The sequence below is a fragment of the Epinephelus fuscoguttatus genome, linkage group LG18 (assembly GCF_011397635.1).
Source record: "Epinephelus fuscoguttatus linkage group LG18, E.fuscoguttatus.final_Chr_v1".
Classification (NCBI taxonomy): Eukaryota; Metazoa; Chordata; class Actinopteri; order Perciformes; family Serranidae; genus Epinephelus; species Epinephelus fuscoguttatus.
The window spans coordinates 23,776,633-24,064,990 of record NC_064769.1 but is presented as its reverse complement, the minus strand read 5'-3'; the positions used below and the strand labels follow the sequence as shown (position 1 = coordinate 24,064,990).

Below are 288,358 nucleotides of genomic sequence, written 5' to 3'. Positions count from 1 at the left end.
AAGTTCCTGGTACTGTTTGGGGGGGGGCAGAACTACTACAGGAACGTCCTCTTGCCCGGCCCTCTCAACCGCTGTGCCTCCACTGAGAGAGCAGAGTACGAGGAAGGTTCCTGTAAAGTTACGGGCTCTGGATGTGATGTAATCATTGCGCGACCATTTTGACCGGGGCGACGCAGGGATGCCGTTAGTTGTTAGCCGACAGCCGATAGCGGTGTCTGTAATAACTCACAAAGTGGCCCGTGAAAATTTTTTTTTCCTAGCGGATGTCTTAGTTACAACATGATTGAGGTAACTGGAGTAGTTTCATGTCGTATCCGACAACATGAGGCTTTAAACAGATGATGTCCTGATGTTAGCTTTGCTGCTGCTGTTAGCTGTTCCTGTCAGCTGATGCTCTCTAGACACTCTGATTTCCCAAAACTGAATAAATACCACACATAAACACAAAACTGCTTTGCTAGCTCAATCATGTTGTAACTAAGATATCCGCTGGGAAAAATATTTTTTTCACGGGCCATTTACTGAGTTTTTTTACATGGCAGTGGAAGCTATATGAACGAGCTAACTCTCATCTGCTGAGCTTTAAAAATGCTGGCTATTTTGTTGCTTTCTGTTGACGTCACATCCCTCCTTGAGTATATCCAATCAGCACCAAGTAATCCCCAAGCCCCAGCCAGGAGTCTTTCGGGGCCGTTCTGAGTACCTAATCCGAGGCAGGGACTTGTTTAGCCCCTGTAAAAGTTCCGGAACTCTGTCCTTCGGGGGTGGTTCCTGCGGTGGAGACACGCACCAATGGCCCCGGCCCCATAAAATTACCCTGAAGTTCCTGCGGTGGAAACGGGCCTTTATATTTACTTTAATTTCACAGATAAGAAATAATAAATTGTGAAGACAATAAAAATAAGCAAAAATAGCATTCTAAGTCTTGTGTGTGATTTATCCTGGCAGCTCAGTCCATAGGGACTTGGGTTGGGAACCGGAGGGTCGCCTGTTCAAGTCCCCGTCCGGACCAAAAAAAATATGGAGCGTGGACTGGTAGCTGGAGAGGTGCCAGTTCACCTCCCGGGCACTGCCGAGGTGCCCCTGAGCAAGGCACCGAACCCCCCAACCGCTCAGAGCGCCTGTCATGGGCAGCCCGCTCTGACATCTCTCCACTTAGTGCATGTATAGGTCCAGTTTGTGCATGTGTGTGTTCGGACCTGTGTGTAATTGACAACAGAGTGAAAAATTGAATTTCCCCTCGGGGATTAATAAAGTACAGTACAGGCCAAAAGTTTGGACACACCTTCTCATTCAATGTGTTTTCTTTATTTTCATGACTATTTACATTGTAGATTCTCACTGAAGGCATCAAAACTATGAATGAACACATGTGGAGTTATGTACTTAACAAAAAAAGCTGAAATAACTGAAAACATGTTTTATATTCTAGTTTCTTCAAAACAGCCACCCTTTGCTCTGATTACTGCTTTGCACACTCTTGGCATTCTCTCCATGAGCTTCAAGAGGTAGTCACCTGAAATGGTTTCCACTTCACAGGTGTGCCTTATCAGGGTTAATTAGTGGAATTTCTTGCTTTATCAATGGGGTTGGGACCATCAGTTGTGTTGTGCAGAAGTCAGGTTAATACACAGCCGACAGCCCTATTGGACAACTGTTAAAATTCATATTATGGCAAGAACCAATCAGCTAACTAAAGAAAAACGAGTGGCCATCATTACTTTAAGAAATGAAGGTCAGTCAGTCCGGAAAATTGCAAAAACTTTAAATTTGTCCCCAAGTGGAGTCGCAAAAACCATCAAGCGCTACAACGAAACTGGCACACATGAGGACCGACCCAGGAAAGGAAGACCAAGAGTCACCTCTGCTTCTGAGGATAAGTTCATCCGAGTCACCAGCCTCAGAAATCGCAAGTTAACAGCAGCTCAGATCAGAGACCAGATGAATGCCACACAGAGTTCTAGCAGCACACCCATCTCTAGAACAACTGTTAAGAGGAGACTACGCGAATCAGGCCTTCATGGTCAAATAGCTGCTAGGAAACCACTGCTAAGGAGAGGCAACAAGCAGAAGAGATTTGTTTGGGCCAAGAAACACAAGGAATGGACATTAGACCAGTGGAAATCTGTGCTTTGGTCTGATGAGTCCAAATTTGAGATCTTTGGTTCCAACCGCCGTGTCTTTGTGAGGCGCAGAAAAGGTGAGCGGATGGATTCCACATGCCTGGTTCCCACTGTGAAGCATGGAGGAGGAGGTGTGATGGTGTGGGGTGTTTTGCTGGTGACACTGTTGGGGATTTATTCAAAATTGAAGGCACACTGAACCAGCATGGCTACCACAGCATCCTGCAGCGACATGCCATCCCATCCGGTTTGCGTTTAGTTGGATCATTTATTTTTCAACAGGACAATGACCCCAAACACACCTCCAGGCTGTGTAAGGGCTATTTGACCAAGAAGGAGAGTGATGGAGTGCTGCGGCAGATGACCTGGCCTCCACAGTCACCGGACCTGAACCCAATCGAGATGGTTTGGGGTGAGCTGGACCGCAGAGTGAAGGCAAAGGGGCCAACAAGTGCTAAACACCTCTGGGAACTCCTTCAAGACTGTTGGAAAACCATTTCAGGTGACTACCTCTTGAAGCTCATCGAGAGAATGCCAAGAGTGTGCAAAGCAGTAATCAGAGCAAAGGGTGGCTATTTTGAAGAAACTAGAATATAAAACATGTTTTCAGTTATTTCACCTTTTTTTGTTAAGTACATAACTCCACATGTGTTCATTCATAGTTTTGATGCCTTCAGTGAGAATCTACAATGTAAATAGTCATGAAAATAAAGAAAACGCATTGAATGAGAAGGTGTGTCCAAACTTTTGGCCTGTACTGTATATAAAATTAAAAAAATTAAAAATTAAAATTCCTATGAGCAGAGGACATCTCCGCTTGTGGCTAAGCTAATTTATACAATGTAAAATGCCATAGGCTTGTGCTAATAATGTTAGCATGTTATATTTGTTTGGAAACGTGTTTAGTATAAGACCTGTGTCCAGATAAAGACAAGTGCTTTGTCTGTGAATACTGCGAGTTATAGTAAAGCTGATTTGTGGACTTATGTTTGAAATTGTCTCTATTAAGCCATGTTTAATGTGTGTTTAATGTGTGTTTTGAATCAACTAAACTCAACAGCACACTACTTTTGCAATTTTCACTTGTTATCTCAATTTCATTGCAAAAAACGGCTATAAACATTGCAACATGCATCACATTTTTTTTTTTTTAATAAGGGCTGCCATAAAATCAGGCATTTCAAACCCCGACAATCACAAAACAGCTTGTGAAATCCTCAAGACATAATAATACAACTGCAAGAACAGTCTGATAAGTTCAGTCTTGAAAATGAGGAAAAGACAATACTTACACTATTACAATATCCAAAATCTGAGATGATATCTCAACTCATATTACAGTGTCGATATAATATTGATATATTACATACTCTCTTTGGTTAGATAACTGTTATATAAATGTTACTCAACGAGCACAGGTTATCAGGGTTCAAGTTTTGTGGCACAACAACTTACGTTAAGATCCTGACAACCAAGGACATTTTGGGTAAATTACAATAACCAGAATTTTTTTTAAATTCAATTTATGCACCACTCCATCTGCTGTGACATAAGTTATATAACATGTCTTAGTACACTTAGTCCCACACAGTGCAACTACAGACAAAATGGCAAAAGTCAAAGGGTTAATGTGAACTTTAAGCTGGTGATTAATTGCTGCACTAGACCCAATTGTAAACAACAGATAATGGTCCATGGAACAAACAAAATGCATTTGACACGAGGCTTATGGTTATTTTAAAACCTGCTCCAAACAACACTGACTGTATATGTGATGTTACACAGCATCCAGCACAACTGATTCACACTTCTTTAAAAATAAAAGCAGTTTGTCAGATCTCCACACCGACATCATACTGTGGTTTAAACAGACGACAGCGCGGCACAGAACTGTCGCTCAGATGGGTCTGTGACACTGAATGTGACCCCAATCTGTTAAAGCCATATGTTCTTTATCAGGATTAGAAGGGGAAAGTCTCCATCATCAAAATCATGATTGAAACGTGAATGTGAGGGCACAGTATTTGTTGCTTGGGAATGAAGCGTCAAGGACACCCAGTCCTTGGCATTATCTGAACCAATAATCCTTTACGCCATCCTGCAATGACTAAGAATGCTATTTAGTCATAAAAAGTGTCAGAGGAACCAAAGAATCACAAAAACCCTTTAATCTGCATGTTGGAGCAAATTCTGGTGTAGTGAAAGTAGATCGCTATCATTTACATTGAAGGTGGCAAACCAGCTGCACAAGTGTTTACTTTTACATTTCAATAACTTTTCATTATTTTTTTTCTCATATTTTAAGGGTTAACATGCAAATATTCCCTCAGAAGTGGTATTTGTGAATGCAGGCTTAAATTAAAATTCTTAAGTGTGTTGAATAAGATCTTGCTCACCTGGTACTTGGAATTATTTTCACACTATAATTACAACAAATCCTAATAGATAAACAAAATTTCAGGGTAAACAAAGTACAACATAACCATACCCAACTATTAGGAAATCAGTAATTTAATAGCACTCTGCAATAAAAATAAACAAGAATGTCTAAATTTCAAATCCTGAAACAACGAGGACATAACCTGATTTCATTCGCTGGAGACTGCCTGTGTCTGAAGTGAATAAATAATGACTCATAGCTTCTGCTTCTTGAACCCCAGGGGCCCCAAAATAGCCACAGAACAAAACTAAAGGGTTTTCGCTCCAAGCCATGATCTATTCTGATCCAAACACAGAGACAGATAGGAGAGACACGATGAGACGAGGTAAGTTATGGGCCTTTTGGTGCAAAGCAAGCTTTGGATGAGTAAATCAAAACTACCACAGGAAATAAGATATCCGCTACTTTCTTTCTAGCGACTGGTTTCTACGGATTATGGTGGCTTTCTACAATCAATTAAAGTCATCACAACACAGATTACTCAATGTTGCATGAGTACAGTTACTAAAAAGTCTGGTTTTGTACTTAATTTACAATGGTCCAAATTATTCTTCAAATCGTCTCTCTTAAGCTTAAGAAATAGATAAATGGCATATATTTCTGGAGTGCAGACGTTTGGTAATACACAATATTGAAAGGCAAGTGAAAAGACACTATAAGATTGGTAAAAATTTGGTGAGTAAATGAGTGCATCAATAGGTAGGATTTTTGCAGACAGACAATGGATTTATGCTAATTCAGACCAGATTCAACCAAGTAAGGGTTTTCTTCAGTACTCATGTTTTAAGCCAAGGTCTGTGGTCGAATTGTCTTTTTTTTTTGCTTAGGGGGGTTCTTAAGTCGGTGAAACTAAAAGTACTTTAGTGGTACTTAGGAAGTATCAAATCAGTGCTGTTTCAGTTTCACATGGTATTAAACGTTGCATTGGTATCAAAGTCAACATGTTGGTATTGTGACAACATTACAGCAGACCCATGTCAAAAAGATTGCATAATTATGTTGCCTAGTGTAAGAGCAGTTGGAGTCTCTGAGCACCTTTAAATCTTTCCTTGATTTCATTATGTTTTTATCAAGGTCAAGGAGTGGGGTTTAGGCAAAGTCACAGGGCATGATTTTTTTAATTATGTGACCCAAGTTAGGGTTGATAGGAAAGGAGGGGAGGAATCTAGGCATCCCAGAAGAGAAGCAATTGTACCTGCACTGCAATTTGAGACAAAAGCATTTAGAAAACCCCTATGAACATCAATATTAACCACTTCCTAATCTCTGGACACCATGTACACATGCCGCACTTGCATCAACAATAGCATCTTTATTTCTTAATTGCAGCTAGTGGAAAAGAAAAACCAAAGTGTTCAATTAAAGATTGGTTAAAGATACACTATGCAGGATTCCCCTCAACAAAAAACTAAATTTAGACTCATACAGAAGTCATCACTCCTGACCCACTACAACTGTGTGGCTGGGTATATTTCTGCAGAGAATCTGCCTTCTGCCTCTTCTTTCTTACTTACTTCTTATTATCTATGCTCAGAACGTTTATGGGAGTGCACCTCTACAGCCCTCATTAGAGGATGGGGCTTTGTAAAAAGGTAGCTACCAGGTGAGAGACAGTGAGCAGCAGGCATCCAAGAGACACAGCCCTGAGAACGCAGCAAACATAGTAAGGCGAAATGCCAAATAAGGATGACCTTAAGGTTGGTTTTTACTTCACTTGGCTTTTACTTCACTGGTGAGCACGTTGTTAGTAGTAAACAACAATCCTACATACTATACCTCTAAGCTCTTGCAGCATCAAATTGACTGAACCCTGAACCCTTTTCGTTCTGCCCGTCTTTAAGCTGCACAGTAGCTGTTAAAGCTAGTTCTTCTCCTGCTGGCTAGAAAGACGATGCCAAAAAACACAGAGCTGCAGCCTTAACACGTGCGATGTGTACGGAGACACAACTTCTGTGTCCCTACGAACTTGTTACTTGTGGCAAGTGAAAGTGACACTTGGACCGCATTAGTCTCAAGCTTGCCACTGCTGCAACCCTGATGGTTGGTGGGCTGATTGGTATGAGGAGCGAAGGAAGAGGCACATCTAGAGGACTATCTTGGTTAGATCCACAGTATGTTCACACTGAATTTGCACATACAATTTTCTTAAAATAAACTCCAAAATGGTTTTGTTTTTAAAGAGAAAATCTGAGAATCAAAGCTTACAACAATTAAACATTAATCCATTGATACTTCACCAACAGAGTGCAAAGGAAGACTATAAGTTTGCATCATCATTACTTAAGATGCCTGTGACGTGTTTTAAGTCTGAAACTGTTGACGTAACACATTTAAGCAGCCACTCTTCATCCTCAGGATTAGCAAATTATGGAAGTTCACATAGAGGTTTCACAACAGCAGTACATCTGAGGTGTGGTAATCCAGACCTGAGACAACGTGATGCAATAGAGGCAACGTATATACTTTTTCTCAAGGTTGCTATGGTCACTGGTCATTGCTGATCTGCGGTCACTAGTTGATTTCTAGTTGCCTGTTCACACCCTCAGTTCTGCAACAGTAGCGCCACACACCTCACTGCTTCACCAAACAACACGGAATTGCCTAACAGCCAAATAAAGCCATGTTTCAGTTTCAGTTCTCACATGCTCACCCATTTGCGCACACTCCCCTTTGCTCTATTGCCCCTTCTCTGTCCGTCTTTGTGAAGTTAGTTAAATGAACATTTAGTTTAATGGAAGTTTCCATTTCTGCTCGGTGCAGCTGTGGACAAAAGATGTGACGGGCACAGATCCAGACCAGCTGACATGTCTTGCTGACCCATTCAGCTCATGTCACAGTGTCAGTCTGAATGAGGTATTTGGCATTTCCTGAGGTGATTGTTGATATCAACTGTCAATTGTAAAAAGGGACACAGGACAGAGAGCTGAGAGGGCTAATGTTGTTAAGGCTGGCTAACCTTTAGCATATCATTCATCAGGTTTGCTCATGGTCCAAATTTACACCCTCATTTCTGTATAAGAGTCATAGGGATGGTGTGTATTATTGCACACAGCTGTAGCGGCCTAGTTTACTTCCTACATCCACTGACACACTCTGATGTCAGCGAGATAGACCATGATACCTTTCATTTTCATCTCTCCCCCGGGGGCATCACTACAGCTCTGTCTGCTGTCTGAGTGAAGCATTTCGGAGCCACAGTATATACATGAAGTGCACAGATATTATGCATTACATTACATGCTTGGACATGCTGCTGCAGTCAAAGCGGATTTGTATTAGCCTGAGTGCACTGCTGAGAAATGCAGTAGCATGGTAGCTGGTTAGCATGGAGATTGAGCCACTGTGAGTCAGACAACTGGTCGAACTGGGGCTCAACTCACCCCTAACAGTGGAAACTGGGGCACAAGGCTGTGGTCCCCGCCCACCTTCAATTTATAGCTGCCAAAGTGTATTTTGCTTGTATCATTTCAAGACAACAAAACACTGTTATCACTGACAGACAAAATACAGAGGCTCTCCAACACCTATCTGACATCAAACAACAAATACGTCATTCACTTTCAATGGATGCCATCAACAAGTATCATCCCCCACCCAATGAATCAGCAGCATAATGGCAGCCCCAGAGCAACACGTTGAAGTAGACCAGAGTAGACAAGAGTCACCTGCAGATATGGTCTGCTGTTTGGAGTGACCACCCACCATATGCTCAAATGTCAGAGAACTGCAGAAGAGCTGCAAGTTATCTTACGACACATTCACACATAAAAGCAACATGACTGCTGTGGTAACGCTGTAGGCGGCACTGGTGTTTTCCCCCTCTTGTCATTACTAGCAGCCTCCTATAATGTCAATGCTGAATGTAATTAGTGCTTCCAAGAAATGGTGCAGTGCTAGAAATACATCGTTTGAGGTGTGAAACTGACATTTTCAACCTTTTCACAAAAAACAAGAAGTGACAGCGCAACATTTCTATATGGAAAGGGGTAATATGCAAACTTGTTGGTTATGGTCTGTAAACATGCTAACCAGTGAAAATGAAAGTAAACGCCAGATTCACTCGTTTGGCATTTCGCTTCGCTATATTTGAATTTTTTTGGTGCTGTATCTCTTGGATTCCTGCTGATGATAGTCTGGCACCTGGTCTGTACCTTTTCTCAAAGCAATGACCTCACCTGTGCACTGTTGGAGAACACGCCCAATAATCCCCCAGACACAGAAAATAAGAAAACACAGGCAAAGGGCAGAGTCTCCACAAACTTCTGATGGGTCATAGGTGGTGATTTAGAGGGATTACTTCTATACGAGTCTATACGTTGTTTTATAGGAAATTCTGCATGATATATCTTTAATAATGTTGCCCTATTATCTCTTATGATTGGTTAACTTAGTCCGTGCAAACGCTGACTGCTTGAGACTGTCAACAAGGCTTACACGCTGGACCTGGGAATCTTCCAGTGACACATTTGGACACTTTTTTTAGCACTATGGTAGAAATGTCGAGTCATAAGTTTGAATAGGGCTGTGCAGCTTTAAATAGCTACATATAACACCTCCTGATGTATTTCAGGATATGGTGTAAATTTGTGGAATGGGTTAGAGACAGAAATGAAAGTGTGTAGTACACACATAAGTTTGATGATTAACAAATATAAAACTGAAGTATGTACACCAAAGAGTACATGAAATGTGTTTGGGATATCTGGGCAGACAATAGGCCTGTATAATGTATATATACTTGGTTCTGTCAGTATCTTATTGTTCTGCATATTTTGGAGAGAGATGACAAAAACAATGAATGTTGTTTTGTTTAGTTATTTTTCTAGAATGCTAAAAAAACATTAACTTGATTTTTATGTATTGTCTCTCTCTACTATACTAGTGTTTTTAAGTTGGAAAATGACCAAAACTAAACTAAACTAAACTAAACTAAAAAGCTTGTTTTTTTAGACCTCCAGTGGTTTAACTTCTTGCCTTGCTGCAGTGGTGTACAGGCGGACTCCAAGACCCTGTAACATCACTGATGGGTGTGGTTACAGGTTCACTCGAGCACACTTCTGACCACAACAACGACAAGAGGCCGGAGGTGAAACAGGTGTGAAACTTTTATCCGGAGCTGGCAGCATGATGTTAAGAGATGCTGAGTTGCCTACTACAACTTGGCATGAAGATCTACTGCATTATGATTCAAAGTTACTCTGAAAGAAAACTCTGATGTTGTGGTTATGTGACCTACAATAAGCTAGACTTCTCACATAACCTGTATTCTGGATGTGTCAAGGATATTTGTGCTTGGTAATGTTTTGTAAGACTGTAAGTATTGCTGACTACAGTACTTATTCTCCCACAACAGCAGCAATCCACTGAACAATCATGAAGTAAATGCCATCTCCTACAAAGACAGAGAGGAAGGACAACAGACATAACATTTTTTAGATAAGATAAATCCCAGTTTACAATACCTCTAAAGCAAGAGCTGTTTTGTCATAAGCACAGGGCACTCGTTTCTGGATCGCCTTAGCCATGACAGGACCGTTCTGCATGGACGGTAGAGGGGTGATAACTGCTCCAGGTGTGCCAGGGGGCAGCGGCGATGGCGTCTGGGGCTGGGCGTAGGCGTGGACGAGGGCGTGGGAGGGCTCGGGGATCCCGTAGCTGTTGGAGTTGCGAGATCCGTGGGAAGGCTGGCCAGGATGAGGCGAAGGTCGTACCAATTTCTCCACATAGGGCACGGGGATCATCCCAACACGTCCCTCTTTACTCTTGGCGCTCCACCACTGCTCCTCGGGTTTCTCCAGGATGATGAGGATTTCCCCCTTCTTGAAGGGAAGGTCCTCTGCATCGCTGCCAGTGAAGTCGTATAGAGTCCGCACATACTCCAGGTTCTCCTCCAGGCCGCCCATGGGCTGGACGGCTGCGCTCACTGAGCTTGAGTACCTTGAGAGATGATGATAATGAGGCAAAGGAAGGAGACATATTGTTACTGCCATAGAAAGGAGGCCACTGACAAATGGATAATATGAAAACTCAAAAATGGGGCAGGGACAGGTTTCTCTCAAGGATCACAGACATCTTTTAATGGTGTTCAATAAAAGATGATGTTAGGTGGAAGGGCACATTTCACATTTGTAAAAATGCGGCAGCACACTGGCACATGAATGTCTTCTAATGTAGTATATAGACGTAGGTATACTATACATGATTGCGGTTAATTGCTGTTGTTGGTCAACATGTTCACAAGCGAAAGTGAAAGTAAAAGCCAATCCCAGTTCACCATTCATTTGGGCACTGTGCCTCTTGGATGTCTGCTGCTTACAGCATGGCACCTGATCACAACCTTTTCATAAAGCAGCAACCTCACCTGACTGCTTTGGGGGTATAAATTGTCAATGTCTCGAGCACTGCAAATATGGAGGGTTTTTTTTTTTTTTTAGGAAATTCCTGCATAATATATTGTTAATAATGTTGCTCCATTATCCCTTGTGATTGGCTGACTTAAGCACTTTTTTGATAGGAATTGTGCAAATTTGCAGGAAAGCCTAATCAGTCTTCTTTCAGCATTGGCAGTGTAAAAACAAAATCGGGAAGTGCGGCAAATTGTTGCCTACCTACTGTTGTTTATACAGAATGCGCCTTTTTCGGGGCAATGGGGGGCGTGAGCAAGTAACAAAACGAAGTCGTGGCTAGTCAGGTGGCGATACTCTCGTAAATCGGCCCGCTCTTCACTGTCCCCGTGACGGTTAATGGCCTCTTCGTTTGCGAGGGCAAGGAGGGTGCGCAATTCCTTGTCTCTCCAGTTGCTCATCTTTACAGTGTCTGTAAGGTTTGCGTTTCCATCTTGCTGCTAGCCGCTCGCTAATTCCTGCTATCAGCTGTTTCCTGTTTCTCTACCGCCAGTGGCTCGGACGTACGGCGTCATCAACAGCCCCTCCCGTTGTGGAAAGTCGCCGCGGTCTGTTTAAACTAAAAGGGTTCCGCCAATATGTCTACCCTACAAGGCGGAAAATTGGGCACCTCGGATCAACTTGCCATTCTGCCTCTGTGTGTCTAAATGCTCGCAGCTGACCAGCAAAACCGCCCAACATTTGCGGAAAATCTGGCAGTGTAAAAGGGGCTTTAGTCCACGCAAAAGCATACTGCTTGAGACTGTCAACAATGCTCGCACGCTGGACCTGGGAGTCTTACAGCTTCTCCCAATGGAGATCCCAGTCAGGATGTGATGATTTAAGGAGCAAAAAAACATCTGTGGCAGCTGTCATTACTAAAATGAAATGTTTCTACACTACAACCCTTAAAATTAAAGTATCAAAGGGAAAATCCTGCATAGTATACCTTTAAATGAAACATCCATATGAAAACCCAATGTATTGGACCGAGTTATGAAACCATGCCACATTTATAATGATATAAAAACACTGTCATCAGTGCTGAATCCAGTTACAGCTATGGTCATGTGTATACAAACACTACTAATTGAATACATAAACATGCAAACCACAAACTTCACCAGCATCTTGGCTGGTGATTGTTTATGTTTCCAACCTCATGTGTTGGACACCACACAGCTTTGCTAAAAACAGTTAACTGGATGTGTGGTGGTGCTGGTGATGGTGATGGTGGTGGAAATGTTCCCACCTGATTCAAATTTGGCAAAGTAGTGCATCACAGCATATCAGGAGGGCACTGAGGCCTGACTGAAAGTGGGTTGATAAAAATACACAACCTACTTAACCTAGATTGTGCAGTCTTACGTGGTGATGTGTGATGGTGGTGTGTGAAGGCATGACTGTCCTACCTGGGGGCTGGCTCTATCAGCGTGGTGGTATCCAGGTAGTGGATTTTGTAGAACTCCAGGAGAGCAGGGAGGTGGTCAAACTCTTGGTCGCCTATCTTGAACCTCTTGCTGGGCAAAGAGTTGATGATATAGTGCGACACTTTGGAGTTCTCCGACACTGACAGCACGTAATCGCCAGGGCAGGTCGACGAGTCTCGCACCAGAAACATGCCATGTCTCTGTCCTTGTAACCTATTCTGTGCCTCTTGTCGTGACACGGGTCCAAAATACCAGGCGGACCGGTCAGATGAATCAAACCGAGCAGTTGACATGTCTGTTTGTAACAATAAGTTAATATCAGTCTACAAAAAGATTACAAAACAAGCCTAGGCAATAAGTTAAAACGTGTATGCGTGGTTGGGATTGGCCAATCACAGCAAATTGGAGGATTTAGGAGATGCGGGGCAGGGCATACGTCGCCCCTGTGAGGTTTTTCGAGTGGTTTCTGCACAAACGCTGCAGGCTCCGGAGACCTCTGATTAAAAAGAAGAAGAATGAGCAAACAAAAACAACCTGACGTTTTCAGAGACAGGCTGCGACTGGCTTGATCCAACTTTGGAACATAATGTGGTTCCTGTGTTGAGCAGTCAATGGCTGAGTGATTGTTTGAGCGGCCAAGAGAGACACACACTAAAAAAAAAAAAAAAAAAACTTACGACAACGGAGGGCGAAGCAACAAATGATCAATGAAGCTTCCCTTTTTCGTTCCGCCTTCCGAGAACACACCAGGCTTCTCTTCAAATAATTTATCTCCTCCAGTCAGTGTCAGTTACGAGAGCGGAAAAGGTGGCCTCAGTTTTTCATCTGATAAATCCTCATGTCGGCTCAAAAAATGTCGCCAGTCGGAAACGAAATGGTTTCCTAGTATCTTCGTGGTGTCACGGTAAGGCACGCGTCATGGAAATGCGATTTTGAATCCCCTTTCTCGAGTCGGAGCAGACTTTTGAGGCAGCACGGCAAAAAAATGGCGGCCCGCAACACGTCTTCACACAAAAAATTATTTCACAGCAACGGCTCGTCTCCTGCGCGTGCATCTCAGGTGCCAGGACGCTCTTCCGGAGCTCACGCGTGCATTCCTCACCGCTCGCGAGGGATTCCCGGCGTAACGATTCTATTATTTTCTACTTTCCCTTATTTCTGCTCGTCCCCCCCCTCACCCGAGCCACCAGAAGTGCGAGTACGAGACCGAAAAATGGCGACGGGAGGGCAGGTCCCGCTTTCTATCTGCACGTCACTGACGCCTGGAGGGGGAGGTGGGAGGAGGAAAGGGGGTGGGCGGGTGACGAGGACACGGACGGCCCCCCCCACCCCCAGAGCAAAGTGTCAATCATGTTTCCATGACACAGAACATTTTGTATGACAAACGATAACGCGGTGATGTCATAATCACAGGGACGAATATAAAGAGGGTTCCAGTTCACACTAAACTGGGTCATCTGGATACACACGACCTCATGTAAGAAACATCAATGTCATTTTAGGCTGTGAGCTCAATTTTAAAACCCATTTTCATTAACTAATCAACACAATAGTCAAGTCAAGTTAATTTTAATTAAATAGCACATTTCAAAGTCAATGTGCTTAACATTTAAAATAGGTAAAAATGTAATAAAAAAACAAACAAACAAGGAAATGGCCTGAAAAAGTGCTAAATATATAGAGAGATAGAGAGCAAGTTTTTTTCTGTAATATAAATGTAAAAATATAATAACCATAAATACATTTTTCTAAGCATTTTTTCTATTTTTTTTTTTTTTTTGATCGTTTTCTAACAATTTCCCCACTCTCTTTCTTTTCTTTTTCAGGTTACCTTTCTTGTCACGCTTTACTATTTTCAAGCAGTTTCCATGACATTTCTTGCCAAGTTGCTCATTGCCTTTTCAGCAAGTTTTCGAAAGAAATGAAACCAATTTGCTCAGGCTTCAAAGGGTTAAAATACATCATACATGACAAACATAAAATATCATTATGCTTGAAAAAAGGGAGATAATAATAATAATACTAATTCTGAAAACAAGTTGTTTGAGAGTTTGTAAACGATGTTTTAATGTGCACCGATCAGCCAAAACATTAAAACCACTGACAGGTGAAGTGAATAACTTTGATTACCTTTGGTTCTGGCATTCATGTGGATACCACCTGACATGTTCCACCCACTCAAACACCCTTGCAGAGCAAGTACCCCCCCTCATGGCAACAGTACTCCCCAATGGCGGTGGCCCCCCAGCAGGATAATGCACCATGCCACACTGCAAACATCGCTCAGGAATGGTCCAAGGAATGTGACAAAGACCTCAAAGTGTCAACCTGACCTCCATCTGTGGCACGTGCCGTTAACCCACCTCACAACCCACTGGACTAAATGGATCTGCCGCAAACGCACTGGTGCCAGAAACCACAGGACATTCCCAGAGATCCTGTGTCCATGCCTCTACAGGTCAGAGCCAAGTCTGATCCAAGGAGGCCCCACCTTGGATTAGGGGTACATCTCAGGTCCCGGCACATCACAAGAATCCTTCAGCAGAATGGGACCTGGGAAATTTAGGAGCCATGTGGGCACCTTGAGCTTTTTGTCACGCTCCAACAGTTTTTGTTGTGTGGCATGCTGCTTTTTTCTGCTGGGGGGGCCACTGCCATTGGAGAGTACTGCTGCCATGAGGGGGGGTACTTGGTCTGCAACGGTGTTTGGGTGGATGGAACATGTCAGGTGGTATCCACATGAATACCAGAACCAAAGGTTTCCCAGCAGAACAATGCACTGGAACAAAATAATCAAAGTTATTCACGTCACCTGTCAGTGGTTTGAATGTTTTGGCTGATCGGTGTAGTTCTGCTGTTGATAAATGTGACCCCGTTACTCAATTTTATAACCAATGTTGTCTGTTTTTGGATTCCTCATTTCATTGGAGACGTGCAAAAAAAGAAAAAAGCCCTTTTTAGGCAGAAATAATGCAATAGGTCCACGATGCACTCCCTTCTTCATGCTGCCTTTACATTTTTACAGAGAACCAAACATCTGCATCATGCCGCTCCGGTGTGTGATTTTAGACAGCATGCTGGCATCATGGAATCTAAAGAGGCGTGATAGGTGTGACCTATCACACAACATGAATGTCGGCCTCTAGTGTGGCCCTTCTTCTCGAAGGGTAAGAAGCTCCTGGACGTCATTGTTTTCCCTATTTTAGGACATTTTCAGCTGCTCCTCTTCTTCTTTGAGTTAGCTGCTAACTGCTAACAGCTACTTTTTAAATCTTATGACACAATGTCAAACATCACACACGCGCAGCCCATTTTTAGTTTGCTTTTAAAAGAGAACACTGTCGTAGCAGACCGTAGTTCATATGGAAGAGAATCCTAGAGAGTAGGCCCAGAATGACTGAAAGCACCATGAACTGATTGAGAGTTGATTTTAGGTACAATGAGTCGACATATATTTGATGATCTAAGGTATCTCTGGTGTGTACTCAGTGAGCATTATGCAATATAGCAACGATGAGACCTCTACAGAGCCAGCAAGGCGCAGAGAAGCTTTTGTTTCCAGTTATAACACATTCCTAAAACTGCCATTGCAAAATTAAAAATCATTCAGAATGCTGCTGCCAGGGTTTTACCAAAAACTTAAAAGAGAGACCATATAACTCCTGTTTTACATTACATTCATTTAGAATTGATTTTCAAGTCCTTCTATTAGTTTTTAAGGAGTTTAATCATAGACTCCTTATCATTTTATGTCCCCCCACGAACCCTGAGATCCTTAACTGTTCCTGATGTCACTATATAAACCCTCTTGGGATGCTTCTTGTAGCTACCATACCATGAAACACCCTGCCTTTAAATATTACACCTGCTGGCTTAGTAATCAGTTTTTTTTAAAATATAGTCCATAACTAGCAGTTGTCTGTTTTAATATTTAATGATTTTCGCTAATTTCACATTGAATGAGTGTTGTATGATTGTATGGTTTTATCTTTGCTGTGTTAACATCTGCTGCTGAATTGTAAAACACTTTGTGCTGCATTCTGTGCATGAAATGTGTTATATAAAGTCCATTCATTCATTTAAACAACCAGTAAGAAGACAAAATACATTATAGGCCTATTTAGAACAGCAGCACGACCCTATATTGTTTATTTGCTGCTATGTTAGTATTGTTTTGAAACAATGTGCAAGTTTTAAATGTGCAAAAAAAACCCAACTTACTTATTGCGTAACTAACAATATCAAAATACAACTACCATCAGCAAAGTATGTGGGTAACTGTGAAATTATCTTGTGCATCCATATCCTGTCTGTACATCCCTGTCCGCATAGGCGTAGATGTCAGGGGGTGGATGCAGGGGACATGTCCCACTCAATAATTAGAGCACTGGTTCCCAACTGGTGGGTCGTGGGTCCATTCTGAATGGGCCGCAAGTGACTCACAAACGTGTCAAGTTTGTAGAAAACACACTTTATTTTTTAAGTGCAAAGAATTTCCAGCACAGAGTTTTTATTTTGAAATACCGTTTCCTGCTATAGAGTGAGTGACTAACAAGTATGGCACTGAATGTATTAAACTGTGTTGACCTTAAACTAATGACTAAGGAGAAATCTGCATCCCCTGACTGGACCGGTAGGGAACCGCTGTGTTAGAACATGTGCATATCTCCTTCTTAATAAAAGCATGACAGTCACTGAGGGTTTTTATTGTGACAAACGTAAGGACATTCTCACCATAAAGTGTCATAGCGATGACACAAAATGGTGCACAAAATTCACCACAAGGTGGAAAATTCAGTGTCTGACACTCAAAATTCCCTGGGGGAGGGTGTTCAAACCACCTGTTTCAGTGTTGAAAGGAAACTTGTGCCCTAGCCTGTCTGTGAATAAATGATGGCTGAAGAACTAAAAGTACCACAATTTAACAACACTATGAGCAAAGGTCCTGCATTTTAAAGCTTTCAGTAAAAACACAGTATTATCAGCAAAAAAATAAATAAAAATAGATAAAACTATGCAGAGGACTGTTAAAGGGAGATATCACCCTAAAATAAAAAATACATATTTTGACTCCTGTGGTGGTATTTATCAATCTAGATTGTTTTGGTATGAGTTGCAGAGTGCTAGACATACAGGCCCTAGAGATATCTGCCTTCTCTTGAATATAATGAGACTGTCTCTTGCCAGAAATACTGACCGGGTTACTACCAAACTACATTCACGAACCATATCACCACGCAGAAGGAAGTGTGCATCTACTCATGGGCACGAGGCAATGCTCAGGTGAGCTAGCACCACTGAGCTATCTAACCATACAGCTCCGCCGAAGGGGACGCGATCAATGTTTACATCTTGCGCTGTCACTAGCATGAGCCTCTCATGCACACTTCCTTCTGTGAGATGATATGATTGGCGGGTGTAGTTCTATGGAAAGAAAATAGTTGCTACATGAAACTGCTCAAAGCAATGTTTGTAGATTATCTCAACTCACTGGATTTTGATTTCTATTAAGAGACATTGCTGTTTAGTTTTTCAACTATATATATATAAGTCGAGTGCTGTTCAGTTCTATTATATTCAAGATAATGCAGACATCCCTATGGTCGATATCTCCAACACTCGCCAACTTACATCAACATAATCAAGACTGATAAATAGCAGGTAAGAGATAATCATATATATTCAATGAATAATCTTGATCTGCAACATAAGTAGTGACTGTAGTGGATTTGAAGTACAATATTTGCATTTATAATGTAGCGCAGTAGGTGTATAAAGTAACAAAATGGACACATGTATGAGTATGCCAAAACTCTTTTTATGTACAAATAAATTTACTTTTACTTTCCCATCATCATATAACTAGATATCTCATTATAAAGGCCATATGAGATGTCATACAACCAAGATCTCTAAGACTACCTGTCCTCAGGAGTGTTTGCTGGGCAGAATAAACAGTTTAATCTCACTATTATTACTGTATGATGATGAATGAGTGACTGCAGATTTAATTCTTCTAAATGATGACAAGTTTAACACCCAATCACATCTGACAACTCAGTCATCTCAGACAGGTTTTCTGAGGACACAGGCTGTACTGTTAAATATGCTCAAATCTGAATCTGCTGTATTTATAATGTATTTATTTGTAGCATGTTGTATTGTATGTCTGTAGCTCAGCATGGCTTCACAGTGCTCGAGGTGCTCGTGTGTTTAAGGTACAGTATATTTGCTCAGTCAACAGCTATTTCACGCCACCAGTAAAAAGTTTTTTACATTTCCCTTTTTTAATTTCCTGTTGTTCTCCAACTTCCCCTCCGTGCAATCTCATAATAAGTATTATCTGGCACAGAACTGTGACACATCGATTCGGAGCTCCCCAACCTACTCAGCCCACAACACAATATGCTGAAAGGGAGAGAATGAATTTGAATGCAGGGGGCAATGCCTCAAAAGGAGGCCTTAATAAAGAGCGATACACACCAACGGAAAGTGTTAGAACACACTGCCCGAGCGCGACAAGCCGACCAATGTGGCGGGGACGACTTCTGCTCATTGATGAAAGTAAAATATATAAAGATGTGGCTCTGTTCCTCTGGTTATTGAGGTTTCAGTGACCATGGCTCATGAGGCTGCAGCTGGCACGGAGCAGCTCTCATCACTGCAGCGCTGTCTGAATGTTAATAGATTCGCACCCACTGGGTCTTAATGGCTAATGCCTGCCAATTCCCACATTTCCACAAAGACGCAGTGATGCAACAAATTGGAAAGACAAAAACAAACAGGGCTTCTTACTCCTCCAAAATATATGCAAAAATGCAGATATATAGGGACACATATTATCTAAGTGTGTGCATTTTTGGAAACACTTTTAATTCAACCATAATATTGGTTTAAACCTTTCTTTTAGATATATATTCTGATTTTGTGATGCAAGGTCATGACAGCCATTCATTCAGAGGTGGTACATGTAAGGAACTGTATTTTTGTCACAATGCCAAATACACGTCCATGCAAAACATGAAATAAAATGTAGACAGCATTTCTGTGAGATTTTGAAATTGAGGCTGAGGTAAGTTATGACATACTTGCCTCTAACCTGCTGTCAAACATGTATAGGCTTCGACTGAATGGATGCTCACTGAAGTTTCTTGAGAAATAGCACCATCTAGTGGGTGCATGAAGACACGTCTGTCTTTTGTTAAAACATATCGGTAAAGTTTTATCCTCTTTTTCATTTTAGACTGTTGAGACTCTATCAGGGAGACGAACTCTTGCAAAAATTGACAGGCACAGCTGTCAAGCACAACTGTAGCCTTGAGTGCACCATGACAATTCCTGCCAAGGGACACACCGGCATCTTGCTCACTCCTCTGATGTTACAGAAATGTCTAGGAGCAAATCAGTGACCCTCAGGCACAGGATTGCTTTTCTAACCATTACCCCCTGGCTATTATTACTGTATTAAGAATGTGCCTTATGGGCAGGAATTGCAATGAAGAATTTATATGCATGCAAACCATTTTCTTGGTTTCAATACTAGATGTTAATGGTAAAGAACTAGTTGTACGTTATGCTTTATAAATGCAGCTACTCAAACATGACAATACTGGCAAAGACCAGTATGTTATCCTTTCCCTAGATGTAACTTGTACATTTCAGAAGGGAAATTAACAGGCAAAGTTACCTTTTTAACATTTTGTTTCCTACTAAAAGCTTTAAAAAGCACCTTAATTGAAGAACGCCAATAAAAATGTAGGCAAAACTACACAGTCAAGCTCAGGAGGCACCTTGTGGAGGCCTAATCATGTGTATTTGTCGAATATGTGAAGGTTAGAGCTCTGAACTGAGTTGCTGAGTGGTCATTTTCAGCCTGCTGGGTCAGCCATCCCCTTGTTGTTGAGATTGATGGTAAAGTCAGAGTTACTGTGTGAGATGTTGCTGACAGAGTGTAGATGTGATTCCAGACTACAGAGGGCATAGATGAATATAGGAGAGCTGGCATCGCCAGTCGCCGTTTGAGATATGATTTACGAGAAGTGAATTTAATAACTTCCAGCTCAGTCGTTAGTGGCCGTGACAATGTCGCAAGGGCTGGTATTGTTTTCACCTTGTGAGTCTGGGAGAGTGTGTCATCATGAAGCTGTTTGGAGTACTATGCCAGTTGTCTGTGGACACAATTTTGTCAGTGTGATAAAGACGGCACCATGACACTTTACAGGTATGTAGTTGAGATCAACATGAGGGATTTAGTTTGAAAATGGGTGTGGTCTGACAAGGGGGCTGGAAATAGGGTGGTAGGAAGTAGGGAAGAGACCATTAACCCCTGCCCTGTATCTACTTTAAGCCACAAATCACTGTATCACAGCTGGAGTGATCTCTAGTTGTATTTGCCTCTGGTAAATGAGCGTGAGTATTACGACATATGCCAAGATTTACACATCAGATCTCTGTATAAACATCCAATAATGAGTTTCTTCTTTACAGTTGGTTTTAGAGTATGCTAGCCAGGTTTGTGCCAGGAATGGTCTGCCCCGCCTGTCTGCATGCAGTTCTTAACCTGCCCTACTATGTTGCACAACTACAAGCTAGGTTTTGATGCGTGTTGTGAAATTTGGCAGGGTGATTTTGGATTGGTTGACGTTCACACAGCTGTGGGTATGTTTACACGACTGCCAAAACTGATCATATTCTGTGGAAAGAACAGGAGGAGGTATCACTCTGGGAGGAAAAACAGAATAGCACTATTTTGCGTTCAGAGGATTTAATAGTTTTGTGTTGTGCTCAGTTGTTCTGTAGGTGCACAGCTGGTGACACACTGACCAGTTACTCTGTACAGTGTCAATACAAACCAATACAAAAAGTGCCTGAGAAATACGGCTGGTAGTTTCTTCTATCATCAATTGCATGTGCATTTAGAGGCTTAACTTTGGTTGTTTGCACTGATAAGTTTTGAATACTTAGCTGCTTTATAAGTGACAGGTAATTTGTTATAGTTAAATGAAATATAACAATTGTGCCATCATTTTGGCAGAATTACAACAAATGTGCAGTGAAAACTAAACAAGAATCTTACTCAGTTTGGTGAAAATAACACTTAAAATGCCCTAAAATGTATTGTTTGGTAAAAAATAAATACATTTACCATCCCCAGTACAAAGTTCGATTTTAGGCATTCTTTCCTTTTGATTTTGTGCGCAAAATTAAAACCTTTAAGTCTGCAGACCTTTCATAATCTTTTAATTTTATCTGTACTCCATGAGCACAATTCTGAAGCCATCACCTCAAATCATCGGATATGCATACTTCATATGTATATCCATTACTGTGCGCTCAGTTCTTGACATGACAAGCCCCAATCCTGAGATGGATGTAGCTGCCGCTGTGGCGGTTTTGAATGTGTCACTGCACCGTCCTCTTGAAGCGGTCTCTCTGCACAGCGCGGGTCCTCCTCTGTCTCTCTGCAATGGTGGAGCTGAGGCTCTGTTTGAGGGCTGGAAGGACGATCCCAGACTGAGAGGGTCCGGACCTGGGAAAGGAAATATGTAGATTTAACTGAGAGCATCCCGACAAACCTCTATATTGGTTACAAAAGGCAGTACATGCAGTATTAAGAGGGTTTGAGCGACGTACGTTTTTTCTGGAAATGTCTGAAGACCAAGTTTTGGAAATTTCTTTTCCTCTGTAGATTTGCTAGGAAATACAAAAAAGAAATCCTTTATCATTACTGTGCTATTTTTTAAGAAATAGACTATATATTGGAGAGGATAAAAAAAATAATATTCTCTGTCACTTTACCGGGTCCCATCGACAAGGTAGGCCTTGGTCAGGATGTAGTTTTCTGGGGTGATTTTCTTGCTCAGAACAATATCTCTCAGCAATGCCTTCACTCGTATAATCTAAAAAATACAGAGTTGTCATGAAGTCATGAAATATTCCCACAGAACACTGTAAGGCAAATGTATTTTAGCTTGATGATGGGCACTTACTTCCTGAGACTGTAAGCTGTTAGCATTGTAGAGCTGCCGGATGATGACCTCACATTCCTGTAGTGTGGGAGCGCGTGGTGGATGGGAGGGATTGCTGTGAATCCGTAGAGGCTGTAATGAGGTGATGAGGCCCCCCTTCATCTCTGGGTCACGGTTCTGCCTGGCAGATCCCAGAATTTCGCTGGTTTGTCCAAAGCTGCTCAGTGACATGATATGAATTAAAAGCAACATACAAACTGTTAAAGGCAGGCTGGGTTGTAAACACCTGGTTGCTACACCTACAGCTACGGATAAAGACTCAAACTGATTCACTGGCTTTGTTAGTACGACAAGACCTGGGACAGGTTGCACAAAACACCTTAGGTTTTCTCCTTAAGTATGACACATAAGGCTTAATTTCTCCTTAGCTGAGGGACTTACACAGTGCACAGAATCCCTTAAAAGGTTTCCTTTGTTCAGGAAAAACTAATTCACTGTGTTTAAGAGATTTTACAGTGGTACAAGTTTCCATGGAGATTGTTTGCTTGGTCTCATGCTAGTGATGCCTATTTTCATCTTACAGAGTTGGCTTATAGTTAGATAGTGAAAAAATGGCAGGAGAAAAGAAGACAAGAAAACCATATAGGTCAGAGGAGGACAAGATTATACTTCTGGAGGAATACCATCATCCTGGACCATCCTGGACCTGGACCTTATTTTCTCTTATTTCTGTATCTAAGCAACTAAAGCAGGCAACAAATTTTGAAACTGGTCCAGTATTGAGAGACACCACTGAAGCAAAGCAAAAAGCAATGGTGGGAATGTTAGTGAGAGTTGGAGAGAGGACTACAGAGACGTTTGTTGTGTTGGAGTATAGAAAGCCTAGCATAATGTCATCAAAAAGATTCTCAGGGTCACAGCTGAATATTTATTTAGCTGTTTTCGACAATGTGGAAAAGTCTGCAAGATTTCAGAATGAGTTTTTCCCTTGAGCAAAATGTGGTTACACACTCTAACAAACAGACCACATCAAGTGAAAGGTAAAGAAAAAGGTTTCATTTCTCTGTAGGGTCTTTCCCATAATGCTGTCAGACACTTAAAATAACAACCTGAGCCAGTCAGTGGTAAAAACAAGCACTTTTAGTGGACGTACATTAAACTACGCACCTAAAAAATATTGTAATAACCAAATTGTTCCTTTAAGCCAAACCAGGAAATGCAGCTGTGAATTTGACAGACAAATGTAATGTGGATACATCAGCATCTCTCTGTGTGGCTGTTTCACAAGGTGGCTGCAGGCTAACTACACACACAGTAAAATCAGTTGGGCCTTTGCATAAGCACACACTAAAACCCCTTGATAAGATTTTTTAAAGGAAATAAAACTCTGAGCTGGAAACGCCTGATTAACCATTCAAATAATAATGTGCACATAACTGGACCGACAAAATATGAAACACATTATGGCCACTTTAGATCTGACATTTAAAAGTCAAATGTGTTCGCCACTGAGTCAACAGCACTTTGTGAACCTGCTGTCTCCTTCTTCACACACTGTAGCTGTGGTGTACCACTGCATGTGGTAATTAATGCGTTGTGTCTGTGCATTCACATCTTGTTAGTGTGATTAATGTTCCCATTGATGTCACTTTACATGTGCATGTCACATACTTTATGTGCTACAGTGCATTAATCAGTACTGCATGGTGTCTTTTACCTAAGCAGGAGCAACACATCCAGTACTTTCGCGAGATGAGATTTGTTAAATCCTAAGTTTCTGCTTTATGTCTTAATTAAGGCAGAATGACACAAATGTCTGAGCTTCTCTGACTGTCCTAGCTGCGTTGAATTAACAATGCAGCTAACTGTTTTGTCATCATATCCATGTTACTTATGATTTTGCCTCCCGAGTGCTGAACAAGAACCAGAAGGAAGCTCACCTTAGTGCTTGGTCCTGCGAGGGCCGCGTGTCCTGTAGTGGCTCCTCCAGGTAGAGTCCTGTATGGGCTTCACTTCCCTGAGTGGGTGGTCTAACGCCTCGTCGACTGTGTGTCATTCCTGGAAGAAAGAAGACCCAAGGCAAAGATAGTAAGAAATTGTTAAGTGCTGTCTGTGCCCCTCAAGTTATTTGGCATTCGAGTTTCACCTAATTGGCTCTAGCATGAGATAATAACAACGAGAGCAGGGGTAGGCGACCTGCGGCTCTGAAGCCATATGCAGTTCTTCAGCGGCCCTGCAGTGGCTATCTGTGGCTCAAAATGTGTACCATGTGTCTACAACCTGGCGCCTTTTTGTCCAAATTTTGCCAAACCTCAACAGCTGTGGCTAGTCTTGAGCCTCCCTCGCTAAGCTTGCATTGGATTCCAAATCCATAAAAGTAAAAGTCTCAGAGGAAAATACAGAATTTAATAGAGAGTAACAAATTACTTTGCTTTCACTGCCAATTTTGCAAAGTTAAAGTACCAAATAATCACTGCAGAGGAGCCAACTTGTGGTGAAACATATTTTTGAATGCTAATTTAGACTTAATATGCAGTGTTACCATAAAACTCAAATATATTTTGCGGCTCCAGGCAGTTTTATTTTCTTGTTTTGGTCACATGTGGCTTTATTGATAGTTAAAGTCACTGACCCCTGAAGAAGAACATAGCCTCTCTATTGTGGGGATGCCTTCTACCCTAACATTTATCAGCTGTCAGAGATTTTGCAATGATGTTTGTACATATGTATTAATATCACAACGTGAAATGACATGCCATGACTACTACTTAAACTTTACCAGCAGGTCACAACAAACCAACACTACATCACACCTTACCTTTTCTGCTTGACTTGGGAGGCTCCATTATCAGCTTATACTGCAACTCTGCAACATCCACAGTAAGAGAATTTTAGTGTAGTAGGGAGGCACATGAGAGGCACAATCTTGTAACACGGTCCCACATGGTTCCATGGGGGCCCTGGCTGCTGTGACAGACGAGTGGGGAGTCTCCTGGTGGGTGGTGAGATGCAGTTATATGGAACAGCATGTGAGCTGTTCAGTAAAGTGACACTGGATCTGTGTCCACCTCCCACTGAGAGCCCATCAAAACCCCGGCGTTGCTATGCGATCACGGTACCTAGATTGAATGTCTCTCTTTTCAACACACCTTTATCAGGAGGCAACCAGGTCTCTGTCATTTACTTAAATGTGTTAGACACAGGATGTGGAGACTACAACAGGTTAACAAGTTCATCTCTTGTAAATGCAAAAAAGTGATATGGATTCTTTTGGGCCACTTTGGCACTGCAATTTCTTTTGGGGGATAATATCCCCAATATCTATCTATATATTGATGAAACACAGTATTGATCACTGAGCATTCTTTGCTGGTTTTGCACCTTAACTTTAAAATCCCTCCTGCAAAGTGAGAGTCCAAATCAGAGCACACATTGTGGTTTATTTTGCATACAATGAGTTTATTTTAATATCTACTTTGCTTTCTTTTCTCCCCTTTATTTCCTTTTGCAAGGCACTTTGTAACTAGCTACAGTTATGAACGTTCCTACTTCTTACAGTTTACTTTTTGCTCTTCTAATATCAGCATAGTATAACATCATTTTGTGTGGCTAACCCCTGAAAGTAGCTCAAACTATTTTACTGGTTCCAGCAAATATGAAGGATTTTAATCATCCCAAATTAGCAACTCATAGTGGTTTCTTTACCTTTATTCTCCCGTCTGAGATACTCTATCTCTGCATGGAGCTTCTCCAGGGTCTCCCTGTGTTGTTCTTGGAGGAACTGGATGTTTCTGTGCAGTGAAGCGACGCGGGGGTCCATGTCGCTGTGACAGGACACCTCTGCTGTTGCTGTTGCTGTTGCTGCTGCTGCTGCTGCGGGTCTCCACACTCCTCCTCTCTCCGGTGGTGGCGCCGGGGCGACAGGCAGCGGCTGCCGTTGGTTGGTGGGTAAACGCCGGGGAGAGCAGGACTTCTCGAGGCGTCCAACTCGGGTCCATTGTGGCAAATGCCGCACCGGTGGCAGGTTGTTACTTGACATTACTGTGGTTCGTTGAGCTAACGAACCATTTTAGCTTCGTTTGCTAGCAAGGCGGCGACGAGCCAACTGTTGACTCCTGAACAAGCTAGCACTGTTAGCTTACTGTGTTTTCTCTTACCATTATACTCCAGTGTGGACAGGCCGACTTACATTGAGTTAATACGACACCAGGCTAACTAGTTTTCTGAAGCCTGTTGCTTGTAAACAGCTCAAGTACTCTAAATTAACTCTGCTCTCATTTGACATGCGCGACACTCACACACAACGTTGCTGTGGCAACCAGCTCATTATCAGGGAGATTTCGCCCCGAGTACAGCCTGTCAGGTTGCACAAAGCCCCGCCCCCTTGGTTAAACAAGGCCGTTTGATTGGTGGAGCTTGTTAGTTTGAATTACTTGTAGTGGTTAAAAATTATTTCGGTAGTTTCGCAACTTAAATATATATATTAAGATGAATGAGAAAATAATTAAATTTAATAAATCAATTTAAATCAATTAAATCAAATTAAAAGTAAAATAAAATAGATTAAATCAAATTAAATTAAACAAGGAGGAAACTAAGTACATTTACTCAAGTGCTGTACTTAAAGGGGAACACCAACCTAAATTACGAATTACAATGTGTTATTTCCATGACCGGGGAAAGTTCTGTCAATATTTGTGAATGTAAACTCTCAAAGCCAGAAACCAGAGGAGTAAGTCCCAAACTTGTGATGTCATGGGGTATCAAGTCTAGAGCTGCTTCAAAGACAGTCAGTGGGAGACTGATTTTGTGGATCCATAAACCTTTTTTTTATATACCCAAATGAGCTTTATTTTACTGTAGTGTTCACAGTTGTGAAACAGAAAATGGACCCAGAACATTCCTCTGAGGTGCTCTCAGTGTCATCTATGGCATCTTTTCTATGTCATTGTCTGTGGAGCAGTTCCAGATTTTATACCTTTAATATCACAAATTTGAGTTTAAGCGCTCTGGCTTTTGGATTTGGGAGAGTTGTTTGCATTAATTAATATTTTTGGACTGTCTTAGACCATAGGAATAACGTATGAATTTTGAAAATGGGTGTCGTTTCCCTTAAAGTACAATTTCAAGATAACTTATTTGAGTATTTACATTTTATGCTACTCTATACTCTATTACAGTTTGGAGGGGAATATTGTACTTTTTATTTAACTACATCTTTAGTACTTGTCACCTTGCAGACTTAAAGTAAAAATCGAATAAATTATGGTGTATTACTGGATTACAGATTAAGCCACCCATCAGTATATTAAATTGTTAGGATTGGCTCCACATGTACCTGCTGCAACATTTAAGTGACAAACATGTTTATGCATCAATAACTATAATCTAATACTGTAATAAACATTATTCTGAAGAGGAGAACTATAGGTGTAGATTTCAAGGGGACATAGAGGACTCCCCTCTCAGTATTTGGTCCCCCTCATTAAAAACATGAAAGTAGGTGACAATTTTTGTTCTGACAAAATGAAAAACATTTACACTGTAAACTGATGCAGAAAATGCAAAATTAGTGCATAAAAATAACCAGAATGTAGAATGCAAGTGGTCGATGCTTTACATTTTCTGACTGAGGACCCTTAAACCACCCGTTTCATATGTTCCCCCTCCAAATGTTAAAACAAAACCTACACCCTTAATGAGTACTTTCACTTTTGGCACTTAAGCACATTATGAGGCTAATACTTCTGTACTTTTACTTGTAACAGAGTATTTCCACAATGTAGTATTCCACTTTTACTTCAGTAAAATATCTGAATCCTTCTTGCACCACTGGTTGTTAAACATTGCATTTGATTCTTGGTACTTCAACAGGGAAGTGAAATTGATAAAAAGCAGTGGCGTCATGGAATTTGAGGAAACAAACAGTATGTGAAATGACGAGCTGTAATGTTGAGTACATGTGACTTGTAATGGGTTGTCTAAACTGTGCCAAGATGCTTTAAATAGACTTAATGTTAAGTCCCAGAGTTTAATTGGTCTTTGCAGCAGGTTTACTAGGTCAGTGCAGGACAGTGGCTGCATCTGCCTCACCAGCCTTCATTGTACTAACGAGGAAACAAAATTCAGTTCAGGTTCAGCCTCCATAACTGACGTGTCACGACAGCAGAGGAAACTGGCTTCATCTTAAAACAAGTTACCTTTCCTTTCACTTTATTCATGTTGCAACTCTCAAACAGTAAAGGTTACATCACACACAGGGACACTGAGATAGTGTGTCTGTCATAGATATGACAACATTAAAATGCTTTTTGCAACAGTAAAGAGACAATATGGAAGATCAGCAGAAGGCCTATTCTTTGGAAATGTATAGGTGGTATGGTACTGTTCTCTCTCCATGCCTGCAGCGTCATATATATACAATAACAACAATAACTTAATTTACAATATTTACAGGTAATACAGAATCTGTAAAGTGAAAACACACAAAATGAAAACATTCAGGTATGTTCGTAGCAAACATACAAAAATAAAAATCCAAATCAAAGACAGATCTATCATGGGAGTGCAAACATTACACTTCATCTTAAGTTTACATGATACTTTGATCAGTAGCCCTGGAGCTGGTCAGGGGGGGTCAGTGTTTTGCTCAAGGACACTTCAGCAGAGTGGATACATGCCTGTCATAGGGCAACATCTCCGCACTTCCTACACCAATCATTTCACTCTTTAATCATTTCAACTGCTTCACAAATTAACTCCTACCCCAGATCCTCATAATTAGGATGGCCAATGGCAATGATTGTAGGGAACAATAAAAAGTGACACATGCATCTGTGTTATATTAAGATGTCATCCCTGTCTGCTACCTGTATCTTTCAAGACATCGTTACAAAGTGACTGAACACGACAGAGACAGAGAGGCTGTGAATGAGTTGATATTAGGAATGTTCACTCAAACAAACAATATACGCACGCAGAGAAACTTTACGAATCTGACAAAAGGCCATAAAGCAAATACACGTATATTTAGAGAAATCTTCACTGTGAAAACCTTTCCTCTCTTCTGTCCTGCTAACAGTGCTACTATACTGGCTTCACAAAATGTCAGCCCTAGCCACACATTAACACCTTAATCTAAAATATGCACTTAGTCGCCATCTTAATTAACTTAAAAAAAGCAGAGGAAGATAAACCTCAGGCACAGAAAGTTGTACTTGGTTGCACCTTTCCTCATCCACGCAGTTAAGCAAAATCAAACCATTCACATCTTGTTACAGAGCGATGTCGCTAGTTCTGTATTGAACACACCCCATTGTCCATTAATACATCAAACAGCATTCATACATGCATGCATGCACACCAAAGTTGACCCTTCCCATTGGCCCACAATTCAAGGGGGGGTAAAGGTTTCCTGTCAGGGTGCGTGTCCGAGGCCAACATCAACAACACACAAATATTTCAGGTAAAATCAACAGGTCACTTTTCAAATCTCGGAAACTGAACACAACACAACCAATGCAAATCTTTTTTGTCAGCGTAAAGCAATTTTTCCATTTTCTTCTTAAAGAAATCTTCCTAAGGTTTCGTAGCTTATACCATCTCTTCGTCAGCATTCTCACATCTAACACACGCCACCTTTTGACAGCAACTATAACACAACTAAAACTGCAATAAAAGTATGGAATAGAAATCTCTAAAGAAGGTTATCTACAAAAACTGAATGGTTCGATACAGTACTTCAACAGTGCAAAAACATTCAGACGTTAACCCCGGGACGAACCTAAATTTTAGTAACATTTGGCTAATATTAACGCTGCTTCTCTCCTGACAGACCTACATTCAAATGTGATTATACTCCAAAAATGATTGATTGGTAACATGGAATCAGACAGAATATGGAATTGTGTGGGAAAAAAATCGCCAGCAACAGCAGCACCGAAGCTTCTGTGTACCTGAAGAATACATCCCAGGTTATTGCAGCATCTTTAACATGATTATATCAGGGATGCTAACGGAGCAGTCGCAGTCTCTGGTGGATTAAAAGCTATGTTTTGCATGTAGCGGAGGGGTAGCAAGTGTTTTCTGGACCCATTTTCTCCATCTTGTCTTAATACCTGCCACCATTTTAAAAAGAAAACCCCAATTACATCATTGTTAAAGTGACGGAAAATGGTCTTAAACATGAAGAATAGGTAAAGTATGAAACCCAGGGATCTTTTCTTCCAAACCAGCATAGTTGTCTACCATGAGTCTAAAATATAAGCTAACACAAAAACAACTACACTCTGTTTGGCAACAGTTTTGTGATAGTGCTTACATGCGGTTCCAGCCACCAACTGTATGTAGCATTACTATTTATACTTCCCCTCAGCAAGCAAGTAACAATTAGATAAATACCAGAACGAAATAACCCCAGGAAAGCAAACAAGCGGTAGAAGACAAACATACATTTGATGAGGATGATACTTGGCCGTTCCTGCTCTTCATCAGCACACGTCCTTACTGTATGTAGGAGTACAGCAAATACTGTACATTCCCTCCAGCGACTCATCTCAGTAAAAGATTTTGTCTATAAAGTTGCCTTTTGCGACTTGGTAGCGCGGATATTTGTCCATCTTATAACGCTATCTGTTATAGATAAGTATTGTATGTGGGTATGTGACTACTTGGCAATAATTGCTCTTGCAGGTGTTACACCTAGTGAGTGGAATCTTCCATTTCCAGCACCAGGAGCAAAGTCCTCTCACACAGATGTGAGCGCAGACATTCCTTCACTGCACAAGTGCTTCATGTCAGTGAAAACTGAAGCCTTGTGGTTTTCTTGTGAAAACTGAAGCATTGCTAAGTGAAAACCGTGAGATGTAGGTGGAGATTTGGTTTGTTGAGAATGTGCAGGGTGCAAATAACTGACATCATATCCACACGTCAAGACGCAGCGTGGGACTCTCAGACGCAGAGTCCTGACTGCAAAGCTGTGAGGCGGCGTTCGATGCACTCCTTACCTGCAGACACAAACAAAAAAGACAATGGGTCATAGGCCACATCCACATTAATATATTTCATTTCAAATAGGGTTTCAACTAACTATTATTTTCTTTGTCGACTGATCTGTCGATTATTTCTCGATTAGTCGACTAATCATTTTATAGAAAAATGTGTTAAAATGTTGAAAAATGTCAGTGTGTCTCCCAAACCCCAAAATGATGTCATCTAATGTCTTGTTTCGTACTCACGCCAAAGAGTTTTTAGTTCACCGTCATGGGAGAGTGTGTAAAGCTGCCAATATCTGAACGTAAGAAGCTGCAATAAGAGTATTTTTGGGTACTTTTATAGTACTTTTCCATGAAAAACCGATTAGTCAACTACTAAAATAGTCACCGATTATTTTAATAGTTGATTAGTCATCGATTAGTCGACTAATCGTTGCAGCCCTAATTTCACAACAACAATTTAAAAATGTTTAGGCACAGTTTCAGAAATAATCTCTGTCCACACCTGAAAGCACCGATCACATGACCATTTACGCACACTGGGCATGCCTGTGCCAATGTAAACAGGAAGCAGATTGTCTACTCTGCAACTGATTGCTTAGTTACAGAAAATACCATGGAGCACAGAGATTTTCAAACTCGGACCGTCAACAAGGTGGAACTATTACTGAAAGTAGAGCTGCAATAATTGACTGGTTAATCGACTAAAAATCGAGTATTTTCTTAACACAACTTTCCAGCTTATTAAATGCAAAGATTTTCTGGTTTCTTTACCCTTCTGTAATAGTAAACAGAATTATCTTTGAGATGTGGACAAAACAAGATATTTGATTGACAACTAATTGTTTAATTGAGATTATAATCTAAAGATTAATTGCAAATGAAAATATCATGAGTATAAGGCAGTCAAGGCAGTGAAAAACAGACTGGGAGTCACTACAAAGCAAAGACGAAGACACATAAGAGCAGTGCCAGCCAAGAAGCCATGGCAATGGGAAAGATGTATCCACACAAGAAGGAATAAATCACAGACGGAATCTAGACCTAGGTGTGATGTTTTGACTCAACAAGCTGTGACTCATAAGACCCAGTCGGAAGGTGACTGTGGGTGTCTGCGTCATCTTTTCAAAAAGTCTCTGTTTTGCGTTTGTCCAGACCAAAATGCCATCCTGATATTTTCAAAATGATTCAGGGTCACCAGCGTTTTCAAAGGTCTTTGTTTTAGTCGTTCCAAAATGCCAAGTAGTGTGAACACTAGGTGTACACATAGCGATAATTATGCATTTTAAAAAGAAGAATATATTGAGCCCCATTTCAGCCAAACACTTTCGGTATGGTGCCTTTGGAACCAAAAGTAACCCTTCAGACATTAAAGCATTCATTTTATCACTGTATGGATGGAACGTTTTACACTGAAAAATCTTAATAGCAAATAGTTTTAAAACTACAATCATAAAAGACTTTTAGCTGCAGGAACATTGCACGCTAAAATATGGTCAGTGCTGGTGCTGAGTGGAGACATCCCTTCTTTATGTGAGTGAGCTGACAGACATACTTACATTTGCTAACACTGAGGATGTCGTCCTGTTCAGTGAGCAGCAGAGACAGGCCCTCCATCAGCAGGAGAGCTTTATGGTAACGCAGGACTGACGCTTCCCCCTGGTGGAACATCTCATCCAGTGCAGCAGTCTGAACCTGAGATGACACCAGGATGCTCAAATTCATATATGTTTGATTTTAGTTTCGATGAATGCTGCTGGGACACTGAATGAGCCTCAGTTTCACTTCCAACACAAATATTTGTTTTTCCTGCTTTGTGTGTTACTCTTTCCTGAACAAATAAGCCATAAGCCCAATTACTTCAGTGCCTAAACACATTCCTGTATAAATATTTTGAGAGCAAGTGCTTGCAGACTGAGTATAAATGAGACATGAGAAGAGATAGGTGGGCTACTTTTGCCATACATGCACTTCACTTGGTAATAATGTCTAGAGATCATTATTTGCTTGATGCCCACACTTAGAGTATCCGAACGATTACGCGGTGGCCTGAAGCTGGTCACTAACCCTCAACTCCTCCTCTGCTTCCCAACTGTCTAATTCCCCCCCGGCTCACCATCTGCACAGTGTGGCTGAACAGCAGCCGCTCAGCCGTGATGGAGGTGATTTGGTCCATTAGACGGTGCTTCCTGGAAAAGAAGTGCTCCAGACGGGTGCTGAGTGAGCGGCAGGACGTCACGCTGGACTTGTACAGCTCATTCAGCCTCCTCACTACTGTATACGGACAGAAATCTATGTTAATATGCTGCCATAAGCTGCGGAGTCTTTTAATATACACATTAGACACCGTCCTCTATACAAAATAAAATGGCTCATACCTTGTTTGACTGTGGAGGATGGGTAAAGTTTGCCCTGTTTGACTCGCTCCATGGCCGTGTGTAAGGCAGTGGACAGGAGCTCTGCAGTCTTCAGGTAGAGAACCAGCTGCTCTGCATGACTGAGGAGACAAACACACACACAAAGTACTCAGTTATAATTTGACAAATGGACATGAAATACAAACAATGAAATGCTGAAGTTCAATAATGAAAGTTAGTGGAATATCTGCATGATAGATATCTTCTATCACTCCGAGTCCTGAGGACCAGAGTTGAAATTCTTCCAATTAAATTACACACTCTCCATTCTCAAACTCATCTGCAGTGTGTTTCCATAAATATTGAGGCTCCAATCAGACGGAGCATGTTTTAGCAGCACTGAAACAGCTTTTTGTTATTGTTTTCAGGGAGTGTGAAGCATTTTGTACGCTGCTTTTGCCTTGCTGAGCACCTTGTGTTTTTCTGCTTTATACTCCTCACATTTTTGCAACAGCACCCTGATCACCTTGAGTTGAAGAAACTTTAACTCAGAGTGTGTAAGTGCCTGATGTCTTAACGTTTCTTTCTCCATTATCCAGTCAGATGAACTAAGAGGCTAGCCTTCTGAAATGGCGATGACGAAGCCGTGTGTTTAAGCTAATGTAAGCTTAATTTTGATGTCACCCTACTATGCAAGCGGCAAGACATGTCTGACAAAATGTGGCCTCAACTACTTTCTAATCTTTTACCAACTGTAATTAGGCCCGACGACTGACAGTGAATTATCAAACTGTCCCTAACTTCTCATGAAAATAAGCCGTGAACCGACCATCATCCAGGTGAAGCCACCAACTGGTGGTGCTTCCTGTGATTTCTCCTCTCATGCACCAACACAGATTTCCGTTTCCCCTTGATCAACATGCTATTTGGAAACTGTGATGACCCCTCCGCTCCACTAGGTGTGCCTGTTTTCCTGGCTGTTCTTCCTGTTACAGCCACATGAGCCACACCTGGGCCTGCTCACCTCCTTCAAACATAATCGACGGCTTCCCTCACGCTGCAGCTGCTGTTCAACACGACAGTCTGACTTGATAGATATTTTCGCTGATTATAACACACATTTAATTTATTTTATTTTTCCCCAAACATGAGGCACATGCATGAGATCCATGCTGAATAAACTTTCTCAAAACTGGATATCCCTATCACTGCCATCAACAAAGACTCACGGCCGTAGTTGATGCGGCCTTACCTCCACTCTCGGCTCAGCGAGCTTATCTGATCAGCTACCAGGCTCTGCTGCTGAAGGAGGGAGGGATGAGAAATGTCTGCCTGCTCCCCTAACGCCGTGGCCCCGCGGGCTCCAGCAACCTCCATCAGACAGCGGGCGAAATCCAACGTGAACCGCAGGCGTTGCACCGTGTCTGTATGCTCCTGCTGCACTCCAACAGAGACGGGAAGAAAGAGAAACGGGGATGGTTCAGTGACAGAATTTTTAACAGACAACATCAGAATATTTATTTTGCGTTTAGTTTGCATTGGTGACAAGAACACAAGCATTAACAAGAAGCATTACATTATTCCACTCTCAGATTCCACCTTAGGCTATTTCACCACGATGACTTGAGCTAAAGACACTTTAACTACACTCTGCTCTCTTTTTCTCACACTCCACACTCTCTGGAGGGATTAATCATTGCAAGGTTCTGTGACAATGAACCCGTACAAAACAAAAGAAGTCATTGCCGCATGCATAAATAGAACACACTGGATCCGGAGCTGTATGTGAAACCTGCTTCTCACCTCCATCAGCGTCTCCTCAGGGAGCTCAGGTGCCTCAAAGGTTACAGGGCCGCCCATGTTGGCTCTGATAGGATCAGTGAAACTGTAGCGAGGACTAGAAGGAGCCTCAAAGCCATCCAGATAGGTGGCTGTCTGGGGGTAGCGGCTTGTGTAGGAGCCTGCGGGGCTGACTGACGTGAACGAGCCTGTAGGAGTCAGAAAAAGAGATAGGAAAAAGACATTTTATTTATTTTATATTAATTTAACACTTGTTGATGACCACTGTATTGAGTGAAGATGCACTCCACTTGATGATCACCATCTGCCAGCTGCTACATGTTTTTTCCTTCTCTTCATAAATATTTTAAGTGCCAATTACCAATTGGAAAATTGTGTGTTCTAAAAACCAGTCATTTGGGTTATTACTCCCTAAATCTAACTACATCTCTTCACAGTTGGGTGCAATCAAAGAGAAAAGAAAATCAACCTCTTACACTGACATTTAATTAAGTTTCCACGTCATGGAAAATGAGAGTAATAGCTTCCTGGTGCGCAGAGTAAAAAACTAACGCTGCTGCGAATGCGGACTTTGATTCCTTCTTGCTGTAGAAGGGATGAGACAAATGACTTAAAGATTTAGATGTTACGGTGAGCATGTCCTACCTGAGTATTTCCTCTGTCTGGAATTTTGAGGAGGGGTGCTGCCACTGGGAGGAGAGCCCACAGTGAAGACCACCTGTGCTGGGCTGATGGAGCCGGGTGCAAGGCCTCCCCCACCACTAGGGGGCACTAGAGGGCAGAAAAGAGCATTGACAAATGGTAGGGCTGTATGACAGTAGGGTATGTTTACATGCACACTAATATTCCACATTCTGAATTAAACATTTTTCCAAATGAAGCATTTCCTGATGTGGGGGTATGCTGATATTATTTGGGTTTTAGGAGCCTTCTTTGGACATGTATGCTGTGGTAGACATGCAAGCCTAAGGGTGCTTTCCGACCTAGAGTTGTCTTGCTTTGGTCTGAATCAGGGACTAATTTTGTTACAAAGTTGCATAATTGCCTAGAGTTGGTTTGTGTTCTCACGGCAGCATTTACAAGCGGACCAGATCAAATGCCTTGTGCAAGAAAGCTGCTCTTGATTGGTCAGAATTTCCATGTGGGAAAAATCCAGGAAGTAAACAAAACGTTGAAGAAGAGTACACTTGCAAGATAAATGTGACACTTTCTAATGTCACAATGGAGGGACAACTACACAGGTTGATTTCAGCGCTGCTCATCGTGGACTATATTGCTGTCATTGTTCATTTTAGTCAGACCATACAGTTTGAAAAAGAGGCGCGGCCCCAACTAGAAAACAATGTTTTGATGCATTGGATGTGCTGAATGTGCATATTAAGGCAGTACAGGAGGAGGTGCACATTAATAATCCTCCAGGACTGTAACATGCTCATGTTTAACCCAAACAATGTGTCATGTGACTGCAGTTGGTTCACATCCAGGTCGGAACACGTTCTCACCACAAATGAACCGCACCAGAGTTAGTTTGTAACCGGACTGAGACCACCTCTTCAAGAAGGTCTTGGTCCGGTTGTCTTGGTGTGCACCTGAGTGTGATTGCTGTGTTCACACCTGCCCAAACGAACCGCACTTAGGGGGCAAATGAACTTGAGTTTGACTGAACCAAACCAAACATTATGAAAGACTTAGATATCAGGAGGATTTGGATAGGTGCAAATATAAGCCGACCTTTTCATTGAGGTAGTTGAAGGAATGAAAGAGCGAGGCTGTGATTGTGCTATCAAACAAGTTCGAAAGAATCCTCACACAAGCAACAGCCATTACAATTTCCAATATTTTGATGTGATTAACAATGTGTTGAGGCACGTTAATCAGAGTATGCACTGCTGCATGTAAAGCAGAATATTAGTGGAATATTTATTTTCATTAGCCGTGTAAACAGCTTAGTAGGAGTATCAATTTTTTCGGAATGGGGCAAAACCCGGAATATTTTGTGCATATAAACATCGTCAATCACCATTTTCATTTTCCAGTAAACACCAAAAACTGCTAAACTATATTTCAATACAGGCTCTCCATGTAAATAGCAGAATTAAAACTTAATTGGAATAGCATTGTGTCACATCTTATTCTCCAGTAATATATCACTGACTGTAAATAAACAGAAATCCCAAATACAACTGTTTAATAATGTGAATCGACAATCGCGCCTACCTATTATGTCTATGGCTTTATCAGAGGTAAGATTCTCTGTGCTGCCCCGATCACCCGCTGGTACACCTGGTCCAAACGCAGCCATCAGCAGCATGTCAGACAGTCGACCGGCACTCTGAGACCTGCACCAAAGAGACAGGAGACAGCGACACAGAAGAGAGAACATGAAGAGATATGAAAATGGCAGACATCCTTGTTTAATACATATTTTTAGTTTTACTTAATAGCTCCCTATTTCCCTTCTTTCCTTTCTTCTTAACAGCCAATCTGCCCACTCCATTAGGTTCATAATCCCTGCCTCTTAACCTTGTTTCTCCACACATGAGAGGAATGAATAAAAGGGGCTGTTCGAATACTGCACATCTCCAGCTTCTATTTTAAAAAGCCTCATATGTAACAAAAGAAAACCTTTATGTGATTAAGTTGCAAGGAACTGCTCAGTTTAAGAGGGAACAAGATACATTTCCAACTCTGAAGTAGTTTGTTTTCAACTGCAGGGTCACTCCTGTCTATCTTGTATCTGTAGGCAAACAACTCCTCCAGCAGCCACAGCATCAGCATGGTACACATAACCACCAGAAAACAACAGCAAATACAATATTCTAACCTTCCAAAGCCCTTGGTATCATCATTCAGTCTGTGGACGCAGTGGGCCGACGGGGTGACCTGTGTTAGTGCTTGTTGTCCTGCATCTCTGAGCTCTCCTGGGGCAGTCCTGCTGCAAGGGGAGCCGATGACCAAACCCTGTTGTGTCAGGAAGGTCATGAGATTCGGAGAGCTGGGAGGCTTGGGGAATTCAAATGGAGGGATGGCCTGAGGTTGGAGAGACGAAAGGGAGAGGAGAGAGGTACCAGAGGTTCATTCAGACTGCTTGGTAGTCTTTTCTTGTTCTGTGTATCTCCAGAGAATTAAACAAACACACACACGGCAAAACACACACGCACCTGACTTACCCTGGATGGAGAGCCCAGGATGGTGGGGAGGGGGTTACGCTGCATGAGCTCACTGAGCCTGGGTGAAGAGTGTAGAGGTCGGCCAGTCATCAGGCCCGCCGAGGGAGCCCCCACAGGGTCTGAGTGCTGCTTCCTGATCTTCTGCCTGCCACCGCCACTGGCACACTCCAACAGACAGGGGGCGCTGTGGAGCCGTGAGCCCAGTCCTGCCGTCTGCGGGTGATGCTGAGGAATCAGGCGGGGTTCAATATGCTGGGGAGCTGTGTGATAGACGGTCAGAATATTTATGCTTTTAGACAGCAGGTGGCATTGCAAAATAAAAAGTCATACAGGTGGAGAAAATAAGAATTCCAACAAAAGACAGTAGGGATGGACGAGTTCTGCTAACTCCCCCGCTGCCCTGCTGGCATGCGTGTCCAGACAGCTAAGAGACGGTGCCAACATGAAGAACTGGTAGTGAGAGTGCTTGTGCACGTAGGAAGATGGTTCATTTGTCAACCAATAACTTTCAAATCTACTGACCTACCGGGCTGACTCTGAGAAACACTGGCGAGTGCTAACCACAACCGGATTTTGTCTACCATTGATTTTTTGGGCAACACCACCTACAACAAGCCGCACACCTCTCTAGAGCTGCATCTAATCCTTAGTGCTCTGTTTGACTGTTTTTTGATGAATCAATTTCACATTTAGTCTTAAAATATACAGAAATATATACTCTGGGTTCCCATGCGTTCTTAAACATCAAATTCAATGGCTTTTCAAGGACTTCCCAGGCCCAATTCCCTCGAATTCAAGGACATAATGCGGCATAGTATGAGACACAGATGAAGGTTAATTACTGTTAGAACACTGAGAATTTTTACGAGAACTAGCAGACTTCACAGAAGCTCCAGACAATTAAAAAGAGGGGGCTGGATGTGTGAACACTTCTCAGTTGTGCTGTGTTACAGTGATGGCAGACTCTGCGGTCTCTTGCCTTCTCCAACACAAAACAGCAAAACAATATATTGCGAAACTTGAACGACAGAGATGGAGAACTTCTATTCTTGCACAACATTACCCTCAAATTCACAAACCATTTCAAGGACCTGTGCAAACCCTGTATATCTGAGAAGGAAAAATCCCTCTGGTATAGAGACAGCTGTGATGTGCATGTGTGAAAGTGGTTTACAAAGTGAGGAGCAGCCTCTGAGCTACCTTGAGGGGAGAGCTGGAAAGGTCTGGCGCCTCCCAGGGAGAGCCTGCGATTGGTGGTGACTGCGCCTTGCCCGTAGGGTGGTGAAGGTCCGGTCCGACCAAAGCCAAGCGAGCTTCCACTGCTGCAACGACGCACTGGTGTCGACAGCCTAATAATATAGAGATCATGAGACACTGCAGTCAATTTAAAAAACAGTGGGACTGATGTGTGTTTGATTGATGATTGATGGCAGACCGTGGTGAGCCGTCCTGTTTGGTGGAGTGGAGGTTCTGCTCCATGCGCTGGTAGTTCTGGACCTGGGTGGGGACTGGGATAGGCAATGACTGACCATGGTTGCCATAGCTACCCCCATAGTTACTTCCCGAGAACTCGCTGGGCCTGCCAACAACAGTGAGAAGAACAGAGAGTGCCAAGGGAAACGGTTAGACAACCCATGAGACGGTTATAGTGAGTGTGTGGACACAGAAAAGTTTAACAGGTTCAACAGGAACGAGTACACCAAGTATTTCAGAGAAGAACGATTCTGTTCACCATAATACTGCCACACTTGTATGCTCTGTGATGTAAAAACAAGCATTACATTGTGTGTTTGGATGACATGAAATGATCTGAGGTTAATTAAAGAAATGAATACACCAGATATCAGTGAATTTAATCGACTCCACCAGCTACTCTGGGCACTGCTGCTGCTGCTTCTTCTACCGCTATCCAGTTCCCTACTTTACAGTGTCTTGCCGTCTGAGCTACACAGCACGACACGTATCACTACAACCAAAAATTCAGCTTTGTCTGTTACCTGACAGGACTTGGAGACCCGCTGCAGGAAGGTGAGTGTGGTGGTGTTTTGACTTGGCTACACAGGCCAGCAGAAGCCAGAAGAGAGCTGATTAAAGAGAAGGGAAAGAGGAGACACGTTGTCAGGACTATACCACAGTGCTATACTGAACACATCATATTTTTCCTCCTTTATCAGCTGTATTCTGTAACACTGTCACACAACTACATTAAATATGGTTGATACAGATAAAGGAAATCTATGAATAACCAATTTGTGTGTCGTACCCGCTGTTCATGAGGCTGTCCGGCAGCACTTTACTCTCACATGTCAGCTCTCCCGCTGCAAAACCAGGAAATACATTAAGCACAGAGACTGAAAAAAATGACAGAGAGAGGATATCTGGATAGAGCAGAGCTCCAGTCCATGAAAAATAAATAAAAGATGACTTGTGATACTTGAGCAGTAACCCTACAGAGCTGGAACCAAGGCTTCGGACTATGCACAGCTGCATTTGATACTTGGATAGAAGAGATGTTTCCTTACTGGTGAAGTGAGCAGGCACAATGACAAAGTCATCCGTGTCACAGGAGGAGGAGTTCTTGCTGCTGCCGCCCCCTCCAGACGAGTCCTTGAGGAGAAAACCAGCGGCCTCCTGGGTAGGGGAGGCCAAAGCTTTGGCACGCATATGCTGAACCTCAGCAAGAGACTGCTGCAGAGACAGAGAGTGGTACACAAGCTAAGAACAAAAGCACAAAGGATATAATAACAGAGCAAACTGTGTGGGAAGGCCAAATAGATGTTGACTGGACATAAAAACACAGCCTCATTACTCAGGTACAGACGGAGGAGCAGAGAGGAAATAATACAGGAATAATAAACACCAACCGGTGGCGAGGCGAGGTGAGAGGTGGACGAGCTGCTACAAGAGCTGGCTGATGCAGAGCTTGGGAAGCAGGTCATGGACACAGTAGGAGTTGCTGTAACAAAATGCAACCCGGTGGTTAGACAACTCAAGAATACACACAATGTGGTCTGTTGAGAAACACTGAGTGTAAACAGAAACTTTGTCTGTTAACAAGGCGAGCCCACAGGGCGAATACCGTGACCGCTACCATGTTTGCATCACTGTGGCTACATTCACATCACAGGGCTTCAATTTAAATTCTGATTTTTGTATTCCTGTTTAAAGTGACCCATTTCTAACAGCAGTGTGAACGTCACTTTTGCAAAACAGTCATTTGGGGAATGATTTGAATGATACACCAAATCCATAGCTACAGTGTTATTAGCAGCTACTGCTGGTGGTTCTGTGGAGACAGAGGTGTGGGTGCAGGACTGGTGAGGCTCTTTCAAATATCTCTCTCAATGCCTCACAACAAGGCTGTCATGGCAGATCTCAAAATGTAGATAAGCTGTCCCTGTCACAAAGCATCTGGCAGTCTACTGGCTGGCAACTGGGGCAGCCTACCGCAGCGGTGGGGCAGCCATACAGCCTCCTAGAGTTTCAACAGCTCTGACACAGTATGGAAAGTGATCTGTGACCACTCGGTGAAGTATGACGTGGAAAAACATGTATGTATGGGAAGACACACATGAATTCTGATATGACTGTTTTCATAGCAGTGGTATGGCCACTTTATTAGGTACACTTTCCTAGTACCAGGTTGGACCCCTTTTGCCTTCAGAACTGCCTTAATTCTTGGTGGCATAGATTCAACAAGGTGCTGGAAACATTCCTCAGAGATGCTGGTCCATATTGACATGACAGCATCACACAGTTGCTGCAGATTTGTCAGCTGCACATCCATGATATGAATCTCCTGTTCCACCACATCCCAAAGGTGCTCTATTGGATTGAGATCAGGTGACTGTGGAGGCCATTGGAGTACAGTGAACTCATTGTCATGTTCAAGAAACCAGTTTGAGATGATGTGAGCTTTGTGACATGGTGCGTTATCCTGCTGGAAGTAGCCATCAGAAGATGGGTACACTGTGGTCATAAAGGGATGGACACGGTCAGCAACAATACTCAGGTAGGCTGTGGTGTTTAAACCATGCTCAGTTGGTACTAAATGAGTTACTGTTGCCTTTCTATCATCTTGAACCAGTCTGGCCATTCTCCTCTGACCTCTGGCATCAACAAGGCATTTTCACACAGAGAACTGCTGCTCAATGGATATTTTCTCTTCATTGGACCATCCTCTGTAAACCCTAGAGATGGTTGTGTGTGAAAATCCCAGTAGATCAGCAGTTTCTGACAGACCAGCCTGTCTGGCACCAACAACCATGCCACGTTTAAAGTCACTTAAATCACCTTTCTTCTCTGTTATGATGCTCGGTTTGAACTTCAGCAGGTCGTCTTGACCATGTCTACATGCCTAAATGCACTGAGTTGCTGCTATGTGATTGGCTGATTAGCTATTCGAGTTCAGATGTATATATACAACATAATACAATACAGCACAGGCTTGCACTCATGTATTACGGACCTTTGTCCAACCAAGCTCTATTAATAAGTGTGTTGTTTATTTTTACTTACTCTTTTTCATGGATGAGCTAGCCTCCAGGAATGGATGACAAAAGAACTCATCTACAAACAACACGAGAAGAAATATAATTAATAGGAGGCAGTGACACATGACATTCATGGGAAGATTTTATGCATCTGCTGTCTGTGTAATGTGACTAGTATCTGTTTATGAAAAGCTATATCAGTAAGTTATCAGTATCAGGTCTGCATCTACACCATCTGGTCAGCTGTTCGATTCATTTTACTGTGCTTTTTCACTCACCAAAGTCCATGCGGTCCTTGTGGTTGCGCTGCAGCAGCCCCAGCAGCAGGTGCCTCAAATGGCTCGAAGTCTCTCTGGGAATGCTGCGAACAAATAACGCCACAGTCAGTGTGTGCTGCTGTGCAGAAAATAAAACATGATTAAAGGTCAAGAAATACAACAGAATAACGCTAATACAGATACAGAAACACTTTCACCTTCACTTGGTTTACTCTCCCTGTTTAAATTGGAACCAACACATGAAAATATATGACGTCTTTCACAGTTAGTGTGGTCTCATCAGGCAGCTGTGATAAACTGAAATGTAAAACCTTTACACACATCGTGTTGTAAAAGAAAAGGTTGTTTGGGTTTTACTGAAGGCTTGTCATCTCTGACAATGTTGTAAATCAACAGCTGTTAAAGCGTTAAAACAACCCAGCTGGCATGGCTCTAACTTGCAGCATCTCTGTGGAAGATCACTTTTGGTGACTGATCGAAATATAAGGTTTTAAAAGCACCGTAGCAACACAGAGACAATTTCAACAAAGTTTTTTTGTTTCTTGTGAGCAAAATCAGGTGCAAAACAAAATGATGAACTTCACAGTGATTTTCAATCTTTTACCGTAACATCAGTTTATCACATATACACTAAACATGCTGTCTTCTCACAGTCACTCCTTACTTGGGGCTGAGAGTCTTGTTTTTCTCATAGAACAGCCGGAGGTCCTGGGGACTGCTCGCCTAAAGAAAGTCAGAGAGAAAGATGTTTATGTGTGCATGTACACACACAGCCAAACAACCCTTTCATACTAAAATTGCATACATTTTTATGGCACAGTATGCTGCCATCACACATACTGTAGCATGTCATTATACGAACAATTCACCCCCGAAATGACTGTTTGCATTTCAATGTGGAACATGAACTTGAACTTTTTAACTGACTCTATGTCCTTGTTCCAAAACAAAAAGAAACTTAAATGTGGGTTACTGACAAAAAGATTTGGTGCTATATAAATCATGACTGTGCTGTGGCTGCTGTGTTTCTGCATAGTACTGATTTATTTGATGTTCTGTTTGTTTCTCCTCAGTAGTGTCGACTGTGTGGAACATATGTATAGTTATTGATATGCAAATGGCCATTTATGGGTGAAATATTCCTTTATCAGCGTCTGACTTGAGTTTCTTGTGTAATGACACAATACCACATGTTTTAACGAGTCTGTTGATGAAGCAAAGAGTGAAGCTTCTCTGGTAGTGCCAGAAATGCTGCTGGACCTGTTTAGATAGTTTGCGAGACGTTATGTGTTTCATCTGTCGCAGCATCATTCAAGCTAGCTGAGACAAATTGCTGGGTTTGTGGTTTCTAGCTCATCTTTCACATGATCTGGAGAGAGGGGACAGGCTGTTTGACAACTTGCAGCAAACAGACTGAAGGAGAGAAAACCTGTTAAAGGATCATTCAGCAATGGTTTTGTTTTCTTATTACTATTTTAAATTACTGCATGTTTTCCATCACTTTAATCACATTCATTTTTTTGCTTCAATTTCATTATCTTGTGCAAAATGACAAGCAAACGTATGCACATATTGTTCACATATCCCTAACCTGGCAAAACAGATAACATGTAAAGGCCATAAAATAATCCAGATATTTTTCTTTTTTTAACTTTAACATGATTGATGAACTATAAATAATGATTTGGTTGTTGGTCTGTGGAGCTTCAATACTGGCTCACCCCAGTTTGGCTCCCCGCTACCAGGCTCCTCACCTGTCTTAGCCTCTCTCCACTGGCTGCCTGTAAAGTTCAGATTTGACTTTAAGGTTCTCCTGGTTGTGTACAAAGCCCTTAATGGCCCGGCCCCATCCTACATCACAGAACTCCCAACCCCCTATTCTATCCCCATGTCCCTCAGGTCAGCTGCCCTGGGGCTCCTGGTGGTCCTACGCTCCAGACTTAAGCTCAGGGGTGATGGTGCCATTGCTGTGTCTGACTCCTCCATTGACTCTTTTAAGTCCAGGCTCAAAATGGCTTTTATTAATTAGCGTTTGAGTCCCCCTGATGTGGCTTTCTCTGACAAGTGCCTTAGTTGTGTGAGCTGTGTATCCGACAGTTATGTCGCCTCCTCGTATGTATGTGTTTTTAGCATTTTATTCCTTTTGTAAAGCACTTCGGTCAGCATGAGTTGTTTTAAATGTGTTTCATAAATAAATTTGAGTTGAGTTGAGGTGACTATGTGTCAAGCAGGTCATACTGCAAATAAACATGCATTTCAATAGAGTTTTACCTGAAAAGGAGCCTTCCCCGTCAGACACTGAAACACTATGGTCCCTATACTCCACAAGTCTGCCTTAGCATCGTAGTTCTGGGACATGATGACCTCAGGAGCCTGGAGAGGACAAAACAGTGAGACCATGATGACACATTTCGGTCAAGAGACGGTGTTCAGCTAGCACTGTAAAATCAAAAGAACAAGCTCTGCTGATTCTCATGAACAATGACCACAGAAACAAATGAGCCATCATCAAGTTTGGGTTGACTGGTGATCAAAATATGGCATTTTCTCAGACATGTTTTATACTTCATCAATCCCGCACATGACACATCACATACAAAGACACAGATACAAATATGGATAGAAAAAATAGGTCAAAAGAATAAAAACATAAGAAGAAAAACACACAGCAGTGAAGGGTCAAGTCCCAGGATTGCTACAGAGAATCACTACAGTAGATATGCTTATGATGGTTATACAAATTTGTGGTTGATAGTGCAGATATTGCAATGTATGCTGATTAAATTCAAGTGTAAGAGCAGTGCAGAAGTGATTCATTCTTTGCTATGAATAAATAAATAAATATATACCAGTGGTGCTTCAAAGTAAAAAGTAAAGACTGTATTGAATAAGGAATGCTAGAAAATATAAAATACAAAAAGCACAGAGGGTTAAATATGAAATTCTAACAGAGGGTGAATATCTAAATAAATCAATGTAAATGCAAATTTATAGCATCCTTATTTTATTTCACTAAAAATTACTAAACGTTCTCTCCTCATAACGGCCTGCTAACCTTTGGTCTGAGTGAAAACACATACATCATCACATCTGAATTTGCTTGGGCAAAACATTTGAGTACGCTGACAATTATTTTCCATCATATCTCTGAAAACCTCCAAAGAGTGCTTACCATGTACATGGGGGACCCACAGAGTGTTGCCGCCATCATGTTGTTCTGAAGGTACCTGGCAAAGCCAAAGTCCGCTGTGGAGAGGAAATGTGCAGATGGTGAGACTCACAAACTGATGAAACGAGGAAAAAAATACAACAGAACTTCCCAGAGGAAGACTGCAGATGGTTGAAGAGGAATCCATAGTGCTCTCTAAAATGCATTTTGCCTGCTGCAGGTTCCCGACTGAACGGTTTATCGCTTCTTAAAACCAATAAAACTATACAATATAGAGAGTGCAGACCTCCACCAAGGTCAAATGCTCTATCTCACAATGTTAACAAAAGGAAAAAACTATTTCTATATCCGCCCCCTGATTTGAGCCCGCTAAAAATGTAATGGCTTCCTCCTTGGCCCGTTGATTTTTGGTTATCCTGCTGACAGACAAACAACCAAAAACATAACCGCTATTATCACCTCCTTAGCGGAGGTGATAATAGCTGAGATGGAGATCTTCACCGTGATGACAGCTACAATGACAGTGCAGCATTATCACAGTGGAGTTCAGCCCCCCCAGGGAGTTCTGGCTTCATACAACACTTGCCAATCAAAAAAGTCCTGTTGAGCTTCCTCTACTGTCGAGCACGCAGATAATAAAAATAGTCCAAACAGTTTCTGTGTGCTCATTATATTACTCATGTTATTAAATTTTAAAACATCAGCTTATCAAATGATACCTAATATCCCTGAGCACACAGCCAGCTTAACAAGTCAACAAAATCATTTTTCAGTAATCCCTCTGTCACTGCGGATGTGCTCGTGTGTCACTACCTGCATCTCTGTGGGTACAGTGAGTGTATATGTGTGTGTGTGGACAGTCTGTTTGTTAGTGAGACTGTGCAAGTTTTCCCAGAGCAGTGAGGATAATAACGTTCTGCAGTGACTGAGAGCCGCAGACTTCACTCCCACAGGGCAATCAATTCTCTCCAGAGGAACAAGAATTAATAGGCTTAAGGATTAGCAGAGTTTCCAAACAGCTAAACAACACACACTTGCTTTCACTACTTGGTCATGACACTTTCCATTAGATAACTTGTTATTAAACACACAACACTGGTCATGGTCAAACAAGCCAAACTCAAAAGTGATGAGACACATGCGTACATTATATATCTCTGAATAGCTTCTTTAATTCTTGCTATTTGTTCTTGGTTTTATCAGAAGAAGACGACCAACACAGCTCAGGGAAAATGTGAAACTCTGTATATATTCTGATAAATTTCCTCTAACCCGTTTAGCCTAGTAATCTTGGTGGAATCTATTACCTTTGGGAAATCATTATTAGGTCCTGTTGCAATAAAACTGTCCATAAAGAGCTTGATTAGAGCGCAGGGATTTTACGCTGCTTCATGAGATTCAATTAGTTTTTTGGTCCTGTAGAGGGTTCTGGTGTTTTCCTGTTTCCTGTTAAATCCCAAAGTACAACCACAAGCTGCTTTGCTCTTTTAATTTCTGATTAACTTTATATATTTGTTTGGACACATTAATCAATTGATAAAACTGGGTTAGAACAAGCACTGCTCTGTTTAAAAAGAAAAGTTTGATATTAAAAAATCTCAAGAAATGAATATTCAGCTGGGCCTGTACAATCAGTATGTTGGGCACCTTCCGTTTCCTAATCCTGTAGCTTCAGCCTACACCTTTTTCAGACTGCAGAAATGTCTGTTAAATTACTTTACTGAAATGATTTGCACTGTACTATTTAAGTATCTGCCATTTTCTGTGAGAAGTTGTGACTTTCATTCATTCATTCATTTTCCATAACAGCTCGTCCTGTTAGGGGTCATAGATGTGCTGGAGCCTATCCCAGCTGACACTGGGCAAGAGGTGTGGTACACCTTGGACAAGTCACCAGACTATCATAGGGCTGACACATAGAGACAGACTCACACTCACATTCGCACCTACGGACCATTTAGAGTCACCAGTTAACCTGCATGTCCTTGGACTGTGGGAGGAAGCTGGAGTACCCGGAGTAAACCCACGCTGATACAAGGAGAACATGCAGACTCCGCACAGAAGGGCTCCACAGTGGGTTCGAACCAGGAACCCTTTTGCTGAGGCGACAGTGCTAACCACTGCACCACCATCCATAAACATTTCATGAGTAATGGTTAGTTGTCAATTCTTATTTGATATTAGTAAAGAAAACACACATTTACATTGTGATAAGTGATAACACGTTATCGAGGCTGTTGTGCACAGATATAAATACAGGTGTGCCTTGAGATTTTGGCTTGCCCTTTGGTGTGCCTTGGGCAGAAAAAGTTTGAAAACCACTGGATGATTCAATCGACAGAAAATTTATTGGCAACTATTTCAATAATGAAATAATAGTTTTAGTAATTTTTTATACTACGAGTCACATTCACCCATTGACTCACACATGTCCATACACTGGTGGCCAAGGCTACCATTCAAGTTCCACCTGCTACTCAGTTAAGGATACTTCAACATGCACACTGGAGGAGCCGGGAATCGAACCGCTGATGTTCCGATTAGTGGACGACCATCTCTAGCTTTATTTATGTTTTACAATAAATATAATTTTATGCTTGTCTTTGTCATACATGATAATTAACAGAGTATCTTTGGATAACTGGACTGTTGGTTGGATGAAATATACTATTCTGTCATTTCATTGACAAAACGATTAATCGAGAAAATACTGGGCATGTTAATTGATAATGAAAATAATCCCTAGCTGCAGCCCTAAAGCACAGATGCCATCACATCATGTGCTCACCATCAAACCTACCAATCTTGATGCAGGTGTTGTTTGAGTGTGACTTGCGTCCTGGTGGGTAGGAGAGCAGGATGTTCTGGGGCTTGAGGTCCCTGTGGATGATGCCTTTGCCCTGTAGGACCCTCATGGCCCCTGCAATCTGCTGCAGGAAAACCCGAATGGTGTCCTCACTCAGCGTGCCTTTAGCTGCGGAGAAACAAGGTTAATTAACCACAAGTTCACTTTGGTAAACAAGGTGCACTAGGTGATTTAATGATTAACTTGTGATGTGGGACACAGGGTGGGGGGTAGAGGAGTGAGACAGGGACTGAATGACCCTCTTCTCTTGATTTCCATATCTATGCAAATCCTGGAGTTAGATCATGTTACACAACACCTCACTTAACCTCTAAAAATATCTGAGACACATCACCCCACGGCCCCCTTCTGTTTCCTGTCTCTTCCTCCCCTCCAATCACCTCACTCATGTCATGGTGTTACAGTATGGTCCTATGTGTGAGTCCCTCCCTTGTCTTGAATTTCTCTCTGGCTCCACCTCCCTGACAACGGATTTTTAAAGCCAGGCTCAGGCTTGACTTGGGCCAGGAAAAAAAAAAAAAAGTTTTCGTCATTGACCACAGTGGAAAGTGGATCCAAAAACTCTTTTTCAACAGGCGGGCAGAGGCTTTAAATAGAGCAGATCCTCTGACTCTGGGTACTTGGCAGACAAAGTTAGCAGCTCCAGTTAAAATTAGTCAGCAAACGGCTGACGTCTTATTTCCCATCCTGCCCACTCTGAGAGACAAGGCGAGTTTAGTGTACTTGTTACTGAGAGCCCTGCATTCATGAAATGTGGCAAACCTGGGCAGAATTGTAAACTTTATTTTAACAACACGTTTTTCTCAGTTTGTCAACGGACATTTTGACAATAAGTGTTCGTTGACACCATTTTATTTCATGACTAAAACAAAAACGTACTAACAACAAAAGTACAAAATAGCTGTCTCTGTTCTGGCTAACAAACCTTACTTAGATCACCGCAGCGATCTCAAAGCACTGACTGATCTCCTTTTTATCCAGTCCCATTAGTGACTGGCTTGCTATGCTCCATTAACAAATTGTTAAATTTAACGCAGCCAAGCTAGGTTGCGATAAATATCTACTCCTTCTGAGATGATTTATGATTTCTTATCACTCATAATCTGACACTAACTCATTCGGCTATCATTTAACATTATTCAGTATTAATTAAAGTCTGCCTTAACAACGAGTTTACACATTTTTTATAACTGCTGATTTATTAAATTGGAGCTCTGCTGAATAAACTATGGCCCTGAATGTAGCAGAAGACCTCAGTAATATAAGGGAAATGAAGTAGAAGCAATAGAAGTAACTCTAGACATAAATTTTTAGATGATATGATAGTTCAAGGTGCGCTTGGGATTTTTACAGCCAGGACAAATATCCTTCAGCAAAATCCATTAGAGCATCATGAAGCTGTCTGAGAAAATTACAACTAAAACACTGACTAAAATTAGACTAAGGGTGCTTTCACACCAGCCCTGTTTGGTTTGGTTCTATCGAACTCAAGGTCTTTTGTCCCCTAAGTGCTGTTTCTTTGTTTGAACGCAGCCAGACCGAGTCCTTCTTGAAGAGGTGGTCTCGGTCTGGTTACAAACGAACTCTGGTGCGATTCGTTTGTTGTGAGAACGTGTTCCGACCTTGATCCGAACCAACTGCAGTCACATGACACATTGTTTGGGTTAAACATGAGCATGTTACAGTCCTGGAGGATTATTAATGTGCACCTCCTCCTGTACTGCCTATCAAAACATTGTTTTCTAGTTGGGGCCGCGCCTCGTTTTCAAACTGTATGGTTTGACTAAAATGAACAATGACAGCAATATAGTCCACAATGAGCAGCGCTAAAATCAACCTGCGTAGTTGTCCCTCCATTGTGACATTAGAAAGTGTCACATTTATCTTGCAAGTGTACTCTTCTTCAACGTTTTGTTTACTTCCTGGATTTTTCCCACATGGAAATTCTGACCAATCAAGAGTAGCTTTCTCGCACAAGGCATTTGATCTGGTCCGCTTGTAAATGCTGCCGTGAGAACACGAACCAACTCTAGGCAATTATGCAACTTTGTACGAAATTAGTCCCTGATTCAGACCAAAGCAAGACAACTCTAGGTCGGAAAGCACCCTTAAACTAAAGAGTTTCACTGACTAAATCTTGAATAAAACAAAAGAAAAAAAGGTGACTTTACATCTACCACAGTTTTCAGTAAGCCACTAAAACTAAATTTAAAATGTGTGTCATAATTAACACTGGCATAGTGTTTCCTCAAAAGCATATCTGCAAATAGTGCTGTACTGTAGCTATGTCTCACATACAGCATGTGTGAAGACTGAGGAGTACAGCACAGGAGACAGCAGGTGGTTTTATTACACTGCGAGTCAAAGTCTATTTTAAGCTTCAGGTCCTTCAAAGTTTCTCAAGGTTTTACTGAAGCACCAAATCTCTCTCTGTCTTGAGGGCCCCAGATAAAAGGCAGCTTCCTGCGGTCATACAGGAAGTGTGAAAAAAAACTTGTGACCTGAATGGCCACCTTGGGGCGTATATTCCACTGTAAAGTTGCTCCTTTTTATTTGCACTCTTTCAACCTTCTTGGCTGATCTAACACAGCTGAAAAATAATCCTTTCACTTCTACTATTTGATGTCTTCACTGGCTGTTCCTATCCAACAATCATTATTCTTAGACTCTAGGAAATTTAAGATTATTTTGCTGTTGAACATTGTGAGCGTAATGAATTATGATCTTGGCTTTTAGCTAATAGACAGAGGCATTAAAAGACTGTTTTTCATAGACCAAGGACTCTCACTTTCTTGTCATCAAGCAACAAAGATGACATTTCACCATCAGTTCAATTGATTTTTCCACCGAGAAGCACCTGGAGCTTTTAGTAGATGAATTGTTGCACTTACAGTGTAAGTAGTCGGCAAGGTCGCCCCCGTTGCAGTACTAGGATGAGACAGAGAGACAGGAAGAGAGAGGGGAAATGAAAGAGGGGGAGATAAAAAGGAATAACATTAGAAAACATAGGTAACATGGAGGCCTGATGTGTAGCTGTAGTGAATGAGTGCCTGACAGCACCCCGTCTCTGAGGGGACTGGGACGCAAAAGAGATCAGAGAAACGATTTGCTGGGAGAGTGACATGTTTACAGATTGCTCTCATTCCCAGCATTAATATGAATGAAACCAGGAAAGGGCGAGGTGTGCTGTGAAAGGTGAGGCTCTGAAAGGCTGCCTCATTTCCAAGTCATTTCCTCTCCTAAGATGGAGAGATAAGCACGAAACAATGGAGATTATAATGAACGGAACGTGTCAGAGAGATGTATCTGCATCTCTTTAAAGCTACTTTACATCTGTGCTCTGCTTCTGTAACACTGTTTTTTTCTGATTTACACATCATATGACCTTTGGAGCCATTTAAAACTCCTTTGAAAAACACTCAACAACTTGAACACTGTGAATCGTCATAATATCCTCCAAGCAGACACACCATTTACCAAAGGTCTCTGTTCTGACTTTTCACTAATATACTGTGATGTTTAATAGCTGTTTTATTATTTTATGTGGGCTACCAATCACTGGAAGCTCAGGGGATGCTCATAAAGAATACAAATAAACAACTATTTCTGCTCAGACTCAAATCCCAACCATTTCCAGATCCACTTCCTGCAGTTCTCAGTATTCATTTTGAATGTGAAACATTGCATTTTGAGATCTGATGCCTCTGGCGAGCAATGCCAGCCATTTTAGCATGCTAACTTTCATGTTGACATTGTGTCTGAGCAAGCTTTATATCAGTGATTCCCAACTGGTAGGTCTCAGTCCAAGTGAGTCACAGGTCCATTCTGAATGGACCTCAAGTGACCTGCAAATGTGTCAAGTTTATAAAAAAAACACTTTACTTTAAAGTACAGTGAATTTCCAGCACAGAGCTTTTGGTTTGAAGTGCTGTGTTCTGCTGTAGAGTGAGTGACTGACAGACACACATTAGCAGAAACACCAGACTGGAAAAAATCCATACAAATAGCATGATACGTGCACTTTAAAATACTGTAATGGGCAACTATGTTGTCAGAACAAGAAGAGGTAGCATGACAGGCAACTCTTGCCATGCCTTGCATGTATGATCAATATTCATTAGGGGTGAGTGATAATGGTATATCACATGACAGTAATTGTTCTGTATATTCAATAAAGAAATTGCCTCACATGAAACAAAACTTGAGTTACAAACAAAAGAGCCAAAACAGCAAAGCTAAAATACTTCCAAACTGTGAGCTTTAAGGTGCACGAGAACAACACTTTCAAGTGCTCCAGGTTTTTGTATTTACAACCTTTATGTCTGCCCAAACCACATTATCTTCAGAGGCAGCTGGATTTGCAAGAATCACAAGATCACATGAGACACAAGCCCCGATTTGATATCGCCTGCCCTGAATAGCTCCCACAATATGCATGGCACTGCCAAATATACAAGCCGAGACATTTCTATCCTTGCACAATATATAAAGGTTTGCAGCACAGGACACAAAACTACAACATGAGTATAAAAGTATCAAGCAGGCCTAAATCTACTGGAGTTTGGAACACACACAAATCTTTGTGGGGGAGTTAAAAAGTCATTTTCATGGCCTTTCAAATGAAGCTAGTGCTGGGAAATGATTAAAATCTTTTTATTCATTTCGGCTATTAATCTTATTTATGGACAGAGCATCAACAGAGAGGCTGAGGGAGGGAAGGAGCGAGACACTTTGTCCACGTTATGAGTGCCATATGTGTTTTTAAACACATCTGTCGCCTGCATCCAGGCTCTGTCTCCATGTGATCTCCAAGATCGGCACGCGCTATGGTCCACCACACACACAGACTAGCAGCTCAGTGCTGGATTGCACGTGTGGTGCGGTAATGTCATCTCACAGACTGATTCAGCGTAGCACGTGCAACATATAGACCAATGTCGAGCTCCTAGTGTTGCTGGAGAGCTTGTGAGTGAGTGAGGCGTAGCTGGGAGTGTGAGAGAGGAGATGCACACCTGCACATGTCATATAACTCAACTTGACCCTATATCAATATAGATGGTGTTGTATCACTGTATCGTACATAGTTGTTATATTGCCCAGCCCTACTATGTAGATATGAACGGTTCATTCTAAGATAATGAAAACAAAATGATTCTTCTTTTCAGGCACTTATACACTAAGGGAAACATATTCATTGTTTTATATTGCATTTCTGTCAATATACCACCTTAAATCCTTCACACTGGACCATTAAACTGGTCAGAAGAAAGAGCTAAACCATACTAACATTTCTGTTGAATATGAGCTCTGTGTTGTTTCCTGGTACTCGAACAACAAAGTTAGTCTAAAGGCCATAGTATTAGCAAAGCAGCTACAAAATTCACAAACATTATTCCACTTATGCCTCTTCATTAGGGAAATAATACCAAGCCACAGAAAAAAACAGCAGCATTTGGATGTTGACTGGCGGACATATACCCCCATTGATGCTTGAGGACACGGCTAATTATAGCCCAGGCTCTGTCAGAGCTGCCTGTGAAGGCTGAGACAATACAGCGCTGAGCAAACAAAGCCAAACATCACAGCGAGCTTACCTCCATTACCAGGTACACTGAGCTGGCAGTTTCCTAAAGAGAGAAGAGATAAGAGTGGGGGTAAACAAACACATGTCAGTGACGGACAAAGAAAGTAACAGGTGGTACTGCGCTCTCTCATCATTTAGGGGCAAAGTAAGCTTGTGATTCATGTTGGTGAAGTGTGCCTGCCTTTAGTGTTGCAGAAAAAAGGAGAACTTTTAAGACAAATAGCAGTTTGACCCTTAAGAAAGAAAGACAGGAGATAAGAAGAGAAAAACAACCCACATTAAAAGCATTGCACAGTAGTAGTCAACATAAATCATCTAGTAATACTGGACCTATCCAGCTATCTAACTATCTATTCTACTACATTAACACTGAGCCAAAAACAATTAGTGAATCAGATGGCTGCCTCTGCTGTCAACAGCGTGATAAAACTATGGGTAAATCACTAGCAAGTGAGAGACGGCAAGAGGCAGCTAACTGCACAAAACTTTAACTCCTCAGCTCCCACAACAACACCAACAAACAACAAAGAGCTTCATTTACGAACAGCTTGGATCATTTTTGTTTTTGCACATTTAGAGCTCCAGCAGCTCGATCTGTCCTTGACTATCCTCACACAACCTATCTGAGGCAGGTTGAGAAAAACAAAACACGGCGCTGCCTGCGTGAAAAAGTCCTCTTATCACATGGCAACAGATGACTGCGGTCTTTCCCTCTGACCTCATTTTGGTATCTTGTTGAATCCACCAGTCAGAGGCCCGACTGTTTTATATAGTTCAGCTGAGTCAGCCCTTTCGAAATTGGTTGTCTTTGGCTTTATTCGAGCTGGACAGCAACAAGCCAGCCAGCCAGTTTCACTTCAGAGAAACAACCATCTGGTTTCCACCGGCTGTCTCTCTAACAGAGGTGCGGCACCAAACGTCTATTAGATAAAAAGACTGGCGTTGCATTTAGGATTTGTCCTCATCTCGTGATATGACTTGCTATAAAACACTTTTGGCGTGGTACCTAGTCCTGTTTCACAAGTGTGTCTTGCAGCATCCCAGTGAGGACAACACAGGCGTCCTTTGTTTCTCTCTGAGTGAAAGTGTGCAAATAAATAAAACATTACATTAGGGCTTCATTCAATGATTACTTGCATTGTCATTTAATCTGCCATTTACTTTCTTGATAAACTGTTTGGCTATAACCTGTAAAATATACTCTTATAATGATAAGAGTAATGCAGGATTTATACTTATGTGTCGAATTGACGTGTGTCAATGTAGAGCCGTAAACTGAATTTCTCTCAGAGGAAATGAAGCTTTTATTTACTTTAATTTCACAGATAAGAAACAATAAATTGTGAAGACAATAAAGCCTCAACAAAAATAGCATTTGATTTATGATTTATCCTTCGAGGATTTATATTTTCGGGATATATCATGGCTTCATATGAGCAGAGAAAATCTCTGCTTGTTGCTAGGCTAATTCATACAATGTAAAATGCCATAGGCTTGTGCTAATAATGTTAGCATGTTGTATTTGTTTTGAAACGTGTTTAGTATGAGACAGCTGTTTTGTCAGTGAACCTTGTGAGTTGTAATGGAGCCAAATTTTGTAACGTTACCTTTGTTAAATATTGCTGTTGTCCTTGGCTTCATATGAGTCGAGGAAAAGTCTGCTAGCTACTAGGCTAATTTATACAATGTAAAATGCCATAGGCCCTTATATTTGTGAAGCTATAACAAGAGAATGTTTGGTATCATTGCTTGAAAAATGACTTTAATCATGAATCGATTGCCATCTCTAGTGAATCTAACCGTCCACCCTTTGCTCTTGTTCAAAACCTGTTAAGAAGTGGGGACTTAAATATATTTGTGCTGTGACTGTCACACTAGTGTTTCCCTGTAAACTGTGGGATAATCTAAAACAGCATGACTGTTAAGCTCTCAAACTAATTTCAGTCACTTTTGACAATCAGATAAAATGCAAAAAGCACAATAAATGCATTTCTCAAGTGTCCAGTCTTTGGTGTGGTCTCAGTTTCCTTCTGACCTAATTAGATGGCTGTATACCAGGATCCCCTGCTCAGAACATCTATCCTGTCTGCTTTCCAACAACAAACCTGTAATCTTAAAGGCCAGCTTGGACTATCCTCAATGCACAGACAGATGTGCCACTGTGAGCCAGTGTACAGATAAGAGAGGGGGATATTTTTGAGTTCTGCATGGACAGAGGCATTAGAACTGGCAGCAAAATATTTTCCTTATAGCTTCTGATGAAGAGCTCTCGGTCAAAGCAGTTAAATCCCTATTGGCCAACACAGTAACAAAATGACTGTGCTGGGGAGCAGCAAGCAGTGCTCAGCATACGAATGCATGCATCACTGGTTGTGACGTTTTTGTAATCTTCTTTTGCAGGATGACTAAGACCTCTGACAAAAAAAGAGATACGGGTAGAGGATGAAAGGTCAACTCAAATCAATAAAACAAACCTCCAGGCCTGGTAATAAAGCCTCCAGCATCTGCTCTCAACGGACTTAACATGTTGTTTTCAAATATGAGATTTCATGTGAGATAAAAAGTTAACTAGCTCAGCAATGTATCAAAAGAAAGAGGATAGTGAGACCAGAAAATGTTTGTCAGTGTGTGACAAAAGACACAGTATTGCAACAGGATGTATGTCAACATTCCTGCAGCACACATCATTGTGTAATTCTGCAGTCTCATCAGATGACACACTAAGAATAATCTAGGGCCGAATGTATCAACGATGTGTAAACACAACACCATGTGTACACCTTTTGCCGGAGGAATGTGCAGTGAGAGTCTGTGCACCTCATGCCGACTTCAGACCAGGCACACACATGGTTTAAACAGAGATATCCGCAGGTGAAATAATAAGGAGGAGATTGAATATGAGCTAAGAGAGGGGGAACATGGTTTTAAGGTTGTCTGCCAGGTTCACTGATTTTTATTTTTGCACTTTTGGGACAACATCTCCCTGTTAAAGATCGATTGTGGAGCACTTTCTAAAGCCTGTTCCAACATGATCTCTATGAATGAATCACTGATCATCCCTCTGATGTTTAATATAACGATGATACAGATTTTACTGCAATAATGATTAGCAGAAACATGTGATGTATTAGTGGTACGAATCCTACAAATATCCAGAGCCAAGCGTAAGGACAGCTGGCACTGCTCGAGAAGCTTGCCAATAAGATACGGTCGGTGAAATGACACTTTCTTTGCTGTATATCTCATTGACAGGTCCAACAAGTAATTGAGCGGACACACATATCAATACGCAAACAGTGTTTTAGTGTGTTTCTACATCCACTCTCCAACCGAGGGAGTAGAAATAAGGCTTGTGCATGTGTGCTCAATCCCAAAAGGACTGACATTTATAAAACAGAATCAGGTGCATGCACAGAGGGCTTTATAAATCCGACAAAAACAATGTACATGCACATTTCTGTCTTTGTGCACACACAGGCTTAGTAGTGACTCCACACAGAGTTTTATGCATCTGGCCCCTGGTGAGCTAAGAGGTGTATTTGTGTCAGGGCAGGGGGTCGTGCAGTCTAAATTATCTGGCAGGTGGTGTCACAGTGCGCCTCGAACTGGTTACTAGGCTACAGGCGAGAACATCGCTGCGACCGCGGGTTCTCATTTATTACCTTACAATGCAGCACCTGTTAAGCGTGGCACTGAGCTAAGAGGTTCATACTGGTATTTATATCTGCACATGTACACCTGCACAGTTTGCCTGGGAGCATAACACCCAGTTTAAGCCCAAAATGTTACGACACTACACTTCCTAGAAAGCCTTTCTCAAGACGCCCTGCAGGAACAGCCCATGTGACTGCAGACAGAATGTAAACACGAGACATGACAGCGCAAAAGAGAACACAAAGGCAGAAGTATTTACTGAAACTTCACAAGGATTTGCTGCACATGGAAGAGCAGACGAGAACACGCTGGAACAACATAGAACAAACTGTTTTCATAGAACAAACAAACGTAGCAAGGCTTCATTTAACAAGCAGGGAAAACAAAACTGTTAAAGCTGCACGAAACAGAAGTGGGTCATGTGGAACAGGCATCCAGCAACCCATCTGCTCCACTTCGTGAGAATAGGCTGACAGGGAAACTGGGACAATAAGAGGTGTGATAATTATGTATGTAAACAGAGGCCTTGGCTCTGTGCAATCAGCCTTATCCTAACATGATCTAGATACCATGTATGAGCGCAGCTTTACATACCTGAAAGTCCAGTAATGCAACAATGTTCTCGTGTTTCAGCTCCTGCAGAATGACAGATAAAATCAATATTTGGATGGCATGTGCTTTTCTTACCTGTTAAACTTAAAAGAGATTTCCATCTTGACTTGCACAGTCTGCAGGAAACCTTTACTTTCACTTTAACATCTGCATATTCAACAAGATGATCATGTTGACATTACTGCTCATATTTCACTCTAACATATGGCACCTTTCCAGCTCTAGATACTAAAATGTTCACAACAGCAAAATGCTGAATTACAACACCACTGGCCAAATGATTTATAAAACAGGACTGTGAAATATCAGGGTGACACATTTGATAAGAGAGACAGCAGGGTGATTCTGAAATGTACCAGTGCTGGTGAGGACAGAGAGGCCTGTTTTTGTGCAGGTCTTATCTGGCCTCAGTCACACAAATGCTTGCTTATACACATTAATATATATATGTTCCTTCTAATAAGAATAGATGGTAATCTTATGACTGGAAACCAGTGAACTCTTGGTAAAGTGTACCTTTGAGAGCTTCCTTACCTTAAGTATTTTGATCTCTTTCCCCAACAGTGTCTGGGATTTGGCCAGGTTCTTCTTGTTTATGCATTTTACTGCCACCTCCCAGTCATGTTTCTAGAAGGAAACATTACATGTAAAATCATTCCTGGGGCAGATCAAACAAATGCTGAATGGTATATGAACATCTGCTGTCTGTACTACAAGTGTCAGTATGGGTCAGGTCATCCAGGAAAGTGGTTGAATTGCCAACACATTTATAATACTTTGAACATTAAGGTGTCATAATAACTAATGGGTTACATGCTTCCCTCATTCATGCTGATAGTTAGACAGGTTTCCTAATGGAATTTGGTACTGATTGCTTATCACCTGCTGAGACTGTAATCAGACAGATGCTCTGGTTACTGAGGTAGTTTTGTACCCAGTATGTGGGGCCCGTATTGGTGCTTCCTATTCTATGGTGCTAATTACGTACTGCAGTTTGTGTCTTGTATTGTCCTGTGTGTACTTTTATTGTTGTTTGTACTTTGCACTGTTACTTGTGTTCTTGTTGCTGAGACTTTTGTATCTTAAGGCCCAGCTAGGGACGGACATTGCAAATTAGCTCAGGCTATAAATGGTGGTGTGTGGTGTTTATGTCTGCTACATACTTGTCCCTATACAAATTAATGTTAAATAAATAAATAGGGCTGCAACTAAAGATTATTTTCACGGTAGACTAATCTGACGATTATTTCTTTGTTTAGTCGACTAATCATTCTATCAAAAAATGTGTTAAAATGTTGAAAAATGTCAGTCTGTCTGTCCCAATCCCCAAAATTATGTCATCTAATGTCTTGTATCGTACTCACGCCAAAGGGTTTTAATTCACCATCATGGGAGAGTGTGTAAAGCTGCCAATATCTGAACGTAAGAAGCTGCAATAAGAGTATTTTCGGGTACCTTTATAGTACTTTTCTCTGAAAATAAATAGTCGATTAGTCATCAATTAGTCGACTAATAGTTGCAGCCCTATAAATAAATATGGGTTGTAAATGGACAGAAAAATGGGACTGTCCAGGGGTTGCATAATGTCCCCATGCCAACTCACCACATGGGTCTGTTTACCCAAGTGGGCCTCAGATAAAATGCCCATTTCAGGCCTAAACCCACTTCGTACCCAGGTAGCCCAAGCATAACCTGTGGGGCCAACTTGATTAAACCAAACCATGTGGGCAAGTGGCAAAGGGCCATCATGGAACCCAGGTATGATCCCATATTGGGCCCATTTTGTAGCCCATTTACTACCCACATGGGTTGGCTGGGTGGAGTATTCATGTCCTTTATTGCAATGCAATTTCCTTGTGGGTGCATTTTCTAACAGCATATTTAAATGTATTGCAAAATGTTAATGAGACGCCATTACTCTGTATAATGGAGGAAACTGATCTGTGTACCACTTTACTAATAAAGCAACAGAGACACTGCGGGCCTACATTCACCCTTAATATGTTTCATATTTGTCTCAGCAGCAGATTTTAGATTACCAGTGTGTTATCAAATTACTGCAAAGCCATTATAGTTTATACTCCTTTCATTTCAGATGCAAGACATGTTTCAACATGTTCATTAATGGTGTGAGTGTGGAGCTCTCCAATGGAAACAACACAGCTCCACATTTACATCTGCCAGGATTATGATCGTGCATCATCAGCTGATAATTTAAGACCCTCACAAAGTGATTAGACATTAAATATGAAGAGGTGTCGTGTGCATTTATGAAGCATTACAGTATTTATCCTGTTATTTTAGGGAACATCCTGTTTGTGCTCGCAGGCCTCTTAAGGCCGTACAATGAAAACAAATACAACAGATGGACATAAAACGCGATTCACGTCTCATATTACGGACAATTTAACAGGCTTTTTATGTCATATGTGTTTTGTACATTATACATTTTTAAATAGTGATAGAAATAGCAGACAAAGGCAACACTCACTTCTCGGTGTCTGCCTTTGAAGACGACAGCAAATGCGCCATGTCCTATCAGGTCCTTTCGACTGAACTCAAATTTCCCCACCGTCTCCATATCGTGCCAAAGTCTGATTTTCCACTACTTAGAGGCGGACAAATGACCAGGGGGCCTCAGGTCACCCTTGTTGATAGCAAGTGCTCCTTCCTCCTCTGTCAAATAGGGGCAGCAGCAGCAGGGATGTTCACCCCGTCTCTCACTTGCCATGAGCTGCCTTCCTGACAACAAACCGTCCTCTCCTCTCATGTTCGCACGCGCCCGTCCTGGAGTTCACCTCCTAACAAAGCTATATCTTAATTTCCATGGCTGCCACCGCCGCCAACACCAAGTTAGCTCACTTCACACGCGATAGTCGAAGTCTTGTTGTTGCAGCTGTCTCCGACGTGCCACCTTAAAAAGCAACTCGCTGCGTTTTGTTTATATACAGGGGATCCTCACTTCGGTCGTCTGAAGCGTACACACGGCGACACGAGCCCTGTCCGTGGACTCAAAACAACACAACAATGTCTAATAGCTGAAAAAGACTGTGGATATTCCTCTGGATGTCTTGCAATACGCAGCAGAGTCCTGAAAGTGGTAGCATCGATGGTCCCGTACAGTCTGTGGTCCCAACAAAGCAAACGACGTCGAGCCTTTGCTTCACAGCGCATGCGCAGAGCAACTACAGCTGTACGTTTGACGTCAGCTGACAAGAGTCCTCAGTCACAGTGCCTTTTTTTTTAACATTTTATTAAAGACAGTACCTTACACGGGCACACACACACACACACACACACACACACACATAAAACACATCAGCAGCAGCGCAAGGCTCAAGAGTGCAGTGGAGAGGAAGGAAAATAACCAAGGACATAAGCTTCCTCTCTCAAAAGACTCAGTCATAGCACCAACTTCTGTCACAGATGTTCCAATATCAGCCCTGCGAGGTCACAAAGGTTGCGCACAATAGCACAGTCCCACAAGCTTCAGAGTTCTTTGAGTATTTTATGGCATCCGTGTAATCCTGTTATACTGCTGGGTCATAAAAGCAGGGGCGGAGCTGAGGGGTGGCCTCAGGGGCTCCAGCCCCAAAAGCCAGATTTCTCAGAAGCCCCCAATTTATGCTATTCCATAAAGAAATCTAATATAAATGAGTAATGGGGAATTTATACTTTGCCATAGCCTGACATGCGCCTCCCCAGAAATGTAACTACATGTTGCTGTGACGCAGACCTCCTGTCTATTTTTGTAAGCTGAAGCCATTTCCCTCAGTGGAAATGAAGCTTTTATTTACTTTTATTTTATAAGAAACAATAAATTGTGAAGACAATAAAGCCTTCACAAAAACGCATTTCAAGTCTTGTGTGTGATCTATCCTGACTTCATATGAGCAGAGGAAATCTCTGCTAGCTGCTAGGCTAATTTACACAATGTAAAATGCCATAGGCTTGTGCTAATAACATTAGCATGTTGTATTTGTTTGGAAAACGTGTTTAGTATAAGACAGTTGTTTTGTCAGTGAACCTTGTGAGTTGTAATGGAGCCAAATTATCTGCGGTTACCTTTGTTAAATGTTGCTATTGTTCCTGGCTTCATATGAGTAGAGGAAAAGTCTGCTAGCCGCTAGGCTAATTTATACAATGTAAAATACCATAGACTTGTGCTAAAAACATTAGCATGTTGAATTTGTGGGGAAAATGTGTCCAGATAAAGACAACTGCTTTGTCTGTGAATGCTGCGAGTTATAGTGAAGCTGATTTGTGTACTTGTGTTTGAAATTGTTGCTGTTAAGCCATGTTTAATGTGTGTTTAATGTGTGTTTTGGTTGTGTTTTATTCAACTAAACTTAACAGCACTTCACAGAAACCTCCGCTGCCGACTAGTGTTTTGGAGGTGTAACTGCAGAGTGACACAGACACACCACCGCACAAAGGGTCTGCTGCACAACTATAAATCCCGCTTAAGGTCTTCGTCAGGGTGCAAAAGGGTGGACAGGAGTCAAGCAAACATTTTATATGCTTGGTAAGGTGTCACCCAATCTTGATTAATATGTGAGCACAGGTGAGTGAGAGCAATGGATTACAAGGAGAAGCCTGTCCTGTCCAAGCTTTTGCACCCTGACGAAGACCTTAGGGTCGAAATCGGTTGGTGTTTTAATGTAAGCAGCCACATTTTGAAATAAAAGCCTTTTAACTTAATTCAAATGCATCTGTTCTGACCCTTTTCTTAAGCACCTGCGTTTTTGTCTTGAGTATCAGAGTATTGAAGACCACATTAACTTGGCGTTGTTGACAGCCCAGATTATTATGTCATGGATTTAAGTGTACCAGATTTGTCAGCTAAACATCATTCAGTGGACTCTACTCCAGCATCGGAAAACAAAAACAGCTTTCAAGATTAGTAATTCTGTTTATGCCAAATCCCTACCTTACCTATGTTACGTAACTTAAAGATAACATTTTTTTTTTCCACTTTTGGGTGGCAGGGGTGAAAATGAGTCATCCTCAACATTTGTTATGGTTTCAGAATGATGAAGACAGTTGGACAAAACAGGATGTAGGCTCTACAAGGGGATTTTTTTTGCCTTGGCAACTATCATGTTTTTTCCAACATGATAAGTAATACCACAGATTTTTAGGCATTCTATCATTTCAACTGGCTTGAAAATCAGTCCATATAGCTGATGGATTGATGAATACTGGCAAGCACAATGGGCACAGGCGGAGGGGCCCAAAGTGTCAGAGGGCCCCCTGGCCTTTACCTGCAAATGTCTAGTCTAGTCTGCGATGTGTTGATGAAGAAGCCCAGACAGTGGATATCTTAAAAGGTGATCTGCGTTTATTCCCACTAGCTGACAAAAAGAGGTATAAACAAAATCCTCCATCACATACAACCATATCAACTCGAGCCCCTCTCCCACAAAGCACAACAGCAAAATGGCGGCCATGTTACATTCAATTAAGTACAATAAAAACAGAAAAACATACCTGACAGCAAGAGGTCAAATACAACCATATAAACTCAAGCCCCTACACAGATTAAGTGACACAGGATTATGTAAGCAGAACATGAATTTGTAATAGTTTAAAAGCTCTAAATTATGAGAGCAATGTCGCTTACCTCTCCCACGGAGTACAACAGCAAAAGGGGCGAGGTAAGGCAAGAGACACCCCTATATAGGTGAGGTACCCCCAGAGGTGGACGTAGGGGTACAGAAACTGAGTATCAAATATTCTACATATTAGGTTACGTTAGGTTTTATTGTTCCCAAGGGGAAATTCTTTTCCACAGCACTGTACTTGTTGGACTCAGCATGAAAAACAATGCCACACAAACACCGACACCATCAGAACACATCACACTGGCGAGCAGCACACAAAAAGCAACGACATACAGCATATAAACATGACGCAATCAACAGGGCCTATTATTCAGAGCAGCAATGGCTGCGGGAATCAGGCTTTTCCCAAAGCGAGCCCTTCTGCACCTCAGCGTTTTATACCTGCGTCCTGAGGGCAGCAGGGCAAGATGTTCATTTGGTGGGTGTGTGGAGTCCTGTTCTAGTTGCGATACGTGTGATGGCCCTGTTATTAAGTTCAGTGAGGTTGGGTGTGGGAAGACCGATGATTTTTGCAGCAGTGCCAGTTATGCGTGTGAGTTTAGTCCGGTTTTTGACAGAGAGCATGGTATAGAAACAAGTAGAACAGTACAGTAGGATGGATTGAATAATGCTTTGGTACATTAACAACAGGAGATGTGGAGCAACATAGAGTTCTTTAAGCTTACGGATAAGTGATAGTCTTTGGTGACTACGTTTCTGGATGTCTGTGATGTGCTGGTCGAAGGTGAGTTTATTGTCCAGTGTTATTCCGAGGTATTTGAAGCTGTCTACTGTTTCAACTGTGTAATTCTTTTGTTTTGGTGACGTTGAGGTGAAGGTGGTTACTGTCACACCACTGGGTGAAGTGCGTGACAGTGTTATGGTAGTCGAGGGCAGAGTTGTCGAAGGGCGAGGATGGCTGTGTCGTCTGAATATTTGAGGTAAGTGGTTCTGGGGGATGGGCTGATGCAGTCATTAGTGTAAAGTGTGTAATATTGACTATGGAGGCCTAAGTATGTCAGGTAATAACAACTGAAACAAATTTTGTGTAATCATAATACTTAATATTACAAATGTACATCTGACTTTGCTACGCATATTACTGCTGTATAATTGACCATGTTACATAGATTCAAAATTACCAAAAGAGACACCAAAAGACCAAAAAGGGATGCAAAGGATATGTAAAGAAGCACAAAATAACAACAAAAAGAGACACTAAACAATCACAAAGAGACACAAAATGACCAAAATCGACAAATAATTACCTCAAAGAAACACTTAACGACTACAAAGATGTGTACTGACAACAGAGACATGCAAAACAACAACAACAAAAGACGTAAACCCGCCACAAAGTCTTTGTGTCTTGCTCTTATGTAGGAGAGATGGTGGGTCCTTCTGGGCACATGTGCACAGGGGGCCATTGTCTTATAATCCGCCTGTGTAAACTTCACTGTTTACAACATCTGACTCCAGCCCTGAATAAAATTAAAGTGCTTTGACATCTGTTTTTGGCTCGATTAAACTAGTTTAGGTAAGACTTAAAACTGAGAAACTGTCCTTAAATATTTAATGTGTGGAAAAATACATTATGAGACAGTAAACGTGCATGTATATGTGCACATATAGGCTAACATGAGGAAATATGAAACAAAGAAGAAACCCAGAGCAAAATATTATGTAGAAACAACATGGAAATGTGTATTTCTGTGTGTTTCAGACAGTGCCGACACTTTTCTACAGCTTTCTAGGAATAAGAATAAAACCTTTTCAGTCTGCTTACAATGGAAGTCAGTGATGCTGGCAGTCTGAAAAGCACCAGAGGCACTCTGTAGGTTAAAAATCCTATATTAATTCATCAATAACTAATGTGTTTTGAACTTAGAAAGTCTGTGTGTGGGTGGTCTTTATTCCCTGATGAAGACTCTTAACCCACACATTTTGATGTTTAACTTACAAAGTGCCTCGGATGCTTTTTTAGACTGACAACCAACACCATGTGCTTTTATATTCTTATGTGACAACTTGCCCTATCCTTTAATAACCCCTGAGGTTTTACTTTAACACCACCAACACTTAGTTTCTTGACCCAGTGCAGCTCCCCTTGTTGTTTCTGCTTTCTAGGAACACTTGAAAAAGTTTAAAAAATGGTTTCAAGTATGTGGAATTTGTCCAACAGCATTAATAAAATCAACCACTCCTTTTATAATAGGAGGGAATAACACCATATCCCCTTGATTCAAGTTTTAATTGGTGAGCTCACATTTTTCTTGTATTAAACTCACCACTAGGTGGAGAGATGGACCATAATCATCATCATAATCATCATGATCATCATCATTGTCATCATTGCAGGCTATGGAGGGGAAGCTCCCAACACCAGGTGAAAATCAGCTTCATTTGTTACGTTCGGAGGAGTGTCAGCAGGAGAATACAGAGGAGGAGAGGGGAAGGAATGAAAGAGGATTAAAAAAGGACCAAAAAAACTATAGGAAGGAGACAACAGCAGGATCTGGACGGCTTTTATGAGAGGATGGTAACACAGCACTAAGATTATGTGTGAAATATATTCAGTTTGTGTCAGTGCCCAGCATTATGTAAGCTGTATAATGACCATTTAATCAACTTTTAATTCCACCGAGCAGGCAAATTTCCAAGGGCTCTTTTAAGGCTGGGTGACATCTGGGAGAACAGTGAATGATGACAGAAAAATAGAGGCTCTTTAAAGAGAGGCAGAGGAGACGGAGAGGACTGCTGTGGGAGAGAGGCCCACATGGAGAATGGTGACTGAACAGCCAAAATGATGGGACCACTATAACTTGTTAATTACACACTGACTGCAGCTACAGAAAAAGTCACAAAGAGCAGACCTAACCATCGGTAAAACAGGTTTCCTTTTTTATTTGTGTACTAGGCCAGGGTGGAAGTAGAAATGTGTAATTGCTTGCCTAAGGGTGAAATACCAAGGTGTCTGCCTTTACTTTATTCAGGTCTTTTGTCTCCCCTTTGTGATGAACATACACACTTTGGGTTTGAAACGGCACTGGTCCAAGAACACTGACGCTCTGTATAAGAAGGGCCAGAGCTGCCTCTATTTCCTGAGGAGGCTGAGGTCCTTTAACATCTGCCGGACAATGCTGAGGATGTTTTATGAGTCTGTGGTGGCCAGTGCTTTCCTGTTTGCTGTTGTGTGCTGGGGCAGCAGGTTGAGGGTAGCAGACGCCAACAGACTCAATAAACTGATTTGCAAGGCCAGTAACATCGTGGGGGTGGAGCTGACTTTGACAAATCCCTACCCTACCTATGTTGTGTAAATTTAAAATAGTAATTTTATTCCTCTTTTGGTGGCAGGGGTGAAAATTACTCATCAACATTTGTTATGGTTTCAGGATGATGAAGACAGTTGGACAAGATACAAAACAGGATGTAGACTCTACAGGATGATTTTTTTTACCCTTGGCAACTATCATGTGTTTTTCCCCCTAATGATAAGTAATACCACTGATTTTTAGGCATTCTGTTATTGCAGCTGGGTTTAAAGAAGTCCGTATAGCTCATGGATGCATGCATACTGAATGGACCTAATGGACCAACACAGGCCCAGGGGCCCAAAGTGTGAGGGGGCCCCCTGGCTTTCACTTGCAAAATGTCCCTCAAATAAATATGGGCTAGCTGAGGATAGGCTCAAAACAACCACAAAGAAAGACCACAAAGAGATGCAAAGTAAATGTAAAGAGACACAAAATGAAAACAAAAAGGGGCAGAACAACCACAAAGAGACACACAATAACCAAGAAAGATAAAAAATTACCCCAAAGAGACACAAAATGACCAAAAAAAAAAGACCAAGAACTACCTCAGAGACACAAAATGAAGAAGAAAGACAAAGAATTACCTCAAAGAGACACAGAAACACCACAATGAGATGCAAAGGAAATGTGAAGAGACACAAAATAACAGCAAAAAGGGGCCGAACAACCACAAAGAGACACAAAATGACCAAAAAAAGACAAGGAATTACCTCAAAGAGACACTAAACGACTACAAAGATGCATACAGACTACAACAGACTCAATAAACTGATTCACAAGGCCAGTGACATCATGGAGGACAAACTGGACCCTCTGGTGGTGGTGTCAGAGAGGCTGTCTAAGGTACCTGTCATCTTGGACAATATCTCCACTGCTACTCCATGATATGCTGGTTAGACACAGGAGCAACCGTTTGGTGACAGACTCATTCCCCCAAGATGCACCACAGAGCGCTACAGGAAGTCATTCCTGCTGGTTGCCATCACCCTGTACTGCTCCTCCCTCAGAGTGTCAGCCGCTCAACTGGCATTTGGACTTTTTAATGCATCTATAATTCTTGATTATCTATTGGGAGCAATTATTCAACTGTGCAATATTTGTCACCTCTTGAATGTATATTAATTCAACATAAATGCACATAACTGTACATATTTGTTATGTTTACTCTAACTCTATTGTTGCTTATTCTACTTGTAGATACATTTCCGCAGCACAGTAAAGATACATATTTTATTTTAATATCTTTATTCATGTCTTAAGTACTAGTGCTAAACACTGTAGCATAATGCACATTTTATTTTCATTTTAATGTACATTTAATCTCTACTTGTTTTATTTTATTGCTTTATACTTACACACTTTTATTTCATTTTCTTATTCTTACTTCTTTTAACTCGGAGCGACTGTAATGAATCAGAATTCCCCTCGGGATCAATAAAGTAGTTCTGATTTTTTTTCATCTAATTGAATGAATTAATGCATTTTTGACAAATAGAACTGACTTATTATTGTAGTTTGTCCTTGAGAGGAAAGTGTTCTCACAGTAATGTGCAGATGATAAGTGTGCTCATAATTTAACATTACAACCACATTAAAATGACCGTGATATGAATTCATATGGCAACATTTCAGCTTGAGTGTAACAGCCACATAAAGTTGAACTAATGGCTGAATTGCAAAGACCATGAGGCTTTTGTCGTACATGAAACATTCCTGTCTCAAAATATCAGCTTTATACACTTCAGTCTTGATGATACAATACAAGACAGTTCATCTGTGCAGGAGGTAAGCGATCAGCATTTAAAACCCTTCCTGTATGTTGGTTAAAGCACCAGAGGAGGGCAGTAGAGGACTGCAAAAGAGTGCATGTCTCTTGTACTGTGAACACATTGTCATTGAAACAAGTCATTATGTCATTTAGCGTGTCTTTATCTCAGTCTTTGGATATTCGTTTAAATTAAACATGGAATAATCTCTGACAATATTCACTTGTCTAATCAGTGGCAGTATTGTGACAGAAAGTTTACCTGGCAGCATTGTCTGAAGTTGCCAGAAAGCATCTTTTGAGAAGTTTAGTTGCAGCGGACACATTGTACATTGTCAAATATCTGTTATTTAAAGCAGAATGAGGTTTTTCGGAACCAAATTTTCAGATTTTTTGACCCACAGTGGGCGTATCAGTAAGATCACCTTGAAACATCTCACTCTCAGCCCACGCTCACTGCCAATCTGATACCAAAATACATTGTAACTGGTATCGAGTGAGACAGCAGCCAGTTATTGTATAACACTAGTGCAGTATTGTCCAACAGTGCTGGTGCATGCTATCATGAATTAGTCATAGTGGTCTTCCTGAGCCAGGAACCAGACTACATTTACAGTGTCTGCATAATGATGCACTGCTGACACCAGACAGCTAGGCTGATGCTGTAATGTATTCATATATATATATATATATATATATATAAAAGAATGTTAACAGAGTTTTTACTCTTTAGTGTATTACACTATGTCAGGAAGTTTGACTAAACAGGACAGTTGGTGTATTGTGCTGTAAGCAGCCCACTAGCCACCATCGCAGGTGTCCACTCTGCAGGGGTTTGCTCAGGTTTTTACATTTTTTTGCTTCGCTCTGTGGTTCACTCAGAATGATTGATTGGCTCTCTCTGGCCCACATTAGGCTTCGGCTGGTGACAGTTGGTGCAAAGACCTGAAGGTATTCACTTTTGTTAGAAAATAGACTAATACACAGCAGTGTCCCAAAGTCCTTACTCACTGCATACAAATACAATTTAAGTAGTCTGTTTTAAACGAGTGGAACAACACACAATATAACATAACGACAACTTTAGACGTGTACACACATGCATCCACACCCACTACTCACACATACATAGAGGTATGGCAACTCATCACGTCCGCTGAAGGGCATAACGATCTGTTTTATCAGAGCCCTCCATGTAATGTATTTTAGGTATGTTTTGTCATACTAATGATCACTCAAGGACAACTATGCACAAAAGCTTGTGTATGCATGCAAAGGAATGTTATAATGTTTGTTTCATTAGACTGTTGTTATTCACAAAAGTCCAACCAAATTCTTGGACTACTTATTCTACCTACATTTATTCATCTTAAATGTATCATTCATTTATTTTCCATAACCGCTTATCCTGTTAGGGGTCACGGTCAACTGACATTGACAGGTCGCCAGACTATCACAGGGCTGACACATAGAGACAGACAACCATTCACACTCACATTCACACCTATGGACAATGTAGAGTCACTAATTACCCAACCTGCATGTCTTTGGACTGTGGGAGGAAGCCAGAGTACCTGAAGAAAACCCACACTGACACGGGGAGAACATGCAAACTCTGCACAGAAGGGCTCCCCCACCCTGGGTTCAACCAAATTGACATCCCAGATCTTCTTCCTGTTGCTGGGAACCTCCAGTAAACCAGCAGCAGATGATTGCAGCATTGTAGCTCGGTCCTAGCCCATGTAGGGCTTTGTATACAAGGAGGAGGACCTTAAAATCAATTGTAAATGTAACAGGAAGTCAGTGCAGAGCCTCTCAGACTGGCCTGATGTGCTCTCTCTTCTTGGTTCTGGATAACAGCTGAGCTGCAGAGAGCTTTTGAATGAGCTGAAGTCTCTCAGTGGTAGTTTTTGAAGGACAGTAAAAAGTGCGTTACAGTAGTCAAGTCGGCATGAAATAAAGGCATGAATCAATTTCTCAGCACCTTTTTCAGTTAGAAATGGGTGTACCTTGGCTATGTTTCTGAGGTGGGAAATTATGTTTTCATCACCTTGTTAATGTGGGTCAAGGATCACACCAAGACGTGTAACCAAGAGAGCTAAATTCAGCAGATTATTAAACTGCATTTCTCTTTTTGTTTTGGGGCCGACACTGAGGATTTCAGTTTTGTAGTATATCAATATATTCCATATCTGAGTAAAAGTGAATACAAGGTCCATTGTGTGTGTATGTATGTTTGTTTGTATGGGCTTTGTGGGGACATTATCACAGCAAGACATTATGGGGACTTGGTTCCCCCTGAGGAAAAACATGGTCCCCACAAGCTGAGGTCAACAGTTTAGGGTTAAAATTTGTTCTCTAGTGTAGACTAGGATATGGTAAGTGATTCAGTGAAGCAAAGGTACAGTACAGTAAGTATATGCCTTTCATGAAAAAACCAACAGTCAGCACAATTCCTCACAATTGACAGAAACAGTGAATGAATGAATGCGAATGTGTGTGTGTGTTTGCATTTTTGAAAAGACCACTTCTTCATCTTGTCTTTTCATGCAGTTTTCATTTTCACTCACATCATTTGATCAGACGTTCTGCTTGGTATTTACTATCTGCATTTTTGAGTTTAAATACCACCCAAATTCATCTCTAGATCAAGAAGGGTTTTGATATTGCTAAATGCTGTTATATTAGAAAGAATGTCTGTTTGCCTTTTCAAAAATTCACAAATAATTAATGTGCAAAGGCATGTTCTTTTTACAGAAATCCTTTTTACAGCCATAGTTTCTTGTTTCTCCTCACTGTAAACCAATCTGAGCTACATGCCTTGTATATTTTAACTCATGTTTACTATAATGAACTTTACCTCCTTGACCGAAGGCGAGAGGGCAGCCGCCTCCTCCACTTAACTTTTTCCACTTAACTAAAATCAATTGTCGTGGCACCGTGCCCTGCTCATCTGTTCGACCCTCCCATCAAGCCTTATACTACCCACTTGGTGCTAAAGTAGCACAGTTGAATGGTGGCCAACTTTTTCATGTAGATGGATAGCTACAAATCTTGCCATGAAGGTCATTGCTTTTTCAAACCCATCTCCGCACTGAAATGAACTTTTAAGACTTGATCAGCATAATAGTTTTGTCTGCATACTGCATTGCAATGCTCAAGCGTGTGATCCCCGCCAATAGGTCATGCCAGATAATTAAACTGAGAAGCTGAGGGAAATTCAATACACTCTATTACAACTGAGGGAGCCCTGGACTCAGGGGAGACTTTGGTATTCATAGACTGGATATAAAGCTTTTCTAAAGTATGAAGTAGCTCTAGCTCCCACTGGAAACACAAGTTTTTAAAGGGATAGTTCATTGCAAAACCAAAAATACATATTTTTTCCTCTTACTTATAGCGCTATCTATCAGTCTAGATTGTTTTGGTGTGAGTTGCCGAGTGTAAGAGATACTGTCCTTCTCTCAAATATAACAGAACTAGGTTGCACAAGTCGGTTTATGGTGTTCAAAACACCTAAAAAATGCATTTGAAAAACTCAACATCAATGTCTCTTTCTAGAAATCATGACCTGGTCAATCAAGATAATCCACAGACTTTGATGGGAAGTTTCATGAAGGAACTATTTTTTTTCTACCAAAGCACACTGCCAACTGCATCACCATGCAGAGGGAAGAGTGCCTCTACTACTAGCTCACCTAGCACCACTGAGCTAGCTAACCTTCAAAGAGGACGCCATTAATGTTTACATTGTGTGCTGTTACAAGCAGGAGCCTCTTACCCATGAGTAGATGCACACTTCCTTCTTCGTGGGAATAAAATAATACGGTTGGCAGGAAAGAGAGCAGCCTTTTTAAACTGCTCACGACAAGGTCTGTGGATTATCTTGAGTGAGCGGGACTTGATTTCTAGAGAGACATAGCTGTCAATCTTTTCAAATGTATTTTTGGCACTTTGAGCACCACACACTGAGTGCCATCTAGTTCCACTTATCCCCTGTGGTCACAGATGCGGTCATGCTTAATGGTATTTTGAAGCCGTGTTAATAAGCACCATAGGAAATTCATTTTGAGGACTCATTTTAAGGGCTCTACAACGTGCCCAAAAGAGTACTTCATCGGTTTGGCATTGCAAACATGACATTGACTCACAATGGACAGTTAAAACAAGGGATCAAAACAGATGCAGCATAACTAGATATGTCTTTTTTATTCCACATAGTCTTCTTCTTTGCCAAAACCTGGCACCATTATCCACAATGCAACTCAATCGCTGGCTGCTGGCCAGAGATTTTGGTGTGTTATGCCAGCAGTGCTAGTATCAAGGAAGCTAACTTCTTCCTGATTCCACACATCCAGATTTGTTCCATTTTCTTGTAGTCTTCAGCTCAAACAGACAGATTCCAGCTCCTTCTGGATACACACACCTTTTTTTTCCCACTGTACTCTACTTAATATATGCCAATTATTATCATCTCAAACTGAAGCAACTGGTATCTACATGCTTGCATACCTCTGGATTGTTTACATGCAAAGAAGCACGTACTTTGTTTGTTCTGAATGCATTAATGAGTCACGTTTGACTCTTTAAAAGTTGGACCATAAATGAGAGCAGAAGGCTTTAAAAAGTCATGTGTTGGTGTTTTATCTGAACTGCATTAAGGGCCTTGGGGGCCTTTCACTGTCATCACCTGATAAAATGAGTCAGTTTATTCAACAGAGAAAGGCCAGACTGACAGTCCAGTGAGCTCAGGAGAGTGCCTACTCTCATCGACTGCCCTGTATTTGGCTTTTTTAAAATTCTGTTGGTCACTTTGCCTGTATGTCATAATAATATCAATTTGAATATCCCCTCCCTGCTCTCCTTGTCAGTGTAACTGTGGCAGAATAATAATGAATGTACTGACATTAGGTGTAAGCCTTCACGATAAAGTGTATATTTTGACAGTCCTGCTTATACACTAGCTTACATTATTTATTTGTGCTTTGAGTGTCCACATGGCACTGTGGCTACATTCATTACTTGTACCATGTCTATTTTTACAAGCTCCATCGAGGTGAACCTTCCCATGTCACTTTGTCACACCAGATGTCAAGAGTGGAGGCAATGCTTCTGCTCCAACTTTGGACTGAATAGAAATGATCGCACCCTTCCTTCCTGCCGAATCCCCCGCCTTGTGTGGGCAAGAGTTGAATTCAGTATGACCTTTTGAGGAATGTGACGGCAGAGGGCTGCCAGAGTCCGGCCTGACAAGTTCACCAAATGATTCTCTCGCCATGCAAGCTTGAACCTGCTCCTTCTGTTGACCCTCCCCTCAACCTCACTGCCATGCATCAACTCAGAGTCAGGCTCTTGACAGCATCACTTCTCACCAGTGCAGTGACCATGGGAACAGTTGTGTTTTGTTGCTTGGACACACACAATTACATATAAACAGTGTTTAACCAAGGACTCCACAGGTCAGTTCTTCTGCACAGGGTATTGGCTTTGCATTTCATCTTACTCTGGTATTGGTGAAAGTTTGGCATACCAGTTGTTGTTGTTGTAGAAACTTTTCCTCTGTTTGCAGTCAGTTCTTTTGGAATTAAAAAATTGTCTGCCTGTGAATTGTAAATTATTTTTTTCTGGCTTTTAAATCTTTCTGTACAGCCCCCTCTTAAAACCCAAACCTCATCATCAGATCATCATCTTATCCCAAGTCGTACATATTTGCTTTTGCAGTGACCTTTCATGTCTACACACTGCACGCTAGGTATCCTCTTGTGTCTGCTGTTGATGTTCCTGGACACCACTACCAATGCTGGGACATCAACAAAGGCACGTGGTTAGTTTTAGAAAAAGAACATCATGGTTTGGCTCTACATTTACACAGGAAGTGAATGCCCGGCTCCCTGGTGAAAGTCCGGGGTTTGTTTGACCACCACCATCCCTCCCATCTGCCCTATAGGAACTTTCCAGCACCTTAGAATACGTTCCTACTGTCAGTGTTTCAACCTGACGCCATCCAGCGCTTATCATACCGCTGTGACAGATGCCATCTGGCTGCCCGCCAGCATATCATACCACCGCAAAAGGTGGCTTCTGGCGTCAGGTGTCTGACACCAAAATCACTGACAAAGTGGAGGTATTTGACGACTTCGGAATAAGAACGGGCTGGTGGTTTCATAGAGCAGTAGTTCCAACTGGTGGGTCATGATCCAAAAGTGGGTCACAGGTCCATTCTGCAAGGACCGCGAATGACTCGTCAACATGTCAAGTTTGCAAAAAACACTCTTTAGATTTTCGTACGATGAATTTCTTGGACAGAGCTTTTATTTTTAAAGTGACGTTTCCTGCTGTAGAGTGAGTAACTAATGGACAGCTACTTGACAGAGACAGCAAACTAGCTCGACGACATGGCCCAACGCAAGTATGATGCGAAGTGTATTAACCTGTGTGGACCTTGAACTAATGACTAAGGAGAACTCTGGGCCCTGTGGCTGGACCAGTTGGGAACCACTGTCATAGAGGGTTCCATCCAGATAGTGTCGGACCTAGCTAACAAATAATAATAACAAATATCAAACAATTAAGAACACGGCATGTGCAAATTTGCAAATTTCAACTTCTTCTTTGTCTCTCTTGCTTTTTTGCCTTTTCATTTTCCCTTACTCTAGTCTTAGGATAATTTTTCATATATGTTTTTTTTTTTTTTTTATAAAATAAAAATAATAATAATAAATATTGTTTTTGTTTGGGGGATCAGGGTGGGGAATGGGGGTGTGGTGGCCGCCTATGTCACCTATAGACAGACCCATCACTGTACCCAGACATTGCATAACATGATGACTATGACTCATTTTTCATCAGTTTCTTTTGCCAGGACGGGAGTAAAAAGCCTAAAATATATTATTTGTATATTCTGTTTGTGTATTTGTAATGTAATCAGTTGGGATGATGCTAGAGGCCATAAAACACGCAGCAGTCACAGTCCAGGGCCTCAGCAGACAGAGAAGTCTTCATTTTAATAATGCAAACCTGCCTGGCTGGAAATATTTCACACTTTTATTAGACAGCAGTGCCAATCAAGACCAGCTCAGGCTGTGATGTATTAATTAAATTTAGAGAATGTGGAACTGCTGATAAAAATAAAGGGATTAAAAAACCCAATAACTTTAAATTTAACAGTTCTATTAAAAAAATATGATTTAATACAATGTTCATTACACTTCGCTGATCAAATACCCATTAAAAAAAATACTCGCACACTGTTTTAAATTCTAAAAATTGTGTTTGGTTAAAGTAGCAGCTCAAATAGGATCAGTTGGACAAACTGCTGAACAGTGACCCGTCTTGCCGCATGTGCCCCAGGGAGCAGGTGCTCTCCCGGTGGCCGCTGAGCCACACCAGTTAATTAACACCACTCGAGTGTGTCAAGAGGAGGGAAGAAAAATTGCTGCTCTTAGTGGTGTCACACCCCGGCCTGCGAGGCTTGAGAAAAGGGGAGATGCAGGGGGAATAACAATGGATTCATTTTAAACTAACATGATAATAAATTACCAGAATTTTGAAAAAAAAAGTATATTATAACATAACAGGAATGCAAGCTATTACAACAAACCATAATGGCAGTTGTGTTTGGGCAGGTAATCTCAGGCTACTGAATACAAAACAGTTTTGAACAGAATAATTAACAGTAAAGCAGGAGGGTCATTACAGCAGAAATAATTGTTGAAGCTTTTCAAACAGAATAAAGTTTGTTTTTGTGTATTCTGCCAAAGGTCATTTGAAGAATCTTACTTAATTTAATTGTGTTTATTTTAAAAGACCGTGACTGACATGGGCTTCTTGTGGTACGCAATGTTCCTCAGAACTTGTCTTAGTTGTTTACCCCCTACAGCTCGCTTTGATCTCAAACTAAGCACTATCTGAGCTGCTGAATATTTTTGGATCGGTTGACATTACATCTCTGATGTACTTCCCTGGAAAAAGTGCGGGAATATATAATCCTCCGCCAGCAAATCTGCTCCTAGTGAGTGTGTGGTGTGATTGACGTGATGTGGTTTGCCTTCCCGACGAACAGCAGTGACCATTACAAGAGGAAACATGCGTGAGAACAGCAGAGAGATGGAGAGCAGCTCCCAGTTGGTGTCTGCAAGCTGTCACGCTACCTTCATCTGTCTACAAGGCCGGGCTCTTTTTCAATGACACTAAATAATTACACACTCACACCCATGCAGCCACACACAGACCACTCAAAAATAATTTTTACTCCATACAAATTCATGTTAGCCCAGAGAGTCATTCATATTCTTTTATTTTTCTACAAAAATATTTTACATTAGAAAACACACCTTGAAATATACACAGTCCACTTGGTTTTGAAGGAACCATGGAACATCTCAACTCAAATATATCTGTGTCCATATTGAAACTGTAGGTAAATATATCAGCAAGAATAAATCTGGTTGCTATCTCGTGACCTCTGCTAACAGTGTCACCAGAAGGAGCTTGGATTGATGGAGGACATCGTCCAGCGGTGAGGAACAAAAGGCTCTGTGAACTATAATCTGATCAAAGCAATATGAAATCACAATCTATCCATATTTATTAGCAAAAATACAACAAAACCAATGCTGCCTCTGATAATGACAGGGAATGCTGCTGTACCTGGGTTGACAATGATGAGTTCATGGACATACATGAACAGGAAATCCTCAAGGAGCATGGGAGTACAGGTAAAGAAGGGATAATGGCGCAGAGCAACTCTTAGATTTTAACTTTCTGTCGTACAGGAAGTCTTGATTTGTCACACTTCCTGTAGCATAGGGTGCCTTTTTCTAGCTCTGCTGGATAGTATTCACTTGTCTACCAGTTTACAGCCCTGGATGCCATTCATCTGACTGTCAACATCCCAGCATGCCATTCATTTGTCTTCCTGTCAACATCCCATGGGGCTATTCATCTGTAAACCTAACTATCTGTCTCCACTACATTTCAGGATACTTTTCACCTGTCTGCCTAGATACATGCCTGGGTGTCAGTCACCTGTCTAAACACAGTATCTATATCCCAGATGTCATTCTTTACCCTGGTTACAATCTTGCAGGCAGCTCTTCCTGTCAGGTTGAGTAAAAACACTCTTTCTCTAGGGATTGGTGGACCCAAACCCCAACCGTGGTCATATTTATAACCTCAGCTGTAACCAGCATAAACTTAAACCATTTGATTGTTGGAGAATGCTGGAAGGCAGTAAGCAGCCTGGCAGGAAAATCTACTTGCCAGGCACAATTTTGAGCAATAGCTTGACATGTTGGAAAATACCCTTTTTTGCTTTCTTGCCGAGAGTTTGATGATAGGATAAATATCATTCTCATATCTGTAAGGTAAATGTAAGAGCACAGACTCACCATACCATCATCAAAGAACTACTGTCCATGAAGGTGGACTGTTGTCACCTGTGTTAAAAAAGTTGCACTTGAACACACCACAAAGACCACAGTCAACGGCCCGTACGATCTGTGGTTGCCTGAAAGGACATAACTCTCCATACCAGCAGGTGGCAGTATTCATCATGCAAAAAGGAAAACCAGAAGACCAACAGGATGGATTAAGGACGCTAGTTAGCCAGTTAGCACATTAGCAACACACCCTGATGCTAAACGAACAAAAGATATTTACCGTGTGCCAGCGAACAACAACACAAACAATTACAAACCGTTTTGGCTAAAGAGCTCATTAGCTAAAAAAATAATCTTACCTTATATATCAAGTTTGTCTCACACTCTTTTAACTTTAGTCATTTGTTTGCTTTTCTCACTTCCATTTCTCTTCTCGTACACTGAACTCAATTGGCAATCAGAGTGGTGCCGTTTCTGGCACCGATTCAAAATGCTAAATCAGCTGAAAAAAAGCCAACACAGGCTGTCGACTGGTGCCAATGGTGCAAGACACACCACAAAAATTAGGCCGACAGACGCTCACCGATGGCCCAACATTGACTGACGGCCATCCTTCCACTTGGTGTGTCAGGGCCCTAATGCTACAGCCAGGACTTTGTTAGCTTAGTTTAGCATAAAGACTGAAAACAGGGGGAAACTGCTAGCCTAGTTATGTCCAAAGGTGCTGTTCCTCAGTTTCCAGTATCAGTGCTAAGCTAAGATAACCAGCTGCTAGTTATAGATCAACACTATCCCCACCATTGATGAGATAGTCCGGCAATCCGTGTTTTCACTGTCACACATCTTGTGCAATAGAACAGCACTGCTGTGTCCAAAAACAAACGAAGAAGAAGATCCACTGGAAACCGGAAGATGTTGTTCACAGAAGTGTAGCAGCTTGTAAACTGCATGAAAATGCCAGTGCCGATGGAAAAGTTCATGGTTGCACAAGCCGTGGTGATGTTGATGGTTTTAGACTCCAATAATTCCTGTTTTGATCAACATTCTGAATGTCATTTGGACGATGAAGCAAATGAGTTTGGTGGGACGAAACGGGATCTCCATGACGGTGACAGTGACACACGGACAAGATGACGACAGAGGAGACGGAGACAACAGAACACTGAATGATCACTGAACGTGGCAACGTGTTCTGCTATACCTCAAAGAGAATATCATTTTCATTATCATTATTATTGTTATTATTTTCATTTATACAATTCAAACTGACGTAAGGAAATGAGAAAAAAACAAAAATGTAAATGAGAAATTGATTTTATACTTTAAAAATGCATGTTTTCCGGCTTTTTGTCCGATGTGTTGTTTTTTTTTAATGAAAATGCACAAATTCAAGTGTCGATAAAAAATGAATGGAATAAAACAGAATAAAATGGTTTTTTGTGTTTAAAAACAGAGGATCTCTTCTTTAGTTTCATGTATATACTGTTGACGTATTCATAAAACGAATTATTCTGTGGGTCTTGAAAGATCAGTGAATATGATCAAAAATGCTGGCAGTGACTGGCAACTTAAAATAATACTCTGGCAGGGGAAAGTGTTAATATTTACTGGACAGATGTGAGAGTGGTGATCTTTTCATCTAACTCCGGCCAGAAAGAGAAAAAGTGTATTTACCTCCCAAAATATCAAACTGCTCCTTCAAGGTAAAACGTCCCTTTAAATCTCTTTATACATCAACCACTAAACATCTCAGGATACCATTCAACTGTTAAACATCTGCATCCCAGGATGCCATTCATTATTGCTGTAAACTTGTTATACATGTACAAAGTAAGTATTATGGGTGCTGTTTGAATACTGCTGTATTTTATGTGAACATATTTCTGCACTGTTTAGCTCTTCCAGAAAAAAACGAAGAGATAGAACTTGTAACTCACAGTAATAGCATTGTCATTGTCGGTGGATTGATGCCCACTAGATATGCCCTAGTATGATATATGATAACTGTATGTACTACTCATACTGCAAGGCGCTTTAGAAGACCATCAAATGGCATGTGAAATAAATAACAGCAAAATAATAGCAAAAACATACCAGTTGATATTTATATGAACAAAATGTTCCAGTTTGTATTCAGACTGAGCGTCCACTGGCCCTCCACCTACGAGTCTCTGTCCTGCACCCAGCTTGAGAACTTCGTCCCATGCTTTGGCATCATAGCAATTCAGAGTGGAGGGTCAGCGAGAGCGTCCAGAGGGGTGGCAGCAGCCACAGGGGAGACAGCGAGGGCCGGACGCCTAAAGGCGAGGCGTCGTCGGAGGTGCAGGAGCACACCTCGTATCCGTTCTCCGCGTGGTCTGGGTGATGGTGCACGTTGACTCTCGTCTCTGTGCTTTTGGGCTCCGCGTCCGGAGAGTCTGACTGCATCTCGGTGCACAGGAGCCAGTCTTTGGCGATGAGGCGGGGGTATCCTGCCTCCACCTCCATGTCGCTGCTCGGCACTCGCCAGTACTCCTTCCCCTTGAAGAAATAGGACGAGCCTTCAAAGACAGAGAGGGCAGAGTGGTTGTGATGGTGTGTGTTTTTAACTACAACAGAACAACACAGAACACTTAGGGTTTTCCTTGAGGCAGACGAAAGGATGCAAATTAAGTATTAAAATACAGAAAACAAATATATTAGCAGTATTATTCAGAGAAACAAATGTATAACTAACACTATGGATGTTTTTTGCTGCTTTCTATAACATATTTTTGCTTCCCCCTCGAGTATTGTTCCCATCATAACATTTCTCTCCATTCAGCGTCTCTCTTATCCATGTCTTACATCTGTGATTTCGCAAAGGCTCCATCTTTCCTTAACACTCTTCTCACTCGCTGTTCACCACGAGTTGTCACCACGTCTTCCTCATTTCTCCCTCCTCCCTTTATTCCACTGTTTTCTCTTCATCCCAGGCTTGTGGAAGCAGCCTAAAGGCAGATAAAGGCTTTGATGTGGCTCCAGTTCCCAGGCCCAGAGGTGTGCGTATATGTGAATTTGCTTGTGTATTAAGCATACATGCATTTTATGCCTCTCCATACAATTGGGGATTTTGTGAGGACAGTCTCCTCTTTTTGCTTTTGCTTTTGGCCTGTTACCACACACACATGCACGCACACACAAACACACCAAAAGGCTTGGAGCAGGACCTCTGAGGCTGGCAAAAGCTCAGACACAACACAGACCTCTGAACACCTGACAGGAAAAAGAGCTTCCACACATTCAGCTGGGAGTTGCTGCAGGGGAGAGAGGTGATGTAGCTTTCCCCCCATTGAGAGTAGCCTGAAATAAGGACTGAGTACCTGCTGCTAATTAGTTGTTTTTGTGCCAGTTTTGAACATCTACAAGTGCTTTATCAAAGCCTAATCTGTACAGCCAACTGGTGGAAGCATTCCTTAAAGGGGATTTGCTTGGTACAGGCTGCCAAAAACAATGCCAGTTTAAGTAAACACTGTTAATCTCTATGGGGAGGCAATATGTTCTCAGCATCTGACCTATTGTTATTGCTTAGAAACAGCAGGCAACCTTTCTCCAGCACCTGGGGACGGACTCCAGATCTAAGGTCGTTGTCTAGTCAAAGGAAATGTCAGGACCGAGCCTGCATAATACTTTTAAAGTTTCATTTTCTTAGATAATGTATCACAATAAATGATATGTTTGTTTAGCAATACAATGGAATTAACACATTAGCCCCAAAACTGGCAGCAGGTCTCCTTTTAACCCTTTTAGTCTCAGGCCAAAGCCAACATTTTTTTTTTTTTTTTACCATTTTTACCTTTATATGCCTCTAAAAGTGTCTTAATACCAGAGTCAGTATAATAGCTTTGGTATCTGGTGAACTTTAAGGCCCATACACATCAAACTGACATCAAAGAAATAATGCAGATGAAGGTTAACTGTTGCGTTGCCTCATGTTGCCTGCGTCTGAGCCAAAAAGTTGCCTGTGAACACAACAAAAGAAGCTCTGTTTCCACCAAGCAGTACAGATCAGTTCAGTTCGATACACATTTTTCCCTCACTGTCCCTATTTTTGGTCCCCCCTCTGTTGGGGTGCCTAGCACACAGACATGGTACTAAAAGGTGGAGCTGTTACCACTGCAGTCCATTCATTGGTCAGAAGCAGATGGTCACACTTACTCAGGGCTGAGGTGTGGCTGGTTTGAAAGCTTGTGTAACCATTGCTCATATTGTGGAGAGTTTTACATAGCTATAGTCTTAGAAAAAAATAGCTTAATTCACTCGGCTGACTGCCGGTAACTTTTAAGGTGGAACGTTTACTTGTAATGTCACGCAATGCACGAGTTGACAATATGAATCCATCAGCCCACCTTAAATTTCAATATGACAACTCTGACCATTACTTTAGTTTTTATTGTCTCTACTGGATGACATACACTTTTAGTAATGAGTGGATCTTCAAGTGTTCAAAAATATATATTAATTTCGATCATATACTGTATGTGAACTGCATATATATCCCAATCCTCACTTGGAGAAAAAAAAGCATCGTGGAACATTGTTCCCGTGGGCTACAGCAACACTAAACCCCTGAGCTTGCCTGAGAAGGACTAAATGCACAAACCCCCTGTTTTCAAATATGCCATGGAGAGAGAGACTCTCACTGCAGCCTGTTTTGTTTTGTTCTGAAAATGCTGGTGTGCAGCCTTGTTCTGTGGACGATAAATGAGGTGCAGACTTCCTTCTGTGTCACCGGTAATGAGGAAATACAGCAAGTGCTGGACGAAGCAGTGAGTGACAACAACCCCGAGAGTACTGTTTGCGGTGGAAACGCCAGGGTCTAGGGACCATGTCCGAAGGGTTACTTTTGGTTCCAAAGGTACCATACTGAAAGTGTTTGTTGGAAACGGGGTGAAAGACTACAACTAACATACATTCACATACACATGCACATACATTCTGCGCCTGCGTGAGAGGAAAAGACTCTCTATGTGTTGGCATTCAAAAAGGGAAACTGGAAGACAACAAAACCTGATGTTGAAAGAACCAGTCACACCCACTGTACACTCATGGACAATAATAAACAATTCCGAACTGTTTCCGCTAAAGAGCTCAATGGCTAAAAAAAACAATTTAACGTAATACAACAAGTTTGTTTCAATCTCACACCCTCTTGACTTTAGCTGTTTGTTTGCTTTACTCACATCTGTTTCTATTCTTGTGCACTGAGCTGAACTGCCAATCACAGTGACTTTTAATCACCGATAGGCTCCGCCATCTCCAACACCGATTCAACATGCTAAATTGGCCGGAAAAAAGCCAACAAGGGCTGTCGGCTTGGTGAATCAGGGCCTTCACTGAACTCTTTCATTCTCTTCCCTTTTAATGGAGAATGGGAAACAACCAAATGTGCACCAAATAGTGCTTGGATTGCCATGACAACATGCATACAACAGCTACAACCAAGCATGTTGGCTCACTTTGCTTTTATGATATGTTAAATGACAGCTAGACCAATGCCATCATCAGCTTATTTGCTAATCTCACTTCAAACAGTAAACCTAACGCTGGTATTCTGCTGGGACTGACAGGGTTAAAGTGGTTTCATTCAGAACATATTATCCCTATATTATGAAGTTGAATGGGTTTATTTGTTTATTAATTCTCAAAGCAATGAAGAAAAAAATCTGTCGTGGGTGTGAAAATGGCCCTTGTGTTCATTACCTTTAATATAATTCAACACTTTCACTGACAGTATAACAGATGCCTTATTGATTAACATCATATTTTGTGACTAATTAAGTCTTATAGCACCTCCTATGCTGCACAGTGATTAAATCAAGTTATGAAACAGGCTCTCAGTTTATTCCTATTTAACCATGGCGTCTCAATCTCAGTGAGTTTAATTAATTAGCGTTTCAACTTTTAACTGTGAGAGAAATATTGAAATTGGCCAGAGATAAAAATCATACATGTTTACTATGAAAATACATTTTAAAAAAAAAGAAAAAAAGTTCAATTTGTACACTATGGTTCTAAGAAGTTCATTGTTTTTATTATCATTGCACTTCATTTTTCAGCACACGCTGACTCCTCATAATGGTTAATATGTTAATGCCACACATAATTACACAAGGCCAGCTGTGAGCTCACACACACACACACACACACACACACACACACACACACAAACAAACACATTCACACACACATTTTCACTCTCACGTATATGCTTGGGTTTTATACAAGGCACTATAGATATTTTATAGGAAGTAAAAGACCAGAGTGTTTTACAGGCACAGATGCACACAGTCTGTAAAGATTACTGACATGGCAGATTCAGGCGTGACATGCTCCAGTAATGATTGCATTACACCGCCTCCTCCTATAAAGCCAGCCGGAGAGCGAAGAGGAGTAAGAAGAGAGAGGGGGACGATAGGAGAGGGTTTAAAGGGGAGGTGAAGGAGAGAGATAGATAAGAAGGGAGGGACATACATGCATCGATGCCCACACTAATTGAATAATATAAACTAAATGTGCATTTGAGCTAATGCATTTAATTGGTGTATCAGTTGTTAATTTAAATTGTTGTACATGATTATCACCTTGGGCTTTCTTTAATGATTGCTCTGTTATATGGACGAGTTGAACATTATGACATTATTTGTACATGGAGGAAATTACAGAGGACAAATCTTAAATGTAGGGTAAACATTTTATTTATGAGGGTATGTTACTCTGAATGTTCCCATTATCATTAATGTTGACATTCACCAATGTTCCATGAATGCTACTTGTAGTAGATTAGATCCTCCAAACACCCCAACTTGTTAATTAGAAAGATTCAACAAAGCAGGTGAAATGTGTGTTGGAACTGAGACCTGATATTAATATCCTATGACACAGATAAGACATCCATCTAGATCAGTTACATTACTGCAAATGTATTGCTCCCACAAGGTCATATAGTTGTTTCAGGTTTGAAAGGTCATCTGGGGCCCCTCTGCCTTTCTTCCTCCTATACAGAAAGCCTAAGGCGGAGAGAGCACTCCTCTCTGCCCTTCCACTTGCAAACAAGGAAAGCCTGAGGCGTGGGGGGGGCGGCAGCAAAGACCCTCCAGGAACAGAACAGAGCAGCATCAATGACAAACAGAAATGACATTGATAAGTCAGACACAACATGAAAAGGAGGAGCTGAGGTGGAGGCAGGTTGCAAAGCAGCTTGCAGAGGAAGCAGCAACAGTAGGCAGGCCAGAGCAGTTTAAATAGGGCACCCCGAATGAAGATTCACCAATTGGTTGCATAGAAAGGAATCATGTGATCTATCAGCTGACTCCCTTCCATCAATCAGCTGCTCCATCAGTTGACTGGGCTGTTTGAGATCAGCTGTGCTCAGTTTTCTAACATGGCCATATGAGGCTGGATCCAAAACAGAGTCAATCCTCATAGACCTCCATGTTAGAATGCCCAGCTTTATAATGGGAATAAACATGTTTACAGCCTGGTACAAAAAACAGTCCTGGTCTCTATGGCTAATTTCCTTGTTCACGACAACTGTACAGGGGGTGAATTTTGATGCAACTCAACCATTTCAATCTTATTAAGACTTTAAGTTATGCATAATTAAGGGTGTGGCTGCTATTTGCAGATAGTATCCACTGACTCTCCTTAAGATCCACCCCTCGGTCCTCTGCAGCTCCACCTGTTCGTCCAAATTTGTTGACTTCTGGCTCCAAAACTTCAGGATGGTGATGCTAAAAAGTGCTGAAATTGAGGCTTCAAAGCATGAGTCTACAAACCAATGGTCGATGTCACTGTGGCTATCTATGGTTTCTACTCTCTAATACGACCCCCTAAATTAACGCCCCTACTGGTTAGGTTAAGGACAAGAATCATTGTTGGATGTCGTCACCTTCCATATTTGCGTAACTTTACATACTTATCGTGATGAGACAACATAAAGTTGTTCAGTAATTCTTTATGCCATAAAGGTCTACTTCCCAGCAGGTACGACATTACCGAAACCTTCTGCGTAATAGAGCCTACATAGCAGGCACACTGGAGACTTTTCTGGCTAAGTTGCAGTTTAGCCCTCCGCAAACCTTAATGAAGATGAAATAATTCAGTGGTGTGGCTCTAGACTTGAAATAATGTTATCCAACCAAGTGGCTCAAATCCTGATAGTGAAGGGAGCCATTTTGCAGGAGAAATGTATCTATTTACAGACACCTCTTTCACAATATAAGTCTATGGGGAAAAGTCATTTTAGGCCCCATAGCATCACATGATGGACCTAGAAGTTGTAATTTCACAGTTTGGCCATGATGTGAAATTGGCTTTAAAGCCCAGAGCTGTTCCTGGGGGCCTCTACGAATTGGCTTCCTGGGTCAAAGTCCTGTTTATTTGAATCGTCTGTCAACCCCGACCATTTCCCTACACGGACTCTGTCTCTTTTATACTGTGACACCTCACTTCCTCCTTTGCTTCCGTCACTACTGGGCCCTACTACAGCCACTAGAGGTTGCCACCTACACCAAACGTAAATATGGGTGGTAATAAGCTGCTTTTACAAATGACCTGTGGTGTTGTTTTATGGGGAAGGACCGTCTCGGTCATTGATTGATCTTATGTCATAAAAACTATGAGCCAATGTGTGGCAGTTAGCAGAGAACAATACTCGTGTCGTCCATCTGCCACTTCTTCCCTGATGTGTCTCAGAAATTTCCACAATCATATTCTGGAACCAGTTTAATTGCATATGAACAGAAGGCAGTGCCCATGCTGCCACAGTGAAGCATTTGTCATGAGCGACCACTCAGCGACCACAGATGAGCAGGACACTCAGAAAAAGCAAGAAGTCTTGGCTGTGGTCACTGAGAGCCACAATCAGCTCAAATACTGCAGGCTGCAGTCTGTGTGAAGATGGTACTCACACATTTAAGTTGAACAAACAGTTCAGGCTCAAAGTGGAGATAAGCAGAGACAACATGGGAGCCTGATAAAACATCTGTTATTCCCAGAGTGGCATCCAAGGAGGGAATGCAAAAGCTGAGGGCAGCAGAGTGAGAATAAAAAGCAGAAATACTGTCATGTGCTAATGCTCAGGGCATGTGAATACTCCAGAGATCAATGCATATATTTTAATGATATTTTTTTGTGTTCCACTCAAAACAAAGGATCACATGATTGTATGATTTGTATGATTAAATCGGTGCCTTTGAACACACCTTTGTAGTAGGAGTAAGATAAAAATATCAATACGGACATAAATCATATTTGTTCCTTTTGCTATACGTTATCGAAACACTGACACCATCTATCAATATTTTAATTAAAACATGCAGACACTCTTTGCCAATTTAATTTATTAGAGTCACTACATCATGACTCCCTGTGGTGGTGTTAATCAAATGAATGAGGCTAAGGTAAACAGATGTCAACTAACATGTCGTGAAAAAGAAACTCATGGGTAAAATGGCGGACAGTGCAGACAGCGGGGGGAAAAAAATTAGTGAGGCACCGTCATCGTTCAAGTCGAAAGTCTGGGCCCACTTCAGCTTCACACAGATGAGGCAAACAAAATCAATAAAGGCCACATGATAGGCAAGAACTGTCTTATGAAGGTACAGTAAACGCATTCTACATCATCATGATCTTGTCATGGAGAAAATGGCTAACGTTTCCACAACTGATGACTGTTATGTTGTTTCTGACACCACAATTTATTTTCTGTAACCGCTTATCTTGTTAGGGGTCACGGGGTCTCTATCCTAGCTGACACTGGGCAAGAGGCGGGGTACACCCTGGACAGGTCGCCAGACTATCACAGGGCTGACACATAGAGACAAACAACCATTCACACTCACATTCACACGTATGGTCAATTTACAGTCACCAATTAACCTGCATGTCTTTGGACTGTGGGAGGAAGCCGGAGTACCCTGAGGAGAAGAGCAAGAGGGTTCCTGGTTTGAACCCAGGGTGGGGCGTCTGAACCCGGGATGGGGGAGCCCTTCAGTGTGGAGTTTGCATGTTCTCCCCGTGTCAGCGTGGGTTTTCTCTGGGTACTCCGGCTTCCTCCCACAGTCCAAAGACATGCAGGTTAATTGGTGACTCTAAATTGACCGTAGGTGTGAACGTGAGCGTGAATAATTGTTTGTCTCTATGTGTCAGCCCTGCAAGAGTCTGGCGACCTGTCCAGGGTGTACCCCGCCTCTCGCCCAATGTCAGCTAGGATCAACAATCTCCTGAGGGAAATATCTAAATCTTTAAAAGCAAAGTTCTCGAATATGTTCACCAGCTAGTCACTAACTTTGTTTACAGTCTGGTGCTGGGCAGGTACTGTAATGGATTTGCAGAGCTTTTTCACTAAAAACACTGAAAAGATACTTTATGAGAGCTGTGAGTGTAATCAAACAGTAAAGCTGTGAGCTGTAAAACCATGACAATGTGCTGAAAGATGCTAAAATGCTCTGCAGAGCTGACAGGAGCTGCTGAGTCTGTTGAAATTCTGTGTGGAGTTGTCACTATGAAAGACACCTTTTACATTACAAGTAGTCATTTGATCCATTGTTGATATTAAATATTGATTTTTGCAACTTTAAAATCTGGCAACTACATTTCAGCATGGGTAAATGATAATTTGTGCTATTTTGTACACAAGTAAAATTATACATTTGCTCCGTCATGGGACAGAAACACAATTCAATCCTGACATAAGAGGTGGGAGTCAAATCACAATACGGCAGACACAACATGCAGGTAGACTGAGAAAAAAATGTAGACATGTTACTAGTCTGAGTAGCTCAAATTAGTCCACATTTGCATATTTGAATAGTTTCTATCTTAGGAGGTTGATGGCTGCAGGGAGTTAAGTGATTCGGAGGCAGATAGTGCGAGGCAGGATGTACTGAGCTGTGCGCCAGAGGGCAGTCTGTAAAATGCTAGGTTGCCAAAAGCGGTAAAATTGACAGTTTCTTTCATTGGCTTTTTTGTTGCTCTGGTGCCGTTCAGGTAGGGAGGCAGTCTTTACATAGTCTTTAGGGAAGACAACTGCAGGCTGGCTGCTTAACTGCTCAAATGACAAACTTCTGTTTTATCTTGGAACAGGGAGAGGCACAGTCACATCAGACGATGCATCTGTAGAACCAGATCAGAATCGACTAAGAGACATTGATTTCCCTGAGGTTAATGCAGGAGGAACATTCTCTGTTAGACTCCTTGCTTAGATTAGCAATCTTGTCAACCCATTTTGGTGTTTTTCAAAAGCGTGCTCCCCGTGAATCTGACCGTCTTCGCTGAGCTCACAGCGGCAGCATGGATTAATAAGGGGAAACCAGCTTGTGGATTCATAACACCCAACACTGCTCTCTACTGTGTTTGCAGTGTAAAGGTCAGGACTGTTGTTGGCAAGCCAAGATGCCAGTTTTACAGCCTCTTTCTGGTAGACTGACTCTGTGTGTGTAATCTAGAAAGTTTGTTGTCAGGAAACTCGGTCCCTAAAGGCAAACGTACAGCTGTATATTTTCCATAATCACAGCTCACTTTTCATGGGTCACTGGTTATTTGTTATACTGTATATACACATCATATTTACCAAGAACCTGATTTTTGTGTTAACATGTGTGTGTGTGTGTGTGTGTGTGTGTGTGTGTGTGTGTGTGTGTGCAGTTGGTGTATAGTGTTTAGTTGCATGATTAAATACTTTACTGGTACTGTTTTCTCTTATGAATGGTAAAAAACATCAATAGCTTCAAAAAAGCTTCCAAAATGAAGCTACAAGTATTAATATGGGTATGAATATTAATATCTATGCTCAGATAAGGTAAGCTAATTGTTTGCAGCCTTTAGAAGTGGAAATGCCAGCTCCTGCTGCAGGCCTAAATAATGTCCACTCCTGCCAAAGTCCACACCAACAGTTTTATTAAGCATATTTTTCATATAAAATATGTTGTCTAAAGTCCAAGTAAAGATCACCTGAGTGATGAAATTTTTCCCTAAACTTTCACAGTTCCCTTAAGAGCCACATAAGCCACATAAGACTCTATAAAGCTGGTTCCTTTTTTAAATGGATTTCCACTGATGGGGAAACTTCTGTTTGCTGTTGTGTTTAAATTTTGGTTTGTTCTACAAGTCATGTTACCTTTTAGGTACAGAGATTCATAGTTCTAGAGCAGGGGCGTCAAATGAACGACCCGCCGCCCTCCAGATGACTTCACAACAGTCATGATTATGCTTGCATTAGTCATTTGCGCTAGATTCATCAGCTCTAGAGCTTCTCATATTATTCTTACATCCCTTCATTGACATCTGTTGCGCTATTCTGTCAGAATAGAAATCAATGCCACATCTTCATACAGAGTAAAAATAAAAAATACAGCTGGTCTGAAGAAATGTAACAGCCACATCTTTAATGGTTGAAACAATAAACCAGCACAAAAATGACAATTACCAACATAAGCCACCATGTTCTGAACAGGCGCATTATAAACATTGTGACTTTGTACTAATACAAAGCGTGAGATGGATCGGCGGTTTGGTGCGGCTGCTTCAAGCGCTGCACCAGTCCGTTGTGGTGAAGAGGGAGCTGAGCTGAAAGGCAAAGCCTTTGATTTACTGGTCCATCTATGTCTCAACCCTCACCTATGGTCATGAGCTCTGGGTAGTGAGTGAAAGAATGAGATCGCTGATACAAGCAACTGAAATGAGTTTCCTCCATGGGGTGGCTGGGCTCAGCCTTAGAGATAGGGAAAGGAGCTTGGACATCCGGAGGGAGCTCGGAGTAGAGCTGCTGCTTCTTTGTGTTGAAAGGGGTCAGTTGAGGTGGTTTGGGCATCTGATCAGGATGCCTCCTGGACACCTCCTGTTAGAGGTGTTCCGGGTACGTCCCACTGGTAAGAGACCCCAGGGCGGACCCAGAACACGCTAGAGGGATTGCATACGTCATCGGGCCTGGGAACACCTCGGGGTCCCCCAGGAGGAGCTGGAAAGTGTTGCAGGGGAGAGGGACGTCTGGGGTGCTTTGCTTGTTCTGCTGCACCCGCGACCCAGCCCCGGATAAGAGGATGAAAATGAATGGATGGATGGATGGAGCATATAGGCCTAACAGAAAAATTTAAACTACTAAATAAACACTACATCAGCACTAGTCAGGCATGATTGGAAATGAGAGCGGTCCCATCATTACTAGACTCTAAGCACCAGCACTGGCACCGAGGTGCGCATCACAGCTGAGACGGTGGAGCAGAGTCAAGAGGTGTGCTCATAGCTGTATTTGCAAACTATAAAATACATCACTGAAAAGTTAATAAACAATGATTCCCCTTCAGTAAAAGTCTAATATAATTCTGCTGCTGACAACTGTCAGGTCACTCATGCTTATAATATTTGATTGTTGCGTTAGCTAGTTAGTACAGTTAGTAATGTAGCAGGATGAACTGCTGTCAAGCCGCCAGTCATTCTAATCTCCATGGGCACATCAGCTAATGCTACAACTGTAGTGCATCCGTATACTGACATTAATATGTGTTACACTGAATAATACCTTCAAACAGCCTAGATCGAGCTGACGGGGCGAGCTAGCGACAGACTCAGCAAAGTTAGCTACATTCGGTTTCCAAAATAAGGTGTTGCAAAAATCACACAGCGTTATGGAAATACGATAAATTGGATTATATTCAGAAGAAGTGTAAAATTAATCACAGGTGTCCCTTATAAATTAAATACCACTAACTTGTGAGGAAAATGTCTCTATTCTTTGATTTTTGGGTTGCTGAAAATAAAAATTAAAAAGATTATTCCAACATACAGACACAAAACGCAAGTATTTTTAATGTATCCGTTTTTAGAGATATTCCAAGTAAAAGTCCCACATTTCTACCCTGAAACTTGAGGTGCCCAGCCCACTTGTCATCAGATTGGGCTGTATGTGGCCCCTGAACTAAAAGGAGTTTGACACCCAGCTCTAGAGCTTTGTAATTTCACATCGAGCAGTGTTTAGTGTTGATTTTCAAGGCGACTCACCATCGGACCACCTCATGGCATCGTCCAGCTGAGGCGGCAGCCCCTTCCACAGCGTGCTGTCTTTAGGGTAGCCCAGGTCCATACGCCTCAGGTGGTCATCGTAGCGCCAGTAGTGGTTGTCCTTGAAGAAGTAGGTTTTGTCGTTGTGCAGCCAAACAAAAGCTGCATCCACTCCTTCCAAGGGCAGGCCAAAGTCACTGATTGGACGGGGGTAGCCCTCCTCCACGTTATTGTCTTTAAATACCCAGTACTTTAGACCTGAAGAGGGTGGACACAAAGGTCAGAATTAAAAGGAGAAACAACTTGATTGTGGCAGAAATCATAATCACCATTGTTTTGTCAATATTGAGATCATGATTATTTAGCATGATTACTCATTGACTTTGGAAATGTCATGCATTAATTGAACTTTCAAACAACAGCCGTGTTTTAGTAACAGTGGATTTTCTTGAACTTGAAATATAATTCAACTGAAAAGCAAAAGTGAAAAAAATAAATGTTAAAAAAAGAGATAAATAAAATAATGTATAAAAATAAACTCAGCATGAGTGTTGAGGGAGACACCCTGAGCTGCTGGCAGCAGAGCCATGGACTGTGCTTACTCTGAACAGCATGCATGGGAATAATTTACAATACAATATGTTGGGATATATTTTTAGCTTGTTTCCCTGATGGTTTGAATAAGTCGCTAAATTTGTCACTAGACTATTTCGAAATAAAGTCATTCAGAAGAAAAGTTTCTAGGACCACCAATTTAAGATCCTGGCTGGAGCTCTGCTGGAAAACAAACTACGATATTCTGTGACTTGAAAACTGAAATTTATACAACAGGGGTCTCAGGGGCCGGAAAAATGCTGGAGGCTGTGTGGTAAATCAATGGCAGACCATTTCCATATTTTTCCAGGGATGCCCAGTAATTTCTCCATATTGGCAAGAGATTTACAAAGAAATAAGGAACATCTTTGGAACAGAAGTCAGTTGTTGTTTTGTCATATTGTACTTGGGCAAAACCTTGGACAATATCTTGACCCAGGACAAATACCTTTACAAAGTACTTTTGGCTGTGACCAAGAAAGCCATCACACAGAGGTGGCAACAGGCAAGCCGACCATCAAAGGACAATTGGATTGCAATTATTAGCGACTGACTACGACTTGATCAATATAGAAAATGTTGGAAAAAATGGACCATATACCCAAAAGGATGTAACCTATTGACTGGTTAGTTGAAACACCCTGTTCTGTACAAGCGGCAACCTCCAGGGATGACGAGTGAAGCCAATGCCAAAGTGCCAAAAACTGCAGTTCGTTGAACGGCCACTTGAGGCAGGCTCCAAAAGCGAATCAATCCCCTTCAACCCCCATGTTAAAATGCTCAACTTTACAGCAGAAATAAACATGTTTACAGCTTGGTACAAAGAACTGTTTTGGTCTCTATACCTAATTTCCCCTTTCATGACAACTGTACGGGGGGTAACTCATCCGTTTAAATTTTATTAAGGCTTAAAGTTGCGCATAATTAAGGGCGTGGTCACTGTGAGTGACAGGTGGCGCCATCACGGGTGGCTAAGTAGCCGCTGGCTGTCTGCTAGGCGCCATCTCAGCTAAATCGCAGGTCAGCGAACCTGACCTCTCAGCTGTGTTTGTGCCTTTTGGATATTTTGTTTTGTGAGGGAGCTTGCACCAAGCAGGAGCATGAGAGGGAGCAGCCAACACCACAGGGCTAGCCAATTTTTTATTTTTTTTTTTTATTTTATTAAAATTTTATATACTTTATTAATCCCCCTGAGGGGAAATTCAAATTTTCACTCTGTTTGTCAATTACACACAGGTCCGAACACACACGCACAAACTGGACCTATACATGCACTAAGTGGAGTGATGTCAGAGTGGGCTGTCCATGACAGGCGCTCCGAGCGGTTGGGGGGTTCGGCGCCTTGCTCAGGGGCACCTCGGCAGTGCCCAGGAGGTGAACTGGCACCTCTCCAGCTACCAGTCCACGCGCCATATTTTGGTCCGGTTGGGGACTCGAACAGGCGACCCTCCGGTTCCCAACCCAAGTCCCTATGGACTGAGCTACTGCCGCCAAAGTAGAGTAGCTTGTTGGCCTAGCTTGTTAGCCTTAGCTAACTTAGCAGCTTCAAGCGAGGTGGGCGTGTTTAATCAACCAGGCTTCATTTGGCCCGCCTCTTTGCCCATTTTTGATTGGCCGGGAGTTGGGCAGAGTCAGGCACTGCCAAGATGGCGACGGCCAGAGCCGGCTACTTTGAGCTTCAAACCCACTCTTCAGAAACTAATGGGTGACGTTAGGGTGACTACGTCCATATTTTTATACAGTCTATGGTTCTGTACCATTGTGTGGCTCTCACCAACCCCTGTACCCCCCTCCTTTTTTTCCTTCAACCTGAAAACACCAACAAAAATTAAGCAAAAAAAAAAAAAAAAAAGAAAAAAAAAAGAAGAAGAAGAAACGTTGCCAAATCTTGTGAGAAAGTAGCCAAGTTGGCAACAGTATGGGCTGTAAAAAGCTGTGCACAATAGTTGTTTTATCTTGATTATCCTGTTTTCATAATGGTCGGAAGCCAAAATCGTAATCAAAAATAAAATTTGATATATTGCCCAGCCTGATATGGAGTAGATATCAGTCAGTCAAATAAAGCCACACAGACAGATATAAGAGAAAACTGGAATCAGATGGATACTGTACCTTTGAAAAAGACTATTTTGTGGTCCCCAGGTCTCTCATACACAGCGTCCACACTGTCCAGGTTGGGGGGAAGGCCCCTCCAGAAGCGATGGATCTGAGCCGGACGAAGAGACACCAGGTGCTTCTCTCTTGTTAGTCGCCAAAAGTACTTTCCTATGACAGACAGGAACGGGGTAAGGCTCGGAACTTCTTCACAATATCCTATTATAAAAGTCTATTTCCAGAAAAGCTGTGGTTAGTTACGACACATTGTGTGTGTCTGCAGTAATCCCATTACAGTTTCATACCCATCCCTCATATGAACAGGGCTGGTGTGAACTGTAGCTTTAACAATTACTATTAAAGTGACTTTAAATTCCTATTTAAGGAGATGTTTGGCCACTTTTATCCACCAGCGACTGAAAATATTGGGAAATTGTTGGAAAATGTTGTGCTCAGGAGGAGAGGTGTAATTAATTAGCAGGAAGGGAAACCTCAGCCAATAAACATCATGTACTGTTATGTTTAGAGAAATAATTTTAATAAGACTTTATTCAACATATTTGGCTAATGAAAGCTCTGTTGTCATGCTGGCAAATAAGCCCCAAAAAGATCCATTTCAGGCTCAGCAGATAACAAGTATACAGCAAAACAGTCTGGGCCCTAAAGGACCATTTTGTTGAGCCCGCAGAATATGTGACGGTGTGTGAGCCTGTGATACGAGCCCAGGGAGCTACACATGACTTGGCTTTGTATTGATCGCTGGAGCCACCACTGTGCCCAGCCCCCGTCTCTTACTCTTCCACTTTATCTCTTCTCCATTCACTTCTTTTTTCCCTCTTCTCCCTCACTGTCACTCTCCGTTTATCTGTCTGTCCGTCAGTCTTTCTCGTTCACTTTTTCCCTTTAAGGCTTGAATACCTTTGAAAAAGAAGGCCTCCCCTCGTATTTGGGCCACGGCGTCAAAGTGACTGGTGCATCTGTCTGGGGCGTCTCGTGCCAGCCTGAGGGAGGAAATTTAGAGGAAGGAGGAAAGAGAAGTCGGTAGACAAGGAATATATTTATGAATGGATTGCTGAATGGGCCAAACGGACACAGGCCGAGGGGGCCCAAAATGTCACTCATATTAACTCATACTGACCAGGAAGAGACTCAAAATGACCACAAAGACATGCAAAGGGACTGCAAATAGACATTAAATAACTACAAAAAGGGACAAAGCAAACATGAAGAGATACAAAATGCCTACAAAGAGACACAAAACGACCAACAATGACACAAAATGATCCGAGAGAGAAACAAAATGAACTCAAAGAGGCACAAAACGACTATAAACATGCATAACCGCCACAAAGGAGAGGTGGTGGGGCCGTTTGCACACCTGTACCCAGTGGCCCATTGTCACACACTCTGCCCATGAATGTATTAAATTCAATTTCATATTCTGAACATTGAGTGTTTGAGGTTATATACATACATACCTATTTTTTTTTCATATAACAGCCTCATTTTAAGGCATGCACTCAAAAAAAAGCCCAAATCAGTCAAAGACATTTGCATACAAAAAAACAACAGTGGTAATTGCACCCACCTACTGAGTCAGTGTGAATATGTGCATGCATGTGCATGTTTTTCCTTCTATTAAATAGGCTAAACATTAGGTGAAATGCTATCACGCTGACATGCTGAGGTCCTCCAGTGCATTTATCCCCTGGGCTAATAAGTGATTTAAAGCACTGACGTGGCCGGCCTGCCAATGACGAAGCCATTAGCACCACAGGGCTGCCACTGTGAGTGGGAGCCCGCCAGCCCTCGCATTATCAACAAAGATCCCCATTCAGAGCTCTATTAACACGACACCGCTGCCTAGTGGTCAGCGTTTGTGACCCACGTCAAGCATAATCCAGCTTTTCCACGCATCATGGCCAGATGGAGGTGGTGAAAAAATGAGTAATGAGGGCAGCGGAAGGCCGACACCACTGAGCCTGTTTAGTTAAAAACTGCATCATAGTATTTGTATGAGTGTGAGTGAATGCACAGAGGTCAGGAAGCACTGGGTGTTGTTGTCAGTGTAGTTTGAAACACAGCTTGATCGCTCCCTAAGCAAGCTGCCCTCGCTTGATCCTATTAATTTAAGAGGCGATCAGAGAACAGTTAATTCTCTGATAAAGCAACTGGCCTCTGTTTATGCCTGATAATAATTAATGTATCAAAATCTAAAGGTTAGAGCTATGGCAAGTTTACGAAAGGTGTTGTTCAGTGTTCAAATGTATGGATAAGCCCTTGTGGCCCTGCTATCTGATGTAAAGTGTTACAATATACAGAGCCACGGTCTCAGCAAAATAGAGGCCATACTAATAAGACATTTCCTGGTGGGGAGGACAGATACTGTAGTTTGATGCTCCGGCTCTTGATGTGCAGAACCATTTGAAATAGCAGACAAGAGACTCTTGAACTGAATCCAGGTCATCACTCAAAATTCACTTAGAGTTGATGTGCTGAGTCGTCTGACTGACGTGCTGCATCGCTGCACATTGAGGGTGGGTCTGTCCAAGTCTGTGGTCCACAGTGACATAACTTTACGACTATGGAACACATTGTGATTAAATTTTATATTGATTTTAATGGTCCTAAGTGATTTGTTCTGACATTGAAATGTGCAGTTAAATATACAAATACTGCAGATGTGATGATGACATAGTCAGAAAATCAGATTTGTGTTCAATAGAATTAAATAATTTGACATCATAATAAGTGAGGGAAAAACATAGGCTATATTATTCCAGTCCAAAAAGTTAATCATACAATTTGACTGTTTTTTTCCCCATATTTCTAGCTTCCATATTGGATTGTTTGCCAAACATGATCAATAAATGTATGATTAACTCGTCGACCACATCACACCAATTTTAGCCTCTTTATACTGGCTCCCTGTTTGTTTGTTTAATTGGGTGCCGGTCCATAAAATCACAGCAAAGTAGAAAAACCCAACAGCACTCACTAATACTTTTAATATAGTGGAAAATAGAAAATCTTAAAGCTTGTGCTTTAAGATTTTCTCCACCAAGGAGGTTATGTTTTCGCCGGGGTTGGTCTGTTTGTCTGTTTGTTTGTCTGCAAAATTACTCAAAAAGTTATGAACGGATTTTGACGGAATTTTCAGGAAAGGTGGATAATGGGAGAAGGAACAGATGATGAAATTTTGGTGGTGATCGGTTGAAGCAAAGTGGATAAAATAATAAATAAAGTCTATCGTCTGACAGCCTCAGCAGCAATTCCAATTTCTAAAGACGGTGAAAATAGCACCATCTGGTGACTGGAAAGCACGTCTCGTTCTACTTGCTAAATATTGTAATTCTATAGTCGAAATTAATGTTCTGTGTTGGAAAAAAAGAAAGTGAAAAATACAAAAAAAACATTATATTCTGTGTTGGTACAAAATAAAAATGAAATGAATACACCACAGTGTCTCCATGGTGAAGGCATATATAACCTAATAATGATAGTGATGCAAATAACCTAAATGTGATGCAGGCTGCAAAATCTGATGCAGAGGGGAGGGAATATCACCTACTTGGCGGAGGTCTGCACTCTCTGAGTGCTTTTGTAGTTCTATTATATTTATACTATTCGATGCATCACTGAGGTTTGCATTTATGGATGGTCTATATTTGTATCTTTTTTAATGTTAACCTGAACCAGTTGGTTTCTGTTAAAAGGGAGACACGTCCACAAACCATTTAACGCTGGGGATGGCTATGAGCTGAAACGCATCCGTTTGACTGCTGCTGTGCAATCCACTATATTAAAAGTACTGTACTTATTGGTAAGTGCTGTCTGTTTTTTTTTTTACTTTACTTTTAAGGCTCTTCATGGCTCCAGATGACTTTTCAGACCCTAATGAACCTCTGAGTAGTTTGAGATCCTCGGGCAGAGGTCTTCTGCTTGTTCCAGAGTCCAGGCTGAACACTAAGGGACAGAGCTTTTGCAGTCAGGGCCCCGAGGCACTGGAATGACCTGCCCAAGGATATGAGGCTGTCTCAGTCACTGGCTTTGTAAGTCTCTCCTAAAAACATACTTCCTATGGGACAACAAATCCTGACTTTATCTGAGCTGTCTGTCTATTTTATCGTTATCTTGTTGATTTTCCCATTTATTTTCTTGATTTTAGTTTAGGTCTTCCTTATTTTATCTCTTACTAGATGATGTTTTATGACATGTTATTTGTTTTATTCTCCTTGTGTTTAAAATGTGTTTAGTTTTATTGTACAGCACTACTAACTGTGATTTGAAAGGTGCTGTATAAATAAAGGTTTTTATTATTATTGTCACACCTTTCATGCTCAAAACCTACAGTGATGCCCTTAGAGTCAGTTACAATATCATACTTAGGCCATGTTTACACAAAAACGATCCACTGGAAACAGAATTGTGTCTCATTTTCGCTTTTCCGCGTTTAGACGACGTTTTTATAACAATCGCCGTGCACACAGATCCGCGAAAATGACCAAAAACGCTGCAGTATACATGCCAGGCCAGTAGTTGGCGGTGTGACGCTTACTCTTCCTTCTTCAGAGCGGCAATGTATAAACAAACAAAATGCCCAACTGCACAAGCGTTTGTCTAGACGGACGACGAGGTGGAGTTGCTACAGAAAATCTATACTATGATGGGGAAGCGTTGATTAATTCAACAGAGTGAGCAGCACAAGCAGAGCTCGGGAATCCACCATTGTTGTTGTGATGGTCGACTTTCTCGCACATGGCTAATGACTGGAAGCGTAATGCGTTTCCAAAAAAATTGCACTCTGGAACCCACAACATATAGTCCCTAAATTGAGAACAAAGAGTAGGTGAATGAATGTAATGCTAAGATAAACGTGTAAAAGTTTCAGGCTCAGCATTTCAAAAATTACATATTTTTTCATGGTCCATAGCTGCCAATTTTAATGGTCCACAGAGGATGAACCCTGTGGGGATTGTTCTTAATCACCACTCTGTCAAATATCCATATGTACATATCCATTTTGACTGTTATACTATCTCTGTCTTTAATAGACGTTTGCTAACCAGAACAGTCGAGCTGTTTGTGTTGCACTAAAAGGACAATACATCTTCTACTTACAAGAGGGTGGATCTGTTTTCAGGAAGATCCAGCAGGACGGGAGGTTCAGCCGTCTGGGCAGGGTCGCCTGGTCGATTTGTATGGGACACCGAGTCTCTGACACCTAGAGAGGATGTGTAATTAAAGAACAAATGAACACTCGAAAGACAAGGCAATTAGAGGAGCACTTCCCCCCAAATGACCACCTGTGTATCAATTACTCACCTTGTTGCAATCAATTCAGGAAGAAAACTTTGTTTTGCTTGCATATCTACACTGCGAACAAACAATCCAAAAGCTGAGAAAATTGTTAATGTATTGGAACAAATGGGGGCCATGTTTAACATCGGTAAAGGTATATCAAAACATGTGTTTACAAAGTCCCACACAACCTGTGCAGTATAATCCAAGTCTCATTTATCCAGTCGTATGCTCAGTACTTCCCAAACACATGCACTTTCACTAAAATTTAAAACACTTCTGCATTGTCTATGCCTGAGCATATAGGCAAAAGTGTTTGGGAAGTACTGAGCATACGACTGTATATGAGACTTGGATTTTACTGTTTGTAAATGGATTTGATATAGTTTTGCTGTTGTTACACATGGACCCTTATAATTTCAGTTCATCAAAACTTTTCTCCATTTTTGGATTCTTTGTTCACCACAGAGGCATGTGAGAAAAACAAAGTGTACTTAATGAATTCAATGTAACCCAGGTTGAGTAACTGATATACAAATGGTCATTTGGGGGGTGAAGTATTCCTTTAATTGAGACTGTGCTCTGCGAACTTGTGCAGGGTGTTTTTTTGCCATTATAACAGCCGATTGACATCCCGCTGATCTTGATTTTTTGGATCACGTCCTCCTCGTTTAGTTTCATGGCACCACAATATAACATTAAATATATAGCATGAAATGCTTACTCTTAGTTCTGTCTTAGCATCTTTGCGCTTTTTCTTAATTTAATTCAACTCCCTCCTTCAAAGTCCTGGCCTTCAGCGTTCTTTCCTGCACTTCATTCTCGTCTTCGTGATCATTAGTCTCTCCCCCGCACACTGCTACTCTCTATATCAGTCAATAGTGTGATAAGGTCATGTGCCATAAAGAGGTCCAATTAACTCAATCTGTGTTTTCATTAATCAATAACCTTGCTCTACGGAGCAATTGCTCTTTCTCTCTCTGTCCCTCCCACACACACACACACACACACACACACACACACACACACATGGAGCAGTGGATGAATGTTCTCTCCTACCATAGAGCTGCCAAACGCGGACCTTGTCTTCATAGGGGAGGTCATATTTCAGAGGGTCTCCTACGGGACCCTGGTAGTACGGTCTCATGATGGACTCTATGGCCGAAGTGTGGACCAGGCCGATGGCGTGACCGAACTCATGGACTGCAACCGCAAACAGATCCATCCCATGAGAGTCTGAAGGAGACAGAGAGAGAGATCAGGCAATATGTTTTTACACATTTTATATCAATGTGTAGGACTCCACATGCTAAAAACGGATCATGAATGGGACCATTTCTAACATGTAAAAAAAAAAAGGGGGGGGGGGTGTGCAATCTTTATCAGAATCAGAATCAGAAATACTTTATTGATCCCTGAGGGGAAATTATTTATGTTACAGGTGCTCCTTGCAAGAGAGGAAAGGTACGTGAAAATATAAGAAATTTAAACAATAGTATTAACAAATATATAGTTAAATAAACAGGAATTATTAACAAACATAAACGTAAATAAATATATGTATATATGTACATATATATATATATATATATATATACATATATATTGTAAACTGAACAAGATTATTTACACAAACAGAATATGAAGCTTTGGGTTAGTTCATCGTCACATACTGACGTTTGGTCATGGGCTCTCCACGTCCACATACGACGTGCAAGGTACCCTGGGTGTGTTGGTTTTTGACGTACTGGGACACCATGTCAAGTTCTGCCTGTTACATGCATTGTCCTTTTTCAAAATACACTTCCGTTTTCACAGAAACTTTAACATTTATATACAGCGTCTTTCAAAATGAGCGCACTACGTTGGTACAACACGTGGTTAGGTTTAGGAAAAAAGAACAGGGTTTAGCTTTATAATCTTACAGGATGAACACCACTCTCTCGGGTGAAAGTTGGTGTTTGTTGGACCCATCCACAACCCCTCCTGCCTGCCTCACTTGGACTTTTGTCGCCTTAACCATCATCCTTATCCCACTGTGTTTCCCCCTGTTGCCGCCTGGCGCCTACAACGGCAACCGGCCATGAATCATGCCAACATTAAAGGACGCCTTTTTTGTTGGTTTCTGGCGCTGCATGTCACAACCCAAGCGCTGGACATTGAGGACTTCTGAGTGAGACTGGGCTCGACAGCCAGCTGATTGGATCATTGCTTCTAGTCAGTCAAACACCAATCACAGCCCATTCTTACATCACAGCAGTCCATTTACACCAATGCTGCTACGAACCACTGCTGCTGGCAAAGCTTTGCCTTCTCCACCCTGGCCTCCACCTTCTAAATTCAGAGTCCTAACATGGCTTAAAGGTTAAAAAGGTGTTTTATGTCTTGCTTTGGGGCCACTCTTGTGCACCCATTGTGCTCCCTGTGATCGTTTAGCATGCTGCATGTCCGATCCAGGGAGTATCTTTAGAGTGGAGCCATCAGCGCCAAGCATAACTGTATTTCCATTTGTTGCAATAAATGTTTAAATCTATGACGAGAGAGCGTTCCTGACTGAAATTTTATCATTGTTTGTATTGTTTTCTATGTGTTTTCCTGTTTAGCTGCACATACTTAAATGGTATGGCTCTGGTAAGTGACATTAGTCAATTTTGTTCTAAAAAGTAATAATTACTTGATGTACTTGCATTTGTAATGATGCATATTGGAACTTGGAACAGGAATAAAACAGGAAGACACACACCGTCCAATTTGAATTTGTTCTCCTCATCCTTTAAACTGGAGTTATTTAGGTGAGCAGTCAATTCAATCAAAGAAGCAGCTACAGAATGCTGCACACAGCACATTTTTCTTCCCCACAATCGTTCCTGTCCAGCGTAGTAGTAAATTACTTACAAGAAAATTGCACACTCAAAATCTTAGACACAGCTCCTCTTTCCTCGCTCTCGACGTTTCAAAAATTAATCAGCACCCTTTTGGTTCAGAGAGAGGAAACAACAGAGAGAAGCAAGACGTGCAAATATTGTTAAAGCGGACACAATTAGACATGATAATAAAGGTTTACACAAAACATGAGACAGTATTAGTGCCTTTCATAAATCATCAATTGCTTTTACTTTAACCGCCTCTATCTCAGTTTCAGCTTTTACAGAGATCCCCTTGCTGCTCGAAGTTTGTGTCTTTTGTAGAACCAATACAACCCCTGTTTGCATGTTTATCCCCTTTATGAGTGAACTCTATAGGTTGCAAGTTAAGAGGCGTGACAGACAGCTCTGGTGGCTGTGAGTGCTGTTAGGCATGTGGTGTAGTGAGATAACTATGGTAATACTGCCTTAGCCCCTGGGCTGCCAATCAAAACCTGAGTGCGGAAAGACACCTAAAGAGGCTGCAGGCTATTAAAGCACATTTCCCTCGATGTTCAACTAAAAAAGAAAAGGCAAAGCCTCCAAAAACTCCTTGTCTGGCGCTGTTAAGCAAGACAAAACCTGGGATTTAGAGAGTTAGATTTGCAAAAATGTGAGTGCTAGCGTGTCGAGCCAAGCTAGCTTAGAGTTCCTTGGTGGCTAGGCTGAAGTCTGCATTCTGTTAACCTCATGTTGGCCTCGGCTCGGGAACATCTCAGTGCTGTGCTCTGTCAAAAGACAAAGGACAATTGGAGACACGCACCTGTGCTTACAACACCTGGGATATTCCGAAGCCAAATGCCAACTCTAATCTACAGGAGCACATGGCGCAGAGAGGAAAGGTGGATAAAAGGAGGGATTGAGGGGGAGAGAACAGGGATTCAGAACAAAGTAGGTACCATGTCATCGTATTTACAGTCCATCTGAGGTTGACAGGCAAAAAAAAAACCTTATGCCCGCGGACAAAGTCAGAGTGGAGAGATTTGGGTGGATGAACGGGACTCATTGAGTTAGACATCCGTGGCAGAAAGACAGAGAGCCGGAGAGGGAGAGAAAGTGACATTCAGAGTAAACAGACAGAAGCAAAAATGATATTACTGCAAGATCAGTAACACAAATCCCACAAACTGAAGTGTTTTCAGAGCATCACAAGATATTGTATTAAAAAATCTCATTACTTTGACACACAGTAAATACAATATATTCAAGGGTACCTCTACCTTGGATTTAGCATGATGTACCCAGAATGCTACAAACACAGCCTGCAGCATTTAACTAAAAGTTTAATAAGGACGGTGTAGAATACGGTAGATGGAAAGAAGCAGGAGCACAACTAGCCGAAGGCTATCTTTTTCATTTGATGTGAATCCTTGTAGTTTCGTGACCTTGTATTACCTTATGCTATAAAGACGCCAGAATCAATATTTCTATCAGGACATTTGAGATATGCAATAGCTTTTTTTTTAACCATGTTTAAAGCAGGCAAAAACACGTTCAAAGTGATAGGAGGAAACAGCCATTTACTTAAATTGTCCATGAGCATGTAGGGGAAATTGAGAGTGGATGACGATACAACAACTTCAGCAACCCCCATTGCAATTTATATCACTTGTCACAAAATATGTTGGATTTTATCATTTAAATGGTAAAACATACCGAAAGGAGCAGTGTGTAGGATTAAGTTGTATCTGGAAGTGAGGATTACAGATTGCACCTAGCTGAACTTCTTCCAGGATTCCTTCAGTGTTCATTGTTCAGGAGGTTTTTACCAGGAGCTGAATTATCCACAGGGGTCTCTTCCTCTCCAAAACATCCAGAGTGAATAAAGTGATTAAAACAGGTAAAAATACTGAATAAAGCAGTTTCACGTATTTTTCTGATGCTGTTTGGCTCATCACTGACGTGTGCCCAATAAGCTTGGCTGGTATCACCATATGATGGTGTACCAGGGTATCTGAAAATCCCCACAGTATGATTCTCGATGCCATCAAAAATACAGGCGTTCCTCTTTCTATTAAACCAATTGTATGCAGTGCACAGCACGTGCCACCAGAGGTCAGTCTCTGGTCTCTACTAGTAGAACAGGTAGTTGAGCTGACAGACACTGTGACTCAGAGTGGTGGGGATAGAGTTACAGGACTGCAAACAGCCGGCCAGAAACAGCACATAGAGAGATAAGGGGGGAAAAAACATATATTTACATCTAACTCTGTGAATTAACGATTTATTTCAACCAAACCAGAGTTAATGATTGTTGGAATAGTTGACCAACTAACTGAACGACTAGTGTCGCACACTAATACCGTCATATACTGTATACCCCAATAAAATTTCAGGAGGGAATGAACGTATGAAAGATAAGGAGGCTTTTACTGGAAGCTGGATTATCTATGCAGGTCTCTCTCAAATGGTTTCCCTGATTTAAACCGGTAAAGACACTAAATAAAGCAGTTTCACGTTAAAAGTTAGTGATTTTCTGATGGTACTCCTCATTGAGTGGCTGTTTACTACAATGGCTGACATGAAAATGCAAAAATCCAAATTATTCTAATGTAACAAAAACATGACGATTCTAATTTTTAAGTGATTATACACAAAAGAAAACACACTTATTATATTGTGTTCAATTTCTGCCAATATATATCCCCCTAAATCCTACATACTGGACATTAAATATGAGTAAAGTTGCATGCAAAAACAGTAGCGGCAAAGTCAGGTACTGTGCACTGAATATTTTAGAATTCATTAAACCTGAGACAACATATTGCCACTGGCCGAGGATAAACATTAAGGGGTCTCAATATTTACACAAGAATTGTTCAAGCAGAAGAAATCCTGTGGTGGCTGATCTTTTTTTGTTTTTTGCAAGACTACAGTAAATTTGTGAGCGCCCTGAAAATCAATTCTGGTGATATCTGCAGCAACAGTTGACCCACATATTTCCTTTTCTACCTTTTCTACCCTTACAGTAAGGATGCCATTAGCCACTAGATTATTGGAGATTACAGCAATTTTATTCCATGCTCCAGTGCAGCTCAGACCCTAACCTTCACTCGTTAAAACTCAAATAGGAAGCTGATCGTAGTATTAATATTTCTGAGGAGAAATAGACTTGGATCCTTGGAAATATATGAAAAAGGTACCTAGAGAAATGAAAATTAGACCTCAAGCAATTTGAAATATTTATCAAAGTTTATTGATCTCCATCTAGGCGCCGAGAAGTGAAACTAAAATTAAAGTCAGATTCTTGAACTCTTATTCATGCTGTGGAGTTGTGGTATCTTCTATTTGGGAATTAGAGAATGTTGACTAAAATATGTACTGAGTGGGACATTTTATGGTTGAAAAATAAACTTCTTAGTGCTCTCTGGGGGAGAAGCCATGTAATTGCTGCAATGTTTCTAAATTACCTCAATCATATCTTTGGCGTCCGTGTACTGCAATTTTTTGTTACTTATCCACTGGGAAAAAAGACAGATACTTGGCTGATAATATCCCCCATGCCAATGTATTGGTCAGACTCTCTTATTAAATGTAACTTTCCCTTTTCAGCTAGTTTGTATGTGTTTGGAGACACTTCACTCTCTGTGATTTTGGCCTGCCTAAGGCAAAGCGAAATACAAAGAGCTATTATGTCATGTCAAAAATTAATTGAGAGGAATGGAAGTCTGCATCAACTCCTTTTGTGAATATTTAGTGTGTTAAATTAGGCAAGTTGGCAGCTCTAGAAAAACGACCCTTTAAGCTACTGAACAGACTGGATGGCTGCTATACAAAACAGGAGATGTGGGACTGTCACATCAATGGTCCAAATTTAATTAATACATTTTCAGTTTGCAACAATGAGCGACAATCAACATGCGGGCGCATCTGGCTCCAAACCACCAATGAGTAAACGCTGAGGAACAATAAAGGATGCAACCTGTTGCTTTTTCTGGGCGACAGACTCTGGGAACACGCCTGTAAGGTACAGTATGGTCTCATTAAGAGGAAAACTAAAGCCAACACATAGAGTGAAGACAAATTAATATTTCTTTGGATTTTTCAGTATCAATAAACTTCTCTTCGAGAATTCACCAAAACTGTCTCAGTATAAAATTACAGTTCTAGCATGCTAAATCATCTTTAAATCTGCTATAATCAACATTCTAATATTAAAAGCAAACTGTGGGTTTTTTGTGAACAAAGAAAAGTTATATTTCTCAAAAAACCTACTCAGTGTATCCCTAAGGTCCAATAAAAGTGTTGAATACATTCTGTTCCCCATAAATCATTTGCAAAGCCATTGTTGTAAACATTTTAAATCCTATATTACTTGTATCCAGGTTCACTAGCTAACACTTATATGCAATCCCTACATTTGTTGAGGGCATTCCTGCATGCCTTGGTGCATTACCACAGCGTTGGTTAAAATCACAAATGACTTCCGTATGGCAGCTGACTCCGGACTCTTAACCATTCTCATCCTACTTGATCTGAGTGCAGCCCTTGACACCATTTCTCACAACATTCTCCTCAACAGGTGGGCCTCTATTGGAATAACTGGCACACTCCTTGACTGCTTTGAATCCAATCTATTTGACTGTATTCAATTTATCCAGCTCAAAACTTTCAAATCCCAGCCATTTCCAGGTACTACTGGTGTTCCTCAAGGTTCTGTCTTGGGTCCCCTTCGTTGTATCATCTACTTACTTCCTCTCGGCTACTATTAACCACCTTCGCCCATCCCTCTCACTGCACAGTACTGCTATTCTTGCACCCTGTTTACATCTTGTATTGATTACTGTAACTTGCTCCTTTTTGGCCCGCCTCTCAGGTATCCACAAACTTCAGTTCTGGTCCAGGACTCTGCCGCTTAAATACCGCATTGACTTAAAGTTCTTACTCGCTCCTCTATACCTCTCTAAACTCTTGCACATTTACACCTCCACCCACACTCTCAGGTCTTCCTCTTCCATCCACCTCACTGTCCCGCCAGCCCACCTGACCACCATGGGGTGTAGAGCCTTCAGCTGCTCTGTTTCCTGCCTCTGGAACTTGTTTTGCTGAGTATTTATTGGTTGTGATGTTATTACCATTTTCTCATTGACTTTTAAAAATCTGTTATTTTCTCTATCTTTGCATGTAAGGTGACCTTGAGTGTCGTGAAAGGCGCCTATCAATAAAATGTATTATTGTTTTGGTTTAAAGGGCCACAACTTCACTGTTTTGTGTCATTTTCGATACTCTCATCAGTATTTTACTCAGCTGCAGCCTGCATCTGTTTTCCACGAAAAGGCTCTAATTGTCCACTGTATGCAAGCTGCTCAGCATCAAACAGCCCGCTGACAAGTTTAACACTATCTTGTTGGAGAATTTAATTGAAAGAAGTGGGCTAAATAATGGCATCACATGGCTAATGTTATGTATCGGGTTTAAAGACAGAGTGGAGCCATTTCCATGTCGGGGTGTTTTTGTTGAGACTGTTTAACAGCTTGTGTCAGATGTTAGCCACTGCTGCTGTGTTAGCTTGTGCTAACTGGGCAGACATTGACCTGACCGCTCTGATAAAGGTGTCCATGTCTGCCTCTGGGTTATTAGCTTGTTGAGGGACACTTGACAACCAGGAGCAGCTTCATGGCGTCGCTTAGTGGCATTGTACGACTTCAGCCTGGGCAGCAGCAGATTTTGCTGTCTTATCATCTCCCCCCATAGCGTATATTATATTTAATGTATTTTTTTTTACTGATTTATTGACAGTATTAATCGGTCAGAACTGTGCTTATAGCTTTGTTCTGCACTGCCCCCAACTGGACAAAAAAAAAAACAGTTAATGCAGGTTTGATAGACAGAAAAAGACGAAGAAGTAAAGAAGTTTACTATGATAGAATCACAGGCTGCACCCAGACTGAGTAGAGCTACAACTCAGAGTCAGCATCATAGGTGCTGCATGCAGTAGGTCATTTATCACTGTGAGTGCATTCTTAGTGCTGTGTAATGACCTAAATGTCAGGCTGAAACATTTGAATACCACACTGCTTTGGAGTTAATTGGGTTGCTATTATCATTTCTAGTGCATTTAAGATTTGAAATTGTATAATTAGCAAGGGCCTTGGCCTAGAGTGAAGTCCCAAATCGCTAAAGGCATTTGGTCTCAAAGTAAGACTATAGCAAAGATCACAAGGGCACAGGCAAAACTTTCAAGGAGGGGATCAATATCTTGTTTTTTATAGCGTGCAAATAATGTTGTCAGTAGTCTACTATCTATATCTAAAATCACATAAATCCTACTTCTGTTCTAAAAGATTCTAACAAAATCCAAGGCAGCAGTGTACAGTGCAGGGTTGTTTTTATTGGCATCGATTGGCCAAAAGAAACACAGGGCTTAAGTGCCTTTACAGAGAGCAGCCGGAGAGGAAGAGGCAGATGCCTGATTTACAAATGAAAAAGTCTGATGTGTTTTATTTGATGTACATTTCGCCCTTCATTGCAGTGAGTAAAAGAAGTAACCTTGAAAGCAGAAACATCTAACAAGGTAAGATGATTCGCAGCCGGCATGTTTTCACTCTCGCTCACAGTGAAGGCTGAGTTTTTAACACTGTGGCTTCCATCTGGCAATTTGTGACTGGAAACGTAATGCTTCACACAGAGAATTTTCTTTGTTTTACTCCTGTTCAAATCATCGCTCGCCATCATGTTGAAAAGATTCTGAAGAGAGAAATAGATTGGGGTCAAGACAAGAACCCACCTCTGACCCCTGCCCGCGCCACTGCCCTGCTCCCATTAGCCAAATCTATGCAGATGATTCTGTAAACTACGACAGCATCATGCCATCATGTCCTGCCACTGCTGCGGCCTGCTGTGAGGTCTAATTGGAGCAGATTGAGCAGCTGTAACATATGGTTCACAGCTTTACCAGGGCAAAAGCAAAAGAATTGAAATGAACACGGGTCCTGCCTGCATCATAGACTCACCAGCTGGTGCAGTCAGTGTCATCCACACCCTCGCAACAAACTTTAAGCTCCATCTCTGGGGATGAGGACAACAAAGTGAGCCTGTAACACCCCTGAGGATCTTATTTTTCAGCCTTAGGTTTTGGTCACAATCATGAGAGGACTGTGTGCCATGAAGAATTGTGTCCTATCTGTCTAAAACCAAGTGACCATCATGTTATTGCACGCATGAGTATAATTTTTGTTGAAAATGTAAGAAATAAGTGCCCAATTTGCATGGGTCATTATAAAGGGCATTTTCATATTAGGTACAATTGATTTGTTCTATGCCCGAGTACAGCTGCCCCCTTCTCCACTCCCCTGCCGCTCAGCTTTCCAGTACACTTGCATCATCATCTATGTCATAATTTTGTTGTGCAACAATGTAGAAAAGGGCGGCACAGATAGACACTGCTGTCCCAGGGATTGTCAGCAGTGGGAAATGCCGGAGCAACAAGATAAAGCTCTGGTCCTGGCGGGAGGAGGAGCAACCCCGGAGTTTCAAAACTCAACCGGAGTCAGTGATGACTGAGTTTTAGAATAAGGTTACAGTGCTAACGTTAGATAGTAGCGTTAACGTTACTAGTAAGTGGAAACACACAAGGAAGATAAGGTTAATGTTTCAGAGCCCACGCTGAAGTAGGCTAACGTTAGCCATTAGAAGCAAACTAAACATAATGTTATCTGTCCTGCACAGTCAAACGCAACCCCAAGTTTTGAAAGTCAGTCGGTCGGAGGCCTCCACGTGGGGAAGACAGACAGGACACTCGGCCAATCATTGCAATGATTGGTCGGAGTTTTCTTAGAACCATATGAGAATGGTACAATTATGAGTTTTTATCTCTGGTGGAATTCACTTACATTTTAGTGTGCCATCAGCTTATTAATAGCATTTTAACTTAAACAAAGAAAAGCATAACATTTCCAGAAAGGTAAGTGTTGCTTTAAATTAAGTTCAAAACATCTTGTAGTCCCGTTGGTGTTCAACCCTGATGCATACCATACCAGAGTTCGTATGTATGGTACTCAAGCTTTGAAAGTGGACTTGGGCACGGATCTGCATACCGTGCCCTGGTAAGGTACCCAGTGTTCACTCTAATCAAATGAACTGGACTTTGGGGTCTAGTGTACTTGGATACAAGCCGAAGTCCCTGGTGTGAAACACCCCCTTAATGACAACCTCAACAGTGTTGGAAGGTGTAATCACATTCTTTATATAAAGGAAGAATTTGAAATACCTTTATTAGCTTTCTTGTGAAGAGTAAGATGGAAAGATTGATACCACTCATACATCTGTACACCAATAATGAAGCTTCAGTCAGCAGCTGGCTAACTTTCACGTATGTAGCACACAATGGGGGATCAGCCGTGTCAGACACGTTCTAAAGGAAATTATTCATTTGGTTTAGGAGTGGGGTGGTGTCTAGGAACAGCGTGCAAGAGAGGAAATGACGCAAATTACACTGCAGTCAAGGTACCGGTTCTTAATTTGGTCTTAAACAACAGAATCTCTTGCCATTCATTGAATTTGTCTGATGATTTCGGCATCGGCTTTCTCTCCCTTTAGTCGTTGCCCTCGCTGTCTTTGTGTAAATGACCCCTCTTCTTTACCCTTGTATGTTTGTTTTATTCTAGTTTGATAGAAACCATCAACACGCCCACTCGCTGGACCTGCTCTATTCACACATGGGCTCAACCGGACATTAAACAGACTTTGTACTGGGGAGCTGGCAGAGTGAAGTCCATTTAATGTCCGGTCCAACTGATTCCGACATTTGCATGCTCACATACAGCTCCTCTGGGTAATATTGAGATAATTACAGGTTTCCAGTGCATGTGAAAGGGGCTATTGTGTCCAAATCAGTCTTTAATTAATTGTCATTGGAGCAGCTGTTAGTTGACAACACAGATTATAGTGCTACTTAGAGGTCTGATAGATATTCCTTTCAGCTTTTTATTGCCATAAATCGAAGGCAACATTTTGCTGTCAGGTAGAAATACTTTGATCACTAATAATGGGGTGCATTTGTCTCTTTTTTTATCCAATCTTTTGTTAAGAAATTCTAAACAACACACTCAATTCTTCTGAAAACCCCATGGCCTTATTCAGCAATCAAGTGGGATCAATATCAGTCAACTTCAATTTCTTTTTTTTAATTGCTAAAAACAAGAATTCATGGGTGTCAGAGGCGTATTAGAGTAGATTGTTTGTTTATGGCGGTTGGGGAAAATGAAAGGACGCCTGTAATGCCTCCTAATAAGCTTGTGATAACAACCACCACTGCTTTAGTCACTACTCTGAGTCCTGTGTCTGAAGCCATTGTATGTTATATTCATAGTTCTAACAAATTAAATATTAATTATAGAATCTGGAGCATGAACAAAGGGGTAGACGCACAGCTTGGCTCCAAAATGCAGTCAGCGTTCTAGTTTTGGATATAGAAGTCTTGGTGAGCACGGAAGTTCAAAACAGTTTTCAGGCTCTTTTTCATTTTCTTTGAGTTTACGAGACACTGACTGTCTCTCCTCATTTTACAGTGCTGTGGAAGTCTCTATGAAATGCTTTGATGAGATGTTTCCTAGAATATCACTCCATACCCATTCTCCATCATACTTCCATCTTCTCCCCCTTCTTCTGATTCAGACACGCACTGTCTTTACTAATTAATATAACACATGCCTATTCAAACACATGCGCACAACACCTGGCGCCTAAGCAAAGCTCCTCACCTGGTGATCTGAAGGTCCAGGCCTCGTCATCATCAAAGTGTGTATCCCCAGCTGTGAACCTCTCACCAGGGAAAAACGCGTGTGCCACGGTGCCCCCTGGCCCATCAAAGGGGTATCCATCATTGTGGTCGGCCTTAGTGAAGTCGATTTGAATGTCTGCATCACTGCCGGCCACCTCGTGGAAGTTCAGAGGCGCGATGTCGCTCCAGACCTTCAGGGCGTAGTACATCAGGGCCCGAACAGTGTCCCTGCCCAGTAAGGCTGAATCCTTAGGGAAGGTCCTCACTCTGAGAGAAGAAAGGGAAAAAAACAGATGTGTTACATAAAAGTAGAAAGAAATAGGACATGGGGATTATAAGGTGCCAGATTTTCACTCTCAGGCGTGTTGTGTTTACTACCCCAGAAAGCCCTGTAGCAGTTTTCAGCAAATTCACCTTTCTGAATAGAAACCATTTTACACCTGAGCAAAATTCACAAAAACGTTCTCTGTGCATACTTTGTTCAGCGTTTAAAGTATTCTGCCTATCATAACCCCTTTCAGATAGATTGTCCAACCTTTACTTGAAACATTTAAATGAATAAATGAAGAGAAACATCCTGAATTCTTACACTCGATCTTTAAACTGCCTTTTCTTGCCAAGCTATCAAAAAACTTGTTACTTTGCAGACTTCGGTGCACTTTGGAGTGCTGTTTAAAAAGGGAAAGCGTTTAAACAATTGTCTGTTTTTTGCTGCCAACAAAGGTGACTCTTTCCTCCTGACTGTAAGTGTAGCTTTGGCGTAGTTGATTATTACACTGACACAGGCTCACCAATGCAGCTTTTAACCAGAACAAAGTGTTGCTTCTAAGGGTGACTTCCTCTTGTGTTCTGAAATAAAAAACGCCTCATACAGCATACTAAAGCCATATACTTCCTCATTAATTTCATACATGAGCATAGATAGATACACAGTTTAGAACATTAGCTATTAGACCAAATATCAACTCATCATCCACAACAGACCTCTCTGGACTTTCCACTGCATCACCATAAAAACTGATTTTGTTGCCATAGAACAAAATCTATACAAGAATGGCTTCATCTAGAGCCAGTGTTTGATTGATCCATTCTGGGCTACTGTAGAAACATGCCAATGCAACATGGCGGACGCTCCCTATGTAGATGTAAATTTATCGTTAAGGTTTGATGTGTGGCAGTTGGGTTACTTTTGTTGGGAGTACACACATGTCATTAATAATTTTAAATTTTTTTTTTTTTTATAAATTACTAAAACACAAATTAACTTAACTTGTAAACCTTACATAAATAACTCTTTCTAAGGTAACACAAACACAACTATTCTTATTTTCAGGGGATTATACACCAATGAAAACACATGTATTACACTATATTACATTTCTGCCAATATATTTCCCTACAAAAATTCTGCACACAGGACCTTTAAATTTCTGCTGCTGGAGATTATTCTGGTCTTTCATAGTTATGCAGATGACAACACAGGTAATGACACAATGGGACCCCAGCATCCTCAGTAGCTTTACAGGATGTTCTTAAGGTAGACAGTCAAGTGTTGCATGTTTGACACACAGGGGTCATTCCATTCTGACATATCACAATTAACAGCTGCTGACCTGACTTAACCATTTTGGTCAACATGCCCCATTAAGTGGACAAGCCTGCCTACTTCTGACAAACACCTGCTGTATGTTTCAGGCCAGCAGTTACCTGCAGCTGAACTTAATCAGAATTCATGGAAAAAATGCTCAATGCGACTTGAAGCTCTACCAATAAGACAATTAAGAAAACAGATTCAGCAATGTAGTGAGCTGTATTTAGACCTCTTCAGAGATTTGTCATCTTAAATCCTTTATTGAGATGACCTGCCGATGTTTTCTTGTAGCAAAATATATCAAAAAGGATTTTTACTGAGTCAAAAGAACTTTCGCCACCAGCAACATTTCAGACCTTTCATCCCCACATGAGTCGGAGCAGCAGCTGTTTCAATGACCCCGCTTGCAGCGGAGGGTGACCGGACCTTTACTGTCAAACTTCTGAACACCTGCCAGAGGAGCTCACACCAGTGAGATCTCTTTAATCTTTTAAATCACTTCTCAAGGCGCACTCACACAAGTCAGCAAGTTCTGTCTTGTTTTATGTTTTTAATCCCTTCTTTATTCCCATATTTCACCTTGTGAAGCCATATGATATATGTGTGTACAGCCTATGACTGATCTTCTTTAAGAGGTCTGAACGCTCTAAGTGTTGTAACACTGAGCTTCTTTGTCCTCCTCCTTTTTCTGTGTTAAAACAATCTCTACCTCAGAGACGACTATACCTACCACACTAATGCAGTTTTCTTTAATTACAGATACTAGTCCATACCCATTGAGTGCACAGTTGCCCACGTACAGTTTCACATGGTGTGTGTTTGGGATACAGGTCATAGGAAATTGCAAATTAAATAGTCAACTGAACCCATTAAGAAGAGCAATGTATTCAGACAGAGGTTTTGTGAATTTGATAGTATGATTGCTTTATTGAAAGTACAGTAGTACCATTGCCAATAGTGGGATAGTGAGTGGACTAAAACTGTACATTAGTAGTTGAGGTAGCACGTTGAAAGGCAGACAGTTAAAGTGTTTATATGTTGTATTGACTTAAAAGTGGGAAAGGTGTGGCTAGCCGAGTTTCATACAGATCGGTCAAACTTCCTAGGAAGTGATCGATTTGAAGTGTTTTTCAAAAAATTCAAAATGGCGGAAAATCTATATAACAGGAAGTTATGGGTTCTTGAGGCAAATTTGTTCGTCATGAGGAGAGGCATTTCTGTGCAAAGTTTCATGTCTCTATGACATACGGGGCATGAGATATGCCCATTCAAAGTTTGCAATTTCTATCGGTTGCTATAGCACCCCCCTTGATGTAATATTGCTTCATTCGCATCCTCCCATGACCCTCTACCACTGTGCCAAATTTCACATGGATTGACCAAGTCAGTGAGGAGAAAAACTTGAAAACAGAGACACAGACAGACACACCCACAGACAGAGTTTTCGTCATTATATAGTAAGATAATGTAATGGGTATAAGGCAGCTATAATCAATACACACTACTTGTATGTGAAAAATAGCTGTTCTGAATACCTAGTTTTGGGCAATGGAAGTGGAGCGAGAAATATCCATGATTATTCAAAGCTTCAAAATGACTTGGACATTTTTGAAACATCAGTTTAAGTTGCTGCGCCTAATGATGTGACAATTAGCCACTTTGTTAGCATGCAGGTTGTAGTCACATTAGCCATGATAGCTAGGACAAAGAAAACTTTGCAAGACGACTACGGCTTAACTTAGAGTTTCAGGTGACTTGCAGAGCTCATTGTAGATTTATGATATGCCAGTTTTCTGTGGCAGATCTGGCACTTGATTTTTGGAGGCCATCTTCACAAATTCGAAATTTTTCCAGAGGTTTGACCTTCCTGTCATGTGTGGTCAAACTGTCCCAGTTTCGGAGGTGCTGGTGTGTTGGTGACTGACGTTAGATATAAGTGAGTCAGAGTGACAAACTGTCACTAAGTTTAAATGTCCCCTAGTTGAGAATGACTGATTTATGGGCTATTTAGATGTTGTGGTAATCTATCTACTATCTATCTATCTATCTATCTATCTATCTATCTATCTAGAGACAGGGAGAGAGATATGTATAAACATACAAACTGAGCATTTGAATACTGAATTCATTCCAATGTCAGTGATCAAAGCTTCAAAGAATTCAGGTCAGTGCTGATGTGAAAGGAGTCACTAGCACAGATGAACCTGACCCACTGAGAGTCGGCTGTATGGAGCGCTTTAGACCTTTCTCACTGCACAAAAACCACTCTTACACCTGCTAATATCTGGCTTTTGTATGTAATGGGAAAGGTTACAGTTGCATTCACACCCAGGCCAAATGAGTCACGGGTATTCATCGGCTCTGGATCCAATCAGCAGTGATGAAAATACAACATCCAGGTGAACGTGGTTTTTTTAGCCCCTTTACTGGTGAGAAGCAATAGCGAGCCATCAAAATACCATCTGTCTCCATCCAAGCAGCGCTCCAACATAGACCCAAATTAGTCTGAGTTTGAAAGAGACTGAATTCGTAAGAGATATATAAAAAGAAGTAACCACCATAACATTTTCACTGGCCTCCATGCTGCTTTCTACTGTTTGTGAACCTGTTTTCTGGCCTGTCCATGACATCGAACGTGACAACTCGTCTGCTGCAGAGCTGTGTGCATGGCTCTAGTGTACTGGAAATGGGAAATAAGTCTATTACCTATTTTCAGTTGGTTTTCCTGTTTAAAAAACATGTACACCCACTAATTTTGGTGGAAAAGGGGTATTAGTAACACTCCATAGTCCATTGGGTTCTCTCTTTTCCAATGATGACTACTTTTGCATATCAGAAAGCTTTGAAGAGTAGTTATATGAACATTTTTTTGTATGTATAAAAACAGAAATGGGTATAATCAGCTTTTTCTCTTCTCCAAAGTTTCAGCCTGCATTAGCAGATATTTCCTCCTGCTCCTCACTGCAGTCAACACTTGAGCTGCCTGTTGTTCTGCTGTTACCACGATGTCTTTAACACACCCAGCGAAGCGAATGAGTTCATTAGTGCAGCTAATTAATGTATTAATTAGCAAATATGTCTATGTCAACATGTCACAAAACACATGGGCGGTATTAGCAACTTTAGCTCGAGGCAATAAGGTAGTAGTAGCTTGAAAAGGAGTTTTGCATCATTAAGATGGAAATATATGCAGCTCGTCACTTCAACATCTAATCAGACCACCAATTCTGCGGGGAGACCTGTGGTGTGCGGTGAGTATGATTTTTTATTCTTCTTGCGTTGATTTGTACACAAAATGTGCCCACACAGTCCACTTACTCATACTGCCTGTGTGCCTGACCCTCGCTGCAAACCACAGTTAGCCAAGGTCACTGCAAATGGCTCAACCTCCACAGACAATTCACCTGCTTATTAGTCCTAATTCAGACGGACGAGGGTGGGCGATTGTGTGTGTGTGTGTGTGTGCGTGTGTGTGTGTTTGTGTGTGTGTTTGGGAGAATGTCGATGAGAGAGAAAGATGGAGAGGCAGAGTGCATTGTTTTGTCACCGTGAGACTATGTATGTGCATCCATTATGTCAGCTGCTGAGTGTGTGTATGTAATTGTAGGTAGGTTGGCCAAGGTCAGAGCTTTCCTGCCCTGCATCTCAGATGAACTGAGGAGCCCCGGGGAACTGACTGTATTAACATTAAGAGACTAAAGGAAATTAACCAAGTGGAATATCCCCGTTGCGCCTCCTTTAAATTTAGTTAACCTCACGGAGCATGACTGGGATCTTATCAGTTTGTCAATCTTACACCTTGATTTTAACGACCCCATTCATTATGTTTTAATCAACCGACCAACTGCTGTGAGATCTGATGTTACACAGTTTACCCTCAAGTCCATGTCAGTATAGGTTGTTTTTATTATGTTCTAATTTTCCTCCAGTCAAAAAAACTAAGCAGATATTTAGTGGCTACTAGCAGTGGGGTTGCACAAAACACCTTAAGTTAAGATTTTTCTTGTTAAGGCTTTCTTAAAATATAATCAGTTGCACAAAACACATCTTCTCCTTCAGGTTTTCTTTAAAATGTTCACTTAAGTATTTTAGGTTTTCTCCTTATCTTGGTGTTATACTTAAGGAATCCCTTAAAGTTAGTTAAACCATTGCACAAAAGACTTAAGGTGTTGCAAGCTTGAGTGCAAGCAAACAAATGGTTATCATGGAAACTGTAGTATTTACTTTAAAATCTTTTTACTTAACTAAGCAAACCGTCTAAGGGATTCTGTGCAGCACTCTTAAGTATGTCCCTCAGCTTAGGAAAAAATACGTCTTAAGTGTCATACTTAAGGAAAAAACTGGTGTTTTGTGCAGCTGACTCGTGAAACTTCTCCCATGTAACAAGTGTGTGGGACAACTATGGTGAAGGATGTGAAAACATGAACGCCCTATCTGGAGCCAGTGCTTGATTTGTCCGTTCTGGGCTACTGTAGAACATCAAGGCGGACTCCGTGGAAGAGGACCTGCTCCGTGTGTAGCCTAGATATAAACAGTTCATTCTAAGTTAACGAAAACACAATGATTCTTATTTTCAAATGATTACAAACTAATGAAAACATAGTTATGAATATTATAGACCATTTCTGCTAATATATGCCCCTAAATCCTACACACACTGGCTTGTTAAATCAACCTTGATGTTTTCTTTTTTTTTTACTTGACACAATAAGCTTATTTTGTCACTGAGAAATTGAATTAAATATGTTGTCATGTGTAAAATATGGCAAACTTTTGACCAATACAAGTCAAAACTTAGGGTGCTTTCACACCTGCCCTATTTGGTTCAGTTCAATTGAACTCAAATTCGTTTGCCCGCTAAGTGTGATTCATTTGGGCTGGTGTGAACACAGCAATCACACTCAGGTGTGCACCACAACAACCGGACCAAGACCTTCTTGAAGAGGTGGTCTCAGTCCAGCTACGAACAAACTCTGGTGCAGTTTGTTTGTGGTGAGAACGTGTTTCAACCTCGATCTGAACCAACTGCAGTAACATGACACATTGTTTGGGTTAAACATGAGCATGTTACAGTCCTGGAGGATTATTAATGTGCACCTCCTCCTGTACTGCCTTAATATGCACATTCAGCACATCCAATGCATCAAAACATTGTTTTCTAGTTGGAGCCGCGCCTCGTTTTCAAACTGTATGGTTTGACTAAAATGAACAATGACAGCAATATAGTCCACGATGAGCAGCGCTAAAATCAACCTGCGTAGTTGTCCCTCCATTGTGACATTAGAAAGTGTCACATTTATCTTGCAAGTGTACTCTTCTTCAACGTTTGGTTTACTTCCTGGATTTTTCCCACATGGAAATTCTGACCAATGCAGAGCAGCTTTCTCGCACAAGACATTTGATCTGGTCCGCTTGTAAATGCTGCCGTGAGAACACGAACCAACTCTAGGCAGTTATGCAGCGTTGTAACAAAATTAGTCCCTGATTTGGACCAAAGCAAGACAACTCTAGGTCTGAAAGCACCCTGAGATTATGATGAGTTAGAAATTCTCAAACATATTAACACTATCAAAATGATGCTCTCAGCAATCTCTGAATCCATTGGCTATGGGTCTGATGACGATAAGCCTCTGCTGAGAAACAGCCAATTTTCCAAACGATTCAGTGTGGTAAGCAGATACCCACGCCAAGACTTCCTCTTCCATGTGCAGCTCATATCATCCAATCTCCATAAGCAGATTTCTGCATATGAATGCAGGTTTAAAGAACAATAACACAAAAAGAAGAAGCTTTTAAAAAGCTAAATCATCATCAGACCATAGCTTATGGGTTCCCAGGTTGCATTTTAGCTAATGGCTTCTGCTTTTCTACATAGACTGTTCACCTGCCACTCAAACGTGATTGGTTGATATCAGACTACAAATGTAAACCAGAACACCAAAATTTTGCTCCATTGCCTAAAACTTCCGCACACATATACAGATATTTGTTGGATTATCCTTTCAGTATTGGCATATCTTTTATGGTCATGTACTGTATGATCCAAGTCACAGTTCCTGTTAAAAGTCTCATTGCAACATCTTTAAAAAGCATCCTTTGGTAATGGCAGAGTACTTAAAGGAATAGTTCGACATGTGGAAATACGCATATTTGGTCTCCCCTAGTTGCCTAGCAACCTCAATTAGGTCTAGCTGTGGGCACAGAGTATGATTAGGGTTAGGAAAAGATCTCAGGTGGGGTGTCGTGCAGTAAAGTGGGTAGTCTGTAAGACCTTCTTGGCAACTTCAGTGCGATGACAATACTCCAGGAAGTCACTGCACCTGACCGAGAAGTTTTTTTCAGCACGTAACTCTTCGTAAAACCACAAATTTTTACGTGTTTCTATGTAGTTTAAACAATCAGGATATAATGTGTAAAAAGGTAGCTTTAGAGATGCTGGCAGACAAGAGTTTCTAGACATAATCAGGCTAGCTGTTTCCCCCTGCTTCTAGCCTTTAAGCTAATCACATGTGAGCTATTGTTTCATATTAGCTTACAGACACAAGTGGTATTGATTCACTCGTCTAATTATTATCAAGAAATTGATTTTTTTTATTATTTCATTCATAGAGCTGAAAAAAAACCTGAATGTTGATTAATGTCAAAGTTTTTGTGGGCAACAATGTAGTGACATCATTTTCCCAAGCTGTGAAATGGCTGTGTGACCGCAGCCTAAATGTTTATTTTGTTCAAATTTCACAGCCGTGACTGATGAGTAGTTAGAAAGTGATAAGCACATGAGCCAGCAGAGTCTGGGGTAAAAAAAAACATGCAGATGTAAGGGTTTTTTGGCTTCAGCATAAAGCAGGAGTCATCAGCAGGTCGGTGGCTGAGGGCTGTTTAGCAGCAGCGCAGCTTCTGAGTGTGCATCATTGACTCACAAATAAATATCTGAGAACAGAGTGTACTGTCAGACGTTTCCACATCAATCAAATATAATACCTCCATAAAGAACTGCTTACATCAAAGCACACCCTGACACTACTGAGCAGGCAGTCCTGGACAGACTCTGAACCTTTTGCTATGGTGCTTAACTGACAAGCTGAGGATGGAAGAGGAGGCAACGGCATGATGAAGAAAGAGAAGAAAGAGAGGAAAGAGAAAGGTGCATTGTTGCAGGCTGATGGGGATGAAGGCGGAATAAGAGAAGGGAAGGAACAATCTGAAATATGCAAGTCAGTGTCGCAGTATTTATGATTATTTGACACTTATTTCACATTTAAAAAACATCTATCTTATTAAATATAAACCTGACTGCATTAACTTTGTCCTTGATTGTCAAAAAATAGAAATGAATATTTGTAATCCTGCTGACTGGTTTATTTTTATCATTTGTTTTAACGAAAGGAACATTCTTGTTATTGTATTTGAGTCGGATGCTTTTAAAGTGAACTCGCATTACTGGATGATCAAAGAAGTGTATGAAGGAGGTCAAGTATAATGAGGGCTGTAATTTCCCAAACAACACAGCAGCAACACTAATCTGGGACTTTATAAACAGAAAAATACCTATTTCTGACTGATACTGAAATCAGTGTTTCTGCAAATGCCAATAGAGGTGTTCAGGATGTGGCTAACATACATCATAATTTCAAAGTTATACACTACTTGACTTATTTTATAGCAGGGTATGATGTTTCTGGGAAACTGAATTTGTGAATCTGTTAATCTCACTAGCCTGAAAAGAAAGTCTTTAATTTATTGAGTTGTGAAAGAATGAAAGCTGTTTAATGGGTCTAAACACGGGCTTTGGAGACAAATCTTTTTCCCTTTAGATCAATAAGAGGAGGGCAATGTTTTGCAGGGGATTTTATGTGTAATGCATTATTTAGGTAAATGAATGTCTCTCCACCAAATCACAGCCTACACTTAACCCTCTGCACACAAATCATGATGCTGGAGCAACAGTTCGTGTAGGGGAGGAGAGCACACATACATTTCAATTTTCTGTTTTCTATTGCACTCAAACAGAGTGATCCCAACAGTAAAGATAATGGATATAATGCGATCAATTTGAGCAAGTATACCGTAAAACTTCAATTAAACGCCCAGTTCCTTTTAATAGCCCGGTGTGGAAACACATTTTGACAAACAAATTAGACGCCTGGTCTGGCTGCCAACCACTTACTTTTTTTAATAGAAGTTCTTGGGATGTATAAAACCTAGTTGTTGGCTACCTCAAATTATATATCCATCCCTCCATTACCCTGTAAGTTATTCATAGTCCTTTAGGCTATAAGGGTCAAAAGAATCAAAAGGGTTTCTCATAAAAATGAATCCAAGTTGTGAGTATTGTTTTAGCAGGATAAAGTGAAATGTTGTGTCGGTATGCCAGGTGTTGTAATCCTCGAGTGCCGTAACTTTCTCTCTCTAAGGCGCTGTCTGTCAGAGCTAGATCAAATTAATGATTCATAATTGCTATATTACCTGAAGCCTAATTTTTATACAGGTAATATTCATACTGGTTCAAATAAAGAGTTTGATTATATTTCCCATCTCTGCTGAGCAACAGTTTCGTGCCAAAGGAATTAAAGGCCTGTCCCAAATATAGGCCCATTGATTTCAGTGATTTCAGCCAATAATAGCTCGGGCTATTAACTGAAGTTTTACGATAACTAAGTTAACCTAATAAACCTTCTAGTCATCACGGAAATAACATGGCTGTGGAGAGTTTCATGGTTGTACATGTACAGTGACTTTGTGCTTATATTACATCTAAACAGTTTTACATCTGACAGACAAACTATGTTTTAAATACTTAACAATAAAGAATCTAAGTTTTGCCATTACAGACTCTATTACAATATATTATCTCAATAGTTCAATTGCCTGTGGAACTGCCTCATCCTACCTTCAAAATGTTTGGACTGAGTACATGAAAATGCATTTATAGTAACCTTAGAAGAACTATTCATTTATTTGTTGTGCTGTTTCAGTTATTTCCTTATTCCTAGGTTTATAGTTATTGTGTTTGAAGTTAAATGACCTTTTCTTGGATTGTCAATTATTCCAATGCTCATCTGTCCTGACCAGCACACCACTAAGGTAATAAAGTTCTTGAACCTAAGTGTCCTAAATTCTTAAATATTCTTCAACACTGCTTCAACACACCTGTAGGAACTGTACAACCTCACGGTTGAAGACCATGTCTATGTTGGAAAGACTGGTGACTGTTGTCCAAGTGCCCTCTTGTGGCACTCTGCACAATTGCGCTTTCAAGCATATGCTGTGCAGTCAGTAATCAACAGGGCTGGGTAACAATTGGGATTGTGTAATCAGATTAAAAAAATAAGTATGTTTAATCCGCCATGGTTACATTTGGAAAAAAAAAAAGTAATAGGATTATAGTTACATTGTCAAGGATTACTTAATTACATTTGTATTACGTCTTTAAAAAATGAATTTTAAAATTATGAAACTTTTTTTTCATGATGACCAATGCTCTATGTACTCATGAAAAGCACTCATAATGGGTTTCTTGGAAAAGTGCTCCGCTTCGTGACGGTCATTTTATTTGCCGAAATGCCAATGCTGAAAATGTAAATCGCATTTTATGTGCACTGAAAATGTTTTGAGGTGTTTAAGGAATTTCATTTACTGTGAGGAGTTAAAGATGAAACATTTCTTCAATCTTTCAAGTAAGATTATTTTTTTAATTTCAATGTTTTCCAGTTTCAAAATACCAAAAAAGGAAAAGGGCCTGAAGCAAAGGTTTGAGCATCATGCCTGGTCAGTTCGTAGTAGCGCCTCCTTTGGCAAGTACCACAGCTTCTAAATGCTTTTTATAACCAGGTAAGAGTCTCTCAATTCTTGTTTGGGGGATTCTCACTCATTCTTCCTGCAAAAGGCTTCTGGCTCTGTGAGATTATCGGGCTGCCTTGCATGCACTGCTCTTCTGAGGTATATCCACAGATTTTTAATGATGTTTAGGTCGGGGGACTGTGAGGGCCAAGGCAAAACCTTCAGCTCGCTCCTCTTGAGGTAGTCCATTGTGGATTTCGAGGTGTGTTTAGGATCATTATCCTGCTGTAGAAGACATCCTCTCTTCATCTTCAGCTGTGTGGGATGTTTGCTTCCAGGATTAGCTTGAATTTAACTGAATCCATTCTTCCCTCTACTTGTGAAATGTCCAATGTAGATTTGGGCAATGTTGGCATTCTGGTATGCAAATGGAACGATCCAAAGGAGCAATCAGATATTTTAATTCTCATGTGTATCTGAAACTGATTTAACTTCACTGTTTATTTGACGATTAGATAGTAGCAACCAGGTCATGACAAAATGTATTTGTACTTCTGGTAATAACTCACTGACATTAAGCATATCTGGTCAACACATTCTCACTCTGACCTTGTCACAAATTGACGTTTTGGTCATGGACTTTCCAAGTCCACATTTGACGTGCAAGGTACCCTGGGTGCGTTGGATGTTGATGTTTTAGGACAATGTGTCAAGTTCTTTTCTTTTAAGATACACTTCCGTTTTCATAGGAAATTTTCTCTTTCAAAATAAATGCACTACGTTGGTACAAAATGGCAAATTTAGGTTTTTCCTTCAACAACAAAAGTATGTGCGCAACAAAGCACGCAGTTAGGTTTAGGAAAAAAAGAACAGGATTTGGCCTTAGAGTCCTATGGGATGTGAACACCGGTCTCTCGGGTGAAAGTCAGTGTCTGTTGGACCTATCCACCACCACTCCCGACTGCTCCACTTGGACTTTCACCGCCTTAACCTTCGTCTTTGTCCCGCCGTGTTTCCCCCTGATGCTGCCGAGCGCCGTTAAACTATAAAGGCAACTGGCCATGTATCGTGCCGACATTAAAGGACGCCTTTTTTCGTTGGTTTCTGACACCGCAAGTCACTGCCGAAGTGTTGGATTTCGACGACTTCAGAGTGAGACCGCGCTCATCTGGTCACTTGATTTCTTATGGTGTTTTGGCACCTTTTTATTTGTCCTTGTTGTGGAAAACACATTCATCAACTCTACACCTATAAGCCTCAGTGGTTGAAATACTATAGGCTCTTGTGTTAGGATGAAGTCAGCAGAGAAAAGTTTACCCTATCTGAATGCCCCATGTGTTCTGACCAGCAATTCAAGGTACAGTGCGAAGTGAATATACCTATTCAATAGATCTAGGTAGCTGTATTCCCTTGAGTAATTTTAATGACGTAAAAGTGTTTGAGCACAATTCAGTACCTCAGCACTTCAGCAGATGAATATAAATGTTCTCTGCTTAGCACCAACAATACAGGGACCTTGGAGCTGAATGACGGTACAGGATACAATAGAAGGCAAAAGGTGTAAGACTGAGTGTATAGTGGATGTCTTTGAATGTATAACTGTGAATATGGTGATCTTCCTCCTCACAGATTAGTTAGGCACCAGAATATTACAGTAAATATGCATCTAATAAAGAAGCAAGCAAGGAATACGTTTTCCACATTAAACTAAATACCTGTTTTGTTTTGTTTTTTTTAAAAAAAAGCTTTCATTAAATTACACCCTAACTCTCCTGAGGCTGCGGTTCTGTATAGAATATCAATGCTTTATGCCGTTTTACTGACAAACTACACCATATGGCAACCCCTTAAAATGTGACTGAATCTGACATCAACAAAAAATCCACAAGTGTTTAGAATAAAAACACAATAAGTTTACCATCTGTTTCTTGGCAGGAGCTCCAGGCTGAAAAGAAATCTACAAAAGACCCAAGGTCTGTACTGTATATCTCAAATTTCCAGTAAAATTTGGCTTCTTTGTGCACCAATGTGAGAACTACAAGTAGAACGGGACTGAAAGACAGCTTGCCTTGTTTCACAGAGACAAGTGGGGCCAAGCTCAAGGTACCGTAAGGCGTGTGATGGGCAGTAGTAGGCTGGCAGTAGAGGGATGGAGAGAAGCAGAGAGTAAGAGCAGGCCGGTGATGAGAAAAAGCAAAATGTTCCAGTCATAAAACAGCAGATCTCTTCACAGCAGTGTGCATGCCGCTTCCCCTGAAGCAGATGTCGACTCTGTACAGCAGTTTCCTTGCAGAGTGAGGCTGGATTGCTGCCACTCGGTTTTCCAGGTCAGCTGAGACCTTACGGGAGCCCCCATGCAATCATATCGTGACCCCCAAGAAACGTCTGTATCTCTGACTGAAAGCCTCCAGTGGGTGGATGTGAGGGATTATTTCAACAAGGCAATGCCACGGGGACAAAGTCACCAGGTAATTTGATATCAATAAGCCATAACCATCCTGCCCCCGGTGACAAGTGATTCATCCCTCTGAACTCATCCCTCTTGCCGTCTGATCTGTTCTTTCTGCCGCTTCAAACCAGTGAGGATGAACCAGTCTGGGAAATACTTTTATATTGGATGATTCTGCAGCTCACGATTTACTCCCAGTGTAATCTCTATAAACAGATATCTGTGTATGTATGCAATACCTGTAGGCAATGGGACAAGATTTTGGTATTGGAAGTTTCTGGTGTCTGTTTGTGCTCTGTTTGTAGTCTGAGTAGGACTGACAAACCAGTCTGTGTAGAGTGCAAAAGAGGAGTAATACATTGGCTGGAATGCAATCTCTGAGCCCATACCGTTAGATATAGATAACATTTTATAGAGATTAGCCAAAATGAGCGGCACACAGAGGAGGAATTCTTGGCCTGGATACACTGGATCTCCCAAATATTGCCAGCTGCCTCCAGAAGCTTTGTCGATGTCAAACGATAGCCAATGGGATCCTGGACTGCACCTGATGCCAATGTTCAGTGCCAACAGAGGAAGTAATTTTTCCTTTGCCTAGCAGGGAAGAAAGTTGGGATATGAAAACCAGGCTGACTTTCATGTTTTACCGTAACCACGACTTTAACCAAGTGTTCCAGTTGCTGAACCTTAATCCCACATTCACCGCAGTTTCTTTGACATAAACAAAATCCAATCCTATCCAAACATACTGCAGCTGCCCAGCACATACAATGTACAAATGAATAATTACCAGTAAACAACACTGCCGATGAACTTGTAACAAGAGTCTATCAGGCAGCTCTGTGAGGCCTTACTGAGGCACAGTGGCGCTCTGAGCTAATTGTTAACATGCTCACAATTACAATGCTAGTCTGAGTTGGCGGAAGTTCACTGCATAGATCAGCTTCTCATTGGGCGGAACGAGCCACCCACTGAAGTCCCGCCCTACCACCTCCGGTTGCAGTTTTCAACACGTCCTTTACTAACTTTTGCGGTGTTTGATCTTGCGGGGATGTAGCCATTTTTCTGCCATGGTTCACGTCCTGTAGGCGATATTTTTGTGGGCGTGTTACACCAAAACCTGTTTCCCCCTGGCAATATTTTTGCAAGCGCACTGTTGCTGTGGCACCGCCCAGAATGATTGTGATTGGTTGAAAGAAATACAAGCAGCCGGGGCGTTTTTTCCTCCAATCTCAAAGTGAGAGTCGGCCCAGCCAGACCTTTCTTTTCTTGAGAAAGGTCTGGTGAGCGAGACCATTACAATGCTAACTTGTGATGTTGAGCAGGTATAACATTCACCATCTCTACCAGTTTAGGGTGTGAGCATGCTAACATGTGCTAATAACCACTAAGCTAGCCCAGTCACCAGAAGAAAATACTATGTTTTTGCAAACCATGGATATGTTACAATTGTATGTGTCATATGCATCATATCAACGTTTCTAAAGGGATGTTATATATGAACTGACCTTATCAGGAGATGGAGGGTATGGTTAACACCTAGGCGAGATAGCTGCCAAGCTGCAGACTACTGTATACCACTTTTGTTTATTAGCTATTATACAACAAGTAGTTCCGACCAAGCAATCTGATATAATAAATATTACTCCACCATTTCCATGACAACATTGTAACTGCCAGAGCAAAACAAAAACGCTACAAAAGTGCTACAAATGGATTGTTTTGTTGTTAATTTTGATCTACATAGTGGACTTAGTATGATGAATGGTTGGAAGAAGATGAGGCTGCTGCTGCTGTTGCTTTGGTACATTCTGGACACACACATGCTCTATATGTGTTCATGTATATGACCTAAAATCTATGGGAAAAATATTGTATAGCCTAACAGATAAATATAAGGCCACTGGACGTCAACATTTATCACACTTAATTATTTAAAACATTTTTTGTTTTTTATTTCAAATGACCTGAAAAGCTGATTGGCAAAAAATCCACCTTAAACTGTTGCGCAAGCGCCTTGGTCCTGAACGCATCACTGTTGTGCCACGTTAAAGCACACCCTCTCGTGTCACATTGCTTAATTCATCACCACAAGTTTTTAGCCACCAACATAGGTGTTTTTTAGGGACATGTCCCGTGTTTCCAGTGGGTATAGTGTCATGAAAAGCGTTTGTTTTTACCGAGACATTACTGCATTTCCAGCCCAGATTGTGCCACCAACTAAAGCTGTTTTAAGCCAAAATGTGATCTTGTCTTAACCAAGGGTTTTTGGCCCTCAACCTAACTACATGTAACCACAGTGCTGTTGAAATGTTAAGTTTCAATGCATCTGCCACGTAATAAACTGAAAATGTAAAATATCCACCGTTTGCAAAAACATACAATGCCAACTAACACTCATTAACACACATTACAGCTGAGGCTGATGGGAATTAGTCATTAGTTTTGCAGATAATATAAAGAAAAATCTTAAATAAAAGTATTAGACTGATTCCAACTATTGTATTGCAATATTAGTGTCTGTGGTTTGAGGTCAGAAATGTCCAGTAGTGTTCTGTCCAGTGATAAAGTTAGAATGAACCTCTCATCATTACAAATGAATAACAACGATCAAAATTTCGAGTAGTAATAAACGTTATGCAGATACAGTACATAGCATTTTTCTAATACATCATTTTTACTTTCCTCTGTGTCTTTCATGCCGAATCTGACAAAAAAAAAAAACTTCTTTGGGTGTTTTTTCCTCTCAGAATACAAAGACTGTAAAAATAGGATTTTTAGATCTCAAACATTTCTCTGGATCAGTAACAAAGCAGACAGATACATGTCTTTGTTTCTCTTCGAAAGGAGCCCAACTCAACATTACACAACTCGTCTTCATCCTCCCGCCTCATCATCTTCACCATCTCCTCTCAGTCCGAGCTCTACTTTATTTTATGTCCTGCTTTTGCAGTAACTACCGCAGCCCCCTCACTTCCTCATGCTCCCAGAGCCATCCCATCGTTCCTGCTTATCGACCCGCTTCTTCAATCCTCCAGTGCCCCGATGTCCTGCTTTCCCTCCGCACCTCGCTTCATTTTGCTGTTCTCTCCTACCTTAGATCTATTAGCCTCCTCAGGTCATCATTCCACTGCAGGAAGCTTCGACCCATATGGCCCCTGTGCCAATTCTCCTTAACGTTTGGCTGGAGTGGCTAAAATAAAGTCCTTCCTCAGGTACATACATACTTGTCCACCAAACAGATTAATGCTGCCTCTGTCTCATGTGCATTCTCAGTACTCTGAACCAAATTTACTTTCTTGATAAACAATATCTCAGCATCACATATTCTGAAAGCATAACCAAGACTTTAACAGCCTACCTGTCTGTTTCAGTGTGTTCCTGCTGTCAGGTACACAGTGCAGCTCCTGGCAAAGCAACACCCCACCGAGCTGAGATGCCGTGCTCACCTGTCACAGTAAACACCTTGCTCCTCATCTAAACTAAAGCAATTTAACCACTTACGCTTGTAAAAAAATAGCTCAAGAATGAAACAAAAAGATGATAGTACAGTCGTACTGAGAAGAGCAGCATTGAATGCTGTGGTTATTACACAACACAGAATCAACTTCACTCTAAATTTCTTGTTTTTGTCAGGTTATTGTTTATGTGTTTACCAGAAGGTGTCATTTGAATGCCTAAGTTTGATGCATCCTGCAGCTTTTAGCTCTCCTACTGTGTAATCGTAACATTTAGCAGCTTGTTTTTCTTTCAAACGTAATTACAAATTTTGCAAAACTGGCTGAGCAAACAAAATCCAATACAAGCTAAAAGAGCTTGGTGTTGGGATAAACTACGAGGGGGCAACAGAACAACTGTCTATGTGTGTGCAGACATTTGGGCTGAAATACACTGCAAAGCACATGTCAACTGTCAACTTGATTTTCAACAAGATTAATGATTTATACTTCTGTGTCAAATCAACGCTGTACCTATGGCATAGGCTCTGTGTCAACATAGAGCCTACACTGTACCCTACGCCGTAGCCTGACATGCATCTAGCCCAGAAATGTAACTACATGTCACGGCGACGCAAACCTCCTGTCTATTTTTGCAAACTGAAACTATTTCCCTCAGTGGAAACAAAGCTTTTATTGACTTTAATTTCACAGATAAGAAAATAAATTGTGAAGACAATAAAGCCTCCACATAAATAGCTTTTTAAGTCTTGTGTGTGATTTATCCTGGCTTCATAAGAGTAGAGGAAAATAACAACATTAGCATGTTATATCTGTTTGGAAAACTTGTTTAGTATGAGACAGTTAGGCGTGACAGGGCTCCTAGGAAGACAGCTTTGCCCATGCTGATTGAACTAGGGTTACAATACTTTAACGTTCGTTCTATCTCACATAGGCTCCGCCCTCTACTCGACCCTTTGGGTACAGTGGGTGGAGCCCAATGAATGAATGCCCTGTCACAATGTAACATCAGCTCAGCCACACTGAACCTGACACGCTAAAGGTTAGTCAGTGTAGCCCACCTGCTTCTTTGTAACCTGCCCTACTGTGCTATGATTGGTTGGTACTCATCATGTTGATGTGCAAAGATTGGACGTCAGAGTTAGGGCTAGCACTAGCCAATCACAGCACAGTAGGGTGGGACTAGATTTGGAAAAATCTCTTGGAAAAAAAAAACTGTGCGGAGTGCTGCTTTGAGCTAAATTACTTTGGTTCATGCTAAATCCATTGGTGCCAAATGTCGGGACCTGAGTGAGAATGCCACGTTTAGACAAGAGGCCAAAGTGCCCCCTGAAACCTGGAAGCCAGCGACAGTGCTCTGAGGCTGGCAACAGAGCTCCATGCCAGTTTCAACTTCAGGCAGGAGGCAGAGGCGCCCTGAAGCTAGAAAGCCACAGAGATACAGGAAGCCTGCCATGGAGCTCTGGGGCAGCTCCATCAGCTTCCTAGCGGGCCAAATCTGTGGCTGCAACGGCAATCTGCTGCGAAAGTTTCAGTGTCTTGTCAATTTTCTTTTCTATATTACTTAAGTAATAGCCTTGTATCACTGCTAGACAAGCTGACAGACACACACACACAAAAGCAGACAGACAGACAGAGGATTAGCTCTAGTGTTAATAGAAAAGAGCAGAGGAGCAGAATTGTGGTTTAGTCTGCTAAATCCCTCCTGCAGCTTGTTGAAAAATTACATTTTTGTTTTTACAGAGAAAGTAAAGTACCGAAAAAAGGTATTGCTGGGTACCGTTAAAGAATTCCAGGTATCGCAACTGGTACAGGTATCGGTTCAAATATGAGCGGTATGCAACCCCTCGCAGTGACTGTAAAATACACCACTTTAATTGGTGATAATAATTGATAATCACACCATTAAACAAGTTAGTTCAAGATGGACTCCTCTCATCAGCAACAACTCTGCTGCCTGAAATCTGGGAGAGGTCAGTGCCCAGGAATGGGCAAAGACAGCAGTGAGGAGATTTTATCACAAGTTGTGATAAGACTGTCATAACTTGAGTCTGATGGCTGCCTGACTGAGAAGCACTGACCCTGAACATACACCTCTCACCAGCAGGGAGACTGAGAATATGGGAAAGCTAACCTCATGTGGAACTGGGGGTGTATTTGTATCGTTCATATCTTCTTCTGCATGTGCTTGTGTGCAATGTGTAGGCTTGTTGTGTACGCATGTGTTACACAAGCACATATTAAACAGACTGGCCCGACACACCAGCTTAGCTCATCCCCATGCTGAATCACCCTGGTAGCGCGTGTGAATCAGCACCAGCAAACCATATGTTTCACTGCCTCTTCCTCTGCTGTCTAACACTAAGCTGCATCCCTGACAGATGGTCCAGCTGCACTTAACATGACCGTTTTATTTCACCATGTACAGTATAAACTGTAGAATGACTCTGTGACGAACGCTTTTATCTCTTTAGGAATCACACAAATGTTGTCGGAGCAGAGCCGCATAGACCTGAAGATGCAATTACTGTCTGTGTGCGAAAACCATTCCATGCATTTCATGCTCTTTCTCTGAGCCGAAATTGATGCAAAAACCAAAAGACTAACACCTTGAGGAAGAGTCACCTAATGTAATCTACCAAAGTGTGCACAGATGGAGGAGGAAATTGAGAAAATGTGATGGCTTATGACTTTTACCTCCATGTATAGAACACATGTGGTGTACTGAGTTGGACAGAATTGTGTTAGGCTGAATCAACCTGGCCTCATCAGACACAGATTGACACAGATACTAAAATACAATCACTGAAAAAATGTTGAACATTATCATACAAAACTGAATTGTATCCTAATTTTAGTTTGTGCCATCCATCTCAGCAGGATGTATTTTAATCGACTCAACAGTCTTATCTATGTGAAGCACCTTTTGGCATTCGCCACTGCCTGTAAAAGGTGAACGGTCTTGACATTTTATTTACTGACGTGTAACTATAGACAAGAGCAACTCAACTTCCGTGATATCTGCCCCGCAATAGGGTGGCCCACCGACTATTTTCTAATTTTACAATAGAAAATAAAGTCGATTTACAATGGGAATTGTACTGCAGAGTGTGAAGCGGTCGAGATGACAGTCAGCACCTCCAAATCTGAGGCCATGGTTCTCTGCCGGAAACTGGTGGATTGCCCCCTTGGGGTTGGGAGAGTTACTGCCTCAAGCGAGTTCAAGTATCTTGGGGTCTTGTTCACAAGGGAGGGCAAAATGAAGCATGAGATGGATTGGCAGTTTGGTGCGGCTTCTGCAGTGATGCGAAAGAGGAAGCTGAGCTGGAAGGCAAAACTTTCGATTTACTGGTCCACCTACGTCCCAACCCTCACCTATGGTCATGAGCTCTGGGTAGTGACTGAAAGAATGAAATCGCAGATACAATGGCTGAAATGAGTCTTCTCCTAAGGGGGCTGGGCTCAGCCTTAGAGATAGGGTAAGGAGCTCGGACATCCGGAGGGAGCTCGGAGTAGAGCCTCTGCTCTTTCGCGTCGAAAGGGGTCAGTTGAGGTGGTTCTGGCATCTGATCAGGATGCCCCCTGGGCGCCTCCCGTTAGAGGTGTTTCGGGCACGTCTCACTGGTAGGAGACCCTGTGGCAGACCCAGAACACTCTGGAGTGATTACATCTGGCCTGGGAAAGCCCTGGGGTCCCCCAGGAGGAGCTGGAAAGCATTGCTGGGGAGAGGGACACCCAGGGTGCTTTGCTTGGCCTGCTGCCCCCAGGACCCAGGCGTGGATAAGCGGATGAAAATGGATGGATGGATGGAATGGGAATTTCTGTTGTACTCTGAGTGTAAATGAAGAACCCGAGTTCAAAATCAAGTTCTTCTGAGCCCCTTTAACAAAATGTCGTCAAATCCTAGATAAAGCTCTACCTACATCTGACCTGCATGGGGCTGGTTTGACTGGATTGCCTCTTGGCAAGGATGAATGAGGACAGCAAATGTAGAGAGGTTAAAAATGGGCAATTAATCGATTATATATTCTCATAAATATTATTAATGTTTCTTCATTTACTGCCGCCGGCCTTTTGTCGTACTGCCAAAGTTGCCCCCAGGAATAGCAAGTTGAGTATCCCTGCCATAGACTGTATAAAAATAATGGATGTAGTCACTATGATGTCACCCACTGGTTTGTGGGCTCCCGTTCTGAAGCCCTGAGTCTGGCATTTTGGCCGTTGCCATCTTGGCTTTTTGGAACCAGAGGGGACCATACTTGGACATTAGGCTGTAGCTGTGGAGGAGTAAGGGGTGGATGTGCTGAGTGCAACAGGACACGATCCACAGACCTGTCTATCACTCAAAGACGCCATGGTCTTAATTGGGTATAACTTTAAGCTTTAAATCAAAAGACCCCTCTACAGTTGTCATAAATGGGTAAATAAGCTATAAAGACCAGATCTGCGTTTTGTGGCTGTAAACATTTATTTCTGCTGTAAAATGGGGCATTTTAATATGGACGTCAATGAGGATTGACTCGCCTTTGAAGCCAGCCTCAAGGAGCTATTAGAGGAACTGCGGTTTTGTGTATTTCCACGTTGGCTTCATTTTTCAGCCTCGGAGGTCACCGCTCGGCTGTAACCTTCTAGTGTCTAGCGGACTGTGTATTTCATGTATCCCTACCTCCAGGACAGATGCCTCTTACTCCATTTGTTCTGAGGGTTCAAGCCTCGTTTCTTGCGGCCCATTGTCACCTCCACCTCAGAAACATCTGGCAGAGAACATCTGGGCGTTTTCATGAGACCAAGTGTGGCTTGATCTGAAAAAGAGAGGAGAGGTAATTGTGATACGGGCTAATGGAGGTACATTAATTAAACATAAATACACTGTAAATATAAGTGTGTTCCTTTAGTTTTATGACAGCTGGAACACTAAGTTACGTAATGCATGAATACATTTTATGGTTAACACAAACACACTGTGCAAAGGATGTATAAAGTGGAAGACATCCACCACTGCGGTTCAACATCTGTTTGCTAATGACTGTTTCAGTAGCTATAACTCATACTCTATGTGCTCTTATGCATACATATGTGCATGTACAGGTGGTTATGAGTGTCCGCTCAGGTCATAAATCATAGATGCTCTGTACGATACTCTCTCACATGGACAATCACACTCTCTCTCACTGGGGCCATAAATTATACTTGCTCACACACAGGCTCCCTTGTATTTTCTTAAAACTACACCACCACACAGTACCACACTTTCTGCCCTTCACAGTCTTATATGTGGGATGGAGTAGTGGTGTGTGTGATAAAGAATGATATTGTCTGTGAAGGAGAATTGTGGTGTGTGTGTGTGTGTGTGTGTGTGTGTGTGTGAAGCTGACAGTACATGCAAGACATGGTGTACAAGAGAATAGTAGAGGGTATACTAATCAATATACTGCTATTCTGCTTTACACACACCACCACTATCAATCATACAGTATGCAGTGCTGTCATTCTACTGTGTGTGTGTATGTGTGTTTGTGACAGCATGTATGATTTATGCGTACAAGGTATCTCAAGGTGCGTAGACATCTATGAAATCGAATGCAACCCAATACAAAAAGCTGAATTACATTTCTCCTCTCTAATGTCCAATGGTTGTTGTGTTGGAATGAGTGACTCAACTCAGAGGCAGTTTCTAAAGGCATATTGTGTTTGTGTTGTTTAAGTCGGAGCACTGTAGTTGACCAAAGAAAATCCTGGTTGACTGAAATTCTAGCTACACTTCAACTAATCGACTTGTCAATTGGGGGGAAAAAAAGCATACGCACGTTATGTCAACTAAATCGGCCATATTGCACCGAGTGCGTGTCCACCAAGGTGTTAGTATTTTCCTGGGGCCAGGGTTGCAATGGGACTCAGGAGAACCACATATTGACTTTGCTGTGCTGATTGCTGCACGTTTGATGTTTCTTTCCTGGTAGCTGAGAGTTAAAAAATGTTTTACTTTGGGTAAAATTATGCGCTCGTCACTGTCATTTTTTAGCCGCATGTTCAATCATAGTCGAGGAGGAGCTGAACGAATACCATAAAAATCAACTGTTAGATCATGACTGTAGGTGCTTAACAACAACAACAACAACAACAACAGAGGAGAAGCTTAATGGAGGAGAAATTAAAACTGCTGGCCACACAGACCAGCAGGCCTGTCCTCTCTCCCTACTTGCTTCAGCCTTTCCTTCATAGAGAGCAAGTACTGAACCCTGTGCCAACATCTTTACTACCGCATATTTTCTACGTGATAGCAACCAGACACAATCAAAGCTGAGGCTAGAATTACCGCCTTGTGTCCTTGAACCAGTCAAGATACAGGTACCATTTACATCCATGTCTGTCCAGAGTCATACAGTATGTAGCCATGACAGTTGACAATGCTTCACATAGGCTTCACATGTGCAAAGAAGCTACATATTATAAAACACTGATGCTTCATACACATCTCAAACCCGACAGATTAGTGTCAACAATTCAGTATATGACCAAATGTCTCCCCGTCTGCTCCTGAGTTATGGCATTAAATAATGGCCAGAAAATTATGAGGTCACAGTGAGGTTGACTTTTGACCTCTGGAATGGAATATAAAATGCCATCCAATCATCACTTTATCTTATTTGACATTTGTGTGAATCATTCTATTATTTTTTGTCAAAATAAGCATACGGATTCTTGAGTTTTGGCCAAAAACATGTTTTGTGAGGCCGAGTTGACCTTGACCTTTGACCACCAAATTCTAATCAGTTTGTCATTGAGTCCAAGTGGACGTTTGTGCCAAATTTGAGAAAATTCCCTCAAGGCCTTCTCGAGATTCACGAAAATTAGACAAACACAAGGTCACAACAACCTTGACCTTTGACCACCAAAATCTAATCAGTTCAAGTCCAAGTAGATGTTTGTGTCGAATTTGATGAAATTCCCTTAAGGTGCTCTTGAGATATTGTGTTCATGAGAATGGGGCAGATGGACAGATAACTCCAGCCAGCTATCACCAGTACGGAGGCACAAAAACTCTGTGACCTCAAAGCCCTCTGGCGCTCCAAGCTGGCTGTTTTAGAGGAGCGCCTGGCAATGTCCGCTAGAAAAAACACTTTGATGGACACACAAACTTATGAGAGTAACACCAGCAATTTTCCAACCAGTGAGAATTTGGTTGGACAAGAGCATATCGACCAACCCTTCGATAAACAACCAGAAGATGTCAGCCCTATTGGATTGCATTATATTGTAAAGTTTAAAGTTACATTTTCTTTTCTCTCACATCCTGTAGTAAACAAAGTAAACATACACACAGTGCCTCCATCCATCCAAAGTGCCAACTCACACAGAGCCACATACCTAAGACTCCCGTCTCCTTCAGGCCTCCGTACTTCTGCATGGCTTTGATGGCCTTGGTCAGGGCCTCCTTGGTCTGTAGCTGACCAGTCACTGGGTCAGGAGGCGGGAGGTAGCCAAACTTACTCAGCCAGTCCTGGAAGGGAAACAGTAGACAGAGTTCAAGAGTCATCGCAGGCATTTCAAGGACTTTAGGTATCCCAAAGCAGCTGAGAGGGTCTGACACCTGTTCGTGTTTACTGTCTGGATACCATGTCTCTGTACACACACTGGTGTGCACATTCAGGTTAAGTGAGAGCTTTTTGTCTGAATGCAACAGTTTTCACATATTTCCTCGAATCACAGTGAGCACAATCCAAAACCCATCACTGCTCAACACAAAGTGAATCGAAAAAGATCATTTTCACAGCAGATATTTCAACATGTCGTGGAAAGAAGAGGCAAAGCACTTGTGTAACTGATAACATTCATAATGGCTGCATTTCATTCAAGTGTTCTAGTTCTGGGACCCTTGTACTGTAAATTTTGGCTCACTGCTCTTGGCTTACTGGGACACTTAAGTAGAACACAGCTATAATTACCATTATTAGTAACACCTGCTCTTTTCCTCTTATGACAAGGTAAGTCTATGATGTTATCTGATATTGTATGTCAATTAAACCATGCTTTCCAATGACTTAGTTACACATATAGACATTGAACAAAATCCTAACACACGATGAGGTTAAAAAAGTACGTAATGACTAATATCACAAATAGATTTTCTGTATTTGGGGGAAAAAGTTGGGGGAAATGGAGGAAGACACTCATGATCCATTTGTGATCTCAGTCGGTCTTGTTTTACAGCAGACATTTTGACATGTGCTCCTAGAAAAAGTGTAGGCGTTAACATTAATGATGGCTCTGTGCTATCCAAGCATCCCAGTGAGATCATTAATTTTATTATTTGCACCTGTGCTTCTCTCTCTGTGACATGTCAGAATGTCTTCTGTTAAAAAAAGGCCACATTCATCAGTTTCCTCCTCAGATTCTGATTAGAGTTGGTTTGATTTTACAACTTGCAAATGTTGTGTTGGACTGTTTCATGACTGTTTCATGTATGAACACATACAATTTAGCATTGTCAATTTACCTCCACTAAAAGTGCTTGTTTTTGCAACGGACAAACCGTTGACAGAGAGCCTACAGCGTAGATACGGTGTTGATTCTACACAGAAATATAAATTCTGCCTCATTTTGCTGTCTCAGTCTACAGCAGGAAATGGCACTTCAAAATAACACATGACCAGGGCATGTGAGCAGAGCGGAGTAGGTGAAAATTTTCGCTCCTCGCTCGCAGACCTGTCACTTTGCGCCGCTCGTCCACTCCGATTGGTTCTGCGCATTCTCCACTCCGCTCCGCTCCATCATAAATTTTATCCGGCTCCACTCGCTCACCACTCCGCTCAAAAAAACTGCGTCGTACTACCCTAACCTGTAATCTTCTATTCACAAATAAAACATGAGCTTGGTAAATTCTCCGGGGAAGCCCTCTCCCCTCTCCCCGCAGTTATGGACCGTTCTCCACGGTACCGCTGCTTCTCTTCTCAGTTTCTTTTCTGAAGTACACAGTAAACTCCATAGTTCTGAAAGAAAATAGTGTAGGTGTGCGCAGGTGCAAAGATGCATTCTGGGGGGGGCATGAGTGACTGGAGCGAAATTGGAGTGAGAGATAAGGCTCCGCTCAACCTTTTAAAAAAAAAAATAGCCGTTTCTCGCTCAACACAAAATCCTCCCACTCCCCGCTCCGCTCCGCTCACATGCTCTGCACATGACACATTCGCGAGTCACTTGCGGTCCATTCAAAATGGACCTATGACCATCTTTTGGACCCCGACTCACCAGTTCGGGACCACTGTTTTAGATAACACTAAGCTAGCCTTTCTGCACTCAAACACGACAAGTTCTTCCTGTCACTCCTCTCTCCAACTCTCACTAAGGTTTCAACCAATGTTTTCTTGTAACAAGTAGCCTACCTCTTACAAGACTTCAGAAAGACACTTCTCCTTAAGCGAGACTTGGTCACAATAACAGACCAGCGAAGGTAAGGAAAAACATTATTGTAACACGATGGAACGTAATATAATCAGACACTTGTAATAACAATCTGAGCATGTCAGCAGCAAAAAACAAGCACTTTAAGTGTAAGTAAATCACAGCCAAATGTCCCAGGTGGTTACACCGCAGCGTGGTTCACTGCTGCTGGCTGCAACACTGTCTCTCAATACTGGACCAGTTTCAAAGATTGTTGTCTCCATTAATCTGGCACAGAAAATGTGGAAAATAGGATTCAGCCTGACAAATATTGAAGTTTCCCGTTAAGTTGTGTTGAAAAAGTTTGTGCTGAAGAGCCCTTCCTTTGGCTGCCAATACAGTCTGGGATATTTTATTCATACTCAAGTTGTGTCAGTTTGATAGTGAAAACTATTAGTTTCCTGACAGATTAATTTTCATTTCGAGTCAATTATTATAAAAAACAATCTCTCTTTCTTTCTGTCTTGCTGTCTCTTGTTCTCTCTGTCTTCCAGCTATCTCATCTCCACCCCTCCATGATCCGAAAGCCAGTCTGACACATCAGCTTTCTAATGGCTTTTTGATCAGCACTCATCAGAGACGAGTGACACAGATCGATAGGGAGGCGACTGTTGTTGACTGACAACACTGGGAAAATTCCATTAACTTAATAATTGACTTCAGTTTTTAAAAAGCTGTCCACTGACATTTAATATTTGCCTCCTCATTCATGGCTTTGCTTAACAGAAACGGGAAAAAGAAAGAAAGACACTTTCTGAGTTTACCAGAGTAAAGTTCTTGTTTACTGTACGCCCAATGTATGAGCACTGAATCATATTATATCTCTGATGTCTACAAAATAACTACTCCCGGTGTTTATACACACCATCTTTTATTTTAATGTGCTGATAAATGTCAGGAAGTGAGGCCTCTTTTCATTTACTAATAAAACTGAAGTAACTGTCTATGTGATGATGTGCTTTTAGCATCTGCACGCATGCCAACCTGGCTTAAAGGTGGATGAGGGCAGGTTTATGATTGAGACATATTTTAAGTATAGGCTACCATCAAACATCCAGCGGCTGAAGGAGCAGCAAGATGAGAAAGAAATCAAGAAAATTAATGATGAAACAAAATGTGGAAGTTGTGGTAGAGTTGGAAAGATGTAAAGAAACCGCTGACTCCGAGGTCTGAACTGCATCAAAGGCTCGGCCTGATACAGTTGTCATGTTGTATATGTGTGGTCTGGGTCAATGGCATTGGGATTCTGGGGCGGTTTATGCTGAGCTGGAGGGTCTAGCTAAGCACTTTAAGGTTCAAAAGCCACCTGGCCCACTTTTCAGTGACTGAATATGTCAGCATACTGAACGTTTTGGCAGGATGTAAAGAAAAAATAATGATATCAGGCAGTATTGATCCCTGTTGGGAAATTTCCACGTCAGTCTTTTCCAATCCACGGGGTAAGATAGAGAAAAACACCCCTGCAGCTGCTATATAGACGAATCCACTGACTGCTTTATGTATTGGCAAGTCATATCCTGCGTTTTATGTGTCACATATTTTTCTTTTTACTTTCAGTACGTACTATAGCCTACCCTTTCAAAGTGTGCACTGTTGCCTGGAGTATGCATTCAGCTGAGACATACTACTTCATCATAACATTGTGCCTTGAACTTTGACCCTCTTGCTCATATATTTGTCGCAGTCTGTACTGCGAAACTTTAACCCTTGTGCCATTTTTGACCATTTTTTTAATGATCTGAATCATTTTCACAGATGCAAATTAGTGGTATATGATACACACTGGCATGAAAAGGGTTAATATTTGATTAAATAATAATTTCAATTGATTAAAATTAAAGGAATGAAACAAAAAACCTTGGAGGAATTGATCAAAAAATTCACAATTTTACCAGGGGCAGGGTGGCATGACAATTTTTTTGTCATAGGAGGAAATCAAAAGACTTTTATTAAAATCTGACACTGAACTCAAAAACAAAAAAATAATGCACTAAAATCAATGTTGTGGGTTATGATTGAACCGTAGTGATTTGAGCCTTTTCACAAATGCAAATTAGTGGTATATGATACACACTGGCATGTAAAGGGTTAATATTTGATTAAATAATGATTTAAATCAATTAAAACTATCATAATGAATAGGAAACAAAGATACAACAAAACGCCATTCACCGAGCTTGCCAGAGATGGAGGTCACCCAGAGAGTTCTCCTGTGTTTCTTAATGTTTGTAGTTTTCTTCTATGCAGAAATAGACAGCTTGCATTCAAAAGTCTGCATATTGTAGGTAGATGCCGCCGCAGTAATGCCTGACTTGTTGACTTCCACTTCTTCCCCATAGTTGTGTATAGATTCAGCATCTCGTTCAAGCACCAGCTTTCTGACACTTGAACCCAGCCCCTTTAGTGGTAGTTAGTTTTTAATTCACAACCCTGCTACTGCTAAATAAAAAATATTTCTTACTGTATGTCGTCCAGAAAAGAACAACATTGATTTCACATCACCTCGGGTCTGCATATCCAAAAACCTGACTCAGTACCTGACACAAATGCAAAATGAAGAAGAAAAAACGAGAAATACTACACAGCCACACAAGGTTTGTATGTCTAAGAGGACCTTTTGACAACAATTGAGCAATTTCTGCACACACGTTGGTGCTGAAACCACTACGAGAGAATCAATCACAAGTGCTGTGTTTGTCAGTTTTTAAAGCAGCAAAGAGGCAGAGCATTGTGCGGCGTACCTTTCAAACACAGAGGAAATTCAAGGTGCTTCACACGAGGCATAGAAATGCATTGGAACTTTAAGGACATAGTGAATGGAAAATAATCAGTTAAAGTGAGTTGAAATGAAATTACATAAAAATACAAAGCAGCAAAAAAAGAATAGAATACAGTTTGAGTGCAGCAGGATCTAAAACAGTCTAGATAGCTTGGTATGGAATAGAATCAGACTGGGTGTAATCCATATGAAAGACTATTATAAGTCAGATACATATTTATCAGGACCGTACATAGTGGCATCCCGTATCTAACACAATGTAGAGACATGTACAGTGCACAGTAACATACACTGCAACAATCAGTAGCATAAACCACTGTGAGTGGCTTAAATGTAAACAAAATTGTTGACTACTCTTTGTAGTCAAGCTCACCAGCAAAAGTGAAAGTAAAAGCCAACCCTAGATTCTCTATCATTTGGTGTTTTACCTTGCTATAAGTGCATTTTTTGGCAAAATACACTTCTGTTTTCACTGGAAATGTAATGTTTACATACAGTCTCTTTCAAAATAAATGCACTACGTCGGTACAACACCGCAAATTTTCCAACAAACACACATGGTTGGATTTAGGATGAAAGAACAGGGTTTGGCTTTAGAATCTTACAGGACACAAAAACCACTCTCTTGGGTGAAAGTCCGGGTTTGTTGGACCCATCCACTACTGCCCCCTCCTACCCCTGTCGGACTTTCGCTGCCTTAACTTTCATCCTTGTCTCTTTGTGTTTCCCCCTGATGCCTATGGGCGCTGTTAAACTTTAAACAGCAACCGGCCACGTATCATGACGTTAAAGGACGCCTTTTTTCGTTGGTTTCTGATGCCGAAAATCACTACCCAAGTGCCAGATTTCAACCAGTTCGGAGTGAGACTGGGCTCAAAGAATACACTGCAACACACTTCTAGTGGGTTATAGTGATGATTGAGAGGGTTTACTTCTGTATACATAATTTTTTTTCCCTGAAACAATCCCTGCATATATATTTAATCCACAAAGTTAGACACTGAGGCACTGTCGATGCTCCGAAGCCTGGAAGCAAAATGTTCAGTAAAATACATGACACTAAAGGTCAGGTTTGATTACACTAGATTCTAAAAGAATATGAAAGGAGAAAGGTAGCATGAAGACAGGGAAAACATCTCGCCCTCATGCAGAGACAGAGAAGTCTGTGTATAATGAAAGAACCGAAGCCGCCCCGTGCGAGTTTATTCTCTCTAAATCTGTGATTAACTGCAGCACGAGGGGGCTGATGCAGATGGCTGAGACTCCAGTCTTCTTTAATCATACATTATTAAGACATGCAGACACAGGAAGCGATGGCACAAAATGACGTCTAACACTCCAGTATTCCCATATTCTTGTATCTCAAATGAGAGGCATGTTTTCAGAAAATGTGCTCTGCCAAGCCCGCCGCCGCTGCACTGAGCTCTTCTCCAGAACAATCAAATCTCTCTTTGTACAGTAGTAAGCTGTCATGTTTCAGTTGCTCTGCTGTGGTCGGCACAAAAGTTTCTTTAAATGTCCAAGTTGTAGAGCAGCACCAAAGAACAGCTGATCTGACAAACAAGTAAACAACTAGCACAAGAACTTAAAGGTTCTTGTGTCACAATTCAAAAGGCTTTATGAGAGAAATACAGAGGTAAACACAATACAGAAAACTGTCCTTGACACATTATTACTTGGTACAAGAAATGTATGAAAACTTTTTTTCTATCTAAATTAAGCAGGAAAAAAAGCTCACTTAAGAAAACATGTTTGTGTTGAATTGTCTGTATAGAATATTCATCATTGTGGGTCCCAAATTGTCAATTACTAAGCATACACTGGTCCCATTGCCCTGCTGTCCTTTTTGTGATGGTTGAGAAGGGATGGACCATGGACGTATAACAAGAACCAGATACAGTGCTGGAGGTGGGGCCTCCTTAGTTTCTATAAAAGTTGCTCAGTGGCACATGAAGCCAAAAAAGTTTGACTTCCATGGTGTAAAATTCCCTGGATCTTCCACTTCGTTTGGCCCACAGAGCAAGCGCACTAGAAACTTCACTAGCCGAGTGGCTATTAGCGGATTAGCCCTCTAGTAACACTAATCGGTATGAAATGATTGAATTATACAGCTCTTCTAGATGACTGAAATGTTACTGGACCAAATGGACCACATCCTGATGGTGAAACGATGATTTTGCAGGGGTTGTGAAGCTCCACAAAATGTATCCACTGATTTCTTTCCCATTGAAAGTCTATGGGAAGTTTTTTTGGGCCCACTGGCATCTTCTGATGGACCTGAATGTTGTACATGGTTTGGCAACTATGTCAAATTAGGTTCTAAGTCTGGAGCACTTCCTAGGAGCCTGAGTTGACCTAAGAGCCGTTGCCAAACCACCCTTACACCCTCTCCCTACCCACTTTCACTCCATTTTCGCCTTCACACGGAGGGTCTGCCACATTGAGTGCAGTCTCAAACGAACTCATGAGGAGTGAAAATGAGTTCCACAACCCTCTGACAGTGAGCCTGCACCGATGCCGACTTGCTGACCATGTACAAAGCCGTATTGTGTTCGTCATGGAAGACGCTCTGTACAAATAAAGTTCCGCAGCTATCCTTCTAAACATAACCTGCTCAAACTAAGATAGACATTTATAGGCCTGCTGCCAAACATCTTAAGGGTTACACTGTAGAAAGGATAAAATATATCCTTCTCTAGTGCATAGAAAAGAGCCGTGTTCATTTGATTCTAGTGCTGTATATTTACAAGAACTGTGACAAATACCAAGCAGCTTATAAACATCAAAGTGAAAAGCAAAAGATGCTTCCGAAGTCAAAAAAAAGAAGAGAAATGCTACGGAAGAAACTTAGGAGTAAGTGTTATTTTTTTCTATGATGAAGAACATAAAATTGGATTAAGCTCCATGGAAAAGTTATGACATTTCCTCTTCTTGCTGCAGAGAGGGAAGTTCGTCTCAAAGCTTGCCACTGTGTTTTTCCCTGACACCTTAATGAGGGGTGCTTCATTCAGCTGTGAAGGTGACTACAAATAGAGTTACACTCCACGACAGAGTAGGACTGGGTAGGGTCTGGTTTGGAAAGGACCTAAGAGTCTACAGCCATGCTAGCAGCTCTGTGAGGCTGTATGTTGGCATAGTGGTGCTTTGAGCTAAATGTTAACATCAGCTCACGTCAACAGTGCTAACATGTTGATGTTTAGCAGGTAATGTTTACTGTGTTCATCCTCTTAGCTTAGCACAGTAGCATGGTAACACTTGTTAATAGCACTAAACATAAGTTACAGCTAAGGCTGATGGGAATGTCAGTTTTGGAAGTATCTGATCAAAAACCAAGGAGATCTAACCTGCTGTTTGCACTAATAAAGATAGACGTTATGATGACAGCTCCTCAAAAGTGAAGCCAAAACATCTCAATCGGCCCCTGGTGGCTGGTTGCAGTATAGGATACAAACCCTGCCCCCTTTGTGTTAGCGTATGGGACACGGGCAAAACAAAAAAATCAAAGTACACTTCAAATATCTTTTTTTATCAAAGGTAGTGTCTGTCCTTTTAGAGTGTTCTTCTCAAGCTGATGTGAGTTCAAGTGTTATTGGTTATAACTAGTTATTTGATGCAATAAAAATGGGGCGCAACATTGTGATGGATAGCTGTTTGTGTCAGTGTACTCACGATCAATGGTGCTGCTCACATTTGGGTCAAATGGGTTTATCGGCAAGAACTCTATACCTCGACTCCACGTCACGATCACGATGTCACAGACTCTGACTCCAACTGACGTCACCAGTGCAAGATGATACTATCTGGGAAATTGTGGCTTCATTTTTGTGCAGTCGGAGGAAGTGGAGACGTGTCTTCCATCTTTATATACGTTTTTTTGTGGTACTGGATGTAAGTATATGTTGTTGAGACATCTCACTAAAAAAAAAACAACGAAATCAACCTTATGACCTTAAATGTTCTAGAAGAAAGGTCGGGAGTTCACCAAAAACAAGGATTCTTCCTCTCGGCACCATGTATGTCTGTACCATATTTCATCTGCAGTCCAGCACCCCTAGAAATGATCTTTATATTCACCATTCCTGCAGTGCACAATTTACGCCCAATGCCAGTGTTCGACGCAGGAAGTAGTATGACCTTTACTTAACAAAGCAGAAAGTAAGAGTGCGTTGAGTGGAGGTTGAGACAAAAAAGACTGGCACTGAATTTTAAAAACTTTGTCACTGAATGTAATCTGAAGTTTTGCAGAATCGTTCAACATCATCGTTCTATCTAGCGATAGGGTTGTTTATTATAAAGTGGTATGTCATTGCGGTGTGTGTTTGTGGACACAGAGCAAGGTTGTTGTTCTACGCTGTCAAGAATCACAAACTCCGTCATCTATCTAACTGTCAGGACTGCCTGCTGCTCAGAAAGGTGACTACAGTGAGTGTGAGTGTCAGCATGTATGTGTGAGTGAGAATGTATGTGAAAGCAAAATAAAGTCAAAAACTTAACCCCGCAAAACACCTCGCTCAGAGGAGGCACGCCGTAGAGAAGAAAGGTGAGAGAAGACATAGGGGGAAACAGGAAAAAAGGGAAGACGGTGAAAGACACAGAGGGAGATGGAAGGAGACCTCTGATGAGGGGGGTTCTTGAGTCTTAAGATGTGCTCATCCTCATGGGAGCCTTCTGTTGTACAGCCTTGTAAACATCAAACCAAACCACTGACTATGATTTCACACACCACAAGAGAGACAGAGGGAGTGTGTAAATGTGAGTCATGCATGAGCTGCATGAATAACATTCACTGAAAAAAAAAAAAAAAAAAAAAAGACGAAGAAAAAGCACACAGTTCGACACAAACTGCAACCCATGTTTCCAATTGGCCTTATTCCATCTGACCTTCCTAAAAATGGATGCGTGGTCTTTCAGAACAAGGCAGCACAGCAGGTCAGTGTGTGACAGGTAGTTACATCTCCTGGTGTGTCTTTCAGTACCAACTTTTACAGAGACTTGAATCGATAAAAGGAGAGTGGTGTGGGCAGAGTCTCTCGCCAGACTGGTTTTATAAGTTCCTGTGAGCACTTTGCTACTTTTTTCCAGTATAAAACCATGTTTCCTAATTCAAGCTGACCGCAACTACTGTTTTATATGAAGGGGAAAAAACACCCAACTTTTTAACAACCATTTTTCAAGCCAACAAAGGGGGAGTATTTGTACTAAAAAGACACATTTAAAGGTTTTCTTCCAAATACGTGGATTTACCATATCTTAAATAGAAAAGACCCAATGTGGAATTCATTAAGGAAAAATAATTGAAAACTGAGAAAGCGTTTTAGTTCATAAAATGGTGGTTTATAGTTAATTCTGGAGTTTTAAAAAACACAAAAAGCCATTTGGGTCTATTTTTGAGTGTTTAATGATGGAAGTCCTGGCAGGATAATGGGTATTGATAATAACGTTAGAGCTTTATAATTTATTGTGCACGGACCGGTATAGATTGGCTTCTTTACAGGGAATGAAAAGAGTCTTGGGGAGCACGGAGGGACCAATCATCTTAACAGGATATTTCAATCAAGTGATGGATGGATTCCTTGACAGGAGCAGATAGGTGGGCTCATTGAAGAGGATAATGGCAGATTTTGCAGAAACTGCATTTCTTTACATTCAGTGGCACCCGTGGTCAAATTTCATTTAATGTGCATAGTTAAGTAAGTAGTTAAAGATTTTAATCAAGATTAAAGTTTTTTTTGTACAATTTCAGAGTGATTAAAAGTAAAGGAGCACCATGCAAATGTTCCGGCACTCCAAGACATTTGAGCTCTCAGACACCTTGTACCAGGGTCTCAGACCTTAATTAGCTTGTTTGGGCTATGGCTTGTTCAAAATCATTGTACAGAAAGGCCAAGTGATGCAAATTTTAAAGATTTATAAATATTCTGACTCCTGAAACCTTGTCCCGTCAATCAGCAGCCATGGGCTCCTCTAAACAGCTGCCCAGCACTCTAAAAACTAAAATAATTCTTGTCCACAAAGCAGGAGAAGACTATAAATCTATAGCAAAGTGGTTTTAGGTAGCTGTTTTCTCAGTTTGAAGTGTAATTAAGAAATAGCAGTTAACAGAAACTGTGGAGGTCAAGTTGAGGTCTGGAAGACCAAGAAAACTTTCCGAGAGAGCTGCTTGTAGGATTGCAAGAAAGTAAATCAAAACCCGTTTGACCGCAAAACACCTGCAGGAAGATTTATCAGACTCTGAAGTGGTGGTGTACTGTTCTACTGTGCATCAACACCTGTACAAATATGATCTTCATGGAAGAGTCGACAGAAGAAAACCTTTCCTGTGTCCTCACCCCAAAATTCAAAATCAGACGTTTGTAAAGGAACATCTAAACAAGCCTGATGCTTTTTGGAAACAAGTCTTGTGGAGTGATGAAGTTAAAATAGAACTTTTTGGACGCGCTGAGCAAAGGTATGTTTGGAGAAAAAAGGGCGCAGAATTTCATAAAAAGAACACCTGTCCAACTGTTAAACACGAAGGTCAGGGGTCTCAAACTCACGGCCCGGGAGTCAGACACGGCCCTCCAGACCATTCTATACGGCCCGCTATTTGATATCAATTCATAGTGAAATCCGGCCCGCTGCAGCCGTGAACGCAGCGGACCTTGAATGCAGCCTTGTCACGACTGAGGAGAAATGCCCGATTCTGTTTTTGACCCTTCAGCGCATCATCCTAGGACCCTTGAACGCATCACCACACCTGAAACCAAGTAGAAAAAAAAACAAACATTTGGCACGCTGCTAACACTATGGCCAAAAGAAAGGTTGACGCTGAGTACAGAGTGTTTCAGGAAAAGTGGGAGACTGATTATTTCTTCGTCAAGTTTAAGTGGAATGCCACCTGTCTCATCTGCAATGAGAAAATTGCTGTGTTTAAGGAGTATAATCTAAAGCGGCATTATTCAACTAAACATGCAGAGCAGTATGCTAAGTACCAGGGAGATGAACGGACACAATGAGCTGCACAGCTAAAGAAAGGACTGTCAACGCAACAAAACTTCTTCCAGAGAGCAAGAAAGGAGTCCGATGCAGCACTTGAAGCAAGTTACGTTGTCAGTGAGATGATCGCCAATTGAAATTCAATTTTTTTCAATCATTTTTTGTGGAATACTTGAAGTGGCCCCCTTGGGACAAGACTGGATGCTCAGCGGCCCTCAGGTAATTTGAGTTTGAGACCCCTGACGAAGGTGGATGGATACTATTTTGGGCTTGTGTTGCAGCCAGTGGCATGGGGACCATTTCAAAGGTAGAGGGAAGAATGAATTCAGTTAAACTCCAGCAAATTCTGGAAGAAACATCACAGCATCTGTAAAAAGAAAAAAAAAAGCTGAGGATGAAGAGAGGATGGCGTCTACAACAGACGAGGTCTGAGTGAGAATGTGTTGGTTTCTGGCAGCGGAAAGAGTTTTAGTACCACTACCTGCTGCAATGGTGTTTTTGTCATTTTTCCTCCCAGCGTAATCAAAGTGATGGAATATTTCCTGCAGTTTAAGGAAAGTAATTTCATCTTCCAAACAAGCTTGCTGCTTTGCGATGTGTATGAGCAGTGCGTCAACTACGAAAATGAATCTGCCGATGTGATTGTTGCAACTGTAAAATTCCTATTGAAATTTGATTAGAAATTAGTTACACTACTAGACTAGACTTGTTAGTACTTAGCGTTTTTCTTCATAAAACCTGTCTGAGTTTGACGAGAGCTGGAGGCTGGACGAAATGTGACGAAAGTGGCCGCCTTGTAATTCTCTATGCAGAAAAACCCTGACCCATATATTAGAAGGGCTTTTAAATGATTTTAAACCCTAAAAAAAAGAAGAGAGAAAAGGGCAAACTTCCTTAATGTCTTCATTACACAGCATCATACGTGAAGAGTTTCGGCAAGAACAAATCAGCAGTGTTCTTTGATCACTGCAAGACTGTAGCCGCCATAATTGACACATGTTCATGTCATTTAATCAAACATTTCATTTATCACAGGTTTTGTCTCTCGCACAAATTGACAGGGTCATTTTTCTCTGTCACGTTCTCTCTTTCTGCCGGCCATATAATTCAAATATGATAAGAAGTGGAATAACAAAGACAAAGATAATCCATCTTTCTATTTCAGCTTCTTTATTCTATTCCACCCCTGTTTCAACTCCGTCCCTCAGCCCATGACTCAGTGTTGCTCCTGCTCATCTTGACATGAGGTCAGTCACTGAACATGATTTGAATCCGTCTCCTATGAAAGAGAGGCGCAGGGAAAAGAGAAAAGAAACTGAGTGGGGAAAAAGGGTTGATTAAGGAGAGCGTTTGAGAGATGGCTGGTCCTCCTTATCGCTCGCAGGTAACGCAGTCAGATGGACAAAAGGCAGTGGAGATCTTAGACGAGAACAAAGACAGCGAGCGGGAGTCAGACGGACAGACGAGGCAGGGCTGAGATGTGTTGTTGCATGATGTAAAGATAGCAGATGCAGGGACATACATCTCATACTGGATAGTAGTGGTGCCTGCACAGTGAGAGATATAGGTGGAAATTTAGATCTCAATCAGGATAACAGTAATAGGTCTGTGTTGAAAATAACCAAAATTATGCCAAACGTTTGTTTATATGCAGGTTGAAGCATTATAGACCAAAATAATTTGGTTGAAACTCACTCTGCATTCATTGTGCAACGTGTTTTGAAAGTGTCTGACATATTTCAGCTTTTTGTGAGATTTGTATCTGCCTCTTAATGAGACACTTTGATCTCCCCCAGTTGTTTTAATTTAGAAATGAAGCCGTACGGAGGAGCTTCTTCAGCAGCAGGGTAAAGATGGGAGAATGTGGAATACATAACCACCTACACAATCAATGTATTCTTAAAAACTTACATTTAAAAAGAAATATATGGCAGTATTAAGGAAAAAATTGGGACTGCTGCACTGGGTCAAGGCTCTGTGTGGTTAGTTATAAGTACAGACTTAGTTGGGGTGCAGACTTCAGCAGACTTCACTGTTTTAATAACCCAAAATTCAATGCAATACGGACATGACGTTCTGGGTTTGTCAACTACTGAAAAAAAATATATATATATGAATGTGTAAAATAGTTATTAATAGTTAGGCCTATTAAAATGCTACTGGAATTGTGTAGGCCAGAAAAAATATTCAACCACATCATGGTACAGAGATATGTATAAATATAGGCTGTAGAGGGACTGAAAATGCATTTTATTATTGTAGCCTATCAGGCTGTGCTGTGTAACAGAAAAAACAATAAAAGACGGTCTTCTAATGTAAGTAATGCCCATTTTCTTATTATAGTCCTGTCCTCATTTACAAATATTTCTGATTTTGAAAACCCTAAAAAGAAGAGAGAAAAGGGCAAACTTCCTTAATGTCTTCATTACACAGCATCATACGTGAAGAGTTTGATGAAGAACAAATCAGCAGTGTTCTTTGATCACTGCAAGACTGTAGCTGCTCTGGCCTGCCTACTGTTGCTGCTTCCTCTGCAAGCCGCTTTGCAACCTGCCTCCACTCCAGCTTCTCATTTTCATGCTGTGTCTGACTTATCAATGTCATTTGTGTTTGTCATTGATGCTACTCTGTTCTGTTCCCGGGGAGTCTTTGCTGCTGCTCTCCCGGCCTTTGGTTTTCCATGTAGGCGCGTTGAAGGGCAGAGAGGTTTGTGCTCTGCCTCAGGCTTTGCCATACCACCAAATATAATACTGCAAATGGAAATAATGTTTTCTTTGACTAAAGTGGTCCTGACTGAAATGGGGTTGTATCTTGTTATCTGCAGGAACAGATGAGTCATCAACTTATATGACATATATGTGCATATGACAGCAACAATACTTGAACAATTCCATGGCAGCGAGTAAAACAGTCTTGAGGGCTGTCTATCAGCCACTTGCACTTACTGCCCTCGCAGACTTTATGTGATGACAGTAAATACGTCATGCTACGTACAACTGAAGTCCGAGAGGGCTCAGTCTGCAAGTCCAAAGGGTGGACCTTTGGATTCAGCCCTTGACAAAAATGAAAATGATATAAATGTATGCTGTGTTTTTTTGTCATGCATTTTACACCCTGATGAAGACTCTCTATTCAAAACATGCTGGTTCATCCACGTATCAGTAAAGGATTTTTAACTGCAGTCAGAGTGCCTCAGATGCATTTTTGGACTGCCTGCCCATACCATGGACTTTCACACTGAGTGAGCTGGCTAGTCATTGTTGTTTTTTTTAATCTTTTTTTGCAATATTAGTTTCTCATATAGAATAATGAACTGTACATCAATTATTTTTAGTGTCTGTTCTTTAATGTCGTTTCATATAACTCACTAATTTGTCATCAAACCACTTAGCTCTCAGATTAGACTCTTACGCAATGAAACACGGAATTCAAAAGGATTAGTGAACGCAATGAAGGTACACAGGTACAGTGAGAAAAAATACAGCATTCACAGTGTTCACAGATAATGATAATGATTACAAAACATCAGTATATTTCTCATCACTCTATGCACTGCCTAACTAAGATGGTACACTTTTAATATATACAGTTTTTCATAAGGTGGGTGTAAAAGCTAGAATACTGCAGGGAGGTGCGCCACCACACTGTACAAATCCAAGAGTCCTGACAGGGTAGGGTATGTAATGGTTTATTCATCATGCCTTTATTTTTATGCATGATCAATAAGCAATTACAAAAAACAGCATTTACACTCACAAAGGGCTGGTCATGGTAGAAAACAACTAGTTCACACAACATGTTCGCCAACCACGTCAAAAGGCAAAAGTGTTTTCTTTTTTCAAACAGCCACACTGAAAGGTGAAGTGAAAAGCCAGTTGCCGTGCAGAGGCAGAAGATTTGGTATTGTTAAAATATGAGGAAAACAGCACACACTTTCAGACAGTCTCTCCTGGAAAACATTCATAGCGTTGCACCCGACTGTGCACGCACATCAAAAGTGCCACAAATAGCTGAGTAAAGAATGACATAAGAGAGCCAGAAGTTTAAATCCTGGCTGCTGGAGAATACTGACATGATCTGTCAACGTCTAAAACAGACAATGTAGGAAGAGTTAAAGGTATATTATGTAGGAATTGTGGGTTACTGCATTCAGACTTGGCCCCTGCTTACTACTCTGCTTGTACGTGCTGTACGCTGCAAGCTGCTATTGTTGGACATTACATTTGTTATAATGGAAAAGTCAATACTTTAGTGAGTTTACTGAGCTAACCTGCAGCGCCTACCTGTCCAACAGAAAACAAGACTCTGTGTCGCTATTCATTTCAATCCTCTTCTTCAGTGCTCGATGGTGAAAGCCAAAGTGCTTGTTTTGGAACGAGCTTTGTCCGCTTGCCGTTGTGCATCACTATATGTGCATTTTTTGGGTATAATTTTCATAGTTTCCTCTTGGATGCATGCTGCTCACGGCCTGGCACCTCTGTGCTACCCTTTTATAAAGTCCCGACCTCATCTGAGCACTGTTTTTGGCGAGAGGTACACACCCGTAAATGTTTGAACAGAGCAAAATAACAAGAAAAAATTCAGGCAGAGGGCACAGTCTCTGCAGATTGTCTCTACACCATATGTAGGAAAGTTCTGCACACCCAGACAAGGCCCAGACACACCAAATCGAAATCAAAGAACTAGTAGTGATAAGGGCCAGCTGTCACCTGTGTCTCAGCCAGAAAACTGCACATGAGCATACCACAAAGTCAGCAGTTAATAGCCAAGTCACATGTACATTCTGCACCTACATGTGGGGGGAAAAACTCTACACCAGCAGGTGGCAGTTGTCTGTATTTGTCATTCAAAAACATAACAGCACAGCCCAATATTGAAAGAACAAATTATATTTACTGTGGGTTAGCGAGCAACACAAACAATTCCAAACTCTTTCTGTTAAAGAACTCAGTGGCTAGAGAAATAATCTTACCTAATATAACAACTTTGTTTCGATCTCACACCCTTTTGACTTTAGTCATTTGCTTTCCTCATTTCCGTCTCTCTTCTTGTGCACTGGGCTGAACTGTCAATTAGAGTGATTTCACTCATCGACAGGCTCCACCAGCTCTGAAGCCAATTCAACATGCTGAATGGGCCAGAGAAAGGAAAGCTAACAAGGGCTGACTGGTGCCAAAGGTGCAGGTAACTAGGGGTGGGTGATATGGCCCTAAAATTTTATCATGATATTTAAGGGGTATTTTTGCAATAACAATATTCTTGACAAATTAGTAAAAAAAATTGTATTATTAATTTAAGTACATAGAATTGCAACAAAATAAGTGATAGAGTTTTATAGTTTGCCTTCAAATATTCAGTAAAAACTATACAAAAATGATCTCTCATTTCTTTAGGTTGTAAACAACAACAGTAACTCAGAGTGAGATTCAGATTCTGTCTACAATATTAATAGTTCAACAAAATAAAATCTACTAGAAATTACATTTAAACAGCTCCCAAACACACAAAAATGTACCCTGGGATATACAGTACAGGCCAAAAGTTTGGACACACCTTCTCATTCAATGCGTTTTCTTTATTTTCATGACTATTTACATTGTAGATTCTCACTGAAGGCATCAAAACTATGAATGAACACATGTGGAGTTATGTACTTAACAAAAAAAGGTGAAATAACTGAAAACATGTTTTATATTCTAGTTTCTTCAAAATAGCCACCCTTTGCTCTGATTACTGCTTTGCACACTCTTGAAGCTCATCGAGAGAACTCTCACTTTCAGATTGGAGAAAAAAAACACCCCGGCCTTTTTTATTTCTTTCAACCAATCACAATCGTTCTGGGCGGTGCCAGCAACGGTGCGCTTGCAAAAATATTGCCGGGGGGAAACAGGTTTTGGTATAACACGCCCATAAAAATATCACCTACAGGACGCGAACCATGGCAGAAAAATGGCTACATCCCCGCAAGATCAAACACCGCAAAAGTTAGTAAAGGACGTGTTGAAAACTGCTACACAACTGGAGGTGGTAGGGCGGGACTTCAGCAGGTGGCTCATTTTGCCCAATGAGAGGCTGATCTATGCAGCGAACTTCCGCCCACTCAGACTAGAGAAGGGAGGTAGAAGGTCTAAGAAGGGAGATAGATGATCGTGCTGTGGCGAATGGAAACCGGTTAGTGCAACGAGTCTGACTGCTCTATCTCAGCCCGTTGCCGTGGAAACGAGCATGCGCAGAAAGACCGGAATGAACTTAAAGAGGAATGAGTGTATACAAATGCGAGGAATTCTTTCATTTGGAATTAGAAACGTAATATTCCAGCCCCTTACATCGGATTGAATTTTCAATCGCATTGGCCATTTTTGAATTAGGTGTTTACAAGATCACTTTTAATAGGAATGAACTTTCATTCCGAATGAAAAGGAAATTAAACCGTCCATGTAAACGCACTCAACATGTCAACAAGTTGAAATACCGCGAGTTTTTTTCATATCATGTTAAAAATCATACCGGTGTTATCATAATTGAGATGATATGGTGACTAGGGTGACAGACGCTCACCAATGGCTCGACATTGATGGCGACCAACCATCGTCTTGTGTCAGAACCCTTAGGCACTTGTAAAGGAAGGATCATTTAGTTGTGATGCCAGTGCTTACAGTGTAAAAGTTACATGTGGTTTGCTGAGTTTATTGTGTACGCACCCACACTGATTCAGTGAAGACATAATGTTTTGCAGTCAGACATGTAATATTAAAGGCTTTTATTACACCCAGGAGACAACCTTGCGATTTTCTTTGTGGGTTGCAAGATAAAAATGAGGGGTCAGATGATTATCGAGATGCAGTGAAGAAATAGTAATAAAAAAAGTCCCTGATGTTTGCTTGTATGCTGAAGCACTGGATGGTTTCACCTCTTGTGGCCTCAAACTCTGTCTGGAACATGACAAGACATTATGCAACCTGTGACAGGGCTGTGAGTCGACATTGTTTTGCTTAAAAATAGAGAGCCAAAAAAAAGGTTAGGAACCACCATTAGAAGATACTGCCACTTAAATAGCCTACTCAGAAACATCAGTGGAACTAATGTAGTCGTCAGTCCAGGTCTCGCCCGTTTAAGTATCCCAGAAAATGCGAAGCAACAAGTGAGTCACCAGAGTACATAACACAATTCTGAAGTCTTTGATAAAGCTCAAAAGGACTCCGCATCCACACTGCTTTATAATAGGAGGTGAAAATCAATCCATACAATATTCTCAGTTTAGTCCTGCTATAATTTAATAGTTCTCACATACGCATACACACATTCTCAGCCTCTCACATTCTCAAACAAATTGTCAATGGGTATTAAAGTGGGTATTAAATCATCTGAGGTTTTGTTTGTTCTATTTCGCGCTACGTTATCTGTGAAATAAAATTTGTTTGCTCTGAAATGTGTAGGCCCTGGTCACTGTAATCCCATTATACAGTGCGGACTACAGCAGGTAAACGGCTATAGTAGATATTTCTTGTTTTGTTTCATCTCTCCATCTCTTCCTCCACTCCCCATTTTTTTCCGTTTCTAATGCAGTTTTCTCATTTTTCACTTCCATTCCTCTCCACAGACTTCGTTCTCTCTGCCTTTTGGAGTGATGCTTCATATATACTGACCTGTTGTGATGAAAAATAAGAGTGACACCCACCATAAAGATGGAAAAATAGAAAAATAGAGTGGACACTGATGCAGAAAGGCACAGAAGTTGGAGAGGCAGATAAAAAAAACTGCCTATAAACAGCCGTGGAATGGAGCATTCTGTTTTTGACTCAACTCCCTCATCCTCCTGTTATAGATTAAAGTCATTCCAACATCATACAACACATCCTGTCAGATGGGACCGACCCTTTTTCCCGAAAGGTTAAATGTCACCCTCTATATAGAGCTCGATCTGTTTCATCCTCCCTGCTTGTCTGACAAAACCTTCCTCTGTTTTTCTCAAATGAACAGCTGCTGAGTCCCTTCAACCTCGGCCTTATTGACAAGAAATGAGTCACCGGGAGACGTTTAACCCCGCGACCTCACTGTTTCTCAGAGTTTGATGAAGTAGCAGAGGCCGCCTCAGTGTTTACATTGTTCTTTAATGCCTCAGAGACAATGACAGACCTTTACCTTTCCTGTCTGCTGAATGGTTTTTAAAGCAGTAAAGTGCTAATTCAAACAGACAGAAAAGAGGTTCATAGCAAGTAGCACTTCACAGAGGAGGGCTGAAGTTGTAATGGATGACTACAGTCTTCATCCTGCAACTTTTTCAATGGCTCTGTATATACGATAATTTAGAAAACTCTACAGTACAAACGTTTTTTGGAAACCAACTTTTCAAATGACTCATTTCTTGCATGAGTCATTGCCAAACTAACCTTTACTCCAGCAAGAAAGATGTCCACTCTTGTTAGCAAAAAGAATGCAAATGGGCCTATTTGTCGATTCTTTAGTTTTAAACCAAGTCAAAAAAAAAGGAACCAGTGTAAAACACGGCTCGAGACGCATTTTCCTGACCGAACCCGACCCGAGCCTGACGCAGTTTGTTACCTGACATGGTTTTTTGGCAGTTTTAAACTTCCCTGAAAGCAAGTTTTGTCTATAGCATCCTCTATTTTCATTAGCTCCGTCTGAATATTTACCGCCTCCTGCCTGAAATGTAACTATTGGCTTTTGTTGTGTTCAGGCGTTGTCACGTAAATAACAAGTTCCAGCACTTTAATAGGTCATTGCAAAACACAGCAGCATGTCAAGTGGGCTGAACCCGAACCAAACCAGAGCAAAATTTCTGATTTGTTATCCGAACCCAGCCCTACCCGTATCCACACTCTAAACCAGAGAGCATGAATGTAGTGATTTTGTGAGCTGTGTGATAAACAAGCTGGGACTAAAGATGGGAATGCCACAAATCTCTGCTCCTATCTTTAAACTCACCATTTAACAGAATACACAAGTCTGCTAGTGAGTGACTCAAATCCACAAAGACTAGCTGCACCCAAACTCCTACCACAGTGAGCAACCAACACCCAATCATCAGGGCTTTCACAAAAACAACAAAACATGAGGGGGAAAGTAAATAGAGCGGCTGTGGCTCAGAGGGTAGAGCAGGTCGTCCACTAATCAGTGGTTCGATCCCTGGCTCCTCCAGTTTGCATGTCAGAGTATCCTCAAGCAAGATACTGAACCCCAAGTTGCTCCTGATGGCTGTTCAATGGCTGTGTGAGCGTTTTAAAAACTGAGTGGCCTCGGCCACCAGTGTGTGAATGGGTGAATGTGATTTGTAGCGTAAAAACCGCTTTGAGTGGTCACATGACTAGAAAGGCGCTGTACAAGTGCAGGTCCATTTTGAGACTTGATTGATCTAATTTATTCATGCCATTTTTTTTTGATGATGATGATGTTTTGTATATTGTTGTTTTTCTTAAGGTTACATCATCAGTAGGGGAATTCCAATACTGCCCAACCCTACAAGTGATGAAATGATTAATTAATGTTCAGAGAAGCTCTAATCAGGGATTTTGTCTACTTCTTCACCTTTTTCCTTCTTTTGGAAATTCTTACATCATTTAATGCTCACTGATTATTCTGCAAAAGCATTCAGGATTTTGAGGTTTATTTTCTAAATTTGTGTTAAATTGCTACTATCTTTGGGAGCAATTAAAGCTGCCCTGTGGGGCTTTCTTGTAAACAAACTTAAGCTATTTTTACATTCTTGACATCCTTGAGGTCTCACAAAAGTGTTTCCTTGTTTGTAAAACGTTCACAAAACCAAGTACTTTAAATACTAGTTTGTTAATCTCAGTGTTTGCTTACGAGCTTCTTCCTTATTGCTTTAGTTGGTGCATTGCTACATTCGTCATTCATGTGTAACAGCCATCAATTGTCAATCTGTGGAGTACCATGAAACCATCTAGGGCTGGGTAGTAATGGCCGGTAGTTTAAGACATTGTGATATTTTATTTTTTATAATGTGATACATGCATATTGATATTTTGAAATCTCCTCCAAACTACTGAAGACTACTAAAATACTAAACTACTAAAAGTACAGTTACAATAAAGTTAAAGTATTGTTATAATAAAGTTAAATGAACTACTACTATATTACCTTAAAATGAAGATCTGTTATAGTGAAGTTAAATAAAGTATCGTTATAATAAAGTTACATAAACTACTGTTATAATAGAGAAATAAAGTACTGTTAAAATAAAATGAAGTAAAATGCTGTTATATTACTTCTATGTGAAGTTATTTAAGGTAAAGTTAAATACAGCACTGTTATAATAAAGATAAGTACAGTACTGGTGTAATAAAGTTAAATAAAATATTGTTATGAGAAATAATTGAAGTGGAACAACTGGAGCTTTTATTCTAAAGCACCAGGCTTCTCTCAGGCCGGATGTGTTGATGTCTTATTTTGTGTGATTTTAAAGCTTCTGGTCAACAGTTAGCTGTTTGTTGAATTAACATAAAATTAAAGCAGGAAACAGAGTGACAGCTCTCCAGCTCACATATCAATAACATTTGCAAGTTGCACTGGTGCTCCATGGTAGCAAAATACGACTTAATGGTTGCTGTCTAGAGCCCTGCCGATACTAAAACCCACGTCTCATCTGCTCACGCTATGGCCCAGGAGAGAGAGCGGTCTGGATGAGTGTGAGAGATATGTGTTACGTTTCTACCACTGACTTTAAAAAAATGTTGAGACAATTTATACTCTATGTTTGTGATATAGTCATTTTACACATCCCATGTTGAAGAAGCCGCAATACACCAGTAATCGATATGACTGTCGGAAAAGTTTTCTGCTGGCCAAGGAGGTACACCAGCAGGAAATAAGGGTGCTCGTGCAGACAGAAGAAGATGCAGGTAAAGCAAAGAAAATCAATGCCAGCTTTATTATTGTTATTTGCCCTCCTGGGAAATGAAAGAAAGTGGCGTGACGTCCTGTATCCGAAGTATATTTCAACCAACAGTTTACAAGAAAGCAGCAGCTGCAACTGGTAAACTAAAACTATACTATTCTGAATAATACATATTGTTCCAGACGGTGTCTGGCTCACTGTTATGAATGCTATAATTGCAGTCATTTCAAACCACGGTACAAAAGGTGCATGCTTGCCTCTAAGAACACAAGCCAACTCTGAAGCTTTCTCAAATTCAAGTGTATTTTTTTATGAAAGAAAGCATGATAAATACCTTTCATTCTTCAGATTTTGAAGTTTATCTCCAGTTCAATATTTCTTATAGCAGTTTGATAAATGCAGGCCCGGATCTGAATACTGTGTGTGGTATGCTATTATTCAAAAAATGGCACACAAAAGATGTGTATATATCCAAATAAATACCCACAGTATGACACAAAAGAATGACTGTTGTGTTAAAAAAAATCTCCTAGTGCACCAAAACGTCTATAAAGAATCCTTCCCCTTCTGTGTCACATCAATCAACCCCAAATCTCTGCTCTCAGCCGAGATTTCTCCAAACCGTTTCTCTCTATAACACCCAGGGAGTGTATGCAATAGCTGCAGCGATGCTATCACTCTCCAAAGCAGTTGGAGCAGCTTTCCATTTTATATCACCGGCTTATTCTGAGAAATCGTTTACTTAAAGCATTACACTGGGATGACATAACAGGCAGGCAATGACAGCTTGTGTGTTTGACTGAGGAGCTCATAAAAACGGAAACCAATGGCAGACTCTTTTTTTTTAAAGCAAACACCATTTTCTGAAGAAATGAGGGATTTACTCTCACCTGTGCAAACAGAGGAGGTGAAAGTAATAGGATATAAGCAAAAGTGGGAGAGAGAAATTTCAGGTGACACACAGCCTTAGAAACATGTTTGATCACACCAAAATATTGCTGCCAGATTACCAGTCGGTAAAAAGCGAGAGTTTAGCTGAGCCGTGATATCATCTGTTGTCTTTGATGCATTTCCACCTGTTCGCTCGCTCCTCACAAACAAACAGGACTGAAGAGCCAGACTCTCTAGTGAAAGAAAGATGAGCTGCACCAGCTAGAGTGCCAGACCACGTCTGCGATTCAACACCCTGGAGATTGGTCTGATCTCTAACAAGGATACTTACAGGCTCAAGTGAAGGACTTACATATCTCAGTGGTGTAAAGATAATCTCTTTCTTAGTGCCAGCAAAACAAGAAAAAAGATAATCACTGACTTGAAACATAAAGTCACCATATTACAGTAAATTGATGTGCGGTGGAAAGTGCCACTTCAAAATTTACTTTATCAAGTCTGTATTTAAGAAAAGGCTCACTTTGTTGACAAACGTGCAACACTAACAGCACAACTGTAGCAAACTGAGATAGGTAGCATGGTTTGTTATCCAGGGTTCCTACAGTTTTAGGTGAGTTACATTTATGACTTTTTAAATACCACTCGAAATGAAATCTAAGACCAATTTTACAGTAACTAAAACTGAAGCAACATCAATTGACCTTCGCTAAGCTTTAGTGATGGTCCAACAAGCTTTTCAGAGTAAGCATGGAGCCCACACTGTAGCTAATTGCACTCCCTGAAGAAATGTGATCATATTTTTGGAAAAGTGAAACAGTGATTCCAGAGAGAAGCAGACAGAGGGGTCTACAGTCTGTGTTTGAAGGATATATCCAGGATGTCAAACTGACTCAGCAGCAACAACAGGTTAAAAAGACAAAGATAGTTAGAAGCTAAAGCCGAACTATAGGCTACAGATCACAGTGTAAAAGTGAACCACCACATCACTGCTGATCGCCACACAAGACAATGAATATAAAGGGAAACTTTGCTGATATTGAACCAGCTGTGTGGCATCGCAGTGTGTGCAGATGAACGCTGATTATGCTGTTGCCAGCACCCGAACCTTCGCCACTGGATGGGCAGGGATCTCTGGGGGAAGTCAAACAACGTTCATCTGCGCACACTGCGATGACACACAGCTGGTTGAATATCAGCAAAGTTTCCCTGCTTCCCTTCACTGGTTCCTGTACAGCAGGGTCGGTCTTTGTTTCACTGTTATAATCATTAAAAAGCAAAAGCAGCATGTGCATACATTCAGTAGGCTATCTCTTCAGTAGCTAGCTAGCTAACCCTACACTTTTCAGGGTCTGATTTTCGTTTTGGAACAGGGAAGAAACGTATATCTTTTTCCAACTTCTCCAGGTAACGAGTATCATTAATACACGACGTGCCCCAGGCACAACATTTAGCTCCAAATCCACAAAACCAGCCTGAAAATGAAGGAAATCTGAAACTATTGCATTAGAGTCAATGGAGCACAGCTGTGTTGTTGTTGGACCCTGGTCTGAGCCAGCCCGATGCTACATACATTACATTGGCCAGTCTGCGTGCGGGGGCAGGACTTAGCAAAGGGTCAATTATACGGATCCGCCGATATGGATATTTTTCAACCGATACCGATGACTGATACTTCTCATGGCCGGTAACCGAGACGACAAACGATAATTTCACATTTTCATACCTTAAAAAGAAGTGTATAACCTGTAGTTTATGTACACCTGATGATAAGAAAGGCTCAAGTGTAGTGAGGAAAATATGGCTGACTTAATATTCCACTGCTCTGACCTAACCAAATGAAACCGACATCACTATTGCTAACACAACAAAAACAAAGAACAGTTGTGACTCTTCCATACCTGCCAACATTAGAGTGTGAAAGAGAGGGAGATTTTCTGAGGTATTGTCAAACGGCCTACCCTTAATGTGTGAAAGAAGTCCACACCCCGACATGTTTTGCCCTCCAGACAGCGTGCTGCACTTATTCTTCTTCTTCTTTTTCTCTGTGTTCACTGGCAGCTCACTAACCAAGTTTAAAGGTACATGTGTGCCCTTGTTAAGTCAGTGAAAGCAGCCTGGCTTTGTATTCTCTGTGCTATTTATTTGTTGTAACTTCAACTCTCCAAATAATGCACGATTATAAAAATGTCTCATTATCAGCCGATAATTTGCTACTTGCACTGAAGAAATATTATCAAAATCAAACCAGCTGTGTCCTCTTCTGGCCTTGAAAAGCTCATTCATGCTTTTGTATTCTCGCGCCTTGACTACAGTAACCCACTGTTTTCATGCCTCAGTAAATCTTCAGTAGCTCGGCTTCAACTAGTGCAGAATGCTGCAGCTCGTATTTGAACTGAGACAAATCTTAGGTCACATTTCACCCCAAATCTCACCTTGCTCCTTTGGTTGATTTTAAGGTTCTTTTAATAACTTTTAAAGCTCAACATGGTTCAGCCCCCAGTTATATAGCTGAGCTTCTCACCAAATATGCTCCAAGTCTTGACCTAAGATCCTCAAGCCTACCCTCGCTAGTCATCCCTAGAATCGAGGTGCGGTAACCAAAGGTGCCTGGGCTTTTGAGATCAAGGCCCCGAGGCTCTGGCTTCTCTGCCTGAGGAGATTAGGCTGGCTAGCAGATGGCCTGTTTTTAAATCATTGCTTAAAATTTGAAGGGCCAGTGTGTAAAATGGGTTGAAAACAGTGACATCAGTGGTCAAATTCTAGATTGCAGGGTTCACTCGCTCACCCCTCCCATCGGGTAAATGACGGTGGCCTCGTAGGGACAAAAAGCCCTGCGCACGACTTTTTCAGGAGTAGGTCTATCTAGCAACGAGGTGAATGTTTATTTAGAAATCTAAACCATGTTACTATATTGTAATGAATCCCTCACGAGCAGCAGACCAGAGGAGCGTTCGGGAAAAAGGCCCGTTTATTTGAGCACTCCAGAAACTCCGGTAACACTCCACTCCGTCCCAAACTCTGACTCTTCTAGCGTAACAGACACACTTCATAACTTTACACACATACTCGTTTACCATACTGAGTGGGGACCCCCTCCCCTCTCTGCTCAATCTCCAGCCCGCACACTGAGTGACAGCGTAGCCTGTAAACAGAGCTCAGCTGTTTATTTAGCCTAGCGATATCTCCGGACTATAGTAGCTGCAATGGACGACTTTGAATGCGATTTTGAAGAGTTTCTTGTAGCGGACACAGACCCAGAGCCATACCTGTTTGAGCCAGAGCATACAGATGAGGAACTCCATGTGTTTGATGCTGAGTGGGCGAGAAGAGAGGCTGAATGCACAGAATGGGATTCGGTGCTACTGCTACCATCGTTGGGGAGATATATCATCAGGAGGAAAAGCGCCGCAGAGAGTGCATCACAAGGAGTGAAGTTACGTCTTCTTTTCCTCGCAGATGACGGTTGGGGTTCATTCTCTCCTGTTGCGTGGTAAGTGTGGTCCATTCACAAACTTTATAACTTATATAACTTTTCACTACTCTCTATCGACGAACTACTAACACTCTGCTGTTTCTTCCTCCTTCTTCCTTCCTTCCGCTGTCTTCGGTGGTTCATTTATACACGCGAAACGTGTTCTCTGGCTGGCTGGATTGTCCGCTCGGGCTGCCTTACATACATGGCGGCGCAAGATGCTGAACTTACACTTGTATAAACATATTAATGGGTAGAATATTCAGATTCAGATTCAGATTGACAATAAACCATGGCAAATATTACACACTGGCCCTTTACTACTTTAAACTTTATAGGAAACCCTTTCCTTTTAATGCCTGATTTGTACTTTTGTGATTTGTAACATTCGTGTTTTATTTCCTTTGTATTGCTTTGTTGTCTTATTTCTAGTGCTATACAAACATATATTATTGTAATTACTTAGGTTCAGGGACAATTGACTAAACGTTTACCTTACATAAAAGGGGACTTTTTTCTCTCGTGGTGGAGATGAAGGTCGAGCAGAACTGGAAAATACCTGGTGTTTGTTGATGGTTTTTTGGCAATTTTGTTTTTCTTACTCTGCTTGTAGGTGCCTTGATTCCACCAGGCCAAGTTTGAAAAACTGTTTCGCATAAAATATACCGAGCCTTACATGCTTTGCTTTATTCTGGATTCAGCCATGCCACATAATATTGGTTGAATAGCCAGTTTTGGTTGAATTTGCACTCCCCCATATCGACCAGAGAACACACTTACAGCATACTAGCTGACGGTAAGTTCAGGCGGTAAAGTTCAGCTATTCTGATCCGCATGTCGTTAATGCAAGAGGCATTCGATTAATTATTATTATACACTAGATGATAGACAAATTTCCCACAGCACCATCAGACAGAAATGATTCATAAAATTTCACTTATCATATCTTAGCATTTTAAGACTTTTGAAAGATTGAAGACTGATTGATTTAATACCAATTACAGCCTTTTTTTATTAACTAATTTGAAGACTTTAAGGATCTGCAGGAACCCTTTTATCTATCTAAGATGCCGTGAAATAGCAGTTTGAGCTTTGTTTAAGCTTCTGTGATGTGACATGTTTCTGACTTTTCACCTCATCCCAACCCTGTTAGATCAGGAGACAAGGGAGGTGAAGGACAAGGGAGAAATGACTAAAATAGACCACCAATTAGGAGAAGTAGAACGGCGAGAAGACACCCATCAAAACACAGCCAGTCATTTTAGTAGGAGACACTTCAACAGACTCTTACAAACAAAAATGATAGTGTGGAGTTCTCTTATTGTTGCCGCTGATGATCAGACAACTTTTCCATTTAGTACACAAAGATGAGTACAAAATACAGTGGTTGTTTTGAAGGTTGAGTGAGAGTATGAGACATTTCCATGGTCAAGCACAGACATGATGGTTGATTGGGCGGTGGTTTTCTTTTTGCGGTCTCTAGTGAAATCAACAAACATAAATTTGCTACACACATCCACTTACTCAGGAACACAAGACAATATTTGTGCAAAACATGTACTTGGATCACTTGTGTGTTGTCCTTGAGAGTCGTCAAGGCACACGCTTTTCCCTGGGTTGAGTGTACTTCCATAATTTTCATGCAGATGATAATAAATTGCCAAAACTTGAACTTAAACTCCCTCGTCTCCATTTCTATCTCACTCCCATTCCTCTGCTCTGAATGGAGGGCGTTTTACTTCATTGCTTCGTCTGGGAAAGTTAAGGTCAACAACTCACAGAGGCCCTTACGTCTTTAAGTGTACAGCATTTGCACAGACTGTGTTTTTATTAATTAAAATACTTCACTTCATCCTCCATAATGATGTTTATTCCCTCTGTAATACAAACAATATTATTTTTTTTCTATTGTGCTAATCTAAATGGACACTTGCACTTAAGAATACCTTCAAACACAAAAAGAATAAAAGCCTAAAATGTAAAGTGATGTCTTCGACCTTATTCTGTATAGCTGGTTAGTGTGTGACACAGCGCGTTGAGTGAGAAACTGAAACAGTGGTGCTCTGTGCGCACTACACCAACAGCATATGTTGACCCCCAGGTCAGACTTAATCCGAGATGTTCCTACAGTATGTGCCTCTGTGGGAGTGACTGTGTGTGTGAGTGTGTGACACATTCACACTTCCAAGCAGATGTCAGAGAGGGCAAGAAGGACACGTTGAATGGAAATTTGGAGCAAGGGGCATCATTTCTGTCTTGGCGTAATGGTATGTGTGCTTTATTGGACAGAGACGCTGTACAAAGAGAATAACTGAGGATGGCTGGGGGGACTGTACTGCGCCAACTGTCTTTGAACTGCTCGACGAACATTATTGGGGTTCTTGATTTTTCATTTTGTTGGGACTATTCATCATTTTTCTTTTTAAGAACCAAATGTACAGCTTAAATTATCAATACTTCTCTTTTAACACTGGATCAAATGACTGTGTGCAATGACGGTAGCAACTCGCCGGCAATCACAGCGAGCTAAACGACAAGTGCCAGATATTTTCTAAGGAGCTGGTGGAGCCCAAACCAGAGCAAGAAAACTGAGCAGGAGTGAATATTTGATTTAAATTTATCATGAGGCCAGAAACTAGAGTAGAGGTTTTGCTGCTCCAGTTCGGTGTACAAGCTTAAACCAGCATTTGTCATTGTGATTAAGATAATATTCTGTTTGCTAATTAACGGACAGGCTGTGCCAATTTTACTGCCCAGTCATGGCCAGTAACATGGAGATCAAATTTCAGTAGAGATGGCAAGGGGGGGGAAAGTGGTGCTTGTTGTGTTTTTGTTTAATTTTCCATAATCCCTCATCCTGTTAGGGATCACGGTGGTGCTCCAGCTAACATCCCAGCTGACAATGGGCAAGAGGCAGTGTACACCCTGGAAAGGCAGATTATCACAGGGCTGACACATAGAGACAGACAACCATTACAGCCAATTTAGAGTCACCAATTAACCTGACACGCACGTCTTTGGACTGTGGGAGGAAGCCGGAGTAGCAGGAGAAAACCCACGCTGACACAGGGAGAACATGTAAGCTCTGCAGAAGGGCTCCCCCACCCGGGATCGAACCAGGAACCCTCTTGCTGTGAGGCAACAATGCTAACCACCACACCACCATGTCACCAACAACGTTTACGTGGTTTGGGGCAGAGAGATGAAACATGGCAGCATTAATCTCTCAAGAAAACTAAAACTGCACCAATATGGCAACACTTTGGATTTTATGCCAACAAAAAAGGTGTCATAAATTGCCACGAGCAACTCGACTCACCGTTTTAGCTTAACTTTTGTCGGACACTCACTTTGAAAACAATGGGTGAGGAACAGCTGATTCAGAAATCTGTGAATTAGTCTGGAACTATTTTCAATTTCTTACCAACGGCCCTTGATGAAAATGCCGCTGGACGCAATGGGATAGATCTACAACCAATCAGGGCAATGAAACATGATGTAGCACTGAGCGACAGACAAATGTAAACAGACTACAGCATGCAAAGATAAAATGCGATAGTGTAGCACCAATATGTCTGTGAATGAGTTTGACTTTTTTGCCATCAGATTTAAAGATTATACTTCAACACAAGCTCCTCATCAGCTGCAGCCATTTCAGTTGTTGTCATAAATGCCTTTATGGCTGCCCCTCTTTACAAAGCCAGGTTTAGGCTTGTCATCTCATCCCATGCGCAAGGGTGTGTAAGGCCATAGATGACATTAACACGTTATTGCAACAAATCCGTCCCATATTAGATCAATGGTTGTGATTGGCTCAAAGCGGGCCAAGTCAGGTGGAAATCTGTCTTAATAGGAAGAGATACAGCAAATAAAACAATAGCTGACAGATTCATCTGGCTCCAGAGTTAGCTAGACAGATGACCCAAATGAATGCAAACTTGCTTAGGGTCTGCTGAATGTGTAATATTGATGCCAAACTTTGTAAAGTGATGATTTTCTGGCTGTGTTCAGCTTGTTGTGAGATATTTTTGCCTCCAACGGGCCGAAGAGTAAATCAATTACTGTAACTCTAACTACTCTTTACACTCAACAATTCCCTTTATTTTAATCACTTTCCATTTTACTTCTTTTGCTCTCTAACCATGCTGCCATATCCCATTGACTGTCCGGACGCTGTGGGCTTCTCCTTATGTCTAAAGACTTAACTTTGTCGAGAGAGATGGACGACACAAGGTGCGAAGGTGAGGGGGAGCAACAGAAGATTTAAACCCCACCTTACACCCATTGTCTTGGTACATAAGGTCAAGACAGATGGCAAGCAAGATGGATGAGCTCTCTTTTCCTTGGTCAGGACCAGATGGGAGTATTGGCAAAGCAGTTTTACCTGCTTAAGAAGAAAAGCTCCATGAGAATACGACACGCTCCACAACTGAACTGCCAATTTTTCAACAAGAAGGAGAAAACAAGAGAAGAGCGGCATGGCTCTGGGGTTGTCAGTGTCTCGCAGTTGGTCCATTGGTCCAACACTTTGATCCAGATTAAATTTCAACAGCTACTGGATGGACTGCCATGAAACTTTGTACAGACCTTTGTAATTCCCAAAGGATACAACCCTCTGACTTTGGTGATCCCTTGACTTTTCCTCTCGCACCACCACAAAGTTGACTTGAATGGTTCAGAGTGAAATATCTCAATAGCTACTGCGGGGATTGCCATGAAATTTGCTACATATATTACAGATCCCTAAAGGATTAATTCAAATGACTTTGGTGATCCTCTGACTTTTCCTCCAGCAGTATCAGCAGGTCAAACTTTACTTATGCAGTGATGAATCTCAATCTCATGACTTTTCTGCCGGTGCCACTCTGATGTTGACATTTCCATTTTTTAAAAGAATATCTAAACAACTACTGGATGGATTGCTGCAGAACTTGGTGCTCATCTATATTCCCAGAGGATAAAATGTAATCATTTTGGGTCCCCGTCCTTTTGTCTAGTGCCATCATGTAGTCAAACTTTGATTCAGTGCTTTGGTTTATGATCAAATACTGCAGGTCGCACACACAACTGCCTTCACAGTAATCTCAGGTCACCCAACCACACTTATTTTTCTTCACTCTGACTCACAGCATTTCTGTAAACCAAAAATGATAATGTGCGGCTGTTAAAGCATTTTAACATCTGACAGAGAGACAAAAAACAGATTTAACTGCACTGCTTCAAATAAAGTAGATTTAATTAACTTTTTTGCACATAGTTGTTAATAGTTTGTGTAAACAGTGTTAAAACTGTTTAAATAATTGATACAATGAGGCCCGAGGCTTCCTGACCTCTACTGACACATTTAGTTTTTTTACTATCTGGATTTTATGCTGTTTAATGAGTGTGCAAATAAAAAATGAATGAATGAAAATCTCAGCATCCCACTCAGATCTTCATTGCCCCTTGAGGGGAAACTTGGTTTGCAATAGAGGGTGAAAACACAAACACAACATACAAGAGGACATTAGACATTGACAGTTCGAGCAAACAACTTGTATGTGTTCGTTAAAAGCATCATACCATTAGAATGGTAGTCATGACAAAGTGCTGCTGAACAGTGCAGTCAAGGTTTAGTGCAAATTAAGAGCATATATTGCAACTGAAACAAAGGACAATGTGAACCTATTGCTTTTTACCCTGAGGGACCTGTATCTCCGCTCAGAAGGGAAAGGAACAGATTATTCTGAGAGTGGGTGGTCAGAGCTGGCCAAGATTGACTGTGCCTTCCGCAAAAATTGTCTGTCTTGAGTATCTGCTTAAAAAAAAAAGCTGCTGCATGCCAATTATGTTGCGTGCCAGCAATGTTGCACAAACACTTTGTTTGTACTGTAAGGTTGGGGCCGGTGTGGCTCAGGAGGCAGAGCAGTCATCTGCCAATCTGAAGTGTCCTTGGGCACGATGCCATACCGCAAATTGCCCAAATTGTGATAGTGTGTGTGTTTATCTGATTCTCTGATTATCTGATGAACAGATGGTACCTTGAATGGCAGCCTCGTCCACCAGTGTATGAATGTGTGTGAATAGGTGTGTTGTAAAGTGCTGTGAGTGGTCGCTAAGACTATAAGGCAATGAATAAAAGCAACCTCAAGTCCATAAATGCAGTCCATTCACCATATGAACGTTCCCATAGCAAGAAATCGAACAAAAGGTTAAAATGGACTCAGTAAAGAATTTGTAATATAAAGCCATCAGTGTCTTGTCCACATTAAATCTTTGCAGGCCCTTTTTGTAGATCCCAGATATACTGAGGTCATGGTTCAAGTTCTTGTCAATCACTGGTCCCAGGTACTTGTAGCACTCAACTGTTTCAGCAAGTGAGCCCTTAATTAAGGTTGGAAAGGTTGAGTGGGAGGTTTCCCTGAAGTTGATGCTCATGTCTTAAAATTTGTGAATATTTAACTGCAGGAGGTGGCTGTCACACAACTCTACAAAGTCTTTCACAACTGGCCCATGTTCGACCTCTCCATCCTGGAGCAAACTGATCAAAACAGTGTCATCTGCAAACTTCAGAAGAGTTCTGTCATCACAGTTACTCCTACACCCTATAGATTCATTCTCACTGCCACGATGCGGAAATGCAGGACGGATTTGCAGAATATTCGCACAGCACTTTTCCGTGTTTAAACCATACACACTGGCATGGTACGGATATAGTGCGTAATTTCGCGCTGTGTGAACGGGTGTGGGTGAACATGGATGAGAGTAGCAGCAGCAGCGAGCTAGCAAGTTAACGTTTAACAAGCGTTAACATCAACTTTCGTTAGCACTTACCACTCTCAGCCACCAAGGTGGACAATGGATTGCATTCATTCATAAAATCATCCTGTCTTTTATCAAAAAAGACCAGGTGCTGTGAAACGAGGTTTATCAACCTTTCTCCCATACTGTCCTGCCTGGCTGGATTTTGGACTCTCCCAGGTCACTATAAACAAACAATTTCATTGGCCCAGCTGTGTAGTTCCACCGGCAAATTCCGCGGGGGGTCAAAGTCTGGGCGGACACTTTTTTCACCACACAAAAGTTCTGCCCGGGTGTGCAAACTTCCATAAGAACCCATGAAATCAGCTTTTATATTTTCTGCGAGAATAATCCGTGCGGATATTCGCCCTCAGTGAGAATTGACTTTATGGGTGGCTTCAGGGTCGTACATATGCTGTGTTTTTAACCGCCTGGCAAACACAAGGTCAGGCGCTGGGTGCTACTTTTGTGCCTTTTTTTGAACCAAGAGTGTGGCAACTTGCATCAGAGGTTGCCAAGCAACCTTAACAAGCACTGTATCAACACCTATTTACCTGAAATCCTAAGTGCAGAGCTGATCTGTTTCCAGGTGCTGTTTATAAGTGAGTGGAACAGATGAAAAGCTCTGGCAGCCCTGCACCGAAATGATCAACTTTTCCATATTTATCGCAGTATGTTATTTTATGGAAAAAGGGAAAGATATCTGTCGGTTGTGATTGGTCTTTCTTCATCACATGACATGCAGTGTGCGCTGCTGTGTTCCAAAAGTTCAACTCCTTTTATCCCGGAGCGCAGCCATCGTGCCCTGAAAAATGGGCGCTCTGGAGTGCGTGCTGTACCGGTGTCGCTCTGGTGTTTGAGCGTGCCTGCTTCACGTCTTCTTTTAAAACAATGAATTTGAGGGAACAAAAAAACGCGGCATGTGTACGGCCCCTTCGGGGAGAGAGCACCATTCGCTCTGACTGCGTGGGGCCTACATGTTAAGAGGTCCCATTTTGCCATACCAGCATTAAGATTAAAAGTGAACAGTGGTAAACTAAAATGTGTGGCTGGGTTGTAGAAAAGCTAAAAAAAAAAAAAAAAAAAAATCTACACATTAAATCCCTGCATTGGTTTTGTACCCTCGAGATGCTTGTACAGATAATTAAGTAAAGTTGTAATAGCATTATCCACCCCTCTATGAACCAGATAATGCAAATTTTATCCGGTTGTGCAGGCCCTGAACCATATCAGTCAGGATTTGCTGACTCATCGCTTAAAAGTCTTCAACACTATTGAGGTCACAGCTAAAAGCAAAGGACCACTGAGCTCTTTAGGTAATATGTTCTTGGCCACTGGTGCAACAATAGACTTTCCACAGTTTCGAGACCTTGTGCTGTGTAGGTGACAAGTTAAAAAGACCACTAAAAAAATATCATATAACTGATCTATTTCTATTGCTTGATATTCCAATCCAAACCATTTTAGGTGAAAAAGACTTTAGCCCGGGCTCCTTTATGCAGAAATCAATACTGCTATATATACAATGCCTGCTGTTGCCAGTTTTTAAAGGAGCAGAGGGTGAATATGGCTGAATACATTGAAAAACAAGCCATGCATCTGTCACACACTACACACAAACGGGCATAACTCAATGTGTGAAAACTGCTTTGAAATATCAATGTATTAGCTGCAGTATTAGAAGTTTAAGAGTTGGTTTCCACCTTCCCAGAAAACCCTGGTCAGCTTGGTGTACATAGAGAACACTTTGAAAAAGTTTGTCTCGAATTCTGTCAAAAGTTTTTGAATTCTAAATGTTTCTGAAAGAGCGGGTCAGATTATTTCTGTGCACTACACTCTGTCAATCCATGTCACCCATCAACATGTAAATCTCACTGAGATACACAGGAAACTGTCAGTTTCTGACGTCTGAAACAGTGATGGGAGCGCTGCCTTGGAGACATATTAAACTCCACATAAAAGAGTTAATGCCTGTCTAGACATTATCTGTCTTTTCGCATCTTTCCATTATTGCCCTGCTCAAAAATAGTGAGTCTTTGTCTTGATGTCTCGCAGGCCCATTTTAGGAAGGTGTAATGACTGATGTGAGATTAAAATAGAAGAAGAACACGTTTGAATGCTCACTTTGATGGCAGATGACAATGGAGTTATCACTCAGTTTCAATAGCTTTCAAAAACTTATTCCCAAAATGCAGAGACTCTTCTTGCAAACAGTATAAAAAATAATCTTACATGATATTTGAGGATATTTAAAAAGCTGCTCTGGAAGGTTTTTTTTTTACTTCTCCATCTCTAAAAACAGATGTGAAAACACCTGATGAGCACGCACTGATTCTCATTCACCAAACTTTTCTTACATTCTCCTACTTTTGTTTTGGAGGAAAAAAAAAACCTGGGTGGGATTCAAGACATGTGCACGGATACTCAATTTTGTGCACGCATCCAGTGTAGCGGATGAAGAACGGCGACTGCTACAAAGCAGCATGGGTATGTGGGTTAATACACTTTATGTAATTATGCTAAGCACATGCAGATCTTCAACAGGCACGCTGACTTTCACAGCTTAGATTGTAGTTTAAATACGAAGTTGCTCCTCAAAGGCAAAGACCTTTTTCAAAAGTGATCCAGAAAGAAAAAAAAAAAAAAAAAAAAAAAAAAGCATGGTGAGGAATTTGATATGCAGGAACGTGGTATCGGCAAAGCCCTGTACAGTGGATAAAAAGAAAAAAGTTTGATATGAAATAGACGAGAGGGAAAGGGGGATACAAAGAAGTGACACAGTCTGTGGGCCACAGATTGAGGGCAAGGCACTGCTGGCTCTATAAGAGACAAACACAATGGAGGAATTATGGGTAATGGACGGCAATGTCAGGCAGCCATTCAGAAAAGGGTTGAAAATCCGGCCTGATTTCAATGTCTTCATTTCACATAAATATTAAACCCATTTATAATGTGCAAGATATTAATCACACTTATCAAAGCACTTTAAAGTTTTAATACAGACTGGACTTCATTTTTTTTTTGCGTTTTATTCCAAGATAAAATTGAGCAGAGGTCCATTAACAGTCATGCATCATGGAGGAGCGTGCATGCAGAGCTGAGCAATCTTCGAGATATTTGATTGATTTTGGATTACCTTGCCACCGTTCATCAACATTATTTTCCATTTTTTTTCATACACAAAGACAAAATCATAGATTCCTCACGACTACACTGGTCTAGCAAGCAGAACTGATGTTGCACTTAGCAATTTTTTTAAAGCTGTTTTGCATTATGAAAGAACAAGACATTTGACTCTGTTTCTTTCAACCCTTATTTCATCAACAGCACTCATCCCCTCTCCGTTTGATATAGACATAATAAACTCATTTCAAAAAGGGCATGTAAAGTGCAAAACAAATTCCGCTCTGAGGCTTCAGACTTTGGATTGCAATCACTTTTAGTCCCTCATAACTTTTTCAGCATTTTATAGTCTAGTTGTTGTGTGGTGCGATAAGTTCAATCCGAGGGAGCAACCAGAGTTCACAGCCATCAAAGCAACCTCTCCAAATGTGTACCATTTCTCATCCATTTCCACTGTGTTGACCTTCTCTTTTCCTCTCTTGTCTGGCAGACTTACACATGAAATTTTAAATCAAACCATTTCTTTATTCATCAGTTTATTTCTTTGTGTCGTTTCCAGCTGATGCAGCATTAACGCGTGAGGATTTTTTTTTTCATGGTTTGAGCTTATCTGGAGCTTTAATGCCACTGCATAAACTTCTTTTTCTGTATCCAAACTTTAAATGATATGATCGCTATTTCTGATGAAGAATTTATTTTTTTCCTTTAGGAAGCATCTTGTTGCAGGGAAAGTGGTCTACTTTTTTCTCTTTATGCCAAATTCAGTGGCCAGGTTTAACATCTGCTGCTATTATAGGGTGTTTACTGACAGCCAGGTTTCTGCAAACATCAACTATGTTACATTTGCATGTTTCACACGTATCAGTCAAAGTTTCTATGGTGAAGTTGCGTACCAAAAATTAGGAGTTGCCTTAGTTCAGGCAGGACATGGTGTCACACTCTGCTCATGTCCCAGCTACATCAGCTGATCTCAATCAGCCCAATCAACTGATGGAGCAGCTGACTGATGAAGGGAGTCAGCTGATAGATCACGTGATTCCTTTCTATGCAACCAATTGGCAAATCTCATTCAGAGCGCCCTATTTAATCTGCTCTGGCCTGCCTACTGTTGCTGCTTCCTCTGCAAGCCGCTTTGCAACCCACCTCCACCCCAGCTCCTCCTTTTCATGCTGTGTCTGACTTATCAGTGTCATTTCTGTTTGTCAATGATGCTGCTTTGTTCTGTTCCCGGGGGGTCTTTGCTGCTGCTCTACCTTAGGCTTTCCATGTAGGTGCATGGAAGGGCAGAGAGAGAGACTTTCCCTGTTTGCACATGGAAGGGCAGAGAGGTGTGCCATCTCTGCCTTAGGCTTTCCACATAGGCCTGAGGAAAGGCAGACAGGCCTGAAAAATGGAGAAATGGAGCACACCAAGTCTCAGCTCCCATTGAAGGCTTTTATATTTGCGCAAATAAAAAAGCCTTCAATGGGAGCTGAGACTTGGTGTGCGGTACATTTTCTCCGTTTTTCATGCCTGTCTGCCTTTTATTAATATGTCTCCAGCACCCACTCCAAGTGGACCTTGGGATGTGTGTGTTTTTTGACTGTTTTTTGCCTGAAAGGCAGAGAGGCCCCAGAACAGAACCATATCAAATATAATACTGAAAATGGAAATAAAATTTTCTTTGACTAAAGACGAAAGGTTCCTGACTGAACTCGGTATTTTTTGCCAAAACATGATCTTTTCCTAACCAAAGCCTAGTAATTAACCACAGCACTGTAGAAATGTTTCAATGAAAAGTTTCAATGTATTCACTACATAATGACGTGCAAATGTAATGTATCTGTGGTTTGCATGAACATACAGTACATTGCCAGCAATTTTTCAGGCTATTGGGTTGTTACTGAGGCTAATTACCAATTATTCAGCACACTTCATAAGATGAACAAAACAAAAAAGATAAGGGTGTGCATGTTTTATGTCTTCATTATTTTTCTTTGTTATTTAAATCCAGAGATAACTGTTCTGTCTGCTGTGGAGCTATTGTTTCCTATCAGTAAAAATGTGCACAAAAAGTAAACTTCATAAAAAAATATATAAATAAAGCAATACCTCCCATGTAGGTGAACTGCAACACTATCAGCCTATTACTTTCTGAATTAACATACAGAATCACTGATAATGTGTTTGCTGGAACACAAAAAAAAATAGAGTGGGTTGGGAATGCGCTTAGCCACATGAAGCAAACATTACACTGGGGTGCATGTACAGAGAAAGCTGACTGAGTATAACACACATACACACACACACACGCGCACACACACACACACACGCACACTTATACGCTGCCAGTAGCCATAGTGCTCTCCCGGTCTGAATCTGATATATTGCAGTCATTATCTAATAAAATGCAGGCATCAGAGATGATACATACAAGCTCTTATGTCGCTTTACAAGTGGACACCGGAGAGCAAATAATCACTGACACTACAGCAGGGATCTGCACTATCTGTGCCTCCCAGTAAGTAAAATGGAAAATGGAGGAGGGATGCAATTATCTTTGTGTGTGTTTGTTGGGTGGGCATTATGGCCTGACCATCTACTATCCCACTGGAAAAGGACTTTGCCCACCCTGGGCCATACTGCATATTCTTGATATAGTGATATAAGACAAGATATCATCTATATTTCTGGTTTAAACATCACATTTGCGAGCTCAGTTCTACTCTAGGAGGTGTAATTAATAAAATCTAATCATTACATAACAGTATTTCAGTCACTATGACTTCATTTAATCTTAGTTGGCCTGCTGAGCTAAGAGACCACAGTGGATAAGGAGCTGTTGATGTGGTAGATATTGCTGGCTGAGATATAACAGTATCATTTTCCTGAGGGGGGCTTCAGAAACAGATGGTTTCCTGGGTGGAAAGGGTCAGCAGAGCACTTTCTTGCTTATTTCTTGGCTCTGCCCTCGTGCAGAATCTTAGTCGAGAGCAGTTGGTGGCTGCTTAGCTTCTTTGCCTTGTGTGCAACATTACATGCTGTGGTCTGTCCTTGGTGCAAGTGCAGGTTATAACACACACTTGTGGTGTACACAAGGGTGTTCACAGAGGTGGAGAAGCCACAGAATGACAATGTTGGCTTCCTCTCATGGCAGAGGGCTGGAAATGAGTTCACCACATTCACAGCTGTGCTGATGTTTTACATGGAAAGACGAGAGAAGTCAACCCTCAGCTCAAGTGTTTAAGTTTCTTTCAGAGCACCACCTTGCCAAGTGGGTCACTTCACATCTGTAAGGCCGGTAGGGTTGTGTCATCAGCAAACTTTCCCAGACTAGACACACAGTCAGTAGTGTACAGGAAGAAGCAAGAGCAGTCCTGTGGTGCAGCAGAGCTGGCTTCTGCTTTATGTTGCAACTGAACAAAACGCCACAAAGACCACATGAAATCTGTATTTCCTCCAGGAGCGAAGAGGACCAGCAGTCTTTCTCCTCTTTACCTGTCTTATATTCCTCTGCACTAAACCCTGAGTTTAGTCGTATAATGTCCTTTGGACAGAAAATCAAGAGCAAGCTGGCACATTCAAAAGCTCATATTGAATGAGTAAAAAGCACATGGCACACAGTTAAAACACACACGGAGAGAAACATTGAAAAAGCAGGAGCCCAACAACACGAGGAGCCAAGGTTGGCGCTGAAATCCCTGTGAGTCAGTGTTTGGATGTTTATCTTCCTCTTCACCAAGAAAACATTTAGTCAGAAGACCATGATGAAGATTTTATGTCCATATAATTTTACTATTATCTCCATACTGCATTGGGGCTGCACATCACAATTAATTTATTTATATACCTGTCAAACCCAATACTCAAAACCCCCGAAATAAAACTTACAGTGATGTAAAAATGACGAAAGCAATGAATCACCACATTTCAGAAATTACCTTGTTACGTACCCGGACAGGAGCTACAAAAATGAGGTGACAGTGAAAAACAGTGTGTGGGTAATTTGGCTGGACCAGAGGAGTGGGTGCGCGGGCTTACAAAAGTGGCCACAAAGCCTGTAGAATGCTGAGACCTTGGCTTGCTGTTGCTGTGTCCACTGCAAGCCCAAGCATGGACACAACATTTATATATATAAAAGCTTTTCTCATACGTAGAAGAACCAAACAAAAACGATACCATAAAGAGGGAGATCAAAAAAACTTCCAGGTCTATCCAACATTCAAGCCATCTCTTTCTTTTCTTCGATCCAACCCCCTTCATCCAGTCCAGACAATGAATGACAGGCCTTAGAATTAAGTGTGAGCAAGATCCAACACGCTGTCAGATGTCTACACCTTACTGGTTGCTAATGGAAAACTAGAGTACTAGAAGTTGGGTTAATTTGCGGTTTTGTCAACTCAGTCCAGTGTTCGCTTTAACTGAATTGATTTTATGCAAACCATATGAACTGGCAATTGTCCATATGACACTGCCATACTGAGGCCAGCAACGTGAAGGAGATCGAGTTGGGTTGGGAGGGGGGAGGAGGGGCACATTGTGTTTGTTTACTATAAAGTTAAAGTGTTCTTGAGGATGATGAGATGAGACATGGCAGAGTTAGCTTCGAAAGCCCCATTTCCACCAAGCAGTCCAGATCAGGTCAGCTCAGTACACATTTTTTTCTGTTTCCATTAGTGTTGTCACGATACCAAAATCTTTGTTTCGGTATCGATACCAATATGAATTTCGATACTTTCGGTACTTTTCCCAAGGAAAAGTCCTTTTGGATACAAACCTTTAGAACAATAAATTGTAAGGGTGTAACGGTACCAAAAAAAAATCATGGTTCAGTAAGTACCTCGGTACAGACATCATGGTTTGGTTGCTCAAATGTTTCACCAAGTTTGTGTTGTCTCGTGATGTCTCCCTTTGCGAGGCAGACTTTCTCTTGCCTTTTTTCACGTGTGCCACCTGCGAATGTTGATACAGGTGTTGTCATACACACCACTTGTGCAATCTGTGCTCCAATAGGAACAAGAAAGGCGTTTGTGTACATAAATGAATTAAATAAATTAATGAATTGAATCAATTTAAAAAGTACCAGTATTTTCCAAATGCAGTATTGTACCATTTGGAATACTCTAGTACCACGGTACTATTGTAGTACTGGTATACCGTGCAACACTAGTTTCCATTGTGAAAAATTGTAAATGGTACCAATAGAACTGTTCCGTACCATCCCCATTTTTTGTCAGTGCTCTGTCGGGGTACCTAGCGCACTGATCTGGTACTAAAGGGTGGAGCTGTGAACACTGCAGTCTGTTAATTGATCAACAGAGAACCGTCACTCTTGCTTAAGGCTGTGTTGTGGTTGGTTTTTAAGGTTATGTGATCACCGTTCCTAATGTGGCAAGTTTTACATACATTAGTAAACTATAACTATAAAATGAAAGGATGTTTTGCTGCCTTGCTCTCTACAGCAGCACTGGGCCGACTGCCGGCAACTTTTAAGGTGGAATATTTACTTGTAATGTTACTGAACGCATGAGTTGACAACGTGAATCTATCAGCACACCTTAAATTTCAATGAAAACTTTGACCATTCCATTAGTTCTTATTGTCTCTCCTAGATGACACAGACTTTTAGTAATGAGTGGATCTTCAAACATTTCAATTTTTTCTATTTTAGTTTCAACTGGATTATGTGAACTAAATATACATTCTAATCCTCACTTGGAGAAAAAGAAGTCATTCTGGTGGGCTCTGGCAGCACTAAACCCCTGAGCTTGCCTAACAAGGACTCAATGCACAGACCAGCTTTTTTTTTGAAATATCCCATTGAGACTCTTAGTCCAGCCTGTTATTTTCTGTTGTGAAAATGTCATCTTATAATCCCATTCTGTAGACATTTAATGAGGTGCAGACTTCCCTCTGTATCACCGGTGAAAGGGAAATACAGTGTAACCCCACCTACATTTAAGAGTACTGTCTGCGATGGAAATGCTCAATGGATCTAGGGTCTAGGTACATGTCTATAGAGGTTACTTTTGGTTCTAAAGGTACAGCAAACATTTTAGGTGGAAAAGAGGCTAAAGAAAACTCAAAGTGGACCAATATAGCAACATTTTGGATTTGAAGCTGATGAAACAAAGTGAGTCAAAAAACAGACAAGGCAATGTGTAAACACTGCAGGACAAAAGTCATCAAAAGGTGGTCATACATCTAACTCACATGCACATCTGCGAAAATATCATGCCTCCCTTGCTGCACAAATGGCCCCAAAGCCAATTAGTAATTACTAATTGAACACAACTATCCACAGAGTGGACATTTATTGAATTACAAACAAGCTTGATGGAAAGAGTGCACTTAAGCAGTCACCGCATTCATTGCTAAAGAGATTGTGTCTTTCATAAAGTAGAAGTCGTCTTTTAAATCACTGCTCAAGACTCTTAACCATCGGTATGCTCCATGAGGTCAAAGTATTTTTCTAAAGTTGCTATCCCTGTGATGTATAATACACTGAGAAATGAAGTTCAAGTTTGGAATATGTAAGGCCATCGCCTCGCGCTAATGATAGATGCAGTCAAGTACTAACATGACACTGTTTAAGTCAAGATTATGTAATGATTCATTATATAAACAAAGAATTTAAGACAGTGTCAAAGTGCCTCTGAACAAGCTTGTTCTCAGAGAGCCACATACAGTAGTTAAAGAACTTGCTGATGCGCTTGAAGATGCCCTGCATAACAGGCAACTGCATCAGATCAACTTGTCGGCAACCTGCGATTAGGGAATTGGAGGGGCAATGGCTAAAATGTTTTGGCCATAATTTTAACCCAGCCATGACTAACACAGTCCTGTGAGCCATAGGGGTCTGCAGCAGCATCACTGGTTTGAGAAAAGCACAGCAAGAGATTCTTGCACATTTGTCTTGTGATGTCTATTTATTTATTTATTGTGTAGGCTGTCAGAGCCAGGGCACATGCATTCATTGCATGTTGATATCAGATTCAGAACTACTTTATTGATCCCTGAGGGGAAACTGGGTCATGGTACAGCTGCTCACGTTGTAGAAGAGAAATATTATATATAAGCACAAAGAAATAACAGGAAAAATAATGTATACAGAGCAATCAGAAATGTGTAAAAATGCACATCATATAACAGTGTGAATTACAAAGCTAAGAAACAGGATCTGTAATTAAGTTAAAAAGCAAGAAGAGTGTAACTAAATAAGTCTAAATTAGAAATACTGGTTGAAATATATACAGTATAAATTAAAGGTCAACCAATTCATCGGTTTGGCTGATCAATCAGCACAATAGGACTCGTTAATGGTGGAACAGGGCTCCAATAGTGGCCGATAGCTGTAACCTCCACGTGGGTACGGCCGTAAGCCTTTGCACGAAGTACCCCGCATGCTAATACAAGGTAATGTGTGCTTTAGATAATTTGTATGATTTAAATGAAAGTTGACTAACGTAGAGCAGCTTTACTTCTTTATTATGGGCATAATAAGGTTGCTGGTTTTTAAATATTAGTATGTGCGCTCTCCATTTTGCTAGCAAGCATGGTCAGTATAATTCCACTAGAATTAAGAGGCAAGCCTATAACTAGCAATATGTGTGAAATTAATATCTTATAATCTAAATGACTATTAAGTCCTTATTACTTCGAGACCGAAAGGGGGCGCTCCAGCCATAAATTCACAACAAACTTTCAATCTCCGGTACATCAGATATATGCATTTTTTTAAAAAAAAAAAAGAACATGACTTTGTCCCATTGGAGCAGGGGCTAACGGCTTTTATCTGCCCCAAACTATCGTCATTATATCAGCCATTAAAAATCCACTATCAGTCGACCTCTAGTATAAATGCAGTATAATATAAAGTATTACACAGTTGAATTATTGTACAAAATAACTGTTCTATCGTTGCTGATATACAGGGCTCCAGAGTAACTTTTTACATTAGTTGCACCGTTGCCTCTAACTTTATTAGGTGCACCAACATTTTTCTGCTCCTTTTGGTGCTGCAATAATTCATTTAAAGCCTTTTTTTGTCAGTTCATACACACATCAGTAATTTCTTAACTAGGAGTGTAAGGGAAGCTCACAATTTGGTTCATACCCCAGTTTAGGAGTCATGGTTTGATGTGAGCTCAGAGGGAGGTGAAAAAATGCTTACAGATCTGTTTCTTTTAATTTATCCTGAACAGAAATTGTCAAAGACAGAAAAATCCTGCTGTTGACTGGGGTACTATTTTGCCCACTGGCAACCTTGGTAAACGTTTTTCATTATGAAAATAAGAAACATTTCAAACACTCCTGTATTACACCATACGAACACTGACGAAACACTTTCCCAAAAGGCAACAGGTCAAAGAGAAAAGTATCTGGACATGAAATTGAAAACACAAAATATATATAAAAATAAAAAATGAAAACTTATGCATTAGGGAGGAGGGTTTCTATTTGCTCCAGCTTTGGTATATGCCAATGTTAACACCTTCAGGAGTTCTTTAAATCCTGGAGGCAGGTGCTCTGGCATTTCATCTGCACTCACCATTGTGACTAACTCGCACCCCAATATGCCTGACGCACTAACCTCAGCACGTTGCTAATGGCATACAGCTAAAAGTTTCAGGCGAAAAGCACGTTTGAACTTTAGTTTCGCATCACGTGCATCAATGTAATAAATGTCAGGCGCACCAGTGCAGGCACTGAAAAGGTTTAGCTGCACAACAAGTGCATACTAAATTTGACTGAACCCACAATTACTATCCATGTTTAGCCTATTCCAGTCAGACCTAAACTAAGGCTTTGTCTTGTTACTAGATTCTTGTTATTATCATTCAACAGGACTGTGCAACTTGTTGGGGCTTAAGACATGAAATGATAAGAGGGAATCCTCACATTTAAAATGCTGACCAGTGCTCACATCCCTTCCTCACTTGGCAAGACGTTGATGTCTTGGACTTCATCAACAGAGCCCTCATGCCAGTCAGTGAATTTACTGACATTCTCTCAGGGGACAATTACATCCCCACATCATCTCTTCTCCCACTGCTCCAACTCATTAAGAATACAATTTTGGCTGAGGAGGACACAGACCTCACCAAGGACTTGAAAGCTGGCATTTTAATGCGACCGGAATTCAGATGCAACGACTCAGTCAAAGAGAACAACTCAGTTAAAGAGATGATGCGTGCGGCCACATTCATTGATCTACTATGGGATTAATTTTCCCAAAGCAGATTTGGGTTGCATTGAGCGCAAAGTGGAGGGACAGGCGGTCAATATGGCGAGGCAAAATGCATCAAATTACAGAGGACAGGGAGGAGCCTATCAGCCCGTCAGCCACGTCTTAAAAGAAGAACTTTAGGAAGTCCTTTCAGTGTCAAGTCAGCAACCCCTGTCATTTCCAAAACCAGTGAGGACAAAGTTGCAGCAGAGTTGGAAGTCTACCAACAGAGGGCAGTGAATGACGGACAAGCCAACCCTTTAAAATAGTGGAGAATCAACAAGTCTCACTCTTGTTGTCAAGCGTAGCAAGCAACAAGCACTCCACCAGCACATCAGGGAATTCTGTTGCGCCTCAAAGGACATATTGGGGTTCTGGCCAGGAATTTGCAGAGAGGCAAAGCTCTTAACACAAATGACATTGCTGTTTATCTTTGTGCAGTTTGTGGTGTTATTTTTTTTAACATTTGTATATGATACAGTTTATTTATTAATATGAACATAATGTGTAGGCTGCAACATGTACAGCAGGCCTTATGCATTTCTCATTCTCTTGAGTCAGCTACCAATGTCTTTGTACTGTGTTATTTACCAAGGATTATGTGTTAAAAAATTTGCTCTTTCTAAAAAGTTTCTCGAGTATCACTAAGCCAAAGCCTCACTTTATTTATTGTTTTAATGTTTAGATGGAGAAAAGTTAAGCTGAGTGGTTGTTGAGAGAAACACTGAGTTTTCCTTCTGATTGTTTTGCCACTTCACTCTCTGCTTCTTCTTCTTAATTAGTGTTTATTGGTGGTTGGCAAACCAGCTTAGAAGTGCATTACCGCCACTAACTTGACTGATTTCACCACACTCTCATTCATGGACTCTCTTAAGCCGTTTTCTGATATGAACTCTGGACAATGTTTAGACATGATTCTCCTGACATGGTCCAGAGTTTCTCTGTCACACATGCGGCACACAACAGGAGACTGTCCTTGTCAGAATTGTTTTCACCTGCTGAAAATACTCTGTTTGGTTTAGGCAAGGGTTGGCACCTGGGTGAAGCATGCAGGAGAAAGAAAATAAAGCGGATTACACTGCAGTCACACAGCCTGTTCAAAACGTGGTCATAAACAAGTTTCTTGCTGTTCCTTAAATTTGTCTGACAATTTCGGTTTCGGCCCTTACTGACAGAAGTTCCCAAATCTTGTTGTCTCTCCAGTTGAACATTTCCCCTGCTGTCTTTGTGTAAATGACCCTTCTTTTTCACCTTTGAATGTTTGTTTTGTTCCGCTTTTGCATGGGCCGTGTAAGAAACGTCCTCAACATCGTCCTGAATTTTAGACGATGACCTGCTCTACTCACACATGGGCTCAATCTGACGTTACACTGACCAAGTACTAGGGAGCTGGCAGGGTGAAGTAAGTTTAATGTCTGGACATTTGCGTTCTCACATACAGCTCCCCAGGCAATGTCTAGAAGTTTTTAGGGTTTGCAGAGCATGTGTGAGAAGTGCTTCACTTTCATTATGGTCTACTTGGGAGCAGCTGAGTTAACACTTAGCGGTAAATTTCAGTATAGCGTCGCAGTCCTGTGTTTGGCTTAATATCAAACCACTTTGAAAACTTTTACTCTGGCCCAACTATAAAGTGTATGTGTTGTTCAATCAAAACATGACCGAAATCAGGGTGTTCTTATAAACTGTTCCAACACATTCTCACTCTAACCTCATCAGATGTTGACATTCGGGTTCCACGTCAACATACGATGTGTAAGGTACCCTGGTTGCATTGGTTGTTGACGTTCTGGGACACCATGTCAAGTTCTGCCTGTGACATGCATTGTCTTCTTTCAACATACACTTCCGTTTTCACAGGGAATTTACCATTTACATACAATCTCTTTTGGGCGACACGGTGGTGTGGTGGTTAGCACTCTCGCCTCACAGCAAGAGGGCTGCCGGTTCGATCCCGGGCGTGGGAGCCCTTCTGTGCGGAGTTTGCATGTTCTCCCCGTGTCAGCATGGGTTCTCTCCGGGCACTCCGGCTTCCTCCCACAGTCCAAAGACATGCAGATTGGGGACTAGGTTAATTGGTAACTCTAAAATTGTCCATAGGTGTGAATGTGAGTGTGAATGGTTGTTTGTCTCTATGTGTCAGCCCTGTGATAGTCTGGCGACCTGTCCAGGGTGTACCCTGCCTCTCGCCCGATGTCAGCTGGGATAGGCTCCAGCCCCCCCGCGACCCTCAAGAGGATGAAGCGGTTAGAAGATGAATGAATGAATGAATACAATCTCTTTCAAAATAAATGCACTGCGTCAGTACAAGGTTGAGTTTAGGCAACAAACGCAAGTGGCTAGGTTTAGGAAAAAAGAACAGGGTTTGGCTTCATAATCTTGCGGGACACCAACACCGCCCTCTCAGGTGATGGTCATAGATTATGTGACCCATCCACCACCCCTCTCGCACTTTCACTGCCTTAACTTCGTCCATGTCCTGCTGTATTTCCCACTGACACCGCCAGGCGATGTTAAACTAAAACAGCAACTGGCCGCGAATCATGCAGACGTTAAAGAACGCCTTATTTTGTGGGTTTCTTACACCGCAAGTCACTGCCCAAGCGCCGGATTTCAAAGACTTCGGAGTGAGACTGGGCTCACTGTTCATATGTTTTCCTACAAAAAAGTATTGCACCTAAATTCGTACATATACCATGTGTTTTGAAAGGCTGCAATCATGTGACCAATGCATTGACAGGAGTAAACAAGGAAGCAGTCCCAAGCGGTCTTGTAAGGAGGCAGGCTAGGATGGAGGATTGGTCACAAAACCCGGGACTTTTTCCTGGAGATGTGTGTTTGGAACCGAGTTAGCGCTGAGTGAACTTTGAGTCATTTTAAGGGGGTCCATGTCATTGGTCCGACAGCCCATTGGTCTGACATCCCATTAGTCCCAATAGTCTGCGGTGCTGAACGGCTCCCGGCAGGCGTATTTCTGCCTTGATGGTGCGCTGCGACTGGCTCTGGGTCAGCTGGGAAAGGCTTGAGGCGAAGCAGGCTCACAGCTTATGTGTTTGTCGCTTTCTTTTTCATTTTAACCCACACCATGATCTTTTCCTGACCCTAACCAAGTGGTTTTTGTGCCTAAACCTAACCAGACCTTAACCACAGGGCATCATGATGATTTCGGAACGGACTTCGGAACAATGGGTTTAATATGGTCGGAACAATGGGATGTCGGACCAATGGGCTGTCAGACCAATGGGCAGTTCCCATTTTAAGGTACGTCCTCACCATGTTTCTTTTTCTAAACCTAACCACAGTAACTTTACCTGCCTAAACCTAACCTCCGTAAGTTTACGTTAATTATAATTTAAAGGATATCATACGAACCGTTTTCTGAGGATACGTTGCTAAAATGATGTATTAATTATCAGAACGGTTTCAGCACTGCACTACACTATAGTATATACAGTGGACTGTAGCGTTTAAGACAGCCAAAGAGTGACATGTAATAATATAAATCTGTTGGAATCAAAGCCACTATTCTACAAGCAGATGGCACACACCCCAGCCTGCTAAAGCACTCAATCACCTCATTAGACAAGTACTTCTATCTAATGTGCTTATAATGGAACACATGGCTGACTTGTTGTAAGGATATGTTCTGCTGGATGTGCTTGCTTTAACACCCAGTTTCCACTCACAGCCAAATGTCAATGTTTAATTACACATATCTAACTCTCGGATATAATTCAAATATAATTCAATTTGGTGGACCCACGTTAAAGCAACAAAGTGTGCGCGCGTCTGAGAGTGAGAGTGTGACAGCGAGGATTAAAAATACGGCTGGTAAGTGAATCATTTAATCCCTGGCTTAGAGACAGCTGGTTCTGTGGAGAGTTGAGACACAACTCCCGTGCGTCGACCGAAGGGAGAGGAAAGGAGGAAGACAGACAGCGAAAGAGAAGAAGGGAGATATTTAAAATTGCTACCTCTCTCCCAGATCTTCAACACTAAGTGACCTAGACATACCTGGTTAATGGAGGCTGCCATTTGTTCAATCCCATTAAATATAGAGTGGTGAAACAAGGAGGGATGGAGCCACTGATGGAGAGTTGGTAATAGAGGGAAAGGCAGCAGTGCTGGAGATAACTGACGGGCCCCCCATGTAATGTAACGCATATAATGACTCTTGAGCTGTGCACATCGGGCAGCATGACCTGGTGGTTACAGAGTTTTAAAGAGACTCACACAGATATTATTCCTGTTTAACATTTCACCAGTTTTAAACTTGGAGTCACAGGCGTGGCATGTCACTATACCATCAGAACCACAGTAAATGATCAACAGACTGCACTTTTCGAGCATTTCACAGTGCCTTTTATATTTACTCATGCACACACGTAGTCACACACCAATGCTGGTGGAGCTCGCCATGAAAGGAGCTTACTCTTGGGGACCAATTTGGGACTCAGCATCTTGCTCAAGGACACTGTGACCTAGCACCTAAGCCTCAGTTCCTCTGTAACCATCTGTAAGAGTTTATTTTCTCCTTGCGTTGAGGTTTCTGATGTCAATGACAACATTTACATGAACAAAATATTCTGGTTTTTGCCCTTATTCCCAAAAAGACAATATTCCTACTAAGCTGTTTGCATGGATAATGGAAATCAATACTCCTCTGATATGTAGTTTATCACGTCAAAATATCGAAGAGAAGAACAGCTGCTTCTTTGCATCAAAACAGGATATTTTCTTTTTAACTTTTCCTACCAGTGGTGGACTTGTTTGACTGTGCAAACACAGCCTCCCTCTTTCATGCTTTTATCCACCCTATTGAAAAGGCTGGTGCTTGCAATATTCAGGCATATCCAAAAACCTGTTAATATCCAAGGTTTTCATAACATTGCAAAGGAGGTGTGTTTCTTCTTCTGACCAGAAACCTGGGCTTTTCTTTTGGGCATGAATCTCTCCCCCGGCCTTGCAAACTGTTGGCTAGTTGGTTTTGTATAAGGCATCCATGACAACAAACAGAGCTGACCATAAACAGGTCAGAGGCCTTGTATTGCAAACTGCGGTTAAAAACACCAACTGAATGTGCCGTGTATATGACCTGGACCCCAAATAATATCAGCATGAGCAATGTCTTAATTGGAAAATGCTTCATTCGGCAAAAAAGGCAGATGGAATATCTTGTTTACATGACCAGTATCAAATTTGGAATATTGTTATATCCGAAATAATATTGGAATATTAGTGAGCGTGTAAGCAGGGTGTCTACAGGTACCAGACAGTTTAATTTAATGCTTTTTAAGACCCATTCAAGACACTTTTTAACCAAATGTAGGACAGATTTTTGGACAAATCACGTTTTATTTACTTGAGCATTAGAGGCAAGTAGTATGTAGGAATACTAGAGTGAGTTCTCTTTTATCCAAGCATCAGTCAGGGTTCAGGAAAAGCCACAGTACTGTAACTGCTGCTATGAAAGTTGTAAATAACATTTCCAGCTGTCTAGACAATAAGCAGCATTGTGCATGTCTTTTCTTAGATCTTTCTAAAGCATTTGACACGGTAGACCATGATATTCTCATTAATTGACTACTAAAGACAGGTTTTTCTGAACATACTGCAGGTTGGTTCTCCAACTACCTCTCAGATAGAACACAGGCTACGCAGTTTGAAGGTCTCACATCGAAATTTTTAACAGTTTCTAAGGGGGTCCCACAAGGGGGCATATTAGGCCCACTTTTATTCACAGTTTACATTAACTCTCTGGGCGAAGATGTTAAAAACGCGTCCTTCCATTTCTATGCTGACACAGTGATTTACTGCTGTGCACCTACCCTCAGTAAGGCCCTTGAGTATCTACAGCATGCTTTTAACAGAGTACAAACACAACTGTCCCACCTGAAGCTCTTCTTCAATGCTGAAAAAACCAAGCTAATGATCTCTCTCAAACAATAAGAGACCAAACTTAAATCAGAGCATTGTTACCACTAATGGTCAATACATTGAGGCAGTCTCCACGTTTAAATACTTGAGTTTTTTAATTGATAGTATCAAGAGTTTGGCTAAGAAGCTAAAAGCTAAATTAGGTTTCTTTTTCCTGAACAAGGCTTGTTTTTCTTTTAGTGTAAGACGTAGGTTGGTTGAGGCGACGTTCTTGCCTGTCCTTGATTACAGTGATCTCTTGTACATGCATGCACCTGCTCATTGTCTACATATGCTGGATACTGTATATCATGAAGCTTTAAGGTTTTCAGTGGCTGTGGATCCCTCACTCATCATTGTACACTGTACTGCAAAGCTAATTGGCCTGCTCTTTCTGTACGACGGCTAACTCACTGGTATATCTTTACCTATAAAGCCATTTTGGACAGACTCCCCGGTTACTTTGGTGAGTACCTATGCCAAAAACTTAGCTCTCGTGGGTTGCGATCCCAGGACATTATCACCATGACTGTCCCGAGAGTTCGGACTGAGATGGGCGAAAAGGCTTTCATGTACTCTGCCCCCACAACATGGAACATTCTACAAAACACACTAAAACTCCAGGACAGAATCACACTAAATGAATTCAAATGTGCTGTAAAGGCTATAGAATCTGAATCCATTAGCATTTGTAATTGTTTTAATTGAAGGCCATACTACTATGCACTTTTACTGATTTTTGCACACCTTGAGCTAGTTTGTGTCAACATTTGTTGTCATTGTTGTGGCTATTGCTCTTGTTGTTGTTTTTGTTATGTCTTGTTGTGTGTTGTAACCTTTATGTCTTGTTTTCAGGAATCTGCGTTGCTGCCTTTCTTGGCCAGGATTCTCTTGTAAAAGAGATTTTAATCTCTATGAGTCTATTACCTGGTTGAATAAAGGTTAATAATAATAAGTCAGTCTACATTTTGCCAACAGGTAAGTGCAAGTTTACAGTTTTTTAAAGAAATGTGGACTTTTACATGGACAGGCTTCCCTCATGTTCACAAGATGAAATTAAAAAAATGGATAAATGAAATTGGATAAAATGTGTGGAGTAGTTATGATCTCACAAATTCACATTTAAGACCTTTATTTAATTTAGGACTTTTAAGGCCTTATTGTTGTAACATTAAGACATTTTAAGACTTTTCAAGGACCTGTAGACACTGTGGTAAGGGTAGTCAATAGAAGGGGAAAGAACTACAAGAAGAATGAGGCTTGTTTTCCCCTCGTCATCTGACTTCTTGGTGCAGTTGAAGCTGTTCAGGGCAAGTGTGTAAAGGTGTGCAGGATGTAAGCATGAGCCATCCCAAGTTGTGCCAAAACCTGAAAATATTAAAGGAAAACAAAAGTGCCAAAATCCACCTATGCAACATAGTGGAAGAAAAGCTTGGTGGGCAATATTATTGTAAACATTACCAGCCCATGGAACACCCATGTATCACAATAAATGTGTTGATTCCAGGTGTTAATAACTACCAAATGTGTACTGCAAACAACACTTCTATAAACCGCCATAAAGCCGTCCCACAGCAGGAGAATCAAAACGTGTTTCCATGAGGCAATGATTTAAGTTTGGTTTGTTTTACTGGAGAACCTGAGGTCTGGACTCTTTTACAGTAAGCATTTAATTACACAATACAGTTTTGTTTATTTATTTATTTATCATTTCCATGATTGCTGCTGCTTCTACAAAAGGATGTCCTTCTTTGCCCTCCATGACATCATTACATCTGTGTTTGTTTTGATAACCAAGCAGGAAACGGCCCTTTTTAGCACTCCTGTGAGGTTATTTAAAAGTGACGACTGCAGTTAAAATAGTGAAAAGAATACATTTTTAAATTACTTGCAAAATTAAACACTGTGTGTTGTAATGCAACATTAGGTAGAAATTGAAGTACCAAAGTAGAGTCCATTGTTTTATATGTCTCAGCTGCTTCCTGTGGGTTTATGAATTGTGCTCCCTTCACAGCTCCACAAAGGTGTCGTCAGTCTTTCCACAGCTGTCAAGAGTGCTGTGGACTTCTGAGGAACATTGGACAAAATTATCCACCAAATGGCATATTTTATGTTACCTCCGGAGGGGATTCACAGAGAGTGCACACAGTAAAAATAAGTCAGCCTAGGTTTAAAGATAAACAAACTGATGGCTTTTGCAGCCAATTAGGACATGCCCCTGTAACTGGAGTTTATTTTAACAGGCAGAAGATTCAGTGGCTCCACTCAGGGAAAAAGCCCCCAAACCCTCTTTGAAGTTCCTCTCTCTGTGGGCGGTAATGTGGCATGGCACCCAGCCAAAGCCCACAAACACAAGGACTGAATAATGCCTGCCCAGTGTTCCCGCTGTGGCATTCATCCCATATGCCACAATAAAGAAGAAATATGCAAAGTCACACACACGGACAGATATGCATACAAACACAAGTAGACGCGCACATGCTTGATTGCGTGACAGATCTGCTCGCCTGTCACAAAAGCAATCCTCTGCCAAGAGTGGTCTTAACTTTTAACAGTTTGTCTGAGACTGTAAATGTGTGAGTGGATTTCAGTGTGAACAAAGTTTGATGTGTGACAGTCAAAATAAATCCAGTGAATGAAGACAGATGTGTATCTTTTCTATTTAGTTTTATTTATAAGTTTATTGGCTCGTATTGCGTTCGTGCGAAGTTACGAGAGATGGTAACTCTGTCGGCTCCCAAGTTCAAACAAGCTGTAGGAATATATATATGAGTGTATTTATGGATCTTGCATGTAATTTATAGGCCTGTGGGTTTAGCTACGGGGCCAGAACATGACAACACACACTGAGAAATGGTGGCAACTGGTCTTAAACACAAAGACACTCACTATCCACACCTCTTCCCATGCTGGATTTTCTCTCCCCTTAAACCCCATAAAATATTCATATAAAATAAAAAGATGGCTTTGTTAGTATGAGAATGTGGCTCTGGGTACCACTGGGAAGTTAAAATACAAATCAGGAAGTCCAGTTTGATTTAACTGCTGGTTTCACACCAAATGTGCAAGATACAGTTTGTGTAAGGTAGAGCGGGTAGTGATGAGCATTATGAAAGCATTATCATTCTGCAAAACAAAAAGGATGCTGTTACAAAACTCCAAAACTTAAGAGGTGCACAAAACTAACATCTCCATTTTTTTTTCTATGGTGAAATTGATGCAACTTTGCAACAACTTCTTGACATAAGTAACATCTGTAACCTTCTGTCAATGCTAGAGGGCCATGTCATGGAGTTCATGGAGGCCACACCATGGAGAATACTTGGAATCAATATTTAACTTAGTACTTCCTCGGTCAGCAAATACTCAAAGCAGCATTTGGGATGGAAGTTTCAAGTAATTTCTATGTTCAAGTACTCTGATCAAATTATAATCAAGTACTCGAGTACTCACTAAATAAAAAATAAATAAATCTGATGTCAGAATAGGAATGTAAATTGGTCAACAACAGAAAACAAGTGCAATTTGAAATTCATTTATTGAACAGCCAGGCTTTAATTAGACTATTCAACCATAAATTCAAGGTTAGTCCCACTGCATCTACTTTTCATAATGTGTGATGTGATTTGTAGCATGTGTGTCATGTTTGGTTAAATGTTGTTTTGTATTTTTGTGTTTATGTGTGGTCTAATATTTCATGTGTACAGCTGACATCCTTGGACACGACAAATTTCTCTTTTTTTTTCTAACGATACATTGAAAGCAAACTTTCTGTTGCTGCCCATACATAGGTCAGAGGCAGCACTGAAGGACTGTCTCCAGAGCCACTCCCTTCCCATTCAGTTAAAAGTTTGCCCGTTTAGCACAAGCTAACACAGCAGCAGCAGCAACTAACATCAGACACCGAGCTGTTAAATGGTCCTAACAAACTCACGCCAACACTAAAATGCCTCTATTGTTTAAATGCCTTTATTAATAACCACTGGGTAACATTAGCCGTGTGATGCTAGCAGTTAGCCCTGTCACTGCATGTCTGTTTGGGTGAACTCTCACAAACTGTCCCCAACAGGGAACTCACACTCCTGCAGCAGTAGTCTCGTGATAAACAGAGAGAGCGAAGCAATAAGCTGCAACCTCTCTACAATGAAATGATTGTACCTGTTTTAAACAGTAAAGAAGAAAATAGAAAAGTCCCAAAGCAATGTGGGAGGTTGGGCGGCAATTACTCTATACGCTGAACGAATACTAATGTGCAAATCAATCACTATCTCTAGTGGGCATAGCCTTAATGTTGTACTTGGTGAAAACACAGTGTTCTCTTGAGGTAGGACATCACAATTTAAGATTGTTGCACAAAACTTTCAACAATCTGCTGATCCGTCCTGATGTTTGAACACTACACAATACTGACCCCAAGGTAATCTACCTGGAATTTTCACTGGCATGTATTTTCCACATAAGTTGAACTGGTAAAAGCTGAAGCAGATTTAAAGTTTTAGCTGCACATTCTTGAGTTTTTTCGCCTGAACTCTCTTTCAGTCAGCTCTTACTGATATTGCCACTTTGAATGCAGCCGAAGATTTTGTATGCGTGTTTGCTGTGTGCCTGTGTGATACCTCATGCATGCTAGTGTGTCTGACAACAAAACAAAACACCTCCTTACCTGTCAAACAAACTTCTTATCTCTACGTGGCTTCAAACTTTAGTGGGTGCATTTTCACACACAAGCTGTTTCGCCCTCTAGCACCCAAAACTTCATCACCTGCTATCCTGCAACTACCCTCCAAAAAAATAAGTTCATCAAACAAAGAACAACAAGGAACCCCCACAGCTCCTACCTGTGAAAAGCACACAGCACATGGTGACGGACAGTTATTATGACACTGCCGAAGTGTTACCTGAGAAAAGAGGGTACTAGAAGAAAAGAAAAGGTGGGATGTTGGTGTGTATATGTGTTTGTGTGTGTGTTTGTGGGTGTGGGTGTGGGTGTGTGTGCTGCACCTGCAGAAAGACATGAGCTGTCTGGATATGTGCTGTTTCATTAGAAAGTGGAGCTGAGAAGAGCAGTACTGGACCTATAGCAATAAAAACCGCAGCAAAGAAATGACAGCCACGCTGTGAATCACCTGAATCCTCCACAGCCAGACACTGAAAGCTGCAGCAGCGAGTTCAGAACGCAACAAAGTCAAACTTCAAGGCTGAAGAATGGAAAGTTAAATTGGACAAAATGAGGTGCGCAGGGAGTTTGCTTGCTCTGCTATCTGACACTGCTGTTGCTTGAAAATGAGGTCAGAGTTCAAGCTCTGGCAATGCCTCTGGCTTGGGAGTGAAATGGGGGTGCTGTGACACAACCACACCTCCGCTGACACAGATAGCTTCTCCATGTGTGTGCACAGGAATGCGTATGAATGAATTTATTTCATGGCCTATCAGTTACTGTATGTCTTCATTCCCGATGCATCTCTTTCTCCACTCTGGATGCCAGCAGGGATAGCGGTGTGTGTGTGTGTGTGTGTGTGTGTGTGTGTGTGTGTTTGGGTGTGTTTTCAACGAACCTCCTGTGGATAAAGCTGTGATGCTATATGGTAATAAGATGTTTGTCTAACATAGCGCAGTCTAGCTGCATAGCTAAGTGTGAAACTCTATACCAGGAGAATTCAAGTCGGTAGTACAAGGGAAATCCAAGTGGGGCTCATGTTACACTTGTGACAGCGTGGTGGTCGGGGGAAAAAAATTCCAGTCTGAAAAATGTTGTTTTTAACAATGTCTCTACAGGGTAAAGCTAAAATAACACATCTATGTCTAAGTATGTGCACACAGAAGAGAAAAGGAAACACAAAATATGGTACACCAACAGAGATTTAACAGTATGCAGTTCTCGTCCAGGTTAAATCAAAGTTCTGGCATTATTTGCAGAGTTTAAAAGCAAACCAAAGAAATGCCATTGAAAATAATGTTCACTCCACTTGCCAGGTTTTAAAATGCACTGTGGTTTTGACAGTCTCCGACAGTACCTCAACCCATCCACATGGTTCAGTTAAAACATGACCAGAAATCACACACACACACACACACACGCACAAAAAACATGCAATATGCTGATATTACTTACAAAAATCATGATACATATTGTATTGGCACTTTAACAACATCCCTGCTGACTCTCAACACAGAAAGCCAACAAACTTCTGTAAAGGCTGCCAAGCTATAACAGTCAAAAATACCACATTAACCCAAGCAGAAAACAAAAACACAAAAACAGCCAAAACAGAACCAGCAACCACAACACATTCATAGGACAGCACATACACATATGCTGTATGTATTTAAAACCAGTCTCCTATTGTCACCTTGGGCACAAATTCCTTATCGAGCCAAATCTCCCTGACAATTGCACAGAGGATTAAAATGAGTAAAGATTTAAACTAAGTCCATGTTCATGGAACAAAGCAAGGCAAAGCCAGATAAAAGACGGAGAAATCCCTACAGTCCTGGAATATAATGAATATGTTTTTATCATGCTGACAATCTGATAAGAATGCTTGATAGGAGTGGGGGGAAACAGAGGAGTCTAGGAAGTATAAGTGAGTTTGTGGAGCTACAGGGTTTTAGTTTACCTCAGCAGTACTTCAACAATAGAGCAGCTTTAAGCAAGCACAGTCATAAAGAGCTTAGAGTTGGTTCTGCAGTGATGTAAAAATGCATCTTTGTTCTAATTCTATGTGCATTAAAAATGCATTAAAAGTTGCAATGCACTCCAACAACCCCACTTTGATACAGACGATAGCTTTTAGCATACACAGGAAGACAAGGCACATAAAGTCGTCTTTGAAATTACTGGTCAATTGAGCAATTGGTTGACTAAGGGGAATTTTAATCAGCCTTTTACTTAACTTTTCAGAGAATTACCCAACATTTAAAGGTCCCAGCCTTTCTGATAAAAGCATTTGCAGCCTTTTTTCTTTTTCTTTTTTTTTTTATTTTAGATCACTGAAAATTGAATCCCTTCATTCAGACAAAATAAGTGAAACAACACCTCAGGCTCTGTGAGCTGCAAGGACCGTAAGTTCTTTCTTGGGACACATCACTGAATGAATAATTAATCATTTAATTGGATTAAAAAATACAGTTTGATGATGAAATCATCAAATGCAGCACCAGCTGTCTTAAAATCAGATTTGATCAGTTAGTCTAATAGCCGCTGTATAATGTAGCTCCCTGATCCACCTGAAAAGGCGACCAATAAAAACCTCAGGACACAGTACTCCTACACATGCTGCTATATGCTTACATCTGCTGGTCCTGACACTTCTACTGCCTCGCTGCAGACACTCTGCTCTGCACTCTCTCCAAACACTGAGCTGCACAGACCACAGTGTACTGTTTACTCGCTGACTGTAGCTCCAATTCTGTGCCCATAATAATGAATGTGAGTGTCAAAGCAACCGTGGATTACAGACAGGCTGTCAGATCTAAGGCTTTGTTTTGCATTTATAAGTTTAATAAATGTCAGCATCAGAGATAAAATCAATACGCAGTCATAGCCCGTGTTAAATGCTTAGATTTCTTGTGAAAAGAGTGAATTCATGAGAAGAGACAGTGGACAGAAGCACATTGTTAAGTTTCATATCCAATACATGAAGCTCTATACCTTCAGATTTAATTCAGCTCAGCTGCCAGAAGAAAATCTTGGCACTGTATGTTTTTGCAAACCACAGATATGTTATATCTGTAGCGTTCATACAAATAATAAAGCATTTCTAATGTGATGTAGTACAGACACTTTTACTGTTAGTTTTTTTGGTGGGCAGGGCTTAGCTGGAGGCAAAACAATTCTCCAAAGACATTAGCCAGTGCTAGCTAGCAAGTTATGGCTTGTTTTAGACAGTTGAGGAAGGAGATGTGAGTGGTGCATTCAGAAATACTCATTCTGAGTGCCGGAGCATACCCTGGCACAAACTGGACCGCTCGTGAATTTGTGATGCATTCTAGATGTACCGTTCGGTTATCCAGAGCACGGCAATCTTCGAGTGGCAGAGCGCTCTCTGGGAACTCTGTCTGGAGCGCCGTGAGGAGTCAATGTGTGATTAACTTTGTCAGTTCATACAGAAATATAATACTCTTACTTTGATCCATGGGTGCATATCTGATGACAAGTTTGGGGGTGACACAATCAGTTGTGATTTTTTTTTAATTGCGCGCATGCAAATCATGCCCACAGAGCGCTTGAGATTCTCAGCATATTTCACAATTTCATAGAGGCTCATCACCATCACCAAATCATTCAAAAAGCACTACAAAGAGAATCATATGCTTACCTTTACTGTTTATTTCTCTTAAACAGCCAGTAGTACATGGAACCAGCCATCACCCTCCTTTTCACTGCTTCGCTGTTAGTTAATGCTACTTCTAGTTTCAGGGTCTCAGGTATGTTATGTTCACTCACGTTCTCATCTCTTGCCTCTCACGGATTCCCATTTCTCCTCATCATCTTCCCTTTCTCCCAGTATATAGGACTACTGTATACATTTGTTCAATTTCAATCATTTAAGCTGTTTAGAATTGGGGGGGACAGTTTGTGTTTTTCAGAATTTGGGGGGGACGTGTCCCCCCCGTCCCCCCCGGGATCTGCACCCATGCTTTGATCAACAGGAGTGACTGAATTTACGAACGCACCATGTCAGGTCACTCACTTTCCAGGACTGCAAGTGTTACTTGAATGAGTTAAGATCGACTAACGGGACCAGACTGACTGACCTGTATGCTCTCACTCAATGGATGGAAGATTGACACAGGTGGGATGACCAGCTCTGTGGTTGATTACTATGCCAATCGTACAAAGGAGGACGACACTTGAATCGCTTCCTTCAGTTTGTTTTGCTACTGAGCTAACATTAGCTAATGCGCTAAGAAGTTGGCGTTATCCCTCTTAATACCTCCCAATTTGTGATTAGGTTGGACATCCCTTAATAACATAACGTTATTCATCCCTACAACAGTAAATACTTTTTTCTCTAACCTGATATGAAGTGTGAGCTGCACATGTGAGCGTTTTTGATGATTGCCTCCGTCCAGTTCTTTGTCTTATCACATATAACCAGTTGTCTCTGTTTTTGTTGATGGGCAGTGGTGGCTGGTGTGTAAACTAAACTAAACTAAAATTTAAGTTTTAAGCCATGACTCCTTCTATTCTGGCTCCCAATAAAACAACATGATAATGTTTTAAGACTCCTATGTAGCCTACAGCCCTGTGGTGCCAAGTCGTGTTTTGCCTCCAGCTAACAAACTGACGTCATTGTGATGTTTGCCCTAAAAGGGTCTATATAAACTGACTTTGTCATCGGACGGGTGGCGGGGGTAGATGGCATGACACCAAGGCAAGACGCCAGCAAAGCTTAGGACCACGGTTGCTGTTTCCACCGGGTATAGTGCCACAAAAAGCGGCTGTTTTTTACTGAAACATTATTAAGTTTCCTGCCAAGATGGTGCTTCAAAAAGCTTGTTTATTTTACCAAGACATTAATGCATTTCCAGCAGGAATTGTGCCACCAAAACCTGGTATTTTAAGCCAAAACATGTTCTTTTCTGAACCATAAGCAAGGGCTTTTTGTGCCTATACACAAACATTAACATTAACCACAGCATTGCTGAATGTAAAGCTTGAATGTTCAACGTATCCGCTACATAATAATGTACAAATGTAATGTATCTATGGTTTACAGAAATCAACAATGCCAACATTTATTCCTGGGACTGAGTTCTTTGATTCCAAATTATAGTGGACGGATTAAAAACACAGCAAAAGCCAACTTTTCCGGGCTGTGGCTAAGGTTGCATGCGTGTGGGTGTCAGCACAATCTCCAACTGTGTTAACATTCAAATAGACAAAGAAATGTGTGCTGCTTTGACACTTCCTTCGGGGTTCTCTGCCTGGCATCAACAACTGCTCCAGCTCCAGGTGGAAATGTGTAATGTGAATGTTAGCTGTATTGCTGAAATATTTGATCTTTCCGCGACCTAGTTTGCATACTGTATGGCTCTTATCCAGCTCCTTTTTTCCCCCCTATTCAATTTGTAAAAGCCAAAATGTGTCCATTTGGATTGCTGGAAAATCCAAAATGACAGCTCAGACTCGGCCAGAAAGAAACGGCTGTAGACTCTGTTGTGGAGTTGGCTTAAATTTGAATTCAGTCAAAAACCCATCAGTGTGAGAAACAGGAGCAGTATGCTGAGTCGCTGAATAGGTTTGGTCTGACAGTATAAAAATGACAACAAAGGAATAACAATGTAGCACCAATTTATCTAATTTATCTATTTATATTACAAGCTGAATCAGAGCATATTCATAATGCACAGAGTGATGTTTTTGTCCCTCAGGATAATAAAGAATAACGTCTTTGGAAGAGCCATTGAACACTTATCAGAATCAGTTAATTAAACTAAACAAGATCAATGGCTTCCCCTAATTAATATTACATTCACCACATCATATCAGTTAAACGTGACTTCATCATGGTGTTTCACAATACACGGACAGACTAAGGAGAGTGGCCGGCTGTTTACCCAGCGGACGATACTTGGGCAGCCCTTTGGATTCAGATTGAGGAGTTTTCTGCACCAATGCACCGATCAATCCAAACAGAATCACAACGAAGAATCTTTTTTCCCCGCTCGTAGAAATATGCAACTGAGAGGAGTGCTACTCAAAGTTAATATCAGTTCAAGAACTTGGAGGGTCCAAATTATAGGGTAAAACATAGCTCAGCTAATGCCATTCAAATGCATACAGCCCTCAGATATCACTTCCAATGTTGCTACTTGGGCTGCAGCCTATCCCAGCTGACATTGGGCGAGAGGCAGGGTACACCCTAGACAGGTCACCAGACTATCACAGGCCTGACACATAGAGACAGACAACCATTCACACTCACATTCACACCTATGGACAATTTAGAGTCACCAGCTTCCTCCCACAGTCCAAAGACATGCAGGTTAATTGGTGAGACACTGGGAGAACATGCAAACTCCACACAGAAGGGCTCCCCATACCCGGGGTTCAAACCAGGAACCCTCTTGCTGTGAAGTAACAATGTTAACCACTGTACCACTGTGCACTGTCCATTTTCCCACTCATAGGAATATGCAACTGAGAGGAGTGCCACTCCAATTGCAGTCCAAGAATTTGGTCCAAATTATAGGGTAAAATGCATCTCAGCTAACACCATTCAAATAATTACACAGCCCTCGGATATCACTTCCCGTGTTGCTATTTTATTCCAGTGTAATGATCAATTTACTGATAAATGATAAAGGTCAATCTTCTGCACTTAGCATGCTCCAAGAAACTTCTATTCTTCAGTCACAATACTGAAATTTGATGTCATTTTACTTTACTTTACCCAGGTAGAGTTTACAGTACTAACCACTTATCCTGTTAGGGGTCAACAAGGGGCTGGAGCCTATCCCAGCTGACATTGGGCGAGAGGCAGGGTACACCCTGGACACGTCGTCAGACTATCACAGGGCTGACACATAGAGACAGACAACCATTCATGCTCACATTCACACCTACTGGTTACCTATGAGTCACCAATTACCTTAAATGTCTTTGGACTGTGGGAGGAAGCCAGAGTACCCAGAGATAACCCACGCTGACACAGGGAGAACACGCAATTCCAAACAGAGGGGCTCCCCCAAACCGGGGTTCAAACCAGGAACTCTCTTGCTGTGCGTTGACAATGCTAACCACTGTCCATTTTTTTCCACTCATAGAAATATGCAACTGAGAGGAGTGTCACTCCAACTGCCGTCCTAGAACTTGGAGGGTCCAAATTATAGGGTAATAAATCAAATAATCATACAGCCCTCAGATATCACTTTCAGTGTTGCTATTCTATTCCAGTGTAATGATCAATTTAATGATAATTGATCAGGGTCAATCTTCTGTAATTTGCTAATGCACAGTGTTAACCTGCCCCAAGAAACTTCTATTCTTCAGTCACAATACTGAAAATTGATTTAATTTTACTTTACTTTAGCTGGGTAGAGTTTACAGTACTTGGAAAAACAATCTGATCACTAAATAACTTGTTCTTTTATGGAGGATATGTAATTAATTTAATTGTCACTTAGGGAGAGGCACACTGAGAAATAACTCTTTTTGTTTGTCTCCCATGGGCTGGAGAGAGAAAAAAAAACACTGCAAATACCTAATTAGCCAATGAATAATTGCTGAGTTAATGGCCACCTCAAGATACAATCTTGAATGTAACAGTCACTCTCCAAATTAATGGGGCTGCGTATTGTGCGGTGGGACAAAGTGATTCTGCTCTCAGTAGCAAACTCTGATTTTTATGCCTTAATGCTTACTGCAGCCAAGCTTTTATCATAATTCTAATAAACACATTACTCACAGACATTGGCCGAACACCCAACACCTCCCAGTTGTGCAATTTGTCTCTCTGTCTGTCTTTCTCCCTCTGTCTTCATTTCGCTCAGATATACAAATGCGCCTTCATTCTGAGAGCATACAGAACTGAAATTTAATTCCAAAGCACACATCAAGCGCTCCCACAGAAAGTGTTTATCTTTTCCTTTCCCCCCTTTTTTTGCACAAGCTGTCCTTCACTTTGATATGAAATAAACTAAAAGCCAGCGCTGCCCATCACTCCTGTGCCAATGTCGGCGATGAAAATCAGCATGCATCTTGATCCAGAGAAGCAACAGCCTTTTTCTTTATCCCTCGCACGCATACGAGCACACATACATACTGTATTACAATTCTGCCAGTTTCAGACAGCAAACTTCAGAGGAGCTCTGCTGTTGCTTTGGGGTTTCCTCCAGTTTGGTTGGCGGGCCTCTGGATTATTTTAACTTTAACATGCAAGCAACACAACTCCAGAAACCACCGTAATTACGAGACCTGGTCAGGCCTTTGAATAATTTTGGCAGCCAGAACGTTGATCGAGCGTATGACTAGAGGGGGACGGGATGCCTCAGTTAAAATAGGACTGCCACATGGAGTTGATTTGGGGTTTTCTACATGGGGAGCCTGAGAGCAAGCCAGCACGCTTCTAACCAACAGTTATAGCAAATCATGAAACCAGTAGGAGCCAATGGGAGAGAGAATCATCTGCAGCTAAGGAGAACAGTAATTCCCGCTCAACTGCTTGCATAGTTCGGTCCATTACTTCTGTAATCTCACCTACTCTGACATTTGCTAGTGCCAAAACTCTGTGTAGACAGGATTAAAGCTGTGTGCAAACAAGAGCTGAAATATGCATACACATTATTGTTGTCAGATGTCTAAGCTATGCATATATGCATGGTTCTGTTTGATAAATCTCACTGAAACTGCCTAATTTCACTCCCACGTTTAGCCATAGATGGATGTACACACCCACAATCTACTGTCTGCATATAAATTGCCTCTGTCTGCTCCCGCAGTCTCCAGTGAAGCACAATTTCACTGCTTTGGCTTTGTCCACACTAAAACTGGTATTTTTGAAAACAGGGTTTTTCCTCCTTTTTCTAAAAACAATCCACAAGAGCACTGTTTTAAAAAATGTATCTGTCCAAATGAAAAATGCCAAAAACACAACTGACGCACTTACAAGAGCATGCCAAACCAACAGGCGGTGATATAAACCCTTTTTCTGTTAGTAAACAGTATGATGTTTTTTGGTGGGCGGGGCTTAACTGGAGGCAAAACAGTTCTCCACAGACATTAGCTAGCTCTAGCTACCAAGTTCTGTTGGCTTGTTTTAGACAATGGAGGAAGTTGATACGAGTGGTGCATTCAGATATACTCATTCCAAGTGCCGGAGCACATTCTGGCACAAACTGGACCGATTGTAAATCCCTACCAAATGTACCGTTCGGTTATCCAGAGCACCGCACTCCCAGAATGGCAGAGCGCACTCTCGGCACTCTGTCTGAAGAAAGTTAGCGTTACGGAGAAATCCAACATTCCTCTTAATACCTCCCCAATTGCTGATGAGGTGGACATGATAACCCTTAATACACATAATGGTATTCTACAACAGTAAATACTTTTCCCTAACCTGATATGAAGTGTGCACCGCACGTGAGCATTTTTGATGATCGCCTCCGTCCAGTTCTTTCGTTCAATCACATTTAACAATAGTTGTCTCTTTTTTGTTGACAACATTTTAAGAGTCCTATGTAGCCTACAGCCCTGTGGTGGTGAGGCATGTTTTGCCTCCAGCTAATGAAATTACGTCACTGGGACGTCAACCCTAAAAGGGTCTATAACCCTAACCCTAAAGCCATGTTGACTGACTAAAGTACCTTTTTCAAGTGGCCTAAAATGCAGGTTGTGTATGGACCAAAATACATAGAAAAAGCTACCTGTGTATGTGTGGACCATGTCTAAGCCCTCAGTCAGCACCAGAGCATCAATCCCTATGTATGGCTGTGGCTCGATGTTACACCCATAGGGCTCCATTTTCATGGCGGCCCTTGTCCTGACCCTTAAAATTGGCTTTTCCTGTCCGTGTGGTATTTTGATGCCTATGGCAGCGCACACAGAGCACAGGTGGGAGGACAGGCGCAAAGAAGTGGGTGGTTGATTCAAATGAGTTCGCACAAAGACAGTTATTTCAATAGAAATTGGGTCGAAGGCATTGTTCTGAGATTAGACGACAGTCTCTGTTGCCAATTAGGTGATTTTGTCAACAAGAGCAAACTATATCCTTGCAGCAAATGCTCAGAAACAACAAAATAATACTTAAAATGTAGTTAAAGTGTTTTAATTAAACAATCTTCGATAAGTAGATGCATTTGAATCAAAAGTTAGTAAGAGCTGTTTGTGCAGTATCTGTTCTCCACAGCTGCTTTATACTGTTTGACAACCTTCTTCTTCAGTTCATTAAATCGCTGCAGCCATCTGAAGTCAGCAGGACAGACATATGTGATAAATCTGCAGCCTCTGATTGTGCCGCAGTGCCATTACACACAACCATTTACTTTGATTAAATCACATGCAAACAACACCAGGCTGCTACTAAACAACCGCACGACTCTTACAACTCTCTACTCTGCCTGGTCATGCAAAATATTGATGCAATTCTGTATGCCGCTTTCTTCCTCAAAATGTTGCGTTTTAATCTTTATTTTTTTAAACTAATTGTGGCACAAACAATGCTGTATCACCTTAAGTATGATATAATGTGACCTTTTAAGATGTGAGATATAGTGACTGAAACAGCCTTGGAATAATGCTATCATATAATAATCATCCACCAGTTGCAATTTTTTATTTCTGTAGCCTTTTTGCACTTGTGCTGTGCTTGGAGACGCCCACACAGTGTGTGCACCCAAGACCTATCACCTTTGCGATGGCTGTTGTGCTTGTATAGTTAAAACAGGGCCCACAGTGTCATTAATTTATTAATCCATCACACATGCACCTTTAAACCATAATTGGTCACATAATCAAAAGCTATACTTCAATCCAAAGTTGAGAGTATGTGGCCAAAAGTTTGTTTTACAATCCTAGTTTATTCTGCTCATGAGACAACATGTGGATTGCCAACAGTAAATCAAGTTCTGAATTCATGCTGTCAAACTTTATCTGGAAATCGATGTGCTGTCATTGTCTGAGAGCGTCACACACAAGTCTTCCAGCTGCCACACATCAGTCCCAAACCGCCATGCTACAGTGGCAGCCAATGAGGTGTCAGGGCTCCGGAGACCCTTGTTGAATTGGTTTCTGAGGAAATCATAAACTCCTCAGTAATGCTGACAGTCTTCTCAGGCACCTGCATGTCTCTGGAGAACTTTTACGCTTAACAAGGCTGAGGTGACAGATTGCAGGAGAGGAGCAGGTTGAAGGACCGGCTTCCCTCTACGCAGAGAGCTGGGAATACACTTTATATTACATGCTGAACATTTACTTTCCGTCAGTCTTTATGGAAAAATATACTCTCTCCAACATTCAAGTCCTCTCCCACATGACATTGTTCCTGAAATAATCTCCTTGCCCTGAATTTGAGTCCCACAATGCTTCTCTGCAGACAGAAGGTCACACAGCTTGATGGAAGTGGGACAGCGGTGCTAAAAGTATCCTAACGATCCAGGCTGAGAGATTAATAACAGTTTTACATGGAAACCAGCATCCAGAGTGTTTTTCTGGTCTGGTTTAACTTTCCTGCATACCTCATTAGTCATCACTAACCTAGCCATTAATTACAATCAAATCAATATCTTAGAGGTATAATCAGCTTCTCCAGGATATTGCGATGTTGCATTTGGAACAGTTAAAGCAAATTCAACCACCGCCTGAATTTTGTCAAACCACCAAAACTTTTCTGCAGATTCGGACATTTCTCCAATTGCAGCAGCACCCCTCATAGGGTCACCAAACTCACTTCGTTGTTTTGATTAAAGATACGGACATGTGTGGCACAGACCTCTCACATTTACCAACAAAAATTACTGCTAATGACCATGCACGGCAAATCCCTGATGATCTGCATGAAAGCAGGGGTAAACTGTTTTGCACTGTGAGCAACCTTGTGGTGAAACACCAATTACATTGATTGACAACACTTTTCTACTCTTTTTTTTTACCTTTATTTAAACAGGAAGTCCCATTATGATTGAAAATCTCTTTTTTACAACAAAGACCTAGCCAAGGTCACGGCCAATCAATATGCAGCAAATACAGCATATCTTCCTGAGACCCTGTTTCCTCATATGAGGACATCACATTTTGGGTTTACTTGACCTTAGAGCTCAGAGTAGAGCCGCTGCTCCTTCACGTCGAAAGGGGTCAGTTGAGGTGGTTCAGGCATCTGATCAGGATGCCTCCTGGGCGCCTCCCACTGGAGGTGTTTCAGGCATGTCCCACTGGTAGGAGGCCCCAGGGCAGACCCAGAACATGCTGGAGGGATTACATGTCTCATCTGGCCTGGGAACACCTTGGGGTCCCCCAGGAGGGGCTGGAAAGCGTTGCTGTGGAGAGGGACGTCTGGGGTACTGGTGGATGGATGGATGGATGGATGGATGGATGGATGGATGGATGGTTTGAAGACATTGGGACTTTATTGCTGTCTTGTTTGAGGGCATTGGGACTTAATTATTGTTGACAGTGTTTAGTTAGTTTATACTTATCGGATCCTACTGATTCCAAATAGCTCAGAGAAATCAAAAATGCATACCAAACAAAAGTTCAGGTCTCAGGAGGCTATAATAGAAAAATCCACAGTAACACAACAGCAGCAACTATTCAAACATGGCCTGTCAAGAAAATGACATGACATGACAGATGTTCTTATATCTCGATCTATGGCAAGTGTTAACAGAATATAGGTGAGCTGGAAGTAAGACCTAAAACACTGCAACATGCATCATAGTTTTTTTTAAAAGATGCTGTGAAATCAGGCTTTTTAAGCTGCAACAATCTTAAAAAAAAGCCTGCAAAATCCTGAAGGGACTGTATAATACACAGAGGTGTGAATCACTTTTGGTCATTAGGCTCACAGTGACTGATAAATCCAAGATGAAACATTTCATATTTCATGGCAGAAGCATCTTATCACATACTTTTGCTCCTTTGTTGCTTAGTTATTTCAGTACTTTCTCTTGACTGACACTGCATTTCTTCTTTTGAGTCTCCTCTATCCCCGGGCCCCTGGGTGTAATCAGAAGAACCATGATGTGCTGGTAGAAAGAAAGCCTCCTACGTTGAAGTGCAGGAGCAGAACGGAAGCAGAGAGACTGAGAAAAGTGGGGAGGGGGGGCTGGATATAATGCTGCAGAAATGTACACAAATTTCAAGCAAACACGGTACTAATGAGGGTAGGGGTACTGTTGGCGGCCAGAGAAATGGGGCTTGGAAATGAAATGATTTCCCTATTACACCCTTCAGAACAAAAACTGAATTATTAAAATGAACATTTTCCATCTTGCCTTCCACACTAAAAAATTCCTCAACCATTGTCGGACGGAGGATGGAGGATTACTGGTACTTGAAGAGACGGGATTCAAACAGCAGTGAGTGAGTGGATATTGTTCCATGAGCATGTTTGAAGCTAGGATTTTATTTTGGTGCTGAATGCTCTTTGAGTCATTGTCATGCTTCTCTTAAGAATACCAATGACCTAATTACTGAGCATATTATGGGTATTAGTGAGCCGTATCTACATTGTCTTTCCAGCAACCTTGCAATTTTTTAACCATGCCAAAAATAACCCAAGAAAGGATTTTAAATTTCATCAGAATTGTATCAGAAAAGCCACTTCAAATTGAAGAAATTTGGGTTGGAATAATCTCATAAAGGATCCTGGTGGGACTCATTAATATCATGATAACAGTTTTGTTGCACATATTGACTTCACTTTTTAAAACCCCATCCTCCTGCATATTCCTAAAAACAATTTGCTTGTTTTTATTGTTTTGGTTGCTTCTTTTTTTTTGGGAACTCATCATTTTGATAACTAGCAGGGAGGCAGAGTGAGTGGCGGAGATATGGGAGCAGAAGCCTACAGCTCCAGAGGAATTGATGCCAGATGGTGTTCTCATTGAAGAAATTAACCAGCAAAATGAGAGTGAGAAATGGACTGGCGGGGTGTGGTTGCCCTTCCAGGAGCACACACACACACACACACACACACACACACACACTCACACAGTCTTGACGTTTTGTGGATCATTGATTGTGCTTCTTTAATGTATGAAATTCCACAGGTGGCTGCATGTACAGTAATTTAGGCAATTTATCAGCTGCTAATCTGCTCGGCTCACTCGCTTATCAAAAGAGAAGCCCTTGATGTTCAGGTGAATGGTTCCTTTGGGAAGCTGGGCGGTTCTGTTTCAGTGGAGCAAATATTCCTCACGAGGAACATAATACGATGAGCAGAAAACATAGAGCGTATTACGTTTTAGTTGTTATGACTCAGTTCCCTCAAGTGCTGAAATTGCAAATCGGTGCAATGTGGTGATATATCAACCTGGATAGCAGCAAAGCTATAAAATGAATACCTCTGATCTGTGCTTGAGTGCGCAGTTCAGTTACTTAAGGACTCAGTGTGTGGTTGTTATAAAAACACACACACAGTATGTGCCGTAAGATTTGCAATCCTAACTAAATGCCAAGTGATGGAGCATCACTGAAATGAAGTGTAATGGGAGTGGATAGGAGCAAAGATGGAGATCAGAGGATTGTTTTGGGGTTGTTTTCGGTGTTTCAAATTCTAAGTGAAAAGCAGACACACACACACACACACACACAGATGCATGCATGTATCCATTGTGGAGAGAGTGATGTGCACCATCATCTGATCATATCTCCACTTTACAGCCATTCCAAGGGTGCAGAATGATGCGCTCTGGGTGTCCTCTGGCTCCCCGCTGCACCCCAGTGACAAGAAATCTGTCACTGGCCAAGTCATCATCATTGGAGCTGTCTGCGCTGATACTTTCTCTCTGTCTTTCGTGATGAACTAGCAGCTGTAGTTAGACTGTAGCGTCGAGATAAATTGCCTTTGCTATCGGTGATCAAACATAAGGATCTCTGTTTTTACAGTGAAAAATAAAGCAGGAAAACTCTTTATCCCTCATATAATTGAGAACAGTGTCTGACTTACCTGATCCCCCTTTATCAGATGGATCGTCTTCCAAAACTTCACACATGCTTTCTCCTCTAACAGGGCTCTTTATGTATACAGCATGATCACTTATTTAAGTGCAACACTTACTCGAAGTATAACAATGTATCGATGATCAACAATTCAGTATCACTGATGCAAAGTGAAAACATTGTCGTATTAAAGATAGACCTTTTTCTAAAATTTTCCATTGCTTGTCTGTGTCACCGGCTGCTAGTGCGAGGCAGATAATGGCAAGCAGCCAAAAAGAATATGACAAGGATATTTGCTTCCCTTTCAGGAGTAAATCCGCACTGTGGAGATATTTTGGATTTCTGAGAAAGAGACAGGTCAACAGACAAAGCACATGCCATATGCAAACAATGTCTTAACGAGGTAAAATACGCAGGAAAAATGAGGATCCTGGCCGGGCATCTCACTCCATTACCTTGTTCTCACTGCAATGATATTAGCTGCTCTGTTTCAACAATCTTTACAATTATTTATATAGGGTTTTTTGTCTTTATGGCCAAAAGCAAAAAAGAAAGGGTTGGCAGCTTCTTCTGTCACTGCTTGTGTTAACTAGGCATATGATATTGTCTCATATCAGGACAGGAGGGAAAAGACCCCAATGGTGCTGGCATGGGTTAGCAACCCATGGTAGCAGTGGTGAGGCCTAGCAGCCTTACTACAACCAAAAATTAGCTACAGCCAACTTAGGAAAAATACCCCAAGAGTCAGCGAGAGCAGGGGTGGAAGATGACTCACAGGTGGATTACACGGTAACAGACATTGGAACGGACACGACTATGACTTGGATCTGTGACTCAGTGAAGGATAGGGGCACGGACCTATCCACCAGTGCTAGAATTAGCAGCAGTCAGGGCAAGGTGAGCGCATCTGTAGAGGATAAAAGTAGCACAGTTGAGAACAAGATGCTTCAGGTTTGTCCTTGCGGCTGGCAGAAAGTAACATCAGTGAGAGGCCTCAGAACTCATCAGGGAAAGAAGAAGTGTGTGGCAAAGAAAGGGCAGAGTAGCCGCATTGATCAGTACTTCCTAAGAAGTCAGTCGAGTCAGTCGGATGAAGTCCAGCGGCAGGTAGAAAACCACAGTTCGCAGGATATCAGTAACGCTGCCACTGAGGAGGAGGAGGAGGGGGTAGTAAGAGAGGATGCAGGTGACACTGAGGCCAGTATGCTAGCCAGAGAGAGAACCATGGAGCAAAAGGTTAGAGTTAGATGGCCTAGAGCAAATGACAGTAAAGAATGGGAGATAGTTAATAGAGATTTGTCAGTAATCTTGAGTAGGCTTAGAGGAAATGCAATGGAAAGGTTAGAAAAGATGGGAGATATAATGTATTCATATGGTGTAGAGAGGTTTGGGGTGCATGAGAGAAAGAGGAGTGAGAGGGTACAGTCAGGTAAGTCTAGGCGGCAGAGAGAAATAGAGAAGTTAGTCAAGGAAAGGAGACAGTTAAGAAAGCAGTGGAAAAAGGCTACAGAAGAAGAAAGGGAGGGAATTAAGGTGTTGCAAGAGGAGTTGAGAAGCAGGCTAGCAGTTCTTAGAAGGGCAGAGCATCTCAGGCAAAGAGGAGGAAGAAGGAATATGCTAGGACAGGTTTTTTCAGGGACCCTTTTAAGTTTGTTAAAGGATTGTTCAGCCAGGAAAAGGGAGGGCAGCTTAAAGCAGAAAGGCTAGAGGTTGAAGAATATTTGAGAAACACATATTCAGATTTGGAGAAGAATAGGATAGTAGGTTTCCCACCTGATATCCCTCCATTAGGAGGATAGAGCATGAGATGGATGTCAGGCCACCTAGGTGGAAGGAAGTTCAGGAGGTGGTCCGGCGTGCAAAGGCTTCTTCGGCCCCAGGGCCTAATGGAGTCCCCTACCGGGTTTATAAAAGTGCGATACCCTTAAATTTTTGTGGAAACAGCTAAGAATAGTTTGGGAAAAACAAATTATACCAAGAGCATGGCGTAGGGCAGGTCCTCATTCCTAAGGAGAAGGAGTCTGTGGACCTTAGCCAGTTCCGGATGATTTCTCTCTTGAATGTGGAGGGAAAATTTTCTTTAGTGTAGTAGCGCAGAGACTAGCTAGTTACTTAGAAAGGAATAGCTTAATAGATACCATGGTGCAGAAGGCAGGAATACCAGGTTTTTCAGGGTGTTTAGAGCATACTAGCATGATCTGGCACCAGATTCAGGCAGCGAAGATTAACAAAAGGGACCTACACGTAGTATTTTTAGATCTTGCAAATGCATTTGGTTCAGTTCCGCACAGCCTCATTTGGAGTGCGTTTGACTACTTCAGAGTGCCACAGGTAGTTGTTAACTTAGTGAAAGCATACTTTCAGGATATTAGGTTGTGTCTAAGTACAGCAGGTTTCACAACAGGTTGGCAGAGGCTAGAAATAGGCATCATGGCAGGGTGTACAATTTCTCCGTTAGCATTTACTATGGCAATGGAAGTAATCATCAGGGCTTCTAAGTGGGTGGTAGGTGGGGAGAGATGGCAGAATGGGTTGCATCTTCCACCAGTTAGGGCTTACATGGATGACATGACACTGGTGACCACAACAATGCCATGTACAAAGAGGCTACTAGAGAAGGTAAATAAGAACCTCAAGTGGGCCAGCATGAAAATCAAGCCTAGTAAATCTAGAAGCATCTCGATATGTAGAGGGAAATTAAGTGATAGGAAGTTTGTCATAGATGACGAGGACATCCCAACAATTAGGGAAAAGTCAGTAAAGAGCTTAGGTAGGTTGTACAATGTAGAGTTGAATGATAAGGAACAGGTGGTGAAATTTAGAAAGATGTGGGTGTAGGATTGGATAGAATAGATAAATCAGAACTTCGAGGAAAGTTGTAGGTGTGGTGTTTGCAATTTGGGCTATATCCTAGGTTAATATGGCCTCTGTCTATTTATGAATTTCCTATAACTGTTGTGGAGAATTGAAAGGTTGGTTAGCTCCTACATTAGGAAGTGGTTGGGCGCTCCTAGATGCCTAAATAGTGTTGCATTGTATGGAAAAGGGATACTTCAGCTGCCAGTAACTAGTTTAACAGAGGAATTTAAATGTACCAAGGTCAGGACAGAGCTCTTGTTAGCTGGGAGTAAGGATGTGGTAGTTAGGAGTGTGGTTCCAAATCCAACCAAGGAGGAAGTGGAACCCAAGATCGGCAGTTCAGGAGGCAGAGGCAGCTCTTAGACATGCAGAGATTGTAGGTAATGTTCAGTTTGGCCGGGGAGGCCTGGGGCTTGGCTCAGGTAAACCGGTATGGAATACAGCAGGCCTCAAAGATAAAAGAAAGCTGGTTGTAGAACAGATACGCAAACAGGAAGAGATAGTAAGGGGTGCAAAGGTAGTGGCCCAGGCTAAACAGGGACAGTGGTTGAATTGGGAAAGTGTAGAGAAGAGGAAGCTTAGTTGGAGGGACCTGTGGAGTATGGAGGAGAATCGTATTAGATTCCTGATAGGGGCTACATACGATGTCTTACCAACCCCCCAGAACCTAAAACTGTGGGTAAATGAGGACCCGTCATGCCCATTGTGTTCACGCATCGCAACTTTAAAGCATATTTTGTCAGGTTGCAAAGTTAGCTTGTCACAAGGCCGATATACATGGCGACATAATCAGGTGTTGAAATGTTTAGCTGCAGGCATTGAAGGGAAACGAAGACAGGTGAATTCAGAAGGTGTTAAGGATAGGAGTTTAGTAATTCAGTTTGTCCGTGAGGAGAGAAATACAGAAGGGATAAGTTAGTGAGGAGGCAAAGGTGTGGCCGCCTAGAAGGTGCTTGTGATTGGGAAATGCAAGTAGATTTAGGGGGAAAGCTTGTTGTTCCTCAGGAAATAGTCTGTACCAGGCAGAGGCCTGACTTAGTGTTGTGGTCAGTGAGTCAACAGATAGTTTATTTCATCGAGCTGACAGTTCCTTGGGAAGACTCAGTGGAAGAAGCATATGAAAGAAAAAAGCTTAGATATGCAGACTTAGGAGCAGAAGCTGAGCAGCGAGGATGGAAGACTAGGATTTGTCCAGTGGAAGTGGGGTGTAGGGGATTCATAGCAAGATCAACTGTCTCACTCCTGGGAACTCGGAGTCGGGACAGAGTTTGAGGAAGACAGTGAGGGAAATGTCAGATGAAGCAATTAAATGCAGCCAGTTTATCTATTACAGAAGAAATAATGTCAGCTGGGGGCCAGCAGGGAGAACTACTAAGCAGGGCACATAACTCCTTGAGATCAGGTGGAGAGATCCACTTCCTGTCAGGAGAAATCCAGGAAGAGGAAGTATTTAAGTGTGGGAGTGGCCTATTGGAATCCATTTTGTTTGAGGCCATGCGGCAAGGTGAGTGTGCTTGCTGATCCTGTAAGTCCAGTTAGCTCCTTTAACTTTAGCTTATATTGTAGTTATGCTATGTAGTGTGTGAAATAGAGTATGGTGAATGTGACAGGAAAGCTAGTATCAGCATTGCTTCTGCCTGGAGCTCGCATGTATGGAGCCTGGGTTTGGTTGAAGATGGCAGTGCTGTTTGGGCTGAGAAAGCCATGTGTATGTAAGGAGGAAATCCAGGAAGAGGAAGGTTATTTAAGTGTGGGAGTGGCCTATCTGAATCCATTTTGTTTGAGACCATGCTGCAAAGTGAGTGTGTTTGCTGATCCTGTGAGTTCATTTATCTCCTTTAACTTTAGCTTACATTGTAGTTATGCTATGTAGCGTGTGAAATAGAGTATGGTGAATGTGCTAGTAAAGGTAGTATCAGCATTGCTTCTGCCTGGAGCTCGCATAAACGGAGCCTGGGTTTGGTTGAAGGTGGCAGTGCTGTTCTGTTTGGGCTGAGATCACTGTCTAGCCTCCTGGAGGTGTCATTGTTGTGAGGGCTCGTCTTGGGGAGGTAGACTGTACAGCCTAACCCGGCGGGGGAGTGTGATAGCCTAACAAGGCTTCCCTCCCTGGGTCTACCTCCTCTGTGGTAATATAGGTAAGGTAAAGGAGGTTGTTCGGTTAGTGTGGGGAGCAGTGAGACCTGGCATTAGGGGAGTGTCTCTGGGACGCCAGAGATCACTGTCTAGCCTCCTGGAGGTGTCGTGGGACCAACTAGACGAAACACCGGTGAAAGGAGGTTCCCACCCGATGACCCCAAAGACATGTTAGTTATCACTGCTCATTGGTCTGTATAGTTAAGCCTTGCCATAATAGTTTGTCGTAGGGCTTAGGAGGTTATTCACTGAGTGCTGATCCCTTCTTATTTATTTATTTATTTACTTATTTATTTATTTTTTTTTTTTTTTTTAGAGCACAAACTTCTTGTGTTTATTTGAATTCAATCGCTGGCCCCTGGATTGAAATTCAAATTGGAATTGGAATTCAATTCAAAATTGTATCACTGCAGACTTTATGATATCAGCTAGGGCTGCCCCCAAAAGTCGTCTAAACGTAGTCGAACAGAAAGGTTATTAGATGGCAAGATTCCATTGGTAGCTTAGTCGCACAAAAAAATAAACAAGCAAACGTGAAATTCTGTTAGGAGCTGCACCTTGTCAAAATAAATCAAAATCTGTATAACTGGACCAAGTGGGACTTTAATTTGAAAGGACAGACACAGGAAGAGGCCACGCTCAGCAGTCAGACAGGAGTCAGGTTACAAACCAATCACAGCCGACACATATCTTTCCCTTCTTCTGTAAATATTCAGTGATTAATAGTTGATCATGTTTGTGCAGGGCTACCCAGAGCTTTACATCTGTCCCACGGACAATAGGCTTGGAAGAAGATCAGCTCTGCACTCAGGAGTTCAGGTAAATAGGCTATGCTACAGTGCTTGTTAAGGTTCAGATACAACCTGCCACCTGAAAAAACATGGCGCAGAAATGGCACAAGAGTGACGCCCAGCCTTGCATTTTCCTGGCAGTGTACGGCCCCTAATTTCCGGGGCTGGTACCTGCAGTTATTCCACAGGCTAGTTAATAACATGTCGGGCAGGAAATCCAAAGTGTGGGATCATTTTGAGAAGGTGAAGGACGAACCCAAGGTGATATGTAAACTCATCTTCATTGGTCGACTACAAACATGACGTATCATCTGAAACATGGAAGTAGCTACATGCCCATTAGCCACTTAGCACAATCATTACTGCTTTGCCCACAGTGTCATTAACAGGCGGCTCGCTCAGTGTGTGACGTGCACTTGTAGATAAAATATAGGCCTATATTAATGAAGGTTCATTAGTACGGTTTTGTATTTCTCTGTAATGTAGCACAGTGTTAACAATGTTACTGATACTATTCTTTCTCACACCTTCAACTCAAACCATTGTGTTGGCCCGCCCAAAATATATAACTTAATAATTAAATCAATGTCGTAAACATGCAGGCGACTACTCAACTAATGGCCCTAAATGACGACTATTGGTCGGCTAGGAAAATTTTTAGTCAGGGGCAGCCCTAATATGAGCAAATACTGTATTGCTGTCCAAAGAATCAATATAATACAACATAATGAAACTAGTGATTTTCATCCGCAACTTCTGCTCTCTACTGCCCATGAGCTCCAGACTGAGGGAGTCACACGTGTCCTCTAAACAGCAGGCACTAGGACACCCTTCCCCTGGAGCTTCAACAAAGACATCCTATTTTTGTGACTTCTCAAGAAGAATGAAGAGAAAGTCTGTATCCTATTTTTCTTGGGCAAAAATGGAAATATAAGGACCTGTCCTGAAACTGCAGACACAGTGCAAAGATCACTCACCCTGCTTACTCATAAGAAGTGGTCAAGCTGGGTTCAAAACGATAAACTTGAAAGGCACTTTCATGTCTTTATGGTTTCCAGGCACAGACAGTTCCTACATTTTGCCTTTTAGGGAGGACCTTAAAGGGTATGGAGAGTTACTTCTCAGATGCTTCCATTTTTCAAAGTGTGTGGACACAGTGAGAAATACACTGCGCCGGAGAATACACGTTTTCTTCCACCTGGACAAATTATCATCTTGTCACTGAAGCAGCTCTTTTTCTACAAGAAAGAAAGTGCAAACACTTCGTAGCCACCATGCAAATCTACAAGGTGTGCCTGGTGCAAAAATAGTGATGTATGTTTGGGTATTAGTACCTGCAAATCGGGGCTTTCAGCAGATGATGTAGATATTTCTTGTCATAAAGTCAAAGTAATGTTCACAACTACTTTCCTCAGCCAAAATATTCTGAAGAAAAAAGCTCAACATCAGGGACATAGTTACTTTCACTGGATGAACTCTGTGACTCCTACCAAGACGCATATTTATATCTATATTTTTATCATATCTAAGTCCACAGAACAAATGTAAACTTTCTCAGGCCTGTATCCATCAGTGTGCCGACAACGTTGCTTTGCATTTACTGGCACATGAAGCCGGACAGGACATCGCAGTCATCACAACATGAGTAATGGCCCTCAGACTACAGGCTGCACAGAAGCTGCAGTAGCACTTTGCGCTGAGTGTATCATACAGCTCTATCTAGAAATGTAGGGAAGCTTCCATCTTGAGTATTATTTTCTCTGCCAAGGTAAATGGAGGAAAATCGCTGCTGTTACCACAGCTTTTCATCTGGTGCTACCGCTGTGTTTGTAGTGCCATAGTTCACACAATTTTTTTCCAGAAAAGAGGAAAAAAAAGTTTGTGAAAGAAGTATAAAACTTTATACAAAAGCTGTTATCTTTGCCCAGTATGACGTGTCAGCTGAAGTGCTTTCATGTACTTTCATAACTGTGATTTTACAGTTAGACTTCTTTTTCAGTATTCTTCAGTAAAATCAACTAGAAGAAAGGTATCAGAACTTTGACACTGATAACCTGTCCATGGATCGTCCATCGCAGGTCCGGCTGACTACAGACAGACATGTTTTTTAATATTCACTTAAAGACTTAAATCAAAGTTTGGAGGGTATTTTGAATACACCCTTCTTCTGCAGCTCTTCCGTCTCTGTCCTAAGCCCCTCCCATAGGCAAATACACGCAGTTCATCCAGCAACCCAGTGTTTCCTGTACACTGATCTATTAGCTAGGTAACCAACCCACGGTCCCATCACCTCACTCCCTGCCACTGTAGACTGCTTCACCAGGAGGAGAGCATGCAGCAGCTCTATACCTTCAGTTGGCAACTGTAGCACCTCGAATTTGGCCAGTACAAACCCCCCAGCGCTGGGTGTCACAGCGAGTTGCTGGCCAGTGGCAGTGATTGAGTGGGGAGTTGGGGCCGTCCATTCCCCCAAAGCTGGGGTTTGTGGTGGCTGGATTGCTATGGCCACTGATGGTGCATCTCCAGAACTGCTGCCTGCTGTCTTCCCCGCAAAGTGGTCTTTAGTGGTGGGGAGTGGGGCGGAGGACACACTGTGATTCAAGGTTCTAGCCTTAACGTTAGCTACTACACTTTGGTCCTGGTTAGCAGAAGGCTAAACTATTAGCAACATTTCTGACTCTACTTTTGATTGGCCAGCTAACCTTTTGGGTTGCTCTGCAGTGTAGGCAGTTGTTGCCAATGCTGGGAGAGCTACTTTCTATGAAGGATTCTCCACTAGCCAGCCTTCCACCAAAGGGACATTCATGCGCATCTGCATTTGTAGAGCGGCCAACAGGAATGCCCTCCCTCTGAAATTATCTGTGACTGGCCAAAGTCTCCCATCATGACCTCTTTTTGTTTATCAGACCTCAAATGAGACAAGAATTAGCTAGGTAGCCAGCTCATGGTCCCATCACCTCACTCCCTGCCTCTTTGGACTGCTTCACCAGGAAGGGAGCATGCAGCTACTCCACACCTTCAGTCAGCAACTGTGGCAGCTCGAATTTGGGCAACACAGACTCCCCAGCGCCTGGTGTCACAGCAGGCTCCTGGGCAAGGGGCAGTGCCAGGTCTTGGCGCCAGAAAGTTTGCTGATTGAGTGGGGTGTTGGGGCTGTCTGGTTGCCAAGAGCCGGGTTGTTTGCAGTGGCTTGATTTGTGTTGCTGCAGCCACTAACTCGGGTCCATCTCCAGAGCTGCTGCCTGCTCTCTTCCCCACAAGGTGGTGTGTAGTGGTGGGGAGTGAGGCAGAGAACACACTGTAATTCGAGGTTTTAGCTAACATTAGCTACATAAAGATGAACATGAAGCAAGCCCATGGTCTAATCACCTCACTCCTTGCCACTGTGGTCTATTTAGCAAGGAGCGGAGCATGAAGCAGCCCCACATCTTCAGTCGGCAACTGTAGCGGCAGTGCCAGGTCTCAGCAGCAGATAGTTTTCTGATTGAGTGGGGAGTCGGAGCAGTCTGGTCCCCTGGACCTGGGGTTTTGTGGTTTCTGTGGCTACTGACTGGGGGTCCATCTCTGGAACTGCTGCCTGCTCTCTTCCCAGCGAGGTGGTCTGTAGTGGCGGGGAGTGAGGCGGAGGACACACTGTGAGTCAAGGTTCTAGCTAATGTTAGTTACATAAACATGTACATGAAGCCATAGCTGTGAGCCTTTGGTTACAGGTAGCAGAATGCTAAACTATTAGCAACCTTACCATCCATCTCTGAAACACTGCCATCAGACTCTCTTTTAGACTCTAATTTAGGCTAACTTTTTGGGTTGCTTTGCAGTGTAGGCAGTTGTTGTCAATGCTGGAAGAGCAACTTTCTCTGCAGAGTTCTCCACCACTGAATCAGCCTTTCACCGAAGGGACGTTCACGCACATCTGCATTTGTGGAGCGGCCAACAGGGACGCCCTCTCTTTGATATAACCTGTGACTGGCCAAAGTCTCCTGTCATGACCTAGATTTTCTAAAGCCTGAAAACTGAGTCAAGGAGTTACATGAGTCTAGTTTTCTCTCAGTGCACTTGTATTACAATATGGTCAAATTTTATTATGTGATTTTTGCCCGATGACACTACAGTAAAACTGTTTACCCAAGCTTTATTGATAATCCTGAACTTAACCCCTCTGCTTTACAACTTATTTGAGAGAGAGAAAAACAGATACACAAAAGATGTTTTCACTGATAGAAAATGATGAGCTCCCATGATATTTTTCTCTTACTAATTCACAAATGTTGAGACGAAGCAGAAAACTAGGGCTGTTGCGAAGAGTGATAAAGCATTGAATGATGTTGCAACTGGAAAACAAAACGAGACAAGAAGGTCAAGGGTGGGAGGGCCATTCTGTTAATGTACCGGCTTGTTTCAAGGCTTTGGCTGTTTGTGGCTGAAGCACACAGCAAGACAGAAGAGTGTACAGGTTGTGATGAAAATCCTGTCAGGTGTGGCCAAACTGACCTTTTGGAAAAACAGAAAAAATGGATTCAGAGTGAAGGAGCAACAGACCATGTCCTGATGTCAGGGTTGTTGGCATCTGCCTCAGCAGTGAGTCTGGGTATTTCACACTGATAGGAAACGTGGTTAACATCAGCTTACTGGGCGTAGCGTGTGTCCTGTTGTCTCTTTAGAACAATTTCTTACATTATGTAATTTCTTTGCACAATATGTTAGCCTACACAGTATTTGATTATATTAAATTATTCTAGTATCACCCACACAGTCTAACCTAGATCAAAAATTATGATCTCAAAACTAAAGTGTCTGTTGAATTAGTTAAAAAGTCAATAAACTTTTCCCATCCATTTAAATAACCGTTGTTATTTGTATAATATCCTTCCGAAATAAACTGGTATTTGATAGAGTTAAACTAACAGTATAAATCTTTGTTTCTGTAACATCCCCCAACGAGAAGAGATCCAGCTCCAGGTGTAAACTCATCAATGAACCTCACCCCAAAACACAGATATGACAGTACTGAAAAAGACGGACTGTTGACGCAGGTTCTGAACCACGAAACCGGCATTCATCTGATTCTCTAATATCCCGTATTCAGCATTTTTTCAGTAGCAAAAGTACTTGGTAAATGAATCAACAGTTGTTATATATATATATCAAACAAAAGTGAGTCTGGGTATTTCACACTGATTGAAAATGTGGTTAACGTAAGCTTACTGAGCGAAGTGTGTGTGCTGTTGTCTCTTAAAAACAATCTCTAACATTATGTAACTTCTGTACACAATAACGTAGCCTACAAACTATTTGACTATATTGAAATCCTCCTTGTATCGCCCACACAGTCTAAACTAGATCAAAAATTATAACCTCAAAACTAAATTGTCTGTTGTGTTAGTTGAAAAAAGTCAAAAAGGTATACCGGCACAAGGTGGACGAATACACCTGAAGCCAAAAACAAGCAAAGCAATAGAAAGTGATCTATTTTGGTGCAAGTCTTTGTAGAGGAAAAACTTAATCCTCAAGCGTGGGTTTCACACAGAAGAAGAGTTTGAAGCGAGACAGAAGTTTGGGATGCAACAAAAAACTGCCCCGAGGAGTGAAATAGTAGAAAGATGCAGCTTTAATGAAGACGAAATTATGAAGATGATAATCAGCTTTTGAAAGCAGAGAACTTTGAAGAATCTCATAATCTACATGCAGCTTCGTGTTTCATCCCATTTGCAGGTGCCTTGCTCCCTTAACCCCAGCTTGTGTGCTGCACATGCTGTAGGACTCTGATGATGTATAGCCATGTGACTTCCTCCATTACTCATGCGAAACATATACATTGAATTTAAGATATCACTGTTAATTAAACATGTGGTCCTTTAAGGGAATAGCTTCTTCATTAATGGTGCTGTCTGTTTCATTGAGCTCCAGTCTGCTCCACCAGACTACAGTATAAGATCCTGTATTTTAATCACAGCAATCCCCTGAACTTGGCTTCGGGTCTTATACAGGCGTGACTGAGACAAGCCCAGATAAAACAACCTATAGCTGAATGTCTCATGGGTTCAATCGGTCCCAGTGAGCTCCAGTTATCATATTAGCACTGAATATGTGCTGTCAGCATACTATAAAGAAGTGGATATGACGCCTAGGCTAATCCCTTCACATGCATGTATTTATTTCTTGCAGGATTTTTTTTTATATATGTGTGTTTAAAATGTATATTTTTAAAAGGGAGGGTGTCTAATTAGGTAGATGAAGTTGCTGTGCACATTTTCATTTCTCATCATGCAGTGTGCACCGTCTCTCCGCTTCGTGCACTGGACTGCAGAGCGCTGTTAAAATTCAGAGCAAGTATTCAGAGAAGACAGCACTTGCTCTTTCCTGGACGTTCAAGAGTAGCCCAAGTAGGAAAGGAGAGGAAGAAGCTGCCACCCCACGGCCCCACACTGTGGCAGGGTATGATAGAAAAATAAATAAATAAACACAGCACCCTGTGTTCACTGAAGCAAGCAGGTAGAAGAACTTCCCACCCCTCCACCCTGCTTATAAGTAGGTAAAATAGGTGTCAAACTTACCACCCCCATGTCCAGCTGCTCGGTAGTCTGAGACGGAGCCGCTCCAGTCAGAGGTAAAAGCCACAGTATCGGCACCAGCAGCAGCATCTCCGGTGAAGTATTCCTCATCCACTTGTGAAGAGCCAGAGAAATCATCATGCCCTATGACAGGCTGATCCTGCAGGGCTCAGACACCGACCCCGACAGCCGCATCCACGGGATAAATCACACGCCGACACTCGGGTTAAATTCTGCCCCAGTAAGTCTACCTGACTGTTGAGCGCAAACACATAAAACACATTAAAACCGGCGCTGGTAAAAACACTTAAGAGCATTAGAGCAGTTTATGTCCCGCAAACTGCGCTCCTAACTAACACCTAAGTGCTCATGAGCACGGATAAGCTGCGTATCGTTGTGTTGGTCTCAAGTCCAGCAGAGGTAATATCCCTGGAGCATGAGGCGCGAGCTCCCCTCTCTCTCCTCGTAGCGTCTCGAGCGCTGGAAAATGAAAGCAGCTGCGTGCGGTTGTGTCGCGAGCAGCAGAGATCAACCTCAAGTCAGCCACAATAACCTGTCACACTTCCGGGCACAATTCCCAAAATAAAACAGTCACTGCTGAATTTTTAAAAAGGTAAGTAGTCCAATAAATTACACATACGTAATTTTATTTATCTATTTACTTAATTGTTTTATTTATTTTATTAGGGGTTTAAGTTCCTGAATCTAAAACATTTAGGATTATTTTTTGCGTAAATGTGTGTGTAGCCTACAAATATTTATATAATCATACAGGTACATTTTACATGTTCTATTTTTCTATTTTTAGCGATGTTTATATACTGTGTATAGGCTACTTTATATATTATTATATGCATGTACTTCCTTTTACGTTTTAAAAATATTTATTTTATTTCATTTTATTTTATTTTGTTTAATTTTATTAGGGGGTGTAAGTCCCTACATGTAAACATTTAGGATTAAAATAATAAGCACGATTGATGACTTTGGTGGCCGTGTGATTTAAAGTCAGTTTGTGCTGAAATCAATAAATTATTAATGGAAAATAGTTAATTGCAGTTTTCAGAGCTGTTGATTTTTTTTTTTTTTTAAATTATTTATGAATTTTTGTGTAAATGTGTGTGAACGTATATTTAAATAATCATACAGGTACATTTTATATTGTATATTTTTATATTTTTAGGGATGCTTATATATATAGGCTACTTTATATATTTCGGCTATATATGTACTCAATATACTTCCATATAGGCTACTTAAAAAATATATTTTAATATATTTTATTTTATTTCATTTTATTTTATTAGGGGGTTTATGACTTTGGTTGCAGTGTAATTGAGATTCAATTTGTGCTTAAATTATTGATGAAAAATAATTAATTGCAGTTTTTTGAGCTGTTGAATTTATTTTTATTTATTTATTTTTTAATTTTTTATTTCTATTTTCTATATAAGTCACACTGGACATTACAATCTGTGGATTTTCTATCTTTATTATACATTACACATAGTTTTTTTTATGGCTTTATTAGTACAGTTTAGTTTCTTTTTTCTCCTGTAAGGATCAAAATAGTATGACAATAACAATAACTACAGTAAGTCATATTTGTACAAACCATTTGCTGAGTGCAGTAGTATAAATCAGGCTATTTGCAGCATCTCACAGTTTTACACCACTCTTAAATTAAATAGGCTTCATTAGGTTAGTTGGTTTTCAATATAAACAATTTTAAAGCATCACTCCAGAGCTGTGATAATCTACTTTCAACATTTTATAGACTACATTTTTTTTAATTAATTAAACAGTCAAATTCAATTAGATTAATTTAATTGTTTAAATAGTCTGTCAAATTAAAAAAACAAAAAGGACTAATTATTAAAGTAATAATTTGTCAAAGTTCGACAGGAACTTTGGGTAAACTGATGTTTGAGATACAGCCAGCACATAGATATATACAGACTACACTTTTTTTTTTATCATGACCACACACATAGTGATGTGAAAAACAAATACTGAATACACCATGCAGTTTGTTCATTTGTTTGCTTATTTATCCCCTACACTGAATAATAACCACATTTACATGATCTCACAGGATATGTCAAGTTTAGCTTGTGCTTTTATTTTGAAGTCCACTGTCCAAACTTCCAGTGGGCTACTTGTCAGTTTTTTTCTGGCTTTATTCAAACAGCTGTTTGAGAATTTGAACTGGGCTTGAGGCGCCTTCTGTTTAATCTCCAGGTCCTTTACTCAGGATTCATCTGAAAGATAAAACAGTTCATGTCCTAAGGTGATAATGAAAGAGATGGCCATGTTGTTACAGTAGTAATGTTAGGTAACACAATGCTGTAAAATAGACACCTCAGTGAGTAATAACTGTTGCTACTGCTGACAATAAAATTGCTATCATAATACAAATTAGAATTTTAATTCCCCTCAGAGACAAACAGAGTTGCTCAGTGGTGGAGTTTTGTTGCCTGCATGGTTATAACTCACTGACGAGGATGATTGCCGAGCCCAAGGTTAAATAAACATCATAAAATACTCATTTAAGATAAATGAAGTCAAATTAAAAGTCTAAAGTCGGGAGCGCTTGAACAACAAGCGATAACATTTTATTTATTTCAGTTAGAAACAAAGAAGATGACGATGAGCAAGATCCTTCAACTGGAGGAACCAAGTTCAAGCCCCCAATATGGCAATTATCCACCCTTATGAAATGTCCTCAAGCCAGCTTCTGAATTCCTTATTAGTTCTAGCAGTGTTGACCTGTAGATGACCCTGCACCACTGCACTCAGACCTCCCTGTGGAGGGTGCGTGCAAAAAGAACATTTTCCAATAGGAATTTTAAACAGTGAAGCATTATTGTTAGCCCAGTGGAGAATCACCGATAACCGCCTCCACAACATCAAGGTGAATTATCCATTTAGGTGTTGAATCATATTGCAAATGCACGCACACACCTCGTTGCCCACCCACACGCAGGCGCCCACATGCGAGCATCTTAACTATTCTGTGTCTACTTTGACAGACAGTCTCCTTAACCTTAGTGCACTGTCACTAATGATTCACAGCTCGCCTTTATTGTACCACAGCCTCATGACTCGACTGCAAAGAAATGTATAATGAGTGCATGGGCACGGGCACCCACGTACACAAATTAAGCTTATCCAGTTGATCTACCGCTAGAACTACTGCATTTCCATTTCAAATAGTTTGCTATGTAATATTTAATGGTTATATCCTCATTCTCCAAAGGTAGCTCTAGACAACTGGTGCTACATGATGCGGCTGTTTGTGCCATTAGCCCCAGACTGTGCTGGGAAACACCGAGAATCGAATTGACACCCAATTAAATCCATATATCAGCAGCTAAGCTCTCTTCTTGAAGTGAAGAAAGTGCACATGTCTCTGAAATGCAGATATTTTGTACCCCTCATTACACTTCCATATCCACCATATTTTAGAAAACATAACAGAAAGCCACTGAAATTGATGAACTACAGAGATAATGTGTGTGAAAGCATTACAGTGAGGGAAACACTGGCAGTTAATGCATAATACAACTCTGTCAGCCCACTCTGTGCTTCCTCAGAGGAGAGACTAATGAATTTATGCATGAATTTTATGTTAATAATTATCAGCATTCACCGGCTAATCCGGGAACATTTTATGATCAATCAACTGATCAATCAGTCAATCCGTAAAAGGCTGTACATGCTTCCTTGGCTGGTTCCATTATTCGGACCCATTACGGCAGTCGTTCATCACTGGTCGAGAAGAGCAACGACATGAAAAATATGTTTTCTGCTCAGCAGCATTAAGCTGTGTTGTCTTAGTGCTGAAGGCTTTAAACTTCTCAAGTTTACTGCCTCCAGTCTCGCTTCGACTTGTCGTATAGCCACAACATTATGATAATTGTTGCATCTGAATATTGTGTCTCACAGCATGTCTGCTGGCAACAAGGAGCTTCAGTCAGTTTTATATTAACAGAAGGTTAAAACATCCATTTACTCATCTCAGTTTGCCGTGCACATTTTACCTGAAGTGCTTCCCCGCCTTAAGAGTATTTTCCGGAGAAATTTACCTAATCTTCTGTGGTCACATCATATAATTACAAGAAAGACCATCTCCCAGTGCTGACGTGGAGTGAATTGAGTTTGTTGGCTGCTATTGTAACACATGCATTTTAATATTTATCGTAGTGTCTTGTGCCAATTTGGCTGCAGACCTCCTGCACTGCTGAGGTTAAAACCCTAAAGCTAAATGAAAATTGTCTTTCTGTGTCATCGAATCATGCGATGTAGTATCATAGAGGAGTGATGTTGATGTTTTTGTGTGGCTCAGTGAGATGTTGTTTGATTATGGAGACAGTGCTTGCAGTTGTTAATAACATAATTCACACTTAATGTTTTTTGCACTGACACCGTTAGCTCTACTTAATGGGCTTTCCCATCAGTCAAGTTAACATTGTGGTGATAAAAACCAATATGGCATTCATTATTCTTTTTGTCTTATCTACATTGTGTGTGTGTGTGTGTGTGTGTGTGTGTGTGTGTGTGTTCCACTTTCAGCTGTGGTGTGCTCTTGAATTATAATTTTCTGTTATACATGCTGCGCAATCTTCGAAACTTTTTGGCATTATCAAAGTTGAAATCCAAATCTCCTGCAATTAAATACGCTGTGTGCAAAGCTTGTTTCATTTTCATTAACTTTCTCCTGCAGATGGTATTTATGTTAATATTAATCATATTATTCTCATCGTGATAAAGCAAAATAGGTCATAAAATAAAGAAGTATTCAAAACAGATTCAGTAGGCATAAGTAATAAAGTTAGAAACAGTAACTTTAAAAAAAACTGGATCATTTTAAAGGCATGGTTTTTAACTGGAGCCGCAAGAATTTGAACCAGCACTGGCTTCCTGTCCACAAGCACGACCAAGCTAACTTGACTTACTTGACTTAAACTCTTTTGCTCCTTGGGGAGCATAGGTCATTCATGAACTTTCTCCACTTTCTCCACTTGGCGATCTTCTCTGCTTCCTTCCAGGATGTTCTTGATTCCTTGAGTTCTGCCTCAACAGACCTTCTCCAGGTGTTCTTTGGTCTTCCCGGCTTTCTTTTCCCCTGTGGGTTCCAGGATAAGGACTGTCTGGTCATGTCCTGTCTTAGTCGCCCAATCCAGCCCCATTTCCTGCATTTGACTTGTGCTTCAAGTGGTTCTTGTTGTGTGGTTTGCCAGAGCTCTTCTAAACTAGGTGGACCAATCATTCGCTTAGCGGATAACAAACGATTACAGAAACGACCAAGTTAAGTGTACCAGGAATTGCTCTCTGGGCCTCTGTAGTGGTGGTTGGGAACTTTACCCTTGAACCACCTGTTCGCTCAGTGGAAGGCGACTCAAAAAGTAAAGACTGGTTTGGATTTAAGATCACAGATCTGGCTTTAAGACATGGAGACTGTTCCAAAGATTAGAGACTCTAAATGTAAATGCAACCTGGTCTCACTCTGAAGTCGTCGAAATCCGGCGCTTGGGCAGTGACTTGCAGCGTCAGACACTGACAAAAAAAAGCCGTCCTCAAACGTCGGCATGATACGCGGTCAGTCGCCGTTACAGTTTAATGGTGCTCTGCGGCGTCAAGGGGTAGTGCAGTGGGACAAGAACAAAAGTTACAGCTGGGAGAGCGGTGTTGGCGTCTCATAAGATTCTAAAGCCAAACCCAGTTCTTTTTTCCTAAATATATATATAAACGGTAAATTTCCTGTGAAAACAGAAGTGTATGTTGAAAGAAGACAATGCACATCACAGGCAGAACTTGACAAGGTGTCCTGGAACGTCAACAACCAACACACCTAGGGAACCTTGCACACTGTATCTGGATGTGGAAAGTCCATGACCGAATGTCAATATGTGACGAGGTCAGAGTGAAAATGTGTTGGTAAATGCTCTATTGCTCATTTGAGAAAAGACAGGAAGAATTATGGACAGATCCAACATGTTGGGAGGATCCTAAATGCAGCAGTTTGATATCTGTTAACAGAAAAACCACAAAGCTTATCGTCTGTATTTTCACTTTACCAAAAGCACAGCTCAGGGATGTTTACAGTGATCAACATGACTGAAAAGCATCTTCGACCTAATGGGTCAGGTTATCTAAAAGGTGTCTCAGCTTTTCTAGTCATTTGTCAGTTCTTTTGAAATTACAGTATGCCATAACCCATACTTTGTGATATCTCTGGTGAATATACTCAGACTCAGTCTTACAGTAACTGTCATAAGCTCTGAAGCATCTCTTTCCAGGTGACTGTGCAGCAGCTCACACAGAGGCACTGATGACTTCAACTTTGAGAAAAAACTTTTTTGTCCCCAGAAAGGTTTTAAAGGGATTCTTCAGATTTTTGGAAAAGAGGTTGTATGAGGTACTTTTCCATGGTCAGTATATTACATACAGAAGATGTTAGCCAGTACGCCTCAAGGTTGGAGAAGCAGCAAGAGAATCGCTATGGAAGCTAAACAATGTACAACTGTGGATAGAAGGCAGCAGCAAAACAGATATCAGCCACCTAAAAAAAAGGCCCAGCTAAAAAAATCTGTAATAGTTTAGGTATATGGTACATTGAGAGGGCAACACTGGATAGCAGTGGTTAGCATTGTCGCCTCACGGCAAGAACATTTCTGGTGGAGGGTGGAGGGCTCGAACCGTGGGATGTACTCCACAGTCCAAAGACATGCAGGTTAATTGGTGACTCTAAATTGTCCGTAGGTGTGAATGTGAGTGTGAATGGTTGTCTGTCTCTATGTGTCAGCCCTGTGATAGTCTGGTGACCTGTCCGGGGTGTACCCTGCCTCTCACCCAGTGTCAGCTGGGAAAGGCTCCGGCCTCCTGCTGACCCCAACAGGATAAGCAGTCAGGGAAAATGAATGAATGAATGGATATATTGAGAGTACTTTTACCACTTTACCTTGCCATCAGACAGCCCATTCTGACAAGAAAGCCATTGCTGTTTTCGTCAAAGCCACCAGACTCCATTGACAAAAACTGTTATTTTGGCTCGCTGAACATCGGAGCTGCTGGTCTACCACTGCCTTGATCTGTGAGTTTGTTTGTGTTATTGTGTGACTTTGTTGAATCCGAACTAACCCTTTCAAACACCAAAGTCACACAATAACACCATCTAACCAAGTGATGGATGGCAGTGGTAGACCAGCAGCTCCTGTGTTAAACAATGTTAAATGGTTTTCTCAATGGATTCTGGCTTTGAAGAAAGCAGTCACAGCTTCAGTTCCCCATGGAAAATCACTGTCTGATGGCAAGGTTAAGTGCTGAAAAAAAATATTCTCAATATAGTGTCTAATTTATTTGATTTTTTTTTTTTAGGTGGGACATTTTAAGACAGTTAAAATATGTTTCATTGCTGCCCCCTCCACAGCTTCCTTCCATCACACTGACTATGGATAAGCACCTCATTTAACCCCACTTCAAAAGATGTGAGCTATCCCGTTCTATCTCTGTTTCTAATAACATTGTGCACGATGTGGCAGATGAAGCTGCAACTGACTTAGATTTTTCTTTGTCACATCTTAGAATAGAACAAATTTGACTCTCTTCTCACCTACATGAGAAACAGTGAGTAAACATCATGTAAACTACTCAGAATACAGCATAGTGCACATGCATACACGCTGGTAGAGTTCCTCGAGTATGTTGTGAAAAATCCCCCCCTTTAAACCATGTCATTCACTAAGTCTGACACTTCAAAATCGACTGGAAGCTCACCTCAGATCTCCTGCCATAAAAGACCACGTCAATCATGTATGAGTGCCACGAGGTTCAAAGCAAAAAAAAAAAAAAAAAAAAAAAAAAAGTCATTTTGTTTGTTTGTTTTTTTATTCATTTATGCAGATGGAAGACAGGATTTATTAAAAGGCTTCTCCCACACTGATCCTCAGAGACCAAGTCAACTCTTTTTCAACTTTTGTTTTCATTTTTGTCACATTTCTGAGCACATTCTGCTCCATTCACATTCACGCTGCTGCGGCAGCACAGAGACAAGAAAAATACATATTATTCTTATACCAGAAAGAGTCTTCTTGGGTTGTTTAAAATGCAGTTTTCCCCCTGTCCTCTACAGGAAGAGAACAGGGCATGCAAAAAAAAAAAAAAAAAAAAAAAAAAAAAAATCACCCATGTATGCAGAGCGCAGAGAAACACCCTGGAGAGGTCAGTGGTCTATCGTGGGTCGAGAGAACTTTTTTTTAATGCATGCAAATGCAGCATCTGTCTCCTTGAAGAAGTTTCGAATGTGGAAAAGTTTACTTAGTTTTCAATTCTGCAACTGTATTTCTGGAAAAAATGGTTTGGTTTTACAGTTAAAGCAGCTCTGAATCAATATTAACAGATATGTGATGAATGTTCTACGCTGAAAGACCAAATCAGTATCTATCGACCAAAAACTATTACTGCATGTGCTAAGAATCTGCTTTGTACGTGTATGACTTACAGTAGTCAGTACCTGTTTTGTAGTCATAAAAATGTCTCTATTCAGACAGCGAAGCGAGAATTATGCAGGGCCAGAGAAGTGCCACTTCACTATGTGGAGTGCTACACTCCTCTTACCATGAGGGCCTCATTTTAAAAGCCGCTCTAGAGCTACATTCCACAATGCGATTGTTTTACATGTGTTATAGCGACGAGAGTGTGTGTTTACAGTGTGTGTGTTGCCACAATAAGTTTTCAGCTACACTGAACTGCTGTAGCTGCTGTACAGCCATTACCATAATAATAAAGCACAGTCCTTCTTCTCAACGCCACCATAAAAGCTATCAGTTAGGGTATTTATCCCTTCATCTATATCCCTGTCCCCTGCAAATACCAGGGTATCCATCTAGTCCTGCACGAGGGTCATTTTTAAAATCTCCCCCTGCGGGATCAATAAAGTTTATGTTACATTTTATAAGGGGCAAACCTGTGAGGGTTTCTCATTACTCTAAAACAAAGACACTTTCATTAATAACTGCTTCTGTTCCAAAGATAAAGGACAGACCCATCAAAGTTTGAATCACTTTGTCTGGGGAAATAAATATTTTAGTTAAGTTAGTCTGAAAGTTCCTTTATTAAAGTGATATCTTGGTGCTTAGAATAAATTAAAGGAGTAGTTCAGCATTTCTAGACTGACCTTTATTCAGAGTTGTGTCCCGATAGCCTTTTTTCTCCCTGGTAGAAAAGCACTGGCAGCACTGAGTGCTTTTTTGATGCTCCTGAGTTTTGTTTCTATGACAACAACATTTACTAGCTAACTAACGTGACGGTACATTAATAGAAGGTTGATTGCACAGCCAACAACAAGCTACGGTACTAAAAGCACAACACTCACCATCGTCCGGCTGCTCTGCTCCCACAAATGGACATTTCCGTCTTTGTTGTGATAATTTCTGAGTGACAGCAAAGGAGCCACAGTGATGGCCTTTCTGTGCCTTTTGGAAAAGTTAAGAGGTCTTTACTTAAAGGGGTTTGGCACAGCCGCACAAAAAAGTCCACTGTCTCCTAATTGGCAACATTGAGGAAAGAAGCTGGCACTCAGAAAAAAAGCAATGTGCACAGATGAGTAAATCAATACCACTCTCATATCTCTCCGTTAAATTTAAAGCTGGGGCTAGGAGGAAGTTAGCTTAGCTTAGCATAAGGACTGTATGCAGAAAACAGCTAGCATAGCAATAGCTTCCTAATTGCCACATTTTTTTGTTTAACATACTGAAAAATCTCATTTTCAATAACAATAAGACTCCCCCGAGTCTTGTCATCACTGGGTGGTTACCAGCAACCAATGAGGAATCCAGGAATTCATCACTTGCAGCATTTACAGTTGCTTCCATTCTTGCTCAGGGGCCACTTGTGGTGTTGTAGCGAAAAAGTATTTTCTCCATAGGCCAACACTGTAAAAGAGACGTCTGGAAAACTGTTGACAGTACACCTCCAACTCCAAAAATTGTCAATTATGACTCATTCTAATATGAATTTTTGATCTATGGAGATTTTATTTTTGTAAAACTTTCCTCCAGCTGAGAAAAGCAATTTGAAAATCTGTGACATCATCACAATGTAAAGTCTATAAGTCAAGCGGGAATTAGCAGGTGGGGCCAATGGGTGGGACACTACTGCACATACTCAGGAGGCCGCATATAGATTCATTCATTCATTCATTCATTCATTCATTTTCCATAACCACTTATCCTGTTAGGGGTGGCAGGGGGGCTGGAGCCTATCCCAGCTGACATTGAGCAAGAGGCGGGGTACACCCTGGACAGGTCACCAGACTATCACAGGGCTGACATATAGAGACAGACAACCATTCACACTCACATTCACACTTACGGACATTTTAGAGTCACCAATTAACCTGCATGTCTTTGGACTGTGGGAGGAAGCTGGAGTACCTGGAGAAGACTAGACTGTACTGAAAAATATGCATCGGTTGTTTGTGCAAGCAGCAATTACAACCCATGTTTCTGTTTATTGTTAAACAGCGACCTCTATTGGCCTTAGTAATTATGATAGGAGCAAGGAAGGAAGTCAGACAACATAGTATAAAGAGCAAAAAAGTCTGCTTAGGGTGGAATTGAGGGGAGGTGGATGGTTCAAACAAACACAGGACTTTCATCCAGGAGACCTGTATCTGTGTATCATGTGAAACATATAAACAATGTTGAGTTATTTTAACAACATAATATAGTATGTTGCAGTGTGTCACACGTTGTATATGACTGGAACACAACATTTCTGAGGTGTTTAAGCTCCAGTTTGCTTTCTATACATTGGGGTGCTAATTTAGGAAACGCTCATGTGGTATTAGAGAGTAGGAATATACAACCTATGTGGTCATATACATTAGAGGCCTTTTCCCCCTGTTTTAAGTCTTTATGCTCAGCTAACCTAACTGTCTCCTGGCGCTAACTTTAAAATAGCATATTCCCCCCCCCACACACACACGGTCCTCTAAAGATGGTGTCTGTTACTGTCAGTGTTGCAGCGGTTGAGGCAGTGAAAAGAGCCCCACACCTGCTCCCACCTTGTTACAGTGACTGCTCTAATAGAAAACGTGCTCTGTGTTAAGAACCTGTTCGTCTCATCGGTAGGACCTCAGCGTGAGCCATCAGTGAGGGCCATCAATGATTTAGATCAACAGCACTCTCCTCAGTCCTTAACAGGATCCGCAGGTGTGCTGGCACAGTCATTCATCACTGAAACATTATCAATTCTCCTCCAGTTTCCCACAGTGGCACAAGCAACAGCCCTTCACTCTCTCTCTGCTTCCCTAACAATGTGTATCATCTTTTTATCATTATACTCACTGCCTGGTAAGGCATTGTGCTGAGAAAAGTGTAATTAATGAGCTGTAATTAAAAGGATTTTTCTTTTGATAATAAGCCTTTTGGTTAGATTCTTGTCAGACTCAGACGCAGAATACTGGGCACATCGGGGCAATTTGCTTCTGTTTTGTGTCTTTATAGAGTCAGGAAACATTAGGAGAGTGAGAGCAGAAAGACATCTGACAAAGGCGGGACATAAACTGGGGACATCAAGGTTACACACTAAGGATCCAAGATTGCTCGGACACCCTGAGTGTGTGTTCAGACAGAAAGTGAAGTGAATTTTTGACTTTACATCATTTGTACAAATGTCACTGTTGAACCATTTGTTTTTTTAGTTGCCCAACAGTCAATGTCAGCCCGTTCCCAATTCCAATTCATCAAATACTGCTACTTTGTCATTGATTTTGGTGCCAGACGTCGCCTAACCAAAAAGGCACCTTTCGTGGCGGTATGATACAACAGTGGGCAGCATCAGTTTATAATGCCACTGGATGGTGTCAGTTTGAAATGCTGCCGGTAACAACGTAATATCGGAGCTGGAAAGTCTCTATAGGGTAGGTGGGATGGGAGGTGGATGGGTCCAACAAACCCCACAATTTAACCCCAGAGCTTGCGGTTTGTTTCCCTTTTGACTGTTCAGCCGTACTTTAATGTTTTTTGCTAAACCTAACCATGTGCTTTTGTTGCACAAGGAAATTAACGTAAATACTAGGTGTTTTGCCGGCATTATAAGTTTATTTTGAAAAAGACTGTTTGCATCTAACTAGCAAAAAATGTACATTTCCCTCTGTGTGGAGTCTGCATGTTCTCCCTGTGTCAGCGTGGGTTTTCTCCAGGTACTCCAGCTTCCTCCTACAGTCCAAAGACATGCAGGTTAATTGGTGACTCTAAATTGTCCGTAGGTGTGAATGTGAGTGTGAATTGTTGTCTGTCTCTATGTGTCAGCCCTGTGATAGTCTGGTGACCACTCCAGCGTTTCCCCCCGCCTCTTGCCCAATAACAACTGGGATAGGCTCCAGCCTGCTCACAACTCCTAACAGGATAAGTGGTAATGGAAAATGAATGACTGAAGTGTATTTTGAAAAGACACAATGAATGTAACAAGTGTAAATTGAGTGTAAATCAAGTGTCCCGAAAGTCACATCATAAGACAATGAAAAAATAAGACAGGTAGCTTTTGTGATACTGTCTACTGACATTTTTTTTCTCTTTTCTTTCGGTGGTAGGTCGTCTTTCCTGGTGCTTTCTTGTAATTTTCTCTGTACAGTAAAGCCTTCTTTTGTCCCACTCACGCTAACACACCAAGCCGACGGTTGGCCATCAACCAAAGTCAGGCTGTCGGTGAGCGTCTGTCGGCCTAGTTTTTGCAGTGTGTCCCACACCATCGGCACTTCAGCGTCAGCAGCTTTTCGGCCGACTGAGCATGTTGAATCGCCGGCGGAGCTTGTCAGTGAGAGAGGTCACTCTGACTGGCTGTTCAGGTTTTATTTCCTCGCCCCTGTAGCAAGTGAATCTGCCTGTAGTGAAACCGGGGCTAACTGGTGCTTCCTCCTCAGGCTCCACTTCACTCAGCTGCCCGACAGATTGGCTGCTTCTTCAAACTTTAACCTGAATAACAAACCGGAAGCTCGCTGGGAGTGGCTAGCGGAGTGTTAGCTGCAGCATGACCGGAGGGAAGCACAGCCAGTTAGCCTACACTGGTCTCTGAGCTAGCCCTGGCTCTCTGTTTGGATCCAACCAGAGCACTGAGCCCCGGTTTATTTTTCAGGTTAAAGTGGGAAGAAGCAGCGGGTTTATCGGACAGCTGAGTAAAGTGGAGTCTGCGGAGGAAACACCGGGCCTGTCTGGATGTAATAGTCTGTGGAGGTGCTGTGGTGCTTGGCTGCACAGAAAGGAAACCCCTCGGCTGTCAGGATGTACCGCTCTCTCACTCCGCTCTCTCTCACGCAGGCGCAGAACGTATGTGCCACTTGGCTGTCGGGTGTAGTCCGTGTAGTGTGTTAAAATGCAACTGACACAGGGCGATGTGAGGCGACGTGAGGCAACGTAGATGACGCAACAGTTGGCTTTCGTCGCCGCTAGTTCTTTGATGTCGGTTTGTCGGTAAAATGTAATCATCCTTGTCTATCCATTTGTCTGTCCGTCTCGTCATCTGTCTGTCTGTCTGTTTTGTCTACCTATCTATCTGTCTGTTTATCTGTCTGTCTGCTGGTCTGTTTGTCAGTATATATGTAAGGCCACACAATAACCCTCCTCCTACTTGTTTACCATCAAAGATCAACGTTAACAACACAAGGTGTATTACCATGCAAATATTTACTTTCTGTTTGATTATTTACCTTACTTCTTCCTTATGTTGTTTAACTTTTTTTTAGTTCTGTAAATAAAAATAAAGTTGTCCTCCAAAAGTGGGGGGTTGGTGGCGGGCCAAAAAAAAAAAAAAAAAAAATGTAATCATCCCCCAAACTGGCTGCCAATCAGGGCTTTTGACGTGTCACTCACTAAGAATTCCCATGTGTAAATAGCGAAAAATAGGTTCCCAGTAAAGGTTTTTTTTTGTTTTTGATTAACTTAAATTATACTCATTAGCCAGAGTTTTTCTCTTTATTTGGAAATGGGTTTGGACAACACACAGATACAGTCAATGAAAAACCCGCTCATAACTTTTTGTATAGGCCCAGTTGAATACTGCAATAATAATGTGCAGTTATGACAAAATCCCACGGTACACCTGGTTTAGCATCACAGCACACCATTTGAGAACCACTGCTCTAAACAATAACAATGGAGTTACGTGGCAACAACAATCATTTACAGTCCCTGTTATATGGCAGTTGATCTCGTTCTCTGCTCAGAGGGTAAGGAGCTCCCATAACTCACCGTCTCCACAATTTGGGGATATTTTCAGGTGATGTTCTTTTTCTTTTTCTTGTTTTTGCTGTTCTTGCTCTTCTTCTTTGTCACACCCGTCTCTACCTGCTAGCTTACACTTTTACACAGATATGAATTCAGCACTGTTACTACCTTTGCTGCCAGCTCAAGGGGGAACATTACCTAAATTAATAATTTCAACTTTTTATTTTAATGGCTTAGAAACGTTCAGTCAGTATTTGTGAACTCAACCTCCTCTCTCTTAAAACCAGAAACCAGAGAAGTAAATCTCATAATTGTGATGTCATAGGATATAAACTCTGGAGCTGGACCATAGAGGCTGAATGGTAGCCTGGCTTTGTGGACCCACAGAATGTTTGTTTTTCTTTTTAATACCCAAAATGAGCTTTATTCTACTGTAGTGTCCTCAGTGCTGAAACAGAAAATGTACCCATGTAACATTTCCCTGAGTGCTCTCGGTGTCATTTTTCTTTTCCAAACCATTGTTTATGGAGCAGTTTTAGGCTTTATAGCCTATGACATCACAAATCTGAGTATAAGCACTCTCGGTTTTGGATTTGGGAGAAAGTTGTTCAAGTTCTTATAACTTTTACTGTCTTAGACCATTGGAATAAGATGTATGAATTTTTCAAAATGGACGTTGTTCCCCTTTAAGGTCGTTCCTTTAATACAGAAGGACAAGGTAGAATAATGGCACAACATTCCTACCTTGAAGAGGCAGTGTGAAAGGGGCGACTGGCTGCGGCTGTGGGGGTGTGCCACTGTGTTTGTGTTCAGCTCGGCCTCTGTCTGAACTTTGTTCATGAGGCAGATTCATAAATTATTGGGTTATGTGCACACTTTTCATTTAAGTTGAAACACTGTCAACTAGCACAAGCGCCTTTTCAAATGATTTAAATAATGTAAATTCACACCACCCTGTGCACATTTGCATCTAATTGCGTCTCTCCACCTCTAAAAATTGCTTTGCATTCTGCCTAAAAACACTGTAAGATTCTTATTTCTTTTTTTTATTTAGTAAGTTGTAAATGTACATCATGATCTTTTTTTTGATGCATTATATGTTTCTGTTTGAACTGCAGCAAAAGAGAAAGCTTAAACGTGGGACTGATTTCCCATTCTGTTTCAATTCATTCACTCAGCCTGAAGTTGTGTGCATGATTTCATGTTGCAGAGTGGATGTACTTTGTTCAGCCTTAACCAATCAATGGCAAACAAAAATGTAGTTTTTATTTGACACAAAATGCGATAGTGGTTGCTAGGATACCAATTTGGTGATTTAAAAGTTATCTCTGTATGTAGACTTACAACAACTTGTATAACTGCACTGATGTCATCCACTTTGTTTCTGCCACTGTTTGTCATTCTGCAGCTGAGGAGGAAAATTACTTCCCCATTCTTAACATCACCTTGGTTTACGGTGTCAACTGGCTGTAACAGCTGTCAGTGGGCACGACACTTGGCGTATTTGAATTGCCAAACAAACCTAAGATGAGGGCAGCGATTCAGAGGTCTGGAACCGTGGCGATGTGACTGACTTATATCCACTAAGACACTGCTTTGGTGTAAGCCACAGAAATGTTTGGGATGATTCCAGATTGCATAATGAGTACACAATGAGCCATATATCCGAGTCATCTTGGAGAGCACAGAAGAGGTGGTGGAATTTAAGCAATACATTTTTTATGAGGTACTGAAATTTGCTTTCCTATTTCCATTTCAAAATAGCACAAGAAGTAAACCTAAGGCACACCAGCTCTGAGTCAGCGAGATATAGCCCACCAGCATGTGATGGTTCAGCCTGACTTCCTGTGCAGCGACAGTCAGGTTTATGTCTGGAATTGGAGATTGTTGCCTTCTCATCCTTTGCTGAGAAGCTGCTAAGGTCCAGAGTGGCGACATGCACCGGTGTGACCAGTTAGATATTGGGATTTAGGTTAGCTGCAAAGTTATCCGTTTTTGCTTTCTAAGCCTGAAGACCTGCATTAGAGGGGTCTGACTTTTGGACATGGAACGTTATGCAGTGCAGCTTTGGTTATCTGAACACAGGTGCTGTTCCACTGCTGAAAGACTTGGCTGAGCATGAGCATGCAAATTTTTTAAGATATAGAGATGAGTGCCCAAGCTGTAATAGGCCTGTAGGAGGGTGGTCATGACTAATGTTACAGTGTGCTCCTACATTATTTTGCTTTCATGACATGCATATTGATCACAGAACGCATTTCCATTTGTTGTTAGTAGCAATAGTACGATTACATGCCTGATTAAATCTGTGGCTACAGCCCAGTTGCAGCACAGTGTAATGAAATCAGACATCCTGGCTGAGAGAGGGCTGCTGCATGCAGACACTGCCGCTGTAAAAAAAGACGAATGTCAGAAGTTTAACATCCACCGTCTCCTTCCTCTCTGTTCCCTTGAGTCTGAATGCCAGCAGGGATGGGATACTTAAATGAGCAGGGTCGAGAGGTTGTGGATCTACAAGCTGCAGATACGCATCTCTCATCCTCCAATGCTAATCTGAGTCCAGTGTAGTTCCGATGTGTACTTGTGCCCAGAGGATGTGAGGTAGTGATTTCAGCACCCACACAAACAAATGGCATACTGTAAGTCATTTAAGTTGTATCTGGCAACAAACTGTGTTCTGAAGATTGCCCTTTGGTTTTCCATTACAGAAACTTGTAACGACCTGTAACCCAAGACTTTCCATGAACTTTGAAAATGTGCTGTTTTCCTTATGTATTCTAGAACTTGGGGCGTTTGAGAAATACGAGCGAGGGTGGTGCTACACGGCATGAGGAGTGTTAAATCACTCAGTGGTTTTCTATAGGTCCAGTTTTCAGAGCAACAAAAAGTCATTGTTATGCAGGTCACAAGTTAGTCTCAAGTCTGTGCCCTCAAGTCCCAAGTCCTAAGCTTTACGTTCCGAGCATAGTGTATAAAATAAGGGACATAGATTCATGGATGTCACCCATTGGTTGGACTCCCGTTTTGAAGCCTCAAGTTCAGCAGTTCAGCCAACGCCATCATGGGTTTTTGGAGCCATATTTGGATGAGAGAGTGGAGCTTCACAGACAGCCTGTCACTCAAAGTGGTCCAGCCCTTAAATATGTATAACTTTAAGCCCTAATACAACCTAAATGGGTGAGGTTTAAAAACATTCATCCCCCCTATCAAGTTGTCATGAATGTTAACATGAGCTATAAAGATATTTTTTTGTAACAGGCTGTTTATTTCTGCTGTAAAGCTGGGCACATTAACAAGTGTCTCTGGGGATTTCTCTGTCTTGGAGCCAGCCTCAAGTGGCCATTTAAAACGTTTTACTGCCAAAGACTTTTCTGAGAAGTTGATTTTTCATCATTTTATTTTAATAGTAGGTTGTCTTTAACCATTAAGCACTCACATGCAGTTTCTGGCAATTTTGCATTGTTTTTATTTTTTAGCCTTAGGGACTGCCACTTGGTTTTGAGTCCAAATCAAGTCATAATGCACTCTTCACCAAATGTGATGTTAAACAACAGAGTAAAAATATATTCAGTTAACAAAAATCATGAACACTCAACACATTCTCACTCGGACCCTGTCATATATCAACTTTTAGTCATGAACTTTCCACGTCCACATATAGTGTGAAAGGTACGCTGGGTGTGTTGGTTGTTGACGTTCTGGGACACCATGTCAAGTTCTGCCTGTTACGTGCATTGTGTTCTTTCAAAATACAGTTCTGTTTTCACAGGAAATTTACTGTTCACATACAGTCTCTTTCAAAATAAATGCGCTATGTTGGTACAACAAAAGCACGTGATTAGGTTTAGGAAAAAAGAACAGGGTTTGCTTTTGTAATCTCACGGAATGCAAACACTGCTCTCCCGGACCCATCCACCATCACTCCCACCCACCTCACTCAGACTTTCACCGCCTTATTTTTGTTCTTGTCCCGCAGCATTTCCCCTGATGCTGCCAAGCACCATTAAACTATGATGGCAACTGGCCCGCTATCATGTCGACGTAAAGGACGGCTTTTTTCATCTGTGTCTGACGCTGCAAGTCACTGCCCTGGATTTTGACGACTTCGGAGTGAGACTGGGTTGGTATGCTTTTTAAAATTTGTATTTATTTGTTATAATAGTCTGTTAAAAAGTCACTTAGCTGTTAAGCTGATGTTAGCTAAGTATTAGCATACTAACTATGTCAATACTAGTCGTGACTTACCATACTTTTTGCATCGTCCAATGTCAAACGAAGTTGGAAGTTTTCTGTAAGTTTTGATCTGAATATTTTGTTTATATGTATGTAGTTTTTGCAAATAAAATTGTCTTTGATATCATTGTTTCTGATGGGTGCTGTGTAACATAAAGTTAGTTCATCATGGTTCCCCTCTGCAACTTGATTGGATACTGTCGGATAGGTTCAAATACGTTAGATGATTCAGGAAGTGAAGGAAAACTCAGTTGATTTGTGGCACACTGTTTTTCATACTCTTTAATCTTTGTGCTTGGGGGACAGTATGAAGTATTTTCAAGTCAAAAGGCACAAGTCCAAGTGAAGTCAAGTCCAAGTTGGTGTGAAAGTCTAGTTGAGCTGCAAGTCTTTTTTGAATTTGTCAAGTCGCATCTGAAGTCATCACATTTGTGATTCAAGTCTGACTTAAATCTAAGTCACGTGACTCGAGTCCACACCTCTGCCAGTTTTCCCAATCTTCCTGTTTCCCTTTTCCCAGTTCTCACGAATACAGCATTTGTTGATAAACCTCATTTTCCACAGCCTATTTCAGCTCCCTCTTTCCCTCAAATGCTTATTAGTATCACTTCAAAATTTACATGTTGGGTGGTCTATTCAGCTTCCATTCTTCAATGTTAATAAGTGCCAGAACTGGGAGGGCTAGTTAGCATTGCTTGTTTTCCCTCAGTTCGGTGGTGCTGGGACTCTGACAGATAACAAACAGCTGCACCATAGGGGATGCAGCAAAGCAATGCATCACGGAAGCAACGGTCTAGTCACCCTGCCCTCCTTCTTCTTCTCTATATTCCCCTTTCATCCACTCTTCACAAATCCTGCTATTCCATCGCCTGTGTCATCCCTATAATTTGTATTTGTCAGTGTACGCCGCTCGCCTTTGAAGGCCTGCTGCGTCTCGCATGCAAGACAATATAAAAATACATCGGCAACTAGTGTTTAGCAAGTGGAGCAGTTCAAAGAGAAGATCAATCCTGCCTCATTTCCATATTCTCTGTATGTGAGGCACTGCCTAAGTGCTACAAGGTTACAATCTTTTCAAAAACCAAAGGAGCTCTGCCACCCTGAAAAGTACAAGTACTTAGATTAACAAGAATAATTGTTACGGATATCTCTGGGTGACACTGGTACAAGAGTAACCACTTAAAAGAATCTTTAAGATAATGGAAAAAAAAATATAGCTATGGAAAGAAAAACAAAACCCTGTGAGTCTATTATTATTATCAGTACAAAACTAGATACATGCTTCCCTAAAAGGCTTGCTTATAATTTATCATGGTAGCTCAGTACATGCTTGCTACACCAAAGTGCTCTCTCTCTTTCTATGGAACAGACAGAATTAGGCCATGGAAACACCCTAAGGAGTCCAATTAAAGGCTCTAATATTAGCAAGTAACAGTAAAAACGGTGAGGTTAATAGCTATTTAGTTATCCAGCTTAATTACCAGCCTGCAGCTTCCTGCAGAGCTCAGGTTTGCACAGCGGCATGTTTAAAGACCTGTGATTCTATTAAGTACATTGTTTCTTATCCTGGTGTAGAGTACAGGAGGTGCAGATCTGGTCAAATATTAAAATTCAACCCTCCAAATTGTCTAATTTCTTCCTTTAAATGATTTTCTTTGTGTCACAAGGAGAAAAGAAAGTGAAATGATAAAAGGAGAGTGAGAAGGAAAGAATGAGACAGAGATACTATAGAGATCGTTTTCAAGAGTGCCCATAAGGCATTGCCCATTACTTAGGTTGAGGAGTTTACAATGCCAAATGATTTGGCATTGACAGTTTTGCAGGGCCGTGTTAAAGGCTTGACATGTCCTCTGGCAGTTTAGCAAATGCTGATAAGGGGAAAGACAGTAGAAAGTTCTGACTGTACTATGTATGCTGCCAGCTCCTTGCTCTATGTCCTTGTCCAGCTCTGAGAGTTGGAGTGACATCCTTAAATGACAGTGGTACTGATCTTATATATAATTAAATGCGTTAAGAGAGGGTGCTGAAGAGGCTCTTCTTTGTGTAGCAGTCTTTGCCCCTCGAAGTCATGAAAGACTTGTTACTATGGGCAGCTTATGTTAGGTGTATAAACCAGCAAGATTATACCGGTAAGTGCGTAAAAACATTAGGGATACCCTCTTTAATGGATGAATTCATTAATTACAGGCAGTACCCCTGGGTATCTATTAAAGGCAAACAATTAATCAGCCCACACCCTGCCAATTAGTTTCTGCCCATGCTTTTCTGATGTGTGAGATCCAGGGAAGTCATATTATTTGACTGAATAAAGATTAAAGGCATTTAGTGGAAATAGCAATGTGTTTATCTCTTTGAAATTCTCAGAAACAATAACATCATACAGTGAAATCTTGAACAGAGCTCATAATTAAACCTGCTGTAATCTGCTCCCACCTGAAGATCAGCTGATTACCAGCTAATTGAAAGGTGGCCAGTGACTCACAATGGTGTAATCACGAATTCAAATGTGCGTGACAAGACTTTGTGGCTCTGATAAGAGTGAAATGTGACATTTATTCAACCCAGAAGAAAATGATGGCATTGTACATTTCTGCAAACCACAACACTGATTCGCTCAGTGACTCTATTCATGAGCTGACTTTGTCATTAGGGGTGGAGGGAATGCTTGCTGAGCTTCAGGCCACTGCAGACCAACAAACAACGACAATGGTTGTCTTTTGGCAACCTTTTGTGGCTTTTCCACCAATGTTTGTGGCACTGAACCTAACCACCGAACCAGTGCTGTTTGAGCCACCAAACCTGGGTGTATTTCACAGACTTTTTCCCGCTTTCCAGTGGCCTTAGTGCCACCAAACATGGGTGTTTTAAACTAAAAATATGATCTTTTCTCAACCATAACCAAGCGGTTTTTGTGCCAAAACCTAAGCACACCTTCATCTGTTGAGAAACATAAAGTTTCAACGTGTCGGCAACAAAATCATGTACAAATGTAATGTATCCATGGTTTGCAGAAACAGACAACACCAACATTTATTCTGGCAATTAGATTGCATTTCTCAGGCTTTAAAAAAGTTACCACCTGCACTGCGTATGGCCCCAGTGCCTTTAGAAAAGCCTCAAAAAGGTTCAGTAGTTCACTTGTTTGTGTTTATGCATATTTTTCAGCTCTGCATTTAGGCCACAAACCTCCTGTTTCACCTAAATCTGAAGGTCTGAAGCTTGAAGCCTTGTCAGGCCACCCCAGCACCTTGAAACGGTGAGTGCTTTGCAACATGATGCATCGCTCTGCCAGGTGCATCCAAAAGGAACACTGTATGACAATAAAGGGATAAACCTAGTGTATAATGTAAATATATACTGTGGCATTTAAATGATCCCCACCAGGCGTGAAGGAGTCCAGTATCTGAGAGACCATCTAGTTCACTCATATTTGCCTTCTCCCCAGTCAGTCCCAGTTTAAAGTATTTTAGCACCTATCTCTGATGGCAACCACCTGTGGTTGCTGCAGCTGTTGTAACTACACTTATCATTGTAATAGTTTCAAACATCCCCAGAGAGAGAGATCCCTATAAAAAGGAACTATCTGAGCAGCTCAGAGGTAGAGTGGGTCATTCACCAATCGGAAGCGGTTCGATCCCCGGCTTCTCCTGTGTGCATGCCGAAGTATCCTTGAGCAAGATTCTGAACCCCAAATTGCTCCCTGTTCCATTGGAGTAGCAGGTGGCACCTTGTATGGTAGTCTCGGCTACCAGTGTATGAATGTGTGTGTGAATGGGTAATGTGACTCATAGTGTAAAAAGCGCTTTGAGTGGTGGGATGACTAGACAAATGCAGGTCATGTTCCACTAAATCTGTTTTTTACTTGATTACTTGCCCTTGGGGTAGGTTGTATGTTGGAAAGACAGTAGGTCATTAAAAACGTGTATTGCTGAACACAGAAGTACTATTAGATGCAAAAACATGCAATCTAGTAGCAGCTAATTTTATTAATTTTTTATCATTCTATTTCCTCTTTAAGATATGTTGAGATTGAGAAGGTAACCCTCCCCCTAAGAGGAGGTCATTTGGATGTGTTACTCTCCAGGAGAGAACACTACTGGATTCAATTGGATTCTCCATTTGAGAACCCTGTCACCCCATAGACTGAATATAGATTATGATTTGACATGTTTTCTATGATGTTCTTCCAATTATTGGATATATAGTGAATATTCATGATGTTCATTAAACCCTGACCCTATTTTATAGGCCTCTGCTCGAAAATTGCGTACCCATAATGAAATGAATATATCTCTGCAACCACAAGGTCTATTTGAATACTTTTGGTGTCATGGTAAAGGGAACACTTGTGAGATTTGTTAAGATGTGTAAATATCAGTATATGTGTTATATGTGAAGAGTAAATGAAGATGGCACACAGCACAAATGAAATATGAAAGTGAAAATGAAGTATCCCTTTGGAATGATGCAGCAGCAGCTCTAAACCTATCACATCATAGTACAATATGTGAACATTAACTCTGCAAAGGTTGATTCTGATAAAGTGAAGCAGAACAATATAAGAGAGGTTTTAGTACAGAAAATTCAGACGAGCTCTCCAAAACTGCATCATGTTTGCATGTGATTTTTGTCATGTACAATCCTATATCTTTAATTTTTGGTTTCTTTAAATCCCTAATGATGTTTAGGGTATACACATAGAACTGTCTGTTTCGTTTTTGTCCTCTATTTCCCACTCAAATCTGACCAATATGCACCTACTACATTTGAACCTGAGTTCCTATTCTGAGCTTTGGAGGCCCGTATCTCCACGATAGCTTGGCCGATTTGAGTGACTGACACCTCGTTTGATTCGTTAGAGCCAAAAGAATGATGCTATACCCACCAAAACGAGATTGACAGCACTGTAAGCCAATCAGAGTCAGCAGATCGCGTTGTGGGGAGATGTCGGCTGCTGTGAGTGGTCATTGTTTTTGTTCCCCCGGAACCTTTTTTTCCACCCGGATTCATTTGAATGATGGACAACTTCCAGGAGTATGTGAACAGAGCATGAATCAACAGCAGAATGCAGATTTTACGGCGAAATTAATAAGGTAAGAGCCATATTACAAATATATTTTGGCAAAGAGATTTCTGTTGTTCTTTGTGCTGCAGCTCTGTGATGGTTAAAGGGAGAGTGATTTTGAATATACATGTGGAAAGAGTGGAATCTCAGCTTTCATTTGAGATGAATGTGTTTTGAATAACGTGTAGTCGAGTTAGAGCCCAAAATATACCGAGTGGGTCGGGATATCGGTGCTGTTTGGAGTTGTTGAAGTTACTTGTTGTTGTTGTTTATTTAGTTGATGTTAAAACTGAGTTTGGGGCATGTAAAAAGTTTGTAGCTGAGGTTCTGCTGTTAAATTTGATGGGCAACATCACTATATTCTTCTGATCAGTGTATTGATACACACCAGGCCTTTATTAGCAGCTCTAGACGTCGGACTTTAGGGTTCAACAGGTTTTAAGAGCTGATGCCTTAACTTTTGCTATCTATCTATAAGCAATCAGTTTAATACTTTTGTATTTTAACATTTTTGAATGTGGTGAATTAAAAAAATGTATTATACTGGAATGCTGTAGAATATTTAGTGGCTATTGTCGTTTGTTTTGATGATGTGATTGGCTGTGTCTCCTGAAAAAGATTTGGTTTAAAAGTACTGATTTGTTGAGGGCCTCAAAATTGTTTCTTTGCTCAGCCTAATGGTGTAGCATGATTGCCATATCATCAGTTGTGTGACAAAGGTGTGGTCCATATAACAGATCACTGTACCTGTGTCTCAATACATCATCAAAATAAAAGAAATGCATATGGAGCCAGAGTGTGCAACACTTGTTCTCTACAATCAAGTCTATTGTCAGTGATGAACAACTCATTATACTTCTCATGTGCATTACGTTTATATATTTTGGAAAAGGAGTCCAGCATACCAAGAAACACAATAGATTCATGTTATTCATACCAAATTCTGAACCTGCAACATTTTTCCAGGCAAGGCTCTACGTTTCTTTTGTCAATGTGTCATTCTGTCATTTTTATACGATATGGTGCACATAAAAAGTGGTAAAATGTGAATCAAACATCTTGCCTCATGTATTGTTGCGTCAAATTAAAAGGCAGTATTTTTGCCCAATGTAATACTGACAGCACAGTCTGGTGGCTCTGGTTAACCTTCCATTTAGAAAATGAGACATCGTTAATTTTGTAATTACAGCCTGCTGTTATTTGAGTCCGTAAATGTGTCACTTCCTTGTTCACTGTACTTAAAGGTGTGGTGTGTAATTACGGAGAAAGATAGCTGATTATTAAGTCTCATGGTTTGTGTTGGTGGGTTTGGACTGCCAAGGCACGGTTGTCAGTACTTGATGACCTGGGAATGAGACTCAGCATTCAACTATCATTTTCCAGAATTGCACACTGAACCTTTAAAGTTGCTTCCTTCCTTAAAACTGCTTAAGTGTCAATAGAAAGATAGATTAGATAGACAGATAGATTTGTCTATCAGCAGTGAAGTTCTTAGAGGTTGTCAGAATTGATACGAAAATCATTAATCAGTCTGCCAATCAGTGTTCTTTGAGTCACTCTACGAATGAATTAAAATCATGTTTTAACCTTATCCCTAATTACTTATTGATAAAAAAAAGTCATACTCAACAACAGTGGCTCTTATTATTGATACAAATGTCAGTTTCATAATCTGTCAGTCTGGTGTTAGACATTCATCCCATGCACACAGGAATAACCTGTCTTAACCTTTTCCCTGATTATTTATTCATATGAACACAGTTCAGATAAATGTGCCCTGCTCTGGGCTTTCTAAAATATTCCATTTCCTCTTTTGATTCCTCCCTTAAATTAACATTAATGGAATCATCAGAGTGCAAGTAAACAGAGTGCAGCGTTTCTGCGCTGCTTGAGTGCACACAGCTCTGTTCCTGGTCTTTCTGCTGTTTATCCATCATCTTAGTGACCAGGGTGTTTTTAAGCTTTAAACAACTGACTTCATTTGATTAGACTTTTTTTTTTCTTTCTTGACACTGAGAGAGCACTGACCAGCCATCCACTCAGCTCCTCGTTTTGAAATTCCATTTGGCTTCATAAATAAATAATGTTATTCTCCACCACATCCTCATCCACTACCAACACCCCCCTCCCCCCTCCCCAATCCCCCCCCCCCAGTCCAGCTTATAAATTCTGCTTGTTTATGTGTTTGTGAGGCTGCTCATGGGAATAAATGAGGAGCAAAGAGGTAATATTTTTGGGCTGTTTCAGTCAATTGTAGCAAGAGAGAAATCATCCTGGAGCCTAGAAAGAGTGCTTTGTAGATTCAGTGATTCAACAGCATCAACCACATCCACAGCTTCCTTTGAAAATGTTCAGATCCTTTCACCTTTTTCTATATTTTGTCGCCATTACCAAATCGGCTAGGATATTCACCTTAGGATATTCACAAACTTATCCCAAAACTTCTCCAGCATTTTTGTTGTAGTGTGAAAAGGCACTCTACAACAAGGGCATGATTACAGTATATATAATGGAAGATGTTTGTGTGCTTAACATGTCCCTGCCAATTTATTGGTTAAAAAAAATCTGGATAAAATGCTGTGCTTTAGCAGGGAACCTCGCACCCAAATAATCATTGGCAAATATAATTATAATCGTAAATGAACTCAACAAATTGCCCTCATTATTATTATTACTAGCAGTTCTGCTATTACAGTGTACTGCAATTCTGCGTGTGTTTTGCAAGTGGTGTTGCCATGGCCTGCGGCATGGTGGTTTAGTGATTGGCACTGTTGCCTCACAGCAAGTTCCTGGTTCAAACCCAGGGTGCGGGGTTCGAATCCAGGATGAACCCTTCTTTGCGGAGTTTGCATGTTCTCTCCGTGTCACTGTGGGTTTTCTCTGGGTACTCCAGCTTCCTCCCACAGTCCAAAGACATGCAGGTTAATTGGTGACCCTAAATTGTCCGATGGTGTGAATGTGAGTGTGAATAGTTGTCTGTCTCTATGTGTCAGCCCTGTGATAATCTGGTGACCTATCCAGGTCGTCAGCTGGGATAGGCTCCAGCCCCCCGACAACCCCCAACAGGAAAAGTGGATACGGAAAATGAATGAATAGTACCTTTCTCCAAACCATAGATATAGTACATTTGTACATTATTTTTTTTGCAGATACAATGAAACTTTTTGTTTCTCAACACTGTGATGAACGTGTGGTTAGGTTTAGGCACAAAAACTCCAGCCAGGGTGGAGGGTTCGAACCCAGGGATGGGGGAGCCCCTCTGTGTGGAGTTTGCGTGTCAGTGTGGGTTTTCTCCAGGTACTCCAGCTTCCTCCCAAAATAAAAAAGTGGAAAACTACAATGTAATATGAGTGTAACATTAGCTATATCACTGTTGATGCCAATAGTATGTCATAAAAAGTCATAGGTGTGACAAACGGTGAACCACCTGAGAGTGGACTCAAATGCACGACTCTTAAGACAGTTCAGATAAGATGACACAGTCTTTACTGGTCGAAAGGTAGGTTAGCTACACAGAAGGACAGTTGGTGGAGGCAAACAAATCCAATAGGGATGAGGCAGAGGCAGATGCAATCAACAGGCTCAATCCAAAAACACAAGAAAAGGACACAGGGAAACAAAAGGCTGCAACGCTAGACACACAAGGAGCTAAGATAAACGGGCACTGAGAGAAATCAAGACACGCACTAAATACTCCGGTGAGGGGAAGGATAATGAGACACAGGTGAGGCTAATCAGAGTGGGACCAACAATCAGACACAGGTGAAGTCCTCAAAGGGAGGGAAAATACACAGGGGCAGGAAGTGAAGTGATCTTAAATGAGAGGAAATGTGAGTTTTAAAGTAAAACAGGAAAAAAACATGAATGAATGAAATAAAACAAATTACATAACATAAGAAACATTAGCTGTGACAATAGTATTACATAAAAAAGTCAGAATAAAGTCAGTGTGAGTGCACTTTTCCTACGCCTATGCTGGCTTCCTAAAATGCCACCTAGAAACCATGATCTAAGATTTTTGTTCCAAAATGCTCTAAAATGATCAGTTTAGCTGTTAAATTTCTAAAACTAGAATATGTCATTAGAATATGGTCCCTCACAATGTTAAATAGGTGATTACAGCCCTGCTCAACTAGCTGATTTCAGAGAAGGTCCTTTTCTCAGTTTGAGGGACTCTGAGCCCTCTAGTCAGTTAAGAGATGCATGGTCCCGGACATTCCCCAGACTTAGAGCGAGGCACTCATGCCAGAAACAATGTCCATCATGCTCCAAGTCTGAAATTTCCCTACAAATCTCAGTTGTGCTGTCATATGCCATTGACTCTTCAACATTTTGCCACTCTACAACACTCTTTTTGATTTGGTGCAGTGCCCGGCACAGATGCCATCAGAGTGGGCAACGGGATCTTGAGTTCTTCTCTGACCAACACTCTTCTTGTCCTGTCTGAGCCAGACAGCCAACCCCAGCAAGAGGTCTGCTGGTTCCACACTTTTTCCACACTTACGATCATTTTCGTACTGAAGTTCACTGTGCTCCTGACAACCTTTGCTGAGGCAATTTCTCTATTCCCTTTGTTTGTGATGATTTCTGCCTTGAGTCAGAGGTTACTCTTTGCACTGCATGAAATGTAGCTCTAAAATGCATCGTGAACTGTGACTTTATTTTGTTACACTTTCTAAATCATATCACCTGACTAAGTATATACTTTTATGTTGGACATTAAGTGCAAACTGGTGGCAAATAATGTATTTCATTAAGTCACTAGCGTATCAAATTGAGTAAAAGGAGTTTGAATAGTATCTGAGGTCACTCTATATAAATAAGCAGTCACTCAAATTTAATGGCCCATTCTTTGTTGAAAACACTCGAAAAGACAACATTTAGCAAAGCTTCATTTTCAAGAGGTTTCCATTATTACAGTATCTGACTGGAGATAGGGCACAGTGGTTCCACAAAAGCGTGCAATGCTTTTGGAAAGATAAATGTACCCTTCAGAGGGGTCAGACCTTCAAAATGTCAGTTCTTAGATTTAGTAAAGCATAACCCACTGGCAATCTTTACGCAGCTTCCCCGAGAAGTTGTTGTCCATCATAAATCTAGAAAATGTCCTCTGTGCTTTCTTTGAAGCACAAATGGGTGGGGAGAGATTATATTTAGGAAGGCAAAGGTTTCTGTGGAGATACAGCTCATCGCCTTCAGCTACTTAGCTGGAACACCTCTGAAGGGGAGCTGCCTTAATGTTGCCCAGATCATTTACAGGATAAACAAAAAGAAAAAACTTGAAACAGCGTTCCCTCTTTGCATGATGAGAATTCATAATGATTTACTAAAATGGCACCAGTTTTTATCTTTTTTTTTGTGTGTGTGTGTGTGAAACACTTACATTTCTGAAGGTAAAGACACACCTACCTTTCATCTTCTGCAAGTCTTTATGCTAAGCTAAACTAAGCTAACCATCCCGGCTGTTCTCATACACTGTTCATACATATACTTATAAAAAGTAATGCACCGCAAATCATATATAACACACATAATCGGGAAGGCTGTAATCACATGACCAGTGTGATGACAAAATTAAAGAAGCAAGTAGTATAAAGACTTAAAGTCAGCCTAAAGAGGCAGGATAGGGTGGTGGACAGGTCAAACAACTCAGGACTTTCCCCTGGGGGATTGGTGTTTGGGGCCGTGTGAGGCCATGAGGTCATTTGTGGATTGCTAATTTGTTTGATATTATACAAACCTTTGTATGTGCATTTTCGTAAAAAAATATATAGACATATTTTTTTTATTCATATGCACAACGATAAAAACAAGAATTATATTTACTAATACAAGGGCAAATAATTGTGCAGGAGAGGAAAAGAAGCACAAAGGACATATATAAAATCTTCTCCTCCAATACAAAATCCCTAAAACAGATCAACCAATAAAAAAGAAAAAAGGAAAAGAAGCAGAAAAGGGAAAGAGACAAGGAAAAAAGACAACAAATAAACAGAGGAAAAAAAAGAAGAAAGAAAGGAAAAAATAAGACAACAACAACAAGGACAAAGATCAATAAAATTACAAATTCATTTCAGTTATACTAGACATGAGTATTCTTTTGCCTGGACAGAAGATACCTCACCAAACTAGTCCTAAACGTTTTGTAGGAGGATAAAAGCTTAAGAGACCTGTCTAAGGAGTTCCAGAGTTGGGGACCATGGAATTTGATGAAAATTTTATGACTGGAGGTACGACAAAGAGGTAAATGAAAGTTCTTCTGACCTTTTACTGAATAGGAGTGAATATCTGATGATAACAGAACAGATATTATACAAACCATTCTAAGAGGATATGTTTAAGTATCCTAACTGTTGCTTTTTTAACAGATATGAGAATAGTATTGACCTAACATTTGGCACGAAAGCAAATACTGCTTACATGCATCAATATTCCAACACTCTAATAACAGCTATTCTCATCTGCTTTTACTTATTTTCAAATACATTTTAGCACAAATATTTGCCAACTTTTACTTTGACATTTACCTTAGCCTTACCTCATAAAGACACATTTCTATTTACTGTATGCTGAATACAGGTGCCACCAGTTGCACTTTCCCCAATCTACAAGTTTCGAGTAAAAAAACTGGTACTTAAATGTGACCCAAAACAGACGGACACACACACACACACACACACACACACGCATTCTTGTACCTCTGTTTTTGTGAGGACCCTCATTGACATAATGCATTCCCTAACCCCTTACCCTACCTTTAACCATCACAACTAAATGTGTAACTGTAACCTAACTCTAACCTGAAACCTAAAACCAAGTCTTAACCCTAAAACAAGCCTTTGAAAAAGTGAGGACCAGCCAAAATGTCCTCACTTTGCAAAAATGTCCTCATTTTGTTGCTAAAATAACTTTTTTGGTCCTCACTGCGTAGCATGTACAAGTATAGACATACACACACACAACCTCAGCAGCTCTCCTGCCTGTCTGGGTGACACTCCGTTTAACTCTTCCATTAAACACTGGAGGACCTTTTTTGTTGGATGTAGAGCTTGAAATAAATGTTCATTTGTACATCGCAAGGCAGTGAGTAGTATTTCAGCAGGGCATCACTGAGGGAAGTATTATCCTCAGTCAATCCTAATCACATAAACTATCTGGCTGCATGAATGTAAGAAAGGATTAATTACAGGATGAATGAGGATCTATAGACATTCCCATTTTTCAATTTAACTGGATTATCATCATCTTCTCCAGCTCCATGAAATTGCCTAAGCTGCCCAGACTCTGATACATATTTGCCCACAGACACTTATGTGCCCTTCAGTGAGCAATAGAGGAGAGAGGAGAGGGGAGCCATTATCCTCCACAAGAAGATCCCACATCCATATCCCCTTCCTTCCCTCTGTCTCACTTTTTAATCTTCCCCTGCCGCCTACCTGTTTTCACTCTCTCTTCCTGTCTCTTCCTCCCATGAGCCCGTCCTCCTCTCTTGCTTTTTCTCTTCATCTCTCTTTATTTTTCTCTTTCTCTGTTCCCTTCTTCCTCTTGGGTCTCTTTACTGTCCCACACAGCTGTCTATCATTCTCTTTGCCCGTCTCATCCTCCCTCTCCCCCTGCGCTGTCATGGTTTCTGTCCCCTCTCCCTGCATCCATCCTTCAATGTTACTCCAGTCTCTCAAATGAATCTGGTTAATGGGCCCAGCCTTTGTGCAGCCGCAGCAGAGCGAGTGCAAATGTTCCAACCTACAAACAAAAAAATGTGCACCTTCGCACGCTCATGCACACTCATGTACACTCATGTACACACACTTTGCAAATAGAAATGTTCCTGAGCTCAAGCAAACTCCCAGGAACATTCAAAGACATGTAAGCAACCAGAAGCTTTGCTGAAAAGTGGCTCTGATGATACTGACAGCATTCCATTAAAAAAAAACAAGAAGGCTTTGATTTATTTGTCCAGTGATTTGATTGGGTAACCCTTTCATGGCACTCCATTAATTAGCAGCTGGACACAAGTAAATGGCAGGGCGGAGCATAGCAGAAAGAACTAGTGGGGTTGGGCCTTTTCCCTTAATTACCCCACAAACTCCAGTGTCTGAGGAGACAGGAGGAGCATCAAAGAGCATGTGTAATAAAGTCCATAACCCACACAACCCAAGCAGCAGGCACAGAGTATCTCCATCATTTGTATCTTTTCTGCAGTCACTGTATCTCTCAGTGTTGCAGATGCTGCTGTACCAGTTTATATGTGTATCTGAGACTGGCAGACAAATCATCAAGAGATAAAATTACAGTAAATTACATTTGGTAACGGAAGCTCAGTGCTTTTGTTAAGCTTGAACCTTTTTGAATAATTCCTTGTGTTTCATTTAGCTTTTTCCTGTTTTGCATTTCCATGAACTGCTTTACACTTGCAATTAACTTGCTTTCTTGAGATGCTTTCCATGAAGATCACAAACTGAATTGGTCACAAGGGACAATCCTGGCTGAGCCAGCACCCACTGGAAACCTGCCTGACTGCTGAGGATATGGACAGCTCTCACTCTGATTACATCACGGCCGAATAGCTTGTAGTGATGGCCCAGTCCCCCATTCTCTGGCAGCACCTTTTACAAATGCAAACTACCATCCCAGTTCCCAGAGGCATCCCAACCAGGGCAGTCATTTTTCATCTCATCTTCATCCTCTTGAGGGTCGCGGGGGGGCTGGAGCCTATCCCAGCTGACATCGGGCGAGAGGCAGGGTACACCCTGGACAGGTCGCCAGACTATCGCAGGGCTGACACATAGAGACAGACAACCATTCACACTCACATTCACACCTACGGACAATTTAGAGTTATAGTCCCCTAGTCCCCAATCTGCATGTCTTTGGACTGTGGGAGGAAGCCGGAGTGCCTGGAGAGAACCCACGCTGACATGGGGAGAACATGCAAACTCTGCACAGAAGGGCTCCCACACCCGGGATCGAACCGGCAACCCTCTTGCTGTGAGGCGACAGCGCTAACCACCACACCACCGTGCCGCCCGCAGTCATTTTTTTCAAATGTTAATTTTGAATGAATTGCTGTGAGGCATATCTTGAGTGGGAAGTCAGATGAGTTTTTTTGGATTTTGCTTCAGTGACCATGAAACTGTAACCCTTCTGACCCTCTGTTACCCGTCTGCTGCTTCAGAGCAGTGTCTCTCAACCTTTTTTATGTCAAAGACCCCTGAATTGTCACACATTGGGTCACACACCCCCATCTGATAATATTTCACTTCAGAGTAGGCCAGCCATTAGGAAATATGGGCAGGGGCAACATTTCCCCAGGTGGGCCCCTCTTCCATCAAATCAGTTCATGATCTGACCCCTCTGTCAGATGGGTCGCACTATTTCACAATACCTGCGGGGGCTGGGAGCATCAGATGGTATTTTGAAATGTGTTGTAATGACAAAAATACATTTATCAATCATGTAAATACATATAAATGTTATTGTCAATGATATAAGTGGACAGGGCATGACCTGATCCAGCCACTATGTGGTTATCAGTTGACAGCTCCCTCCTTTCTTCACCTGCTTCACATGAGTGTCAAAGACCTATCGCTGTAGATCAGATGAACCCCTAACCCACAAAGTCAATTATCAGCCTTTGATACGATACAATATACTTTATTGTCCCCATAGGGAAATTTGTCTTGGACTCAGGAGTTGCACAAGTATTGCTGCCTTACAATAATAGAACATAAAACATAAAAACACCTACTACACATAACAGTATTGCACATCAGCCATTCATGTATTGCACATAACACCAGCACACAACAGAGCACCATTACCAAAACAGAACACAAAACAACCCCTAAAGCATCAAGCAACATTTTTTTAAATCTTAATTGAGGTTAGCGCAAATCAGTTTTTTTTAAATGATTCTGTATAAACTTTGGCATCCTGTATCATCCTTTGACCTAAGTCAAGTCAGTTTTATATATACAGCCAAATATTACAAATCTCAAATTTGCCTCAAGGAGCTTTGCATACTATAGCATACAACACCCTCTGTCCTTTGACCTCCTTCAGATAAGGATTATTAAACCCTTTCAAATAGAGGAAACCTCAGGGATTGCAACAGAGGATGGATCCCTCTTTCCGGACAGACAGGCATACGATAGATGTCGTGTGTATAGAACAACCAACAGGATGACAAAGTTATAGAAAGATAATAAATGTGTCTGAAGAACATGGATCCAGGAGGACTTAAAGTAACACAAAGTTTTGCAAAAGAGATAGGACCTGGGCCACATGACCTCCAGTTCACCATGGAACCTGAAAAGAGGACAGAAAGCAAAACTTAAACGCACCATTCACTGAAATAGGAGAAAAAACACAAACACACAGAGGGAGAGAGAGTCAAGGACAACATGCACACAAGGGAAACAGAGAGAGACAAGAGAAGATGCTGAAATCTCCTGGAGGGAAAATATCGACATCCAAAACATCTGGAACGAGGCACCAGCAGCCAGGGGAGGGAGACAGAAAGGTCCCAGGATAGCCAGTGTCTCAGCACAGAGAAGCCTGAGTGAAAAGACAAGGAGGAGGAACTTGGCAGAGAGAAATGGAGACACATCTAAAGTGTTGTGGTACCAAGTAACAAAAGGGTGTTATCCATGACAAGTACAGGAGTCCAATAACTAAGCACCACGCAGGGTCAGATCAGGCATGCCACTAGCACTGAAGTCTTTCAGTACAGTGGTGGTTATGCTGTCAGAGCCTTCCTCTCAGCAACACCTAGCTGCACAGAGGCAAACCTCTCATTCACTGGGAAGAACTCTAACAGTATTCCTACACCCAGCTGGCCCTACTCACTTTAAGCAACTCCGGAAACGGAGAAAGTCCAGCCCCTCTCCAGAGGTTTGGTGCCAGACCTAATGCTGTGCTTAGAGGTGAGCCCATCTATATTTATTTGATACCACAAGCTCCAGTTCCTTCCCCAAGGTGACGCTCCCTTGAACCAGAAGGACTCCCCCCTCTACAAAATGATAAGTTAAACTTATAACTAATGCAGTCCACATAGCTGACACCACACATTCATCCATCCTGTGTGTAGTTATGAAAGAAACATGTTAATAGAAACAGTTTAAAGCCTCTACCCATCACACAAACCTCAATAGACCCCACCAAACATGAATCGGTTTGTTTTCACAATAAGCCAATTCAGGACCCAATCGGGCTCGTTTTTACACAAGATCTGACCTGACCTTCAATCTTTTTATTTCTACATTACAATATTGTAACTTCAACATCTAGACCACAAATCACCCATGCTCATTGGTCTAGCTTTCATACAGTGGAGAGTTATCATTTCAGTGTAATGCTCTTGAAACATCATTAAACAAGACTCCTGAAAAGCTTGACCTTTTTCAGCCAAACGGCCAAAGGCTTCAACCTCAACATGTGCTGTTTTACCTTCAACTCTACAAATATATTGCCCCAGCCTTACTGGGATGGACAGGAAAGCCCTCAGGAAAACAGTTCACAGTCATGGAGAATAAAACAAACATCTAAAAAAAATTGCACCATTCGATGCTGTCAGTCAAAGCTGATGCTTTGACCGCTGGTTTTGACAGAGTCCATCTCGAGCTTTAGAGGTCTCTTGGTGGGAGCAAAGCAGATACTGGAGTTGATATCCACAAATATTAGAGTTAATGTGTGAGCTTTCGCCTGTGCATTATAATTCATTATGGTGTCACTGAAGCAGAGCCCATAGCTGTGCTTCAATTCCATACTGCATGTGCTCTCTAATGCAGGATTTATACTTCTGTATCGAATCAACGCCGTGCTTACGACATAGGCTCTGTGTCCACGTAGAGTCTATGTCATATCCCAGGCCTAGCCTGATGTGCGCCTCCTCAGAAATGTAACTACATGTCATTAACTTTAATTTACAGATAAGAAAAAATAAATTGTCAAGATGATAAAACCTCCACAAAATAGTATTTTATGTCTTGTGTGTATTTTATTCTTTGAGGATTTGTACTTTGGTATTTATTCTGACATATGAGCAGAGGAAATCTCCAGTTCTCGCTAGGCTAAATTATGCAATGTAAAATGCCACAGGCTTGTGCTAATAACGTTAGCATGTTATCTTTGTTTGGAAAACGTGTTTAGTATAAGACAGTTGTTTTGTTGGTGAACCTTGTGAGCAGGGGCGGATTTAGTCATTTTGGGGCCCAAGGCGAAGACAGGCTTGGGGCCCTCCACATCCTTTTATTGATCCTTTTCTTGTTGTGGCGCTGAAATGAGAAGATAACACACAAAACAACAACAGGTCAGTTATACAGATACATACATTTTAACAGAATACACATGTATTATTTTTTTACCTTTTGTCCCTCTCTCTTCCTGTCCCTTTTTCTAGTTGTCTTTCTCTCCCTTTTTTTCTTTTTCTCTTCCCCTTTTTGTCATTGTCTTTCTCCCTTTGTTCATACTTCTGTCCTTTAACTCATTGTCTCCCTCTCCCTTTTTTCTTCTTCTGTCCCATGTACTCGTTGTCTCCCTCTCCCTTTTTTCTTCTTCTGTCCCTTTTTCTCGTTGTCTTCCTCTCCTTTTCTCTCGTTTTTTTCCTTTTTCCTCAACCTTAAACATCTACAGCAGTAAATTATAACACACATTAAAGCGATATTAATACAAAGCTAAAACACTGACAGGGATCATTTTAATGCAGAGTGAGTAGTTGTTAATAATTTACTTAAATACTTTGTAATGTTTTGAATGCATAATGTAAAGGAATACTTATCAATACAGAAAAAATGTACCCCTTGGACAGTTTTGATAATGTTACTCACTGCTTGTTCATCTCGACCTCCACACGACGGACCCTCCGGAACGGATGTCGACGTCGTTGCTGCTGTTTGACTGTTGCTGGTGGTGACGGTGAAAAAACTAGTGACTAGTGACTTTTGTCAATTTTGTAACAAATTTTCTACTCTCCTCCTTCTTTCTCCTTTTCTCAGCTCTGCTGGGGTAACTTCTTTTCATTTCTCTCAACTTCATCGTTGTCGTTCTCTTTTTCTCTTCTCCTCTTCTCTTCTCTACGCCAAGCCGTTTGTTTTGCTGCTGTCTTCCTGAATCCTTTCAGCACATGCGCAGTAAGATGGACTATTCCAATGTAGTGGGGACTGAAGGGGAGGCCCCGAGACACACATAATACAATAAGCATTCTGATGGCATTTTTAGTGAAAGGCTTGTAATCAAAAACATAAATATTGTGTGCAAATAAGAAAAAACTCTATTAACCATAAATGTATGAGGAGTTTTATGGGGTCCTCAGAAACTTGGGGCCCCAGGCAACCGCCTAGTTTTGCCTAATGGTAAGTCCGCCGCTGCTTGTGAGCTGTAATGGACATTACCTTTGTTACATGCTGCTGTTGTCCCTGGCTTCATATGAGAAGAGGAAAAGTCCGCTAGCTGCTAGGCTAATTTATACTATGCAAAATGCCATGGACTTGTGCTAAAAACATTAGCATGTTTTATTTGTGGGGAAAGTGTGTCCAGATAAAGACAAGTGCTTTGTCTGTGGATGCTGCGAGTTATAGTGAAGCTGATTTGTGCACTTGTGTTTGAAATAGTCTCTATTTGGCCATGTTTAATGTGTGTTTAATGTGTGTTTTAGATCAACTAACCTTTGTAGCACTTCACAGGAACCCTACTGCTGACAAGTGTTTTGGAGAGCGACACAGACACACCACTGCACAAGTATAAATGCTCACAATGGCGTAGGCCATGTGTGTAGGCTACAGTGCAAGCCCTGCGTAGAGCTGAAGCACAAGTATAAATTCCACTTCTCATTTTGAAAAAAATAGATTTTAAGGCTTCCAAGGGGGCCTAGGCATTGATAGGTCCAAGACCACCTGTATTTTTTCACTGCATACCCATGCTCTCACCTAAGACCTCAACTGATTATATTACATATTCCCAGTTCTAAAAAAAAAACAGTGTTTGGTAAGACAGAAATAGGGTGAGCAGACTGTGATCAAGGCCTTACTCACAAGCAGCTGCTTTAACTTTTCATATGATGAAGATTTATGCCAGTAGTCGCACTCATTTTTAAACCTTTTAATAGCATGTAATTTTATTTACTATTATTTTGTTATAATTTAATTACTTTGTGGCACTTAATACATCATGGAGTTGAAATGAACATCTAATAGGTAATGAGGCTTTCTTCTGTTATTCAACTGAGAAATGAAAAGTAGTCATAATGAGCAGACTAGTCTGAGAAATTGCTGTCTGAACTCCTTTTTCCTTCACAACAGAATTCTGCGAGGCGTAGATTCAACAAGGTTCTGGAAACACCACGTGGGGATGCTGACTCGGTAACAACCAGCAGTGCAGAATTGCCATCTGGACCTCCAATTGTCATCATGAGCAGAGATCTGGAAACATTTGGTCCTGGTTATGATCTCGGGGTTGTTTCTTTGTAACTTTGTGTGATGGATCCAGCTTGAGATGAGTGGGGAAGCATTCACTTCTTGCTGAATGTAAATTTTACAGATTGATTATACAATATCATTTTGTTGGTCTCAACAAAATATAACATCACACAGCAGAAGGAAATCAGACAATGAATTTTGTAGAAATGTACGCAAGTCATACACATTGCAACTTAAATAGAAAAAAACAAGGGAAGAAGAAACGAGGAAGAAGTCCTGAGCAGCTGGTTCAGAGGCAGGTTGGGTTGGTGGATGGGTCACAACAAAATGGACTTTTCCCCCAGAGTCGCATTCCTTCCATCGTCAGTTTTGGACACTCAGGGACAGCTTGTTACATGCACTGTGTCTTTTTTAAACTAAATTCTGTTTTCACAGAAAAAGTACAGATTCTGCTTGTTAAATGCATGCAGTGTATTTTTAAAAGAAACTTAGAAGGTGGGTAACAACTTCCTAGAAAAAAAAAACTTGAAAAATATTACGGTCTGGCTTAAAAAAGGACATTTGCTACTAACACAATGCAATATCACATGACAAACATCACATACATTACATATCATATATCACAACCATACTATGCTACACTACCAGCACACTATTTTGTTAAAAACTTGATTGACTCTATCAGACTGGAGCCAACAAACAAAGGACTCAAGGCCAGTTTCCACCAGATTCGTGTTGGTTGCCTCTCCGCTCCGGCACGGCAGCGGAGCCGATAGGATTCCATTCTAGTCAATGTGTGTGTTTCCACCGGCTGTGGCTGTGCTGCGTTCCAGCTCCGTCTCAGTTGCGGCACTCTGGGGCCCTCCACAACAGATATGCAGGACTACGCAGCAATTCAGCACAGAGCAGATCATGCGGGGCAGGAAGTCGTGCACAGAAACACAATAAAACATCCGGTTAATTTTCAAAATAAAATACAGTGTTCACGGCAGATCATATTTCCCTGCACTACACCTTAAAAACTACATAATGGGCAGAGGCAGGCCTGAAGTCAACAGCTCAGAGGTTTTCAGACGTCATTTCACCCCGTGAACACCATGGACGAGGAGATATTAATCATGGCAGTGCACAGATGTCTTCTGGCGGAGCTGCACCGCACCGCACAGCAAACGCAGCCGGTGGGTATTGACGGACGGCGGAGCACGCAGCGGATAACCAGCGCTGCCGTTCCGCAACGGACACGCATCCAGTGGAAATCCGGCGTCAGATGCACTTTTGGTTTTACACAGGACATAAACAGCAGTCTCTAGGGTGAAAGTTCTGAGTTTGTTTGACCGATCCACTTTCTTGCTTTTTATATTACAGCAGCTGCTTTGAGATTTAAATAATGCAGCTGCCTGGTGTGTCACATACTGCAGCGAAAGGATGCCTTGGTGTGTTGGTATCTGATGCCGAGGGCCACTGAGCAAGCGTCAGTATTTAAAGGCTGGTTCGAAATGGCAGCTAAGCAAACTAAGTCCTCAAAACATGTACTGCATGATGGCATTAATATATTCTGGATATCTTCTTAAGCATCCTGCATGTGTGTGTGTGCGTGTGTATGCCTTGGTTTGTTTATAACGTGACAAAAGAATCCAACAAAAAGATTCTTTTACATAATCCTATCTCCGTGTTTTGTCAATGGCGACAAGAGGCATTATGTCTGCTACCCTCCAGACTGAATTTTAACAAATCAAATTTGCAATTTCCAAATGTTTCACACTGATCATTCATCAGATGTCTCCAAATTAAAATGTGTCTCTGCTGAAAACACAACAAAGAAATTTTACCAACAGTCCAACTCAGATTTGCGCGCCCGAAGATTATTCTGGCATGTGACAAAACAAGGCCGTGTCTCTGCAAACGACTACATCTGTTTACATCCTTCCCTCTCAGTCTGTGTTATATGGCGGTGTTGAAGAGCTCTGTGGCATCCATACTGGCTCACTGCAAGCCAGATCACAACTAAAATTGTATCCTCAGTCTTTGTATGATCTCTGTCTAATGAGCCTGGAAACAGCTGCTAACACATGGTTTTTTGAATAATAGATGTGATGGGCCGATGGCTCTCGTCTAGCATCACTGGCCATGGGAGGAATGGATCTGAGAAACAATAACAACTACATGATGCATCTGCTGAAAGCAGAGGAGACGAGCCATTGTGGCGCTCAAAGAATCCATAGATACAGAGGCATTGTTAGGTCTGAGGTAGTATGTACTCACATAGACATACACATATAGAGGCTATCTTGCATGTACACACTAATGACCTTTGAATCCCTTAAGCCTGTAATCCCGAGGTGAGTTGTAGTTTGGCTCACTGGACAGGCAACTTGATTTGTAGCATGTGTCATTTTGTGTTTGACTGCATGTGTACCCTATTACTGTGACTTTATCTGAAAATAAGCAAGCTCATGATTGCATCTGTGCTTCCTCTCAGAAGGATCAGTTGCAGACAGGCTCTAAGCGGAATACATCATCCTTTATCCCGTTCCCTGGTGCTGGCTCTGCTGGCACCACACAGAGTCACTCCATTTTCCACTGATCTAGTCCCTGTGATTAAGTGTCTCTTTGTACACTGTGTATAGGAGGATTTCTTTCTTCTTCTTTTTTTTTTTTTTTTGTAGCTGTGGGCAACAATGATAATCCCTCATCGGTGAGAAGTTGTTAAATGAAGCTACAGTATGTCAATGATGTACCTCTGGAGCAAAAGACATGTCTTTGTAATAATTGCCTTACATGGGGGAATTTGGTGTTCCTGTGTGGCACATATTCATGTTCAATTGGCATGACAAAGGAGTGTCAAACAGTTGGTTGTCGTGTCGACGTGTCATTTTTCAAAGCATGCGTGGGGCAAAGTCGTCAAAATGCTCTCCTGCTTAACATTATCACACTGATTTGGCTTTCTAAAATTTCATTTTATTCAGTCATTTATTTATTTCCCCAGCAAAGGTGTCATGATGACCAGTGTATGGCTTGTAAAATCTCAATTACAATCCCAGAGACTTACGATTCTGATTCTTTATGACAGTATTTGAGCCAGAATGTCCATAAAAGAACATGTGAGAATGAACATCACACAGAAACAACCCAGGAGCACACAGCTTACCCCCTTTATGACCACAAACTGTTCATATGAGTGTTTTCTGATCTGCCATTTCAAGGGTTTTAAGGACAACAATGATTTATTAAATTTTGGAATCCATTTTCGTTGCTAAGTCCAGTTCTGTCGATTGTGATAATTGCCAAGATCTCAGGGTGCTGCAGCCTCACTAAAAACTGTCCCAATGGAGAAACGTACTTTTGCAGTCTGACCATAGGATGGGTTAAAAACAAACGAGTTCAGCCAGATCATTGAAATCATTTTATTAACTTCACCAGGCATAAGCCTGGAGGGGATCCATCCTGGTCTCAATCCGAAGTTGTTGAAAACCAGTACTTGGGCAGTGGCTTCAGTCATCAGACATCGACGAAAGCAGCTGTCCTTTCACATTGGCATGTACGTGGCCGGTCGCTGTTGGTGGTGTCAGGAGGATTGACGGTGGGATGACAACTAAAGTTAAGGGGGTGAACTGGGCTGTTTCAAGACACTCTCAGGCAAGGGGCACCTTGGGGGCCCCTCTAATCACACTTCTACTGTTATTATACACATATGATTATTGTCACATATGTACTCTATCAGATATTAATATATACTTTCAACATATTGTACCACAATAGCCAGAATTCTAATTAAAATATTATTACTTTCATTAATGTTGTTGTAAGCTACTGTCATTACCGTCTGTCCTGCATCTCTCTCTGTCTCTCAAGTTGTGTCGTTGATTACGGACCAAATGTCAGCAGTCTCTGGGAGGCCCCCTCTAGCCACTCGCAAGCAACAGCTAGTAGGGGGCCCCATTAGGGGGGATTCCAACGTGTTGTCATTGTTGCGGTGTCGAAAGGGGTTCCATCATATTGTCATTGATATGGACCAATGTCAGCCGTCTCTGGGGGCCCCCTTCCAGCTCGGGGCCCTAGGCAATTGCCTAGTTTGCCTGCCCGGTTGCGACGGCCCTGGGGGTGAAATGTCAGAGTACAGGTCCAACAACCACCGACTTTCACCCGGGAGACCAGTTTTCGCTTCCAGTTAGAATGTAAAGCCAAATTCTGTTCTCTTTTCCAAAACCCAACCACGTGCATGTGTTGGATAAACATAACCGTGATTGTTGCCGAATGACAAAAACGTGTGTCAATTTGTGGTGTTGTATCAACGTAGTGCATTTATTATGAAAGAGACTGGATGTAATGTCTAGACTTCCTCTGACAATGTGTATTTTGAAAACAGACAATGCATGTTACAGGCTGAAGTTGACATGGTGTACAACATCAACAACCAACGTAACCAGGGTACCTTGCACATCGTATCGTCAAGTGGAAAGTCCATGACCAACATCCATATGTGACGAGGTCAGAGTGAGAATGCGTTGGGGGATCACGTGTTTGTTTGTGTCTGTGCGTGTGTTTCTGACTGTCCATCACTAACCTTGCATACTACTGGACCAATCAGCCTAATATTTTGTATGCACATTTATGACTGTACGTCCCAGGACCTCTTGTGGTTGCAGTGATTCACAATTGCTGAGAAACCTGTTTCCATTGATCGCTTTATACTGTCATTGACTGCTTTATTCTCACTCCTCTTAACTGCTCAGTAGGGGCTGCAAGTTATCAAGAAAATCATGTAGCAAAAGCATCAAGTGAAAGGCATTTCACTTTCAACTCAGCTGAAAAAAAGCCTTACCTAGTCTGTTGCAGACCACATTTTGACTCTGTAACGGCACAAAAATTGACATCCGTAGAAAAATTTGGTCTCATTTTGAACCACAACGTGTGCAGATTAATTCAATACATCATATGTTATGTTCCACAAAAGTTAGGCACAATAACGACACAAATAAAGCTGGCAATTTTATTGTAAAGGCCCTGACACATCAAGCTGATGGAATAGTCAATGTTGAACCTACGGTGAGCGTCTGTTGCCTTAGTTGTTGTGGTATGTCCTGAAAGCAGGGTTTTCTGCCTCTTGCTGGCTTGTTTGCTGTACATTTTTGTTCAAACACACAGTATATCCTCCCTGCTCAGTGCCTAGAGAAGCAACAGAGGGAGCCCGCCTCTCTGCTGTGATGACAAAAGAAGCAGCAAGTGTGCACCTTGCCCGCCCACTCACGGTGCATCCAGGACACCTTGGAAAAATGAGCTCTGACTTGTTAAAATAAATTTAACGGTTGTCAGACTTGATCTACAGTATGGAAAAGTGTGGGGGACATAGGGGACAGACACAGTACTTCGCGTATCCTGTGTCCACTATGCACCTGCTTGTCACCTCACTGGACCATATTTCAGCAATAGTACCCTGTTTGCCAGATCTCAGAGGGTACAGTGGCAGTATTTTCCTCAAGTGGATTCACCAAAGTCACACAAACAAACAAACTAATTGAGGCAGTGGTGGACCAGCAGCTGCCGTGTCAGTAGGGTGAAATTACTGTTTTTGTCAACAGAGTCTAGCTTTGAAGAGAACATAGATGCATTTCACGTTCCATCCAGTGCCTGTCAGAGAGGGCTGTCTGTTTTGGAAGCACTGAGGATAAATTAAACTTGGATTACACTGCACAACTTGTGTGAGAGTTTGTAAACGGATGTTTTGATATAGTTTTGCTGTTGCTGAACACTGACCCCTATGACGTCTATTCATGTAGAAGTTTCTCCCCTATTGGATTCTTCATTCACTGGACACATGCGAGACAAACAACGAAATCAATATGACATGGGGAGAGTAATTACCATAGAAATGGTCATTCTCCTTTAAAGAAATGAGAAGATCAAATCATTGCTGGCTGTCGTTGACGAGATGTGCGTCATTATTCCATGACCACAAGAGGTTGCTTGTATGAGGAAGATAAATGTGACTTGTTTAAGCGTTTGTACAAGCAACAGATGCTGTTTTTTCTGGCAAGGACAGCCTCAAACAACACACAGGTTGACAGAGTTTGAGGAATTTCTGACATGATTTGTTCATTCACTGAATAAATTACAAGTCCTCCATATTTGTTTTTAACCCTGATATATGTAATTATGAAGAGAAATAAACCTTCACACACAGGCTTAATTATCTTTTGTATGAATTAGTCCATGAATTAACTGTAACTGGAGTCATATTATCTCTCACAAGCCATTAACATGGAAAAACATCTCTCTGTCTCAGCTAATATCAGTCCTTCATAAATCTAAACCCACAAGCATCAGTAAATCCCAAGCAGCAACAAGCTCCACACACTCTGCTGCTCTTTGTTACAACCTAACCAAATCACCATGAATGTCGACATGCAGCACCTGAAAATCAACAAATAGCAGCACAAGCTCCCTCGGCCCTACGTGAAGCAGCCATGCCTTCATACCGACGCGCTATTAGTAAAGGCATTCATCTGTAACTCAATGCCAGCCTCAGCGGGGATCTAGTTAAACAGAGTATGTGTTTCACTTCAGTGGCAGCAAACATAGAACACTCATTCGCCTATTTCATTTTCTAAAATGCATCGATCCCATCCTTGATCCCCATGAGCCCATGTGAGCAATCCATCAGAAGTCGTTGAGGTTATTCAGCCCAAATTACAATTGATCTTTTGAAAGTTGACTGCAGGACACCAGGGAGTAAAGGACATCTTTTTCCAGCTCAAGGAGAGCTGCTTAAGTGAGTAATATAGGAGGGACTCATGCTCTGTCAAGTGAGCACCTCCTCAATTAGAGTTAAGCTTAGACATCAATGGGATCAGAGGAGAGGATTTGACTGCTCTTCTCCCTTCCCTCCGTTCTTGTGGGATGGTCTCGTGGCAGCCAACTTCTGCATGCAGCCCTGTTTCACAGAGCAGATAAGAGCTATTGTAGTAGCAGCTATTCATTGGTCTTCTGCATCTGCAAGGACATTCCAAGGACTATCCGTGTAAAGATCCACTTATCTGTCCACATTAAAACCAAGGTATTCATCTCCGCCCTAGGCTTTGCACTCATGATTCTGGAACAGCTATTTAAGAGACCCTGAATGCTTTAATTGAGGCACGGGATCTTAAAGCAAAACTGTTTCCTGTTCTCATTAAACCAGTTTATAACTCAAGCTGATGTACAAAAATAACACCATTTTTATTCTCGGCGCACTGTTAAACCAGCGCACCATGAACACAGGATTGAAATGCAGATTGATTCATACAGAGACTTGTGATGCTTTCATTATCTTTTGATTACATTTCCATTTAGAATTGAAAATGATTATACCCTCTTGCCTGCCAGCAACCATAACAGACATATCTGGGGCAGTTCCAGGCAACATCACGCACACTCTTCTGTGGATACTGATCTCTGGTAAAAACAAACAAAAAGGCACTTTTGATTTTTGCATTAAACATTTTGGTTTTTTTTGTCGCAAGGACTGTTAGATGGGTTGCCATGAAATGCTCCTAGAAAAAACTCTTAGCTTTGTGAAGTCACAAAGACCACCTGTCGATAGGAGATACATGCTCAATCATTTACTGAAATAGGGCTACACAATCAGTCACATTAAGACCAACACTGCGACGTGACAGAATGCAATATTATAATCACAAATTTTGTTATAGAAAAAAAATAACAACAAAAAAATAACAACAACATTCAGTCTGGAAAAAAAAATGGTCATGTGGGATTCATGTGCAAGATGAGAAAATCAACTTGTAAAATGCCACATATAAGCTTAGACTACTATGTGAAAATGACCAAGGCTGGGTTTAAAGATCTAGTGCAGAGGTGGGCAACCTGCGGCTCAGGGCCCCTATCCAGTGGCTCCCATTTTTGGGACAAAAATCTATATGGAAATGAATGACAGTTATTTTTAAAGACTTTAATTGATTCTTACATTTTCCAATTGTATAAATGTGTAGCCCATACATTGAATTTATTAAAAAAAAAAGTTTTAACATAACATAACATAACATTTAACATCTTGTCATCTATGTGCATCATAAATCTACAGCCTGGTGCCTTTTCCTAAAATTTGCAGAATCTCAATAGCAATGGCTTGTCTTGAGTCTCCTCGGTGAGGCTAGCTATTGATTCCAAATACAAAACCATGAGCAGTTTATCAAATCCAAATCTATACTTAGGAGGTTAAGAGGTCAGGGGTCAAACACAGGAAGGCACTCAGCGAAAGCAGAAAAGCCCATTCAGGGAAATTACACAAATAGCAAAGTCCATAAATCCAACCAGAGTCAAAACCCAAGGAACCATAACTTCACATCTTGTTCCCCTTTACCTACATATATGTATTTGTATGTACTGTACAGGTATACTGTTGGTACAAAATATCACACCCTATATCTGACATAATTACGCTGTATGTTGTGGTCTGTAAGCTAAATCGTTACCAAACTTTGTTGTAAGACATATTAAAGGATAACTTCGGTATTTTTCAACCTGGGCCCTATTTCCCCATGTGTATATGTGCGTATGATTCATAGGTTCAACTCGTTTTAAAATTGGTTCAGTATTGAGGGAGGCGGATGCAGCCGGCAGCCGCGAAACGAGCTAAAACGGTAACGGGGGCAAATGCGTCCCATATAAGTTTGTGCATTAAAAGTGCTTTTTTTCGCCACTGACCGGTTCAGATCGCCAGTGTTATCTCTGTAAATAGCATACTAAACGTTTCCCTTACCTCTGGGCTGTGTGTGACATCATCTCACAAGAGCACATACACATGGGGAAATAGGGCCCAGGTTGAAAAATACTGAAGTTATCCTTTAATGAATGCTTATTTAGATTAATTGATGATGTGTTGTTGTCACTGCATGTATAAGGCACAAATATGTTTTGTGGCTCCAGACAGTTTACTAAAAAAAAATTTGGCCAAAAATGGCTGACAGTAAAGGTTGCTGACTCCTGGTCTCGTGTATAGGATTTAATGGTGGTAAGGGGTGAAGATTGTAACCAACTAAAACTAAAATGTGAATGGCCATATTTAGAGCCAGTGTTTGGTTTGTCCTTTGTGGGCTACTGTAGAAACAACATGGCAGACTCAATGGAATAGGACCGACTCTGTATGTAGTTATAAACGGCTCATTCTAGGGTAATCTCAAAGAATCGCCACCTTAACATGGTGGAGGGGTTTGCGTGTCCCTGTGATCCTGGGAGCTGTGTTATCTGGGGTTAATAGTCCCTGGTAAGGTCTCCCAAGGCAAAGTGGTGCCCGGGGAGGGGCAAGTTTAAGAGCAGCTCAAGAAGATCTTGATGAAATGGCATATTCGGACTTTGAGGTGTTATTCCACAGTGCTGTGTTGTTCTTTTTCGCATAGAGGTTAAGTCATGATGGTTATATTCCATGTTTACAAGGCTTGAAGCTGCGAGTTATAATATTCTACTGTGATCGACAGTTTTTACAGTCGATCACAGTCGACAAAATAAAGAGATATTATTCAAATCAATTCATGTATCAGTTTATCTCATGTCAGCATAACACACTGGTTACATGAAAGAGCAGTGGACATGTTGACATATTCAATATGGTGTTGGTTATTCCATGAAATGATTTATATGCATGTGTATAGTGAATTATACATAAGGAACTTTAAAAAATGCACACTGAATCACAACTGCAATGTTAGTCTAAAAAACAACAACAACAACAACACAAACATAATTAGATTATTTTTCTATATCTCTCAGCCATCCTGTGGAGTATGGAAGTCAGTGGCTGGAACGGTTCAAGAAATCAGGGAGCCCAAGGGGGACACCAGCTTTTGAGTGTTAAGGCTCCATCTGGGTCCCCTGAGGTCCCTGTAGACGGAGCGAGAGCATGAGTGAGGAGCATGGAGAAAGGATAAAAGAAAAGATGAGATGGGGAGGGGTGCATGAGGAGGACGTAATTTAGGATGGAGACATAATAAGGAGTTGAAAATGAAGGAAAAAAATGCAGAATATATAAATATTTCAATGCGAGAAATGGGCAACTTTTGAACCATCAGTTGTAAAGACATTATCTCGTTCATCCTGTCAGATTGTGACAAAAATCCAATGACTTTATAAGACATCTTGGTTTTATTATGTATTAATTTCTGCATTTCTAATACATCAACTTCCCTTCCAATCTTGCTGTTACAGTCACACCACATTAAGGAGGCAGCTCATTGTCTTTGGTGCTCAGAGATGATAAAAGATGCTTTCCCATTATAATTTCCACAGATATTGAGTCAGGAAAAGTGAGCAGAAATGCAGTCTTAAGGAAATAACACTTTAAACGAGGCATCGTACATCTTACCGTGAATCTGATGAGTCATATTCTAAAACACATTGACCTCAGTTGACTTAACGAGGAATATTATTCTTTACGACACACATCCTGCATGCTGCACACTCCCACCTACCTAACAGACCTCAAATAAGGTCCACTGACTAACAGTGCATATCTTGAATCTTGAATCCTCATTTCTTAGCTGTTTTAGTAAAAACTTATTTTGAAAACCAAATAAATAGGGCTGTCAATTGATTAAAATATTTAATCCAATTAAGCACATGATTGCCCATAGTTATCTCACAATTAATCGATAATTAATCACACATTTTTTATTTGTTCTAAATGTACCTTAAAGGAATATTTTTATCAACACGAGAGTGCACAAATATGTTTGCTTTATGCAAATTATGTTTATTATTATTGCAACAGTCCAAAACAATGACATAAGATCCAGAATATTCTCAAGAATAATCTCAAAGGTACTGCATGCTCAAAACATCGGACGTCGCTGTCCGATGAAAAGCACATATCTCCACTTTTGACGATTTTGACTTTCTACGCGCTTTGATGGACACTTCTGACACCCAACGGAGATACGTGTTGAAAAGATGATGTAATAAAACTTCTTTCAATTGGTCATTTGGATACCCACACTAACGGTTGCTAGGGAATATTATGGACACTCCATGCACTGTAGAAAGTCAAAATCATCAAAAGTGGAGATACGAGTTTTTCATCAGACAGCAACGATGCTGAAAGTATACCATGGCAAACTCAAGCCCAACAAGCCACAACATATGAACCTATTGACCTGAATGCAACATTACTTAGTAACACTAACACAATGCAAAGGTTAACTAAACATCCTGTTTTTTTAAGGAGCTTGACGAACTCTGGTGGTAATTCAATTTACATCGACAGTAAATGCACATAACTTCGGTCTTGTCAAGAGAACAAGACTTGCCATTCAAAAGACCCCTATTTTTCCATTTCTGCTCACAGAGGTTTGTTTCTGTTTGCCATCCATAATGTTACTGCTGCATCGTTTCCTGATTTCCCAAACTACAGGGTGGGCCGAGGGTCATAATTACAGAAAGTATGTGCGTTAGTTGCATGCCAAAAAAACAACAACTTATTAACATTGTACTGTTGACAGGCCTAGAAATAACATATTTCTGACCATTTTAAAGAACAAATGGGTCGGCAACAGACAATATAGGGGAGACAGAAAGTTTTGAGCGATGGACTAACATGTTGTTCTTGGTCTTCTCGTGGAATTTCTTGTCAATACGAAAAATCAACACATTCTCACTACTAGGGCATTAACAAAAAAGTCGATTTGTCAACATGTCAACGTCAGTGGCACAAGCCGACACCCCCCGGGAGGAGTCGACAAGTCGTGTGTTTTTTCCCTCTCTCTCTCTCTCTCTCTCTCTCTCTGTGTGCTTGTGTACGGAATGCAATCGCTGCCTCTGATTACGCTGATACGGCGTACTATAAGCGGAGCAGACTCTGCGAGGAATGTCCGCAGTCATTTGGGCGTTCATAGTCGAGCGCACTTCTGCGTTGTAGTTTCCTGTAAAAATGTCCGTGAAAAATCCCCGCGATGTGAAAAATACATGCTGAGCAGTCACTGGTGCGCAGAGCAGAGGCCGCGCGGCTGTAAAATCTGAGCTTTGCACGCACAGGGCTTGCGGATGTCCGCTTTAAGTCTGCACGGACCTCCGCAGAGTCCATTCCGCGTACGTTCCACCCAAGTATGTTCGGGCCTCGACAGACACACATCACATGTGTGGAGATACTTCACTTTCCTCCACCGTGTCAATGTGATGACGTCATCAAATGACTTGTCGACTCGACTCGACTCGACTTTATTGACAGATAAGTCGACCTGAAAAAAATCAAAGTCGTTAATGCCCTACTCACTACCAGCATTTCAAATACAGATACTTGGTCAGTGACCCTACATGTCAGACAATGACACTCTAGGTACCCCTCCAGCATCAGTTTTTGACGCTCAGGGAGAGTGTATCAATTTATGCTCCTAACATGCATTTTTGTCTTCTCAAAATAAATTCCCATTTTCCCCAGGAAATGAGCAGTCTCCTCTTGTTCAGTTTTATGAACACAAGGGAAATCCAAGCTCAGGACATAATGGGGTGGATGATGAAAAGGTTTATTGTCACAAAAAATTGGACATATTGGGCTCCGGGGTCCCTGGGAAGGAGTGGAGGAGGCTGAGATGAAGCTGGCATGAGCAGAGGGTGAAGGAAGTGTAGTGTGCAAGTGAAGCTGGTTGGCAGGTGAGTGATGATCCTGAACATGGGGAAAAAAAAAAGTTATAAACAGGAAAAAAACACAAGAGGAAAATAGTTACTAGTCGGCAGTGAGGTTTATCTACTACTTGGCTGAACAACAGTCTGGCAGTGCTACTGCATGCTGATGAGCTGATGAGTCAGGAGCACTTGATGAGCTGATGGCAGGCAGGTGAGTATGGTGAGCAGAGCCGGTAACCAGGGAAACCAGGGAGGGGGACCACGCCCATGCCAGCACACAGACAAAACTAAAGAGGGGAGGAAGGCAGACAGGAACACAGGGAAGGGGAATCACAAGTTACGGCAGTGCTGTACTATGAAATGCATTCAGTCTCAGAAATAAACAGAACAAAGGTAAAAAACTTCAATTTCAGATTGACAATCTCAGGTTTAGGCAATAAAAACATGTGGTTAGGTTTAAAAATATAAATTATTTGGCTTTAAATAACTGTGTCTGTTCCGAATGTAATGTAACATCATGTGACGTATGCCACCAGCATAATATTCTACACATACTCGCCAGCTATGTTGTTAAAGGTAGGGTCTGGAGGATTTTCCAGTTGCTGTTTGTAAACACACATTCAAATTTGGCCCCTCCTATCAGGCTCAACTCTCCCGGGTGTACGGAGCTCGGAGGTACGGAAGAAGGCTTCACAGAAGAGGTTGAGGCAAGGCTCGCGCTGGTGCACGCTCAGACATGCTTGGACATGCTCGGGCACGGCACCTGTGCTCTCTCATTGGCTGGGGAAATCTCCGCCCAGAAGCGGTCCGAGCTCACAAAAACATCAAAATACAGTTAAAGGGCAGGAGTTCTGCAAACAGAGTCACCACCACACATGAGTAGAAGCCCATAGGTGATGACTAAGCAGGATTTCATTTGTATATGTCTATATTTTGTTTTGTTTGAAAATCCTCCAGATCTACCTTTAAATAACTCAGCTGACTTTTGATTTTATGTGGGACACAAACAGCAGACTCCTGGGTGACAGTCCAGAGTTTGTTTGGTCCATCCAACTCCCCTGCCGCCCAGCCTGTGCAGACTTTCTCACTCTTTACACTAGAGCGGTTACTCAGAGTATCAAAAAATTCCCCATCTCATATCGCTGCTAAAGGGTGTGTTGGTATCTGACACCATGGGCCACTGACCAAGTGTCAGTGTTTGATGAGTTGGGAGTGAGACTTGGTTGGAAAAATGTAGAATATTGCCAGCCTTTAAAATCTCCAGTCCAATGCCTGTCTGCCCAAAATTCAGTTTCAATTTCTATATTTCTAAGACCTCTAAACATTGTCTCAATATGGTTCTTCTATACCCGTATATTTCAGCCACAATCTGATCCGTTACTGTGTGTTTGCACTCTATGCCACAGATGAAATGAGATCCTCCCTCACCAGGAACGCTGCCCGACTCCTTCTTGAGCTCTAATCATTGAGTTATCTCCCATTTGTACTGGAACTCCCTCCTAGCTGACTTCTTGAACTCCATTCAGGCCCTTCCATTCCTCACGAACACTGCGGCGTGTCAGCCTCTTGCACCCTTTCATGTTACCACCGCATCCTCTCTCCACTGGCTGCTCGTGTCAAGTTTAGACCTCGGGTGCTGGCGCGCATTCCCAAACCTCCGGGCCATAGTGCAGTCATAAACACCGCAGCGTTGTGCCCCTATCAGCCACTTGTCTTTCTCCTCGTCTCTGCGATGAATTGCGATGTTCTTCCCCCCGTCTCACCTATAGAGAAGTGACCTTTTCACTCTATTCACAGCAGCACAGTCACTCCTCATCTTCCCTTGTAAGCTGAATTTATTTTTGTCCTAAAGTTCAGCAAATTCCTCTTTTTCTACTCTTTTTTTTTTTTTTTTTTAAAAAGTAATTGCTCTAAAAATACCTCTGTTATTTAATTTAACCTGTAGGTCTCACATTATCTTTCTATAATTGTGACCATTTAACTCCCATAAGCTAATTAAAATGTTGGTATTCTGTCAAGTTAAATGTATTCCAAATTCAGGTTAATATCTGCATGCTAAAAAGAGCGACGTATAAAGGTGTATAGGTTATGAGTCTGTGGTGTGTAGTCTGCTGCACAGCTGCGCAGCAATTAGGCTCTGAAATGCCCACCTGTCCAACAAGGATCCAAAATGAATTAATACAGCTAAGAGCAATCCATCAAACCTTTTTAGAGGGTATCTGTGCTGAATCCTGTGAGGAATGTCATGCAAGTCATTAGTCAGTCAGGAATTTAATAATTAAGAGGTTTTTTTGGCAGGCCAAATGTCCCCTGTGAGTTTAACACAAATTAGGAACATCAGGTTTGAGGGTGGAATAATGTTCAAAATGTCCATGGCGCTGGCATCAATCATCCTAAAAGAGAATGTAGATAGATAGATAGATAGATAGATAGATAGATAGATAGATAGATAGGCCTTTCTTCATTATCTGTGAATTAACAAACATCCGTACCCACTGGAACTCATCCTTTAAAACTGTGGCTTTGGGAGAGAACCGAGATGACAATTCATCCCAGATTAAAGTTTTATGATTCTTTGTCTGGGTTCGTCTGGTGGATCCGACTGACTGCACAGGCTCGATCAGGCTGGCAAAATAAAACACCCCGGGGATGGTAGAAAGGGATCAGCCAAGAGTAACAGGACAGCGGGTCATTACACACAACAATTGTCCTGTGGGCCATGGAGCTACAGTGGAGGAGTGGAATCAGAGAGGGAAACGCGTGTGAGCGTGTGTAGCATGGTTAACGTTTAGCAAAAATGTATGCATGACAATAGCTTGTTAGTGAGCATGTGTTCCTTTGTTGTTGCCCATACCTAATGAACTCTGTGTGAACTGTACTCTTGAATCAAACTGTGCTCCTAAATAAATACAGCTGTAACTAAAATACATACTTTTGTGGGCAACTTTGTGGGCAGTTTCTTCTTGTTTAGTGGCAGTATAAAAACGATTTCAATCAGGAGTGACAGAAGAATGAAGTAAAGATCATATTTCATACAGGATATGAGCGTACAGATTGATGGATGATTTGTGCTGATTAAGATTTAGTCCATTCCAGTTTAAGTCCAGAAGGAGACATTTTGTGATTGAGGGACATCTGAACAGCAGCAGGATAACTCCCCCATGGAGTCCAGACACTGGTGGTGGTGGCTGCTGACTCTGAGGCTGCTGACTGCTGAGGCAGATGAGACTGATGAATCCGAAAGAAGTGGTGATGGGGAGGTGAAAGGCGCGTGTGACTGCAGCAAGAAAGTTCCAACGGAGATAAAAAATCATACCTAAAATGAGGAGCAGTAAGATGATATGCTGACAGAGAAGGTGTGTCACTGTGCTATTGGTTCATTGTTTCAACTAAACAATTAAACCCTGGGTCTTCAACAGGAGGTCAGAGTTACTGCAGAAGGCTGCAATATTTTTAATTTTAGTTTTAATTCAATTTAAAGCAGCTGTGCAGAACTTTTCGTTTTCGTTGATTATAGCGCCCCTTTGGTCGAAGCGGTATGACACCCACAGCCTGGTGTCGTAAAATCTCGACTGCAACCGGCAGTTACCGCATGCATTTGTTTTGGAGAGCGAGAGGATTAACTAACGTCAGGTCAGTCCAAGTAATTAGTGGAAACAGCAAAATGACTCAGTAAATTCTCCTGTCGTGTTTCTGTTCTGATCTAATCCAACACAGCAAAGCTGTTACCTGCAGCCTTCGCTTGCAAAGCTAACGCTACTAACGTTAGATCAGTCCAAGTAATTAGTGGAAACATGCTAATATGCTAACGTTACACACAAGTTAGTAGTAAAGTAAGACCTGTTCATAAATGTTCTGGTGTAGCTCTGAATTTCTTAAAAACTGAGGACAACTGCCTGCTGTATATTTGTGTTCATGGTCACAGTCACAGATAATTTTGTGGCGTTTGTTGTACTAGACAAAAGCGGTTCACATCAGCTACATTTAGCTTGCTTATAACTATATAACTGTCACTGGAAAAGGGCCAACTCGGGATCAATTTTAAAACCTTTCAAATCTCTCAGCTCCCTCCACTATATTGGCAACTGGACTTGCTTGAGTTCTTGAAGGCGTTTCACCTCTCATCTGAGAGGCATCTTCAGGTGTAATGGACTGGTGCGGAGTCTCAGGCTTTAAACTCTGAGTGGGTGTGAACCCTTATGAAGTTGTTGAGGTCACATGTGAGTTGTTGACTCACCTGGCTATCTTGTGTGTCGTTAGGGTTAGATGGGTTCAGGTGTGAATGGGTGTTAAGTTGTTTGGGGAGAGTCCCAAGACCGTCTTCTCGGGACAATCCAACCCTAACGACACACAAGATGGATGGATGGGTCAACGACTCACATGTGACCTCAGTAACTTTGTAAGGATTCAAACCAACTCAAACTTTAAAGCTTGAGACCTAGCACCAGTCCGTTAGAACTAGAGAAGCCTCTTGGATGAGAGGCCAAATGTCTTCAAGAATCTCAAGCAAGTCCAGTTGCCTATGATATAGCACTTAAGACGAAGGAAGGAAATTCGTTACCAAGGTCCAGCAGTGTACAGAATAAATAACAAGATAGACCCTATTAAATAACCGAGAACATAGCTAAAAACCTAGCAGCATGTTGTGTGTGTATGGATTGTTTTGACCTGTACATGTTTCATTTGTGCCAATAAACTACAGAATATAGTACATCAACCTGCAGAGTATACTGTGCCCTGATACAATGATTATTATATATCAGATGTGTTGACATACAACATGTAGGCCTACAGCTACAGCTATGTTTCTTTGCAACAAGAGCCATAGTCAGTCCTGATCTTTGATTCATGCACAAGTGACCTCCATTTTACCTCAAATTTAAAGGTAGAAAGATTCAGTGTGAGCTTGTTTACCTGCATCTAAACTGTTAAATTAGTAGTTAACCTCAGAGCTGTATCATCACTCACACAGTGAGTAATTACTCAGTGATTTCAGACGAGGGAGCACAATCGTCTTATCAAACTATTAAAATATATTACATTTTTAATCTGCACATGGAGCTTGATCAGCATCAGAAATAGGGTGAGCAACGGTGCAAGTTACAGAATCTTATACAAGCCGCACTGGGCATGACTCACAGCGGCAGTGCATCACAACATCTGTCAATATGAATGTGATTAAGCCACACAGGAGATTGAATTTAAATTTATAGGTTAATAGAATGATGACTTTATCAGACTAGATTCACTATGTTTAATTTAAAAACAGTATGTACGGATTTAAATTGGATATAAACGGGAGAATTCATGTGGCTGTGATGTTTGGCTCGTGCAGTTCATGTAGATATAATCTCAGCTGGTGAATAATAACACATGCTACCAATAGACCCTTACCTCATCCGAACTCAGGAAACACGTACAGGGAAACTTCATCATCCCAGTCTGACCTGCTGACCCTCAGACAGTCTGCGCAGTGAGCTTATGGCCTTCAGCATGTTTAACAAGGAACATGAGCTGTTTCCTTTGGTCTGGCTCTCTAATTAAGCACTGACACGGCTGTTAAACTCTCAGTGGTCCTGTCTGCCGGAGACCACAGCTGGTCGCGAGAAAGCCTCCCTCTTTGCTGTGGGACGCCGATTTTTCACATCACTCAGTCACTGACACCGCTGCGCTGAGGATTTGTCAAGAGGAGGTATTACAGCCATAATATTTTAACAGTGGACAACCGGGTGTATTTATACAATAACAATATAAAGGGAGCACAGCAGGGGGAACAGGTCAATATAGCTGTCATCAGATTGAAAAGGAAAAACAGAACACCCTTATTCTCTGTTGAAAACACAGAGGGGCTAAAGTGTCACAGCTCTGTTATTGCTTTGCAGCGTCGTAGGTGGTGGAGGTTATGCTGTTATAGGCACACACATGGCTGGTTTGGTCAAAAGCCAGATCAAATGCACGTTACTACTATTAAGAGGAAACCCAGCAGGGCCATCATGCCTGCCAGTCAGAGGGAAGCTCAGACAGGTTGCGACCTCACTCTTTGTTGAATGAGGAGAGGCTGGCTTGTAATATCAGAGCAAGCAGGAGACCAGTGCTGCTCTGCTGGGAAAGAAAGAAGCTGTTACAAAGACAGGAAGAAAAAAGGTTGATGTTTGCTTTAATCGTCTGGCAGCCAAAAGAAAGTCTACGGGATGATACAATACCGAGGGTCAGGGGTCAACAGTAGACATGAACGCATGGCACCCTTGGGCTCCCTAGTGCTCCCTGTGGAGTTTTAATGCCTTTAATTAAGAGGCATTTCTCCCCCACCACCAACAAGTTTGAGCTGAATAGCACTCCCTGCAGAGGAAAGCAACCACTCTCCTTTTATTAGGAGATATTAGATGTGACTGGGCTGTTCCGCTGACTGGAAGCTCATTATTAAAAAAACTGCATTACCTCAGCAAGCTGTCCTTAACCACGTCTATTCACGGAGAGGGGAGAGAAATAGAAAAGGAATAGAAAAAGTCTTTGATAAAATGTTAAAAAAAAAAGGATTTGCATGAGCATTCCAAGAAAGGTAGTTAGGATGCACAGAGAGAACTGAGCACAGATCAGTGAATAGGAGTATAGGCAGCCTTTAGAGTGAATGCAAATCAGGCAAGACCAAAGGATAGGATGTGCACTGTGGGAATGACCCACTCTCCCAAATGAATATTCTCACAGCAGATGCTCACATGCGGGCAGACAATGCCAAAACGGTCCCATCCGAAACCTTCAGAGGAGGAGGACAACACAAACTCCCAGGCTTCAGGTTTGGTGGCCCACGGTCAGGCATTCATCTGCACTCATTAGAGGTCTTTTCCAATTACAGTGGAGCTGTCTGCACATCCAGCGTCACGGTTACTCAGAGGCCATTGTTTAGACAGCTCGGCCCATGTTCCAGAGTTTGGAGCCTGAGAGGGTGGATATGGAGGAGTTTATGGGGGTTTTTTTTCGGGGAACAATGGCTGCTCTACACTGAGTGGGGTCCAGAGATGCAGGACTGTTTGTCTGTGGGAGCCAGCCAAGAGACTGCAACACACACCAGGAGAGGATAGAAGCGGGCTAAACACAGGAACAGCGTCGGAAGTGGTGCTGCTGTTGGTGCTGATGATGTGCTCGCACTCAGGCAAACACCAGAATGTTCCTTCTCCGTGCATCAGAACAGAGACAGAGGATGGAGAAAGACAACATAAGACACATTGCTAGATCAGAACTTGCTGAAATTCTGAAGATAAAAAACACTGCAGATAATCCATAATCACATTCAGGCAGACTGGGCTACAGATTCCTTGAGGATGCAAAGGAAAGGAGACAAGGAGATAGCTCAAACAGGGCAGGTCTGACCCGTTATTGCTGACCAAACTTCAATTATAACCAGGTCCATTTATTAATGGCTCTGATTAGAACTATGTCCTGTCAGGGTTAAGTAAATATCCTAAAACCGAACTAGGACTTAACCATGCGACAATGCATTGCAGTGACTGTGAAACAGGAAATACATTTTGAGGGAAATGTACTGCCAAGCCAATTATGTTTTTTATGAGCAAAATGAGGAAATCTTGCTAATTAAGTTCTGTCAAGTTGTGAAAATGTTGATTACAGCTGCCCCCTAATAATCGACCAAACGTTCGTCAACCAGAAAGGTCATTTGTCTACAAGATTCTATCAATCGCTTAGTCACAGAAAAATAAATAAATTAATAAATTAACAAAGGTGAAACTCTATTAGGAGTTGTGCCTTGTCAAAATAAATCAAAACCCATATACTGGACCATGTGGGAATTTAATATGAAAGGACAGACACAGGAAGAGGCCACGCTCAGCAGTCAGACAGGAGTCACATTACAAACCAATCACAGCCGACAGATATCTTTCCCTTCTTCTGTAAATATTCAGTCTTTACATCTGTCAGAGCTTTACATCTGTCCCGCGAACGATAGGCCCATACACAGGAACACTGTCGGTGGTGGTGGTGGTGCTGCTGCTGATGTCCTCGCAATCAGGCAACAACCAAGTCTTCCTTCCCTTGTGTTACCCCACAGTTTGACTGGCCTCCTTACATTGGAATGGAGAAAGACAACAGAAGACACATCTCTAGATCACATCTTGCTGAAATTCTGAAGATGAAAAACACTGCAGATAATCCATAATCACATTTAGGCGGACTGGGCTGCATACTCCTTGAGAATACAAAGGAAAGGAGACACAAACAGAGACAGCGACGGGAGGAAACACAGACAAAGTGCCACGCAGAGACAAACAGAAAGACAAAAAGGAACAGAGAAGAGTTCGAAAACGTACTGAACATGCTAACGCAAAGGAGAGTTCATTCATAATGAGAGCTAAAAGAATCCAAGTACTACACTTGTGTGTACAGAATGCACAAGTTTGGTAAGTGGTTTTAACATCACCAGGAAAGACGTCTCCCTGCTGTGTAGCTCCACTAAGAGGAGTGAAACGATTGAAGCATGCACTTGAAGGCACTCAGCCGGCTGTAAAATAGAAAGAATGTAAAGGGGGAAAAAAAGAGGATAAAGCTCAACACTGTCCATCGCTGTGCTCTCATAAATAAGTGTATCAGGGTGTGCATGTGCAACAGAGTGTGTATGTATGTGTGTGTCTATGTTTAGGACATTTTATGACTCAGTGGTAGGACTGTTTTCAGTGTATTGCCCCATGAGGTTTTGGTACACAGTGACCTGCAGACAGCAGCCTAAAGCCCAAGCAGTTTAGGTTTATATGTCATACACATTATCCCAAATGAAAGTAACAAAATATGATTATACAGTGGGAGACCATATTAAAACCTTAGGGTATACATTATATAAGATCACATTATTTCAAACTGACTTAACATTGATTTAAACACTGTAGTATATTTACACAGAACTCTGGTATTTCCGCAGGCAGCTGTGTCAACGCCTTTTCAGCGTCAGTATGTTCGCTGGGATTTCTTAGTGGTACTTTGGCAAAGCGTAGAGGAGTGGGAATAGAGCCGAGGTGTTTCAGATAGGGGGCAGGTAAAGATGCCAAGACTTGGCATCAGGGGAAGGAAAAAGAAAGGCAGGTGAGGCAGATGTCCTGGCAGCTTTACAAATCCCTTCACTTTATACCTGCGGAGAGACAGCAGACCTGGATATAGAACATTTTTGTGGCCACCCTCTGAAATGACCTGAATGACCTATTGGAACATTTTGTGATTTAGTGAAGTTTAGGCAACTAAAATGTCTTGAGTAAAGACAATACCCATATACAGTAACAATGTTTGGGCACCCCTGGTCAAAATTTCATTTACTGTGAATAGTTAAGTAAGTAGAAAATGAACTTATCTCTAAAAGGCATGAAGGTAAAGATTTTAATCAAGATTATTAATTTTAGAGTGATAAAAAGTAAAGGAGCACCATGCAAAAGTTTCGGTACCCCAAGACATTTGAGCTCTCACACACCCTCTACCAGGGTCTCAGACCTTAATTAGCTTGTTCAGGCTATGGCTTGTTCAAAATCATCGTTAGGAAAGGCCAAGTGATGCAAATTTAAAAGCTTTAGAAATATTTTGACTCCTGAAACCTTGTCCCGTCAATCAGCAGCCATGGGCTCCTCTAAACAGCTGCCCAGCACTCTGAAAACTAAAATAACTTATGCCCACAAAGCAGGAGAAGGTTATTAGAAGAAAGCAAAGTGCGTTTAGGTAGCTAATTTCTCAATTTGTGATGTAATTAAGAAATGGCAGTTAACAGTCCGTGGCATTTAGATTCTCCAATATTTAATGATACTTGGCTCCTGATAGGACAAAGACCAATAACTTTCCCCAAGTGGGAAAGAAAGGGTGTTTGCACTCTGAGAGATATTTTTAAAAACACAGGTCTTCGCTCTTTACCAGGTACCTCTTTCTTTTTTTATTTACAATTGAGAGCAGCCCTCAGGGCCCATGGGGTCCCATTGAATCAACCACTGGATCAGCATCCCTTCCATAAACTCATCAGAAGCAGAAGCACTTCCAGGGGCTTTGTCTCTACCTTTTATGCCCTTCTATTAAAGTCCTCTTACAAGGACCTCCCCCTGAACAGGATATGGAGGAACGATGTGCCAGAACTGAACCAAGATGTGGACTGGGACCCAGTATGGTCCAACATCCTGTTGACCTCACATAACCCCAATCATCAACAGATTCACTTGAACTATGTCCACCGGACCTATCTCACCCCAAGAAAGCTCCATGCGATGGGTCTTGTGACCGTCTTTCATTGTACACTTTGCTCTCAAGGTGCCGCTGGTATGTTTATACATGTGTTCTGGGAATGCCCCCCATTACTGCCCGTCAGTTATTGGAAATATTTTATGTGAATATACCTGTGACTGTGACTGCTGTGCTCCTTAACAATTTGCCTCAGCCGCCGGCCAGAATCTATCAGAGAAGAATTATTCTTGCTGGCCTCACCGCAGCCAAGAAGCTGGTCGCCATGAGGTGGAAACACCCCGAAAAGCTATCGGTAGCCAGTTGGATCCTAACATTCCTAGACATTGTCTACCTAGAATTGTCAACTGCACGGGTAATGGGAATTAAGGAGTCTAAGACTGTGATGTTGGGTGTCGGCGCCTGAGAAATTGAAATATTTTTTTGAAGAATTTTAATTTTACTGCCTATCTCGTGTGTTTTTCCTTTTTGTCTTGACGACTGTTGCTGTTGTGTTATTTTGTTTTGTATGTTTGTTGAAAAAAGAAAATAAAAACAAATGATCAAAAAAAAGAAAAAAAAGAAATGGCAGTTAACAGGAACTGTGGAAGTCAAGTTGAGGTCTGGACGACCAAGAAAACTTACCAAGAGAGCTGCTTGTAGGATTGTTAGAAAGGCAAATCAAAACCCCTGTTTGACTGCAAAAGATCTGCAGGAAGGTTAATCAGACTCTGGAGTGGTGCTGCATTGTTCTCCTGTGTAGTGACCCCTGTACAAATATGAGCTTCACGGAAGAGTTATCAGTCATCAGAAGAAAACCTTTCCTGTGTCCTCACCACAAAATTCAGCATCAGAAGTTTGCAAAGGAACAACTAAACAAGCCTGATGCTTTTTGTAAACAAGTCCTGTGAGCTGATGAAGTTAAAATAGGACTTTTTGGACGCACTGAGCAAAGGTATGTTAGAAGAAAAAAGGGTGCATAATTTCATGACAAGAAAACCTGTCCAACTGTTAAACAGGGGGGTGGTTCGGTCATGCTTTGGGCTTGTGTTGCAGCCAGTGGCATGGGGAACATTTCACAGAAGAGGGAAGAATGGATTCACTTAACTTCTAGTAAAATTTGGAAGCAAACATCACAGCATCTGTAAAACAGCTCAGGACAATGATCCTAAACACCGCTTGAAATCCACATTAGAAATAGCGGCAGAGTTGCAGCTGCCAGGTGAGCAACCTAGCAGCTAGCAAACACACACAGAAACACACTGCAGTATATGGTGCCCAAAAAACATAATGTTATTTAATAATGTGACCTTCTATGTTGTGCTTCACAGTTGGAGAGGTAATGACCCATGCAGCATCCTTGCGCAGTCAGTATGCGAAGCTATTGTATCGTACGATGTAGCCAGTGATTCAGTAGGCTTTGTCACGGTACATACGTCAAACTTGTTATCGTACCTTAGTTTATTAGACCCATGTCCATCTGAATGTTCCTTCATGTTCCTTCTGAACCTATGCAGTACATTAATGTAGTTTTTCATTACCCGAAATAAACTGTGTCTCTGAACATAATCCAGGCAGTGATTACGTTGCCACAACCATGTAATTAAGAAAGTAGTTTACCAACATACAAACATCATTTCCAGGAGACAGTTATTTACGTTCGCATGAGTCATATAGCCTTTATTATTAGCGAGCGCACACATAAGTTATGGCAATGATTAAGCCAGAGAGGCTGTAACGTTTTCTATCACTTACCAACACCACAGCTCCCTGACTGACTAATTAATGCCACCTCCTGACAACAGGAAACATTATCGAGAGAGCGGGCTATAGTTTCATCCCTTATTGCATATAGCCGTTCTCCTCTCTTCCTGGAAGCCTGTACTGCAGCAGCAGCCACATGGTCACTGCCACTGCAGCACTGATATCAAGACAGATCCCTGTACATTTGCTATGCATTAAGCTGATTCTGACTAATGAGGTACAGTATATGCCTAATGTAACACTAATGAGGGGTATATCTTCTTTATGTCTGTCTTTCTACCATATCTGGAACATTTCTCTCCGTGTCTTGTGCATCCAGTCATGTTGTGAAGAGGTGCTGCTAGTTTTCAATTAGCCTATATACTACAGTAACATAATGGATCTCCTGAAATTCAGTTATCATCAGTGGCCCCATCTGGCCACCCCTATGAAGCATTTCTAGGGGTGCCACTATGTGTCTACTACCTCCTTCCGCACTCATACTTACTTCTGACTTTCTTTCTCCGTCTGTTTGTGTTTTCTCTCTCTGTCTCTACTTGTGTCTGAAGAAAGAGAAATCAATGCCAAAACACAATGCTTTGCATTCTCAGGTGAAATTAGCTGCCACTCTGCATTGCAATCAGCAGTCCCTTCTGAAATCAGAGCGAAAATTGGTGTGGGAATGCAGCTTGCTCACTCTTTTATTCTGTTTGAAATTATCGCTGTGTGCATGTGTAGCAAGCTTAAGATTGTGTGCGTGTGTCTGGATGTCAGACGGGGTCAGGGCTTTGATGTAGTAGGATGGGTGGCTTATATCTGATATTCCTACTATAGGAATCATGTTTTCTGTAGAAACTTGTGTCGCCGAAACATTTTGTAGAAACACGAGCCTGCATTAAGAAACTGTCTGTTGAAGGTTGGTCTGACTTGTTATGTGTCCACACTTTCTGTTAGAAGAGTCACATCATCAGTTATTCATCTGAAGAATCTGCATAAATCATCTATGCTGTACATGATCAATAAAGACACAGTTTATAAATGTTATTATGAACAGTAAAAATGAAATCAGTTGTTCCCAACCTTGTTACACTCTCATCACAACTCATCAAACAATGCTACATATGATGCGCTGTGTATCCTCCCACATCTCTTATTGACGTTCAGAGACAGTGTCAGTTTAAACTTGTTACATACATTGTGTATTTTCATAATACACCTCTGTTTTCACAGAAAATACACAGTTTCGGCACACACGTCTTTTTCAAAATTAACTTACAACGTCCGTAAAACACCTTGTTTGAAGTTTGTTTCCTTGTGCAACAAAAGAACACGCTTAGGTTTAGAAAAAAGCATCATTGTTTGGCTCAACATTCACATTGCCATTGATATAGCATCAGTGGTTTGTATTATTCCACCACAAAAGGTGCCTTTGTGCGTTAATATCTAACACCCAGATCACTGACAAAGTATTTGACGAGATTGGAATGAGAATGAGCTGTGTTGTCAGAGTCTGTTTGGAGTTCCTATTCATGTTTCAGCTGCCTATGGGTCATTATCAGTTCCATCAAAAGTGATTTTCTCTCTAAATATTACAGAAAATTATTTTCAAAAAAATAATACAAATTTGAATATCTCAACTTTGTTTATCTCCTTTCCTCTATCATAAATCATCTCATTACAGATTCATCTTGGGAACCTTTGAGAGGGCCTGAGTTTTTGATCCAGAGCTACTGAACTAAACCAGCTCAACCTGTCACCTGTATTTCAACCCATCTCATCCCAGGTCTTCCATTACTGATGAAATGTCGCACCCCTCTCTGTCTCATAGAGATGCCCAGACCAAACAGCTGAAACACACTGTCACACGTGGTTAATGTTGTGAACAGTCGCAGTAAGATTTAGCCAAAAAGTAAACTCCTTGGTTAGGTTTAGAAAAAAAATCATGTGTTGGATTAAGATAAGTATATTTGTTACGTAACGTAGTTTGCAAGAACCGTACATAAAATGGTCAACACTACAATAAGGCAACATTGACTTTTGGTTTCATACTGGATATACTGTGGTCTCCTAACCTGGAAATCCAGATGCCCCGCCCCAAGCAAATTAGAATTTGCACTGCACGGTGATCTGGCCCGACGAGCAGAGCCCGTTGAATCACCATCGTACCAATCAGATCAGTCTATCTGACAGAGGCGGGTTCTGGGCGGGCGTAACATGATGAGGACAGCGCTGTGCCGTAGGAGTCGAAAAGTAAACAGCCAAGATGGCAGCTGCCAAAGGACCGCTTCCATTCAGTTTAGCTTTGGAAGAAACGCTAAGCCAACTACACTTATCTTTTTCCTTGAGAGAGCACCAGAAGACTGCCCTAGAAGCTTTCGCTTCCAGGAAGGACGTTTTTGCCGTTTTGCCAACGGGATACAGCAAAAGCATAATATATCAGTTAGCCCCACTGGTTGGCAAACCAATGGAGCTTAGTGCAATGAATACGTCACCTTGTTTTTTGCTCTGATTGGCCATCGTGCTATCCAGTTGCGTGCGGTGGCATTTAATATGCCTCAGTTAGTGCTGCCCCTTGGGTAGGAAGGGTGTATCGGTGAGGGCCAGACTCAAAAGCTTTCTAGATTTGAGCCTGGATTTCCAGGCTAGTGGTCTCTAGGATTAAAGTCCATGTTTGTTTGATCCATCCACCTCCAGTCCCTCCTGCCTTATGTGCACTGCAACAGTGGCTCTCAGCATCAAGTATTGGATTTAAACTGGACTTAGCTGAAAGCCTGGTGCTGGCGTCAATATCACACGTTGAGGGGCGTGACAAGGCGTCACTGTTTGACATCCTGCAAATGAGAACTGGCTGGCTAACTCTATAGCTCCATCTTCAACAGCACAACTGTAAAATGTTGCTCACACATTAATGCAGCACTATAAACATTGTAATAATTTCATAAATAAAGATACATCAGTCACAGGGGACAACTTATTGCAGAGTGAGAACTTATACTTTCATACTTTAATTGCATCTTACTGATAGGACTTTGCACTTTGACATAAATAAGATGTTAAATGCAAAGCTTTACTTGTAATGGAGGGTTTTTAAATAGGCCTGCATTTATATAGCACTCTTTTAGTGTTAGTGACCACTTAAAGTGCTTTAAAACATGAGCACCATTCACCCATTCACACACGCA

The 288,358-nt window shown here is 41.4% G+C and overlaps 4 protein-coding genes across 5 annotated transcripts; all 4 read right to left on the bottom strand.

Annotated features, from left to right (window-relative positions):
* Positions 1–9,994: 9,994 nt before the first annotated feature.
* crkl (v-crk avian sarcoma virus CT10 oncogene homolog-like) lies at positions 9,995–13,599 on the bottom strand. Its single transcript, XM_049604543.1, has 2 exons — positions 12,359–13,599; positions 9,995–10,500 (listed from the first exon to the last, which is right to left on the bottom strand). The coding sequence occupies exons 1-2, from the start codon at positions 12,667–12,669 to the stop codon at positions 10,017–10,019; spliced, it is 795 nt and encodes a 264-aa protein (XP_049460500.1). The 5' UTR covers positions 12,670–13,599; the 3' UTR covers positions 9,995–10,016.
* Positions 13,600–18,045: 4,446 nt separating this feature from the next.
* si:ch211-222n4.2 (uncharacterized protein LOC101885505 homolog) lies at positions 18,046–26,628 on the bottom strand. The gene is made up of 7 exons (XM_049604947.1): positions 26,050–26,628; positions 25,163–25,210; positions 24,285–24,402; positions 22,366–22,561; positions 22,175–22,275; positions 22,010–22,069; positions 18,046–21,905 (listed from the first exon to the last, which is right to left on the bottom strand). Exons 1-7 carry the CDS (start codon positions 26,381–26,383, stop codon positions 21,779–21,781), a joined length of 984 nt encoding a protein of 327 aa, XP_049460904.1. The 5' UTR covers positions 26,384–26,628; the 3' UTR covers positions 18,046–21,778.
* A 1,902-nt stretch (positions 26,629–28,530) lies between these two features.
* ulk1b (unc-51 like autophagy activating kinase 1) lies at positions 28,531–62,486 on the bottom strand. 2 transcript variants are annotated; one of them, XM_049604224.1, is made up of 27 exons: positions 61,812–62,486; positions 59,855–59,947; positions 59,303–59,344; positions 55,065–55,097; positions 52,362–52,398; positions 49,405–49,578; positions 46,608–46,681; positions 45,707–45,808; positions 44,100–44,158; positions 43,436–43,518; positions 43,183–43,233; positions 41,529–41,620; positions 41,187–41,352; positions 40,928–40,982; positions 40,662–40,748; positions 40,100–40,243; positions 39,865–40,013; positions 38,656–38,924; positions 38,319–38,524; positions 37,712–37,833; positions 36,140–36,265; positions 35,498–35,682; positions 34,947–35,131; positions 33,716–33,834; positions 33,454–33,611; positions 32,897–33,032; positions 28,531–31,349 (listed from the first exon to the last, which is right to left on the bottom strand). In XM_049604224.1, exons 1-27 carry the CDS (start codon positions 61,899–61,901, stop codon positions 31,294–31,296), a joined length of 3,093 nt encoding a protein of 1,030 aa, XP_049460181.1. In that variant the 5' UTR covers positions 61,902–62,486; the 3' UTR covers positions 28,531–31,293. The 2 variants fall into 2 exon arrangements, with proteins under 2 accessions (XP_049460181.1, XP_049460182.1); XM_049604225.1 differs by having other exon boundaries at positions 38,665–38,924.
* Positions 62,487–78,281: 15,795 nt separating this feature from the next.
* Positions 78,282–223,198, bottom strand: mmp17a (matrix metallopeptidase 17a). The gene is made up of 10 exons (XM_049604670.1): positions 222,691–223,198; positions 138,661–138,793; positions 135,959–136,094; positions 113,995–114,281; positions 102,450–102,626; positions 101,211–101,313; positions 97,008–97,090; positions 96,108–96,260; positions 93,402–93,659; positions 78,282–81,922 (listed from the first exon to the last, which is right to left on the bottom strand). The coding sequence occupies exons 1-10, from the start codon at positions 222,826–222,828 to the stop codon at positions 81,597–81,599; spliced, it is 1,794 nt and encodes a 597-aa protein (XP_049460627.1). The 5' UTR covers positions 222,829–223,198; the 3' UTR covers positions 78,282–81,596.
* Between the last annotated feature and the right edge of the window lie 65,160 nt (positions 223,199–288,358).

Coding starts and splice junctions, on each gene's coding strand:
- crkl (XM_049604543.1), bottom strand. CDS start 12,669: ATGTCAACTGCTCGGTTTGATTCATCTGACCGGTCCGCCTGGTATTTT. Junction 10,501..12,358: donor CTGATAGAGCCAGCCCCCAG/GTAGGACAGTCA, acceptor TCATCTCTCAAG/GTACTCAAGCTCAGTGAGCG.
- si:ch211-222n4.2 (XM_049604947.1), bottom strand. CDS start 26,383: ATGTCAAGTAACAACCTGCCACCGGTGCGGCATTTGCCACAATGGACC. Junction 25,211..26,049: donor TCTCAGACGGGAGAATAAAG/GTAAAGAAACCA, acceptor TGGATGTTGCAG/AGTTGCAGTATAAGCTGATA. Junction 22,070..22,174: donor TACCTTGTCGATGGGACCCG/GTAAAGTGACAG, acceptor TGTATTTCCTAG/CAAATCTACAGAGGAAAAGA.
- ulk1b (XM_049604224.1), bottom strand. CDS start 61,901: ATGGAGACGGTGGGGAAATTTGAGTTCAGTCGAAAGGACCTGATAGGA. Junction 59,948..61,811: donor TCAAAGGCAGACACCGAGAA/GTGAGTGTTGCC, acceptor GTTTCCTTCTAG/AAACATGACTGGGAGGTGGC. Junction 40,983..41,186: donor TGTGCCTGCTCACTTCACCA/GTAAGGAAACAT, acceptor CTGGTTTTGCAG/CGGGAGAGCTGACATGTGAG.
- mmp17a (XM_049604670.1), bottom strand. CDS start 222,828: ATGATGATTTCTCTGGCTCTTCACAAGTGGATGAGGAATACTTCACCG. Junction 102,627..113,994: donor CTGGACCTTCAGATCACCAG/GTGAGGAGCTTT, acceptor TGTCTCCTTCAG/ACTCTCATGGGATGGATCTG. Junction 96,261..97,007: donor GGAGGCCTTCTTTTTCAAAG/GTATTCAAGCCT, acceptor TGTCTGTCATAG/GAAAGTACTTTTGGCGACTA.